The sequence below is a fragment of the Manis javanica genome, chromosome 12 (assembly GCF_040802235.1).
Source record: "Manis javanica isolate MJ-LG chromosome 12, MJ_LKY, whole genome shotgun sequence".
NCBI lineage: Eukaryota > Metazoa > Chordata > Mammalia > Pholidota > Manidae > Manis > Manis javanica.
The window spans coordinates 35,061,197-35,349,554 of NC_133167.1; the positions used below are offsets into that span (position 1 = coordinate 35,061,197).

The 288,358-nt window shown below is 35.8% G+C and overlaps 1 protein-coding gene across 1 annotated transcript; it reads right to left on the minus strand.

Annotated features, from left to right (window-relative positions):
- Positions 1–4,789: 4,789 nt before the first annotated feature.
- TMEFF2 (transmembrane protein with EGF like and two follistatin like domains 2) lies at positions 4,790–232,147 on the minus strand. The gene is made up of 10 exons (XM_073218407.1): positions 231,586–232,147; positions 229,165–229,274; positions 221,707–221,836; positions 217,842–217,868; positions 103,046–103,142; positions 52,795–52,943; positions 51,997–52,056; positions 12,929–13,052; positions 10,951–11,109; positions 4,790–7,512 (listed from the first exon to the last, which is right to left on the minus strand). Exons 1-10 carry the CDS (start codon positions 231,755–231,757, stop codon positions 7,416–7,418), a joined length of 1,125 nt encoding a protein of 374 aa, XP_073074508.1. The 5' UTR covers positions 231,758–232,147; the 3' UTR covers positions 4,790–7,415.
- Positions 232,148–288,358: the final 56,211 nt, after the last annotated feature.

The window sequence follows — 288,358 nt, forward strand, 5'->3', positions numbered from 1 at the left end:
AGCCTTGGGAAAGGCTGAGCAGTGAACACGGGAGCTTGCATTCCGCTTTCTTTCTTAACCTCCGCTTGTAGAGCAGTCATTTTTCTCTTTCTGCTCATCGTTTCAAACCCAACCAATACTTCCCAGTGGTTTGCTCTGCCCAGCAGTTCTGACCCATATTTCCCCAGGCAGACCGCACATGGCTTTGTCTTCCATAAGCAGGGCTAGTCTGCTTCCTTTTTTAGTGTGTCTTTCTTCGTGCTGCTCAGGGCTGCTTAAACACACCAGGGTTTTGTTTTCCAAATGTAGCCAGATCAGATGTTATCTAGCGGTCTGCGTTTTGTGACAGCCACAGTGCCTCACCCCCGGGAGGGAGGGCTAGCCTCTGAGAGGAGTGGGTGAGCTGTTCCTTTCCTCTCTGTCAAGAGAGCAGATCTAGTGCTATGGGATAAGGTTGTTCTGCAGAATATAAAGAATCTAATCTGCATATCTTGAGGTCAAGAAAATATGCACATGACCAACTTTTATTTTAAACACATTCTCCTTCCCACCCAGAGGCCTGAAAGTTCATTTTTGGAGTTGTGCCTTGGCCTCATTCTGCCCAGCTTGCCAAGCCAGCTGCCCGCCTACCAACCATGTACACACAGCTTGCTGGCCTCCTGAGACTTCAGGGCAAGAGGCCTTCCCGGGATATCACCTTTCTGCTCCTGTTTTCTTGCTGCCTTCCATAGTCCTGAAAGCCTGCTTAAATGCTTTAGGCATGCTTTTTCTTGAAGGACTATTTGAATGAGCCATCTCTTAAATTCCTCTTGCCATAATCACTCCCCTCCTCTCAGTCCAACTGTTTGCTGTCTCCATATGCCTTCCACCTTTCAGAGACTTCGGTTACTCTTTCAGCTGTTTCTCGCTCACTTCTCTCCCCAACCTAGTATTTTCCTTGCTCACTTGGAGGGTGTCTTACTTGAAATGCCACTGGGCTAGAGGTTAGGGATGTGAACAAGTAAAGTCACTTCTAGCTAAGACTTTTAAGAAAAAGACTGCTTTTTCCCCTGTGTTACCTAGGGGCCATACATTTTTCTCTTGATCTTTGTATCATGTAAAGAGCCTCCTTGAAGTAACATGCGGTAAGTTCTATTAAAAGAATAGACTGCCTTTACTGGACTGGTTCATCCAATAAAATTCAGGACCCTTTTATAGCAGCTAACTTCAGTGCACCTAATGGGAGACAGTGTTTTGTGCATTCCTTTAAGTAATTCCTATTCTTATTTAATTTTTAATTATTCAATTTTATATTGTGTTCAAGTTTGAACATTGGTTCAAGTACTTCTGAATATAATCAAGTGGTACATTTTTGAATAAATACAAGCAAAAAGGAGAAACTTTTTTTGTCATTGTTATTTAATGTACACTAACTCCTGGTTCTCACCCAAATTAAATGCCTCATTTAATGCCAATGAATGGTGTTTTACTCACACTAATCAAGGCAGGGAAGGAGAGTCCCAGGTTAGGAAACAGCTCAGAGGTTAGCACCATCATTAGCCAACTTTAACTCAAATGCAAACTGTTGGAGAACCGCAGTAGTGACCTGGGTACGTTCAGGCATGGGATGGTTAAACAGCCAAAACCTTCTCTAGCCTAGAGGTCAGAGAGAGGCCTCTATAGAGTGAAAAGAAAATTTCTCAAGGTGAGTGGAGGGTAAAGCTTCAGCTGGGTCTGGGTCTAGGTAGATACAAGTTGGGCACAGGGACAATCAAGGAGAGAACTGTTGATGAGGTCAGCATGCTTTATGGGTAAATGTGGACTGCTGCAGACTTGTAAGACTGAGATACCTTGCAAGTGGGCAGGAGTGCTGAGACTGGGAGGGCCCTGTGTAAGTAGTCCGGCAGATGGTGGAAAATCAGTGATATGGAGGCAAGAAAGGTGAAGATGCCAAGGAAGCTGAGAGAGCCTCAGCTAAGCTCTCTGAAGGCCTTTCTGATTCCTGTCTGAGGATTGAAACTTACACAAGAACCACCCTGTGTGTTTGTGTACTTTAATAACTTATGCTTAAGTGAAACTTTGTAGCTTGTTCTTTAGTGAAGACTCAGTTTATTAAAAATTATTTTCTTATCTAACAAAAACTTCAATATACATTCACAGAAAATACTTGAGAGGAAATACACAAACACTATGGTGTTTATCTCTTGTGGTTGGGATTATTTTATGTCTCTGGCTTGTCTGTATTTTCTAATTTTACTGAACAAGTGTTATTTATGTAATATACTTACTAATAATTTCACATACTGTGGTGACAATTTGGGGCAGTACTCTGTTCTCTGTTTTCATAGCTGGGCTCATAAAAAGCCCTGTTTTCAAGGTCTTAAATTCATGGAGGAGGATTAAGTTGAAGTGTGGCAGAGAAGAGCTGTAAAGGAGGTTGGAGACATCATGAGGTGAAGGGAAAAGGTGGCTAGGAGCTTGAGAAAGGGAGAAAGCCCAGGAGACACCCAAGGAGAGGAAGGGCACAGAACCCTCTTCTTGGAATGTGTTGTGCAGAATGGGTTGATTGTGTGGGTCCTGAGAGTGGCTGCTTCAGGAGAGCACCGTGGCCAAGCTTCACGTGGATCAGAAGACTTGAAAGCCTAGCAAAGGCAATGGGGCTGCTGGGAAGAGAGGACCGGGACTTGCTCCTGTCCCTCCCTCCTCCTCCCTGATAACACCTGGTTTTGGACTTCTCATTAACTCTGAGTTAGGTTCTTGTGCTGAATTTAATTTGGGAAAATAAAGGAAAGCATTATTTCCTTTGCTTCTTACCTGATGGAAGAGAAATAAACACTAATAAAAAAGTTAAATGAAAAATGTAAATTGAAATAACTTACATTTAAAAATAACTGGAGATAGATATCAGTCAAGGTAACATACCCAGATTAGGTGGATCAGTAAAGCAGATTTTCATCCAGAGTAAGGCTGGAAGGGTGGGCTGCATGTCACCCAAACCTTCCTGATGCTAAGTTCAAAGGGTCATATTCATTTGTGAATTTATGCATTGGTTACAAAACCAATACCATTACTTTACACAATCTTTCATCCTTCATATAATGTGTATGCTCATATAAAGATAGCAATTAATTCAATGAAAAGGTTTTCCTTATTGATATCCAGATAACTAATTATATAACTGAAATGTCTACTGTAATTGAGAAACAGTAAGAGTTGGTGCAGGTGCTATATGACATTGCAAAAGAGAAATGGCTTTGGAAGATAAACATTAGTAGAGTCTAATATGAGTTTAAGATAATATCTGCTATATTTTGAAAGTTTGCATTGACTTCTCAAGGACTCATGAAAGTAAAGAATTCAGCCCTGTAAAGTCACTGCAATGTTGACTCACTCAACCTGTGCCTGGAAACACACAGAGGTTCAATGTTATGTGCTGCATCAGGATAAACCTCTTTGAAAATGAAAGAATAGTCTTCCCTCTTGTTCAGATATGATGCCAGAGGACCTATTTGAGAAAAATTAGAGAAGCTGTATTGTTTCTTAACTCTATATTGCCTTATTTTTCCATAACCAGCTCTCTTGTCTCCAAAAGATACAAGAGAGACTCCTTTGAGTGTGATGCTTGGGTCCTTTAACTCTAACCATACGATCACCATTATGCTTTATTTAACTGATTAAATATGGTTTCTTTTTCTTAATTTCTTCTACAAAAATATTTACTATATCCCTTAAGGATAATTCCATATATTGAATGCTTACTCAGGGCACGTCATTGTTCTAAGAACAGCATGGATTATCTTACGTCTTGTAACACTGGATGTGAGAGGACACTTTTCTCTGCATTTTAAATACGAGGCAGAAAGAAATCAGACGATTTGCCAAAGGTTAAGTAGTTAGTAAAGTGGAGCTTAGACTGGGGCTCGTTTCTGTCTTGCATCAGAGGCCAAGTTTTAAATACTACACTGTCCTTGGAGGGACTCAATCTGCACTAACCACCCAGACACCCTGAAGCACCTCATTCTATTTTTAGTTTTGTAAATAGAACTTATAATTTTTCAGTTTTGTTGTTATCGTTTATTGTTTGGTTAATCCTCACCCCTACCTCTTACGCTAGATTGTGAGCCTGATAGCAGACACCTGATATCCACTTCATCACTACACACCAGCACCTAGAACAGTGTCTGGTGTGGTGTAGGCACCCAATAAATGTTTGTTGAATAAATGAAAAGAAGTAGCAAGGCACGAATTTTCTGCCTTCTTATTGCTCCTAGGGTAAAGGAAAGACAGACTTGTGTGGGCAGTTAAGAAATAACATGGAAATACCAGGACTAGGAAGACTGCCAAGGGAGTCACGGAGGCCACACTGACAAGCTGCTATTTGCTCTGGCTATTGTGGAGAGAAGAAAAGCACGAAGAGAAGATGAGGAGTGTATAAAAACTCAGGAGAAGGAAATCAGAGTTTGTGTGGGGAATGATAAAGTCATTCAGGCACATCTACGCAGTTTGGAGATCCCTTCTGTAGGTCCCCAAGCTCTCTGAACTGACCACTCCACTCACCTTTGTCACATTCTTTACAATTTTTTATTTGATTTTCCCACAGGGCTGGGAGAGCTTTGCTGCCAGGAACCAGGATGATCTGCTAGTGAGATCTTTGCAGGCAGGGACTCTGTCTTACGTTTGTCTTCTCCTACCTTAGTATGGTCCTGATAACTGGTACCCCTCAGTACATGTATAATGTATAACATATGTTTAATGAATGAATGAGTGAATGACATGCTTTAATAGATGTTTATTTAAAAATAATTTTGAATTTAAGTTGAGGACAAACAGCAAAAATAGTTAATGTGGTCTTGGATATCTGTAAGAAAGGTATAGTGCCTGGCTTCTGAGTATCTAGAATCTTTGAGTTACAGACATAAAACTGATGAGGAAACCGAGATCTGAGATGTGAAATGACTTGCTCATGGTTCCACAGAAAATTTGTGGTCCAAGTAGGACTTGAACTTAGAAATCATGGCTTTCAGTTAAATTTGCTTTTAACAAGATTTACTATATTCTCTGCTGGTCAGAACACAACTCCAGTAGACTGTGCAATTCTGAGCTCTACATATAAAGAAATGTATTGACAAAGTAGAGTTTGTCTGAGGAAGTATGATGCAGATGCTAGCGGGAGATGAAAACCATATCATGTGATTAGACTAAAGACATTTCACTTGATGAAGAAAGACTTGCACAGGGGCCATGGGGTGAATGCGAAAACAAGATATCTATCCTAATATTTTTAAATGCATGAGTACACTAGTCATTTGTTTCAGAAAGGAGAGATAAGCCATTTTTGGAAACTACAGAGAGGTAAATTTCAACTTAATATGAGAAAAAAATGGTCTTAAAGTTAGAATTGTCTAAGAATTAAATTCCAAATTATAAGAAATATGCAAGTAGAGGCTGGATGGTTATCTGTCAGGGCTAGATTGTGAGTTCCTTTAGAGTAAAGATAATGTTTAATTAGTATTTCCTTATGACCTTGAATAGTGCCTGGCACATAGAATGTGCTCACTTAAAATTCATTATGCATCTTTTAAAAACGATTCTTTTATGGGGTCGGTGAGCATGCAAGTGAATAGGAATGTACTGTATTTTTAAACTCCAAAGATTGTTCCAACACTAAGGTGTACAATCCTTTGATAAAAATTCACACAAAGTAAACATATCAATATTTAACAAAACAAGTCATTTCATACTCTTACAAGTAAAAGTCAGTAGGACTGTTTATTTTGCACTCTACTAAGCCCTGTGATATTGCATTTTTGCACTTCCTTCAGAAGAGGGAAGGGTTTGTCATTAACTACTGTCTTCAAAGGAGATCAGGACTACTTATATCTGTGCACCTGTTGACCAAAGTAAACTTACATGCAGAAGTTTAAATGGACTTTGTTTTGTACAAATAACATAGGGCCAATTTATTGAAACATTGAGTAATGGTTATGCCAATAGCTTCACACTTTTCAAAGTGTCGACTAACCTAGAAAGCCATGTTTTTTTACAGAATCCTAAATTCTATTTAAATTGTCACCTTTTTTATGTTTCAACAAATATCTTTAATGTCACTTCAGGAAACTTTTCACTGAATATTTTATTTTCAGAATGTGTTGATTTGATATTTGTCCTTTTTTTTTGACACGGAATTGTCATTACTTTTAGTCTGTTTAGAGGTCATAAGAAAGAAACCCTTATTTAGATTTACTGTATTATCCACAGAAAAGTATGAAGAACAAACTGATAGTAAGGCAATTATTTGATTTATTTTCATCTTATTCTTTGAGAATTTTTCAGTTAATTTTCTTTTAAGCAAACTGATCATACCTATGTGTATGTTCAAAAATCCTTACCAACTTTCCATTGAGACATCTTTTAGATGCTATGGGATTAATTTTCATCATATAAATACACTTCAAACATGTCTCTTTGTTTTCATGAAATATTATCATCATCTTCATTCCATCTCAAATAATGGTGCTGCATTAGCCATAAAGCGATTCATGGTGTTTGGTTATGACTCTAAATTCTTTTCAAAGAGCTACATACTATAAATACAGCAAGGTGCTTCTGAGAATCCATGAATTTGGTGTTTCACATTTAAATATGTTACTAAATTTTTCCCCTATTTGTTAATCCCACTCACCTAAATGGGAGAGATTTTGTGCTCCATGTACTTCTAATACATAACTTGTTCAGGACCCTTCAGATATAATGCACTTAACCAGGAGGTTCTAAGATGCTTCCAAAATAAAAAACACTTCTTTCCCTCTTTTTTATGAGTTATAAACGCTTTCCCTTTCCTTCTTCTTTGATTTAATTTATATGCCGGAGATTTTTCTGCTCTGGGGATGAAAATGGAAGACCAGGGAAGGAAGTTGATGAAATAGAGGTGATTCAAAGATCTGAAATATTTTATCCTCACTTGATATAGATTATTTTTTCTCTTTTCCAATAACCATCATTTCCCTTGCTCTTGGAATCACTCAAACCCTAGCCACTGAGTCCTGTATAAACTAATGTTCTGTCTCAAGATGTGAAGCCAGATGAAATACTGGTACCTGTACAGATTGTGCTAGCTTGATCATACTTATACTTATGAGATACAGCAAATTTAAGAATGCCAATTTTTTCTCATCACTGAGTATTTATTATATATAACAAATACATGGGAAAGAAAAAACTATATTGTGTGATATAAATAGTTTATTTACATTACAGAAAAAACATCAAGACAATGTATACTATTTCAAATATATCCATACATAATCAAATATAGCTGTAGTACATGTTTTCATTGGTGTAGATTACCACAAATGCAAGGCAACATGTGTAGATCTCTTGTCTTATTCTTTTGTCTATAATACTGTATTGGGTAGTCCAAGCTCCCGGAAGTCCGGCCACTGCGCAACATGCTCCCTTTAGATTAACCTCGTGGATGCTCTTGTTGTGTTGTCTGAACTGTAGTGCCCTGTATTTTGCTTCTGTCTGTGAATTCTGTTGCTTCTGGGGCATTTCCTAGAAGGTTGGGAAAGTTTACAAATCTTAGTCCAGTGCTCTTACCTAAAGTTTGGTCCTATAATCACAGAGGGAGGTTGTGGATTCAGCAAATTAGGAAAATATTTCATACACAAGAATTTATTATTAGTAGAAGCTGGAATTATTTTGGAAGAAGTTATTATTTTTTTTCTTCTCCTTGCAGTCATCGTTAAGCTTCTGCTACGGGGAATCAAAGAACAGAGGCAGAAGTTGAAGGGGAACACATTTACCTAGTCCTCAACCGCTCACCAATTAGGGCACAAACAATGACTCAGCACAATGGAATCAATCAAGTCGTGAGCTCATCTACTGTCACTTTAAAAATTTTATATTTTAAAATGTCCTAAGGTTGACTGTTGTATTGAGATTTCAATGCTGCAAGTTTAAATCCTATCAAACCAGAGAATGAGCCAACTGTTAATACCTGATACATAATTGAAAGGGATATTATTTTGGTTTAGCCTAATATCATTTTTGCACATTAATATCATAAGCTACAGACATAAATTGGTACCAATTATTTAGTTTCTATTAAAAGGTAATATTTGGTCAAATTATCTGAAGAGCTCTAATCTAGTATCTTTTTCCTTGCAATAAAAGAATGTTTTGATTATGCAAATAAAACAATATTAAATTCATATAAATCCTATTATAATAAGCTGTGAGATATCACAGACTATATATTCACATACGTATTTTTATATATGAATAAATATATATATATAGTATGTATATACACAGGGTTTTTTTGTGGGGGAGAGGAGGGCAGATTTGTCAAAATGAACATTTAGCTGGAAACCACTTTCCCAGCAAATGGGAGATGAGGATAAAAAGATTGAAAAATCCATTTTCTCAACAGGGCAACTCTTCTCATTCTAGAACAGGTCTCTAGATATCCATATGTTTTATGACACATGTTGTATTTAAAAGAAGGGCAGATATTTCACTAAAATACTAAAAACAAAGGGAAGGAATTAGAAAAAAAGAAAGTGGGAAGAGGACAAGAGTGAGGTAGAAACAAGGACTGGGTGATAGAGAGTTTAAAGGGAATTGAAGAAGATGACCAGCCCTCTGCTAGTTATAATTTTGTAAATCTTTTAGCAACTGGATATTTTGGAAGAGATCTTAACAGACAAATATGGCCAGGTCACCAGAAGAGGGAAGATTTAGAAAGAGTGGTGGAGATGGCCTAGTTGGAAAGTCTGGGTTTTGAGAAGAATGTTTTCATGTGAATGAAATGAATCCACATTGGGTAGAGTGTGGTTCCTTGACTAGTATGACTCCTGGGAAGACTTTGGAAGTCTTGGATATCCTAAGACAGATTTATAAAATACATTACAATCATGCAAATTTAGCTCACATACTATTTTTCCTCTTCAAAAGTAAATAGAGGATAGGTTTTGTTTTAACACGGACAATGAAAACAGACATATGTCTTGAAAAATGGCTTGTAGTGATTTGGAGCTCAGTTTAGGTTGTCTTGAACATCAGAATACACAACATCATCACCAGCCAAGGGGCAGCTGAGCAGAGCTCACGAGCACAGGCTCTGACACTACGCAGCCTGGACTCCACTTCTGCCCTTATTGCTCAGCTGGGATATCCAGAAATTTGCTGACTTCTCATTCCTCAGCGTCCCTATCTTGAAAATGGGGATAATTGTTCATTCTTCATAAATTCTTCATATATATTATTAAATGTATTGTAATATATGTATACATACATTATTATAATATATGTATACACACACCTCTATAGTACATATACACACAATTCTGGTGAAATAAAGACCCTAAATATTCCAGTTGTTTTTATTATGTATGGGAATGCCATTATGATTAATAACAGACTTGAAAACATATGCTAAAATATTTAAAGTTTTGCAATTTTGTCATTACCTGAAGCAGTAAATCAAAAGTGTTATGGAATTATATTAAATACAAATTTTGTTTTTCATGTGCCGATATTGCTTAGCTATTAGAAGGCTCAAGACTCTTAGAGTGAGATGGCACAGTTTCCCGTGTTTTAAATTCTTTTCTCTTTTATTTTATACCAAGTATTTTTAGTTTCTTGAGTTATCTTTATGTTCCCCAGAATCTATTTTAATATAATCCATGGACTCTCTTGGCATCTAAACGTGAGAGAGGAGTTGATGAACTCAACTTGGCTTAGAGCAGCACAGAGCTCCAGTCGATGATCTTCCCTTAAGCCTTTAGGCCAGGCAAGGATTTATGAACCGTATTTTGTCTTTTTCAAGAGCAAATGCCACACTTGTCCTCAAAGAAGTTAGTGCAATACAGATACTGAGATGTATTATGGCCTTTATTTTCTGAAGATATGATACTTTCTTTTATTTTCTTGTGTCCTGAAAATAATTTTTTGGGAAACATTCTGATTTACTGTAGATCTACACAAACCTATGAAAGTCTAAATGCCTTGTGAAGTTGGCAAAAACCTTGAAAAACTTCCTGGAACTTTTTTGTCAAGGAGAGTGAAATCAGGTTGGGAAGAAGTATATCTTCAGTAATGTTTCTTGTTGGACAGCACATAAATAATATGTATTTGGTTTAGAATCTAATTCTTGATCACATGAATTTACACATTAATGAAGTTAAATAATTCCTGGCCTTACCCCTTTACTCCAAGCCCAGTGTCAGACATTACTAATGAATCATAGTTTTCTTCCCTGTTGAAACTGGATGAAATCTGTGTATCCCTCTCAACCTAGCTCTCCAAGAAACAATTACCATTTGATTGTTCTGAGGGTCTGATATAAAAACTCGATGTTATATTTGCTGCCTGTTTCCATATATCAAAGATTTTCATATACTATAACTTGATCTTTCTCATTGTAACTATTTTCATTTAATTCTGGGATTAAAAGTTATTTTGTTAAGATAAAATGTATCTGTTGCTTATAACAAATATTTTAAAATGATTATATCTGAGAGTTATATTTGGAAATATAAATGCCATAAATGAGAGCTATAATTTAATACTTTTCTAGTCTTGTATAAAACCTATTCTGACCTCATTTGGCATACTGATCTGGGTAAGTAAGGAAATGCTGGCCATTGAAATACTCTGTTAGTAGTTTGAATGAAAACTTTTTTATAGTTGAAAAAGAAAAGCATATTTAAACAAAAATTGGCATTACACATTAGAAAGTAAAATAAAGCCTTTGGAAAACAGATAATCCTTCTCATAATGCAGAAATAAGGAAAATGATTTGTGCCACTCCTGCATGAATGTCAATATCTTTTCGTTTGCCTCTTTAAATGCTGTTATGATGAGGAAATAGGACTCCAAAGAACGGATGCTTGCAGAGTCCATGAAGGGACTTGTAATTAGAGTGAACTGATTAAGACAAGGAGGAACCACACATGCCTTTATTTGGGTGGCCACTGAGTTACTGACCTGGTGATGCAGAGGACCACCACACAGATGACAGCAATCTGAATTGTTCCAATCACAGCTGCAATTAAGACGTACTGAAACCGAACAGGGCCGGGAACAACGTACAGTACACTGTAGTCCTTTTTTTCACAGTGTTGTCCAGTATAACCAGCATCACACCTGGAAGAAATGATAGTGTCCCATTACTTGCAGCTGCTGGACTCATTTTTAGTTGACTGACATTTACCTTCACCATGAAATTAAGGCTTTTTATTTCCCTCTCCTAAAAAAATGCTACTTTGCAGATATGGTTCCCAGCTTCTTATTTTCATCACAGTCTCCTTGCACTTTTGGTTTCAAAGATACATGGTTTCTTTTTATACTTACACAATAATAGATTTTGAAGACAGGAGGGTTGGTAAATAATTCGTGATGATAATATAGAGAGACAATAGATGACCAGGGATAATTGTTCTTTGTATATTTTTTTCAGGTGAGTTTTATATTTTATTTATTTGCTCTTTAATCAACCTAAGTCAACATGATTACTTGACAAAAGGTTTGTTTATGATGACATGGGTATAAAAAATAGGGCTATTTATTGATTTCTTTATTTGTTTTTGGATAAAGCATTCTCTGTGCTAATCTTAGAATAAGTGTCTAGAAATATTAGGGCCAGAGTTACAATAAGAGTAATTTCTTTAATATGCTGGTCATAGTATTGTTTGCTTGTGTTAGTTAAATTTCAGCAGAAAAACTGTAATTATGACATAGACAATATAGTTCTGCAAAATGAGCCCATGTACTGTTCATGTGAGAATGAACACTGCCTCTCACTCACTCAACCCTTCTCAGAAAGCTCAGGGAGACAATCTGGGTGTTCAAATCAGCACTTGGAAATGAAATGGAGAAAGCTCACATAAAAACAATACTAACAGGGATCAACTTGTCACTGACTTTGTGCAACTGTTCTAAGTACTTCACACTGAACTTCTCACACCTACATCCTGGGATAATTCCTTCCTGTCTTCAAAGGCTTTAATAATGGCGTCTCTGCTGAGGATGAGAGGGAGCAGAAGCAACCTCTGAGTCACGTTCATTCCACCCGGCTTCACTGGAAGGCAGGTGCTAGTGTGTTCACTGAAGGAAAATATGAATGGGAGACAGTTCTTGAAAGAGAGAAAGAGAGTAAAAAGGGAAGAGAAGAAAAGGAAGAGGAGAAGACAGAAGGATAGGAAAGGAGAAAAAGAGAAAGTCCTTTCACTGTATAGCAATACACAAACTATTTCATCATATGTCATTTGTATATTCTTTTAATAAAAACACATTTTTTTTCACTTTGGTTTTACCATCTCTGAAATAATTATGTTCTATTCATGAATATTCAGCTAATATTTATATTTATTAACTAACTCCAGACAAGCAAATTCTTTGTATCTCAACTGAATTTGAATGAGTGGAGGTGCAGTTAATAGTCCCCCTTTAGAAGGCTTGTGCACAGCAGATCCTTAGGGAAGAGTGTGTGCCTAGCAAACCAACACTGACGTAATTATTAGAAGACTTGAAGGACTTCGGAAAAGGTGACTCGCCCCACCAAAAAAAAAGTATCCATGTTATCCTATGTGCAATAAGACCTCACCCATTCATTTGTTGAAGAAATATTTACTGAGTACCCGATATGTGCCCAGTGCTGTTCTAAGTCCATGGAAAAAAGCAGTGAATAAAACAGAGCAGCACCTTTAAGAAGCTTGTTATACCCAAGTGCAATTTAAACTTATATTAGAAGAGTATATATATATAAAATGATGTGCTACACAGTATTTGGGTGTATAAGGCACACACATTTTGTGATTTTTCTAGTGGGCACCTGTAGAAGAGGCAGAGAAAAGTTTTGCTGCCAATCACCCATTCAGGCAGAAAGGCAGCCTGCAAACATCCAGAATTTAGTTCCTACATTTTTACTTTATAAGTTTTAAAAGTTAAAGAGTGAAAACATTACCTGCAGGATGGCTCTTGCATATTGATAGAATGCTCACACTTTCCATGCATGCAGAAGCCATTGTAATGTTCTGGGCAGGGGATGTGGTGTTCTCTGGCACTTTCTTCTAACTTGTTAGCATTCTCTGTGAATACAGATAAAAGCAAGCATCCCCTGTAAATACTTTCTCAGCCAGGTAAGATCAACCAGTACATTAAGCATAAAGGCCACAGTGGGCAAAGATATTTAAAAGGGCAAGAACTAAAAGGCTGTGCTTCAGAAGGAAGAGGAAAAAGGAACTGAAAGACAGACATCTTTGCAATTGTGTTTAGAGATGAAACTGCAAAACTACCCAGTGCTTTTCATGCTTTTAGGAAATTTCTTACATATTTAACAGCCAGTGATGTTCCTATGAGTTGTCAGACAGCTTTAATTTTCCTTGTGTAGAGACTGTACATTGGTCATAAAATAATTCAAGAAGAAATATCCTATTATTTTGAATTTCAAAGCTCAGCATAATGTCCCTAAAAGTAAATTGCTGCAATACCTTGATACTTTGTCAATATGGAAGCTTAGAAGTTAAAATATGACCATATTCAATCGTTAAACAGAAGTTTTCCAAAACAAAATGCAAATTTCAACAAATGTATTCTTTCAGGCTTTTTTCATCTTCTGTGAATGTGAATTTTACTAGCATCCATATGTTTTCTTTTTGCCAAAATAAAGCTATTGAAAGAGCAAACATTATTTCAGAATCACTTGTGTAGATACTAACAGTACATACTGAAGGCTTTAAATGTATTTTAATGCATAATATTTGGCCTATGTTAACAATGTTATGTGAAATTTAAACTTATGATAAAGGAAAAACTTGTTTTCTAACCTTAACCCCTTCCTCAGTCATTAGCAAGTTTTACTTGCTTTCCTGTGTTCTATAATGAATGATATGAAAACATTTTTTTCAGACCTTTGTTAGTCCAAATATGTTTGCTTCATATCTGTAATGCTGTCTATAAGTAGTCTTTTGATTCTTTATATTTATTTTATAATAAAATGTTTTGTCTTTTGTGAGTCTGCTATAATCTGAGAACTGACATACTTTAAAATTATTGCCTAAACACAGGAGAAATACTCTTTCACAGCACAGTAATGGGTCAGCAGTAATGGAAGACTGAGACTGAATTAGTATTTTTGTGAAATACATTATTTTTTTATTGTTAACATATAGGGGTATAGTTTTTTTTGTTGTTGTTATACTCTATCCTTATAATTTTACTGGCCATGATGGATTATGAGCATATTCATCAGGAGAATAAAATGTGCCTTTGGTATTAGTGAATGAGACACATGTATTATTTATGTTTAGTAGAGCTGTAAAATATCAATACACTTCAAGATCTAGGTGTCATCTGTAAAACATTAAAGTTTGAAGTAAATTGTTAAATATGTTAAGTGCTTTCTTGTGTAGGGATATTTATGTCCATTGGAATGATGGTTAGTATTTCAAATTACATACCCAAAGTAATAAAAGATTTATCATAAATGCTGTAGTGACTGAAGATGACATTTATATCATTCATTTGTTCCATGTCATATGTCTCTTTACCTCTTTAGATGATATTTTGTTTGCATTATAATATCTCTAGTTTGATAATTATCATTAAACTGAATGAAGCACTTCCATGGAAAAGACTAAGAATATACACAACTTCTTCTCTTGGTTTCTCCCATTCTTCCAAGCTGCTTCGGAATTTTGTCACGATGTTTTGGTAACAAATTGCACCAGAAACACCAAAACTGAAATGGAGAATGTTGGGGGAAATTTCCATTATGGGAACATGTGATAAAATAGAAGCAGGGCAACTATGGTATTCAGATACACCCTTGGGGTGGCTTGTGGTCATTCATGAATCCATGGAGAAGAATGGGCTCATTCTGTGCCACAGTTGGCGGGCCACAACCTAGTGCGGTCAAACCATGCACCTGCTGTTTAAAGGCTAGCCAGCCCCACTGCCGATATAATGAACCAGCACTGATTTTCACTCTTATTTCTGGATCTTCTCGCCATAGCAAACTATTCATCACTTCTATTTAACATTTGTTAGTAATCCTTCAGTGCTTCTGCACACCTGCACACACAAGGGAATTTTCTGTAGCATCCCTACATTTCAGTTACACGCTGTCATTTCAGTCACAGTATTTCTTCAAACACATTTTATGAAGGCGATCTTTCTTTCTTTCAGTTGCAAAGGAAAATCAAAAATTTTCTTAACTAAAAATCCAGTGTTTAGACTATTTTTAACTCTATTCCTCAACTCCTTATGGTTTTTTTTTTTTGGATTTTTACCATATCCACAATTATGACCTCAAGTCCAAGGGCGAAATAAGGGCTCATTTGAGTGAGGCTGTTGACTTAGTATAGTAAGAGCTGGGTATTTTCACAAAGTTCATTATCCAGACAGGATGATTACATGTGAGGGGAAGTCTCCATCCTAAAGTCTGTTAATTAGTTTACACCATTCCTATGAGGTTGGAGTGCTCTGTGGATAGTGTCTGCTGCTCATAGGATGCTGTCAAATAAGAACGTTAGAGAGATTAAAAATAAATGAGTGGAAGAAATTATCCCTGAGAAAGAAAATGAAGAATCATCAATATATGTCAACAAATTTATAGTCAATCCAACCAAGTAAATCAGTTGATTGAAAACATGAATCTGTAACACTTTCAGTAATGCAATAGGCAAATTTTAGAAATGAGTTTCAGTTACATTAAGTAGAGTAGAAACATAAAAATCCAACGTCCCAACCAAATATGTGTATGGACACTAGTATTTGTGATCCTGGTATTCAAGCAATACAAAGCATTTAAGATTTAAAATCATATAAAAACAATACTTTGGAAGTCTGTATGTTCCCTCTAGTGGTTTACAGTTTAGACATCAATTTTTCTGTCCTCCATTTAAGAGGTTTAATGTATCGGTTGTGTTCTTTCTTCTAAGAGAGAAAGTGACAATGGAAGGAACTCTTCATGTCTTTGTTTAAAACCCTTAACCAATTTCCTGTTTAAATGTTTACCAATGGTTTGTTCTGAAAGAGATCCTGACCCTTTTAAGAAACAATTTCTGGTATGATCTGAGCTACTTGCAGCAGAGCTAAGAGGGCTGCATGCCCATTGCTAGTCACACTCCAGTTAAGAGCCGTAGAAGTGGGCTGCTCTGAAACACAGCTACATGCTTTTGTTTCTACCCTGGTCTTTTCAGGGAAAGAGACTGGCAGCCAAAGAGACAGAGGGAACCGCAAACGGCAAGGCTTTACCTTACCACAAATCAAGTAAGGTAAGTAGGTAGAAAAGAGGCTGAGGCAGGCATAGTAATTCAGAAACTTAACATAGCCCAGAGGGCAGTGTGTGTGTGGTGTGTGCGCCTGCCATTACCCCTGCCTTCTCTCCCCCTAAAAGCTGGAAGTAAATGTCACTCAGGTTATTAATCTATCAAAGCAACACATTATGGAGCCAAACAGAAATACGACAGTGTACAATTTGACTATAACCGTCCATATGTCTGAGAATGACTGTTTCCCTTTGGATAAGGGTTAGAGCTTGGCAAACGAAGCTGATGAAAGTCAGGTCGTTTTCTGTTCAAATGCTCCCCAGGGTGGTATGCCCCTAGAAGCCAACTTCAACGCGCAGACTCAGAGTCCCAGGGGCAGGGATGGATGAGCGGGACTGTTAGGGTCTGATGCTGTTATCAGCTGCTCAGTCAGCACATTTCTCTCATTCTGAGGCTCTGCTCTCTAACCAGTCTGTGTAGCCTACAAATTGGGAATGGCTTTGACAGTGCCATCTAAATATCTTATCTATTTGACGGTTATATATTTCATTTGTGGGGACTGATTGGTTCTGGATTTCTGTGTATGTTTTGGGCACAGGTCAGCTTTCCTCAGCCAGCTCAGTTCTGGGATTTTCTAAGATAAAATTTCTGCACCAGTTGGCTGGAGGACCGGACCCTCCCCATGGTGCATTACAGTCTGGGAGACCTTTTGGAGGCTGGTCAGATGATCTGTGTCAGGAGAAACCCCTATTTTGCTTAAGGCCTTTCTTTTGAATATATAAAAATCCATTATTCCACTGAATCCCCAGGAGGGGTCTGATTCTATGCAAGGATTTCATACTATGCTGGAAAGAGCCTAATCTAGAGGTAATGTCAAGGATTTAGTGAATGTTTTAGGGAGACAGATTTCTACTGCGTATTTTTAAGCAACTAGAGTTGTATTGTGAAGTAGTGAGTTTTTGGTGGTGTTAAAAAGGAGCTGTGTTACTATATCTCAGACTGTGTGGAGTGTTACTGTGTGGTAGATGGGATTCGTTCATACCTCTAAATTCTTTAAATACTGAGTGATATTTATTTCCATTGCCAATATTTACTTATAATTAACTGCTAATTAATATTTACTAATACTTATTATAAAATATTATTTTTGATATTCTGGAAAAAATGTAAAGAAATAGGGGCATTATTTAGATATAGTAAACCAAGGAAAACACTTTGCTTCAATTATGGGACATTTTACTTTTTCAAAGGGTGTAAAATATCTTAAATAATTTCTATGTTTAAAATCTGGACAATCTAGCAAAAGTGATCTTCACTATGTATTGTCTTCCTCTTGGGGAACAATATGTTTGTGGATCTAAAGTCAATGTTTAACAGCATGCTTTGACATCAGAAATTATCTTGACAAGTGCATGCATATGAATAGTACAGTTTGGTTATTATCTTTTTAATTCTCTTTTCCTGTGGGCACACAAAATGTGCTACACTTTCCAGCAGACTAAAATTCTCCATTTTGAATCTATTTATATAATGCTTCCATTTTTCATGTTCATGACAGCATAAGGAAAGTCTGAAATACTCATATGCTTGCACACCAATTGTGATTACCTGGTTTCACTTTTCCTTTCCTTTACTGCCCTATCTCCAAAGCAATTTGAAAATAATTTTACTTAACCAACTAGAAAAACTCTCTTTCTTTCCATTATATTTATAGTGAGTCAGGGACAGAAACAAATTATGAATCTAGAAGTAAAGTCATGATTGTCTCTGTGATTAGAGTTGGTTTCAAAGAAGATATATAATTTATATGATTTCCTCTCCTTATCTTATCAGGTATAAACATACGAGGAGGCTGTAAAATCTCATATCTAGCTTGAGTTGCAATTGAAGTTTTTTAAAGACAGGGAAAGCATTCCTATTGAATGGGTTCTAAATGGAAGGCAATATGAATTCTTGCAACTTAACAAATTCTATAATAGCCTCACCTGCTGTCATAGTTTCTTCAAGGCACAGATGAGTAGATGAGAAAAGTCTCTCCTTTCTTAATCCTTGAGGACAGACTCAAATGAGCATGCTAGCTAAAAGAACAGCCTAGCACAAGGGACATGAAGTTGTTTAAGGACACAATCGATTTTCAAGTTTTGTAAAGAGCAAAGACCCAGTCACAACATTCCTAGCTATTTAATCTCTGTTAAAGATTTAGAAAAATAACTTCAAAACAGACCAAGTCCTTCAAATGCTACAAATTCAACATTTCTTCTGCAAGTTGAACACTGTCTTATTTCAAAAGAGTAATTGAAACCTCAGATCCAAAATTTTGCCAGTTAGACAGTGGTATGGGTTGGGAGCAAGATGGATGGGGATGGAGAGAAATTCTTTCTTATCCCATCATTGATTAGACACTAATATAAGATGTGAAATGTGATTATCCATATCACTACTTGCATATATAAATATTCTTATTGGACATAAAATTAAAGTAAAGTGGAAGAAAACTAATTTTCATGTTACTACATTCTCAGGCAAGGCCTTAATGACATTATTCAAGAATTGCTTGAATTTAAATTGGAAGAAGCACCAGCCTCTGAAACAGACACAGTAATTTGGGGATTGGAGTGATTGAAATGAAACAACACTGGATGATTATTTTCATGGGCTTTTATTATCTAGTTTCTATTGGTAATATATTCACATAGATAAAAGCTAAAAACCCTGTGAAATCTTGGGAGAGAAACTTGTATGTAAGATTTTTAACTTATGACATCCAAATACAATTATTATAATTTAATGATTCAGCATCCTAAGGCTCATAGAGATTTAGTTAGAAATTCTGCCCTTCTAAGAAAAAAGTATTTTGTTTATTATTTGGAGAAAAATAAGCAGATCTTAAAGCATTTTCTCTATCCTCTGCCTCGGAAATGTCCTGCCTGGCTTCAGATGGCCGAGCACTCAAAGGCGTGAGGCGGGCGGCCTACTGGGGGAAGCTGCACTCTGCGTCTAATGGTCCTTACAAACTTCGCTACTCAGTCAAGAGTCTATTAACTCCCAGCAAGTGGGTAACTCCTATAGGTTTAGAGGATTTAGCTTGAAGACCTTTGAAAAATAGAGTAGTGTATGGAACTCGGGATGTCTTTGGCAACAATTGGTCAATACTGGGTCTTGGGAAGGGTTAGGGATCGTTACCCACTCAGGAGTACAGTGCAGTACTTGCCGTAAGCTGATCTCAGGCAATTTGCCACAGCCCTCTCCACTGAGCCACGGCAGCAGTCACCCTTCCCACTTCCAAGCTGCTCTTCGAAAACAAAGTTGACTATAAACTTTAAGGAAAGACAAAAAATATTGGAAGCCATTTTATGCCAAGAATACTCTCCTCCCCTTCTTTCTTTTGTCTTGAACTGAATTTATGTATTCCTGACCAAGTTTGTCTGCTTAGTGGCTAATTTGGGCATCTTTTCTTAGCTTTTCTTAGCTGCTTTGGCGACAACACTAGACATAGTGACAGAGGGCTCGGGTCCTGGTCACATCTGCCTTCTGTGCTATGTGAGTCAAACTATTCTCCCTTTCGCTGGCTGCACGTGCAGAAATGGACAGTTAAGATAAACCTTCTCAGGTGACACATTTATTTTCATCTGTGACATCTGTGAAGTTATTAGCCAATAGAATGAGAAGGATTTAGGCTAGACCATTCACTAAAATGCAGCAGAAATAAAGGATTTAATAATGTAGACAGGACAAAGAAATGGGCTTTCAGCAATTTGTTATACGAATTTTTCTTGAGTACCTACAATGTTTCTGGAACTGTGCTATGTACTACATGTAATACACTATGCCTATTGGTTGTCTCCCCATGATTTTTTTTTTGTAAACATAACCAAGAGAACAGATTCTCAAGACAAGGTGATAGTAAATATATCTACAAGTATTAAGAAATCTACACCATGCCAACACTGTATTAATACTCAACACAATAATAATGTTTTCCTTATTTCAACCTTCCAAGGTAGATTTATAAAAATCTCATTTTGTATAAATGAGTAAACTAAAGCTCAAATAGTTTTAATTACTTGTCTTAGAAATTTACACAACTGATAAGCAGAACTGGGGTCTAAGCCAGGGCTCTTGCCAGTGTAACATGTGGGTCACAGAGTTAAGAATATATTAAAACATAAGACGACCTCTTGCCTCCATAGTTTATTTATTATTTGCTCTTTTTGACTCTTGTCTCTGTATCCTACCTGGATCCCATTGCTGCTCTGAAAGCCAGTTCTTTTCTTTTTTCTTTCTTCGATCCCAGGAGGGACAGCTTGTCTAAGGCCGAGCCGTCTTGGAATTCCACACTCCTGCATCCTCCTCAAGGGCTCCCTCCAACAATCACTTCCTTTCTTTCTCAAAGCTTCAATTCTCCTTTACTCTTTACTGCTTTGCCATCAGCTTTTAAACATTCTCAAGTGTCTTCTTCTTAAAATGAAAATTTACAGACTTCTCAATCCAGGTTCCTTGTAGACCTCTTGTGTCCTTTCTCCTCTTTACAGCTGAACTTAAAAGTGTTGTCTCTACTTCTATTCTTTTTCTGCTCAAGCTCCATGTACTCTTGAACCCACCACTCTGTAGTCACTCCTTCAGAGAAACTGCTGTCACCAAAGTGAAGTGACAACATCTTTGTTGCTAAAACTACTCGTCTCTTCTTAGACCTCAACTGTCCCCATCTCTCAGTAGCTTGACACAACTAACTACTTCATTCTTTGTCTTCTCTGGGCTTCCATACTACGAACCTCTTGCTTTATTTGTTGTTCTTTCACAGTCTGTTTTATAGGCTCCAGTTTTCTGACTGATTGTTTAAGTGTTGACGCTTTCCTAAAGTTATTCTCTTTCTACACTTTAAACATCCCCCTGAGGCAACTGCTACTCACATAAGGCTTCTGTTGTCACCTAAAAGCCTCTGGCTTCCAGATTCTAATTAGCCATTTCAGATCACCTTTCCTGAGTTCTTAAAAGGCTAACTTGCATTGTGAGAATCCCAGAAAGGACACACGCTATAGAGTGTCTCCAAATTCATTTGCTTAGGGAAACCTCTTCTTCTTTATAGGAATGTTTTGTGGGGCTATCCCACCAGACTCCATTCTGGAAGCACTACATTAGAACATGGCATCTCCAATTTTTTTACATCACCATCACATAGAAAATAATAATATTTGGGTTTAGGTAAAGGAGGAAATAATCAGCCTGGGGCCTCCAGTTATCCGAGCCACCTGAAGACTAAGATGGATGGATGAGTTAGCACACAGGAAAGCTTTTTACTAGACTATAACTTTATCTTAGGTCAGAGACTGCATATTGTTTACTATTAAATCTGCAGAGTCTAGAACAAGGATTAGCACAAGTGGGTGTTCAATAAGTAGCATGAATAAATGAATGAACATTGTAGATATATGGCAATATATCTGGAAGCCACATGTACCTTGGATTAATACCTTCAAAAGATTATTTGTATCAGAGCAACTGCACTTCCATAATGTGTCTTTAAAGGCCCAAATAATCCTTATCGTAAGTGACAAGGTAAGGTACAAAATGGTGGAAAATGCTAGTCTACTTGATAAAATGTATATATTCAGTGTGACAGGACTAGATGCACAGGTAAAAGCCATATTTTCTGTGTACTTCAATGTTTTTCAGTGAAAGACAAAAGGCTGTAAGACGAAAATGTGTTGCTAAGCGTAAAAGATAAGAAGGATATCTATAAACGACTTGAAAGTGCAAGTATAGTCAATTGATGGGTTGATGAGTTTGCACATTTCTCCTGTGTGATGTCATGGCCCAAGAAGGACAGTTAGAGAATTTATAGTCTAGATTTGTATTCATTCACGAATTTGGAGGACTGCCATATGTTAGTACCTGACCAAATGAATGTTAAGTAATTGTCATTGAAAAGGTTAGAAGGTATACCTTCTCTTCTAATATTCAATGATAAGACAGAATAATTTTAAGAAACAAGTACAGCTGATTGTGCTATGAATATTCTGGAAGTTGATTTGACATTTCAAACTAGCATTCTAGATAAAATTGATAAAATCATAGAGTCAACTTTAAGAATTTTGTAGAAGTGATTGCTGAACATAGCTTAGCCCCTGGACAGTTTAACAGTGTTGAAATGTTACTCTGTTTTGATATTTCTCAATTATATCTTGGTACATGTCTGTGAACCAAGTAGATTTGTGTTTAAACAGAATAAGACCATTATTAAAGGTGGTATTGTTTCCTAAAATGAAACTTATAATAATGTGATAATCCATCGTAGATTTCCATGTGGTCTCTCCATTTAAACTGTTACAGGGACATGATAATACCAGTGAATGAGTTCTTTTCATGCCCAGTATTATACTGTCAGCAAAACCTTATGTCCAGTGATTATTTGGTAAAATAATAACCAAACATTTTATTGGTTATCATATTGGGTCAAATAATAACCCCCCAAACTCATCATGTCTACCTGGAACCTCAGAATGTGATTTAATTTGGAATTAAGTTATGAGTATAGGTGAGTTCATATAGGATAGAGTGGGTCCTAAATCCAATTGACGTAGGAGCCACCAGAAGCTGGAAGAGGCAAGAAGTATTATCTCTTTGAGCTTTTTGGGCAATGTGGCCCTTCCAGCACCTTAATTTCAGACTTTTATTATCCAGAACTGTAAGTTACATTTCTGTTGGTTTAAGTCACTCAGTTTGTGGTAATTTGTTATAGTAGCTCTGTGGGTAAAATTGCAATATTTTCAGATTGTCTCCCCTGGCTTAAGTGCATCTCCATATCAATAGGTGTTTCCAACGGGTAGAGAGAAGTAGTCCGTGTCCATATCTATAGTGATTACAGGGGGGAGTGAGGGCATATCTGGACTGGAGAGTTTGGGTGGGGTCCCTTTTCGCAGCTGGGTCGCGAGAGACATAGGCGAACAATAAACGGGTTTCTCCCACTTTATTTCTCCCTTTGACTGATTTTGGCTTCAAAGGTAATTTTCACTAGGCTGAGAAAATATTTTCCCCCTGGAGGTACAAGCTCTAGCAAACAAATAAAGTTGCCCTTTAGCAAACAATTTCTTACATTGATGAAATGTACTTTTTGATAGTCTATATGAAATATGTAAAAATAAGCTGAAAGACTGGTTTCAGCTAGTATGTGACCTGGATAGTCTTGGTTTATGTATATTTTCCCTCTGTATTGCTCAATAGTGCCTCCTTGCACTCTCAAAAATTCCCTCATTTTGGTGATAAACTATATAATCACCTTAGCTTAAACTTATTTTTGAATATCATTGCATTTGCAAAACAAAAATTATACTTTAAGTATGCTGATGTGTGAAAGGATGCTAGCAGCCACAGTAAGGAAGAGTGTGTGAGGATAGGAAAGCTTTAAGGAAGGGTTTGCCTTTGTTTTTGGCTTATGAATTCATCTTATAAGAAGGTTATCTCACATTGTTCATACAATAAATGATGCTGCATTCTACCTTTATTAGAAAGAAGCAAATGGCCATGAAACAAACTGACACCAATGACCTTTTCAACAAAAAGATTCCAGGTACTACATCTGGGTACAATCTCATATATTACCTGTATCTGCATTTCCAGAATGCCTGAATAACTAATGTTTTTGTGGAATTATGACTTATTAAGAAAATGTTAGCATTTGTTTAACATCTTTTGTTTACAATGATAGAAGTTTAGGGTACTTCACTAAGAAAATTGGAGCATTAAATGTTCCTGTATTGGAGGTGTGCTTCAGTTAAGTGAAAATCTTTTAAGTCTAGGGCAACTCATTCTTCCTTAAGTATTGTAAATAGCTATGGATTCACTGTCTCTCTCTTTTTTTTCTTTCCAGTTTTGAACAATTGATTTGCTTTTGGCACATCCTTAATTTCTAGTCAGTGATAACTCTGAGTGCAAAATACTGTTCTAGAAATAGTGAAGGATGAGGTGTGAGTCTTAACAGTTTCTTTCCACTTGGACAGCATTTAGGGCTTGAAATGAGTTATTAACTAAATGGTACTTTGTGGTCTCATAGTGTTAGTTTACCTTTTAACAGGTCTAACACACTCTCAGTGTATAATTTACACATTCCAAGTACACAGTTAACCACTCAAGAAATCAATAGGGGTTATAAAACATGTACAGATTTGAATTTGGAGAGAGTCAAACACCTATTTTATCCATTAGAAATAAAACAGCTGACATTTAGAACTGGAGCTTACAGGAAACCATTTATTTTGAAATAGAAAAAAGCAAAAAATGGCTATGTTCAGAGATGGGAGTGGGTATGACATGAATAATTCAAACAAAACCCCTTACTTTTGCTCTGATGAATGCTCTCAATATTAACTCACAACTTTTGGCACCTGGGGTGTGACTGCATAGCCCTTTGGATCCAGAGAAGGTAAGAAACATTTTCTCTTATGAAGTTTTAAAATTTACTAGATCTTGGTCCTACCTGTACATAATTGATTCATCAGTTTGTTCATTCAAATAAAAAATACTGACGGATCTCCTATGGGCCAAGTACTATAGGTACAGGGTGTACTGAGGTGCGTCACACAAAGTCTCTTTCCTGAAGGGTATATGTATCAGACAGCAAGATGGGCCATATACAAGAATCAAAACCAAACAGAAACCTAATACTTACATTAGAAATGTTACCAGGGAAAACAGGGTGCTCAGAAATAGCAGAGTAGGGCAGAAGACCTATTTTAGAGAGGTCAGAGAAGGCAGATAGAGGAAGAAAGGATGAGAAAGAGAGGGCTGGATGAAGGCCCTGACTGAGGAGTGACAGAAATGACAGAAGACTCTAGTGTAGGAAAGAGATGTTCCAGGAACCAGCACTGTGGCCAGAGCAGAGTGTGCGAGGTGGAGTAGAGAGAAGGACAGATGATTAGGAGAATCAGCAGCCTCGTTTCCATGAAGAGTTTTGTATGCCATGCTAAGGAGTACTGATTTAATCTAAAGTGCATTGGGAAAGCATTGGGATAGTTTGAGCAGATCTTACTGTATGGAAAATGGATTATTGAGAGGAAACAGAGGATGCAGGGAGAAAAAATAACAGACCTTGATCATTGTATGGGTAAAAGACAATGTCAGAGTCTTGGACTTGGGTAGCGATGGGTGGAGGGGAAAAACAAAAAAACAAAACTTCTATTCTACATATATCTTAGACGTGGACTGAACATGACTTGTTTTTGTATTGCAAAATGGGACGAATGCATCGAAGATGACAAAGTTTTTTGGCTTGAACATCTGGTTAGTGCCATTTTGTATAATGGGATAGACTGGAGGAGAAATAATTAAGCTCTGATGTATAAACATGAACGATCTCTGAGTATAAATTTTGAGGTTGCATCGGAAATTCTTTTTATGCTTGGGTGTATCTGCAATAGAACTGATTTTAAGTGGAAGGAATTCATAGTTCAGTAGGAAAATTTTTAGGTGGTGAAATGCCTATTCATAATATTAAGCAAATTTATGATTATAAAATGGAAATCTTCAGCTACATGACAACTACAGTAGAAGGAAGGACATTTATAATGGGTCTACAAAGGATAATAAGATGTAAATTTAAAGGCAAAATAAAAATATGAAGTGAAAGGAGAAAATCAGGCTATGAGTAGCATCAATGAAGAATACTTTGAAGCAGAGCATTTTTCTCTCCTTTCGAAAAAATTATCACAAGAAAATAAGAGTTATTTAAAGATAAGAAGTTTGTAGATTTTCTCTGTTCACTTTCCATTTTATAACACAGGTTGTCCTTTGGTTAAAAATGATTAAATTATATTATTATTTTACTTTGGTGATTTAGATTTTTCAAGGTTTTTTTTTTGCTAATATTATTTATTTTCAGGCTATAACACCTAAACATTAGGTAAATTTATAAATATGAATGCATGTGTGCCTGTGTGTGTGTATATGTGGGTGGGTGTGGGCATTTTTTCCTTAATTTATTAGGAGGTAGAGGCCAGAAAGTTTCAATTATTTCCTAATGTCACAGAGTGGGTTAAAGACAGTAAGCTAGTTCCAAGAGCCATGTATTCCCATTTTTTAAAGTAAACTCTTTATTTTAGAATAGTTTAGACTTATGGAAAAGTTATAAAAGATAGTACAGAGAATTCTCACAACCCAATTTTCCTGTGGGTTCTCCTTCTTAATGTGATGTTTTCTCCACAATTTTTCAATGGTAAAGAATTGTCTTGGGGTTGTACATGCAGAGTTAGGGGAAAAGTGAAAGAGGCAGTCATCTGGATAATTCCAGGGCAGAAAACAATTCTGTCTGAAAGATACAGATAATCGAGACAGAAATGTTTCTTGCCCGGAGAGATTCCTGTGATTGCCTTCCTCCTCCACTTGAATTTGTAGGTACAGTTATGACCACAGGTGTTTCACTTACTAATGGGAAACTGTGCATCATTCAATGTGAAGAATGTGAGTTTTTTTGAAATGGCTGAGTTGCTTAGTTTAATATTTTCTTTCTTAAAAATATATTGGGTATTTTTCATTATGAACACAATTCACATTAAGAAGACTTGGAAACACAGAGAGTAGAAAATGGATAGAAGTTCCTCATTGTTTAAAACCTGAAGAAAACCACTATCAATGTTTAATTTATTTACTCTCAGTTTTCTTAGTATGTGTATTGTCCGAGGCTGTTTACTGAGATTGGACCATGCATAGGGTATTCATATTTTTAGGCCTCATATGAGGCCGTGTCTAAAAGCTGATCTCAAACAGGAAGTCACTTAGTGGAGCATGGTGCCCTATAAGCACACCATTTAGCCTTCTCTGGGGGAGCTGTAGTCACTGTTAGCTGGGCCAGTGCTAGATGGTGCAGAGGCAAGAATTTCAGTTATTGTCAGTAGGAGAGAAAATGGTGAACACTTTAAAAAACTAATATCATATTATATATCAAGAGCCCCAGCAACAGAGGAAAACTCATGTTGTAAATCAGTCAATTGCAAAAGTAAAAACTGGAAAACTCCTAAAATTTTTAGCAATAGTATAATATAGTTAACTGTAAAGGATAAATGACCAGTAAGATATTATTATCCAATATAAATGCAAATACTAATATAAAAACAATACAAAGTGATGAAATATTATTTGATTAGCAGAAGATTATCAAGAATTTTAATGACATAAAAAATGAGTAAGATACTAAATATATAGTATGTGGAAAATATAAAAAACTGGAAGGAAATTCAACAAACCTTGGACAGCTATTTTGACAGTGATTATCTCTAGGTAGTAGAGATAAGTTTCTATGTTTTTTTTTATGGGAAAAAATACACTAATTCGAAAGTAAAAGTATCAAGTGATTCTTCCTATTTGTTGGTGGAGATACTAAAAAGAAATGGTCTGGTCTTTGAATTTAAGATTTTACTCTTACTTGGTCATTTAAGATAATTCAAAGCTTTTTATCACTTACTAACAACCACGCACAGTAACAGTGTGAACTCATTCTTCCCTCAGCTTATTAAATTCTAATGGTCACTATCATCTTTACGTCTTCATACTGGTTTTAGAAAAAGATTCTCTAGTTTCCAAACTTGACTGAGTATATTTCCATGCCCTAGGAGCCCCAGAATCTTTTCTATCATAGTTGGCAGTGCCAGGGATAAATTAATTATTTTGGGGGGTCAGAACTTCTTTCACATTTCTATTTTTTTATTGGTCTTGGGTCACTGGAGCAGTGCTACCATCTCCCGACTATGGTTAGAGGTGACAAGACTGTCCTTTCAGAGTCCTGCCAGGCTTAAACACATACTATGTAGGGATCTTTGCCTGAGACTTGGAACAATGAATCTTCCATACCAATTAAAGAAGATTAGTTTATATAGAGAGGATGAAGTATGCCCAGCAAAGGAGCAGCTTTGCAGAGTCTCAAGATCCCATCTGTCTTTGTGCTAAACAAAGTTGGACCCACGCAAGCCCTTTATCATCTTTTCAAGGTAGGTCATTTTAGAGAAATTAGGAGCAATATATTAGCATGAAGTGCTTTAGGCACAATCATTTCTCTTATTCTCTAAGCATTTCCCAGTATTCTCTGAGAGGTACTGAGCATAAGGCATGTTTGCTGTTAGTCTCATAATACAAAATTGATACGTTATATAAGTCAAATAGTTTTAGTAACTGACAGTGAATTTTTGGTCACAGTGAAAACAATGTCATTTCTCCTATAAATGAGGATATGTGGCAAACTGAATTCAAAATGTAGCTCTTCCACCTGCCAGTTGTGGGATTTATAGCAAATTATATTGCTTCCTGTGTATGTGTTTGTTCATCTATGAAATGGGGATAATAGCACTTGCATCCCAGGGTAGTTGTGAGGAATAAATGAGACTCTCTACATACAAAACTCTGAAACACAGCTAGCAAATATAAGCACTTAATAAAATATTTCATTATTATCAATTACAGTCATTGTGTGTCCTCATAGTCATGTTTTAAAACAAATGTAAAACAACCAAACAAGAACAAAGCAATAGATCTAGAAATAAATATTCTCTGTCTCTTTTCAGGTCACTTTGCCTTTGTTGACATAGGAATGCACATCTGTGGGGAAATGCACTGGTCACATTTAGAAGAGGTTATTCAGCAGAGGGAAAAATGCAGACTTTGGAACAGAAAGAGCTGAGCTCAATCTCTGAGAGGCCGTTTAATATTGTTAATAGTCTTTTGGCAAGTTCCTTCCCTCCTCAAGGCTTCTGTTTCCTCACCGAGAAAGAAGGAAACAGAAAAGTACATTGGCAACCACGTGATGACGGGGTCAGGACAGGGGCCGAGGAGCACACAGAGGAATTCACAGCCAGATTCCAGGGGAAAGGCGGGAAGGGAATGGCCCCTCTTTCCTTGTTTTTAAAATGATTGAAATAACATTGAAATAACTGTTGACAGGTATTACCTGTCAACAGTTGTGAAGCAACAAGATCACAGGCTTGGGAGCTTGACTGTCTGGGCTCAATTCTGCCCCCTTTCCTAGTTTCTTTCCAACTCTGCGACCACAGCCAAGTTATTCAACCTTCATGCATGTCTGTTAAGCATTTATAATGACGTCTGGCACACAGTAAATACTCAATAAATAATAGCTATTTTAAACTAATACTCATAATGAGAAAATGAGCTTCTATGTGTAAAGAAGCATTTATGAAGCACAGTGCCTGACACATAGGAAATGCTCAACAAATGTAAGTGGCTGTTATATTCATCATTACTCCCAAAGGAAGGGTATCTAAGCTGAAACATGAAGAACGAGCCAGACTTACACTAATGAAAGAAGTGTTGGGATATATAGCATGACCTGTAAGTGAACTGGCAGTTTCAGGAGCACTGAGAGTAAAGAAAACAAACACAAAGGGCATGGACTGAAGAGTGTGGTCCATGCCATAACAGCTGTCCTAACACCTGCCCTAAGGTAGGCACCACTAACAAGCACATGCGGATACATGTGGCACCTCCACTCATCGGAAGGCGGCCTTTCCAGCAGGACCAGCAACTGCCACTGCACGTTTGCCTTTGCCCCGTGAGTATGTGTCATTGACGGCGTTTTATGGGAGAGATTCAGTTCTGTACGGTAGTGGATTCCTGAAAGAGCCCTGGGTCCCTGTAGGAGCCCTCAATAAAAGCCAGAGGGTAGGATCATCGGGTCCGTAAAGATACACTTCATTTTGACAATTTACAAAGGAGACAAAAGCCACGGTGTCCTTATCTCTAACAAAATAAACTCTCTTCCAAGAAGTCTTATAAAAGAAATGGAATTTTCTCTTGGTAAAACAAATATATATTAGGTTGAGCATTTCTCAAATTAAAGGCAACATTAAAAGAATACTTTAAATAGCTTATTATTAACAACAAATCTCACGACTTGAAATGTATTCTTATCTCTTAGATACAAGAGTTGCTGACTCAATATGGTCTATTCTGATGGAAAGAAGTTTGTTACAATAAGATAACATCCATAGTCCTCCTTTTAAAAATAACTTTGTTTTTAGTTTGATAGGATGATGAGATTCTGTAATACACTGGAAAAAAATATGCATGATATTTATTCATTGTGGCAGTATGTCATAATTACTCAGCTTCCTTTTATCATTAATAATAGAAGATTGTGAATATAAACCTACTAATATTTGCCAGATGTTCAGAAAAACTTAAATATATCCACACATCAGCACATTTTTGCAGAAAGTCAACAAATTTTTCTTTTTCCTTTCTTAGTTTTCTGAGCATGTTCTTTGATATGATATTTTTAATCATCATTAGGATTTGCTTTTAGTTCCTTTAATATCTGCCACAAGTGACTGACTATATACTTTCAGATGCAGCCAAAACACATCTTGCAACTTTTCCCCCTATTACTCTCTATATATTAAGAGGTAGGTTGGTGTAATGGAAAGAGATCAGCCAGCTCTGTGGTAAAAGAGTTATCAGTTTACACATATTCTCAGCTTCTTAATAGCTAGGTGACCTTGGGAGAACTGCTTAAACTTTCTGAGCCTAAATTTCTTTAACTTTACAATGGTGATAATAATTCTTCCAGTGAAGGGTCATTTCAAAGAGAGGCACTAATAAAATGCCAAGCATTCAGCCATATTCAACAAAAGGTAGCAATTATATTATTCATCTGAAGACCATTCTGATTTCTTGGTTTCCTTTGACTATTGGATTTTCCATTTCTTCTACATTGATACCTTATGCTGATTAAAATTTCTTTTTTTTTCCTAAAATTCAAGTGTTTCCCTTCGGCAATTTCTCTAGAAGCTTCTTCCCTTAGTCCCAGCTCCCTCATAAATATGCTGTGCAAGGATGAGGGCAGGCTTTGTTATGCTTTTTAATAACCCAAGATGAAATTGTGCAGGCACTACCTGATACACGGCAGGCAGTGCCTCATGTTAGGGAAACAACTCTCACACTGACTCCACAAAAAGGCCAGTAAAAATTGAAAACGATAATTTATTAAAGTTTTTTTTTTTCATTGTGGTGAATTCCATATTTTCATCTTGGAAAGGAGCAAATTATAAAATCATACTTATTGTAAAAATAATCATGGCACCTGGTCCCTAGGAATGGATTGCCTGTTCTAGCGAGGTTAATGAACTCTCCCTGAAGCAGGAGCACCACAACAGTGCAGGAAAAATATCATTTACAGAATGGTACCTGTGGGTAAAACTGCAATATTTCCAGAATCTCTTGCATGGCCTGAGTACATCTCCATGTCAGCAGGTGTTTCCAAGGGGTGGAGAGAAGTAGTCCCTGTCCACATCAGTAGGTGATCACAAGGATGGGGGAAGCGAGGGCAGAGCTGGACTGGAGAGGTTGGGTGGGGTTGCTTTTTTCAGCCAGGTCCAAGAGACAGTGGACGACTGCTTGCAAGTGATAAACAGGTTTCTCCCACTTTACTTCTCCCTTTGACTGATTTTGGCTTCAAACGTTATTTGCCCCAGGCTGGGAACATATTTTCCTTCTGGAGTTATAGTACCTTGGTGATCTGGAAGGATAATTCATTTAAAATAGAGGCACTCTTTATCCCCATCTGGTAGTTTAAATACCTTGGTTTAGCTGGGGAATTTTTCCAATGTTACCATCTTGTACCAAGGCAATGGAACAAATATGATATAGGAAAGGGGTAAAAATTAGAAGTCTTTGCTTTTTTAGTCCAATCTATAGAACCTCACATTCAGAAATATTCCTGGCATGGGAGTAATTGTAGAAAACATCAAGAGGCCCTTGATTTCCATGTCAATATTTAGAAGGAAGCAAATACTTAATAGGAAGTTATCATTTTTTTTTTTTACCTGTGAGCTTTCTGTCTTCTGGATGGTTCATTTCCATCACCATTCAAGTACTGAGGGCTTATATTCCATTTGGTTTGGCTTTGGCCAGGCAGTCTTTGACCTAGAATGCCACAACTGTATTAAGAGATAGTGAAGATGTGTTCTTCCATGTCTTGACTCACTGCTACTCTATCATTTTATTTATTTTTTGACATAGAAATTGGCTAATACTATACAAAGTCTCCTTTGCCTGGAATTCAGAGAGCAGCTTATTTATATGTAGATGTAGCTATATGACATTTTCAAATGCCATACATTTGCATATGAAGGTTTCTTTCTTCCCCATTCAGTAAACAGTCTCTACTATTACTTCCAAAGTGATGTTTGGAATTGTATTTTCTATACAGGTCCTTCCTTAGAATGTTTTCAAATGCTTGGTAGAGATAAAATTAAACCCTCAAACTGAAACCATATATATCTATATATCTATATATCTATATATCTATATTATATTGTGAATGTAATATTATATAAAATTTATATATATTACATAAGCATTTCTGAACTATACTTTTCATATATATGTCTTTTAGTACCCTCTGTTTCTGTGGCTTTGCACTAGAAGTTTTCTAAAATGATAAAAATATTAATATAGTCAAATTTTTTAAAGAAGAAAGAGAAAGTAACATTGGTTTGATACGGAGCCTCCTTTAAGAATTGACATAGTTTTGTTTCTAGAAAGATGACTGTTAGTCTTAGTAATTTATTCAACAAATAAATACCTAGTGTCTATGAAATACCAGACTTTTTTTCTGGGCACTGCATTTTCAGTGGGGAACAAGACAAATTCCCTGCCGCCTGAAGTTGACATTATAACCATCAGCAAATAAAAAGGTAAAAACAGAAATACGTAAATACAATTCTGTACTTATTTAACACTGTGAAAAAACCACAGTATCAGCAGAGAGAATGCATAGGGTGCAGGTGGACATTAAGTAGGGTGGCCATTCTCCTGAATGGTGTGAAGGATCTTGCTAAAGGAACCTAGGGGTGAAGAAAGCACATCTTTAAGAGCACAGAAAAGGCTAGAGCAAATAGTAAGCTTTGGACAGAAATGAACAGAAAAATATGTCTTGCAACAGGAAGGGCATTTTTAAAAACAGCTCTGGAAGTGAGATGACCATTTATTTGACATTAGAGTTTTCAGTAACAGGATGTAAGAAGGAAGAAAGGAAACAAAGGAAAAAATGACTGAGCATTTCTACAATTGCCGTTTACTTCCATAGCTCTGTGTCCCAGGCTTCAGTGTTCCCCAGGGGTTTATTCTTGGCCATCTTGGCTTTGATCTCCCTGGCACCCCAAGGCTCAGCCTCTACTTGAGGGTTACAAGAGCCCACTTCTCTCCAGATCTCTAGGCCCCGTATGTTTATTTCTGTGTTGATCTCATCAAACAAAATGGCCAAAACACTGAGTCGAAAACCTCCTCCTCATGCTATTTACCTATTTTGGAGAATGATGCCTCACATTTTCCTTGATGCTCCCCTTCTCCTGGCATTCATATCTGGTGGGCTGGAAAATCTGGTAAACTTTTATCTCTTAAATCCACTCAAAATCTGTTTCTTCCTCCCTGCTGCCACTACCATCAGCAGCATTTGGATGTCATGGATCTGTTTGGTTAACACCATGCTCTCCAAATTCATCCTGCCTGGTCTCTGGCGTTCCTTCCTCTCTCGCCTACTCCTCACTTTGCTTCCAGCGTATATTTTTAAGTAAAAAAAAAAATGACATCATTGAAGATACCTCTATAACCCTCTACTGAGCAGAGTCAATTTGAACTTCTTTGCAAATGAGAAAAGAGCCTTAACTGAAGCTCCAGCTATTCCTGTTTTAGTCCATTTGCTCTTCTTCCTCATTCCATGCTTCAGTCATTCTGAACCATTTGCATTCCTTAAAAATGCCTGCTTATCAAAGCCTCTTTGCCTATACAAATGCTGGTCAGTATGTTTATAATGCTCTTGGCCCTTCTCTGCCCGTAAACCCAATGCAAGCACCACCTTCTCTGTAACACCTCTGACTTCTTGTACTGCCACTCAGAGTTACTCCATCAGCTTGAATCTCTGATCTATTACATAAGCATTTCTAGAAAGGACCAACCTTTCTCCAAAGGACTCACTATACCTCCTTCCCAGGCAGGTTGTGAAGAGATAAAACAGTGTGCTGTATATATAGTGCATGATACAAAGTAAATGAAGAATAAGTGTGATTGTGTATTATTTCATTTCTACTTTAGCACTTATAATGATTTGTTTTCTATTTCCTGTAAAAAAATTATTTGAATAATCATCATTTAGTAGAAGAGTGTTTGTTAGAGTAACATGGCTTGCTGGCTTTAAAGTTAGAATGAGAGGCTTGGGTTTAGTTTGCCGTTGAATTTTCTTATTTCCACAAAGTCAAAAAATATTACCAGTATCAGTGAGGAATTGACCAGCCCTTATATGAAATTCCCTAATTAAAATTCTGAACCCAAATAACTCATAGCAAGCTCCCTAAGGCCCTGCCTCAGAGTGAAACATGAGCAGATTTCATGGGTCTCAGGATGTTTTGTAATAGCTGCCGCTTTGAAGTACTGGATATCACCGGCCTGAGAGCCAGGGCACTTGACTGCAAAGGTGTTGCAGTTAGAATTATGTCCCTTGATAGTGTCTGAAAATAACTGGTATTTTCAAGGCATAGAACTTCTTATTTTGATGAGCTTGGGCCACAACGTGGACTGCAGCAAGAATAATTCCGAAGAGATACTCTACTAATTTGCTAATCATTTTCAGGATTTTCACGTATTTACGCAAGTGTTGGAGCAAGTCATTGTTTAGCAAGGACTGAACACTTCAGTCTGTGGCTTTGTATGCCATCACTGTACACAGTAATAAATGACACGATCGTCTGGAGCCGATGTTGAGATCATCTATCTAAGCCCTATGATTTACAGATAAGAAAATGAAGGCCTTGGAGGTTATGACCAAATGCAGGGCCTAACACAGGTCTCCCTGAAGATTAGTTAGCATAGCAACAACTGTAGAATCAAGATGAATTAAACTCCAATTCTGAGATTTTCCCACTTGGGTGGAAATGCCTCTGTTATTCAAACACAATGTAACCCACTTCATGGGTGTTATAGCAGGAGACAAACAGGTGAAAGGGGAAAAAAAAGGCAGGGAGAGTGGAGAAAAGTTACAGTAGTTTTCAAGTTATACTATGTAAAATAAAAGAGTTCTAATGACTTGAGATCAGTGAAAAATTTGACTGACTAAGCTAGTTTTAGGGATTGTAATGACTTTTATATTAAGAATAGATGAGGTGTACCATGTTATTGTTTAAATTTCTGCTGATGAATTGTATTTTCCTATCAAAATTTTTATTTAATTTTTAATTTTGCATAGAACACACTATTTGTAGGCATCTGAGTGTTGATAGTTTTATCAGAACAGCTTTTCTTTAGCCCCTTAATTTTAAAAAGTTTGTTTCATTTTTATCTGTTGGAATCAGAACAGCTTTTCTTTAGCCCCTTAATTTTAAAAAGTTTGTTTCATTTTTAACTGTTGGAACCATTTCCCAAAACAGAAATATTGTGGATTTTATAATGAAAGTCATTAGAAACCAGAATTCATTTACCAGAAATTGGATGAAGTACAACTTGAAGTAGACACAGGCACCCCAAATGTCTGCATTTTTTATTACACACTGGAGGACATAATAATTTATTGGTGAGGACTCTGGCCTATAGTAGGGCTCATCTGCCTCTTACATATTTGACAGTTTCAAAAGTATCCTACACTCTAATGCTCTAAAAACACAATGCAAAAGGGGAATGACCAGTAATAGACATTGGTAGATCAGGATAATATGACAAATTGGATGAACTGACAGGCAGGTGATGAATAATCTTAACATGACCCTAAAAATAGTGAAAGGATGTTTGCACATTGACACTTCTCTAAAGGCAGATGGATATGCATGACCTGAGTTTTTAGACAGGTGTCAGGAATATTGATGGTTGGCATGGGAATGATCATTTTCTTGGCACTGTTGTAGTAGACAGTTTGCATGATTAATGATGCATCCTGGTCCTTTTTTTTTCTATTGGGGCAGAAAGAGATATGAACCTTTGTCACCCCAAGGAATGTAAGAATTCTGCCTGAAGGGTAAGGCAGGAGGGTTTAGTCACCCAAAAGCACTGATTTCTTTTTAGGGTTGAAGAAATAGTAGTAAAATATACAAGTGATCCTGAAATATGAGATGACAGTGCCTGGTAGGTTGACTATTACGTGCTTCTTACAAACAGGGCTCTACTCCAGGGTACAGAAGCCCTGCACAGATCTGCAAAGTGGAGTGCAATAAGCCTGGGCTCTGACTAAAGGGAATGTGAACTGGGGCTTTGGGATGGATCTGATCACATACAGTGTTTGAGGGATATTAAGAACCACTCTGAAGAAACAGTACAAGAAGACCAAGGCAGGAAATAAGAGGTGAGATCTTCCTAATGTTTATATTCATTTCAGGTTTCCAGAGGCAATATTCTGATTCAAATCAATTCAATATTGTTTCTAAATGCTGAATCTAGTGAGAAAGAGCTTTTTTTCCCCAAGAATAATACTATTTGCTCAGGTTTTTAAAATGTCACATAGAGCACTGACTGAACTATGCTATTTCAAGGCTCAAAATTAAATACAAAGTCTAATAATAGTTTGTAGATGTATTCTGTTAAACCCTGAGTAGCCCATTGACTACAAATAATTATGGTAAGTAAGGGTAAATATAAGCTATGGAGGTAAATGGTGTCTTTTCTTTTTAAAGAAATAAAATGCAGCCATGGAAAACAAGTCCCAAAGTGGGGTTGGGGGGAACTTTGTTTATTAACAGAAAACGTGTCCTTTTTCATATTGAGATTATTAACTAATAGAATAGGTGATCACGAAAATAGGCAATCCATTTCTGTAAAGAAATTTACATAATAGAGGCTCACTTATATTGGGAGAAGGGATGAGAGTTTAATCTTCATGAACACAAGTGACTAGGTTGTTTATTTTCTTATTTTCTGGGTGCCTAGAGACAGGACAAGAGTTATAATTTAAAATCCTTCCCTTGCTATACTAGAAATGTTTATGTTTCTATTTATTGATAAAATTCTCAATGGTTAAAAATTATAAAATTCTCAATGGTTAAAAATTATAAACCATTTGGAATAATGCAGTGTGTCTTATCTGGAATAGACTACTAACTTTTTTGATTCATAATTTTAATTGGTATACTGCTACATTTAAGCTCTGTAATGGATTTCTCTTAACAGGGCTCCATAATCTTACCTTAGACTAATACAATTTCGACTCAAATTCTGAAACATTCTGTACATGTTGAGCACCATGAACTCTTCCACACTGAGGGAAAAAAAATCACTGTAACAACATGAATGGTTCCCCTAAATAGCCCTTGTGCTTTTGGAAAGTGGAGCTTGAACAACACTTACACGCCAATCATCAGGGAACAGAACTACCTGGGGCATAAATTTGAGGGTTTATACATCGTCAAGGGAATAGTGAGTCCAACAGCATTGTCATCTATTTTTTTTATCACCCAATTTATACACCCACACACAGAAATGGGAAAATGAGGTCTAGAATTTAAAAATCTTCAGTTTGAATTTTGTTGAAATTACATCAAATTATGTTATTTAAGTTAAATAATTATTTCAATCTAGAAGATAATTAAAACTTTGATGACAATATGGAAAACATGTTAGAATGAGGAGTATTTATATCCTAATTTGTGCCCATAATAATTCCGTATATCTACTTAGTGAGTCACATCTCACAATGGGTTTTCATTTTCAAAATGTGAAAAAGCAGGAAAGATAGGATCTTCATTTTAATGATTCTTAGAGAGATTAGGAGATTTCCCAGATTGTATTACATTTGTAAATTGAGCAGCTAAGTTTAGACTTCAGGCCTTTTGATAACCTGTGTAGTGTATTTTCCACAAAATCAAAACATTTCAGCAGGGAATTAAGAAACCATACATAGAATAACATTTGACTAATGGATTATGGATACTTGTCGGTCATTTGTCTATGCCAGAAAGATTTATTTCATTATTTTATTTTATTTTATTGACTTTCGGTATAAAACTAGTTTAGATGAAAAAAATGATCTCTCCTTTCAAAGAGTCTTTTTCCCAAAAGGACATCATAAAATTTTCAAAACATGAACACAAATCTCTCAACTGATTTACCAACTTCTACTCTTAAATTTTTTTGGTGGTGATTGTTCCAGTATGAAGGCCAATGATACACATACTGTGTGAATAGGGAGTGGTATCATCTAAGACAGAAAACAGCATTGCTGTGGAAGTTATTCATTTATTTCAATACTAAAGTAATTACTGTAGCAAAGACTTGCTCATTTATCATTTCTCCTTGCCTTTGCTATTTTTTCAAGTTGTCGTTTTAAACAAATATCCTCATCATCCTTGTTACAAAACCAATAACTTTATTTCACTATGTACGACAGCACATGGATGCAGCAAGGTGTATTCCCTTTCCAAGGAGGCTCTGAGCCTGGGAGCTACCGAACAGTCCCTCACATGGGTGTCCTGAACTTGAGGTCATGGGGTCATGAACTTGAGGAAAAATTGTTGACCATTACCTTATGGCAGTAGTTGTCACCTGGGGTGACAGAGGGCAATTCCTGGAGACATTTTTTTATTGCCTGGGAAGAGAGAAGTACCACTTACATGTAGTGGGTGGAGCCCAAGAACACTGCTGGACACCCTGCACATATAGTTGAGCACTAAGTTGCCATTTAAGAGACATCTTCAGGTTCTCTTTTTGTTTCCACTATAAAGGTTTTCACAAATACCTGTGTTCTAATTTCCTATCAAGCATTTTGTTCTGTTAACAACACAACAATTCCAGTCCTAAGAATTGCTGTTGATAGATCAGAACTTTAATAGAATTTAGTCAGTCAGTTTTAAATATAGTCCTATGAACCAAGGCTTACAAAGATTTACACTGTGAAAGTGCCTGATAATAAAAAGAAGCTTTAATGGTTGCTACTGGCTCCTCAGAGAACATCATTAAAGGTCTTTCAAACAGGCAGTGTTTGCTTCAGCCATTCAGTCCAAATTTTAAGGAGTAGCTAATATGAACAAAAAGATGACACATCTTTGAATGGAGGCAAAGCAGGAACCCAGGTTATTAGAATACTAGTTAGGAATATTGAATAAGTTATCCCATTATAACCGGGAATTTGCTCAATGACTTGTGATAACTAAGAGTATAACTTCCTTTTGAGATAGATTTTTATCATTACCATAAGCCTTTTTAGAAACAGATGTTTCTTTTTATTTGTGAAACTTGGCATTTCTGTTTATGGGACAGTGATCTTTTTGAAAAAAGTATACATGTGTGAAGTAGTGACATGAAAAGAAACTTGACTAAGCCAATGATCCTCCGTCTGGGACTGTATCTCCTTTAGGGCATAGGACTGAAAAATGATTGGGGAACCCAGCCCTGAACTTCATAGCACCACCTAATTTCTAGAACCCAAGTACTATGTGCTTCTCCATAATTTCTAACACCCTAAAACAGGATTTCCAAGACTCGGCACTACTGGCATCTTGGCTGGGTAATTCTTTATGGTTGGGACCTGTCCTGCACTGTGCAGGGTGTCCAGCAGTGTTCTTGGGCTCCACCCACTACATGTAAGTGGTACTTCTCTCTTCCCAGGCAATAAAAAAATGTCTCCAGGAATTGCCCTCTGTCACCCCAGGTGACAACTACTGCCATAAGGTAATGGTCAACAATTTTTCCTCAAGTTCATGATTCCTGAACTAAAGCTATATACTTGTCTACAGAAAAACATCATTATAATCTGATCTTATTTCCAAATTTTACTGATGGTAAAACATAGATTCTGAGAGGCAACACACCCATTTAAGTTTCAATGAGTTAGCTTGGAATAGGGATGAGACTAAGCCAAAAGTTTCTGCATTCCTATTTCAGACTCTTTCTTCTACCAAAAGCCATTTGTAAGTCATTTGCTTTGAAAGTCAAGTGAAACTAAGACAGAAATATGACTTAAATAAATGAAGAAATAAATATCTTTGGCAAATAGCCTTGCAGAGAATTCAAAACAACAGATAACACACATCTAATTTCTAGTTGATTTTGGGCTGAACTAAGTGATCCTATTCCAGTGGCATCATTTCCCTGATGATTATAATGGCAATGATGATAATCATGATTATAATGAAGATGACAATGATTTTCTTAGGATAACTTTACAATTAGCTGTGTTTCCTAAGCATATACCAATTCCTGGGTAAAGGGAACAACTAAGAAGCATGCTAAGTTGCAGAAAGCAGCCAGCTTGAATATTAGAATATAGTTATATATTCTATTAGAATATTAGAATATAGTCTAATACTAAAGTAATTACAATATGGAATATACAGAGTCCTGATAATCTCTAAAGTGGGAGTCAGTGGTTGCTTATCACTATTGATGGGGTATCATGCTTACTGTTAGTTATTCTGTAAGTAGGAGAAAACATGGGTACTTTATTAAAACTATCTTATAAATTAAGTTTCCCTGGACTGCCTGGTGGTTCTTGCTTATGATTCCATAGCTACATTTCATTAAAAAAAAGACCAGTAACTAAGAGCAAAGGCATATGTGCCAAGAGCGGGGGAGGGTGAGTGGCTAGGGATGTGGGGACCAGAGTGGGATTTTCTCAGGGATTATTTCAAACAAGTAGAAACTTCCAGCTTCCCTGGGGCTCTTTAAATAACAGAGAAATAAATAGGAAAAAAAAACAACTCAGTGGTGCAAGATTTGTAGAATAATTGTGACAGCACATGAACAGTCAATCTGCAGAAGTGAATTTGGATGTGTACTGCCTGACAAAACACTAATTGCTTGTTGGTTTAAACTCTGTAGACTAATAACATGATCTTTCTAGAATGCTTAATATCTGGAGGACAAATGGAGCTTGTTTTTAAGCCTCATTTTCTGAGTGATGTTTAAAAAGTCATTAAAAAAATTTTTTTTAATTAAACACATTTATTTCCATTGTTAGATAAAAACTTTAATGACATACTCTTGGGAGGGGGTTTTCTGATGGATGACACACACTGCTTTGACCCTTAGACAATGTGAAAGAAAGGTTAAAAGCAGTGTTTTCTTTACTGGCCTGGAATATATTTTACAGGAATATTACATAACGTGATCAAACACTGATAAGGCATTCACAACTCTCTGTAGAACCTTCCACATCATTCTATGTGAGATAATTAATAAATTAATTCTGAAATAAACAAGAACAATGTCACCCACCATAAAGGACGTCTGTCAGCATTAATGCTAAGAATTGTCTTAGTAAATACCAAAAATATTAAACTTACTAAGATTTATTCATTTTTCTTTGTTATTGGTCAAACCTCTTTGGATTATATGTTAAAGAATGGCTTTTAAAGTTACCTTTTGTGTTATAACTTCTGTAGGTTTCACAATGCATTAAGGATCTACCAGTCTATGACGGCTAATATTGATATTCTGAACTAATACTGTCGTTTCTAGGGGCAACTGAATGAGATCCTAGAGGCATTTAGAAGTAAGGAGAACAAGATTGTCCTGTACTTTTCCAGACAGCTAGAATGCCTGAAAAGCACCAAAGGCTTCTGGGAGAACAGGTTTCAACTCTACCCTGATTAAATATACTATATTTAGGAAAATAGATGGAGTGGACAAGAATTACATAGAAATGAAAACTGAGAAAAGGGAGAGTAATGGGAAAATAGTGTTAGTCTAAGCTCTGTGGGAGAGGAAGTCCTGGCCAAAGGCACTTAACATGTCTCCTGGTTTGAGGACAGGGGTATCCCTATTGTGGGGACATTTGCGTCAGGCTGTCTTAGCTTGATACTTTAACTATCTGAAGGGTATCCACTCTACTCAGGCCCACTAAATGACCTCACTGTGACTGGGCTTCTCAGAGAATTCAACTTTGAGAGTGCAGTGGTCAGAGGATCCAAATCATATCTTCTAGGTAACTTTCTCATTGCCAATCAGTGCACAGACACTGAACTTGGTTGGTCTGAGTTCACTGCTGAGCAACAGCTTACTCTTGGTGTCCTGAAAATATAGATTTCTGAGTCTATGAATCCAAGAACTTTTATCATAAATTTAGCCAATATCCAATATCCAATCCTCACCCTGTCCTGTCCCAGTTGCCCATTTTGGCCGGATCATTGTATCCAAGACATGCTGTCCTTGTTAGTTCTCTGCCCCGGAATGAGCCTATCTTTTAGCTTCCAATTTCCAACCACTTCCCATAGCTCACCAGGAACTGTGCTCCATCATCAGCAAATTCCTCTCTGTCTTCAGACGTTTCACTGAAATTCTCATTTCTTCTTGCATACGGAAGCACTAGCTTCCCCTGAAAATACCAGAGCCCTTCAGCCTTCTTACAAGGTGACCCTGTTACCATCTGAAGAGGTGGGGTTGGGGTACTGTCCTTCTCTGTCCTCATGACTGTTTCCAGGTCACCGGACCACCACTTCCCTCAGGCTTTAGTACTGATTTCCATACATTGTTATGCTTGGCGTTTTGCTCTTAAGTTAGACTTCTTGTGATTACGGTTGAGTTCGAACTAAGAGTCTGAGTGTGAACGACTACAGGAAGAAGAAGCCAGCACCCATGGAACAAGTGACAGAGTTTAGAAAGGCAATTCTCTGAGAGATTTTAGTTTCATAGATACTTTAAAGTATTTTTAGTTGGTGATGTTTATACACAGTCTCAAATCGTCAAAATGTGAGAACTGAATTTTTAATGTGCTTGATAATGTGCATTCATGTATCTGGGTGCGCCAGACTCATTAACAGAAGCAGCGAATCAAAGTGCTCTGGATATGTTGGGCTTTTTTTTTTTTTGAAAGTGCTTGAATTCTATTTATTAATTTTATAGAAACTGTGTGTCTTGAAATGATACAGTGCATTTGGAAATACCCCACTCTTCTTCTAGTGTTACACATTCTACCCATACTTACTTATAGTACTTTTCCTAGAAATGGAAATAACATACTTGAGAGAAAAAAGCAAATTAAGTGGAGAACTGTCTCAGACTCATCAGCACTATCTAAATGTTTTAACTTGTGATGTAATGAGTCATAAGAAATACATATTTGGTTACTCATATGACCAAATATATATTTCCTGGGTATATTTGATCTTCATCCACAGTTACTGAAGACAGTACAGTCTTAAAGGTGAAATGAGTGTCTTGTCATGTTAACGAGAGACTTTTGGACCCGAGGGGCAAGAGGTTGAATCAGCCAATGGCCAATAATGTCGTCCATCATGACTATGCAGTGAAGCCCTCACAAAACCACCTGAGAAAAGCTTATCGCTCTCAGTTCTCTGCTATCCTCCTTCTCTGTCAGAGAGAAAATTTCTATGCTTGGGGAACCCGACCGCCTCCCTTGCAAGCGAGTCAGGCCCCAGACTTCATGAGGATAGAAGCTCTTCTGTTGGGGCCTTAGCCTAGGTACCTCTTCATCTGGCTGTTAACTTGTATCCTTTATGATATCCTTTGCAAACTGGTAAACGTAAGTGTTTTCTCGAATTCTGTGACCACTCTATCAAATAAATCAAACATAAGGGGGAGTTGTGGGAACCCCCAATCTGTAGCCAGTAGCTTAGAAGTGTAGGTTAACTGCCTGGGGCTTGTGACCAGCATTTAGAGTGAGGGGTGGAGGGCAGTTTTGTAGGATGGAGCCCTTAACCTGGGGAACCTGGTACTGTGCAGCCAGATAGCATCAGAATTGAGTTGCGTTCTCAGACCTCCTGCTGGTGTTCAAGAACTCCTTGGTGGTGTGTGTGTGTGGGAAGGTATCCCCTTCCCTGGCCTCCCCAACACACACAAATGAATTATACTACCGTTATACTGCTGTAATATACTATTGTTGTTGTATATATATGAAAAAACACATCGCAGAACTCAAGCAGGTTTTCCTTCTAGCCCTGTGCTAAGTTGTCTTCCCTTGATGATCAGTTTTTGTTGATTTATTCTGACTTTGATGCTCTGCCTCTTTAAAGTGTGAGCATTAGTGTGCATTGATTGATGATGTGAGAACATTAACTTTTCTGAGTGAAAATAATGTTTTCTACAACAGAAACAATTTCTTACATATCACATCCTGTTGTTTTTGTTTGACACCTCCCCATAGCTACGGTCACCCATAATGTAGATTTCTTTTAAATTACAAATGTGTAGGTCCTTCACACATACGTCCTGGGGTATAAATAGCTAATTTTAAAGGTTAAATAGATAAAAATATAAGTGACATGATCTTTCAATTCTGTTAGATGTTATGTACCCTTAATTTCTATTTAAATCTCATGTTGTAATAGCTGGTGATCATATTATTTAAAATTGATCAAAAATATATTATTCATCAAATTATGGTGACTAAAGGAAAACTGAAAAATTGGCCATGTGAAAATTCAGACATGTCCATGTGTTGACGACTTATAAATCGCTCTTTACAGAAGAATTAAAAAGTCAGCCTAAGTCTTTGGCAGCAAGTTGTTTTATGACTTCAATAGGATAAAAAAATCCTTTTGTAATTGTATGGGCTCATAAATGACAATATATGTATAAAAACTCTGGACACATACGAACTGACCATACCCCACATAATGTATTATATTTCCCATAAAAAAGGAAAATAATAACAATAGCTAGCTTTTTGCCAACTGATGCCTTAAATAATGTCCTTTAACTCCAACTTCAATCCTCTGGAAGTAAGTTTATTATCTCCATTGAACAGATAAAAGAAACTGAGGCTCAAAAAGGTTGACAAATTGGCTCAAAGTTAAATAATCAATAAAAGCATGGCCAGTTTTTAAACTCATCTTTCTCTGATTTTTAGTGGCTTGAACCACTAAAGTGGCTGCTATACCTTTATGGAAGAAAAAGGTAGATAAGTAACACCTCACGGTGAACAATTTGTTTCAGAAAAGAGCATTTCAAATAGGAAAAAGTTCACATAAATGATGCAGGATGCATTTATGAACTGGGGCATAAACACAAAGTTTTCCAGAGTGTCTACCAGGGCCCGAGGCAACTCTTCAGTAGAAAACCTTCATCTGTATTGCAAATACTGTTTCTGTGTTTATCTATAACCGTGAACATAGCATAATATTACAGATGACTAGCTACGTGATTTTATGGGGAAAACAATGAAAGCACAGAAGTTCAAGAGAGCAGGAAAAATTGTGAGTTAGAGTTCACAGAAAGCTTTATGAATTTTGCAGCACGCTAATGTAAATCCCACAGGGGAAAGAACTTGAACTGAGACACTTTCCATAGAAATCTTGAGAAAATCTTGACATCTTAATTCATTTCCTGAGTTTAAATATTCTAGGCTAGTCTGGTGGCACTGTAATAGCCTGGGCAAACATTTTTATTTATTTCACTGTTGATACCAATATTTGTGCTACAAGCTGCTGCCTGCATTTGCTGCTATTTATTTATTTCCTACAGATCAAATTATTGGCCTAGACATAGCATGCTTTCTGGTGAAGTACTCCTCATGTTCATGAGCAAGTGGAAAAAGCTTCCATTTTAAATGCAGATTTTTTGCCACATGACTGAATTAATTCATGTTATAAATATGATATGTAACCACTTGGTATTCATGTCTATATATGTGTGGTGGAAAAGCAATCAAGACAAATAGCAGATATATCAAGCAAGTGCCGTATTTGCATGGGTGGGTGGTCAAAATGTCAAAATACTGTGCCCAGTTCCTGATCAACCTTATTTGATTGAGTTTATTTGAGCCTCCATTTTATGTCTCCTAGAATTTGTTCTGGTAACAGATTGTTTTATTAGATTGACGTTAGAGCAAATAAGGTAATATGAATGGATCTTTGTAAAACTACAAAGTGTCACACACACATGTTCTTAATGTAGGTAGCAAACATTGTTCTCTTGGTTTCTCTTGTCTATGTGGGGAAATAGGAAACAGAAGAGGAACATTTTAAAACCAAATAATATAGCTTTATAGAATGCTTGTAAGATACAAATTCAAAAAGAGGAGTAACTCTTTGGAGCATCTCACACTAATGTAGACATAGTGAAACATACTTGAGTCTGGAACTCCTGAAGGGTTAACTTCAAGGTTCAGAGTGAGTCCCAGAGCCTCTAAGCATGTTAGGTAGTGTTACTTCTCCCCACTAGTCCCACGTTGTTCGCACTTTGCTAGATTCTGGAATTAGTGATGATGGTTTGAACCTTAGTTCTATCACATACACTTTTTACTTAATCTCCTGAACCTCCATTTCTCACCTGTCAAATGCATATAATATCTTCCTCACATTTCCACTGTCAAGACTGAAGGAGACAATATATGTGAAAAGCCTTTGTAAATTGCAATGGCTTCTACAGAGAACTAGTTATTATGAAAATTCGCTTAGACTATCTAGATACCCTTCAAGATGTCAGTTTCCTCTTAGTGTGGAAAAATGGGTTGATGGAATAATAATGGAATGGATAGAATTTGGCTTAAGTGTTTATTTCTGATTTCTTTCTTTCATGTTTCAGACTTGAGCTTAATATCTGAAATATTGCTTAAATATAAGGAAGAGGTTTCTAAAGAGACAATTTCCTAAAAACTAATCCTCCATAATGTTACAAAAACTGGTGAACACCTGCGTAACGTGCAGCAAGAAGACACTTGGGCTCGTGCATGCCTGCACTGAGACTCCTGGAGGGGATCCTGGCTCCCTCCCAAGGCTGGAGACCAGGGAGATCACCCAGGGCTTAGGTTTCTTATTAACAGCTAATAAAACCAGGGGAAATTTCTTTTCCCTGCATGCAAACTATATTCTAACATATTCTTTATCTTTACTCAGGCTTTCTGACTGTTCTCTTAATCCAGTTCCTGTTGAACCTAGGCATATGAAAAAGATAAACTCAACAGGCTCTCCCTCACAGCTATTTCCTGCAGTATTCTGTGTTATTTACTTATCTTTTCCAATTTGGAAGTATACAAAAATAACAAAATGTAACTCATTACTTTAGTCTGCCATAGAAAGACTACCGTTGAGTTATACATATATAATGTTATGCTCTAGAATCTTATCAAAAATTGATTTAAAAAATTCCCAGCCTTATAAAGAGTGCCTTGGCATATTTTATAAAAATCATGGTTGAAAATATTATGCAGTCTATGTATTTTAGCGATGCCTTATAAAAAGATTTATGCTATATATTTCCTTTATAACTTAGCATTAGAAACACTTTATGTTTGTCTCTGAACTGATTATTTATTTTTATCAGACAATGAAAACTAAGTTCCATTTTAGCAGAAACTTGGGTTGATGTATTTACCTTTGTAAAGCCCAGAACAGTGGAGTGCGTGTGTCAGGGACTCTAAATACTTGTTGAATGAATTGTTTCATTCAGAGTTTCTCTTTTTACATTCATTGCAAGGAAGCTTAGGGCTTATTGCCGTAACTGTAATAGTTTATGTTGTTGATATATTTATTTTCCTGAACTGATATGCTTTGTGTTTTGTGTTTTCAGTTTCTCTTTAAGCAATCTCAGTGAGTTTATTTTAATTATAAGCCACTACAGTTTCTTTTGGAAACTGCTACAGCATGTCACAAACAAAAACCCAATTTATTTACTAGATGATAAAAGACAAAATATAATTTCATGATTGTTTTGCTTTTTGTGTTTTTGTGTATATTTTTACATCTAACTTATAAAAGTACATTTTTACTGAAAAACTATATAGCTACCTTTTCTGAAGCATGACCAGACTTTTAGACAGAAAAGCAATACAATCAGAAAATACACACACCAGAAAGAAGAAAAACAAAATAGTTGGACTTCATTTTTTCTTTATAAGACATGAGGGGAATTTTTTTCTTTTAAAGAAAATGTGGCAAATTTCAAGAGGTGTAACACATTTGCTATTTAGAGCTTCCAGAAGGAAAGTTTAATATTAGCATTTTGAAATTATGGAAATCCCTAAAATCCCTAGCTTTGTGGTTTTATGAAATTGTGTTCTCTGAACCTTTCTACAAGTGAGGAGAATGACCTAAATCTAAGCCCACGTCAGATTGATGAAGGATGAGTCACATGAAGTGGCCTGTTTAGCTAATCACACTGGGACTCTTGTCAACCTGCCTTGAACCAGAGAGGCAAAGCTCTTGATTCAGGACTAATGCTTTGGGTCTCATTAAAGGAGAGAGGGCAGAATAGAGACCCAAGTGATGCTGGCAGGGATGATCTTGCAAATTCTCTGGTTCGCTCGTGTCCGCCTCAGGTATATGTGTGGGAGGATCACAGCTCTCCACAAGTTCAGTCACACTCTAGGTCACTGCATATTAAGCTTGTTCGAGGAGTGGCTCTCTTGGTTTGCATTACTGTTTTGTAAACCAGATCCTATTGGTCCTTACTGGAGTCTCTCTCTGTTAAATGGTATTAAAAACAAGACACAGCACCTGTATTTTTAGATTTAAGCTTTCTTTAAAGTGTATTTCCATTTTCTTTTCTTTTTATTTGTATTTGCATTTTTTTAATTTTGGTATCATTAATCTACAATTACATGAAGAACATTATGTTTAATAGGCTCACCCCTTCACCAAGTCCCCCCCCCACCACACACACACCCCTTCACAGTCACTGTCCATCAGCATAGTAAGATGCTGTAGAATCACCACTTGTCTTCTCTGGTTGCACAGCCCTCCCCGTGCCCCCTACACTATACATGCTGATCATAATGCTCCCTTTCTTTTCCCCCATTTTTTATAATCAGAAATACATGTTCTTGTATTAATAGCTTTATACAAAGGAAAAAAGAAAGTTAGGCTCAAAGGAAAAAGGAGGGTGTTGCTAAAGGTTTTTAACCTCAAGTATTAATGACATATAAGAAAGATGTGAGTGTGTTAAGATCAGTACTTCCCTCTGGTGGGAGAGTCCAAGAATGTTTGTTTAACAAGGGAAATGACTGTGACATTAAATTAGCTGTGAGCACACAGCAAACTTTTAGGAATGTGAGTCACACAGTTCCTGTTTTCCCTCCTTGGGGAATTTTGAGCATGTGAAACAGAAATTAAAAGGACAATGACATATTGAGTCTCACTTAGTTTCTTTCACTTTTTCAAAGTTTGTGTCTCAAAATTCAGGAAAAGGTAAATGCTACTAGAAGGTTGACAATGTTGAGGGAAATGACTATTATTTTAATACTGTCTAAACAGGGGTATACAATGTATTTTAATAAGATCATAAGTGAAGATGAAGACATTTAAATTAAATTCCAGGGGAATTTTAAAGTATGCAATCAATGTTTAATTAAGAATTGCAACCTTCCATTGTCATTATCTTAATTCCTGCCTAAAATTTGGATTTTAACAAATGTATTTTTAAACTTCACTTTTACCTCAAAAGTTTTTCTTTGGGATTTACTAGATAAGTTTGATGTCACAGTAGAAGACCTTGGGCAACACTGCTGGTGTTAGATGGTTTTTGTTTGCATGTATTCAAAAATAGATTATGTTTCTTTCCCATGTTCAATAAAATGGTAAGAAATAATATCTGTTAAAAGCATTGACACTGAAGATCAGAGATTACCCTTTTTGAGATCAAATATGAATTATTTTTGGAATAAAAATTCAACACCCCAAACCCTTTGAAAATGGCCAAACTGTAAATATGCAATATGAACAACATTGAAAGAGGGGTAAACTCCATTATGATATTTTATTGATACAATTTTATAATCTCACATATATTTGCATGTTGGCACAAATCAGCTTGAAGAGTTCTTTGTTTGATGGGTAAAATTTTCAGGGAGAGATCTGATTGTCCTATGAGTCCAATGATCGATGGTTCAATGGAGAAGATATTCACAGAATGTTGTATTTCTGAAGATTCTTTCTAAATGCATTAGTTTGCAAAACAGGTATAAAGATATTTTAAGCTCTTAAGTGTGGAAGTGAGATCCTTACAAGATCTCCACAGGTATTTTAGGCTACAGAAAAACTGAATAGTTCAGGTAATAGCTTATATTACTGTGAAGATACAGTTACTATTTATAACAAAATATAGAATTAAAAGTTGGTTTCATTGAAAATTTAAATGTATATTATTAGCAACAGATCTTGATTTTTCATTATTATCTTTTATGACTTCTTATATTTTCCTGTCTCTCAGCATATTTCAAAGTGCATTCTGGGGAACACTAGTACTACAAAACTTACAACAAAATGTATGTTATTCATCAAATAAATTTGATAAATGCTACATACTATAAGGAATTATTCATTAGTATTTCAGGTATGATAATGACATTGCAATTTTATTAAAAAGGTTGACCTTTTAGAGATGCAGGCTAAAATATTTATGAATAAAACAATGCAATTCCTGGGATTTATTTCCACATATTTTCAAAGTGAGAAAGATGGTGGGGGTGGGGATGGGGCTAGGTTAGCCATGGGTTGATGTTACTGCGTGTGAGTGATGAGTGCATGTGGGTGCATTAATCTATCAAGCCTAGATCTGTGTATTTTGTATATATTAGAAATTCTTCACAACAAAAAGTAAAAAAAGTGAAAATAAAACATGTTAATCTCTTAAAAATTTTATAATTCACGTAAGAGCTTTGAGGAGTTTTGGCTAAAAAATGCCATTCGTTTATCTGGACTATTTCCAAACTTATTGACCATGGACTGCTCTTTTCAAGGAAAATCTATTAATATCTCTCCTGGACAGTTTGGGAACAGCTATACAATAGTAGAAGTAATGTTTTTCCATGTATCATTATTGTTCATGATAATTCAAGGCTTCTAGAAAATGAAATATTCTATTTACATGTTGAAAACAATTAAGATAAAAATGGAAAATTAAAAAAAGAAACCTTTTGTTATTTCCAAATTCTGAGAGATTTGAGGTATCTATAGTAAAACATCTGATTAACTTTTTTCAATTTCATTGATATTTATTTTGCATTTAATCTAACATCAGAAATACTGTTAAGGGAAATGAAATTTCAGAAGGAATGAAAATGGTAGTGCATATTTTGAAATGTAAGAGGTAGTATATTTGGTTGATTTTTAGCCATAAATCTACTTACAAATGTTTATTAGCTAAATGAAAAAAAAAGCCTACATATCACTATCAACCTCAGTTTTTAAGTATCTTTTATCCTAAATTTTATAAAATTTAAGAATCTGTTAAAATCTTATTTGCATACCCAGAAATTATTTCTTGCCCTAGGGAAATTATATAAGGTAGAAATATTCCCCAAAATAATATATTATAATTGCTAAATAAGATTTACATTTTTACATAAAATGCTTTATAATTTTGCATATGTTGGAAGCTACATTTTAGTGTCTAAAACTAAAGGAACTTACTATTTAAAAAAATTTATACATGCTTTTGAATTTTGCATCTAAATAAAGACAGCCTGTATTACTATTTACAGCTTTCTTTTTTACCTTTTTAGAGACTAGCAAACTTTCTTATTGTTAACTTTTATGAAAATTCAAACAAGAACATTTGCATTTATTACAATATGCTGCCAAAAATTGCATTAATTTCCACTGATGCCCATTAATTTGATAAATGTTTTGTCATTTCCACCATTTGCACTGTCAAAACAGGTTAATTATATCTTACTGACATTTTTGACAAGTGTTTTAACTCTGGCAAAAAAAAAATAAAGTGTCTTATTTGCTTCAACAAAAATTCACTATGCCTATTGAAAGTTGGAACTAAACAAGAGAAGACTAGTAGAAGAGAGATGTCTTACAAGATTTAACTTACGGTCTGTGGTAAACAATGATTTCCCAGGACTCTTTTATACAAATGCTCATGTTTTGTAGTAGAAAATACCATGTACCTGCATAATCTGTTCTTGCATAATGCCCATCTTCGGATTTAATAGTTGTAGTTGCGTTATCTGTGTTTAAAGAAAATTAACAATAAACATTGATAAGCTTTCCTAAATATTGAATGTCAAACTTATATTATCCCTCCAACAGTATTATCCTCATTGAAATTAAGGAATTTTGACAACTATAGTTCTAAGGAATCTACACAGTGACAGATTTACAATGTCAATTTCTGCTTGAGAGGGAATAATAGACTGATACTAGCTTTCTAAAGTTTGGAGCAAAGGGAAGCTTCACAATTATAAGCGACGTAAGTTGGATAAAAGAATAACAAGTCAAAAACCATGAAAATGTTTGTTTCTGAAGAAGAAACAAAACAGAACATTCTAGTACATCCTGTTTTTAAAAATGTACTTGAAATATTTCTATTTATTCAGTACTTAAAAAGGGTGTAATTTGCTTTTAATTCCAAGGATGTCTGAAAAATCCTCATATTCTTCACTAAAAATGATTTTGACTTTCTTTTTTCCCTCTGCAAGGAGAATGTCTCCTATCTTCTGAATATTGGCTTCCATGTTTATCACATTGTGAAGGTACATACAGTCCCACTGAATAGAAAAACAGAGGGACTATTGCTGGTAGGTCCTCAAACTGCTATAATAGCCGTAAATGCTGCAGTAGACTTCTCTATTCATTATAAATCATTATAAATGTCTTTTGGAAATGAAATAGCTGCCTGATAAGGAGCTATCTTCACTTTTCATTTCTGCACAAAGACTAAAAACATTCATTGAAATGAACATTACCTTGACATCGACCCAATGACATGACTTCAATTTTCTCCTGTTTCTGACATGATGCTTCTTTGATTTGACATGCATTATCATAAGATTTCCCATCAGAAGCACAGAGGGGATTGAAGTTGGTTTGCGAACAGTCAATGTTGCACACACACCTAGAGGAAGAGGGAAATAAAAATGGAGGAAGGAGCTCAATTGTATGATGATGGCTGGTAACTAAACTTACGGTGGTGATTACTTTTTAGTGAATATAAATTTTGAATTATAATGTACACCTGAAATCTATATAACGTTACATATCAACTTTACCTCAATTTAAAAACAAGTAACATCTATAGGGTTGTTACCCACATTATAAATAAAACACTAAGTGAAAGAATTGCTAGGTTGGCAAAATGTAAGTAAGCAAAATTGAATTGCATCCTTCCAGCGAAGTTCCTTCGCTTTTCTACCTGAGATGAAAAGAAACACAGAGCTAATCAAAAATAATTCTAAAGACTGAGCAGTAGATAAAACCATAAAAAGGGAAAACTCTGAAAATAATCACCAGTTAATCTCTGCCACTAGAACTTTTAAAACATGTATATAAACTTCCGTGCTGATGCCTGCAGAATTTGAATAGGCTGAGGTAGCCACGGAACTCTGCTTTACAATTTCCTCAAATGAAATTTTACTGTGTTACTTCTTTCCTCAGGATGTATGAATGGTGAAAGCTTGAGGAAATGATTCAGAGGACATTTTTGAGAAAGTAAACAAGGGAATTATTTGGAATGCAATCGGGATAAATTTCTTCAGCATAAATGAGGATGTCCATAAAATGTCCTAAACAGGAGTCTTCATTGGTCTTTAACATTTTTCAGGGGCCAAGAACCCTTTGAGAACAAAATGAAAGGTATGGACTCACCCCAGAAATACTCAGACTCATATAAACAACCGTTTGCATGTAAGTTCAGGATTTTTGTGGGCCCTTTGAAGCGTATCCCATGGAACTGGTTCCTAGAGACATACTACTCTTTTTCTACTTCTAATTTTAAATTGCAAATAAAAGTTGACTGTCACTTTTAATTTTAATATTTTTCTATGGCACAAATAAAAATTTGGTGAATTTATGAGAATTATGTCACCTGATTTAGAAGAATTAGACACTTCAAAGCAAACTTTAAATGATCTTTCCTATGTTCTTTTATTGTAATTCTCTGTATTTCACAATCTACTTTGTTACTCAGACTGTTGTGGGGTTTTATTCTGTGTGTACAAAAAGTATGTTAGAATAAAAACATTTTACATTTTTAATTAGTATTTATATCATTTTTCTAAACAGATCACACGTTTTTTGAGGTGGTGAACCACACATTCTGCTTCTGAGGGTAGCTGTGAAACTCTTCCTTAGTTCTGGGCATGTACCCATTTACCTTCAGGCCAGTTCAGGTTTTGACGGTTGTGTTAAGACTCTAGGCCCTGTCTCCTTGAAAGATGAAAATAGTTATATGTTAGCACAGAGAGAAAAGTATGTTCTTTCATCTGTGTATTTAAGTAGTCAATTATGTAAGACAGCAAGAGCTTTGCAAATATCTACAAATGAAGTCCGGAGACGTTCAGGGATGACCATATATATGACTGGCAGTCCAGAAATCATTTGTTATCATAGCAAAATGATGAAATGAGAAGAGAGATGGAAAGAGAAAATGTGGTTGAATTTAATTGGTTAGATTCAGTGTCTCAGTAAAAAAGATCAATTAAGTCACAGCACCAAATTAAACATTTGTCTAGGATACTTTACAAGATCCTTCTTTTCCAACTGGCTATTTTTTTTCCAAATCAACTGATCTGACCTTAGTACCGCAGTTTTGTGATGCCATCATCTTTTTCCCTTTCCTTTCCCAGCACTGCTTGCTCAGGGCCTCCTTTCAAGGCCTGTTTTCCCCTCTAGAAATCCCTGACTCTGGCTGCCTCAAATAAAGCTTTCAGGGAATGACTAAGAAAAAAGTTAAGACATTTGGCATTTCTATTCTCATCTCAAAAGGACGACTTGGGTTCCTTGAGGTGAAATTAAGGTATAGTGTTTCTGAGAGATAGCTTCATGAACGCCTGAATTATATTTATCTTTTTCTCTATTGTATACTGTCATTATTATCTCTGCCTTTCCTCTCTCATCTATGGCCTTGCATATGCTATTAAAAAGATGCAAAAGTATAAAACGTATTTTTTGCTTATGAATTCCAGTGACCAGTGGAAACTAGAAGTCTGTGGAGAATATTTTCCTTTCTTTGATAAATGGAGGGAGCTTCAAAGAGTAGCTGAAATGGCTTAAAAACTATGTGGCTCAGAGAAAAGAAAATGTTGTGACTGGCTTACTGATGACCTACCATTTCTATGTCTGATTATATGATCATTGTTCACTGTATTTTTTTGTGTCTAAGTTTGTTAAACTTGATTAGTTAGAAAAACTTGAAGGATGCGAGGACCGTGGTGGGAGACTGTAAGTCTGTATCGACCTCTACTGGTAGTGGCTGAATTAGCTTTTTGTTCCCTGCCCCACCCAATGCCTTGCATACCCTAAACTTTCAATGGCTACACATTCCAATAGGTAAATAAATGAAGTAAATGAATAAAGTGACATGATTTTCTGTTCTTAAAGGACAGGTTAGTATAAATTATCACTATACTGCCATGTAAAAACAGACATGGCTGGCTAAATAATTTTCCTGGTAAATATTAAATGTCCTCACTGAGCTTCAGTGAATATTCAATTGAATTTGAGGATAATGCTAATCATACTACTAGCTGACTTCGCAACATGCCCATCCCAGTGCTACATGCTTTATATCTATACTTAGTACAACCTTCTACCTCTAGGAGGCAGCTACTATTACTAACTCCATCTCACAGATCAGAAAATTGAGGCTTGGGGAAGTCTCACAGTTGGGACAGGGAAGAGCCTAATTGGGAATATAATAGTCTGAGGCCAGAACTTGCACAGATCTGCATAAAGTTCAGTACAATGAAAAGCAAGACAGGCCTAAATTCCTACTTTTAACTAATTAAAGGAATTCTTTGGATGAATAGGGCTTTAATAAACAAGACTGTATCTACTCTTAGAATATTTATCATGATTTTATGAATTTAAATCACACTGACTCTTAGTCTCTGTCTCCCCAAACAAGTGATCCAGGCTTTTTTGTATCACAGGGATGTATCAGTGAATATTTGTTTTAAGACATTCTGAACTAAAAACTGGTATTACAGTGAGTAACTAATTTGATGTGTATTAAATTAATCTGACTACTTAAGGTATCAACTGTTCAGAATATTTAATCCTCAATAAAATTCCATAGAAAGTTGGCTTCACATAAAAACACATATTCCGAAAGATACACATATACACACAAGCATGCACTCCAACTGATTCTACTGGAATTACAAAATTGTAAAGCTTAACAATCTTATCCAACTCTCTGTCTCAAAACTTAAAAGAATCTGGAATTTTTGAAAATTCATATTTATGAAGCACAGGGGTTCTGTGTGTTTATATGAGTGAATGAACTTGTGTATGTGTGTGGAGGGTAGGCTCCAGGACAGCATGTATTGCATCATTAATGTATCTGTCTACTAGGTTATATCTTTATGTAAGAAATAAAGATACAACCTTTCTACTACCTTTTCAAGAGCAACATGTCTTTTTTACCTTTGAATTGCTGGTACCTAGTGGAGTGCCTTTTAGCAAACCTTCATTAAATGCTTGTTGAATGAATTACTGGGAAGATGGTGGGATGGAGTTGGAAGGGGTTAGGAGCACAGTCAATGTTTAGATATAAACATGCAGGACAGAGAACCAGTGTTATGTTCATTTCAACTCTTAACTGTGCTAACTTGGCACATGGAATCTCTAAGGAAGGAAAAGGCCCTTGAAGAACTAAGGTTCACCTTCCTTTTATTTGTGTCTACAGACAAAGGAAACAGAGAACTAGCCCTTAGTGGCCTCAATGGCATGGAAGTCTAATTGTGAAAAGAACATTATTTTCACCATCCAGGTTACTACTTTAATTTTGTGGTATTTGGGTGCAGTTTTTAGGGGCCAATATAATTTGGACAAGGTCATGACTTGTCACTTTATTGCTGTTTCAAACCACTGAAAAATATAAGGCTCAGATAAAAAGGTGACAGAATTATCATATACTATAATGGTGAAATTGCAGGTCACTTTGTGCTTTAGCAGTTTATGTAAATTAATCCACAATTTTTCTTTCTACAGAAATGAAAGGTGGATATTTTTAAAACAGAAACTATCCCTTCTTTACTGCTTTTGGCAAATAATTGCATTATTATTCATTCTGAGAGGAGTAACTAGTTAATTACAGCATGTCACACATATTTTCTGTGAGCCAAGGATTTATAAGGCTGAAGACTACATGGATGCCTTTAAGATTTTTTGTGTTTTCTTTTCTTTTCTTCTCCTTTTTTATCAACCTATCTCAGTCTTTTGACATTTTGACACTGCGATTACATAGATCTCTTTTCTTTGGGGCTGCAAAGAAAAAGAATCAGCCTTACTTGAAAATAATAATTTCAGGGGTCTCTATGTGGAAATACTACCCTCTGAAAATCCTTCAAAGAAAATTAACATTGACTGAAAACCTTAGCTCTCTGAATTAGAAGAGAAACATCCAGTAATTTAAAAAGACCACGTGATGGAATGAAGAACCTAAATTATAAGAAGTAAAAGATGGTTTCTACAACAACTCACATACATTCATGATTATCTCCTGAATATTTTGGAGGTTTTGACATTTATTTAGTTCCCTGCTTCTCTTGAAATGGCTCTTCCCAAGGGTGTTCTGCAATGAGTTACATGAGCTTTTCCCTTCTGTTTAGGAAGGCCTTGTTGTCCAACAGTGTGAGGATGCAAATGCTGCCAGGTAGCAAGTACTTATTCATATGCCTGGCTTGCAGTTGCCTCCTAATTTCACTAAATTTTATTTCATGTACTAAACATGCCTGTCACCTATTCTACCAAGGTCTCTGACTCAGGGTCCATTCTGAATGTTGACCACACGACATTCCTGAGCAGTTGTAAAGTGCCCAGTTGCACTGTAGTGAGGGTGGCTTTCTGGGCCGTTTAGGACCTCTGCTGGCTTCGCTGCCTTGCGCCTGGCTGTCTCTGGGGCTATGAGGCAGACCCTCTCGGGCCTGGCCAGTGAGTGAGGTCAGAGCCGCTGTCCGTGCTCTCCCTCAAACTGTAATGGCTGAGCTGCATCACAGTAATAAGAGTAAAAACTGCATGAACCTTTCATTCAATACTCTAGTGATACTTTAAGTCCATTTTCTCATTAACTCTCATGTCACTCCTTTTGATGGATCTTGATTATAAGGATTTTGTCTGTAAAGAAATTACAATTTAGGAATGACTGTGAGTTGTGAGAGAAAAAAATTAGAGAAAAGATGTGAAAATTCATTGAAATCTTAAACATTCTATACAACAGCATTAACTGTGAGTTAAGACTAGTAAGTCTACCATACTATTACTGAGGTAACATACATGTTTTTGAGCCAAAACTTTTTGTTCTTTTAATCTGAGAAGGGCAATCTTCTAATTTGGAGACCTAGGAAGAAGGAATATTGTCCTTCCCCAGACACATTATCCAGGACTGTTTCTGAGGTTTTCCAAGGGGGACCAGACTTATCTTGTACATGGAAAAAGCTTAGTTGCCATTAAGATCTATCTCTTTATAAGGAGGCAAAGCACAGAAATTAGCCTATGAGGTGGAAAGGTCTTAGGAATATTGGGGAAAAGCCTAGGACAACAAGTAGCCTATTTATAGGTATCTGAGAAAAGGAGAAATGAGCTAAGAAACCTTCCCTGGGGTGGGAAGGTTTCAAAAACAGAAAATATATATTAAATGTGCAACAATAAATTTCTAGGAAAGGGGCTGATGGCCATATGCTGAAATAATGTCTATAGTTATAAAGGTGGATGGGGAATGTGACTGGAGCTTGGAATTTGGCGTCAGATAGATCTGTGTTTAATTGAGGCTTGATCATTTACTAACTGAATGGCACTGGACTAGTTACTAACTTCCCCAAGCCTATGAAAATGGGGAAGCTAAGTCAGGATTGTAGGGATTAAATGGAATAATGCACATAAACTGCTCAACAAAGTTTCTGACAAGTTGGAATTACTCAAGAAATATTAGTCTTCATTAACTTTTGGCTTAGTGATATCCAATCTTGGATGCAGAGAAATATCTTCTGTGGAATATTTCAACCTTGAGCCCCAATGCAGAGATTCTCACTTTGGTGGTCTGGAGTCAGGCTGAGATAGCTGCTGTTGTCAAAAATACTACAGGTGATTCTGATGTGCAGCAGTGGGGAGGTTCAGTTACAGTAAATACTCTCTAACCCTCTAAGACTATGAGATTTTCTAATTTAAGATTCACCATGAGAAATTCTGATGCAATAGAATCAGAAGGGACTGGGGTGGGATCCAGAAATCAGCATTTTAAGCAAGTTCCTTAGCTCTTTTGAAGGCAGATTGCTTGCATGGTCTATTGAGAAATCTCAACTACCCCTCTGGCTCCAGTCACACCTTTTTCTGACTCCTCTTTGTTCAGTTACAAGGAATTTAATATTCTTGTTTAATGTGCATGATTTAGTGGCATGAATTAAAGGGCTTCCCTTCACAGGTGGCATGGGTGTAGTGTCAGGTGATTGGGACAGGTGATTAAATGCACTGATGCCATCAACGGAGCAGTCAGAAGAAGTGATTGACCAGGTAAGACCATGACAGAGTATGGGGCAAGGACATGGAACATTGGAAGGTCTCCCTGGCACAGACACTTAGCTCCAACTTCCACGTAACTCCCAAGTTTACGTTCCTGAGATAGGGAGGAAAAGGTGGAAAGTGAACCATCTCAAAAGGCGGGTAGGACTGAACAGAATCGTGGTGGAGCAAAGGACACAGGACAATACGAAGGCAGACGGCGCATAGGGCTTGGGGAGGGGGCAGCGAATAGATTGGTCGGATTGGAATGACCTCTTCCCAACAAAAGTGGTGGAATACAACACTTTAGACAGATTGTAAAGAGCCTCAGTTTTATCCTACAAATAGCCTTTATCTTCTAGGCAATGGGAAGACCTGAAAGCTTTCTGAGCACTGGGTGATGAGAAGGTCACCATGATAAAAGGGGTGTTTAAGGAAGATTACACTTGCAGGGAAGTGCAGGCAGAGGGACCAGTCACCAGGCTGTTGCTGTAAACTAGCAGAACTAGACAAGAAAGCCTGGAGTGGGGCTTTCACTCTAAGGAAGAAAGGGAAGAATCGATAGGGCTTACCGGCTCTCTATTTAAGGCATATTGTAAGTAGTAAAGCACAAATGTTACCATCACGCCCTCCCAGTTCTACCCTTTCCTGCTTTTTTTCTGACCTGCATTGGGTTCCAAATGGACACTTAGGAGAGGAACAGCCAGGCTGTGTGTGAGACTCAGGAAGCCGTGCTTTCCTGGTGGGGAGAGTTTTCTTTCATTGCTCTTGGGAAAGGGGCACACAGAGTTTGATCATGATGGCAGTATCACATACACATCTTCAACTGCCGTTTAAGGAGAATAACTCCTTGTGTTAACACGTACCCTGCCTGCAATCCCAGGATTGATTTACAAGGACTTCAACAAAACCACAGTGGTGGCAGATAGTCACCCTCCAGAGGTGGCCGAGGCTCCCTCCGCGGCAGTGGGTGCTCCCAACGCCTCTCTGCACGTGATAGAGCTGAAGCAGGGCTTGACTAGTGATCCGTTTTCATGTTTCACAGTTGCATTTTCCTTAGAATCATTTTTCCCCTTTTTGAAGCAGCTGCATTACATCTTAAAATAATCAAAGTAAACAATTCTTCTCTCATATACATTTTTAAAACTATCTTGAAGCAAAAGTCCCTCATTAGCATCATGTGTACGGCCCTTGCTCATTAAGCTGGAAAAACATTCGATAACCAAGGGTGACTCTGTGATTACTAAGAAGTGTGGTCGCTCTGACTAGCTTAATACACAACAAAGTCAGAAAGCATGAAAAATCGAGAATAAAAGTTGAAAGGAAAAAACAATGCGATGAAATTAAAAAAGAAGTCACATTTGACAAAGGAGAGAGACTAAATTCCTGCTCGTTCCTTTCCATCACATTCATGGTGAGTGTTTCCAGCACTTTCCTACAGACCCAGCTCTGAGGTTCCTACTTTCACTTCAGCTGGAGGGGTGGCTTAATGTTAATGTTTTACAAATGGGCCCTCTGCTATGCTTTCATTTGACAAAGGACTTTCAGGAGTAAATATGTATGAACATCACTGCAGTCTAGATTTTCCACAGAACTGCAATTTAACATCAGGCCCTTGGATTTCAGCCACGACATATAAGAGACAGCAGATGAATGAATAATAGCTCTGCCTTGTGATCAAACTGCTAGTTTGAAAATACTATCCATTACATTGTTCAGGTGCTTTTCATTTGTTTAATTTTTACTTATTTCCTATAAAGACACCCATAATCATTCTTTGAGAGAGAAAAGGGAGTCTCACTTGATGATCTGGCATATCTCTTTTTATTAGATAATGTCAGCTTAAGCCCTAATATGTTTACCTTTATTCCTTGGCTCTTAGGGAGCACAGATATAAGCAGTAAGTGTGTTCCTGTGTATGCGTGTATAAAAGGAATGATGGGTGGTACATGGAGACAACAAAATATCTATCCAACAAGTTTAAGTCAATTTTATTGATCTTAAGATATAAAGGTAAAAAAATAAGGTGACATTTATATAGTTGTAACATTTTCTCATGGAATAAATTCTCAGTGTTTTTGTAAAATGTGTTTTCCAGACTGATACCCACCAAAGTTTATATATACTGTTATAACTGAGTATAAAAATAAAGCGTTGATTAAATTATAATGGCATGAACTAACTCCATTCACAATTATAAATTGTATCAAATGATCTCCCTTTGTGGTTATATCATCCTTAATTTTCCCATATTATATTTAGGGTCAGTTTAATTTAAATTTGTTTTAAAAATAATATTTAATATACATATTATAATGCTGTCATAAATTTCATAAATGCAGCTGCTTCAAAAAGGGAAAAATAATTCTGAAATATAATTAAAATATTCACAGGATGATATACCCTAACCCTGCAAAGAGAGGTAGGAAATTTGATTAAGGAGGATGCCTAACTTAATCTGTAAAGTTATGTTTCTTAAGAAAAGATCAAAAGCAAATATGGCAAAATGCTTGTATTTGTTGAAACTAGGTGGTGGATGCATACATGTTATATTATTTTCTATAGTTTCAAAACAATTAAAGATATTAGATTTAATATTTTGTTTAAGATGATTAAGTTACCAAGCTTAGTAAATATTTCTTGCATTGATTTGATCTGAATAATTTCTTTCTAAATTGTTTAAATAAAATTTGAGAAAAAAATACTCACCCAGAGAAGTTTCAGTGTTTAAGAAAGTACTGTTTCTTTGTAAATAACTGTTTAAGATTGATCTTAGGGCTGTGTGAAAATGACTTTCAAGCAGTGTTTACTATATGGGGGGACTCATCTCTGTCTTTCTCCATCTCCTTGTTTCACTAGTTTGCGCACTGAAATGTGAAACTCATGAACACGGTGGCATTTTTGTTTACAGGCCCCAGCCAGCATTCTTCATTGACTTCCTGCAGTATTGCTGGTGAGTTCTGATTGCTCTGAAACAGGGCTGTATTGCATGGCTGTGTTGTCAACCAGAAATAGTTGTGAGCTATTCCAAAACCGTTGCGATGAAGAGCTTTAAGTAGAAATGTTTGAACATTTTTGCCTTGAAATAAGAACGCTTCAGAGTTTCTCAAAAATATTAATCCCTAAAAGGTAAGAAGAGACAGAATGCATGACTAACTCTCTGCTGTGAACCCCTCCTGTTGGTAAAGGTGTTGGGAAGGCTGCAGCTATTATGGCCGCCTTTTATTCATTTCTTCCTTTTTTCCTCATAAGCACATACATTTTCATTTATCATCGATCTCACTTAATAGGTCTCATTTACTTCAGTCTAATCTCATAAGCGTAGTTGAGTGGCTACTTGGTGCCAGGTTCTAAGCTGAACATCAGAGATATCAAGGTGGCCTGTGTGATCCCAGATGGCAACAGAGATCACATCAAAATGAGAACAAATACATATAAAACAGTGTCATCAGAGCTGAGTTTTGTTAGCATGAACAATGTGTTCTGAGAGCACTGAGAGGGAATAATGACTTCTACCGGGAGGGCCTAGAAAGGTTTCACAGATGCTGTGATGTTTAAACTAGAACTTTATGGAGCGGCAGAATTTCAGCAGGTGGTTTGCAGGTGACTTGTAGAAAGAACACTTCTAAATCCTTTCCTCCCCTGAAGGTACCTCCTAGCAATCTCGTTTCTCATTCTCCTCCCTATGTTGACCCCTCTCCCATGTGTTCATTTGTACAGTATGTGATAAATCAAAACACTTTTCCCCTTCCCCAAAACTCTTATCTCATGTTTCATGTTAGAAATGACAGCCTATGTATACTGTCCAGGGCCAAAGCCATAGAGGCTTCGGGAAGTCAGGCCAGGCCACTGAAAGAACCCTGGGCAGGGAGTCAGGACCCTGGAGGCTGGTTGGGGCATTCTTGCTCTCTAGCTGCTGGATCTCTGGCTGCAGGACACTGAGGAACAAGCTGGCCCAATAAGGCGATGTATGTCCATGGGGATCAGCTCCAAGATTCTGACACTGTTTCTTTACACTCATAGTACCAATGATTTCTACCTATCCAGCACATCCCTGTTTTCCTACCATCCGCACAGTCTTGGTACTGCTTCTCTGCTGCAGCCTCTACTAAATGAGTTTGGCATTTTCCCTGCCCTACCTGGCCCCTAGCATAGTGCTTGGGGCACATAGTAGACGTTCTACATGTAATGAATCCTGCTTAATTTTTCAACATTTCCTTACTATCCTTCCAATCAGTGAATTGTATCAGTGATTTCTGAAAGTCCAGGGCTCCAACCTTGCTCTTTGTCATTTGAGATGCTTCCTTCCTAGGCCAGTGCTCCTTCTACTAGGTTGTTTTCTGTTTCATAAACTGTAGCCTACTTGTTCTCCAATCTGTCTTGTGTGACATGTCCCCACAGTTTAGTGGGAAGAACATGGATCCATGGGTCTTGTAATCAGGGCTTCAGCCCATTATCTCTGCCTGATTAGTGCTTGTTGAATGAATGATGGACCTGAATTAAAATCCAAATTCTGCAAATTACTTGACACATCTGTAAAGTGTGGCAAATAGCTCCCAGCTCATAATAACACCCCTCAAAGAGTTGTTCTGAGGGTCTAAGTGCAGAACAAATGGCAGCAACTTTGTGTGCTCCTTAGTGCACGTAACAGGTTCTGTGGCTTCTCTTTCTCAGGGAGAATTAATTCATTCATTATCTTGTATTAAATTGGTCTAGTCTACTCTAGGCTGGCCATCCAAATACAATACCTTTCCACCAACACTTAATTTATCAACTGCAAATAAGCTTTAACTCAGTGTGGATCAAATAACTATTTGGCATGCATATTTATCTAAAAGCTATAAATTGAGTTTTTCCTACCATATTGGGAAGTACAAAAAGACTAGTGTTTCTTTCATTTCTTTGGCTTAAAAAGAAACTGTTAATAAATAGCATCTACAGTGTATTTTATTTTAAAGATGAGATATTTGGCATTGTCCTTTCAATTTTAATATTTCTGAATTCGATCTAACTTTCAAAATACAGAAACCATTATCTGATTTTCCAGAAATATAACAAATTCTTATGACATTTTAGAATATCATACTAATGTTAAAAATGTTTTACTAAAAATTTTTAAAAATTTATTGTCTATAAAGGTTATATACATGTATTTATTTGTAGAGACAATATGAATGAGATGAGAGATGAATCTCTAACTTTCAAACATAGTAAAAGCAAACTCAATTTATAGATTTTAGATAAATATACATACTAATATGCATAAGGTCACATTGAATTCTTTTGCTGTCATATAATTTTCAAGCTAGAGTTATTTGCTAATAATGCTATTCTTTTTATTCTAATCAAAATGTTCACATTTCTAATCTTAAGCATGGCTATGCAAGATGGTGCTGCTCTTGGTTTCATCTTAGAAGGCTTTTTAAGATGCTTACTCAAATGTGGTCTTTCAGTAATTCTAAGTGGCTGCTACAGAGCACAGTAAGTTTTTTTAAGACAGTGTTTTGAATTACTTCTAAGAGGAGAACTTTTAATAAAACCAAGAAGCTATTGACTGTAACAAACACTAGAGTTATCATGTTATACCTGAAACTTGGAAATATATTTATTATTTTACCTTTTTTTGACTATGTATTATATCCAGTGCATATTAAAGATTTGATTTATCCTTTTCCATGCTCTTTACTCTTTCATAAGTTGTCAGTCTTTCAGTTTAAGCAAGCTTAATTATAATCTCTTTGAATTTAAAATAGTATTTCTTATTGTCACATATTATCTTCCACTTTTTTTGCGAAGTGCTGTAAGTGCCACCCTCTAAATGGTCATATCATAAAACATAAATCAATTCTATTTAAATAAATCAGCCTTTAGTGGATTATAATTTAAAATCAATGGGTGATAACTCGTTTGTGCCACTGAGTAACGTGCATTCTATGCCTTTCTCACTCACCGATGATCTACGGAGATTGACAGTCATTAGGCCGGCCAGCTTGGAACTTGCTGAGATCATTAGCAGACCCTTATCAAGGCGCCAGTGGGACCAATGCCAAAAATCCATACAGAAGGCTTTTATTACTCATCCAGATGTTTTCTCAGTCAGGGGCCCCTTCAGCAAGAGTTGGAGCTTAAGCTTATATTTTCCTTGATAAAATGCTAGCCCTAAATAAATGAACTGTTCTGTTTTCTAATGTGGGCTTTTTCGAATATGAAAAAGTGCTTTTTAAATGTGAAGTTCTAATTAGGGTACCATAATATAATTAAAAACATATAAAGCATCTAGAAAGAATTGGGATGGCTTTAGCTTTGTATTCATACTCATGCAGGTCAGAGAGTAACTTGGATCCTAAGAGATTCAAAATATTGTACTGAGAAAAAGTATCAGTATATAAATTAGAATACCAAGGCATAGAAAAATTAGTAAAAGTGTATACAAACTAAAAATTCTCTTCTGTGAACATAGAAAAAAATTAGAGGTTCTAATCCAAAATTAAGATGCTAAGATGCATGGAACCAAAAAGAAAAAAAACAGCTAAAGATGAGTATGCACATGCTCTATATGTATAAATCGCCAGGGAAGTTCACGAGCTGTTAAATTGCTCTCCTTGTGTCTACTCTGCCTCCCTAGAGTCAGTTCACAGCATAGCCAGGGTGATGCTTTGAAATTTAAATAAGATCAAAACATTCCCTTGCTCCAAACCCAGCAAAGGCTTCCCATCGACCTTAGAATAAAATCTATGGTTCTTACTGTGGTTTATGAGGCCCTGCAAATCTGGCCCTGGCTGTGTCTCCAACTTCATTTCTCATCAATCTTCTCCACCCTTTCCACAACTGGGCTTGTACTGCTCCCCAGACACACCATGTTAGATTCTGCCACAAGGATTTTTCACTAGCTGTTCCCTCTGCCTGGCATATTTTTACATCAAATATATTTGCACAGCTCAAATATGACCTTTTTCAGAGATGCCTTCCCTGACTACCCTATCAAAGTCAGCATGCTTCCATCTTTGAATCTTGACATTATAGTATATACTTGATTTTTAAAGTTGTCTGTTTTCTCCACTTCAGTATATGCTACATGCAGAAAGTGACTTCATCTGTTTTGTTCCCTGTTGTGTTCTTCAGGCCTCGAACAATATTTGGCATATGATAGGCACTTAATAAATATCTGATGAATAAGTATAAGTAAAGGAAAACATTTCTAACTTTAAAATATGCTTATATTTTAGTGATAGGAAAAACAAAGTTCTGTTTTGAATTATATAGGGAACTAGATCAGTGTATATGATATTGCTTCAAATATCAAGAAAAGTAGTTCTTCATTCTTACACATAATAAGTATTTTTTCTTAAATGCTTAGCTCATGTAGATGTGCAGTAAATACTTGCTGAATTAATAGAATGCATACTATGTACAAATTAATAGACAGTTTATTTAGTTATCAAAAAAAGGGCCAAAAATCCCTCTTAGGTGGACTATGTTATTTTAAACATGTTGATGAATTTCATATCTTAAGGATCACTCTTCAGTAACCAGTATGAATGGTAAAGTTCCTCACGCTTGACAGTAGGCTGCACACAATGCATACAATTAGGCTTTTCATCATCCACGTACATTTTTGGCATTGAAATCTATATTTCATAGTTCAATCTTTTTTTTCATTGCAACACTAAAAAATGGTTTAGACTTCCCATCTGTCAGAATCTTCTGGCTCTAAATAAAATCTCAATCAGCCTTGTTTCTTTTAATGATTGTTTAATTTGTACCAATCTTGGTTATTACTATCCTTAATATCACCTATCCTTCAAAGCATGAGTCAGTGTTTACTGCAGAGAAGAGAAAGATTGAAGGTCACTGTCTGCTGTAAGCCTTTGCCAATCAAGCAATGTCTTCATCTTTAGGCAATTCAGTATTTGTCTAATTTAAGTAATTTGGTCATTTGATCACTCTAATAATACTTATATCAACAGATCTATTTCATTTCAAAGATGCAGCAGCAGCTACTGAAAACGAATAAACCTGGGTCTACACTGGTAGGAAGTGCTTTCTGTAAGTTCAAAAATTTAGGTAGAACAAGGAGAAAAATGTATATCAATTTATTTCTTATGTTATATTCAGTTATTACTAAATCACAACTTGGAATGAGAAAACACGTTAAATTTTGCATAAATATCTTAGACGGAAAGATTTTGCCTTTTCAGAGGCATTATTTTGCTTAGTCAGAGGGTATGCTCTGTGGTAAACATAAGTAATAGGGCAAGTAAGTGCAAAGCAGACAATACCTCCCTTTGCTTAGCAAGATTTCTTAGACAACAGAGATGTTCTTCTACTTTCCTGATACATATGCTGTGCCTGGGCAGGCAGCATATTAAGGTATTGGTCAGTTAATGTTAGGGATTAGATTATATGTTGCTATATAAGGTTTTATCTACAAAAATCATATATAAAAATTAAATCTAAACATTACACCTGTGACTTGTCATTGGAACGTTTCTGTTGGCAGAAGCACAATAAGATAGATGGTTGAATGGTGTTCCAGAGGCTGTCACAGAATTTACCTGGCTGTTCAGGACTAAAATGGTTACATTTTAGATACTAATATGAACCGGGCCCATTTGGCTACATAATCTACAATATGTGTGTCTCTTTGAAAAATTTATGATGAAAGACTGAAACTGTGGCTAAATTGCACAATTTATAGCCTATATTTTTAAGGGCTATAGAATGATCACCCTTTTGATAATGATTTTAAATAGTCAAAAGCCCAGGTCTGTTAAATAAAATGCGCTTTAAAGGAATCTTATCTAAGCAATTTACACTGAATAGAAAGGCTCCTGTATTTTTAAAAGATTAATGTATGTGCAGGAAACAATGGTAATCATTTAATAAGTAGCTCAAAGCATGTGAACAATAACAGTGACATTTCGAAGACAGCTCCTTTCTACAAGAAGCACACTCCATTTTAGTTGGTATCATATTCAGGCAAGTGGAACTGGATCTGTCAGGTTGCCTGAGAGACTGGGGTCCATCCTCCTTTCCTCAAAGCATAATGCTAGTGTCACAAACTGTTAGTGCTGTCTCACTGTATCATAGCATGGTGTCATAGTTCAAGCCATCACTGTGTCAGCCTACCCTCACTGCAGTGTATGCTCGCGGTTGTAGATAATGAAAAGTTTCACAGGATAAGATGCTTAAAATGAATGTTGGCTAAATATAAGGCCCGTACAGAGATGAACCAGTGTATCTACACCATGCTTTGCATCACACAGGAGGACACTGCTTTTTAACCCATGGATTCTAATGACTGCTTTAAGTGGAGAATGATGATGGTAGCAATTTTTGGAGTGGTGGCTATATCATAAGAAAGAATGTGCACATTAAAAAAGATGATAGAATCTCATGAATTGCAATATATGATTAACTCTGCTTAAAAAATTATGAGAACTGTCCAAAGAGCCCTCAGACTACAAGTTACTGAATGGGATCATTCTCGTTTTCATTTGTCGTAGTCCAGTTAGCAAGTGATAGCATATCTACCTTTGGTTATTAAAACTCATAATTAGATTAGCTTGGTCAAAGGTTGTTTACTCTTTGAATCTTTTTGAACACTACAGTTTGACCATGGTAACCCAAACTTCTTCAGTAACTGTCTGCATAAGGCACTCAGTCAAATAGCTGATGTAATTTTAATTCCATGCCTCATCAAATGAAACCTGAACTGTGAAATACTAATACTCCTGGCCTGAGACCCTGCTCTCAATCAGTGAAATCTACCTAGACCCTGTGAGTCCATCTTATTGCCTATCATTCTTTCCACACATGCTTTTCTATTAGCTAGTTATTACATATTCAGTGAAATTGGACATTTCTCTAGTTCAGCTGATGAATGAAATTCAGAATTCAAAAGGTTTGGATGAACTGGAGGGAGAAAAAGGAACTAAGTTCCATTTTGTTTAATATTACCAAATATTACATCTCCCAACTGGGTAATAATAAAGTAGCATGGTAGAAAGCTGTAAAACAAAAATTACAATAGGCAGAATTTTGGTGTACTCATTTGTTCAATCATTGACTCAACACATCTATGCTGAACATCTAACACGTGGCAGCACTGCTTTTTGGATACAAAGATGAACATGACACAACCTATAGTTAAGAGCAAGGGACAAAAATTAATTACTGAATACTGTTTTAGAGGCAAAGGGCTCAGATGAACTGAGCTTGGGTGTGGTCGGGTATCAAGGCTTCTGGGAGAGAACATAAGTTGAGTAGGACTTGGGGCAAGGAGGTGGGAGGCACATCTGCAAAGTTAGAGAGAAGAGCTTGTGTCCATGCACCGAGGCATAAAGCCTTTGTCCGAGGAGATGAAGGTGGCTTGTAGACCTGGAGGGTCCCGTGTGTCAGGAAATGAGTAGAGAGGCTGAGGACATAGGTGGGCCGGGTCATGAAGCAGATCTGCTAAGGACTTTGAACTTTACTGTGAAAGCTTCAGTTCAGCATTGTCCCTTTGTAGCTTATCCTTACTATATTTAGTTTTTTTACCCTTATACATTGAGATTCCATAAATAACCATTTCTTGATTCTCCTTCCTTCTCAGTTTTGCAAACATTTTTCATTTATTCAAACTCATCTTTGAGCATTTAACTTAATGTACTTTTCTTTCTTCCTCTCATTTTATTTTATTCAGTCATTATTTAAAAGGGGATTTGACTGACTTTGTCCTGTGGAATTGGCATCCTGCACTGGCTGGCACTGGTGCGAGCGCTTCCCTCTCCTTTCTCCTTGTCTTGCACCCCCCCACTCAAGTCCCCTGAAGATTTCTGTGAAACTTTGATCTAACATATTTTCATGTAGCAAAAGTATAATTGAGTATTTAAACATTCAAAATCATGAATTTGAAGAACTCATTACTGAATGAATCATAGTTTTTCCATGAATTTAGACAAATTATGTTTTAGATTTATTTTGTGCTATTTTTTTCCAGGCAGCAAAATTAACTCTGCTACATTTATGAAGTAGTCAGTATATGCTAAAATCTTATCTTTAATTTACTGTACCTACATGTAATCAAACCAATTCCTTCTAACCATAATAATAGCAATATTATTTACATGATATTATTAATTCCTATACCCATTCATGCAACATCTACTGTATTGCTTGATATTTATTTTAAGGCAAAACATTTTTGGAAATCATTCTGATGGAAGAAAAAAAATGGTGAAATTGTTATGCTAACATTTATTTACTTTTGTTTTATTCAAAATAATAAATTGTGTTATAAATAAAATGAAAGTCAATAAATATCTAGAAAATTGACTACTTGGATGGTTACTAGTACTACCCCAAAATATTATGTTGATGTGAATTCTTTTTAATATTGATAATCATCTGTCAAGTATTTGATTTCAGTAAGAGGAGAGTCAGCTGAAGTGGATGATATTATTATTGTTAATTTACTTTTATCATTAGAACTCTTAAAGCATAAAAGGTGTTACTGCATTACTGAATACAGGATCACTGTTGAGAAGTATTAAGAATAGCTTCACCCAGACACATTACGCAGAATTTGGCTTTTCAGCCTATATTAGTACCCTTACATGTATAAATAAATGGCCAATCTGATCTCACTTTGGCAAAACAATTTAAAATTACAAAAAATAAAAACACATTCCCTACCAGAAAATTAACTTTGACAATTCTGAGCTTAAGGAAGGAAAAGATAACTCTACCATAATGGGTGTACACTTAGAAAAAAATAATGTTAGTATAAAAATAGCTTTGAAAATTTGTTTTCAGAATTGCTTCCTTCCTGTGAAATAAATGATGATTACAACATGCACAAGATATTGCATTTATAAATATTGTCATTGTTTTTCATTTCTCTTCAGGGTCCTTATATTTTGTATTGGCTTTTCATAATGTTATATCTTTATTAAAGTTTGTACATTATTCTTTACTAAGAATAAAAGGCATTTAGAAGTTTCTGGATGGCAATTCAACAGGACAGCAGACAAGGTTAGTCAAATAATTAGAATAATACATAAACTATGTTAAAAAAGATGAGAACATTACATGGAGAATTGGTTTTGCCTGATGAGAATTATTTTAAAGGCTTTCAGGTCCCATAATATGAAGAAACTTAGTATAATTACACTATTTTTGTTTGTTCAAATAGAGAAAGCATTCTCTTTTGAAAATATGTCTGAGCATATACACACTAAAATAGGAGGTTTCATACTATGCTTTGAGGAAATGATTCTATTGGGAGCTCAACCAAGATGTTCTGCCACTAAATAATAACAGCTTTTCTCCCAACTCTGTAAGAAAAACAGAGAAGAAAATTTTCTGATTTATAAGTTTTTCTCCCCCACCTTTTACACTTTTTTTTCATTGGTTCTTCCTTTTGTCTACTGGCATGTGTTGCTGTTAGATGACAAAATGAATGAACCAAAAACACATAAGAAAAGAGACCAGTCTTGCATATATTAATTCTCAAATACATGTTAAATACATTCTCAAATCATTATTTTTTACATGTAAAGACTTGCATACATTTAAAACAATCATGTTTCTGCAGGTGAATTTCCTCCTAGTTCTTTCAATTTTATTAAAATATCTTTACTTCATGGAAACCTGCAAAGAATGTCATAATTTTCAGGTGCTCAAGCACTTCACACATGACTGAGACCCCCTGCATTATAATGTTAACTTTATTTATTAGTTTTTATTTTTTGAGTGTAAATTGTAATCCAGAGATTTTCAGGTACATTTCAGAATCAGGATTAAGTATGATGATCATACTTCATATTGTTTGGGTTCAATACTTTCTCTGGAACAGCAAACAGAATACAAGATTAGAAAATACATTAGCTCATGTCTGTGTTGGGAAAGTTATTTTCAAAAGCTTTATGTTAAGTGATACTATTAATGGCTACACATCTAATCTAAGTCAAGACCTTGAAGACGTCTCTAGTTTGCATTCCATTAAAAGTTTTTAATAAGATTTCAACAAAAAATAATAACAAAAAGCATTCCATTTCACCTTTGCTTCTCCTTAACAATTCAGAGTATCAATTATAGTATAACCTTCATTTGACTTGCAACCCTCCCTGTGCTCTCAACAGCAGATTGAATTGTATGCTAATACTTTAAGGGCAAAATTAATGTCTTGTTTTACTTTTTAACTTTTGCTCCATTTTTAAAGTGACCTCTCAAATGTTTAATACTCAACTGAATGTTATCTACCAAGTCATCTTTTTAAGCATTTATCTTTTTATTTTTCTGATAGTTTCAAACAGTTGAAAAAGCATTTTAAAAAGTTTAAGAATAGATATTCCTCCTTCACATCTTGAAGAGCTCCAGTCAAACAACAGTATAAGGTCTGGGGACTCCAGTCTGATTATCTAGGATAGTTTGCCTGGAGGTTATAAATGTTTCAGGAACATTTTTGTTAATACAACTGTGTAGAAAATGAAACTGAATTTGTCTCTTCCCAATATACTGAATTTGTATTTTTCTAAAATATAGGCATTGTCTTTTTCTTTTTAATTGTCATGTTAATACTACTCTGGAATTGACACAGTTGCTTACACAATTTCCTTTTATTTTACCAGTCGGTTTCCTAGGAGGAATGATCACAGGACTCTTAGAAGACAGATTGAAGCAGGATGTCAAATGAAGAAAAAGGAATTTTGATTACTGAAGTTTCCAGAGTTTTCCACCTCTGTAAAAGAGTTGTAGACATTAAAAAAGGTAACAGTAAAATCTGAAGAGAAAGAAACATGACAGTGTACAGGAAAAGCGTAAGGGTAAGATAGAAAAAAGTCTTTTTGGTGTCCAGAGAACTATCACTTTTAATCTCAGACTCAGCAGTTCTTATCCATTGTTGATCAGACAGTAAATATGCCATAAATCCTCTTTCATAATCGTATTTCTCAACGTCTGGTCTTCAAAAAGGATTAAATGAGGGTCTCCTAGAAGTCCTTTCCACATTCACAGGATCATGGAGAGTGAATCCCTTTCCTGGTGCCAGCGGTAGCCACAGCAGGAGCAAGAGTGTAAGTACTGGGGACTCCAGGCTGATTATGTCGGACAGTTTGCCTGGAGAATCTAGGTGTTCCAGGAAAGTTAATTTAACTTACTATGTAGAAAATGAAACTGAATCTGCCACTTATTATTAGTGGACAGTCTAAACTATTTGAATCTTGATGAGAAGAGCTTCAAAACAGCTCCCAAGTGATATCCAAAGAAAGAACTAACCTCTTGTATTATACAAATAAAAGTTCATGTTACAAAGATCATAAAAAACTGATTTATGTTCTTTTTTCCTTTTTTGTGTTTTTATTTTAGAAAAGAGGGGGTTATTTAGTAGTATTTTGCCTATATATGCCATTAATTTTAATTAATAGGGGATGAAACTGCTGGAGGTTTTTTTGCCCCTAAAATTCAGTATTTAGCTTTTATGTTAATCAATTTAAGGACGATAAACTTAAAAAAAAAAGAACATATATGCCAGAGTACCTATAATCTGGGAGATGAATTTGGTGACTGAAACTGGGAAACAAAGTTTAGGAATCACATGAAGAAAAGCATGGCAGGAATTGGGATCAAATAGGCAAAGTTACTCAACAGGGCCTAGAATTTTGTTAACAAATAAGGCTTAGACGACCTAAAGACTTTTTAGGTACTGATTTTATGGTAAACCTGTGCTTCTGATTGGAAGAGCCATAGTATACCAGAGGAAAATTTAAAGGATGACTATGGCTGGATCCAAAATGAAGAGGTGAGATAGAAAGATTAAGTAATTAGTCTAAGATTGAGGACTCCAGTGTCATAACTTAAGAGCCACAAGATGCAAGGCGGAAGTGTGAAATTTGGAGAATTTCCCCAGAAGTCTCATAATATATGGTAACGTTGAGTTATGGAGAAGCATTTCAAACAGAGAAAGAACGATGCCAATGGGGGTATAGGAAACCTAAGGATATTTTGAAAATCTTAGTCAGCTGAAGAGGACAGATATCTTAATACTTGAAAAATTAACTGATACAGGAAATAAATCCTTAGTGCATAGCTTAGTTCTCTCATAATTCAATTATTGTTCCATTATCTTCTGGTATCAAAATTTGCAGAGGAGAAGTCTGAGGTCATTTTCATTTTGTTCCTTTGTAAGTTTGTAAACTCTTAACTATATTTCCCAGGAATCCCTTTAACACATTGTTTGCGGCCACAACAGAATTAGTTGGAAGTACTGCAGCAGCCATTAAGCTCTGAAGGTCCATAAGGGGCACACTGATTGTTACTGGTCTGTTGCTACCTCACTTTTCTGTTGTGGTGCAACAGCTCAGCCTGTAACATCCCAAGCTCCCACTAGATTTCCTCCATCAGCTTTTCTGGGTTCTGAGCTAGGGAGTGCAGAGCTCCCTATGTTCCTTGTCTCACATCCAGCTTTTCTTCCTGATGGATGACCCTGCTGACCTGAAGTGACTTCTGCCCAATGCCAGATACAGAGGCAGCAATCTTTCTTCTTACTTCTTCAGCACTTCTTACAAAAAATATGTATGGTCTTACCCCCTAAGTATATTCTAGGAACTGTCATTTCTGCCTCCATTTTAAGAGAGAGAGGTAATAATGGAAAAGGGGAGGGAGGAACAGCATTCTAGCTTTCTTCAAAAGCAGCTTTGACCTATATAGGAAAGGTTGCCTAGGCTTCTGATTGGTTTGCCCTTATGTTTTTCAAAATAGGCTGGAGGAAAGGGTGGGCAGTCTTTGTCTCTGCAGGCAAGACTGGTAGGTGTTGATTGCATTTTTAAATCCAGTTTTATTGGCTTTGTAGTTAGTAAAATATCTGCAGGTTTGGTCATTTTTTTTATTATCTATCTACCTATCAATCATTTATCTTTCTATCTTTTTAGTTGTTTTATTAGTAAGGAAAATTTCATTAAGTTGGCTACCCAGACACAATATTAAACTGGGAGATCTTTGCCCTCACCACATCTGTTATCTGCTTTTTAGTAATGTTTCTATTATCCTTAAATTACCTGAATATGGGACAGACTATACTTGTTGGAGGAAGGTTTAGTAACTATAATTGATTAAAGATAATCACAAGTTTCAAAATGATTAAAAGGCATGGTAAAGAAAGATTAACACTAAATAGAGTCTTTTCTCTGAAATTCTCTGAAAGAACATTGCAGAGGGGAGGACTTTGGGACCTGGCAAGATCAGCTCTCAGATATATCTTGTGACAGCCAAATATCCCTTGTGCATGTATTTCTTATTGTTAAAGTACAATATCCCTGTATTTCTTCATACAGGGGATAATTTTGAATGTATTCCCCATACATGTGGGTCTTCCATAGTTGTTTTCTACTGAACTGGAATTTTATTTTGCTCAAGTTGCATTAAGTCAATACAAATTATATTAAGCCAACACATTATTTCAATTTAAATATAGCATAAGATTATATACAGGTGACTGTAGTGTGTAAAAAATTCATGAGTGCCCTTTAGTATTTTGTTATTTTTTTAATTAATGGGTTCTTATCTTCTCATGGGTGAAATCAAAGAGAAGCTGTGAAATTTATCAAACTAAGTTGAATGTTTCCCTTGGTTAATATTGTACATCACAGGGCTATCTATGTCAGGCATATGGAGAACATTGGTAGCTCTTGAATAGAATGTTAAAACAGTTATTCTAAAATAATATTTCAAAATTTGAGTTAGAATTTACTTATTGTAAATTGTGCAGAGCAGACATTTTCTAATATTGAAGACACAAGTTTTACAATACATAGTGTCAGAGTGTATGGACTGTGTTTCATGTGAATTCTTCTACCTGAAGAATAGGGAAGATGGATACCAGAATTTTACTTTTTTAACCATATAATCTGAAATTTATCCTCTGCTTGATTTACCAGATGTCCAATGACTTCTGCAAAAACATTTAAGTTCAGTGTTTATTTCTATGTCAGTGATCATTGAGAGGCTGTAGCATGAAAGTAAACATGGATTGGACTCTGAGAAGAATAATGCTGCCACTTCTTCATGCAGCAGAGATTTCTAAATTAAGCTCATTGCATGGATAATTTCCTATAACCACAGGGGGCCAGAGCTGACTGGGTGACTAGAGAAAATTAATGAGGAGCAAAGAGGCCAGAACAAAGAGGGAAGGAATGAGTTATACTGTTACCTAATGTAAAGGAAATAGACTATGTCTAGATGAAGGGAGGTGATTAGAAGTTTACCCAGTCAGGACTAAACTGATCTGGAGAGAATGCACTGGCAGTCCTGAGAAATCCAGACTTCAAGCTTCTTCAGCCATGGCATTGGTGACTGAGAGAGTGCCTGTGTTTGTCTGAATGATGCCTACTTTTCCAGGCCCATTAATGGTGGTTCAATTTCAACTGAAAGCATTTCTAGTGAGCTTTTAAATTACTGAGCAAGAGATGATCACGGATGGGCTTATGATCAAGTGTGTAGTTACTGGTTAAGTTGGTACTGGGTAAAGTCTTAGCTGAGGAAGGAATTCAACACAAAAAAAGTCCTTTCATTTAGGATATAGGGTTTTTGTTGGGAAAAAAAAGTCCTTCTGGATGGAGAATACTTGGAAAACAGCACAATTCAAATCTAAGAAGTTGGTGAAACTTTCACTTGGGTATTAGTTATAAAGGGTAGAAATGTTTTTCTTTGTAATGAAAAACAAAATTTCTGCTGGAGCATATTGTTATGGGGTATGGAACTCAATTCTTGAATTTTCTATAGGAAGAGATCTGAAGATGTGCCACAGTAATTGAAGAATCTGTCTGGAAGCAATACCTTGATTTTTGGCATGTGTCTTTTTAAATTGGGAGATTTAGAAATGCATAAACAGATTCCCAGTGCTTCCTTCCTAGTTAGGTGTGGTACTACTCTAAAATGAAGCAGGATGTGGGAAGGGTGCTGGCTCCGGGACGGGATACACAGGCGGAGGTGGAATGTCTGAAGGCAGAGCACTGAAGCAGCACAAAATGCTTTTGTAGCTTTGGACAAAGAGAAAAATACATGCTTGCCTGAACTACTTAAGCAACACACTTATTTCTAAACTGCGGAGTTGAATTGTAGCTTGGTAATTCATACATTCATACATTCTTACATGAAACAGGATTTAAAAAACCCCACAATGTACTTATTGTTAAAATGTGAGTAAGAAATTGGTAAAGAAATAAACACCCCTTGCCTGTGAACTTCTGCCTCCCCCTTCCCAAGCCCCTGCGTGGTTCTCACACATGCTCAGATCAGGATATCATGAATTTGAAACAATAAATATCATTCCTTTCTTGATCCACATTAGGCAAGAGATGTTCCATGTTAGAAAATAGGCCACCGTGAGGACATCAGTCACTTTGCTGCCAGAACTTCCCTGGAGGTGCAGGTTAGGAGTAGAGTGTGCTCCACTTTGTCTGGGCATGGGAAGAGGTGTGAACATGCAGGTGAAGGAAGGCATAACCCTACAGCAGCTCAGTGTGGGCACTTTGCTGCTGTAATGGATGACTATGTGTCAATGCACATTAATATTTGATGTGCATCATGACATTATCCTTTATGTGCACTTTTACAATATTGTGAAGAAGCAAGGCTGCTATAGACAAAGACGTATATGGCCAAGTGCAGTGGCTTTTACTTGGTGAAATTAGCACACATCCTGTCCTTACAGCATCAAAAAGGATGCTTCTGTTTATACTGAATAAACAGGCAGAGGCTGGGTCCAGCCTTTTTTTAAAACACTGTATTATCTTGAGTGCATAAACAAGATGGACAAAATAGTTTTTCTTAAATGGCACAGTGATGCATTTTTGTATTCTGCTCCTTGGAAACAAAGATTTAGCTTCTGTCATTATAAAAGACCCTTGAAACAGATCTGGAAGTGAAAGCTTGTGCATTGTGGGATGGACCAATGAGGAAAACTGAAGAAAATGCTTAGATCTACAAAGGCTTCTGCTCGTTCTTATTTTCTTTTTCTGAAAATTGAATACAAGCTATGGGAAGCATTATTTGCTTACACAATGCCTGACCACATGTGCAAACCATTAAAAGGGCGTAGCTCCCCTGCCACTTTGATGTGGTCCAAAATAAAAATGTAAATGCCAGTGGAACAGTTTCTTCAGATATGCTCCAGCTGTCCTTTGTATCATTAATTCTCAAGTACAATAATTCACTCATGACAAAAACCTACATAAGGTTTTTTAGACGTCAGAAATAACCCATGTGTGAAGGGAGGACAGTCCAAGACAAGGGGGTAAGAGATAAATCAGTATATATGATTTGTGGAAAGATAAGAATCTGAAATCATAAAGGCAGTCAGTCTTAAGATCTTGCAACATTTGAGGAAAACATTAAAGTTAATTTCATATATTGTTTGTTGCTCACAAAGACCACTCACTGCAATATCAATCAAACTTGCAGGGCATCACTTATTCATCCACCCATTCACTCATTCCACTGACATATTTTCAGTGCTGCTATGTGTTACATATTATGTGTAACAAAAGAGGGCCAGAACCTGTCCTTGAGGTGTACCTAACACCATATACACCTAAGTAACTATGAAGTACAAGGGAGAAAGGAACAAATCAAAAGAGAAAAATGATATTGGATGTGTCAGGCAGCATTATGCTAATATAAGAGCATTTAATTTGTATTTAGAGTTGGTTTTGTGCAGCGGTTTCTACTGTTCTGATAACAATGAAACGTATATGCATATATGAGATACAAATAACATATCCTTAATGGCCCTGCCTCCTGGTATTCATGCCTTTGTGTAATACCCTTCCCTTGATGTGGGCTGGGCCCAGTAACTCTCCTCTAATATAGCAAAAGGAATGGGCAGGGGTGGCTTCATGTGACCAGGGCCTGTCCCCACAAGGCCCTGAAGTTGGTTTAATGTTCCATTGTCATTGACTTGTAATTTTATCTTTGAATTTTATCAGTGAAATTGAGTGACACAGTGGAGCACGTGCATGAGCAGAAGGAGAAATTCAGCATGTGTGTCTGCCTCCTTTCTTGGCCACCTTGTTCCCCATAAGCATTCTTGATGCCCCATGAGCACACCCAGTGAAACCAAGATTCATGGAGCTCAGTGAGACTCAAAGCAAGTACAAAGGAAGTGGGTTACCTGCACAGTTAAGTAAATGGGGCACTGACAACCTGAGAAGGTGTACTTTCCATTCAAACCAGAACTTGCTTAGAACACAGGAAGAAGACAGTGGCATGATATGACAAAAAACGACTATGGAACTCTATTGTATTTTTTTTTTCATGCTACTTCCCTGGGCTAGTCAACCCTTTATGCTAAAAATTATGACCTACAGGAAAAGAGAAACGACAACCCAGAGTTCCTTTTACTTTTCGTCCTTCCTTACTAACCAGTAAACCTAAGGTGGGAATGGTTGTTGGAATATGTGAGTATCAAGAAATGGAATAAAAAATTGAGTTGGTTTTGTGCAGCAGTTTCTACTGTTCTGATAACAATGAAATGTATATGCATATATGAGATAAAAAGTACGATTGTGTAATTTTAGTGACTCTAGATACAAATTAAATGCTCTTATATTTGCATTTAAACCTGGCTTTGAACAACATAAAAATTAACAGTAAAATAACATGCTAATAATTTCAAATTTTAATCTTTCTCTACTCAGAATGACATAGCATAAACAGTTCACTATGACAACTCAAGAGAGAGACTAATTGAAGAAAGGAAGGAAGACTATAAAAGAATTTTTCCTTGCTTTTTGAACTAGGGACTTCACATTTTCCTTTTGCACAGGCCATGATGATGGGGTGTCACTTCCAAGATTAGGTTACAAAAATACTCTGGCTTCTCTCTCCACTCCCTCCCTCTATCTGAACTCTTTCTCTGGGGTGGAGGTAGACAGCAAGGTACCATTTTGCTAGAAGACTTTGACCAAGAGCTAAGAAAGACTTGTGTGTTGTCAGCAGCCATGTGAGTGAGCTTGGAGGTGGTCTTCCTCAGCTGGGCTCTGAGGTGACTGCAGCCCTGACTGACATCCTGACTGCAGATTTGAGAGGGACCCTGTGTCAGAAGCACAGGGCTAAGCCACGCCCAGATTCTTGACCCCCACAAGGTATGAGGTAACAAATATGGCTGTTTTAAATTGATATATTTTGGGATAATTTGTTTTGCAGCAATAGATGACTAACACACTGGGATTCAGTGGAGTAAGAGCTTACTTTTAAAGATGAGGAGGATCATTTGACATATCTTTAATGATAAGCATTTAATGATAGAGGACTTGGTATTGCAGAGAGAGACTATATAATCTAGGCAACATTTCTTAAACCTTTTGATCTCAAGACCTCTTTATAATCTTAAATACTGAAACTTTGTTGTTGCAAATTTCCTATAGTAGAAACTAAATTGAGGCATTTAACATTTTGTATTTATTAATTCAATTTAAAAACAATAATATATGCATTATATGTTGATATAAGTAAATTATTTTAATAAAAATGAATGTATTTTGAGAAAAAATTTAGTGAGAAGAATGACTATGTGTGCTTTTAGGAAAATCCCTTAATGTTTGCCTTAAGAGAAGAAAGCTTAGATTGTTATATCTGCTTCTTCCTTGAATCTGTTGAATAACACATATCAAAAAGCCTTTAGAAAACTCCATTGTGCATTGGAATGAGAATGAAAAAGGCGAATAATATCTTAGTCCCTGGACCACACATTGAGAACAACTAATCTAAAGCATATAGATGAGAGAGTTCAGAGCACATGTTAGTTGAAGCATGGTATAGAAGGAAAAAAAAATCTCAGGTGGATCTTAAGAGGCTTGGATATCATTCTCATTAGTTTATCCAGTAGAGGGTGTACAAGAAATTTTTTTGTTGTCAATCCAAAGGCCCTTTCTGCAATTCTTCCTTGCTAAAGAATCCTTGATTCCATTCAGAGATCAAAAGTTCATGTGTTGAGTGAAATGCATGTTTATTGGTCTTTTCCCTTTTCTGTGATTGTTGCAAGTACGTGACATAAACATGGCAATGAAAAGATATCTGTTGTTGCAAGTGGTGAGGTGATGGCACCATGTAAATCCTCACTGAGAGAGGCTTGCTCCTTTCTGCTGTTGGGAGCTGTGCTATAAGAATATGATGCTTGAGCTTGCTGTAGCCATCCTGTTTCAATGATGAGGAGGCCACGGGAATTTGAGCCTGGATATTATTGAGCCAGTGAACTGCTGAAGATTTTGGAACTATGACCTGACAAGTCCACTGATGTCTATGACAACTGAACTGACCACTATGGATTGGATTTGGAGGCACCCTTGCAGTGGCTATTAAAATAGTCAAGGTGGCTAGTAAAGGTAATATGGGTCTGAAATACACTGGTATCAACAGGAATGAAAACAATAGAATAGACATGGAAAAACTGTGGAGGCAAAATCTGTAGGATTTGGCAGCTGAATAGGTGGATATTGGTGTGTATGGACAGGGAAATGGAGAGGGAGCATTAGTGATGACACAGTTAATCACCCACTGTGTGATCAGAAACACAGTGATGCCAGAAACACTGCTGATAGAATAGGTTTGGGAGGGAAGATGATGGATTAAATTTGGACATGTGGAGTGAAGGACATACCTCAAATAAATACAAATAAAGCACAGGCTTGGTGCTCAATAAATGTTTGCTGTGATACAGGACAGAACTGATCTGATATATCTAATGGGTTTGCTTCCTCATATCTTTCACACTTTCACTAAAATTTTGCCTTCTTAGGAAAGTCTTCTTGATCACCCTATCTAAAATGATAATATTCATGCCCCACTTCCATAATGCTTATGCAATACAATACATCCTAATAAGTCTCATGTTACCCCTATGTTCTTTGTTTTACCTGAGCATTTTTCTCTAATAACCTACATATATGTTTATACTTATTTATTCTATTTTCCTAATAGAAAATAAGCTCAATAATGGAATTTTAAAATTTGTTCTGTTTGTTCTGTAAATCCAGTGCTCACACCAGGGCCTAATGCACAGTAGATACTCAAAAAATACGTGTTAAATGAATGAATTTGCAGAACATGAGAGTAAGGGCTGCAAAATATTTGTCCATCATATGCCTAAAGGTAGCAATTCAAACCTCAGTACTAGATGAATGTATTATAATTGGATACTGAACTCACAAAGATAATATCTGATATTTGTTGAGTACAAAGCCTTTTCCTAAACTTATATGCATCTTAGTATTTAACCCTTATAAAAATCCTTATATCTATCCTGTGGATAGATAGTAAACTCTCCCATTTTATAGGTAGGGAAGCTGATGTTCAGAGGCTAGGTAACTCAACTAAGGTTACAAAATTAGTGAAGGAGAAAGACCAGAATAAGCTCTTGTACAAAGCCTTTAGCAAAAATTTTATCTAATGGATATGTTAGCCTGGTTACGTAGTTTTCAAAGAAATGGTACAGCCTTGTTCTTGATTTCTGGCTTTGTAAGAGGTAGAGGCGACTCCTTAACATTTCAAGAAAAATCATTCCTGACTTTGCAATCAGAGGATCATTCAGATAATGATACATACTGTAAACATCTCTTCTAACATCTGAATAAAGCAAGAGTAGAAATCGAGCAAACAAAAAATAACAGCTAAAAATAAATTTAATTGGTCTACTAAAGAGACAATACACTTTCAGCCCCACCAGTTTTCTACCTAGCACAGTAGTGAAGTGACCTGGAGGACCTCATAAAATGCATCACACTAGCATTGTAGGAAAAATTATCCTTTTCTTAAAGTCATGTGCTGGCTGTGAGTTAAAGCTGCATGACTTAGGAGGTCACTCATGACATCTTTTCCTTCAATGCCTCAGAGACGTGTCTCACAAAGAAAATGACCACACATTTATTTCATTTAAAACAGACTCAGCCTAAGGATGGTTTTTCTACTTCTATGAAAAAACAGCCTATTAGTGAAGATAAGGACTATTCTGGTTTTGTAACACATTTGTACATTTTGTTCATAACATGAGATGGGCAAACCAGATGAAAATGATTTATTCGTTGGGCATTCAACTAAAAAATGTCATGACTATGCCATTAGTTTGTATAAATCCTAGAAATGATTTTCAGACGAGAGTATGTTATTATGTTGAGGAAAAGATGGAAGTGAATAACCTCGGGCAGATCATCTAATTTCTCTCTTCTTTACACTTCTAAGCAGTAACACAATGAGACAGGATCATAGGATCTCCAAGGTCTTATCCAGCAGGATTTAACACACTAGGATTATCTGAGAGGCAATTTTGTTTGGTAAGAAAGATCCTGAGCTCTGAAATCACTTATATCCTGCTTCCCTCTACTTCTTGGCCATATTCCATGACATAAGGTTCGCCTAAACCTCACTTTCCTCATTGGCAAATGAGGATAACAACCCTCATAGGATACTTTTGAGTACTAAAAACAGTGATCTTTAATCTTTATAAACTATTTAGCATTGGGTTTTTTAGGGAATAAACAATAGTGTAAACAATTGATATTTATATTGCAAATTAAACTTTTTTTTCCTCTAACAACAAAAAATAATTTTCCTAAGAATTCTAGATGGTATGATTTTTCTTGGTTTAAACTATTTATCACCTAACATATTGTTTGAAGTATGAAAAATAAGTCAAAGCATTTATTTATTCAATTCCAAATAACTGGTTTGATTGTTTTCACTCTAACCCCTGTCCCCTACTTCAGAGAACAAGTGCTAAGATTCAAGACCTCCTGAAAAGGTTGCTCTGGAGATTTACAAACTTTTAAGATAAACTAGTACACTGGCAAACAGGTGACCAAAAATGAGAGAGTGAAGGACATTCTTCCAAGTCACAGTCTGAACAATAAATTATTATGATATCTAGGCAAAAAGAACACTTCTCAGATAGAAGTTTTTAAATAAGATATTCAAAGAAAACTGAAGTTAATGATACTAGTTCTTATGTATCTTCCTAACACCCCCCTTAAATAACAGATGTTCAACTTCTCCTTACATGGATGAGAACTTTGACACCCAGGAAGGTTAAGAGACTTGCCTAAGGCCACACAGGAGTAAGCAGCAGCACCAAAATTTAAGTTCAGGAGTCTGACTTTAGCATCTAAGATCTTAACTAGATAGAGTTTAGCATGAGAGCCCTCTGTCCATGTTTTACACAAAGTCCATATTCTCTCAAGACACCAAACTGCCTCATTAGGTACATCTATCCATACTTTCATCTATCCATCTATCCATCCATCACTCTATCAAAGCATGTCTTTGTCTATTAAAATTTGAACTCTTGGTTCACGACCATTGTGTAAAGTGAGACAGACTTAGACTTTGATACAGAGCGATCATCACACACCTGTGATGTAGGTACAGCTCAGTGGCAGACTGAGCCCCTCACCTGGTGGGGCCTTTTCGTTAGGCACTCAGAATCCTCTTCTTGCGAAAGAAATTTCCCAACGAAATTAATTTTACTAGTTTGTTCCTCTTTCTTTTTTTAAAAAAGGAAAAAAAAGAGGTTTCCTCTTTTAAAATATAATTTTGAGTTTTAAAAGTAAATAGAAATTTATGAATGTTCCTATTGAAAGTTCACAATGAATCTTAGAGTTCCATTTAAAACATTAAAAACACTGTATCAAATATAGTTTTAAGTATACTACGTCAAATTTAAAATTAGATCATTTACAAGTAGTCAAAGACTGAACTAAAAAAGATACTCATTTCCTTTCCCTTTCACCCTCCTCCTCACCCCTCCATGGGAAAAAAAAATATCGCTAATATACTACACATTGTAGGAACAAAAATAAATTCATTCTTTTGTTATCTTTTTACTAGCCTTTATACTTGTAGGCCTCACATGGAAAATTAATTTCTGCTTTATTCTTGTAAGCTTGGTTTTATCTGCCAAGATACAACCTTCTTGTCAGAAGTTGATCAACCATTTTGATTTCTTCTGTTGTTAAACTGATATCCTACTTTTTGCTTTTGATTCTGATAATCTCTGGTTCTTTTCCTCTTCTGCCACAGGCATTGTGGTGCAGAGATCTGGAAGCACCGCTAACTGTCCTCCCATCCTCCTAATCCTCAGGCGAGTCAGTCTAGTTCCTGCTAGCTGTGAGGAGAGGCAGGGGGAGCGACACAGACGAGCAGTGGGAGGGGCCCCCGTCTCCTGCTTTGCACTGGGTGGAGCATCATGGGTAAGAAGATACATCTGCAGTTCAGTTTTCAGGGCCATGCAAGGCCTTTGGGGATAAGCATGTTGGAGGTTTGGACAATGTCTTAATCCATTTGGGCTGCTATAACAAAAATCCCACAAACTGGGTGGTTTGTAAGCCACAGAAATTTATCAGTTTTGAAGCCTGACAAGTCCAAGATCATGGTTAACAGATTTGGTATCTGGAGAGGGTCTCCTTCCTCATGGCTGGCTGGCTGCCTTTTGTTATGATGTCACAGGTGGAAGGGGTGAGCTACCGTGCTGGGTCCTTTTTTATAAGGACAGGAATCCCATTCATAAAGACTCCACCCTCATGACCTGATCACCTCCCAAAGTCCTCACCTCCTGATATTTCATCACCTAATATGATTGGGGGTTAGGTTTCAATATATAAATGGAGGGCGGCACAAACATTTAGATCACAGGGTCATCTTAAGTGTCAATCTCACTTCACATGTGTCTTTTGAACAGATGTCAAGTTCATTGATGAGGATAAAATGTTATGCTGCAGTAATAAACAACCTCAACATCTCAGTTGCTTAAAAAAACAAAGATCTTTTTCTGGTTCATGTTATATATCCTCCAAGGGTATGAGAAAGCAGTCAGCTACTTGAACAGTGTTGGTTACTAGGCCAGGAAGAGGAAAGAACTCTGCAGAGTATTATATTGGCAATCAAATACTCAGCCACAGGCCCAGGTCTTGAGCTTGATACATGAGTTTCACCAACCTCAAGGGAGCCAGAATGCACAGTCCTATAACACTGTCTTATTTCCCCTACTCTGGTGGTGGGAAATCAGAAATCTTCAGTGAGTAGCAAGGTTGTAATTTGATCTTTTAATTAAACAAATGGAAGACAGCAACCCCTTAGTTTTTTCTTCTTTAGTCTGCTTCTAATTTCTTGTCTCTTAATTAATATATCTTGGTATCTTTCTGTTTCCTATTACTTATGCTGTCTTTTCTTCCCAATATCACATTATTTTTCAGTAAATATTTTGGGCCCTTTTACCCAGCAGTCTAACTTTCTGCTACTCTAGTGTCTTTTTTCATTCCTCAGCCCCAAATCCATCTTCTTTCTTAGATTTCTCTGAACTCCTGCCCCTCTTTCTGTCTGCATCACACAATGTAACCTTTAATTATTTGCCTCCTGGGCATTACACTTGGTTCTGCCTTTTATCAGCTAACTCAGAGCATAGCTTCTTCTCACCGCCTCCCTCTCCTACTCCAAACTGACTCTATTACCAGACTCTATTTCCAAAGTAGTTCCATTATACTTCCCAGCACTCAGCCTCAAATCTTGATTTCTCTTTGACTCTTTTTCTCGTCTCTTGCCTCTCATAATTGTGCTGTTAGCAACCTCTTCCCCATGCGTCCATTGTGCTAGTGTGGATCCGATGACACAGGGAAAATGGAAAGCATGTTGCAGACTCTAAATACAAGGAAATATTGCTGTCTATTCCTTCAGTTATTTTTCATTTCTGATTTTTTCATTGGTCATTTAGTCACGGGCTTACTCTGGGCCTGAGTGCTCTCTTGGAACTGTGCTTGTTCCTGAAGGAGTCACAAGTATAAGTCTCTGTTCTCTAGGAGGTTGCATTTCAGTTAAGGAAATCACATGCCCACACTTTCAGGTACCTAGGTACTAATATGACTCAAACAAGGCCAATGCTATGGGTATGGGAGAAGAGGACAATGGTGATGTTCTGGAGTGGTCTAGCAAGGCTCAGGAGGAATGAGAATGGAGATGACTGGATCATGTAACTTCCAAATAAAAACATCTGAAGGCTTCTCAGCACATTTAGAATAAAATCAACACTCTTCATCAAGGTCTACTAGCATCTGCATGATCAGGTCCCTCTTCAATTCATCTCAGATCTTCTCAGTTACTTTCTGGCTTTAGCTATACCAATCACTTCCTTTAATACACTGTGCTCATTTACATAACTTGTGCATGTGGACCAGCGGTTCTCTTTGCTCAGAATTCTGTTTCTACAGATCTTTGCAAGACTGGCTGTTTCTTGCTATTTGACTCAGAGAGGCAAATCCTCTGAGAGCCATTCCCTATATACCCAATCTTAAGTAACATCCCCCTCTCCCAGGACCCTAATTTTCACAACTCTGTTTCTCTTTTTAAACACTTACTACCTGAAAGCAACTTGCTTGCTTATTTGTTTATTTCTTTACCACTTATCCCCTCATCTCTCCTGATCTTAGGATGTCTATGTTGTCATCTTGGATGAGAACCTCCCCAGGATGTAATAAGCTCTCTATAGGGAGGATCCTTGTCTGTGTTTTGTTACTGTATTGCTATGACTCAGAGCATGACTCATCAAATCATAGGTAATAAATAATTATCTACTGCTACTGTACAGCATCCCTATCTCCGATCTCTCTTTCAGGGACCATTACCAAACTCATTATCGAGTTCCTTCTCCTTAATGCTACTTTTACTGTATCACAAATGTCCTGGTCAGAGGGATATATGTGGAAGTGAGGAAAGCCACTTCCAAGATGGGCTGATAAAAACCCCATGTATGATCTTTTCTTCTCTTTTACTTTATACTAAATGAATGCATAGGAACTCAGTGATTTAGGGAAGGGCAGGCCCATGATAAGAAGAGAGACAGTTCTGAAGGGACCATGTATAAGATAGCCTGATTAAAGACACCTGCCCTGAACTGTGATGAGAGCAAGAATTATCTGTGTGTGCATGTATATCTGTATTATTCCTCTCACAGTAGGCACTTCATCTGTTATAGAATGTAGTGTTACTCACCCTAACTAATACACTTCACAAGTAAGTCTTCTATCATTTGGCTACAGGTGTTTTTGTGATGCTTCAGACATTGCACATGTTCTCAGTCATAAACTGAGAACATGCTATACCCACACTCATAAAACTCTGCCCCAAGTTTTCTGGGGGCACATGTTTACCAAATAAGTTGGAGAGTGGTTTCTGGGCTCAAGTCTTGACTTTGACCCTTAACTGAAGTAAATTTAGTCAGTTATTTAACATCTTTGTGCCTCAATGTATCATATTTAATACTGGAATAGTAATAGTACCTAACTTGCAGTGTTCTTGTGAGGGTCACATGTTTTATTAAATGTGAAATCCTTAGAAGAGTGCAGGGCACAAAGTAAGGCTCATTAATGATTAACTGTTGTTTTAAAATTACTCCTCAGACCTTCCAAACCTAATCATCCAGCCCATGCTGACACTGCCCTTCCCTGCAGTTAAGATACTTGTTGGGTGCACTGTACTGCCTTATTTCCTGTTAAAAAATAAGTCTTCGTGACCAGTAGGTTTTCTACAGTTTTGAATATCCACAATGCTCTATGCCAACCTTTCTAGCCAATGTTACAGGCAGCACAAATAGAATTAAACTAAACTGCCTTTTGAAAAATGCAGGCCTACTGCCCTCATGCACCCTACTAACATTTATTACTATGTGTCATTTGGACCCTAATGCAAAGATTTTTTTCCGCCTCTAATTTAACACAGAGGTATGAGATTTTATTTGAAATTGTCCTTTGGTTTGGGACAAACAAAAATTGGGGAAACAGGATTCAACAGATGAATAAGTGGATGGAAATACCCAGCAGCTTGATTATACTAACGGACTACAAATCCCATTATGAAGGATTAAACAAATATTCAAATATACCAACAAATTACTAACTGATTACTAACTGATTATCTGAGTAAAAATAGAGCAGAATCAATAGTAAGAATTCTTATAAGTACATATATCTCAAAGTCACATTTTGCATTTTAAAGCCATAATCATAACTGTTAGGCCCCATATTATGATATATTGTAATTGCTTTGCATATTTTTATCTTTGTTTCTTATTTCTATTTTTAATCACATAGCTAATTATGAGCAAAGCAAGGATATTTGTCATAAAAATCTGATCAGTGTTTTCCCATTTTGCACAAATTTTCATAACAACCACATCTTTTATCCCTAATAGTAAAATAAAATATTTACAGAAAAAAACATATAAGGAAATGATACTTTATGTCACAAACCAAGTTATCTAGTATCCCAGTTGTTCATAAATGGATTGTATTACATCAGAGAACAGTTCAAGAAACACTGTTTTAGTACCGTCTAGGAGCTCCGGGCACTCTTCCTTACTCAGCTATGCTCTGTCTCAACAGCTGGTTAGTTTTGCTAAGTGTACATGGAAATTATAATCCTAAAGACTCAGTGAAATATTTTAGGGGTCTGTCTAATCTCTGGCTGAGATAACCATAATTAAGAGAAAAAGACTAAGGGATACATTGGCCATCTGTTTCTTTTGTTTTAACCTGGTAGGAAGTCAGATGCTGTAACAATGACATGTTTGGATATCATTATGCAGGTCATACAGAGAATCATCACCTCCACAGAGTTTTGATTTTACAACTTTACAATTTTATAATTAACACATTACATTAAGATCCAACATAAATAATTTTATATAATTCATAAGCTAGTTATCAAAAATTGTCTTGTATTTCATTCTAGAAGTTATTAAAGGTGTACAGTATAAATTCTTGTGGAGGTCAGAACTTGCTAATGTATCTCCAGATGAACTAGTCATCTTTTCTAATTAAACCATAAGAATTATTCCTTTTCTTCCTTCCCCTGAATTCTAGGATTCTCAGAGAGAAGATTTTCTGTTAATTGCAGATTTTATTAGTTTGATTTTTCTTTAGAATTAGTTTTTGTATCTTACTTTTCTCTCCTTCTTTTCCTCAACATCATTTCATTATTCACCTCTTGAATTTCTCTTTTTATATAGCTTCATTGTATGTTTATCTTCTGCCAGAACTGCTTCAAATCCTCCAATTTTCTGTGTTTTCTAAAGAGATGACTAGTCAATAAGAAAAAAATTATTTCTGCCAATTTCTGTGTGAGAGTTAAAAGACAGAGTGGTAACCTTCTGGACACAATAGACTATTTTTTTCTAACTTGAAAATGACTTAGAGGAAATTTTAGGAGAAAAAGGAAAGGGGAACAATGCCATGGGGACCACTGGGATGCTTTTGGTATAAGTATTACAGCTCACAGTATTTCTACTCCTTCTTTAGGTAATATTTGAACTCAAAGGAACCATGAAAATCATTTAGTCCAACACCTTTACTTCCCATCTTTTACCTGTGAGACAATGGGATCCAGATCTGGCATAAGATAGATGTATACATAAATGGGATAAAATGAGAGTTCAGAAATAAAGCTTCATGTACAGAGTCAATTGATTTTCTGCAAGGGTGTCAAAAAATTTGATGGAGAAAGAATAGTCTTTTCAACAAATTGTGTTGGAACAATTGGATATCTATGTGCAAATAAATGATTTTGGACCCCTTATTCCCTCTATACACAAAAAACTGTAAATGCTTTAGGTATGGGCGTAAATCTTGGTGGACTTGGGTTAAGCAAAACCTTCCTATGTAGACACCAAAACCACAAGTGATAAAAGTAAAGATAGATAAATTGAAATACATCAAAATTGAAAAACTTCAGTGTTGAAGAAATACACTTAGAAGTAAAAAGCAATTCCACGGAATGGAGAAACTATTTGCATATCATATATTTAGTAAAAGGTTTGTACCTATATTAAAAAAAAACTCTTTCAGCTCAATAATAAATAAGTAACTTTTAAAAAAGAAGCAAAAGATCTGGATAGATAGTTCCTTAAAGAGGATATATAAATGATCAGTAAGCAAATGAAAAGAGATTCACCATCATTAGCCATTTGGAAAATGTAAATCAAAGCTACAATCAGTAGGATTCACACCCACTAGGATTATAATATTCAAGAAGATGGTATTAACAAGTGCTGGCAAGGATGTAGAGAAATTTGAACCCTCATACATTGCTGGTGGAAATATAAAATGGTGCAGTCACTTCAGAAAACAATCTGGGAGTTCCTCAAAAAGTTAGACATGATAACTATTTGACCAGCAATTCTACTCCTAGGTACAGATCCAAGAGAAATGAAAACATATGTCCACATAAAAACCTACGCATATACACACACACACACACATGCGCATGTGCACACAAACTTGCACATAAATATTCATGACAGCATTATTCATCACGGCCAAAAACTGAAACAGCCCAAATGTTCATCAACTAATGAATGGATAAACAAAATGTGGTGTACCCATACACTGGAATATTTTCCATCAATCAAAAGAATGAAGTATTGAAAAATGCTACAATATGGGTGAATCATAAAAACATAATGCTAAGTGAGAGAAGCCAATCACAAAGGACCATATATTGAATGATGCAATTTATATGAACTGCCAAAGAGGCAAATCTGTTTGCCAAACCAGCATATCTATAGAGACATAAAATAGATTATTTATTTCCTAGGGATGGAGGAGGGAAAATTGTAGAGAAAAGGGGAAGGGATGCAAATGTGTCCAGTTATTCATTTTTTTTGGAGTATGAAAATATTATAAAATTGATTGTGCTGATGGCTGCACAACTTGGTAAATATACTAAATACAATTGAATGGTGTATTCTAAGTGAGTGAGTTTTATATGAAATATATTGCAGTATAGCTGTAGATCTATCATCTATCTATCTATCTATCTATCTATCTATCTATCTATCTATCTATCTATCTATCTATCTATCCATCTATCATCTATCTATCATCTACCTAACTACCTATCATCTATCTGTCTATCATATATCTAAGTAATCTAATTTGTCTACGGACAAAACAAACGCCAAGGGAGATGATGTGCTTTTTTTTCCAAGGTAAGATCTCAGTTCTCTGAACCTGCAGTCTAGTGGTCTGTCCACTGTGTCACACCAGCTCTATCTTTGGTTGCTTTAATGGCAAAAATTTAACAGCAATCACTTTCTTCCTCTTTACTACATGTTGATCATCCTTAGCCTTTCAGGGGCTTCATATATCTATCTGTCATATGAGGATAACATCACCTGCCTTACCTACCTCACAGAGATATCAGAGACACAAGAGAGGAGAATGTAGTATGAAAAGTATAAGGTTTTTGATATGCTAGGGTTTCCTCTTCCCTTGGCTGCCACTTCATCTTGTGCATACCTCAAAAGGGAAAGGGAAATACTTCCTCCAGCATAATGGCAAGAAGACAATTGTTAAAAGACTTATGAATTTCAGGTAAAAAAACATAACATATTATGTCTTCTAAGCATGTAATAACTTTACGCAAACATGTCAGATGCTGAAACATTGACTAATGCACAGCTTCTTTTCACTAAGTCTGACCATCCGGTGTCGCTATAATGCAAAAAGCTCTGTTGTATTTTCTTTTTCGCAAATCAACAAATTTTCTAGAGATGGAAGAGCATATTCAATTAAAATTAAACTGAATCCCTCAATGAAATATATTATTTTTATTTCTTCATCATAATTGATAATTTGATGTTATATTTGACTATCCTGAAGTATCACATTTATATGGATACCTATTTATTATAGAAATACATCAGTGATTTTTGCTAATGAAGTTAGTATTTTGTTTCATTTCTTATTTTTGCTTTTCTCACTGTGCACTTCTCCCTGATATACATCCCTTAATATCTCCTGATTATAGGCACTTACGGCTAGTTGGAACCTACAGTTACTTTTATTACCCTGGATAATACAATTTTGATTGTAGGAACCTCATTTTAGGATGAGCTCAGAGAACAGAGTAAACTACTGTGTCAAAGACTTTGAAAAGACTGCAATGAATAAAAAAGAACTGCGCTAAACAATCTTCAGATCATCTATGCCAGTTGCATCATCCTGATTTTTTATGTTTCTTTCATAGCTTAGAGATGAAGGTATGAATGGACCCACTCCTGATTGATTTTATTTTACACTGGGGGTATCAGAAAAATTATATATTCATTTCTCTTATTTCTTTTCTTTTTTTCTTTTGTTAGTATGATAAACATTTAGATCTTTAGCAATATTGACTTTTTGATTGGGTGTTGCATATAATTTTACAATTTGTTAAATCACTTATTAGATATTACATATCCTGTTTGTAGGGGAATGTATCTGGAACAGACTGATGTGGGCAGTCGAGGACTGGCTTGCTGATTTGTTGTTTAGATAAACCAGCACATACAATGTATTACTATTTGGAAGTAAACTGCTGAAGAATAGCAACAATTTCTACCCAATCTAAAACACCTTTGGGAGGACAGTTTCTTTGTAAATAATGTTTATACCTCAGAAAGCTATTTATTATGAATGCTATGAATACAGACAATGGAAATGTTTTCAGCACACATATTCTCTACACTAGAGTTTATTCTCTTGGAGTTAACCAAGAAAAATGTCTAATGTAGACTTACAGGGGATTTAGGTTTTGGTAAATTTTTAGATCACAAATGTTAGGACAGTACCCTCAAGTCCATGTCTTGAGAAGTGCAAAATTTTGAAAGAATAATTAGAGTTTGGGCTACAGATGTTGTTCAAATTTAAATATATCATTTGTAAATTTGTTTATGATTCCTAACAATCTCAAAACTCAGCTTCAAAGGTAAGTAAAATTTCTGAGAGACTTTGTTGATGTGTGAAAGCTGATTAGATTCTCATTAAAAATACATACACACATACAGACATGTTCACACACACATAAACACAGACATTGGAGAAAAATATACATCAAAATTTTACAGTAGTTATCTTGGAACAGTGGGATGACATTTTAATAGAGTTTTTGTATTTCCAGTTTTTTCATGTTCTCTATGTTAAATATGTAAAACTTTTATAACCAGAAAAAAATTCCATTTTGATGTAACCATCTAAAAGATACACCAGATTGGGAACTTAGAGGCTTGGCATTATATTTTTTAAGTGCTAAATAAAAAGCTGTATAGGGCAATGGCACTAGGGTAGGCAATAGGCATTAGGACAAAACCAACTGGCATATGGGCTGAATTTATTTGCCATTTAGTTGATTCTTCCCTTTATCTATTATAATTTCTATTCTTGCAGCAAAAATGCACATAAACCCTCCTCTACCACTTGGAAAGGGGCATGTGGCCCATCAGTTATTCCCAAAGAGCTGAAGGAAAGAAGTTAAGTACAAATCTGCTCAGCAAATGTCTCACTGAGCAGTGTCCTTGCTCTTCTGACCTCCTCGCGCCCTCCGTGTGGCCTGATGATATCCTGATGATAGAGGCACGCGGGCATTAAAGGAAGGGGGCGTGTCACAATGGCTAGGCTCTTAAAGCTGGGCTACATGCCTCCTTTCTGGATAAAAAGATCTGAAACCTATCAGTAGTTAGAATGTGTCCATGATTTTCACTCTAGTCTATAATCAGGGTTGCTTTTGCCACTTCAAAATAAACTGAAGTTGAAGTAGCTCGAAATAACCGGGTTTTGGTGAAGATGTGCAATCTCATGGTTTATAATCTTTTAATTGAACACATATATAGTCACAATAGGATATTCACCATAGAAAGCAATTCAATACCTAGTCAAAAACGCAAAAGAAAAGAAAAAAAACTGAAAACCACACAGTCTGCAAAAAAATAAGGTATATATACCTAGTGGGAAGGAAATACTTGAAGGGCATCATAGACAATGTGGATCTGTTAGTGGTGGATTTCATCACAAAGTAGAATTTAAGTCTTTGTTTTTATTTTCTATTTCAAGAAAAAAAATGTGAAATTCTATACTAACTATATATCTAACGTATACTAGATATAGTCAGCATATATATGTGTGTGTGTATACATTATGTGCACCACACACACACAACTTTTGCCATTAAATATATGAGAAGAAAATGAGCGGTGGTTAAGAGCATGGTCTCCGGAGTCAGTCTGGTGGGGGTCACTTCTAGCTGTTCTGCTTACTGTCTGGCTTCAGGCAATTTACTTAATTCCTCTGTGCCTCAGTTTTCTTTCTTTTCAATTGCAGGTTCAGTAAAATGGGAATTTTAGTTCTTTCAGTTTCAGCACAATAGGGATTATCAGTGTATCAACTTCAAGAGATTGTCAGGATTAAATGACTCCATGAATGTAAACATGGCAATGGTGCCTGACACATAGGAGACACAAGCTTTTGAACTTCTATTGTATTTTGATAATTATGAAGATTCATATTTTTATCTCTGAAACTGGGATATTATACTGGGATGTTGGAGCATGGAACAGGTAGTCTCTGATTGTAAGGGACAGGAATCACTGACTCAAAATAAACTAGAAACTGAGACTCAAAAAATCTCAAGAGGCAACTGGGAGTGAGTTTGGCAAGTGGAGGAGCATCAGAAATAAAGCAATACCCCATTAGCAGGGTGTAGTTTACAACAAGATTTAAAAAAGCAAGTAAAAAAAGAAACAGATAATGAAACAGTTAAGCTCCTCATAGAAACACAATCTGCATTCCTTTGTGGTGCCTTCATGTAGTATTTCATTACTTTCATGTAAAATGGAAGTTATGCTGCATGTATTAAATCAAAATTATAAAAGAATGTGAAACGTGTTAAAGTTTAAAATATTTTATCCCTGTATTTCTTGGAACTCTATACCAAATCTACATTTGTATCCATCACATTCTAATTAAGTTTCATTAATCACTGTGTGATAGCACCATGTGGCAGCTACTGAGAAAAATACAAAAGACTCTCCAGAATTTATGTGAAAATTCAATTCCTTTTGAAGTAGCCCAGTATCACAGAAGACCTAAGGTAAGTTTTTATTTTAAAGACTATGGCTTACTTTCAAATTATAATTTTATTTTTCAAGTTTTAATTTTCACAAAGCATAACCCTGTGTTCCTGGAGGGTGGGCTAGTTTATTTTTCATTTGTGTTTTTTAATTGCCTGTTGTGCATTTGAAGTGGCATTGTTATTCGTTTATCTTTCTGAGTGACACTGAAAGTGTCTGGATCCCATTTGCACATTTGTCTATTTTCTAGCAGCTACTGCAAAGGCAAGTTTGGCCCACAGAGTCATCAACACAGATCACTGTACAGAGCGTGCTACAATACTAGTCTATTTAACTATAATGGTACTTCTAGATTTTGTTTGCTTGTGTGAAATTAAAAAATACAAGTTTATTTTTCAATTAAGATAGGTGGAGGAATACCTAAAAGAAGGGAATAAGAAAATCAAATTCAAAACATTTACATTTGGTCACACATTTACTAGACATGTCAGCATTTTCCTCTTGATATTATGGAAATGGAAAGGTGTGTTTCCCAGATGGAGAGCTGTGTATTTCCTCTCTCTCTGGGAAACTTTCTGGGCAAATGGAAGCATTGAAGGAAAGAGAGGTGTTTTTACTTTTCAATCCCCACCCATTTATACAAAGAGGAAATATTATGGCAGTTTTCTGACAGCACTGTCTTATGGGTAGGGGAGACAAGGCAATTTGAGGGCGGCAGTATCCCAGCCACAAGAGTCTCAGAACTGAAAAGGGTTTCTTATAAAGTCATATACACATCCAACATAAATCTTAGATTTTCTAGACCAGAGCTATATTCTGTTTTTTTGTGTGTATATATGGAGTGTGTGTGTTTTTTCATTCTTTCATGTTTGAAGCAAGTCCTAATTATGGTAACCACATTTCCAGTTCTGGGGCAAGGAAGCAAAGGAAATCAATAAAAGGGAGAATCAATACCCTGGGAGAAGATTGAATGAACTCTTGGATCACTGAGACTGTGTGGCCAATCAGCATCCTCTTGCTTGGCTATCCCATATACAACCCTAACTGATCTTTTTACTTAGAAAACAACTGTAAACTTTCCAATTGCAACATATCTTCCTGTTCAATTGTTGACCAGGGTAGTTTTCAAAGAAATCGGTTTCTGTATTTTCCTCAGAGGTGCCTTAATTTTCCCTATTATACTCATAGCCCAAACATGCTAAAGTCAGCAGGACCTAATGCCTAATTTGCTTATATGTATGGTAAAATCTAGTGCCAAGGATCATCCAGGGCCATCGGCCTGCTTCAAATATTCATGGTTCTCCACAGTCCAAAATGCATTAAAGGTGGGAATGATGCCAGCAACACACAGTATTCCTAGTAGCAAGAAGCCTTCTCAGATCAAAGAGGCAAGACGCTAAGGACTTCAAACAAAATTGTTTTTGTAAGAGACACTCACAAAAGGAATGCCGTATCCCACACCCTGTTTCAGTTTTGGAATGTCGATGAAATAAAAAAAAAAATAGATGCTCATTCATTTTCTGTTCTGAACTCTTTTTGCTGCAACCACTTTACTTTTCTCCTTTCTTAATATTGCCATCAAACACAAGGATATTATGCAGGAAAACTGGAAAACATTATTAATGCGTTCAAAGACAAAATGAATGACTAGTGAGGAATTAATAGCATTTAAGCCAAAATGATTTTGCTAATGGGCCTGAGTGACATGTAGAGAATAATACAAAAGCAAGGTTAAAATGGGCAGAGGAGCTAAAGCATACGTGTGAAGCAAATAGACATAATTTAAGTTGTCCCTTTATGTCATTTGTCACAAGCCACATCTGCTCTTACACCTGTGCTCCCTTCCTTGATCTATCCTGACACCCTGGAAATGTTAGGCATGCAGCCAATTTCTTACCCAGCCATTCCTATGATCAGACCCACTATCAACTGGCTTTTTTCTTATATTAAATCAAGAATCAACCCCAGGGCTCTGAACTACTTCTGACTGACAGGACTGACAGTAAGTTCTAGGCTAATTACATCTTAGGAGTAGTTCCCAGAGCAAAGAGTTACCACTGACCTACTTTGGACTTACTGAAATAATTTATCAGGTAGGATAATTAAGGGAATATGAATCTGTTTCTAAAACCAACCAAGTAACAGAAATATTTGTTGAAATCATGAGCTGGTATTCCTGGTGCTATCAGATGGGGCTTTATTACTTTGCAATGAGTCAATTTCATTATGTTTGACTTATTTATAAGTCATTCTTTTTCTTTATAAATTATGTTTGGCAGAATGTATTTGAGAGTCTCTTTGATGTATAAATGTATTAGTTCTGACTTTCTGTGCCTGGCTATCAAGAGGAATAATTTTTTAATCCCTTCTCTCCTTCTCCTTTGAGCCCCTTCCTGCAACAGGCTTGCACATCCCTTTGCCCACATGGTCCTGTCATATTCTGAGTCAGTCCCAAATACAGGGATGCCTCGATAAAAGAGTGGGTATATTTGGTGTAGAGCCCTTATGTGGGCATCCACCTCTCTTTTGAAAGCTTAATCCTTTCCTACACTTGGGTAAATATCTGTAACCGAAGCATCTTTCATAGTAATGGTTTTTCTCTCCTATTGAGAAAACCTGACGATTTTCTGATTTCTACAGCCTTGATATTCTCCATAAGGAGAAGAAAAAAGCAAGAGAAAAGGCTTGAAGTGGAATCATAGGACAGAAGGGACTTATATGAGCTTATAAGCCATCTGTTTTCTCAAACTATAGTCATTCAAATGTAATGTCATTAGTATCATGGTTTATCAATGACATCCTCTAATTATCACTTTTTCTTCTTTTCCTCTACTCTCATTATCCCTCTTCCTTTCATTTACTTATTTTTTCTTCCCCATGTCCAGTGTGACTTGTCTTAACTCAAAAACTCACTTAACCATGAAAACAAGATCGGCTGATTGTGCACTGGCTCTTTAATGCTAACAAAGATTCATCTTCATCTAGAACGCACCTGAACATCTTTGAATAAGTAGACGACTTGTGGTGAGTGTAAAATATTAATTTCTTAGGCCAGGGTTAAAGAAAGATTAGGAATTAATTTTTTCACATTTGTTTCAATATTCTAGATACAATAAAGACATTATTTATCAGTAGTGTTTATTCACATCTTTTTACTTCATAATGCAGGGTTAAGGATTTTTGTATGCATTAAATTGTAGTTTAGTCAGCATCAAAGGAAAAAATAAAACTAAACACTGAGTTGCACCCTTTGTTGCCACACACCATATGCAGTATTTTATGTTTTCAAGAGGACCTGGCTGTGGTTTCATCCAAAATCAATAGCACATCAAAGCTTCCCTGATTCAGTTGACTAGTACTAGAATCAGATCACTCCCCCACCGCTTCCTACCTTACTTTATAGCCTCTTTCATTCCAGGCCTATTTCATTTCATTTATTGCTTTATTCTTGTGTCCTTCAGCTGTTTCCAATCTGCCCTTCATGGCCATAACTAAATACAATACGTTAACATACAAAGGTATTTATGTAAATGAAAATCAATACACTTATCATTTCAGCATCATTCCTTATTGCTTCCATTGGACATTTTAAGTACATTTTATTTAAATGCTAACAACTTTTCATTCTTGCCTGGGAAGTATAATGATCTTCTTGGCTCCCTGCCCTCTGCATCCCTCTAATCTTCACAGCTATAGCCACTTAGCCCCATCTGGAGGTTCAGCCTTACTCCACATTTTGGAACTAATCTTGTCTCTAGGCTGGGGGCGTACAAGGTGTCCTAGCCAAAAGCTAACTGATTCAGCAGCCAGTCAGCCTCGCTGCTGGTTTCATTCTGACCTTGTAATTTATTTCTGAGATCTCGGCGCTCGTCCCAGCCCCTTGTAACCAAGGCGTTGTCTTTCTACAGCAGTTCCAAGAAGTGGATGTCTAGCCACTCTTTCCTGTCTCTGTCCTGGATTAGCTTTCCTGACCGATACTCAATTCCTTGATAACTGGGGTTCTGTTTGAACTTCTTTTGTTCGCTTTGCAACTGAACTCCCGTTGCTGTGGCTGGGCCCTACGATATACTGTTGAATTTCTCTGGTGCCACAAGCCTTGCCCATATCTCCTTGTATGGCCTGTCGTCATACCATAGATGAGAACTCTGGCTGGAACACCAGAGCGACACTGTTAGCCTGTAGCCTGGATGTTTTCCCACTGCCTGCTGCAGGCATCTCCCTTGTCACCAGCTCTACCCCTGCAGGTCTTGAGTCACTGGATCTAAGCTGCCTGCAATCTGGCCATCTCATTACTCCAGACATGACAGGAAAGAAATATTATTTTAATTGCACCTTTGGTTGAATTGTTATGCTAACACCCTGTAGTCACTTTCACCTCATATCTTCACCTTGGCTCTGCCGTGTAAACACTTCAAAATTTAGTTTCCTCTTTGTAAACTGAGTAATAACGGAATCTACCCCTAAGATTATTTGGAAGGTAACTGAGGAGAAAAAGTATACAAATGGACCAAGCCCATAGTAAACCGCTAGTAGTTTTTAGCTGCTATTGACCTCATTTCTCAAATCTTTGCACTTGTCAAGTGAACTATGTCACCTGAAGGCCATGAAAGAGAAGAAAAACTAGGGGAATGGCAATTCCTAAGAAAAAATTAGGGACCCATGTGAACTCTTTACAAGTAAACTAATTGACAGCAAGATAATTAACAGCCTTAATAATGGCATGAAACTACAGATGCAGTCAGCAGTGAACATTAAAAAGAGGGTATTTTAAAGATACATTTGCTATTAGTGTGTCTTAATATATAATGACTATGATTATATAGAGCCCTAAAGCATTTAGGGAGCAAAATGATTCTTTGAGTCAGTCATTTATTTTAGAGCAGTGTTTCCATAATAATTTGGAGATTTTTAGATAGGTAAAAATTTAAGCCCCACTTCTCTGAAATTCTGATTCATTAATTTTGTGGTATACCTAAAGAACTGGTATGTTTAAAACATCCCCCAAAGTAATTTTTGTAATCAGCCAGGTTTGGGAACCATAAATTCATCAGCCATTAAGATACCTAAGGTGTTCTTAAGAAAACATGTAATTAAACATCAGTAGACTCATAGACACTGAGAAGTGACTGGTGGCTACCATGTGGGAGGGGTAGGGGTGGGTGGGTAGGGTGGGTGAGGGAGATAAAAAGGCACAGAAATCTCAATCATAATACGAGTTGGTCATGAGGATGGAAGTGCAGCATGGAGAATACAGTCGAGGATTCTGTACCACCTTTCTGCGCTGACAGAGAGTAACTGCACTAGTTGGGGTGAGGATTTACTAATGTGTGTAACTGTTAAATTACTGTGTTGTATACTTGAAACCAATATATGGAAACTCTACTGATGTCTGCATTTATTAATGGGTGGCTATTTCACCTCACTAATTGAGCATTATTTACCTGTAAGTACCTGGTGAGGTTACCCTAAGAACCCCAGTTTGCTCAGTTGGTATTCTCAGTTTGCACTCAAAAATATCTTCAAGACTTTTAAGTACAGACTGTTTCACTTTCGCCTTAATTTTTTCCCTCCTTTACATTAGATGAATTGTTCCCTCTACCCACAAACATTTGGTTAGAATTATTGCTTCCTTTCCCCCAATATTATTGGTATATAATTGACATACAACATTGTATAGGTTTAAGGTGTACAACGTAATGATTTGATATACTTACATAAAGCAATACAATGACCACCATAGTGCTAGCTAACACCTCCATTGTGCCACATTTATGATTTCTTTTTTATGGTGAGAACATTTAAGATTTACTCTCTTAGACACTTTGATCAAAATGATTGTTTACTACTCTGGGCAAAGACAGTCCACATATTGAAGAAAACAAAGGGCCCCTGGATGTTTTCCTGAAAAATATGTGTAAAAGTGAGGGGGGAATCTGCCTCTTTCCAAGATCATGTCACAAAGACCTTGCTCTGAGCTCTGCGGCTCTCACTTTGGGTATGATTAGGGTAGGCCCAATACTTGTGGATGCCCTAGAAAACTAACATTTCGGGCCCCATTCAGAATAATGAAGACAGTTCATTACTTGTTCAGTATATTTTAACATAAGAAGCTGAGTATTGCTTGGGTGAAGGGGGAAGCAGCTGATCCTTGAGAACAACCCAGAGATCATTCTTTGCTTTACCGCCTTCCCAATTCAGCTACGGGCAAGCATACGCAAACCCTTAAATCAAATCTCCACAGTTACCCAAATCCAGCACCTGAGAAAGCGGATTAGCAACAACCCACTGCTTCCTGACCAGGGGTCTTGAAAGATATTCTGATAAAAACGTTTTTCCTCTTCAACTCAACATTACCAGTATTTGAGGGTCTCAATAATATCTTAATGCATCTTACCAAGTAATGCCCTGAGTAGCTGCCTGGCTCACCCAGCTCTCCGTTCAGCTTCAGAAGTCTCATGTTTTTAGTATAGCCCTCATTTTTTGCCCCCCTGAGGAACTGGGTAAGGAAAAAAATGTTGAAAATGTCTTCCTTTAGGAAAATGGTTGTTGGAGTAAAAAGAAATTTTGCTGTTAGTTTGTTTAAACGACTAAAAATAGCATGTTACCAGACATCCTCGGCATCTTCATCACATTCTGCCCCAAACTGGCAAATATCACAGGTGGAAGTCTCCTTTTGACTCGTTTCTCCTGAGCCTTCATGGACTGTAGGACAAATACAGAAGTAAACAAAAAGCATTCAGATGAGTGTGTTTAACAACTCAAAGACTATTCCATACGAATGCTGATACTTTTCCAATGGACCTGTTTGCTTTTGGGGCTTCATATGAATGTCATACTCAACTCCTTTCTTCCCTAAATTTAAGGAAAAACTCTAGCAATAATATGTCAGTCATTGGTAGTGAACACTTCAGCTTTTCACAAGCAAAAAAAAAAAAAAAAACAACGAATGAGTTCACTGAATTTATCAAAACTGCTTGGCTAATACAGAGACCATATGAAAGAGTTAATTAAAAGGGGTTTAGATCGTTACTTGCCCAGAGGAAAACTCCGGTGTTTGTAAAAGATACTTAACATTTTCTCCCTCCTAAATTATAGATTTTATTTTTATTCAAAGGCTTTTAATATAATTTCAAAAATTGGAATGGAAGCCTTGACTTATTATGTCTTTTTTTCCCCCAAAGTGTTAAGTACTTGTAAGGAAAAAAAATACGTCGATTATTAGTTTTTAGAAAACAGCTTTCAGTTGGTTTATACAGTAATTTATTCAATTTTGTATAAATATTGCACAGAGATCCTCATAATAATTTCCTCTGTGAGGGTGATGAACATGTATTTTATATTAAAAATATATATTTTCACTGATGATTATTTTTGATATTGGGCCTTTATATGCATTATAAGTATAAAATATGTAATATATGACTTAGTTATAAAATTGACCTGTCAAAATCAGGGTATAATAGTCTAAATCAAGAAAAAATTTCTAGTATTTTTTTGTTCAAGAAATGAAAATCTGAGCAACACTTCTGAGTTGATGGATTACTGTTTACCCTATTAAGAATATGTAGCTGAAAGCAAAAATATCGGCTATTGAAAAATTGCAATGACCTACTGCTCAATAGATAAATCTTATTCAGTGGGCAGATCATATACTTAAAAACAGGTGTTTAAATCAAGAGGATCTTTAAAAAGTGCACTTCTGCAAAAGGTATTTTCAATAGAAAAAGAGCATAAGCAATTAAGTATGGCATTGGCTCTTATGTTTATGAACTCTAATAAGAATTTTTAAAAAGACACAACTGATCAACCTGCTGCCTGAAATTAACAAATCTAACCTTTCTTGTTTTGTTTTACTATGGTATTTTCTCATCATTTCTATTTTGTCTATTAACAAGAGAGTTTTTAGTATTACAAAAGGAAAGGTGTTTATTCCTTGATTTTCTTTAATTTCATACTGTGCAGATGAATGATTTGATTTTCTAAAAGAATTTTTTAAACAGCCAGGAAGACATCTCTAATAAAGTGTCTGTTTTACAGTTTTTCCAGGAAAGGTGAAAGATTTACTTTTTCTAAAGCAACGTTTTTTTTCCCTTGTACTTGATGATTTGTGCTTATATTTAAATAATGTTATGAGTTAAACAAGTCAGCTTCAATTGGCAGAAGTACTGATGGTATAATTTTAAATTTGGAAATCTTTAAAAAAAAAGGTATTCCACTCTAGAAAGAAGAAAGAATTTTAGACTGATAATATAGACAAAACTTATTACCCACTCTAGTGCTTTAGTACAGGCATTATAGTGGACCATGGGGATAAGAAGCAAGCTGGGACCTCTCCTCAAGAGAGACCAAACAGCTGTGGTCTCTTTATTACTTTCTTATTATTAATGCAACACAGAAGCTGCTAATGGGAGAGAGCCTTTTAGTGTTAGCAGGATTAGCAGCTTCCAGACTGAAATTTCCCACCACTCAGGAAACATGCTAAGGCAATGGGAAGGTCCTTAAATGAACAGTTATAGCCACTTAGGGGCAGCCCCCTTTCCTACCGCGATAGAGATGCTCCGTTAAGGATCTACTGGAGGTGTTTGAGGGGATGAGTTATGCTAACTCAGCAGGACTATTAGCAACGTAGTCCTACTGGAAGTCACATTACATTTCCATGAAAGGACAGTTATCCGTAGAATCAAGATGTTTGGAAATTCTCCCGTTTGGATGAAGAAGTGAACCCGGAAGTAGTGGTAGCAATACCTCCACCAATAAATAATCTGGGAATAAAATGACCTTATATGGAGCCATCCGTAGTGAAAAATGAAGTAAAATCTTTCCGTATTACCATTTTCACATGTTAAACCAACCTTCCGTTCTTGGGATAAGTCAAACTTGATTATGGGATATAACCCACTTTCTATATTGCTGGATTTCATTTGTTATATTTTGCTAAGAATTTTTGTATCTATGCTCATGAGATATACTGGCAATAATTTTCTTTCCTTATATTGTCCTTGTTTTGTCATAGTATAAGGGTTAAAAAGGCCTCCTGATATGAGTTGAGAACACTTAAAAAAAAAGGTGTTCCACCCCAGAAAGAAGAAGGAATTTTAGACTCTGATAATATAGACAAAACTTATTACCCACTCTAGTGCTTTAATGCAGGCATTAGAGTGGGCCACGGGGATAAGAAGCAAGCTGGGGCCTCTCCTCAGGAGAAACCAAACAGCTGCGGTCTGTTTATTTATTTTTTAAGTGTTCCCACTTCCTCTCTTTATGAAAGAGTTTGTGTAGGATTGTGTTATTATTTGATTTCTTTATATAAGTCTAATTTTTCTATTTTATTGATTATGTTCTTATTTCTATTTCCTTTGTGCTATATACTTAGGGTTTAATTTTTTATTTTTCTAGTTTTTTAAAAATGGAAACAAAAGTGCTTGATTTTATACCTTTATTTTCTAAAATAGGTATTTGAATCTATAAATTTCTTTCTAGACTGCTTTGGCCATATCCTACAAATATGGATATGTTATGTTTTCATATATTCTGCTCAAAATACATATTGTAAAATCCTTTGAGAGTTCTTCTCTGACCAGTGGATTATTTATTAAGTATGTTTTTTAACTTCCAGATATTTGAGGGCCTTCAAAAGGATATTATTTTATTAAACCTCAACTCCGTAATGATTAGAAAACATATTCTGCTTTATTTAAATCTTTTAAAATTTATTGAAACTTGTTTGATGGTCCAGAATATGGTATATCTTCAGTTTCCCATGTGTACCTTTGAAGGTGTAACCTCTTTTGGGGAGTAATTTCCTATAAATGTTAATAGGCTAAAGTTGATGGCTAGTGCTGTTCAAATTCATAATTGTACTATTTATTTATTGTTCAATTACTGAGAAAGGAGTGTTAAAATCTCTTCTAGTGGCGGAAAAATTGTTTCTAGTTCTCTTTTGTTTTGTCTTGCATTTGGGAGCTTTGATATTGGATGTTATAAATATTGAGTGGTGCTATGTTTTCTTAAGTGGCCCTTTATCATTATGACATGCTCCTTATTAATCTCTGGTAACACTGCTCTTCTTGATGTCTGCTTGGTTCTGATATTCATACAGTCAAATAATTTTCTTTTGTTTATTGGTTCTACCATTTCACACCCAACCTGCTTTAAGATGTTTAAAGTGTGTTTCTTGGAAACAGCATATAGATGCACCTTGCTTTTTTATCCAGTCTGAATGTGAGTTTAGTTCACTTATTTTAATGTAATTATGGATATGTTTGGTTTTAAGTCTATCAATTTGGTGTTTGGCTCATATTTGATGAATCTTTCTGTGTCCCTCTTTTCCTTTTTCTATTATTTAAATAGAATATTCTATGGTATTTATTTTATCTTATTTCTTTTAAGGATTTCTTTTGTGATTATACATTTTGTGCTGTTATTTTGCTGGTTGCTTTAAGGATTACAATATACACCTTTAAATTATCCTAATCTATTATTTCTTTAACAACTCATGAACTTTACGACAATATATTTCAATTCCTGTAGTCCACTCTTTGCACTTATTGTCATATATTATACTTCTACCGATGCTGTAAAACTCATGTTTTTAAAATTAGTTTAACATTTAAATAGCCATCCTATTCTTTTATGTTAATTCAAAGGCAAAAGCCAGAGGTTTCAACACTACAGAAGACTGTTGCTTGTCATTTTTAAATGATTAGACTTCTGACACATATTTGCTCTAACTTTTCAACTTATCTTCAGCCTCACATTCTCCTTGGGAGACACTGTTGGCCCATGACACTTGAAGTGATTGTTTTATTATTTCCCATTATTTTTCCCCTTTTCCAATAAAAGAATTATATGTTCATCTCTACAACCACATGACTTGAGTTCCCTGATATCACTTATCAGCCTTGTGACTTGCTTTTGCCATTGAATGTGAGTGGAAGTGAGAACTATATAAAGGCCATCATGTGGATTTCTACTTTCTTGCCCTCCCCTTTTGCATAAAAAGGACACATTCTAGAATAGGAGCAGTTCCTTCAATCAGTCTCAGAATGAGGTGATATAAGGAGCAGAGCCACAGTAGACTGCAGCATGGGAGCAAGAACTATGCCCCTGACGCTGTGAGCTTCTAAGATTTTAAGGTCCTTTATTACCATAGTTTTACCCAGTGAAAGATGATGATTAAGACATGAATTAATGTTCATTAATTCTAAGGAAACATATTTTAACATCATTTTTCACCCTTCAGATTTTAGTTGCTTTACTTATCTCCACAGCCCTAGATGTGTTTTTAATTTTCTCCAAATCTGCCTTCACCCTCTGTCTTTTCTATAACAGCATATATTCTACAAAGATAAAGATATATTTCTTCCATTTATTTTCATTTTCCCCAACATAGCACTACCTTTCCCAGCCTATATACATACTTCCCATTTTCTTCTGCATGTAACTCTAGTACATCTCTTTGACAAATATATAAAGTCTCCCTTTTAAATGAAGCATAGTTTACATAACATTATGATAGAAACCTCTACATACATCAAATCTGAAATAAAGTAGGCAGTCTCTGGAACTATCAAATTGAGACAAAAAATTTACACCAATTCTATGTAGACATTAGTCTGGATTTTTTCAAAACTTAGAATGCATTTTTTCTCTATTTTAGAGTCAAAATAAATCAAGTAGTCAGTGGTGTTTTTTTTTAATAGGTACATTGACAAAGTAATTCTTGGTACACTTTTAATTCTCTCCACTTTATGTAAATAGATAAAGGAGTTATGAGTGATAACATGCCATATATCTGTTGTAACTGGAATTACTTTGCTTATAAACAGCAATTTTTCTTTTTGAATAACTTTCATAAGGTACTATTTCATTATCATCAAAAAGCTAGTATGGTAACTAGGCTTATTTTGATCATTTCGCAATATATGTAGATGTCAAATTACTGTGTTGTACACCTGAAATGAGTATAATATTATATATCGATTACACTAGATAAAAATAGCAAACGTACAATTTCCCTTATAGGAAACAGTTGGCTATCATTCCAAAAATTTAAATGGCTTAAATTAAGAAATATGAAAGGGTAATTAACTTTTAAAACTTATCACATTAAAAAAAGTCTATCTTCTAATGAAGGAACATTCCATTTAAAGAATAGAAAGAAAATTTTAAGTCAAAACCGTCCATATCATTCTTTAATTTTTACTTGTTTCTTTTGCCTTTTTATGCCAATTTTACTTCTCATATGCCTCTCTACATGTGGGTATGTTGAATTTAAATGATGGAAATTGCTGACAGTTCCTAGAAGTTCAGACAATTCTAAGCTGTTGCTTTTGAGCCATAGTTACGTTCTCTTTTACATTCTCCAACATTTTCCTAGAAATCTCAATGTTTTCTTTAAATACAAATAGAAAAGAAATTTTTTTCTTTTTATTCATATTACTTAATGTGAAGATATTTGTTATATGAAGAATAATTATACTGTTACATCATATTATTCAAATGCTAAAACAAAAAGTAGCATTTTGGTCTGCTATTTACAAAACTAACAGATTAATTCTGAATATGTATCTGTGCCACAGTGCAGTAAGATACATTCAGTTTTTAGGGAGGAAATCCATTATCTTTGCTACTTCTTAATTAAAAGAAGTACAACTACACTGATAATTTTTAATTTTTAAGTGATTTAAATGCCAAAAAACTAAAAGAAGTCTAAAATCACACTTATACATAATGGTTTGAAATTCTAAAAACCACTCTAACAGTCTAAGAAACAAGTTCATGACTGAGCAAATGTAATTTTATATTAAACACTCAAAAGAAGAATTCATTACAAAAAATTAATTTTTCATAATTAAGCTAGTTTGTTAGACCTTGACAAAGCTTCCTTAGAAATCACATGTAATTTATCTTCTGCAAAGCTAAAAATAATTTAAGAGATTAATACAATGTTACTATGTTGAGGCACAATTCTATTGTCATCTTTTCAGTCTGATTTCACTCAGTCCTATCTGAGTTAGAACTGAAGATACTCAGTTGATTAGAAAAAAGGAAGAGAAATGAAGCAAGGAAAGAAGAAAATAGAGAAGGAAGGAAGGATGGAGGGAAAGAAAGAAAGAAGAAAAAAGCTTATTCAGCTGTTATCATGCATGGCAGACACATCAGAGCAAGTTATTATGTCAGACTTCATGAAACTATCATCAATCATAGGGTAATTGTAAGCAAAAATATTTTTATTATTCTCAGTATAATTAATTTGAATCCTTTTATGCAAATTCACATACATAATTTAAAAATATTTCCTTATTAAATTCCTAAAAGATGAGAAATTTATTTTTTATTGGTAAATTATGAACAGTGGCTTGGGCTAAATAGATGAGAGCCACTGTAGGGCCTGGTAGGTACCAAATCCCAATAAGAGGAGATTGAAAAAAGATTAGATGTTAGTAAGTGGAAACAGTAAGTGTAAGTGACACTTTCGTACAGATTTATTGATGAGGCAAACAGAGAATGAAACATTATTTGGATAAGGAAGTAAAGTCAAGAAAGGGATTTTCATGGAAGGATGGAGTTGAGACCTCATTGTGTGGTGAGAGGAATGATGGAACAGAGAGGAGCATTTATGCAGGAGAGAAGGGGGTAATCACAGAATTAGTGTCCTTGAGAAGGAATGAACACACAAATGTGGTGGTTGGGCTTAGAAGTAGGAATATGTCTTATTCTCTGGGAGGCATGGAAGAGCATTTGGGTACAGAATGTAGGAAGGAGATGACACTGGAAAAGGGAAAATAAATAGATGTCTTGTGGTGTTTCTTCTATTACATCTGTACTTCCGAGGAAGGTCATCAGGTGAGATGGTGTGGGAAGAGGGCAAATGTGAAATAGAAGTAGCAGATGTAGGAGAGTAAATGTGAATGAAGAAAGACTGAAGTCTTTCTAAGTCTTTTACACTAATTTGTTGCTTTCCAACTTTGTGCTACATGCTTCTAATTAGCAAATCTCTGATGAATAAAGACACAACTTTAACTTAGACTTCTTTATGTCTTTTGTACATGGCATTTGGTATTGATAATTTAAAGACATTTTGTGATATAGAAAGTTTCAGTTGAATCATCAAAGACTAAACTGCTAACAAAGTTAATTCTAACCTACTTAATATTTGTTTTAGCAGAGGTGCTTCACCTGCTAACAACTCCTAACAACTTCCAGGTCATGTTTATTTCCTAAATATTTTTGTATTCTATCAAAATTGTGCTAATTTGGATTTTCATCATACCTTGCCTAAACTTCTAACTATCTGATCTATATACCTGCCAACTTGCCTCTCAAATATATCTCCCGTGTTTCTTATTGAAATGCAAATGTGATAATGCCACTTAAAATTGAAAATGACATGAAATAATCTAAAGGCAGTTGCATGATACATAAAATTCCAGCCTAGGGCTAGGAAAGCCAGATTTGGGTCATCTCCTAGTGCTAGCAAAGCCAGATTCTTTGCTGATGCCTAGGTTTCTTATTTGTAAAATGAAATGCCTGCCTGCTTAGTTCGCAGGCCTGGTGAAAATTAAGCAGGAGAATGTGTGAAAGTGTTTTGCACCCTCTAAATTGCTCTGCCACCCTAAGATGTTAACTTTAGGAAAGTGTTAAAGGTGAAGTAAAGTGATTATCTTATTCCAGGTAAGAAGGTGCTTTGAAAGAAGTCTAAGGTTGAACATCACAAATGTGAATTTTCAGTCCCTGTGAATGGCTTTATACTGATAATGAAGTAGGGGTCTTTATGGGAAGAGGGAAATAAGAATGTAAAGAGGGAAAAAACAATGTAACAGCTTAGAGAAATAAAAATACTGAGGAACTTATAGAGGAAATCCTACACCAAAACCTCTTCATTAAGTTTCTCATATTAAGGAGTAGAGGGACTGTGGGCTGTGCAGGTAAGAACCAGATGAGGGGGCCCTGACAGATATCCTCAGAAGCTGGCCACAGCTCTAGGCTATTCATTCTAGTACACTGGATCTTGGAACAAATAATGCACTAGAGTGATATGTTCCTACTTTTCTTATTGATGAATAATGAAATAAAGGCTTTATTTTTATTTTTCTACTTTTTTCTATGCTACAGGCATTGTTTCTCATAGAAAGCCTGAAAAAAATATTCCATCTAAGTCTGACTTCCAAGTGCAAATGAGACTTAACAATGAATTTATAAAGACCAAGGCTTATATAAATATACAACATATTCATATAAACAGGCCAGTGGAATAAAAGAGCAGCAGTAAGAATGAAGCCAATTTTAAGAGGTGATAGCATTTTATAAATTTGGTAGGTAAAGCAATAATTTTTCTCATTTGCCTGTTAACATTTTCCAGCCTAATTCTGCTAAGGTCCAGTCCCTAATTTTTGAAATTTCAACCAACAAAACAGTAAGAAAAATGTCAGGGCTGGAATTCTGTGATTAGGTTAAGTCTTGAGTTAGATCCAGCAACACACTTTCTCCACCCCTCTTTGTTCTATACTGAGACCCTCTTCATCTCTTCAATTTCCCTTCTGCGTATTGGTTATAATCGGGATATTTTGGTTACTCTTGTAATTCCCTTTTCCAGCTTACAACTGCCTCTCAAGGTCTGGTTTAAAATCTGCACCTCATTTCCTACTCCCTGGCACTCCCCAAGACCTTTACTGTGTTGCTCCATCAATCAGCCCCAATTAGCAGCAAAGGATGGCATGTTCCAGTAGACTCAGTTTCACTCCCTCTCAGAAAAAGTGCTTTCATATACATTATTGCAAATCAACATAAATAATCAAACAAAACGAAAAGGAGAAAAGAATGTATTTTCAAAAGTGTAAGGATAGAAACATTGGAATTATCCAATTTGAGCTGTGAAAGAAGACATGAACATCTTTCACAAAATGAAAAAAAAGAGAAAACACAAAACAAAACCCCCAAAATGGCCTAAGACAGCTGAAATGCTGAAATAGGTTAGAAATTGACTTCATGTTAATCAATATGTCTACTTACAGAACCATTAGCTCAGTCTAAATCTGTGAAGCAGAAAGAATGAATAATTGTGGAAAAGACACTAGTTTTTTTAAAAAGTTATATGGATTTTAGAGAATATTTTATCACCATTAGATTGCAAAGATATCCAGAGATAAAGGGAAGAGATACATTTTAAAAAATTAACAGTTTTCCCATTTGGAATTTCAGAATGAAAACTATTTTCTAAACTTTAGGTTTTAAACTCAAGCCACTTTCATTTATAGTTCATCAAGATTATGAACCTCTTATTTTTAAATACACTTGAATTGTAAGATAATTAGAACCTAAGTAATTTCCTTGTTTTTGTAGATTTTGGGAAAAAAGTCTTCAAGTTTTGGGGAAAGTTGCTGTTAGCCTAAACTATGAAGATTTAAGTTTAGCTACAGGGATTGTAGCTTATTACTTCTGCTTAATGTTTGTTTAAAAACTGATAATATTGCAGTATATATATGCTAAAATTCTCAGGCATAAAGTATTATTTAACTTTGTGAATAAATAAAAACATGTTGGTAAATATAATTAACCCAAGAATGAAACATTTTAAAAGGTCAAAACATTTGTATTATTATAGCATTGCAGGTTACATTGATGGAATTAACAAAATAAGAAAAATCGGATTTTTTCAGAGTTTTAGTGTTTTTCATTTAAGATTGTAGCCTCAGCTTAGAAGTCAATGACATATTTCTAATGACTAGGAACTATCGGTCAATAAGCAAACTTGAATGATACTTCAAAATACTTGATTGTGATAAAACTCTGTTTAGAGGTTCTCTATGACACTTGGGACAAAAATCCACAGTACTTATTGTCTTCAAAGTTTTGTATGATCTACTCCCAGCCTATCCCTCTCCCTTCATCCGTGGCCACGCTGGCATGCTCCTGATGCCACAGCTGTACTTGTCACTTTGCTGGGGATTTACACATGCTGCTCCCATCGTCTATAGTGGCATATCTCCTCCCTGCTTCCATGACTGATTCTAGTCTGACTTGAAGATTTAGCTATAGCACCACACTGTTCAGGAAAGATGTCCTGACCTTCCTCCTTTTCCTTTATCCCTGTGCTGTACTGGGTTCTTGGTTTGTGCCTCCACACATGCTTCATACTCATCATTGTAGAATCTGGGTTACTTTCCTGATTCTACCAATGTCTTGGGAGTTCTTCAAGGCTAAGTCATATGTCTCATTTGCTTTTATATCTATTCTTAGCACAGAGCTTGGGAGATGATAGGAAGTAGTAGTCAGAGAGGTGAATTCCAGAATTAGACATCTTTGTTTCATCACGATTCCAGGTAATAATGAGGTATGACCACATTTCCAGACAGCTAACCTGAAGTTGAGTCTGAGGAACTATGGGGCCGGTACTGAGAAGAAATCAGAGAAATGCTGTGGTAGTTATTAATATTGTGCATTAAAGTATCTGGGTATGTGGCAAAATTGCACTTCCTGGATGTCCCATGTTTGAACAGGCTTCATAACTAGTTCTAGAAAACAGGCTGCTGAGTGGGAGTGATTTCTGGGTGGAGAACTTCTGTACTAGTGACGGCTGCCTGAGAGGTGCAGGAAAGGAGACCAAGGTAACAGGCTCTGGCAGGGGGACCGTAAAAACTGGCCAGATGTGACACATAATTTGGAAAGAGAACTGACAAGATTTACTGATGGATTGTGTGCAGGTATAAACTTAGTGTTCCCAGTAGCTGCTCCATCTGTCAAGTCCCTGGGTGACTGCAATGAGCAGAGCCATTGCCCCCACCCAGAACCTTGCCCAGCCAACCTGCAGTGAGCATGTAGTAAGAATGAGAAATGAACATTGGTTCTTTTAAGCCACTAAGTTTTGGGTGATGTTTATTTCAGCCGACTAACCTTACATAATCTACAATAACCGGAATATGTCAGAAGATGAGAGTGAGAGGTGTGGATGCAATCTATTCCACTGTGTTGATTTTACTAGCAATTCTCAAGCACCCAGCTACAGATGGTTTATGATGGGAATGAATATATGAATGTGAGCCAAGCACCGATTTATTGAGAAAAATAGCAGTGATATGGAGTTTAGCAGCTTATACTTTACATATGTGAAATGTGGTTTCACCAAATAGCATGAGTTTTGAATGAGAAGCATTGTATTGAGTGACAATACCAGATTTCCCTGATGGTGATCTGAAAACAATGGAATGAAGCGAGTAATACACAACTTTATTTTAGCTTTATATGGGGAAGTAGAGAGGTAACTAAGGTTTGGAGGTGTATTATGCTGTCACTGGGGGCATTATAAAAGGAAATTGTTGAAATATTTAGGGCAATTTAACCTTTCCCTTACTAGAACTAATATTGATAATAACTATCAAAAAAGGGCAAGGATATACAAAGTTCTTGTATCCACACAAGAAACATTTCCTAATAATTATTGTTCCTTGAAAAGCTATGTTCACATGCCTGCTTGCAGTGCCTTAAATCCCTTTGACATAAAGGTCAAATTGTAGATGATTTGTGGTGTCCCAAATGGAAAAACGTCTTTTTTCCTATCTCAAAACACATTCTGCTTCCTGTCCAAATTCTTACCCACACAACATTCTGTACTGTTGCTTTCATTTTTCCCCAATGCTGCTTAGATTTCTTCAGGAATATTTGTATTTTTACATCAAATAAGATGAATAGATGTCCTTTACCTAAAAAATATGTAGTGTGATTTGAAGAAAATACTAATGAAATGATGTACTTAAAGTCTTGTGAAATATTGATCTGTAGCAACTGATTTTGTCTCCCTACTCGATTGCTTTCTCTTTGTGTATCTGAAGCACTGTTCTCATGAAATTATGTGGCTGTATAAGCAATGGTATTGACAGAATTTTTAAATGACAGGGAAGTGGGGTGGTAGATAATGTGAAGATTCCTATGGCCAAGATTCTTATCTGGCCCTGGTCAGCTAGCTCACTACACATGTGTGGGCAATACATAATTATTGACTCTATATAAAGAGCTCTGCCCAGTGCTCTGGATGACATGGTGGCACGGCTGCAAGGTTGCAGGAGAGCAAAGATTAGACGAGACTGGAGTGGCGGCAGTGCTGAGGACAGAGACTAAAATGGCTGTGGGGGCAGAGAGGCCCAGAGACAGAGACTGGCTTGCTGCATGGAGACTCGGTCTGAGTGGACAGGATTCTACTGATTGACCTGCCACCGTGGAAATAAAGTTGGGAATAACGCTTTCATCCCAAGAATGTTCTACTGTCATTTCTTTGGTCATACTGAATCTATAGTGAACTTGTCCGAGGCTGCAACCCATTGGCAAGACAGGTGGGGCAACGGGTTTAAATGTACTCAACACCATCTCTTCAAATATGCATAAATATGATGTAGTACACAGGGACTAGTTATATCTTTACTGTATGACATTCATTTTTAAGAAAACCCATTTCCATATAGAAATGCTTTCTGCCAACACAAATGCCAGTATCAAAAGGAAGAGGACTCTTCCTGGGTTGATAAATTCCACGTCAGAAACATGGGCTATCTTTAGTGACAACAGTTTCCTTCCTCCTGTGCTCCCACACTGACCGCCAAGTAGGTCGCAGGGAGAAGTTGTTAAGCATATTCCTTTGCCTAAAAAGGGATTAAAAAAGAAAAACCCATGTACCTGAGCTTTACTTTTATGAAGGTCAGATGGCTGAGGCAGTGATTTGTTTGTGTACAGATATGCTAGTGCAAAGGAGGGGAAAAAATATTCAGCTGAAGGATTTCTAAATGGGTAAGATGTGTTTTAAAGACAGCTTCTATTATGTATCAGCTACACCTGGCAGAGTTGCAGGGCAAGGTGAAAATACTATAAACAATGAAGTTTCCTTAGTAAAAACTGCTGCATGTTGAGAGAGATGTGTGGGTGAGATGTAACAGCCAAGAGTATCATTTTTATAGTGCAGGTTTTGAAAGCAGGTTTCACATCAGTTTTAATGCAACTGGGAAGGATTTCAACTTTTTATTTTTAAGAAAAATTACTTGGATTTAACTCCTGTGAAAAAGCCCAAAACTACATATGATCAGCAGACACATTAGATTATAAATACAATTTAGTCCAAGAACTTCAGTAAAATTAAGAAGCCAGTTGTATTCTTGGTGCAAAAAAAGGTACATTAAAAAACTGACTAGTTTATTTAGTCCATCTGTTAAATGATACATTATATCCTTATCTATGATTACTCCAGAGATCAAATTAAGAACATTTCTCATTTGTTGGTTTGTGCCTAAAGAAAATACAGGAAAACAAATGCTAATCAAAAGATGAATGTACTTCTTCATGAATTATACATTAACCACCCCTTCAATCTTTGGGGAAAAAAATAAAGGGTTGTCTAACAAATTCTTGGTAAATATTGCACTGTTTAAAGGTCTTTGACAGTATGAATTTGATTTAAATCTGTGAATCTTTTCTGAATATTCCTATGGCTGTCTAGATAGAAACATCATACATAAAAATGTTCTTTATTCCAGACCAGATTTAGGTATCTCTGAAGGTTTCTTATCACCCCGCAACATAACTCTCTTGATGGTTCAGTGCGTGAAAGGGTTGTCCAAGATCACTCATCAAATAAATCAAATAGTTGGCCGGCTAAGAGTGGGAGCCTATAGTAATCTCATGTCTTCACTTTTGGACATCAAATCTTTTATCAAATATACCAGCAGAGAAGTCAGTATGTCACTTGGTGTGGCATATCCAAACCTGGGTATGAATTTGCCTTAAGTTGCTGCTACTAATTCTGAGAAGGTTTGATTTACCTGGACAGTATGACTGTATTTGGTTTTTACATTTTAAGCCAAATCCTAAAACCCTGATAATGTTGAGGAAAAGATGGTGGTAATAAGACTGGAAATGTACTGAGTTTTGTCTCTAAATATCTGAAAGGAATCTTACCGAAACCTGTGAAACTGAAACTAACCATATTGGAACTAAAATCCACTTTAGTGATCTTAAAATATTCTGCAAACATTTATTGAAAATGATGATGAAATTATATTTGTTTTATATATATTTCTGGCTAACATTCGACCAAAAGCAGTATTTTAAATTATCACTGTAAAACATGAGTCATTTGAAAACTTGAAGTCAAATGCTCTAGGGTCGTGTTGTCTAACATGGTACCAGTAGCCACTTGTAGCTATTTAAATATACATAAATTAAAACTAAATAAAGTGAAAAATCCAGTTTCTCAGTTGCACTAGCAACATTTCAAGAAATTAAAAGCAACATGTGGCTATTACTGTTTTGAACAGGGCAGAAATAGAACATTTCCATCACTACAGAAAGTTCCAGGGGATTGTGCTGCTCTAGAAAGGTGTAAACCCAATACAGCATGTATCAGTGTTCATGAATCAGTCTTCCCGAGTCACTACTTTTGTTTTAGAGTCTTTCAATCTATATAAGAGAGGAGATGGTGTGCCATTTCCATCTTTTCATGAGGCAGAGAGACTGTCTTACTGAGGCGCATACATGTGGATGTGACTATGTATGTCACTCTTGTACAAAATATCCCTTGGTTAATAAATAAACAAAGTAGAAATTCTTAATAAAATCTTGCATTCTTACTCTACCTCAAGTGCTCAAAACACAATATCTTCTAATTTTGTCTCCAGGTATTCTGATAATGAGCATCAATATTACTGCGGCTTCAAACTCAACAGATTAGTTGAACAGATGCAATAGATAGAATAGAGTGAGTGTGGTTTTGATGAATATTTCTTTGCTGTGCAAGGCTCTGGCTACCACATTTGCAAGTATATTTCTAGTTTGGATTAGCATGCCTACCTCATATACTGAGATTAATTATGCCTAGAGTACAGCACCAATGTACACATGCTACTTAGCACAAATATGGTCCCTTTTCCTGGGGTCCTAAACTCTTCCATGTATAAACTAAACTGTGCAAGTTTAAACCAAGAAAACATGGGAGACTTGAGTAGTGTATTTGTGATAAGATGGACTTGATTTTTGGTGACTAAAAATGTCCTATAGAAGAATTATTTTCCCAACTGACATCAACAGGCCTTTCATTACTAGCAGTTTGAAGAGGAGGGAGATTAAAACAAAGTGAAGGCGTTTACAGATTTAATTCTGTGTTCAGATCGAGAGGCAGTGATAAGCTGGGGATCTGCCATTACCTTGATATTTTAGAGGTAAGTGGGTATCAGAATAAATAGAAACTTTCAGTCCCTGCAGCTGTCACTAACATATTTCACCCTAATTGCAAAATACTTATTTTAAACAGAATACACACTGAGGAAGCTAACCTCAGTGGGTGAAAAGGAGATTTTTAATTGCTAACTTCTCCATTAATTCAAATAGTGTGGGAGATGCTAAGGGTATCATTTTATTCTTTGTACTTTTGACTTTGTATTCTATACATGAGGAAGGAAGGAAGGAACAAAGGATGGAAGGAACTATTTCTATGGGTTCTCTGTGGGTAAGAACTGTTTGGTTTTGCTCTGTGCCTTAGTACCCACATATTACTTGGCACACGGTAAGGCACTTAGGAAATATTTACTGAATGAAAGAAGGAATAGATTTTGTCTGAGACAAGAAAATGGGTAATTTAAAAAATATGTAATATGTATAGGTGTGTATTTTATTGTTATAGTGTTTCTTTACTCAAATTATCACTCTGTTATATTTGAGGAAAGAATATGTGTCACTGTCCCTCCCACCCTCCCTTCCTTCCATCTCTCCCCAGTTCCCTTTCTTCCTTTCCTATAATCAACAGACGTTTTAGATTAATTAATATTTGTGAGCTTGCACCACAAAAATACCTTCTGTAAATGTTTGTTTATTTAAACATATAATGACATTAAGGAATCTAGATCAAACTAGATATTGAATTTTTAATTTTTAATTCAATGACATGGACCAATTTCCCTAGCATAGTCAGTCATTCTACCAACATTTACTGAACACCTTCTATCTGGTAGTAATGGGTATAAAGTAGCGAGCTAAATAAAGTCTCTGTCATCATGGAGATTAGAGTATTGTAAGAAAGTACTTTTAAATGTGTTTAAATAATTTAAGGTGGCATGCTCTCGCTTTTAAAAATCAGCAAGTTCGTTTACTCATTTAGTCCAATTCACATCCCCCACGTTACTGCCACTACATTATAAGGAAGAGATGGGGACAGTGAGCTTGAAGGAACTAGTTTTGCATAACTGGATGTTGACAGTAGAGCCTGAGTTCTGAGGGAGCCCAGCATAGATGGTGCAGTGGCAAGTGGGTGAGCAAGGAGCTGCCAGTGAGCCAAAAAGTCTGCACAGATATTACCTAGGTGTGTGATCAGGGTGCGAGTGAGGGTCAGGCTCAAGGTTCAGTTTTCTGACCACATGCCGCTTTGGACAATTCTCCAAATAGGGCAATCCAAACTTCAGTTTGACCCTTTTCCTACCTTTTTTTCTTTCTCAGAGAAATCCGGTTTCAGAAAATGGTATCTAGATGATAATGTGTCACTGTGCTGATGAGTAGGGTTATAATGCTTGAGACAGATATAAGCAAGAAAGGCAGCTAGACAGCAGATCAAAGGCATTTCCCGACCAGAAGGTGGAAAATAGCAGTTGGGAGTTTTAGCAAATGCACTTAAGAATCTAGAGGAGCTTCTCAGGCATTTATTATAAGCTAATTCAAATCCTTAGGGTTATGGGAGATTTTGTGAAAAGCGCCTCTTAACTGACCAACTGTCAATTAGCAAAGGAAAAAATGCCTCAAGTACTCCATTATGGTGATGATCAAATAAACGGCTTTGATTATTATAATAATGGTAGTATAATTTATAAAAAAATATCTCTGGCTTTAGATATGAAAAGAATCCATAACTGGTGATCATCTGTAAAATTTATTGTGGAAAACTACAAATATAATTGCTCAATGATGTCAATTTATTTTTTCTTCCTCAAAGTTTTCAGGTGACCTAATATATAATGAGAAATAATCATCATTAAGATTTGATCATGCTAATCTAATTTTCTGGATGACTTATCAACCTTCCAAGGATGTCTTTCTTCCACTTCTTGATCATTAGATCAGGCAATAATTAGGGCAAGAGTGAAGAATGTCAATTACATAATGATGTGTGAGCTTATACAGAAAGGTATGGATATTTAGGCTTATGTTTTCAAGTTTGGCTACATTCATGTACATATGCACGCACAAATGTAAGCAAAACTTTCTGATTCCTCATAAGAGAGAGATTTAACAAAACATATATTCAAAATATGATTTAAATATTTTTCCTAAACTGAATCTGGTCCTATGTGTCTGAGCTCTAGAAATTAAATGGTAGCAAAAAATAGGGAGTGTGCATGAATCAGCTACAAACAGTTCTCTCCTCTCAATTTGTACTGGACTAAAGTCTTTTAGGAAAAAGCAGTGATTTCTAAATATGACTAAATGTAAACACTCCTAAGAGAGAAGAATGTTTATTCTAAAGGATTGTTCATTTTATAAAGACAATGACATTCCTGAAAAATGATGGGTACTGAGATCATGGGGATCTGAGTTTAGTACCAGGTGAAGTCTATACTAGTCTTATGTCCTTGTACAATCCCTGAAACTCTCTACGTCTTTGTCCCATCATCTACAAAATGGGGATAACAATGACTCTTGCAGGATGTTCCAGGATTAGATGCAACGTAGGTAAAGATCTTGGCATATAGTAGGGCCTTCAGGAAATGCTAGAAATTATTTTTCTTTACCTTTTTGGATTGGGAGCTATTTCTTCACTGAATTCATGTATTGAATCTGGACAAAAATATCTGTATTCAAACCTAGGCTTTTGTGTTTCTTTTCATCTGATTAATTCTAGGTGTTGGATTTGATAGCAATGTAGAGTACGAATTTTTATCATGGGTGTTAGAGATACATTGCAGAAATGCTTTTTATGCAAATCAGGAAAATTCACAGTTTAGCCATGCTGATTCTCTGTATCTATATTACAGATTATTTATGGTGACTTCAGACATAGGCCCTCATTAGAACTTTCTTGATATTTAGCTGAATCTCCCTTCATGCAAACTGAAACTATATTCTATGTAGTGTCAGATTATAAATAAAAAATAAATCACAAATTTGACAATAAAGTAGATCAAATGATCAAATATATAAATTCTGGTTTGAAAAAAAGAAAAAATATAAATTTTGCTCAAATACAGATTAAGTATGACACTATCTTCTAGGCCATTGCCTACTTCTTGATATGCTTAATAGGATTCATCCAGTGATTGAATCTATATTTCTTTGTTTTCTATTTCTGCTAGTGGAATACATATATACACATTTATGTGTGTGAGTGTATATATATATATATATATAGTGCCAACTACTAGTGTTTCCTAAATCCGTTCTCCCTTTACTGTATAATATGGCAGTTATGGGAACACCCATCTCAGGTCTCATTTTAAGAAAGAATTTGCCATTTAGCTACAAGATATACAACTAGCTGGGACTCTCCAGCTATTATTGACTTTAAGACTCATCTAAGTTTTCAAGCCCAGACCACTTTCTTCTCATGCAGCCAAAGACTGAGTAAGGTGGGCGCTCCAGGGTTGGCAGTTTCTGCTCAACATAAGACACCCCTACTGGGCAAATATTTACTCCGGAGATGTACACAGAGTTGGCCTGATTTTTGCCAGATTTGCATGTTGGTCTGAGGTTTACTCTGTCCAATCCTGCTTCCTTTCCTCTTTCTTTTCACAAGTACTAGCATTACAGTTTGAGGGCTTTCCCAGACCAATTATGCTTCTTCTACATTTTATTTTTACTCTCCCAAAGACCTTTTGCACTCCTAAATTTGTCTCAGTGTCTACACTCTGGAGGACCAGACTGACACATAGAGTGATAGTGTCTTAGCAGGGCTGGTGGAAATCTACTTAGAGACTTTACTTGCCAGCTCGTCTAGTGCTTAGATGTGGCCATATGGCTAAGTTCTTGGCAATGGAATATGACTGCAAGTATTGTCTATAACTACTGCTTCATTTTTCCTTGAGAGGAAATTGCTTGCCTACTGATTCCATTGTTTCCACTCTTTTGAAAGTTGGCACATTGATAGGACACTGGTCAAGCTTCTAATATGCAGGAAATTCCCTCAAAGAAGGGGTCACCAAACTGCAGCCCACAGGCAAAAGTTGATATGTGGCCTATTTTGTATAGTCTGTAAGCAGAGAACTTTTTTAACGTTGTTAAAGCATTGTTAAAAGAATAAAGAGAGGCAGAATATGTGACAGAAACCATACATGGCCCATCAAGCCTAAAATATTTACTATCTGATGTTTTATGGAAAAAGTTTGCTGACCCCTGCTTTAGAGGATTTCAGATTAACAAATTAGAAAAACCTGAGTCTCTGAGTGAGTATGTGGAGCAAGCTTTTCATCTGTCCTACCAGCCTGGACTGTAATGTAAGAGTGACATGAACACATTTGTCTTTTGAGCCACTGTTTTATTATGTCTTGTGTTATGGCAGTAGACCCTAGCTCACATTCATACAGATAAATGAAACATTAAAGATTAAAATGAGTTTCTCTTCCTCACCAAATTTAACATAACTCAGTCATTTGTTTATCATAGCTTTGAGCAGTTTTCTAAAAATAAATTCTTCATTTATTTGTTAGCTTTTAAAGACATAAAGTATTTGTATCATTTAGTACTTGTGTATCATGTTGCACAAATGTTGCCTAGGAAGATAGAAAAATATGTAAACTTGAGATACCATAATATGTATAATGCCTACTTTACTAACTTCCCTTAATCCAAAACATCTTAACATTATTTTGAGAACTGATTTCTACCTTACATAAAAGCATAGTGATGGTAGTGATGGAATTGAGTTTGGTGGGGGGACAAAAATAGTTTCATAAATAGCTAAATAATTATTGTATATATTAGAGAGCAATTTATTATAAACATAGAGTATATTAACTCACATCAATTAAACCATTATGGCAAAATAATTTACAGTCCTATAGCTTTCTATAGTCACTCATTCAGGAACTTATGCAGCACACCTTTCTTGGACACTTGCGAGACTTGTACTGAGGTAGAGAAAGTAAGTTAGTTTGGTATTTCCAGATACACAGCAACTGCACAGATTTTATACATATCAATTTAAATGAGCAGTTTTTCTGCTTTTCTTTTTTTCATAGCAATAAAGACTTGAACTGTATGTAAATAATCTGTTTGCTGAACCCAAACCACATGCTCAGTGAGGCTACTCTTTTATATACCCAAAAGCTTGCATGCCAAATTCTCGTCTGCTTCTCATTACACATAATGCTTTACAAAATATTGGATCAAATAGGTGTGATATTTACAAGCAGATTTTTTAAAAAACCTTTTGTAATTTTTTTGTGCTGTCTGAATAAAGTATTTTTTTAATTAACATTCATTGTGATGATATTTAGAAAGAGGGTACAGGAATGGGAAAGAACAGTTTTTTTTGTTATGACAGACAATGAAGAATTAAAAAAAGAACTTGTAGGTATTTTGAGATGCAATACCAGGGCTTATCCAAAACATATTTAAACAACTGGAAAAGTAAAGTGATACTGTTTGTTTTTCTAGCAGCATTTTGGTGCATAGCTTATTGGTTTAGCACAAATATGCAGAAAATGCAGTGTGCTTTGTGATTTAGTCTTGAAGCTTTCCCTGAAAAATTTCTTTGCAAAGGCACTTGTCTACTTTAATACTAAGCCTGGGAATGCAGGGCATGAAAATGTGTTTCCTTCTTAAGTAGTTTGACATTTTGTTTAATTAGCAGGTTTCACTAAAAAGAGGAACAGGATGGAAGTCATTTTTTTCTGATCATATTAATTCTAATTTAAGAAAGATAAAACAGCTTGATAACATGCTAATTTATTAAACCATATACCTGAAATTTAATTTCTACCAAATTAACTGGGATAAAATATCAGGCTTTCCTTCCCTGATATTCAAGGAATCATAACTATTATTAAAAATCCCAAGGGGGAGGTGGATGATACAAAACTAATCTTAGTGGCAGAAAAGTCCCAGAGCTTTTAAATTAATTCAGTTACTATTTTGTTTGCCTACTATGGTTATGTTATATGGAGAAAATATAATGGAGGAAGTATTAAAATCTTCTGTGTGATCTTTAAAACTCTACATTTTAATGTATAAAAAATCAATGATGAGGTATCTTAATTTATTAACCTATTTTACTTGTTTTGAACTTGTAAATGTTTGCTAATCCTTTACTCTGGAATGTGTTTTTATTAAAATTGTTTTGCCTATTTACTGGGATTCCATAGACAAATGACCTTTCTCTATAGTTCTGTTTGGATCATCTTTACTCCATGTGGTATTTATTTTGCTGCATTTCCCCAAACTGTTATCATCTCTAAAATTTTTATCACTCTGAGTAACATGGCTTATTTTTAACCACAAAATGTTTTCAATTAAATAAATAGGAGACACCAAAAGATGTCAAAATGCTAAACAGAACATTGTATTGTATCAGTTAAGTTTCCTGCACTTTGAAACATGTCTACGCTAGCAAGACTTTTAGCAAGTTTTAAGACAAAAGCTGTTTTGAAGGCAAAAGTAGTACGAAGAAACCCTCCACATAACAGGTACCACATTCAGATAACTCATTAGCTGTCCAAATGCTTATCATAGCACTCCTTATACAATCAACACTTACCGCCCACCCCTGCAAAAAAAATCCAGTATATTTATTGTTTTATGAATGTCCTAACTGGATTTTTAACTTCCAAAGTTTGTTCACTTTCTACTCACATCTGAAATGTCCATCTCTACTTCTAAACTTCGAGGATCTATTTTGACTTTGGGTTCAACTCAAGGAATTAGAGAATTAGATGGTGGTGTAGGTAAAGGGAGCACTTCCAAAAGGGAACTAAATTTCACTCAGGGCTGTTTCTATGCCAGACTCTGATTCCAGGAGTTTGAAAAGTAATGTTAATACTACCACAACTTGAGCCATTGTATGACGGGCTCATGCTTACCTAGAGACAAACCTTGGAGTAGGTAGTCATGTACAGTTCCCAATTTAGTTCTCAAAATATAACTCTGTGGGGATGCTATCATTATGCCTGCCTTCACATATAGACTCAGAGAAGGTAGAAGTCCTGCTCAAAGTGCACAGCTAAGAGTGGTAGAGATGGAATTTGCAAGCAGGTCCACTGGAATCCTGAAGTCAGGCCCTTTTTACTGTCCCTCGTTGTCTCTTGTGCCTCTGCTCTAATCTGGAAGGCTCACTTTTTGCTTTACCATTACCATTTCTCATCTGAACACCTGCATTACTTACTGTGTTTGCCCCTTGTTTGGCATTCTCTTCCTCGAATCTTAGATGTATGTTTGTATTATTCAATGTATGCTCTGTTCTACAACAGACCATAATTTCCTTGAAAGAGGAGTTTATATCTTCAGCAGTTTATATAATACATAGAATGCTAATTCTGATTGTTTGCACAGAGTGGGTACTTGTAAGTAATTTTTGCTGGGGATATTTGTTAAACTAAACATCTATGTGAATGAAAAGTAAAAGTTCTTTATATTTAAAAAAGAATGGATATAGAGAGGAAGTACTCTTCATTTGTATTTTACAACTTCTTTTCCTGTATTTTCACATTTCTACCTCTTGACTATAATCTTAAACACAGATGTTGAGTTTTACTTCTTTTACTATTATTTTGTACTGGGAGCTATATATATGGTTACTCTTATTTTAATCCTGTAGTTGAACAAAAAGTGAGATCCCACTAAAAAAGGGAATTGATGTTATGTATTTTATGATGACAGTATTTAAAAATGTGTGAGTGGGTGTCTGGCACAGGTTGGCTTTTTTTGTTTGTTTAGTTTTACATTAACTTTTAATCCAAGGGAATTCATTAGGTTTCTGCCAGTGAATTATAGTTGGTTTCTTTGCTTTATCTATTGCTAAAAAATGCAATTGCAGCTATTCTTAACTGTAATACAGCTTGGTTTTCCTTTAAATATTTTAAACCAGAAACTGGAATAAAAGTCCTTTTAAGATGAGCCAGCCTCCAATGCAAGTAAGATTTAACTTCTTTTTGTCTCCTTCTCAGAAATGAAATCTGTATTCAGGATGTAACGCTCTTTCTGAAGTGCTTGAAGAATCATAGAAAATGGCCCATTTTCATTTTAATGAATCATGCTGGGGAATAAATTTACATGATGTTAATACTGAAACCTGGAAGATGGTATGGTATAATGCTCATAATAAAGGATTTAGGAACCATGACAGTTCTGGGGTATGAATTCTGGTAAGCCACTCATGTGTGACTTTGGTAAGTTACTTGAGCTCACAGTTACTCAGCAAATTGAGATGGAGTGCTAGGGAGAGGCAGCGCAGTGCTGAAAACCATCTCTGTGAGGACAAAACAAGATAAACCAGGTGTCAAGGCTACATTTTCCTTATGCACCCATGGTTTTATGCCTGTAAAACAGCACTATGTAGCTGGGCATCTCTCATTGTGGGTTCCTTAAACAAAGCTGACAGCAGCTGAAAAGTCTTTGCTCAGAGGTAGAGGGACAAAATCTCATCTCAGGCAGCCTATGAAGAGGTAAACTGGGAGAATGCAGTCCTCAAAACAGGATGCTTGGCTCCATCTCTCAACTGCAGAATCTTCAGCAGTTTATATAATAGCCATATTAAAAAGGAATATGAAGGCGATATCCATATCCATGGTGATAGAAAAGGTGAACTCATAGAAAGAAAAACATCAAGGAGGTAATCTTATGATTCAATAAACAGAGGTGGACCAGAACAGTCTAGTGTGCAAATGTACAAATCTGATCATAAAGCTCTCAAGAGAAAATGTTTACCATTATCTCCCAGCATTCAACTCATCATGCAATTAGCACTCCAGAGAGCAACTCTTTGGAAGTATTTATTCATATGGACAGGATCCCAAATGGCTGCTGGGATTGTTTCATCTGTTTATGTCAGTCCCTTCATAAGCAAAACAGACCCCATCAATTCCACAAACCGTTGTAAAAATCAGCAGCTTTAACACAGGACAAAATCTGTTCTTTTCATTAAATCTGCATCTATGGCCAATCAGAAATAAAAGGAAATATTTAAGGAGTCCTTGGTTATAGAATTCTTTGACATCTCTCCACGACTAAGAGCATCAGGCTTTTGGAACATTCGGTTATTTGTTAGTTTGCTTTACCCTTACAATTGTTTAGCAGTATCAGTGACCCACCATGATAGCTGCATTGAATAAAAGTGCATTAAAATTTTTTTCTTACAAAATTGTACATGAATAAAGGTAATTCCAATTATCCTGTAATTCATCCTGGTTTTTATTGGGAAAAAACATGTCTTCAGGCAAGGGTTTATCTTGAGTCAAAGTTTACATAGATTTATTTCAAATCACTGACTATGGAAATTGCTTACAGTCTGGCTGCCCAGGAAATATTCCTATTGTAGTTCTCATCTTCTTGGTAGTACATGTTCTATAGTATGTATGACCTTGTTAACACTCCAAAAAAGGAAAAGAGTTGTTAGCTGAGAGATGAGGTGGTGCTCATGGGTTATAAGTTTGGGTTATAAAAAAGTGTTCATAATAATGATCAAACTTTATGATCCTTCCACACTGTGGTAGATGCCAAACTAATAGAGAATTAGACGAGTCTCCTACCAAGGGCTAAGCAACCTTAAGTTCACAAATCTTTTATCTGTGGAATATACTTCTCATTGTGTTTAGTTTATATGCAACCTCTAAAGACACTTCCCTGGAAATATTTTTAGTTTGTTAGCATATAGTGCTGCAATTTATTGCCTAGCTGTTATACACAGCAACAAATATATTAGGAACCAATTTTCTTTTTTAATATGATATATTTATAATAAATATTAGGCATCATTTTGCTAGATAGGACTTGGAAGAAAAGAATTGATATTAGAAAAATTCCATATCATACACAAAACTAAATTCTCAGTCTGGGAGCTTAGAGATGCACATTTATACACTACCTTAGGACACAACTCCAGGGGAAAAAAATCCAGCTAATTAATCAATGAGGAGGACTTCGTTTATTGGGAAAAACTATGTAGTGATTCATTCGTTTCCTGACTTTGCAAGATATTTACTCCCAAGTCATGACAGCCCTAAGGATATGAAATACCCTGAGAGAAAACCACCTTTAATTCTATTCAACAAAGTGTCAGGGTTATGGAAGTGGTTAAGTAGAGAGATGGCAATATCTAGTTTAAAAAGAAAAGGGAAATCTAAGGAATAAATATTGGCCCCAAACTGTGTGGATTCTATTTCACAGTGTCTTGAGTCCAATGCCAGTAGAGTGAAAAGCTGCCTTACAGGCAATATTACAGCTGCAGAAATTACCTGAGGGGCTAGAATTTAGAGACAGCCCATGAAGTCTTTGTTTGTTTAATAAACCTAAGGCGTATTGCCAAATTCGTTAAATGTACCATGTCTGTGTTCACTCAAGCATGTTACCACAACAAAATTAAAAAATAAATGGAAAGGCAACTGATCCATCATAAGTAGGTGCAATGAGAGACTCAAGATTATATTAGAAACTTTTCCCTGTTTAACGTATGGTACGTGTGATGCTGACAAATAATACCTCTGAGGATGTTCTTTGTATCATCTCTGTTAGACTCTCCTGCATTATTCTGTAGATTTCCCCTATTAATGTTTCTCAATAAAACCATGTATTTAATCATTCATTACCTTTCAACAGTTGTATCTTTCAGCTGTATGTATGAATACAAAAGAAGAAATATCTGCTTATTAACACCAAAATAAAATTATTTATGAAGAAGTAAATGCTGGGAAGTCACACTTAGTACAATGAAGTCCTTTCCAGCTTCTGTGCCAAACATCCATTTTGGAAACACCTTCAGCATGGTTCAAATCTCTGTAGCTACCTGACTACCTAAGGAACTGTGGTGTTTCAAATTGGGCTTTTCTGTCTGTAGCTCAACAGTGAGAAAAGAGTTTCCTTGTACAGGTATACCTTGGATATATTGCAGGTTCGGTTCCAGGCCAGCACAATACAGTAAATCTGTCAATAATGTGAGTCAAATGAATTTTTGGCTTCCTAGTGCATGTAAAAGTTGTGCTTACACTACACTGTAGTCTATTCAGTGTGCAAAAGCATCTAAAAAAGCAGTGGATAAACCTTAATTAGAAAAATACTTTATTGCTAAAAAAAATCTTACCATCCCCCTGAGCTTTCAGGGGGTCAAAATCACTGATCACAGATCACTGTAGCAAATACAATAACAGTTTGAAATATTGCAAGAATTACCAAAATGTGACCCAAAGACATGAAATGAGTGAATACTGTTGGGAAAGTGGCCCAGATAGACTTGCTGATGCAGGGCTGCCCCAAACCTTCAATTTGTAAAAACCAGCATCTGCGAAACACAATAATGCAAGCACAATAAAACACAGTCTGCCAGGAGGTTTGCCGGTAGAGGCTCTGTAAAGGCAGTACAGGCTCTGGGACTTCAATTCCTTCATCACTTCCAGAAACTTTCTGTTAGCAAAGCAAATGAGATTTTTCTTTTTCCCTAACACATCCAAGGAGGCTACATTCTGCATATAGGTAAGAAAGGACTGAGTCCATGAAGGGATATAGGAGACTGAAGGCAGTGGGAAAAGGGGCTCACACTTTAACTAACATTATTTACAGGGCTGGTATGTCCACCAGCCATAGATATAACGTGGTTAGTGGGTTTTAGCAGGTGGAACCCCTGCACTTTCCAGACCCCCATTGGCTGCAGAATTCACAAAGGGAAAAGGGTTGCATCCTGCTTGATTGGCAAAAGCAGAGAGTGACAACTGGGTCAAGGCAAGTTGACCCTGGTAACATTACTGGTGGTGTCAGCATTCGCTGCTTTGAATGAAACAAAATATATGCAGAACATAGCACAAAACTGAATCAAGTATCCTGATATGTTTTGATATTTTTTGACGTTTCATGCTTTCCCACCTTCAATCTTTTAACTCATGCTATTCTTTTTGCCAAAAACGAGTTTTCTTTCTTTTGCTCTCTGAATGGTCATTCAGCCTATCACATGCATTTCAAATACCACCTCTAAAATATCTTGTGATCTCAGCCCTCATCTCCTCTTTCTTCTTCCTGCAGTAAGTCCTTCTCTTCTGAACTCTGCGGCACTTGGCCCCTAACTTGGGCTTTCGATCATGTTCACCTTGGCTGTCTGGTCACCGGTGGGTATGTGGTCTCCTAATTCTCAATGAATTCCTAGAGGGTAGCATCTGTGTTGCCACTTACCACAGCAGGCACTCAGTAGGTATTTGTTTAACACACATACTGAAAATAGAGATAAAAGTGACATTTGGGGATTGAATCAGCTAATTGCTCCAATTCTTCACTGCATTTAGGGTATCTAGATAAAACCCCTGCTCCCTGGACTCCAGCAGAGTCTTTCCTAACCTCCTTTCCTTCTCTTTTTAAATCCCTCTAGGCTCAGGTAAGGCCTTCTCCCCACCCCCACTTCTCTGTTCTTCCTGGTGCTTGACCTAGTTACTTCAATAGAAGAACTAGGTCAGCAGTCTAGGGACAACAGTCACAGCCTTTTCTTCCCCACAGGTGAGGAAGACTGAATACTGGTTTCTACATGGCAAGCAATCCTGCTCTTGAAGTTCCTTGGTAATTCCTAAAGAGTGCAGGAGCTAAGAGAAATGATTCTCTTTTCTTTTTCTGAGTCTTAAAGTCAGCACTGAACATCCTGGTTAGAGCTCTTGGTCTTCTCTGGCAATCTCTTTGCCTTCCTCCTTATCCATGTAGCCCTGAACATTTTCCCCAAGAATGCCATTTGCCAGCTGGGTTCACTTCTGAGTTCCCATAGCCACCACCCTAGCCTGAGCCTGTGTGCACCCTCTGTGTACCCTGTGCCCACTCATGCCACATGCCAGATGGCACTGTATGGTTTGGGTTTGAATTCAACTTATTCTGCTTCTAAGCTGTGTGTATTTATAGAATCTCCCTGACTTTTTGTTTCCTTATTTGTAAAATGGGGATATCTACTGAGAGGATTAAACTATAAAAGGCATGTAAATCAAGTAACAATGCCTAGAACATGGTAACCTTTAAGCTTAAGAAATAGCCTTGCCAGTTCCCTGCATAACCACGTTTTTCTCCCATGCATTGATCTCCCTAAATTGCCTTCCTTTCTCCTTTTCTTTAACAAAATTCTATTCATCCACCAGCTGACTATCAAATTGTCCCATATAATTCTGCCTCTAGTGATCTGCTTCTTTTTTCTGCAAACATGACTTATTTTTTGTAACATACAAATTAAAAATATCATGTACTATCCTGTGTTCTTTCTTGTTGCCTTTTATAAACTTGACTATCAGATTTTTAAGAACAAGGTCAAGAGTTCTACATGGGCCTCAATTAGTGCTTGCTAGCACATAAAGAGTAAACAATCAGCATTTATTGGCTCAATAATTAAAAGAAATGCCGTAAGATAAAAATTATCCATTCTTTAGTGGAGTGACATTGAGGTTTCCCAGAATTGTTTTATTACTGTCTGGCTTGCTAATTTTAAACGTGACAAAAATTCACTAGCCCATTCATAAAGTTCTCTGGCATCATGACATGTCTTTAATCTTCTGTAGTTAAATATCATGATAGCTAAATGCAGTGATATAATAAAAAGCAATCTATTATCATAATAAGTTGCCAGAAGGACAATCAGTCAAAATGGCAGTTCTCTGACACCTTGCCATCCCCAGGCTTTCCCTCCACAATGTGTGACATAAGATTACATGTTTTCTAGATAAAGAAGAATCGAGGAAGTCTGGTAATTGACGTAGAAATACCAGGAATAGCGTAAAAATGGTAACATCAAATTTGCGCATTATATCCAGAATGCAACTCAGACGTGGGCCTTTCTATATTAATCTTTTATAGTGTTAATCAATTCTAAAAATCCTTATCTCCACAGTCCAAGTGCCACAGGTAGTTGAACCGCTGGACTAGTGTAAGAAATTGAACAAAGCAGGTATGATGGCCAGGAGTTTCATTAGTTATACACAGATTTCTTATAGGATAAGAAAGACTTCATTGCTCTGACAAGAAGTTATTCATCTACAGTTTAAAACTAGCAAGACATTACCAATTTCATGGTTCCATTCCTGTCACTAAGCATGCCATGGACTTTAATGCTCCACTAATGTATTGGAAATATTGCACATGAGAGATGGTGGGAGCAGCAAGAACACAGCACCTGTCTTACACACTCAAGGCACACTCTCTCTTGCCTCCAGTCCTCTGAACACTGTTGTCAACTCCCAGCTCCCAAGTCTTCTACTCTAAGTAGCACCGCACCTGCCGTGAGGCTTGGGGATTCTCTACAGCAAGTTCATGGCAGTAGTCATGGGGGGCTTCCACGTGTGCAGCTGTGTAATGCTTTGATGATTGTCTAACAGCTCCTTTCAAACACCTATTCCTGAATGACAGAGTTATAAATCTCAGCCCAAGCAAAAGTCACACAGTAGCAGAAATGTCAGAGACACTGTGGAGATTATTAGGACAGTGGAGTAGTTCCCAAGCAGCTTTGCTCCACAGATCCCTCCCCTGCCCTATCCTACCACCTCACCCATGTCAATTATATTTGTAATTGCATGAAAGAAAGAAAAGGCTAGGGTATAAGCTCTCTAAAAGAGGGGGAAAAATTTACTTACTTTGCTTGTTCGAAATTAAGTAAGAAGCTTATTCATGCATTTTAAATTAAGCTCTTATTTTAATAGCTAAACACAAAGAGCAAACACTCAGAAAGTGGACTGTCTCTGTAACATTTGCTGGGAGAGTTTTCCACACTATGGTTGGCATTCTGCTTTTATTATGTCACTTTATGGGCACTGAGATTAGATTTTTTTCAAATGCAATTTATCTGAAAGAAAATACTAATTTGGAGGTTATTATCACAGTACTGAATTTCAATGTAATTCTCCAACTTATTAAAAACCATGAACTGCTATGTGCACTTCATGCCAAAGTATCCAAAAAACTGGGGAAGAAAAGGGGATAAAATTCCTTAAGTTCAGTCACATCCGTGTCCTGAAATCCTGCTGTCTTTCTATCAGGTGTGTATTACTACCTCTTCAGAATAATTTATTCTTTATGATAGCGATAGTGTGACCACTTCCTCCTAAACCTTAGTTTTAAAAACAGTTTCTTCATCAGAAACTTAAAAATTTGAAGTCCAGATACTTGCACAGGATTTATTTCCCTTTTACTAAAGCTCATTACAAGAAATAATATTCCTGGATAGTTCGGCTAGATATTTTTTGGTAATGACAATTCCTGTTATATTCTATGTGATGCTGTCTTCTTTTTCTGATTGAATCAGCATAATTGAATCCAAGTGGGATTGAGATAAAGTTTGGCTTTGCTACTCAGGAATTCTCTTCAACATCCTCCCTCATTTATTTTCAAATATATAAGATTATTTTATATCACCATGTGATGATTTACATTTACTAAATGTTTGGTATTTAAAGATAATTGATAGATCATCCGGAATTTGAGAGAGAATTTGGGGACCAACATTTTTGTCATTGATCAGGGATTAGCTGGGAAAGAGTTTGTTTTGAAGCTTATGGTAGACAGTAGGGACCCCCTAAGATGTCCATATCCCTGTCTAGAACTTATTAATTTGTTATCTTACATAGCAAAAGGGTCTTTGCAGATGTGATTCAAGGACTTTGAGATGGGAAGATCCTGTTGGATCACCCACACAGGCACAAGGTAATCACAAGGATCCTTAAAAGAGGGAGGCTGCAGATTAAAGTAGTATAACACAATGTGACAATGACAACAGAGAGTGGACAGTCAATGGGGTGCAGGGCCATCAACCTGAATGGCCTTAGAAACTGGAAATGGTAAGAAAACAGATTCTCCCCTATAGTGTCAGTAAGAAACACAGCCCCTTCCACACCTAGCTCTATGAGATTTATTTTGGGCTTCTGACCTCTAGATCTGTAAGATAATACATTTGTGTTGTTTTAAGCCAGTAAGCTTGTGGTAGGCTGTTATGGCAGTAGCAGGAACTGATACAAACCCCAAAATGAAAGGTTTACTTAGGGGAGCTTCTGTTGATATTTTCTCCAGTTGCCCTTTTCTTGGGCAGACGCATGCCACTGCTGTTTGCTGAGCTGCTCATTCTTGTCCAGCTTTGCTCATAGACTAGGGATCATTTAAAGGCAGGTGTTCTCTCTGCATTGTGTGCCCCAGTTTTCATGGAACTCACATTTTACTGGGGACAAACTGATGTTACAAAAATGGATTAATAGGTATAGTATACAGTCAAGGGTAAGAAAAATAAATCAAGACAAGGAGATGGAGAGTGATATTTCAGTGCTATTTCTTTATTGATTTATTTATTAGAGAGAGTATTTGATCTGGTTTAATTTCCTAGATTACATCTCAAATTCTGGTCCTAGGTTATCAATTCCCCATCCATAGAGAAGTCATTTGTGACTCCCTTGCCTGCTTCTATCTATATAACATCTTGCTTGTCTTCAGATGTTAGAAGGCTATGTGCTCCTTATCTCTAAGAACTAGCCATACTAGACAAATAGTACAAGAAATCATTTGGATACAAGTTCCAAATCTGAATTCTAAGACCTCAGTCACAACAGCACAAAAACCTTTCTATTCTTTTCCTTAGCATTGGCTACTTGGAACCAGACAAGAGCCTGTGCTATAAATCCCCAGGTAACTTATACTTAGTGACATGCAGACCCAGGACCAATCAGACCTATGGGTTATGTCTACATCAACTGTAGTGATTTTAGAATTGAAACCTAGGGTGAAGGCATTTGAGATGATATTTAAACCCTGATAACTCTAAAGTTGGAAGTAATAGACAGAAGAAAAAAGAGAAAAAGAAAGAAAATGAGAAAAGGTTAATGAAAGGAAGTCCTGGGTTTTCAGAAATGTTGGGGTTGGTCTTACAGACACAACTATTAAGCCCAAGTCTAGGTTTTTGTTTTATTTTATTTTTCTAAGCCTGTGGATTGTGTCTATACTCATGGTATTAGCACTAGATAATGGTAATTCTCTTCATGGCACATTTGAATGTCTTTAACTTTGATATTCCAAGCAGTTACTTTTGAATATACTTATTAGTTTGGCTTGAATAAAGCTTATCTACTTTGTTTAAATAATCTTTCAAGAAGGGAGAATGTTGATAGACTGTTTTCTGGTTGACGTTTATGGGGTCTGCTTAGACTTAGAGGGTCAGGTGGAATGGAGGCTCAGGACACAGATAGAAGTTTCATATTATATGACTTATATTATTCTACTTTTCACATTATTTTGCTTTTGTTCTTGCTCTAATGTGTAATGCAGCCTCTCAGCCTACCTACCTGGGTTCCATTGAAGGTAATACAAGGCTAAGTTCCAAAAACAGTGACCCAAACTTATTTGAAGTAGCATCTGAACACCCACCATTTGAAATAAAATCCTACCACATAGAGGGGGGGCAAATATTCTTAGTAATTCTGTGTGTCTGTGTATGTGTGTGTGTGTGTGTGTGGTTATGGTCATCTCAATTTTTAGGTTGCCTATAAGTTATCTGTGGCTGAAGAGGCTGTCACTTTGATTAAAAGATGAAACAATTTTCAAACTTGCAAGAAGTCTCCTCTTAAATCAGTGTTTGATCTCTTAAATCTAATATTTGATTAGAGATCATGTTCTAAAATATAGTCAGATTTTATTTATACTTTGTTGAAGCCCTTTAAGTGTATCCTGTGATTTTAATACGTGATTAAGAAAGAATGTGGAAACATCCTTCCACTACTTTAGTAACTGTGAAATTCATCCTTAATAATCATTATACTTTCTATTTCTGTCTTGATTTGCAAAGGGCATGGTAATCAATAGTTAACTGTAAAATAATATGGAGCAATTAGTTTTTCTTGCACGCTCATAATTTGTGTTGACATCAGTTGGCATTAGTGCATATATTGGAGAAAAGGCAATTAAGCTGCCAATAACGAAGTTTCATATTCACTGCTATTAGTAGCACATTTTATTAAAGCACACAATAAAAATCTGAAATTCTGTATTTTAGCAGCCCACTAGCAACAGAAATGGATGAATTTTCTCTTAGAATTCAATGACTTTTCAAGCATAATGACTCTAAAAATAAGATGAGCTAACACATTTCTTTGAGTTTTACCAGATTAACTGCTTCTGCCTATTTCAAAACTGAGTCTGTGCTGATCTTCATACCCTAGAAGCTCAAGATAAATTCACTTGAGTAAGGCAGAGCTTTCACATTTATGCAAGCACAACATTTGATCAACAAAGCTTGATTTAAACATCAGGGTTGAACTTCTCAAATGTATGTTACCCTACAACCACTGATAGTCTGCCATGTTAAATTATCTTCCTAATCATTCCCTTATTGCTTTTATTTATGTCTTGTGTAGGCTTGCTATTGTTTTCTTACTCTCCCTTTACATTATATATATAATTACATGTATGTATATGTGTGTGTGTATACACACACACACACACACACACACACACACACACACCAAAAAATATATATATATATATTTTTGCCGTGTGGTTCTAAGTCATCCACAGCCAGCTTTCCTCTCCCTGTAGATGGGAGTCCTCTTAAGCTTCTCAGATTCATATTCTACAAAGGTGGGACCATGCTTTGAAGCTCAGTGTCTGACCTGGCAATATTTTACAACTCAAATCCTAGAAAGCAGTGAAATTGATTATATACAATTTAGTACTTAGGCTCAGAACTTGCTGCTTATTTTGCCAATGAGCCACAACTATATCAATGATCAACTATAACTTTTAACTAACAGCTTAAAGAGGAACATAATTCAATTTCTTTCAGCATCATATTTATTGGAGACAGTAAAAAATTGTGTAAATATAAATGGAGAAAATAAAAATTGATCCTAGTGGAGGACAGAAATGGATGGAAATGAACCTTTGCAGGTAAATAGATGCTTTCTTTCCACTGGATGGTCCCATGTATCATCTTATGTATATGGCATGATAGTAAACCCTTTAGGAAGTTTTGAAATAGCAACATCATGGAATTCAGTGAGGGAAAATGCAATTTTCCTTTTTGCCTTGACAATAAATTCTAAATGTGTGCTTTTTAATGACAAATAAGGTCACATACTATTTTAATTGTATTTTCAAGAGTGTTTATGGCTATATTAAAATTGTAAAGTTATGAGAAAACTCAATAAACCTAATGCTTTTCCTGCAGCAAAAAGAATATAGAAAGCAATTATTAAAAATGAGACAAAGAACAACAGTAACAATACAAGTTCTTAGGATACAGAGAATTTTGTCACTAATTCACATTAGAGGCAAAGACCAAGACTTCTGTAATGATACTAGAGGAAAGTTAATGGCAAAGCTGGTGTTATCAGAGTATTCGGTTCAGGGCTTCTAATGCAAGTCTAGTACTTCCTTCACTCAGGGAATACAAGTCTTCGGTAACATACTTTTAACATGAAATAAATAATCAACTGTCTAAATATTTAGAAACTATGACCAACAAATGAAATGTATGTAAGATAAATATGCTTCATACTTTGTGACATAATCCATAATTTGAGGTTAAGCATATTCATAGATATGACTAACTTAAAAGCTGCTTTGAACACATGTCATGGCTTAGTCTTCTGTTCTCAGTTGAGAAGAGGTTTTCATAATGAGGAGAAGTGGGAATGTGGGACTTGGAGATACTGCTCCACAGAAAATGGAATTTGGGTGGATTGTGCTACTGCTCTGAAAGAGGAAGCAGTTGGTATTAACTTTCTCTTCTGCTCAGGCTGTGACTTGGTCATCCATTAACAATGAAATCAATGGAATATTAATTGGGCCTTATTCATTCCAAAGGACAGTTGGAACTTTTTCATGAAGAGATCTTCAGCTGAAGTTAAAAATTTTATATGCATAAATGCAGATGAAGCATTAATATAAAACAAAAGAAATGTGACTGTATTTATTAGACAGTTAATTTTTTAATGTTTTTTTCAATTTTTAATTTAAGGTATTGATATACACTCTTATGAAGGTTTCACATGAAAAAACAATGTGGTTACTACATTTACCCATATTATCAAGTCCCCACCCATATCCCAATGCAGGCACTTCCATCAGTGTAGTAAGATGCCACAGATTCACTGTTTGCCTTCTCTGTGCTACACTGTTTTCCCCATGACCCCCGACACCATGTGTACTAAACACAATACTCCTCAATCCCCATCTCCCTCCCTCCCCACTCGCCCTCCCACACCCTTCCTCTTTGGTAACCACTAGTTCATTCTTGGAGTCTCTGAGTCTGCTGCTGTTTTGTTCCTTCAGTTTTGCTTTGTTGTTATACTACACAAATGAGGGAAATCATTTGGCACTTGTCTTTCTCCACCTGGCTTATTTCACTGAGCATAATATCCTCCAGCTCCACCCATGTTATTGCAAATGGTAGGATTTGTTTCTTTCTTAAATAGTATTCCATTGTGCTCTATGCATTCACCTACTGATGGACATTTAAGTTGCATCCATATCTTGGCTATTGTAAATAGTGCTGCGATAAACATAGGGGTGCAGATGTCTTTTTGAGCCTGATAAGTTGTATTCTTTGGGTAAATTCCAAGGAGTGGGATCCCCAGGTCAAATGGTATTTCTATTTTTAGTTTTTTGAGGAACCTCCATATTGCTTTCCACAATGGTTGAACTAGCTTACATCCCCACCAGCAGTGTAGGAGGGTTCCCCTTTCTCTGCATCCTCGCCAGCACTTGTTGTTCTTAGTCTTTTCAATGCTGGCCATCTTTACTGGTGTGAGGTGATATCTCATTGTAGTTTTACTTTGCATTTCCCTGATGATCAGTGATGTGGAGCATCTTTTCATGTGTCTGTTGGCCATCTGAATTTCTTCTTTGGAGAATTGTCTCTTTATATCCTCTGCCTTTATTTAAATCAGGTTATTTGCTTTTTGGGTGTTGAGGTGAGTGAGTTCTTTATATATTTTGGATGTTAACCCCTTGTCGGATATGTCATTTACAAATATATTCTCCCATACTGTAGGATGCCTTTTTGTTCTGTTGATGGTGTCCATTGCAGTACAGAAACTTTTTAGTTTGATGTAGTCCCATGAGTTCATTTTTGCTTTTGTTTCCGTTTCTCGAGGAGATGTGTTAAGGAAGAAGTTGCACATGCTTATATTCAGGAGATGTTTGTTTATGTTGTCTTCTAAGAGTTTTATGGTTTCATGACTTACATTCAAGTCTTTAATCCATTTTGAGTTTACTTTTGTGTATGGGGTTAAACAATAATCCATTTTCATTCTCTTGCATGTAGCTGTCCAGTTTTGCCAATACCAGCTATTGAAGAGGCTGTCATTTCCCCATTGTATATCCATGGCTCCTTTATCATATATTAATTGACCATATATGGTTGGGTTTATATCAGGGCTCTCTAATCTGTTCCATTGGTCAATGGGTCTGTTCTTGTGCCAGTACCACATTGTCTTGATTACTGTGGCTTTGTAGTAGAGCTTGAAGTTGGGGAGCATAATCCTCCCAGCTTTATATTTCCTTCTCTGGATTGCTTTGGCTATTCAGGGTCTTTTGTGGTTCCATATGAATTTTAGAATGATTTGTTCTAGTTCACTTAAGAATGCTGTTGGTATTCTGACAGGGATTGCATTGAATCTGTGGATTGCTTTAGGGAGGATGGCCATTTTGACAATATTAATTCTTCCTATCCATGAGCACAAGCTGTGTTCCCATTTATTGGTATCTTCTTTAATTTCTCTCATGAGTGTCTTGTAGTTTTCAGAGTATAAGTCTTTCACTTCCTTGGTTAGGTTTATTCCTAGGTATTTTATTCTTTTTGATACAATTGTGAATGGAATTGTTTTCCTGATTTCTCTTTCTGCTAGTTCATCATTAGTGTATAGGAAATAAACAGATTTCTATGTATGAATTTTATATCCCACAACTTTGCTGAATTCAGATATTCAGCAGTAGTTTTGGAATGAATTCTTTAGATTTTTTTATGTACAATATCATAATATCTGCAAACAGGGACAGTTTAACCTCTTCTTGCCAATCTGGATGCCTTTTATCTCTTTGCGTTGTCTGATTGCAGTGGCTAGGACCTCCAGTACTATGTTGAATAGAAGTGGGGAGAGTGGACATTCTTGTCTTGTTCCTGATCTTAAAGGAAAAGCTTTATCTTCTTGCTGTTAAGTATAATGTTGGCTGTGGGTTTGTCATATATGGCCTTTATTATGTTGAGGTACTTGCCCTCTATACCCATTTTGTTGAGAATTTTTATCATGAATGGATGTTGAATTTTGTTGAATGCTTTTTCAGCATCTATGGAGATGATCATGTGGTTTTTGTCTTTCTTTTGTTGATGTGGTGGATGATGTTGATGGATTTTCGAATGTTGTACCATCCTTGCATCCCTGGAATAAATCCCACTTGGTCATGATGGATGATCTTTTTGATATATTTTTGAATTTGGTTTGCTAGTATTTTGTTGAGTATTTTTGCATCTATGTTCATCAGCGATATTGGTATGTAATTTTCTTTTTTGTGGTGTCTTTGCCTGGTTTTGGTATTAGAGTGATGCTGACCTCATAGAATGAGTTTGGAAGTATTCCCTCTTCTTTTACTCTTTGGAATACTTTAAGGAGGATGGGTATTAGGTTTTCATTAACTTTTGATAAAATTCAGCAGTGAAGCCATCTGGTCCAAGGGTTTTGTTCTTTGGTAGTTTTTTAATTGTCAATTCAACTTCGTTGCTGGTAATTGGTATGTTCAGATTTTCTGTTTCTTTCTGGGTAAGCTTTGGAAGGTTGTATTTTTCTAGAAAGTTGTCCATTTCTTCTAGGTTATTCAGTTCATTGGCATATAATTTTTCATGGTATTCTCTAATAATTCTTTGTATTTCTGTGATGTCTGTGGTGATTTTTCCTTTCTCATTTCTGATTCTGTTTATGTGATAGACTCTCTTTTTTTCTTGATAAGTCTGGCTAGGTGTTTATCTATTTTGTTTATTTTCTCAAAGAACCAGCTCTGGCTTTCGTTGATTCTTTCTATTGTTCTTTTCTTCTGGATTTTATTTATTTCTGCTCTAATCTTTATTATGTCCCTCCTTCTGATGACTTTTGGCCTCTTTTGTTCTTCTTTTTCTGATTTTGTTAATTGAGAGTTTAGAGTGTTCATGGGATAGTTCTTCTTTGCTGAGGTACGCCTGTATTGCAATATACGTTCCTCTTAGCATGGCCTTCACTGCATCCCACAGATTTTTGTGTTGTTGAATTAGTGCTATCATTTGTCTCCATATATTGTTTTATCTCTGTTTTTGTTTGGTCATTGATCCATTGGTTATTTAGAAGTATGTTGTGAAGCTTCCATGTGTTTGTGGGATTTTTAATTTTCTTTGTATAATTTATTTCTAGTTTCATATACCTTTGTGGTCTGAGAAACTGGTTGGTACAATTTCAATCTTTTTGAATTTTTTTTTTGTGTGTGTGTGGCCAAGTATATGATTTATTCTTGAAAAAGTTCCATGTGCACTTGAGAAAAATGTGTATTCTGCTGCTTTTGGTCATAGAGTTCTGTAGATATCTGTTAGGTCCATCTGTTTTAATGTGTTGTTCAGTGCCTCTGTCTCTTTACTTATTTTCTGTCTGGTTGATCTGTCCTTCAGAGTGAGTGGAGTGTTGAAGTCTCCTAGAGTGAATGCATTGCATTCTATTTTCCCTTTTAATTCTGTTAGTATTTGTTTCACACATGTAGGTGCTCCTGTTTTGGGCACATAGATATTTATAATGGTTATAGCTTCTTGTTGGATTGACCCCTTAATCACTGTGTAATGTCCTTCTTTGTCTTTTGTGACTTCCTTTGTTTTAAAGTCTATTTTGTCTGCTACAAGTACTGCAACTCCTGCTTTTTTCTCCCTGTTAGTTGCATGAAATATCTTTTTCCATCCCTTCACTTTTAGTCTTTGTGTGTCTTTGGGTTTAAAATGAGTCTCTTGTAGGCAGCATATAGATGGGCCTTGTTTTTTTCTCCATTCAGTGCTTCTATGTCTTTTTATTGGTATACTCAGTCCATTTACATTTAGGGTGATTATAGATAGGTATGTATTTATTGCCATTGCAGGCTTTAGTTTCTTGGTTACCAAAGGTTCAAGCTTAACTTCCTTACTATCTAAGAGTCCAACTTATCTCACTTAATATGCTATTACAAACATAATCTAAAGGTTCTTTTTTTCTCCTCCTTTTTCTTCCTCTTCCATTCTTTATATATTAGGTATCATATTCTGTACTCTTTGTCTATCCCTTGATTGACTTTGGGAATAGTTGATTTAATTTTGCACTTTCTTAGTAATTAACCATTCTACTTTCTTTACTGTGGTTTTATTATCTCTGGTAACAGGTATTAAACCTTAGGAACATTTCCATCTATAGCAGTCCCTCCAAAATACACTGTAGAGATGGTTTGTGGGAGGTAAATTCTCTCAGCTTTTGCTTATCTGAAAAATGTTTAATCCCTGCTTCAAATTTAAATGATAATCTTGCTGGATAAAGTATTCTTGGTTCAATGCCCTTCTGCTTCATTGCATTAAATACATCATGCCACTCCCTTCTGGTCTGTAAGGTTTCTACTGAGAAGTCTGATGATAGCCTGATGGGCTTTCCTTTGTATGTGATCTTATTTCTCTCTCTGGCTTTTAATAGTCTGTTCTTATCCTTGATCTTTGCCATTTTAATTACTATATGTCTTGGTCTTGTTTTCCTTGGGTCCCTTGTGCTGGGAAATCTGTGCACCTCCATGGCCTGAGAGACTATCTCCTTACCCGGATTGGGGAATTTTTCAGCAATTACCTCTTCAAAGACACTTTCTATCCCTTTTTCTTTCTCTTCTTCTTCTGGTACCCCTATCATGCAAATATTGTTCCGTTTGGATTGGTCACACAGTTCTCTCAATATTCTTTCATTCTTAGAGATCCTTTTTTCTCTCAATGCCTCAGCTCCTTTGTATTCCTCTTCTCTAATTTCTATTTCATTTATTGTCTCCTCTGCCATATCTAATCTGCTTTTAATGCCCTCCATTGTGCTCTTCAACACTTGGATCCCCGACCGGAATTCATTCCTGAGTTCTTGAATATTTTTCAGTACCTCCATGAGCATGTTAATTATTTTTATTTTGAAATCACTTTCAGGAAGATTCATGAGGTTGATGTCATTTGAATCTTTCTCAGGTGTTGTATTCATAATATTACTTTGTACCAGGTTTATTTGGCGTTTCATATTTGTATATGGTGCCCTCTAGAGTCTAGAAGCTTTACTCTTTGGAGCTGCTCAGCCCCTGAAGCAATGTTGGGGGGATCACAGGGAGTGGTATTGGTGCCTGGGGGGAGGGTTGTTTCCTGCTTACTGGCTGCTATGCCTGCCTCCATTGCCAGAACCAGTAGGGTGAGCCTCTATGCTTTGCGTTTGTAGTTGTTGTAGATGGGGCTTCACTCTGGCTGGTCTAATGCTAGGTTATGGTTTGCCAGTTTGCAAGCCAGGTGGGGCTGGCCAGGAGGAAGGCGCAGTAGGCTGCCTATCATGGAGGGGGTCCTTGGAGCTGTGTAGCCAGCCAGGGAGCTGGAGCGCCTGAAGATCGAGAAAGTTCCCAACCCTGCTTTGTGAGGTTTATTCTTTTCTCCAGCTATATGCAGTCTGGAGCAGTTCTCTTTCCTGTTGCTCTTTCAGGATTAGTCATATTAATTATATTTTCATATTATATGCGGTTTTAGGAAGAAGCCTCTGTCTCACCTCTCATGCTGCCATCTTTCAGTTTTTTAATGGTTTAAGTAGGACTATTCTAAGACCTTATTTTTTAAGTGCCATTTAGATTCTTATTCTGCATACAAGGAAATAGCCCTTGTATGACTAATTCTTTCAAATTAATTCTCAATATCTTAAAACTTAATTCATTTACACATGTACTCATTATTTTGAGAATTACAAAAAAGAAAACATTTTAAAATGTGGATCTCTTGACATTTGAATTTTTAAGAAGTGTTCTAAAACAAATAATTTTTATACATTTTTTAGTATTATTTCTTAGTATTTGCATAGCAAATACAATATAAAGAATTGAATTATAGATTTGTAAGTACACTAAATTTTGCATACAGAATAGTTATAGGCACACACCTTTTTAAACAATTTAAGAAAATCATGTTGGCTTCACCTTAGGTGTTTATTGAGATGCTTTTTAAAAAAATTGCCTGTACATTTCTCTGTGTAAGAAGCTCCCTTAATAGTTTATTATAAGCACACTTAATCATACTGTTCACAGCATGCTTTGCAAAGGCAAGAATAGACATCTCACAATAGAATTAAGTGGATTTAGTTGTAATTCCAATTCATTTGTTTCCTAATTCATGCATCATTATTATCTTATCTAGTTAGCCTAAGCTTATGAAGAGTATATATTCTTTAACATAGTCCCTTCTGAGCTCTGCTAATAGAAATACATTGTAAGCAGGGATAGGAATCACCTGTCAAGTTAGACAATAATTCACTCAAATATTTCAAATAAGTTTTAAGATACAACATATACCTTCAGTTGACCTACATGCACACTTTTCTTGGAAATATAAGTGTTTGATCATTTTTAATTTAATCAAAGTGGAATAAATTTTCTTTGTAATTTTAAGTAGTATCTTTTGTCCTTGTGGTAGAGCAGAAAGAGTAAGACAGTTACCAGTCAACATATCTCACAGTACTTCACTGTATGCCCTTTGACCTCCATTATTAGTATCTCTTAATGACCTCATATCTTTACTTTTAATTGAATTATGTAAATCTATCATCCAAGAAAATACATTCACATTCAGGGCTCATGTTAGCCTAAAAATCTTTTAAATGGAGTGAAGAAGGTGTAAGGCTAAGATTATAAGGCTAAGAATGTAGGTGTAACATTACACATGGTATCACATCAGACATCACCAAAGTGATAATAATTGTCTCTGTTTAAACAATAGTTTGGAGAAAGGGGAAGATGAAGAAAAGAAAGATCACAAGCACTTGAACAATAACAAATACACTTGCCTGAGTTTACCAAAAACAGGGGTGAAATGTATATAATTCTGTGCTTGCTATTTAATTGTATATTTCATCATTTGGTAATGCTTTATGGAAGGAAGTAGTCCCCAAAATAATAATTCTAATTTGAATTTAACTATTAAAGCAGACTAAAATAAGATGCTAACATATATTCTTTAATAAAAAAAAAGACTTTATCCAGCAAGTAGTATAAAATGCAAGGTCATATTCTACAAAGCAAAAACACTCTCAATCCCCATCTTATTTGAATGGAACTGTGACCTTCCTTTGTGAAAAAGATTTTTTTTTTCTATTTTACTTATGTGTAAGTTTTAAACTTTTGGTCAATATAAAAACCAATGTTTTCAAATTAATTAATTTGCCTGCCATTCAGAATTAAAATAATTTACTCCAAAAAATTATCCTCATCTGAAAAGGCAGGTGCTAAAGTGACACCAGGCAAAGTGCTAAGAAATCATGTTTTTATGGAAACAATTTGAGCTTCCCTGTAGAAGATTCCTAATAAGATAGAAGAGGTATGCAGAGGCAGGGTTCTACCATATTTTTCTGTTTTGTGTATAGCAGAGCAGCTGAGCTGAGGCAGAAGCAGTCTTCTTTTCCCTCAACTGGATAATAAAGGTAGTTTGAAAAACAAAGATAAATTAGCTAAATTGGCAGTTCAGCAAAACTTCAATTCCTGAAGATTTTTTCTTCTGTGTAAATGGCAATCCTATGGAGGGTAGCAGAATAGAATCTCTCAAAGCATGTCTTCTGCCAGCTGATCATCATAATTCATTCTATGTATCTGAGTGAATATTATAATAAATATTTTTGTTAAGTATTGAGAAAGACTGGTAAAACATTAATTCAGTTTAGTTATTCGAAAGGAATTGATTTGAATTTTTCAGAGTATTTCAGTTTAGAGTATATCTCTTAGTTACAGAGTATATCTCTTAGTTACAGAAACCAGGCATGAAATTGTGCTTAATAAAGAGGTGATTTTTAGAAACAGAGGTATTATATTTTTGAAATTCCCCAATCTATATTATAAAATACAGGCAGTTTAATATTCTCAAAATACAGCCAGGAGCAACCACAGGGCATATGCATTGAGAACTCAGGAAGAATCAATATAGACCTCCTTCCTTATTTTTCCTTCCTTTCTTCCAACTTTTCCAGTTGTTTCTATTTCAATCTTTATAGCAAAAAAAAAAAAAAAAAAAAAAGTGTCTTTTCATTCTCATTAGAAATGGGACCGGAAGGCCCTGAGTAATGTCCACAGTTAAATTGCTTCCTTTCGTAGTCAACAAGCTTGTTTTATTTGTTTGTTTGTTTGTATACTTTTTAAAATTTACAATCTGAGTAGTATGTAGTTAGTTTCCCTCTTTAAAGATAAACCCATGAACTACTTCCAGGAACTCTTGACAGCTTTCCGGTACATGTTTTTATTCAAACCAAATTTTTTTGCTTGTATATCTCTTGGTACAATTGTGTATCAAAGTTTCTTGGAGTGGTAATGCTCCATTTTCCTAAATCCTGAACTCAGACAAAATGAGTTTCCTTATTCACAATTATGTAAACATAACTTAAATTGTCCCGATTATCCGATAGTCCCAGATGGTTTTTGTACAGGACAACTATATCACATTAATTACTGGCAGCTTCAAAGACTATTTAAAAAAGGAAAGCAATGGAAAATGAAAAAGGACTTTCCACTCAATTTTCTCAACTTGGCAGGTAGAATTATATCATATACCTCAGACAATGCTACTACCCAACAGGTTCAGGCACTAAAAACACAGAGACAGGTATGTTTATTTCAAAACATATTTTTCCAACTTCTTTACATAGGTCTAATCCCATTGGATCCTTCAGTATCTAAGGAATCTATGCCATAAAAACATTTAATGAAATGCTCAAGATCACATTAGCAAGTATGAGTCTTGCTTGGATAAGAAGCGAAGGTTTTACGGCTGAGCCGTGCATCCCCACACCACAGGGTAACAACTGAATCACTTTTTTTTACTTTAGCAGTAATGGTATATTTTGATTCAATAGTGCATCTGAATAAACATAGCTGGATTAATGGAAAAATGTAGAGAGCTTTAGTTTTTCAAACTGTTTTTTATAAGTATTACTCATGAGTATTACAGATGTACACACCACTCTATGTCATGGCCAGAAGTTATTGAAAATGCTCACAGAAAGAAGAAATGGTAGCCTAATAATGGATTATGGTCTTGTTCACACTTTTATTGTCAAAGTTAGCAGCTGCCTTAAGATAGCCAAAAAAGTTTTAAATTTAATAAGCCTCTTATTTTATACCAAGGACCCAGACTTACCCTATTTAATTCCAAAAAACAATCATATATAGAATGCCTTCAGCAGACTAGTTTTAAAGTGTATGCTGCGCGCACTGCAAGGCAATTTCTTGATTGTATTGGAAGCTGAAAAACTGATCTTGGGCTGATGTTACGTCAGAATAGTGGCTGACTAGAAACTTTTCTCCAGAGAGACTGGCCTCCTGCATGGGCTCCCAGGAAGGTCAGACTTCAACTATTTTCCAACAGTCCTCAGCTATATCACTTTGGCCATTATGCATAAACAAGAATATTGCTGCATTTTTTCTGGACCTCATAATGCTTGTGGTATTTGTCAGCTATTTTAGATTTGTATTTTGCTATGTTTTCTTTTCTCCACCTAAATAAATATTCACATTTGTACCTAACTTTGTATGCTTTCTCTTAAAATGTGACCTAGAAATCTTATAGGCTTGGATCCTACTTTAGGTACTATAATTTTACAGAAAAATCTAAATGAAACACTGGGAAGTCCTGCAGAGCTGTAAATGGACAAGCAACAAAGGAGCCCCTGTGTTCTGGTTCAAGTGCACATGTGCTGAGTTGCCAGACTGTACCACATTCCAGGCTGTACCTCAGGCTGCAACAGGTGTCTGAGGATGAGGACTTAGTCTTTTCTCTTAGAAATCTGGCCCAACATGGAAAATGCACTCTCTTTTAACTAAATATTATTCAACTTAAAGATAAAGAAAATATCTGAAGAGAGTACTAAGTCCCTGAAACGAGTATTAGGCAAGGCAGAATTTCAAAGTTCTCTGCATTACAGTTTCTATCAATAAAATGAAGATGATGATTATTCTAAGTTGGAGGAATAAATAAAACGCTGCATATAAAGCACATAGTTTAGTACCTGGCACAAAAGCTCAATAAATGTAATTTAATTTAGCTTTAGGTAACTGATTTAAAAATAATAGAAAGAATTCGAATATTAAATACTAATAGCATGTCAGAGAGATGCATGTAGAATACAACACACACAAATTATTGAAGCACATGTAGTAAACAACTATTATCATGTTAAAAAATAAAAACAAAATTAAAGCCTCATTTTTTCTCATTTAGCTTTCAGTTAGCCATTTTGCAATGGTTAGTACAGTAATGAAGGTCTTGCTCACAAGCTTATCATCAGTATACAGGTCATGTATTCTCTGGTTAAAAACTATTTAGTGGCATTCCATTTCACTCACGGTAAATGGCAAGGTCTTCACCATGGTGGTGTATAAGGCCATACGGAATGTGCCCTGACCCCAACCTAACTTTCCATGTGTCTCTCCCTCTACCCTGCTCTGGCTACTTTAGCCTTCCCGTAATTCTTCAAGTAGGGCCTAGAATGCTCCACCCCCTGATACCTCCATGGCTTATTCTCCTTCACCTCTTTAAGTTTTTAATTTAATGTCACTTTTTCAATAAAGCCTTTCTTATCCACTCTACTATAAATTGCAACCTCTAGCATTATTCCTAAAGTGAAGCTCATTTTTCTCCGTGAGCATGCTGTGGGGTAGAATGTTGTAGCTGGTTCTACTTGCATCTTCCCCTAAACTCTAGTCTCACGCCTGGATTTATGCGATGGCAAGAGCAATCTCAGTAATCCGAAACTGGAGCTGCCTGCCCAGGAACTCAGAAATGGAATTGTATTCTTCTATGAACCATGTTCACTGCCCTACAACTCAAGTGTTCATTGAGTTTGGTCTTTCTGGATCTTAGCTTTTCCTAAAATTTTGTTTTTTGATGGTTATTCCTGATCCGAAGGAAGATTCTTTTTTGGAACATCAGCCTTGTGAGTTGGGGGTAGCTGCTCTGTGTATTTCCTTTTCCTGTGTGGATTTGGGAGCACCAGCTGACCAGTGACAAACACCCTCACTAACGACATGACTATTAGGTTTTCTTCCATATCCCATCGCACCTATGCTTGGATCTTAGTCAGCATATGGACCTTTTGGTTTTGGATTCACCTTCAGACAATGAGTCTCATGTGTTTGTCCTTAGAATAACTGGTCTGTGTCTTGCTTCCATTTCAAAACTGCAGCAATCTTTTAGTTCCATGAGGAGTCAGATCTAACCTTCGTAGCTTGTCTAGTTCTTTTGTTGATAAATATTAACAAAACCCTAGTTCTAATTCAGTACCTAATTCTTCATGGTATGGAAGGTTCACCACGGTATAGAAGGCTTTTAAGGAGGTAGTCTTGCTTTCAATTCTGCAGGTAAACCACTTAGTAGAGTGATATATAAATCATAAATTACAGTGCATACTGAGTCAGGCAGTTGGTCTGTTAGCCTTTAGAGTTGGATCCCAGGATCCTTGTGATGAGAATCAAATCAATGGTGAGGTCATTAGCAGATAATGATGAAAAATGAGAAGTATGCCTTTGCTTTATATGCTACAGTAGCTCTGAGGTAAGAGTATGCTTGGTGTGTTTGAGGAGAAAAGAAAAAGTGGTAGGAGATAAAATCAGACATGTAGCAGGGGTTAGAGCATTATAATACTGTGAAATTCATATGAGTATAAGACTTTTGGCCTTTTCTCTGAATGAGATGGAAAGCCATTGGGAGTTTTGAGTAGAGGAAAAATGCATTCGGATTTTATTTAGAAAGGATCATTCTGGCTGCTCTATTTTGGAAAGTGTAGGAAAGCAACCACTGAAGCAGGGAGAAACACTGCATCTACTTTAATAATGATAGAGAAAGAGAGAAAGGGAGGGAGAGAAGGTGGAGGGAATGATGGTGGGTTGGGCTGGGTAAGGGTAGTAGCAGTAGGTGTTTGTGGGAAGCATACTGTATATGTTTTGTAGGTAACTTCTGACAGGATTTACTACAATAAGATGTGGAGTTTGAGAGAAAAGAAGAAATTAAGGGTTTTATGCAAGACTCCAAAAATTTTGGCACTGACCATTGGAGAATGCTGTTAGACACAGAAATTGGGAGAATAGTGTAGGTCAAATTTTGGAAGATTATCGAAAAATTTCCAATTAGGTTAGTTTTCTTTGAATGGACACATAACCTATCTTTAGAAGAAACTTTATTTTAACATCTGAAGATGTAGGTCAAATATTTATAACCCTGCAAAATATAACCCTGATTATATTGTGTACTTTAGCTTAGTCTTCTAACTCATACTGCGATATATAAAACTATTAAAATAATACTAAAAAAACAGAAAGTGGTTATTGGCAAACATTTTAATACAAAAACCTGACAATTTTAAACCTCTTATATTCATACTGTATTCATCTTGGATAATTTAACTGGATGAATTAAAGATAATATAAATTATTCAACTGTAAATGATTTAAAAGCAAATAACACATTCAATTCATCATTTTTTTCTTACAGCCTTTCATTAAAATTCAACAATTCTGCACTTAATTGTCACAATTTTCTGGCCAATACATTCATTTCCTATCATATTCAGAGAAAACTATTTGAATTAAAAAAATCTTACTCTAGATGTAGTTTATTGAACATTTCAAGTCTTGACAGTTTAATTTTATATTTGTGTTATGAAAGGCAGTTCTTTTCTTTTTACTTCTCTTATTTCTTCAAGTTGGCTATAGGTGAAATTGTAACCCTGACTGTAATCTCATGTTAACTTAAGACAAGAAAATATGTGTGAATATCATGAAGAGATTTGACCTGGAAACTTTTCATTTATTGAGAAAGCTGCTTTTGGATTTTATCCCATGAATTATTATCAGAATCCTTTAAATATTCATGAGAAGTCTAATCGATGCTGTAATGCTGAGCAACATACTCTTTTCATTTGACCTATTTCAAAATGACACAATTTTTTTTACCAAATTATTTCAATGTTCATGAGAGAGAGGTTGATTATGTATGTATTTTATGAAGTATTACTGAAGTGAACATACAGTTTAATATTGTTTTTGCATGCCCACTTTAAGTAGTATAACTCATTCTACAATAAATAAAGCCATTTACTGAACATATCAAGTAATGAGCCTGTATTTTAGGCAGCTATTTTCCAAATATTGTAGGTAAAAGTAACAACAGGTACTATTTTGTCAAGATCTTCTATGGGGCAGGCACTGGGCAATCCACTTTCAATGCCTTATCTCACTCAGCTCTGACAACCATCCTTCAGAGAAGGTACCCTCATTATTTCTATTTGTGAATACAGATAAAGTAGCTAAGTTTGGTGTGTAGTCCATCACACAACAGAAGGTGGCCTGCAACAGTAATACCCAATCAGTGTAACCCCAAAACTAGAATACTAAAAGGCAACGGCATGCTTAATTCAGTTGGCATTCCTGAATTTGCAATATTGAGTCACCACCTGTCATTAGTGTGTCACAATACAACTCACTACAAAACATGTATTTTCAGATATGGAGAAAATATATGTTAAAAGAGAACCTAAATTATTACATCATTCATCCAATTGCTTTTTATTTAGCAAGGTCTTCATCTAATGTCTTTCAAGCAAATAAGAATTTTGACATATCCCACTTTTGAGGAACACTTTAGAGAATGCAGCTTGAGTCAGGACAAAAATGGTTAAGGAAATCACTATCAGGCACACTGAAATACTACTGCTGCCAATGGAAATTGGCAAAAGAAAGAAACATATTATCTTTCTACTATCAGTAGACAGATAGATACCCTGGGTAGGACAATTCTACTTCTAGGAATTCCTATGAAACTAAGGTAACCATAAAGATTAAATAACCATACAGATAAAAGTTAGAGTAATTTAGATATAGTGAAAAACTAGAATTCAAAGTGTTCAAGAAGAGGAGTTAAATAGACAAGGAAAGGATGCTGGGCATTCATTAAAACTGATGTTTAAGAAGCATATTTATTGATTTAGAAAAAAAGGTGTTGACAAACTAGGGGACCACAAACTATAGAAAAATGTATAAACTATGATTCTCTTTGAGGGTTAAAAATGTATCTTGGTGTATGTGGGGGTTAACTTTGGTAACACAGGTAAAAGTAATTTTACTCTTATGGATTTTTTCTCATTATTTTATACAATAAATAGGTATCTTTACAATAAAACCAAAAAGTTATATTAAGAAAGTCGCCATTTCTTGCGTCTTCCTTTCCTGAAGCACTGCTGCTACTTAGCGTGTATCATTTTCAAGAGGCCCATGATTTACTACCTTATTTGTTGTTGAACGTAAGAATAAATCATACTTTTCTTAAAATGATCTTTTCCTATCTACACTTGAGAATGTGAACTCCATGCAATTCAAAATAATAAACTTTATTTGAAGTACTCCCTGTCTGCATAACACTTTTTTTTAGTGCTTTGGGAAATTCCAAGATAAAGAATAAACGGTTCCAGCCTCTGTGGAGTTCACAAATAGAGGAAACAAGGTACATAAGCCTACTGTAATTCCAGACAAAATGTAGGAAGTACATCAATAGTGATAAAAAAAAGTTACAGTACAAGGAGATGGAAAATATTTCCCATTCAGCAAACCAAGATAAGTTTAATGAGATAATGACACTTGACATTGAAGTTGGACTTGGACAATGGGTTGCACTTTTATTGATGAAGTTAAGAAGTTAGATGTCTCTAGCAGGTGGGACTTACATAAGAGGAGGAGCTCAAGCAGAGGGAATAGTATAGTTTGCTTCATATACTGAGTATTTGGTAAGTAATAGTAAAATATGAGAATAGAAAATTAATTGAAAAATGTCCAAACATTCAAGAAAAAAAAGCCTAAGGTGTTTGGACTGCATTATCTACTGGTTGGGCAGTTATTAAAAACTTTTGGGCAAAAAAAAATGGCATTATTTATGTAGAGGATGAATAATATTAAGGCTAAAAACAGGATCAAAGGATTATTCATTCATATATGAATCGATGAGCCCTAGATTCTGAGCATGTCAGCATCACATGAGAACAAGGATTTTGATATCCTGTTGGTAAGTACAAAAGTAAGAGAAAAATCTTCAGAACTTCTTTTTTTTTATTTCAACTAGAGTACCTAAGAAATTCTCTGTTCTCTTAATAGAGACTTTTTTAAGATTCTTAAATTTAGTTAAAGCAATGTTCTAAATCTTACCATGAATATCAGTGCAAATACTTATGCCAGATATAATCATTTTGGGGAAATTAGAACTATAATTTGGAAAAAAAATGTTTTTATGAAGTATAACTGCCCAGCTTATAATATATTATATACTTATAAAATAGTCTATCAAAATAAAATCAAGGACTTTTGTGGACTTGGAAAACGTGATGCATTCACAAGATTTTAATTCTGTTTTTAAGACACTGAGGTCTCTGGTAGTTTCCTAATAATTTAAGTTACTTCTCTACATGTTAGTATGAATGAATGCATATGCTGCAGTAAGACTTAACAGTTTTGTGTCCCAAATAAAATTGCTTCACCGTATGCATAGTGTTGTCATAGGGTGTGATGCCTTGACAGAATATCACAAGGTGACAAGGGAAATTAAGAATCTTCTTCATCTTCTGTTTTCCTTATAAATCTCTGTCTCTTATTCTCTACAAAAGATAGAAACCATGACTTCTTTCTTAGAAAATTACAACAGATAACTTCTCTGTCTAATAATGTCATGATCACTGTAAACTAAGTCGACTTTTTTTTTTATTCTGGAATTTAATGGAAAAAAAGAAGCAAATAGTTAGCCAGTCATCCATTGTATGTGATTCATTATCTTAGTTAGTTCAAACAGGTCAACCTTTTAAATGGATTTTCCTAGCAGGAGATTAACTGCTCATTTCCACAGACAGGGTAGTCATCTATCCAGTGAGCTCTAAATGGGTAATTTTGCTCATATGGAGTTTAGATACAGCAAACAAAAAAAAAGTGGCTTAAAAAGAACAATATTTTGATTACCCAAACAATTTGAATTGCATACCATACTTATATGGGTTGTTAGTATAATCCACTTCTATGAAGGACAGGACTTTACTTAAATGTAAATATTTCTGCAATAAAAATGAATGTTAGATAATTACAAAGCCTCCTCTAGACTAAAAGACTCTTCCAGTTCATTGTGCTATGCCTTATAACTTTGATTTATAATTTTTAATAATCTTGGTTAATCCATTGCAAAAAATTCTCTACAGTAAGCCTAAATTTTAAGCATTAAACTGAATACTATCCTTGCAAAAGTATCAATGAGAAGAATATTATACATTGTAGATAGAGATATAAACTGGTGCAGCTGCTGTGGAAAATAGTTTGGCAATTCCTCAGAAAGTTACACAAAATTATCATATGACCCAGTATATCAACTCTTTGGTATATACCCAAAATAACTGAAAGCAGAGACTCAAGCAGACATTTATATGCTCATGTTCACTGCAGCATTATTCTCAAAAGTCAAGATGTAGAAACAATCCAAGTGTCATTCCACTGATGAATGGATAAATTAAATATGATATATACATACAGGTGGAATATTATGCAGCTACACAAAAGCAATGAAATTCTGATCCATGCTGCAGCATGGACAGACCTTTGAAAACATTATGTCAAGTGAAATAACCCAGACATAAAATGATAAACATTATATTATTCCACTTACATGAAATATTCAGAATAGGCAAATTAATAGAGACAGAAAGTAGATTAGAGTTTACCAATGGGGAGTTGCTCATGGGTAGAGTTTCTGTTTAATGTGACGAAAAAGTTTTGGAAGTAAAAAGTGGTGATGGTTGCACAATATCATGAATCGTACTAAACTGCACACTTACAATGGTTAAAATGGCATATCTTGTGTTGCATATAGTTAACATTGATATATAAATGTATCAATGAGGGCTATGTGCAATAAATCATAACTATGAAAGTCCATGTACTACATTCTTATTGTGGATCCTAAGTTATGCTTTTAAAAAATCAATAGAGCCATACAGTTGATTCACATGCAATCTACTGCAAACTAATCTGCAAATCCCTTTCTGCTCTATTGATGCATTGCTGGTTGCCACTTCTTATCAATTTTCCACCCCCTACCCTCAAGGTATTTTTTTATTTTGTACATGGATCCATCCTCCTTGTACCCATATTCTAACCACTTCTACTTGAATAGGAAATGTTGAATTGTTCACCAACAATAAATGGTTAATTATTGAAAATGTCTCCTGACTTAATGAATATTTTTCTTACCATATCCCTTCTATTATAGAAAGGAAGAAGTAGAAAGTTCCAAGACAGGCTTTGAGTGCCAGGTCCAAGCCATCTGATGCTAGACTGCATATGGTGAGGAGGTGTGAAGGAGGAGCATATATCATAATGACTTCTAGGTTTCTGGCTTACAGAATTAAATTGAAATAAGATACTCTGGAAAAACAGATTTTGATATGCACAGTATCTGTGCAGGCCTGTGTGTTCAAAGATCATTTTGTTTTGGACTTATTAAGTTGTAGGTGCTTTTAAAGCCCTTTTGAGATATACTTAATGGCCAATGTGTAGGCATTTCCATTTCCAAGTTCGAACTTCAGAGGATTCTGTACTAGAGACGTAAATTAAGAGGCCATTAACATATAGATCACAATTAAAGTCATAGGTATAGGTGATAAGGCTTAGGGAGAAACTTTAGAATGAGAAATGGAGATGAAAAGAAGATAGGGAAGAAGAGAAGAGAATCTGTGATTGCCCATTGAGGACCCCTAATATTTAGTGCTTGGATGATGAGGATGAGCCAGGAAAGCAAAGCTACTATCAAAGTTTTAAGAGAAAATGAGGCCAGACAAGCCATGGAAACTGAAGAAACAAGAGAGTTTTCAAAGGCTAAGAGGTCCATGGAGCCACCTCTTTCTAAGCAGTAAAACTGAGGACTAAAAACGTCCATTGGCTTTCATGACCCAGTGGTCAGTGGTAACTTTATAGAGATGATTCTGTGGCAAGATGAGGTTGAGAACCAAACTGAGGTGCAGTGAGTGGTGTGTGGGCAGTGAGGTGGTAGAGTGGGAGAGCCCGACAATCCTAAACGAGAAGAAAAGAGAGCTGGTATCCAGAGGGGGAGTGAGACTGTGATTTTTATCTTTAGAATAAAAACCCAACTGTACTTTTATTCTTCTTTCCTGTCTAAACAATATTACTTTCCATCTAAAGACTTAACCCTTGTCTACCTCTTCCTACCTCCTGTGGGATATATAGCATTTATTAAGGGTTTAACATGTGCTAATTTGTTATAAACATAGAATTTAAAGATTCATTCCAATTTTTGCACATCCCTTTGTAGTAATTTCTCAGTAATTGCTACTTGTTTCTAACAGAGCTGAAGCAGTTCTTTTTAAGATGCTTTGTCTATTACGTTGCATATATTAGCTATTTTTGATAACTGAAAATATATATTCCATATTTTTCATGTTTTTACTTGCTTTCAATAGTGCTGAAGGCTGCATAAAAGCACTTAAACTTAATATTACCATTTATTAAAGGAATTTGTTGATTTCAAAATGTTTAGGCTGATGGATTATTGAAAAATTATTGGCATTGTAGCAACTGTTAGAAAGATTATCTTAATTCTTTATTTCTATCAGTGATTGCTAATAATGAAAATATGAATATGTGTAGTTTGAATGGACAAAGACTTCTCCTCATATTATTTTTCAGGTAAATTACAATGTTCTATAAAACCAGATGATCTTTTTCATGTATTTTGAATGCTTAGTTATCATAAATAATATGTTAACATGAAACAAACTAGCTTAGATGACTTAATACCAGCCTTATGATTACAAAAAGTAAATAGAGGCACAAGATATAGAACATGTTTTTGTTTGGGATATTTCTTCATTAATAAGTTTTTCTTAATAGAAACAATATGAAATAAGTACAGCATTTAATCACATTAAATCAACTCTAATGAGCTATTTAGATTGTTTTGAATATATATGATTGTAAATATAGTTAGCATTCCTAAAAATAGTAGAAGATGAAAGATATTTTTCAATAAATAGTGAACATATAAAATGAGCATAATTCAAGTTCTGAAACAGTGATTTTAATATGGGTGGTTACTCAAAAGTAGGTGACATTAATAGCAGCTAATAGTTGCTGAGTATTAGTGTTCACCAGACACTTCATCTACAATTTCTTAATGAGATAGGTGTTGTTATCCCCAGTGCAACTGAAGTTTGGAGAAGGGCACTTCACTGATGTACAGTAGAGCAAGGATTCAAACTTAGATCTGTCCAGCTGTAGAGGTTGGCTCTTAACTCCTCTGGTTCAATAATATCTACAACCAAGACTGATATGGGGTTTCTACTTAGTCTTTCCGTGAGAACAATATTGAATGAAGCCTGGAAGCCTGGAGAGAGAGAGAGAGAGAGAGAGAGAGAGAGAGAGAGAGAGAGAGCGTGTGTGTGCGTGTGTGTTATAGCCCTTAACCACTGGGATATTTTTTATTAAAAAGCCACAAAAAACAAATATCAAGCAAACAGTTCAGATTGTGGAGAACATGATTATAGCCCTTAATCCAAAAACACTGTATTAAGTTATATGAAGATAAAATTCAATAATATTACCTATTTTTACAGAAATAATTTTACTTTATCAGTGTAATATTTAATCTTGAATTCTGAAATATATATTTGGAAAAAACAATTAAAATAAAAAATATGATACATATAAGCTTAATAAATATGTTAAGGTAAAAATCACAATACTTGTCTGACAGAATTCTAAGTTTTATTCTATAGCAAATGAAGTTAAATGGATGAATCAATTCTACAAGTATAGTTATGTTACTAATTTTATGAAAAGAATATTGTTTCTTGAGATTAGTCATTGGGCATAACCATAAAGGAAACAATTTTGTAGTTTTCCTTGGTGATGCTAACAATCTGAACAGACTGACAAAACAGTTACATGATTTTTTTCCAGAATGTAATTACTTATATATAAGAAAGTATCCCCTGAGAGCTGATCTGTATCTTTTAGAAATCTTTTGATGTAAATTAAGGTTACTGCCAGTACTATGATGTAGGAAATGAAGGACTCGATAGCATATATAATTTTTAAAAATTTTAACAATATAACTTGTAGATCAGAATTTCTAAAAATGCTAAATCTCAGTGAAGCATGTTACTTACAATTGCTGATAAGAATCTGTAAAACTTTTAAGCAAGAGATCAAATGTCTGTGGCTCAATTATTCAGGACAATGACATTTTATTTCTATAGTTATTTTTACTGAAATAATAAGTATTTTCTTACTATCATCATTTTCTAACTTCATTTTAATAAGTACTACCATACATATTCCCAACATGTTTTTGTGATTTAAAAAGTCCCACTTTGTTTTAGCTCTGATATTTGTGATTTTTTTTAATCCAACAATTATATTTTTAACAACTGAGACTTTAAAATATGATTTCATGGGGGCTCTCAGAAATGGCTGTAATCTGAGATAGTAAAAAGATTGTTTCAGAAATCTTACAAAAGCACACTGGTCTCTGTTACGAAAAGCTACATTGAAAGATAATTTTCATAAACTATACATAATATAGCATTGATTTCTAAGACCTACAATCAACTCAATGACAAGTAGACTGAAAAGTTGTTTATCACTAAACTGGTACTCACATAAACTTGTCATGAGAAAATTAAAAATACTGCTAATAGGTTAACTACTAAGTAGATAGAAATGAGAGATTCTTGAAGTATAGGAAATGGCAATTTATTTAAAGGAAACCAGGGATCTGAATAGAATACTAGGAAGGAAAAATAACAAATTAAAAGTGTTCAAGTAAATACAAGCTTCTTCATTTGGTAAAATATAGAATTGGAATAAAATTAATTTATTAGAAAATAATTTGCTTTTATTCCTTTATGATTTATACCTTAAAGATTATGAACCTTTTCAGTCTCAACTTGGTAAGCTCAATGTTGTGCTCATCAAAATGGAGGGTTTTGTACCAAGAATTTTAGACTAGAGACTATTTCCTAACAGATGTATGTGCCAGCAGCTGCCTTTGGTCCTCGTCAGTTGACTACCTAGAGTGATTGCTAGTTTTTGAACAAGTTCTCTGAAGATTCTGTTTCTAGCAGGTAACCACTTTGTGGTGAAAATTTTAGGAATGACCTAACCACTCCACTATAACAGCTCTAAGAGAATAAAAACTTCAACACAGAAAACTTCTTCGTGTTTATGGGATGTATGCAAATCATAGTGAACCAAAACGCCTTTCCCCTTTCTTCAGCTCTGAAGAGTCCTCAGCATGTGTTCGGAAATGCCTCTATATGATGAGACGCACAGTAAACAGTGGAAAGATGCTTGCTGAGTTTAATTATGTAAGTTGTTTCAGGCACTGAGAGCTTTTTCAGTGCACCTAAATGTAAAGGCTGTTTTTAGCTTTTAAAAAATTATAACAATTTACTACCTGAAAGAGATAAATCCCCTGAAGACTAGGTCTCTTTATATACTAGATTTAAAATGTTTATAATGTAAAACTGATGTAGACTTGAATCATTCAAATATGAAAATTCTTTATTCCCATTTTTGCTTCCTATGTGGTTTTCATAACCCTTTGTGCTGATGAGTCTTCCCAGAAATAATTCAAATGCAGCTTTAAAAACATACTAATTTTCATTGTTACACGTTTTAACAAGATTATTTAGGGAATATGTGATAACATAACTTTTAAGTTGATGAACATGTATATACTTTATTCCCAGACTTATTAAGCATGTAACCCACTTTTAAATGTTTAATCTCTCTGCATTTGATTCTACAGCAGAGATCAGCAAATTTTTTTCTGTTAGGAGCTAGATAGTAAATATTTTAGGACCATGGGCCAAGAGGTAAAATCAAGGATATTATGTGGATGCTTACATGACAAGAGAGAAACCAAATTTCCACACATTTAAAATATAATAATAAAAATTTAACACAGTTTCATGTAATACAGATCTACTAGTGAGAAAATAAAATTCTTTGGTGGGAGGACGGATAACATTGTGCTTAACGGCAGTTCAAAGTTAGTTTATTATCAAAATTAATTGCAAATGGTCTTCTGCAATGTGATTTTATATATTACTTATTTGAATATGTCTTTTTATCAGGGTAGGTAGTACCAAATACTGGTATAAATGCATGAACTCATGGTTTTAACTGAGCATGTTTATCACTTGGGAGGAATTTATAGAATTCTATTAGAACATTTCAATATTTGCCTTTTAGTTTGCATTTAAATTGTAGAGTAACGACTTACAAGTTTCCTTTGCACCTGCATCAAGGCCTAAAAAGTGCTGGGAGCCTGTAGTGTAGTATGTGCTCAGGATATATATCTGTTGCAGATTTGTGCTCAATGGAGACCCCACTTAGTGCTTTAACTTTGAATGTACCAGGAGCCTCTAAAGCAGCTTGACATTACTTGTGATCTAAATAAACATCAGTTATTCTCAAAATTTCTTTACACCCATGTAAGTTTCACATGCAGATGCTGTTTACCTTGTAATTTTAGGTTGAATTTATTATGAAACCTTATCAAGTCTTCAGCAAAAGCTAATTTCTAAAGCCAGGTTGGCTTAAATCACGGTGGCTGGGGGCTAGACTTGGCCCTGGATTATAGGTTTTGGACACCTGTTTTAAAGGATACCAAAAGCAATTGTTTCAATTGTCCCACAGTGAATATCTGTTGTTTTAATATGCCTTCAGAAAGATGTAGGGAACCATTATAATCTCAATTCTTTCATGAATTTCTTGAACAACCATTCATCAAGGGCCTATCATGTTACTTGAACTCTATGAGGTATCAGGGCACTAAAAACATAGTCTAGTAAAGGTAAGAGATGTGTCAGCAGGTAATTCCAGCATAATATAATAAGTGCTAAAAAGAAACATGTAAATGTATTCTAGGGGCAAAAACCAACTAATTGTGATTTATCAGATGCTGGTTTGAGTCAGATGCCAGATATTTTGAGAAAATATTTTGTCTTGGTCACAAAGCATTTGAAGGAGTTTCTTAGGCAGAGAAGTTAAGAAAGGAGACTACTTACCATGAGACCCTTTGAATCTAGAGAGCTGGAGGCATGAAAAAGATCATTCTGTGTCCAGAGAAATGAGAGCCGAGCCGGGAAAGCAAAGAGGAAGGAGGAAAAGGGGTGATGGGAGGATGTGGTTGGAGAGGCAAGATGGAGCTAGACTGAGGTGGCCTTTGGAAATAGGGCTTCACAAGTTTTAATGTGCAAACAGATCACCTGGACAATCTGGTTGCAATGCACTTTCTAATTCAGATGCAGTTCGTGGGGCCCCCAGTCTGCATTTCAAACATGATTCCAGGTGGTGGTGATGCTTTTTATGAGAGAACCAACACCACACTTGAATAGGCAAGATTCTACATAACACTAAGTGTTGTAGCCCCCTTCCCTCTTCTGGTAGTGAATCTGATATTGTTAACACTTTAAGTAGAGAAGTAATGTAATCAAAATTTGGAATTTCTAAGATAAAGCTGTAGCTAGAAAGACTATGCACTGCATGTAGGAAAGAATGAGGACGGACGGGGTAGTTGCTGAGGGAGACTTGTTCAGGAGAGAAATGCTGAGAGCATACATTAAATGGTGATAACTATGGTAAGAAATGTAAAAACATTCCAACAGGTAAATATGCAAATTATTCGGAGTGGTTGAATAAGGAGAGTGAAGTAGCCATTGCTATGTTCCTTAAAAAATATTCACCAGTGAGTCAAAATAAAATGTATCCCCACTCTATACCAACCTCTCTATTCTCCAGTGAAAAAGCAAAAACAGAATTTGAGTTATTTTGCTAAAAAAGTACTTGAACAGGACTCATTCCAACAGGATGTATACAAGAGAAATATTTTGGCATATAATAGCTAACCTCCACTCTGCTAAAACTGATGTCAGGGGAATTTAGACTCTGCCAATGTAAGAGCTTTATTTTAAGGTTCCAGAAAAAAAATTCAGATGGTGTGTTATATGGATTTTCTTAAGAATGAAATAGGCATTTCTCCTTTTGGAGTGGCTTAGTTCTGCCAAAGAACTGTGTGGTTTTTAGTCCTTTTCAATCCAGTGTGTGGTACTGCATTATATTGCTTCTGTAGTGATCAATAGACAATGAAATCAAGTTTGTTTATGAAATTCACTGTATACATCTGCTTGGTCCAAAGATTTAGTGCAGAATAATGAGATCAGAAGGTTACATTTACACAGTGAATATGCATATAAACACTACATAGAAATAAAAATATCCTTTATTTTATATGCCTTTTAAAAGAATCCTATTAGGTATTAATAGACTGATGGAACTGTATGCTTACTCTATTTAGTGTGGTTTAATCCTTTATAAATACAGAAAATACATAACAGAATGGCAAAAATGTAAATGAGGGCATAAGAATCAGATTGGAATTCAGAAATGAAATTAAGGAATGTGTATTATTTTAAGATGTATATGTAATAACAAAGCATACAAATTTGGCTCTGCCACATATAGCAGCCATGCACTAGATAAAGCTATTTATCTATTTTTCCCTGTGAATGTTAAAACAACTTTTTTATAACAAATGTGAGAAAAATGAATAAGCCACCCCACAGCTACACTGTAACATTATATTAAGGAGAAAATTACTTTTCAACCTTTGGCAATTTACTTGTAGCTGTTAGTAGTTTCTTTGAAGTGTGTTCTTTAGTGAATTTACTGGGATGATATTTGTAATTATTTGGCAGCTTGTTTTGTTGACACTTAGTTATCCTGTGCTAAATGTCCAACAACATGAATTAATTTGTTCTTTTCTTATTTGTTTTGATAAATAAACTTACATTTTTTTCTGGAGTCAAAAACTAAGGTAATTTCTCTGGGTTACAAAACCACTTAAGATTGGGTGTATCTCGGGAAGTCAACAATTCTTAGCAAATCTTTGAAGCTTAAAAACATGTCTTATAATGGGTATACAGAAATGATTTTTCTAATATCGTCCATAGTGACAGGCAAAGATTATAAGTAAATCCACATGACGATTATTAGGAGGACAACTAGGAGATGTATTATATCTGCTATTAGAAAATAATAGTTTAAAATTGACCTTGCTACTTTGGCACTGATTTGTTACTACCCCACTACAGGGGAATTTTTAATGCAAGATTTCTATGTCTGTAGCAATTGTTATTCTCAACTAAAACTTATTTTCTTAAAAATCAATATTCTTGTTTATATACTAGCTCTCTGAGTTATTACAAATCATGATGCTGTTTTGAACAAGCTAATGGTCACAACGATGCTAATCGATTTTCCTACATGGAAAAATGTTGTGCACATAGGCAGCTTCCTTTTATTCAATATCAAGATGGCTCATCTGTAGACTGATTTAATTTTGATTCAGTAGGATTGTAAGAAGTAAGAAAATGTTTGAATTTTCCACTCATTCCTTTCTGTTGTGACATTGTGCTCTTTCACTCCATCATCTCCATTAGTTTGCCAACTGCCAATGACAGGAGTGTAAAACTACTGCAAATTGTTACTCCACCAGTACCCTGCCTGCTAAGAACGGCTCAGCTACTCCTCTAAAGGCGCCTTTCGCTCTTGGCTAACTGAAGCAGTCTGAGCCTGCAGTGCTGCTGCGTAATAAATCTCATCCAGCAGCATTTGAATTTCACCACCTGACTTCTACCACTTTAAGACAAACATGCAAGAATGCAATCATTATGAAAATGAATGTCTAGTCTGAAAACTGGAAGGGGGTGTGGGGTGCAGGAACACAGGGGTGAGCACGCAAACTCCTTTCTATTCATGGCTTCATTTAAACTGATTTATCCATCTTGTTCTCTTCTCCCTTGCCTCAGCAGTCATAAACTGCGTCACCTTCCCTTAACCTGAGACTTCAGTCAAGCTTTACCCTACTGAAGACGTTCTAATGGGCTCTGTGGGTCACCTGACAAAGGGCTCGCAGAAGCGACGGATGCTGCAGTTTTTCTTCGGTGGATCTGGATGCTTTGTACCTTCTCTGAGTCAAATTAGGTCTCCTGAGAATAATATCTGGATCCCCTACACAGGTGTGAAACTGCCAGGGTCTTCTGACTGCATAAGATCAGCAAGTATTTCAAATTTATGTAGTCAAGCTCAGGGAAGCAGAATGAACACATAAAACTTTTCAGGTGACAGAGAACATGAATAAGCAGGCAGAAAATGGGATTTCTGGCTGACACCTAGCAAATGGAGTTTAAACATGTAAGGACAGAAGAGTATTTCATATTGATTGTAGAACTAAGAGGAAACAGATATATTTCAGTGTTTCAAACTTTGTCACAAGTCATGGGTGTCTCCTTATTTCCCATAATGCATTCTCACTGCCCAAAAAGACGTTCCTTTTGAAGACTAAATACTAGTTACTCTAGAACTGTTGTGCTTTCTGCATAGTAGCACCTTTTTATTTCTTATCCATAATATACCCAGAATTAACACTTCATTATTACTAGTAGGGTCTTATGTCCTCACAAAAGCTGGTATGATCAAATTTCTCATAAAAGATGCTTTAACTAATTGGGAAAACATACCATGAAAGAGCCATTATCATTCCTTATCCCAAAAAATATTGCTTGTATGAAATTATACACTATAGAAATATTATATAAGGAAAGTCCTCCTATGAGTTTAAAAAAAGACTCCCCACATCTCTACTAAAAATGTATACCTCATAATTTTTCAAACAAATACTATAGAAATATAATATCCTTATATTCAAACAATGATACATTGTATTGAGTGTTTCCACTTAAAAATATTGTAAAAGTAATATTTTTTAAAGTCACCAAGAATATCCTTAAATTTAAAGTATGCTACTAATCTTATTTAAGCTCAGACAGAAGTAAAATACTATAGAGAATATTATGGAAAATAAGCTTAATTTGTTTTAAAAAACACTGATAAACATGGACATAGCTACCAAAAAGTCCAAATGTAAATGGTAAAATCTAGTCTATTATTCAGATATTTGAAAAAGAAACAATATTTCCCTCCAAACAAACAAGCAAAAAAGATGAGGTATTTGTAAACCATTTTCTGAAACATTTTAAATCTTTGTTCATTACATCTAGTCGAATATTACTTTATATGTAAAGTAAGTCTTTAATATTCTCTGCTAATTAATTAGGTGGTAGGGAAAAAAATTCAATCTGAATAATTTACCATTTTTTTCTATGGAAATGTTCCAATTGTGAATATATTTGCCAAGTCTATATGACAGGTTGGGTAACAAAGAAAATCCTATAAATTATTCAGGTATCTTAAATACATTCAGTTATTGGTATGAAGATACTGTAGGATATATTTCAGAAAGAAAGCCTCAGGATTTGTAGTAGAACAATAAAAGATGACAACTAAAGCTTCCAGTTCCAAAATGAAGACATTACCTGCATTTTGTCAGTTCCATGTCACAGACTGATGTCATCTAGATGCTGCCATGCTGATTATATTTGAAATAAGGGAAAAGACATACTTACAACTAAAAGGGAAAATAATTAACCCCAAATTATTTGGTGTTTTACACTCTGAATTGTGGTGCCTCCTTCTTATCGTCATGTTAAGGAGGCTGAGGCTCAGAGAGGCCGAGTAACTTCCCCAGAGTAGTAAAACCCAGCTTGATTGGTCCCCAAATCTGTCCTCTTTCACTATGTGGAGCTTCCTTCTAACAGAGGAACACTTGCTATAGCTGCTTTAAAAGAATGGCTCCTTTCCCCTTTGGACAAGTTATTCATTCATTTGTCCCTTGTTTTTGTTGATTTATTTATATATATAAATAAATGGTGTATATATTATTTATGTATATAACAGCAATTCTTGCTTGGGGTTTTTAATTTTGTTGTTTTGCTAAATAATTTAGAATTACCATATTAGTTAAAATTTGTATCAGCGAAGCATCCTCACTCTAACAGTTATAATGCTAAGTACGTGAATGGGATTATTAGGTAAGCAGCCCTTCCCTCCACCAGGCTTTCTGACAGATAAGAGTCTGCAGCTCCTCCTTTAGTCTTGGGAGAAGCTAGTGCACTAATGGCATCTTGATTGCCTCAGACCATTTCCAAATGATTCTCTATCAGCAAGGAGAAAGAAAAATTTACCAGACCCTATTGTTCATCAAGGTGTAATTTTGTAAATGCTTACAGAAAGCCACATATTGAGTAACAATAGAGCGAATTATACAGGGTTCATTAAATATCACAAGCCACCTAATTCACAGCTGGTATCTGTGTGAATTCTTAACGGTGTTAGAATATTGTCCCTTCTGTCTTTAAGTGCTGCCCTTTCTATCTTTTCTCTTATATCTTCCCTTCTTAATCCAAAATGTAAAAATTATTCATTTGGGGAAACATTCAAGAAATCAACATGCAGCTTTTTGTTTGTTTGTTTGTTTAAAACAGGTTAGAAGTCCCTCCATTTACTTTGGAGAAACCAGCGACTTGGTGGCATGGAACAATTACATGGGGGCAAAGACTGTGCTTTATAAGGCATGACAAGAAAAGTGATGATTATGTCTGAAGCTAAGTGAAGAAAGGCAAATACCATGTGATTTCATTTATATGTGAAATATAAGAACAAAGCAAAACAAAATGAACAAAACAGTAGTGGACTCATAGACACTAAGAAGTGACTGGTGGTCACCATGGCAGAGCGGTTGGGTGGTGGGTGGGAAAGGAGGATTAAGAGGTACAAAATCTCAATCATAATACAAGGTGGTCATGGGGTAGAAATGCAGCATAGAGAATATAGTCAATGGTTCTGTGCCTACAGTGTTGACAGATATTGACTGCACTAGGTGGGGTATAAATGTTGAATCACTGTGTGGTAGGTATACTTGAAAGCAATATAACATTCTTATTAATATCAACTACATAAAGCAATATAATATCAACTATACTTCAATTAAAAAAATGAGATAACAGTACAATTTTATAATTAAACTTTGTTTTACTTTAAGGTAAAAGCCCAATCTTTTTAAGTACTAAATACACTTGTTCAAGAAACTTTGGACATTTTAAGTAATGATCTCTTTAAATTTATAGTTATTATTCTTCCTAATAGTGAGTCTGAGCATAGCAAAAAACCTTAAAGCTACAAGAAAAGTTTTCTACCCTCCACAACCTGCACTTTTGCATACTTCTAATATTAATTTTAACAACGATGTCATATGTTACATACTCCTTGGCAACCCATTAACTTAAAATTTTGAAATACATAGATCTGGGGTATTTTGTAACAATTCTTAGTACAAATTTGCACAATTCTACTGGGGAGGATAGTGATATGATTCATATTTCCAATCTTGATTTAGCATTTCAACCTTTGATTTCAGATCATTGCAATTTTCAGTCTTTTATATAAATTTAGTTTTTGACTCATTAAACTTAAGTCCAAATAAACTGCCTCTGTCATAATTTTTTAAATTTGTCATTTCAGGTAGTCTTTTTAAAAAGCCGAAAATGCTGTTTTCACATGTTTATGCACATATTTTTCATTTTTTCTAAATCTCTCAACTTTAAAAAAATTTAAGAACTGACAGAAGAAGTGCAACATAACAGTATTATAAATGCTTTCTTAGTATTTACTTAGCTTACTGAGAAATATCATAATGAATCATTTTAACCTTCAAATTTTACTTTTAACGTCACTTACTACAAACATACTAAATTGGTTCCACTTTATAAATTCTTGCACAGATACAATATTCTGACAAAAAAAGGATATGCTAGAAATGAACACTTGAATATACAGATAGAAAATTAAGTTCAGAATAAGTTAACTGTTGCTGCCTTATCTTAAGAGAAAAATAGACCATAGCATACATTTTAATTCTTGTTCAACTCACTTTTAATAAGAGAGAAGGTGTTGGGGTAGTCAGCATTAGTAAGGCTGCAAGATTTTGAATATGCCAGAAGCTTATCAGGTACAATATGTTGATTTTTTTCTAATAGTATAATCAAGTCTGAAGCTTTAAGAGAGATGCAACTCTGATAATGAACCTGCTTAAAACAACATTAAGGAAACCTTGATTACGGGTTTCTCAGCAGCTTCCAAATGCTAGAGGAGAAATCAATTTCTTCATAGGAGATTGCCTCTCACAGTCAGTTCTCCCCAGGGGCAGCAGAGCTCTCCAGACGTGGCACAGATGGTACATTCTGGGTAACTGGTGGATCTGATGTATGTTGGCATGGTATAGCTTTCAATAGCCAAATTTCCTCTGGGATGTTCTTGGGGGCTCCATCTGTGTGTGCTGAGCACAGAGTAATCTTCACCTATTCTGGCTAGGGCTCCAAAGTTAGGTATTTTAGCTCTGATGCCTAGAAGGGCCAAGGCAGAATGAAACAGTAGAAATCATGGGATCCTCTTTCATGCCTTAGAATCCTGGAAAGTCCCCCAGTTTTATGCTCTGGATGAACTTTTTTCTTTTCTACCAATCTTCTTTTCTACCAGTTCTCTCACTTGGTATCACTAGTCATCTTGAAAATATAACCAAGTGGTGAATTTATAAGATGAGGAAATGAAATATAAATAAATATATAATATATGTAAAGTATTATCCTCAGAGCAATGCCTTCTGGCTATAAAGTAGACAGTTCTTGAGCTATCTAAAGAAAGAAGACACTTAGAGGGAAACATTTCAATGTCTAGCTCATGTCAACTTAGCTCATGTCACCCTGAAAAATCCCCCATATAGTGGGACAAGGGACCGAAGACCTCATATTTCTTCTTAAATTTTAATATTAAGATGCATCCTGATTTCAAATATGTTAAAATATGAAAAGATTGTAGCATAGAATTAGGAAATATGATTTATGAAAAGAGATTTGCCCTTATTACAGCAGAATTTCCCAGGCTGAGGACTTGACCTTAATGTGTACATCTATAGGAATGTAGTCATTTTTAATATGTTTGTAGGACTAGCTGGAAAGATTGAGTACACCCCACTGTGTAATCTATATTATGCACATAAAAAACAGTCCTTTAATTTTAGCTGTGTAATTATTTGGCATACCAAAAGTCATTAATTTTTAAAAAGATCTCCTTTACTCGTATTTGTTTATATAACTCTTGTTAAAAAAACATTAAAATATTACATCTGATGCTAGCATAGGTCACTTGGTCTAATTTCACTGCAACTGCTGATTTTCCCTAAATATGCAACAGATACAAAATGTCAATTAAGTGTCTATTAAATATTAAATGTGACTCAGATTGTAATGCATTGTGATTAATAATCTTAAAAAAGTAAAACTGGAATTTAATACTATCATTATTATTATTATTACTATTTTTATTATTGTTTCAGTGTAGTAACAATAATCTTAATTTGTCCAAAGAAAGAGGAAATTAAAAATCACTATTACTTTTATTTTCAAGATTTAGCATGTAGAATAATAATTTAAATTCAATAACATTAAAATTGGGATTTCCCCAAATTTCATTCTATACCATTCTTTCTCGGGTTTCTCCTATTTTGTTTTTAAATAAAGCAACCTCCAAAATTTCCAGTCTAGACAAAAATTTTTAAGTTTTCATATACTATTTCAAAAAATAATTTTCATTTTTTAAAAATAAATAGGAATCTACTAATTAAACTCAGTATTTCACAACCTATTAATTCAGCAGTTATTATAATCCATCTTTAATTGGATTAGCTATAATTACAATTAAATGGCTCTCTGAATCATAAAAGGTTAAATACAAGTCATTTTCCATTTAAAGACTTAAATATGAGTTCATCTTGTTAAGATAGGAAAGGTACTTCATTCTAAGGTTAATTGCTAAGCCTTTTCCCCTATTTTTATGTAGTCAGCTTCCTTATCTCATGCTTTTTTTTATGATTCATAAAACCCCTCAACTCTACAACATACTGGGCAAATACATTATCATTTTCCATTTTTTTGTAATTCATAATTCATAATTTTATAATAACCATTACTTACCCATATGTAAGTATGGGATAAAAGAATTCATTCTCTATTTTCAGTAGGTTACATTTCCACTTAAACAGAGTGTGTGTCATGGTATTACTGACAGGAAAGGGAAGAAAAATTGAAAACCTTCATGGCCAAGTTATTCTTTGTGAATTCTTTCTTTTTTGTTCTCTCTCCCTCTGTCTCTCCCATTTTCTTTCCTCACCTCTATCTTCCTCCCTCTCTCTCTTTCTTTCACTTTTTTTCCAGCACTGAATTTTTTAAGTTAATATTTTCCACCTGTTTCCACTTGGAAACAAGTTACTTAAAGTTGAACAACTATTTTTAGACTTACCAAAACAACATTATACTCAAGGGTTTTTCCATCAAAAAAATAATATGAAGCCCTTGATTTCTTGTTCAGGCACTTTGAAATTAATTGTATCATTTGAAAAAATTGTAGGAGGAGAATGAAAGAAAAAAAAAAGAATGCCTAGAGGAAATGATGAAATGAATTTCTACAGCATAGTTACTTCAATTCCTCAAAATATTGTTAAGGATAAGTTATGTGTCTGAAGTTCCTTCTTAGTAGAGATTTATGGTAAGTCCTCAATCATATATTGTACAAAGTAATATGTAACCAGGAACATAAAGCACAGCATTCTATTAACCAAGTTACACAGAAAGGGATTCATGAGGGTAGGTACCCTAGGGATGGGAAGTAAGGATTACAACAAGAAAATGAAGGTAAGTGGCCTGCCAAGAGGAAGGAAGAGCATGCACAGAAGCCTGCAGGCAGAAAGGGCCCAGTAGCGATACTCAGTCCCGCTGGAGTGTGGGCTACAAAGAAGGGGTTCATGAACTGAAATTTTGGAGAGAATGGTTGAAATGATGTTATAGAGAGCCTCAAATGCCAGTTTAATGAGTTCAAAATAAACAAAGAATGTATGAAAACAGAAATGACAAACTTTGGGCTCTGTTCTAAGTATGTTAGAGTAGGAAGTTAGGCAGAAGCAGGAGAAAGGGGCCAGCCCATCACCAGGGAAGACTCAGTCTTGGACAACTGCAAGCCCTCCTTAGCTCCCAGGTCCACAGCAAAGACACCTAGCTTATCAGGAGGCTCAGACTGTCAAGGACACCTAGATAGTGGAGGGGCCCAGGACTCCAGGGGCTTCCTTGTTTACAAAGCATGCACAAGGTCCAAAGACCTTGTCTGAAAGTAACCCCACCTCATTAAAATAACATCTAAATCTAATTAGCATTGCAATTTTGGCCTCCCTGTAGGCTTCGCTTAGATACATATGGGCAAGGTACCTGTGCACTGAGAGAAAGGTTATATGATCTAGTGCCGTCAATAAAAGGACTTAAGACACAGGGTAGGACTTCCTGCCATCTTAAGGAAAAATAAAAGCCAACCTAACCTTAATAGTGAAGCTGCTTCTGGTTTCCAGACAGCCTGCTCTCCTGTTCTGCAAGTGTACTTTTTGCTTTAACCCAATAATTTCCTTGGTACTTTTTTTCTTGCTATTTGGTCTCTTGACTGAATTATTTCCTTTGAGAAGACAAGAACCTGGGAAACACTAGACATTCCACCATTAACAGATCAATTCATAAAGGAATAGATCAGGTATAAGGTGGCTGTCATCGTCTGAGCAAGAGTAATAATGGAGAGGGTGTCAAGAAGTCCTCAGGAGGAAATAATCCTGAAGGAGTCAGGCTAACTGCAAGTATTTCTATACTTAGATCCTGGGTGTGATGGGTAACATTATTTTTGAAACATTGGTAACTAACTGAACACTACAAGTTATCTTACAGTTATCAGAATATTTGTTGCGATGTAATCATGTGATATAGAAGACTCCTGTTCAAAAGAAGTCAACAGACAAAGCAGGAATTCTATACATGGCAAAAAGATGCCATCTGCTTAGAAACCTGTGACATTAATAAACAACATCTGAGCCAAGGTGAGTCGCTAAGGGATAATACTCAGGGTTGCTTCCCAGTCAGAAGGTAAGGTTGATGCTTTACAACTGTGGTCCTCAAACTTTAGTAGGCAAGAAAATTACTTCAAGGACTTGTTGAAACACAGATTGCTGAGACCCACTTCCAGAGTGCCTGACACTGTAGATTTGGGCTGGGGACCAGAATTCATATTTCTAATAAGTAAACATATTATGTTGATGTTGTATTATACAAACCACACAAGTGTTAAAAGAGGTGACTTATGGGAAATTCAACTACATGGATGTTTATTAGAAATGTCCTTTCTCCTAATAAAGAACATCATAATATTGTGCTGTTTTGCTGAAATATATAGCATTCCTCAGGTTGAAGACAGAACAGAGAAGGGAGTTTCTATCCCTTGTTTAATTTGTACCAGCAAAGAAGAGTTTATTCCTGAATTTGAAATAATGGAAAATTTTAGAGAAAGCATCCATGACATTTTAGCAGTTCAGAAAAGGCTACTAAAGCATAGCTTAGTTTTTAGTAAAGTATATTGAAAAACAATTTAAGATGCAACAGCTATCATAGCTCCCATGAGAATTCCATGGTTAGAAAATTTAAAGGAGGTGGGGAGTAAAAATGGAAAATCTGATAATACAATCACAGATGATACTGATGAGGAAAATAAAGACCCAGTATCCAAGGAAACCAGTGTGGTTGCTTAGGGCTCCCTTTCTGATGAGCTTGATTTAAATGAAACATGTGCAAAATATGAAGGGAAGAACATACAACCAAAGATGAATACAAAAGAGAAGCAACAATCTTTTAGAATAAGACCAAGAAGCTGAAATATCTGATACCTATACTAAAAACAGTAGAGTTTTCTTTTATATGTGCATGAAGTATGTGTATATATGATATAAATATTACATCAGAATAAAAAATATTTTTTAAATGAGGGGTACAGTAACCATTTGTAAACAACAATAAATGATACACTGTTAAATGTGATGAAACAGTGGTTTGCCTCTATTTCTCTCACTGGGAGAATTATCCTCACATTAGGAAAGATAACATCGTAAAGAGGTAATTGAAGCACAAAATAAAAGCAAAGATTATGAGAGCATTTAGCTTTCTTAAATGAATGTTCAAGTCCAGACACAGATGAATTACATTTGAAAAGTAGTGAAACAAATCATTCTGGGTAATCACTGGGAAATGATGGTTAACTGAGGAAATCCCATAAAATTAAAGATAAGGAAATGACCCAATTTTCAAAAATGGATATAAATCAAAGTATGGAATCCACAGAGTTGTCAGACAATTATTAATTCTGCAAAATTTCATAAAGTTTTGTCAAACTATTAGTTCAGAACCTCTTGTAAGTGGTGAACATGAAAACCAAACTAACGAATGAATGAATAAGTCAAATAAACAAATAACATCAAGAATGTACTTGGAATAAGGTATACTAAACCGATTTCATATTTTAAGGGATTTCTATCATATTCTAACTAAGACATTAAAGTTTCATGATGCCTGTATAGCTATGACAGAGAATGTGCAACAAATGCTAGAACATTTAGGTGGATTTGGAGCTATAGAAGAGCCCTACCTTAGGGATTCTATTTATAAATCAGAAGAATGAACTCTAGAGAGGTAGCTTCCCTCCTTGGCTATGCTCCCATCAGTTCAGTATTGTTGTTCTATTACTGTCTTAGCTAAAAACTAAATGGCACCCTTATCAAATATGTAGTTGATTCAAAGCTGGGAAAACTGACTACTGTCAGTGACAGCGGAAACAGGATAAACTGTTCTTGACAGGCTAACAGGATAAGGCAAAACCAACATAATGAAATTTAACTGGGATAAATGAAAACTCCTAGGTTTGTTTGGGGATAGCAATTGTGTATGTTGAAGAGAGAAGATCTTGAAAAGTAGTGAAACAAATCATTCTGGGTAATCACTGGGAAATGATGGTTAACCGAGGAAATCCCATAAAATTAGAGGTAAGCAAATGACCCAATTTTCAAAAATGGATACAAGTCTTGTCAGCAACTCATGTGACAAAGCCTTTGCAGCTTTAATCAACTACAGATTTACCAAGACAGCATATGTGGAATGGCATTATGGTGTCTGCCTGATAGCAGGCCCACTACTGTTTTGTGAAGCTCACTATTGGCCAACCACTTGACTTGGCTGCTGAAGTTGTAGGCTGAATTGCAGGAGTATGGTGTCTACACTGAGGGAGGTAACATTTCCATTGCATTTGGCACTGGGAAGGTCATTCACAGAGTACTTTGCCCTGTTCTAGGTTCCTCATTAAGAGAAATAAAGGTATAAAATAAGTAATATTTAAAAAGAGGGTGACTGGAGACATCATTTTAGGAAACCAGAACATAGGGGTGGCATAGGTGAAGTTCAACAGGAAAAGAGAATTACTACAATAAGTTCTATATTAATATTTAAGAGGTTGCCATGTGGAAGAGGGAAACTTTAAATATTTAAATTCCACAGGAATTACTAAGGACAAGATGAAAAGAAAAGGAAAATATTTCAGCTCAAAACATGAAAGAACTTTCTAATAACTGCAATTTTCCAAAAAGGACAAATGTTGTCATGGGCTGATGTGATTCTGTATGTTTCAACCAGAGGCCGGTTAGTGGGGAAGTTGTAGAGGGGATTTCTGAATTGGGCAGGGACCTGGTCTTAATGGCCCTGTGGTTCCTACCATGTCACTTCAGCAAGTACTTATTAAGCATTTACTGTGTGGAAGGCAACCTTTCATTTTGGGGAGTATATAAAAATGAATGGAATAAAGACTTTATTCTAAATAGGCCTTTGCTCTTGTAATAGAGCTGAGGTACGTATTTCATTCATTTTAAGGTTATAATATTTATAGATAAGTGACTTAAGAGTTACGACAGTGCTCTGGAAGTAGGGAAGGGGAACTGGTATAGAAATAGTTCTCTGAACTGGGCCCCAAAGATGTGCAAAATTTTTATAGGATATAATTGGTGAAGGAAAGAGGTTGTAAAATAATTCCAAATAGACAAGAAATTATAGCAAAGATATCAACCTGAAAGAGAAGCTAAACAGGAAGTTTACTTTGGATAAAGCATGATAGTAAAGGGGAAGCAATGAAAATAGGCTCAGAGAGAGCTTTGAAGGCTGTGCTCTGTCTTCTATAGGAAGGAAGAATCCATAGCACATGCTGGAGTATGGGATTACCATGAGTGGAATTCCATTTTAGGAACTGGCATAAGTTGGTAAGTTGGATTCAATAAGTGGATTTGGAGAAAAGGTGGCCAAAATAGAGGCAACTAAGGATATTTGTATTTACTGAGTATTCCAGAATACCAATTGAGGTCCTTTACATAAAATATCTCTCTTAACTCTCATAGACCTATATGAGGAAATGTGACTAGAAAGAAATTGTACAGAATCAAGTAAATGAGGGAAAGAGGTAGCAAAATTATAATACTGTGATAATATAAACTAAAAACACAGTTATCACTTTCAGACAATGGAGTCTTCCCAGGAAACATAAGAAAGGTACCTATTAAGATACTTTTGAAAGACCCTCTCTGGGAAGTCAAAGGAGGAAAAGAAGAGTTTCATGCATGTTTTCTTTGCATTTATGATCAAAATATTGTATTTAGAATCTTATATTATAATTCAGTTTGTAAATTTTAAACATTATGTTAGGTATTATGTTTGTTACATGTAGATTGAAAATTTGGACTTCCTTAGAAATGATGAACTCAATCTGGCTGGCATATAGAGAAAACTCTGGCAAATAAATCACTTTTCAGAGGGCCAAATCTAGTACTTTTTGGTTTGAAGATCATATATATTTCACAATACTGAAGATACCACCTTCATTTTTTCTTATTCTAAAGCCATGAATGAATGAGTATACATTAATTTGTATCACAGACATACTGGTTCCTCACTGTTATTAGGATGAAAATTACATCTGAAGACAGACAAATGATGAAAGTAGCATTAGTAAATTCTCTGATGGATCCTATTTAGATTTCTGTTGTGAACCACAAACAATTGTTAATTAAAAAACCCATGGTCTGGAATGTAAGAACTAATAGAATTTATTAGCTGTGCAACTGGGGTCTAATGGTTTTATGAAAGGCAGACTGATAGCTATAGGCTAAAGGAATTATCATTTATTAAAACACACCACTAATAAAACACAGTGGACAAATTCATAAACTCATGACTGAAAAAATGCAAAAAGATTCCAAACAGATTCCAATCAAGAAATTCCCTAACTGATCAGACTGTAGCCTACATTTTAAGGATAACTCTCCATGAAGACCCCAGAGAAGATCACAGACTAGTTACCAACAGCAGTTCTTTTGCAGTTTACTAGATGATTTTTATGTTTTATATTAATTGCCCACATCTAAAAATTAGGAGGTTTTGCATAAAAATCTTGATTTCCAGCTTTCCATGAAAAAAACACATGGTGTGTGTGGATACAGATTAATGCAAGACAACTATTAGAGAAATTAACTTGCTCATTTAGACAGGCATGAATTCTTTAGTTTATGCCTTGGACCTTACCAATCCCAATTACTACATTTTTTTAAAACACCTATATTATTCACTAACTTGCCTGATCTGTTTTTTTAATCTAATCCAGATATATTTCTCTTACTTGAGACTTAGCAACACAGCTGGGCCTTTCAAAGCTGCTCACATTCCATCCTGAAGGTGTGGTCTACTGCTCAGCATTATAGCAATTTCTTATTACATCAGATGACATCTGGTGTATGTGGGCTATTGCATTCCCCTGGATTATTTTTTTTCCTATTAAAAAGTGTAAAAAGTAACAAAATTCAGCCTTTTATTTTTATAAATGTATTTATTTATGCAAAAGCAAAAGCATATGAGAAAATAAAAGTTACCAGGGAGAAACTACAATTTATTTTATTTGCTGTGCACTTCAGTGACAAAATTTGCCTAATTTACATATATTGCAAATTTGGTATTTATTCATTTTTTTAATATCATGGGTGGCTAGACATTCACATAATAAATATGCTTTTATTTTGCATCAGTTGAACTTCAAGAAAAATTGATTACATTCATCGCTTCCTGATTTATTTCTTTCTATAATTCAAGTATCCCCATGACAACCACAAATTTTCACTAATTCCTCAGTGGTGGAAGCACCTTCCTGTAGCACTGTTTGCATTTATCAAGTGGTTTCTTTGAAGGATCTAAGACCTATGATCTCCTACTGATATTCTCTAATAGTCTCCTTGAATTTAGAATGAAAGTTCAGACATACATTACAAGCTTTTTATTTTGCTTGAGATTTTACTTCATAATGTCCTGTTCTGTTAGGCCAGACTGTATTCCATTTAAACATTTATTAGCTATGTGTTTACATGAGCCATTACATTTTAAAAAATAGCACTACATATATTATTGGATTATTTTACAACCTCAGGTAATATCAAAACACTTACAAAATTATAAAACTTAAGCTATCTGGCAGGAAAAACATATAATTCCTGTTTTTGCTTTATCCACTAAGGAGAACAAAGAAAACTCATACTGTATGCATGTATTTGAAGATTGACCTGATAAGACTTTGAAACTTATTCCAGAGTGAGTGAAAGTGAATGACAAGAGGTTAAATAGCTTATTTAAATGTAATAAGGACAAATGCAGAATTGTTTTGCTTAAATTCAGTTTTTTATGTTACTTTATTTAAAAAAATGTTCCTCTACATGCTGACAATAGGTGGTTTAACATGTATAGCTTTCCTATTAAATATCATGTTCATTTGTGGGATTATTTCCAACATGACTTTGTAGATATCAACTCTTCTGATGGCAAAATTAAGTAATTAAAGGCCAAATAATGACTCATTTAAGATTTGGGAATTCTCTGGAATTAAAAAAAAACCCCACAAATCTGATGGGTGTTTAATGAATGAAAATAGTAATATACTTGAATAATCATTATGAGTTGATATACTTGAAACAAACTGATATTATTTTCTGAAATATTTTCCTTTTCTCTGGGGAATATTGGAAAAACATTTTTAATGGAACAAACTAAGAATGTAAAAGTTCATGTTATATAGTTATAGTACATAAGACACTGAATTACTTAATATTTAACATGAAATATTTAATAGTAACATTATTTAATACAAGGAATTTGATTTTGACTTTTTAAAATAGTTAACTATGTATTTTAATTTTGAATATATTTTTAATTAGCATATACATACTTATGTATTTATGCTTCTGATTATGTATTGTATAAGATACCTAATGAATGGCATCTATCATAGTATATAAGAACCTTTATATACATATATACATATATTTGAAAACAATAGAGAAGAATATGATAACACATAGTACCAATTTTAAGACAATTTTTTATTTCAAATAAGATAGTTCTTATATGAACTTGATAGTCACATTTTTAAAAGTCTGTATTATGCTAGCAATCAGAATGATTCCAACTAACAATAATTTAACATTTTTAAAGTAGTATACCCACTACCTGATAACAAAGACTAAGAACTCTTTTTACATAGCTTTTGAGGAGTCTCTTCTGTATAACTAAAAAAAACATAAGTAGATTTCTGTATGAGGGAGGATAGAGTATTGGTCAAGGTTAGAGATTCTAGACATAATTTTCTCAAACTCAAATCCTGACTTGGCCACTTACCAGATGTACAACCTAGGACCCTGCGCCTCAGTTATCTTCTATATGTTTTATGGTTTTCACAATGATTAAATGGTTTTTCTTAATTATAGCACTTAGAATAGAGAGCATGATATATCAAGTATCATATAAATTTGTTCTTATTATGTCGATGTGGCACTTCTAGAAGCTGAAATCCTTTTCAAGAGAGAAAATGAAGAAAGTGAAAAGTAACTTATCAGTTGCTTAAGTAAACTAATTAACTGAAAAGCCTCCACATCAAAGTGGTAGCAGGTGAGCATGTGTTTACTTCTGCATTTATCATCATGAGATATCCAGAAGAATGAGCTTGTAAAAGCAGTGTATAATATTTAAGCCATATAGAATCTTCACAAAAATGTAAACATAAAATAACTGAAATCCTGCCACCTTGCAAGGTGCTTTCCCTGTAGCAACTATAAGAAAGTTTTAAATCTTCATAGTCAGGAAAACAGATTATTCTCAGAAAGAGAGAGGCTACTGGCCAATACAAATATTGTGAAAAAAATAACTAACAGAAACTCCAGGTTTGGTTTTTAAGAGTTTCACTGACATTTGATATATTGTTTTATTTTGGGCTAGATTCCATTATAGAGTTTGGATGTGGAAGGGGGAAGGGATATGAAAACTAAAAAATTTGATGGCCTAAGAAATATTTTAATTAATTTTTCACATTTACTTTCTTTAAGTGATAATTATGTTAGATTTTTAGAGTCTGATGACAGCATTCTCCCTACAATCTGATTTTCAGTCTCTTGTCCTGAGTGTTTGCTTAGTCATATAGACTTCTACATTTCTGGTTCATTGAGGGAATGTGAATATCCTCTTTTCTGAATTTGTAAGCTTTACAGAGCCCGATAGAGACAGTGTCTGTATTGTGTGTGTATATATATATATATATATATATATATATATATATATATATATATATTTTACAAATTGCTGGAAAATACTGGCTAAAGAAACTTGCATAAGAATACCTAAAGCCATATTCATGGTTTGCTGATTACCCTTCAACTATTTTCCCCATTTATGGGTTAGTGAAAGCTAAGCAATGTGGTTCCCTATAAGGTTGTATGGGAATTTTTATTTGGAAAATTCAAAGGAAGAGCTGTAATTACAATAAAGAAAATATAAGCATTTCTCTTTTAATTTTCAAGACCTCATAAGCAGTTTTTATTTTTAACTGGATTAAATATTAAGAGACATCACTGGAGATTCTCAAGATGGAGGTGTGAGTAGCATGGCGGAAATCTCCTCCCTAAACCATATATATTTTGAAAATACAGCAAATACAACTATTCCTAAAAGAGTGACCAGAAGACATAGTACACCACCCAGCCTATATCTACATCTGCAAGAACTCAATATCTCATGGAAAAAGGTAAGATACAAAGCTGTGACCTGGTGGGACCCTAGCATTTACCCCACTCCAGATCACCAGTGGGAGGAAAAGAATCCAAGTGGGGAAGGAGTGGAAGCACAGGACTGCTAAATAACCAGCCCTAGTAATCTACACTGGGAGCACAGACACACATTGCACAGTCTATTGGATATTGGAGGAATGGAAAAGCAAAATCCGAGATTAAGACTGCAAACAGGTTCCCACAGCCAGTGGCCCTGGGACAAAAGAAAAGCAGCTGCTTTAAAAGTCTTAAAGGGACAAAGGTTTAACAGGTGGACAAAATCGTTCTGGCACCCTCAGCCCAGACGGGAACTTTAAGGATCTTCAGGCACCCAATCCCCTGGGTGGCAAGGCAACTCTTAAGCCCCTTATGATGATAAGCAGCCTGACGATCATTCCCCCCAGCTGGCACTGCAAGCAAACCAGCTGACCTGCCATTGCTGTGGAACAGCTGGGAGCAGCCCCACCCACAGCAACCACACAGAGGCTTCTCCTTGAGCGCAGCTAATTGGCCCAGATCCATAGGCTGCCCCCTGTGCATGGTTGACTGGCACAGACAATGGAGACTGGCGCAGAGTCCAGGAAGCACAAAGGGGCTTTGTTCTCATGGTGAACATGCCCTGCTTGCCTGCGATCCCTGCCAGTGCCCCAGGCCATCCTGAGGGCCTCCCAGCCCATGACAGCAAAAGGGAATAACCCAGAGGCTGCTCCCTGTGTGCAGTTGATTGGCATAGGGAGCAGAGATAGGCAAAGTGACCAGCAAGCAGGATGGGCCTTTGTTCTCCCAGCTGACACATGTGCCACTCACTGGCAACCACTCCCATTGCCATGAAAAGGTAGAGAAACTTGTTAGGTCTAAAATCCCTCAAAAAAAAGAGAGGGCCTGGTGAGACTGAAATCACCAATCTTCCTGAAAAAGAATCAAGATAAAAGTCATAAGCATGCTGATGGACCTACAGAGAAATATTCAAGAGCTAAGGGATGAATTTCAGGAGGGAGATAATAGAAATGAAACAAATTGTGGAAGGATTTAAGAGCAGACTGGATGAGGTCTAAGAGACTGTTAATGGAATAGAATTCAGAGAACAGGAATATAAGGAAGGTGAGGCAGAGAGAGATAAAAGGATCTCTAGGAATGAAAGAATATTAAGAGAACGGTATGACCAAGCCAAACAGAACAATATTTGTATTATAGGGGTATCACAAGAAGAAGAGAGAAAAAGGGATAGAAAGTGTCTTTGAAGAAATAATTGCTGAAAACTTCCCCAAGCTGGGGAAGGAAATAGTCTCTGAGACCATGGAAGCCCACAGATCTCCCAATACCCAAGGAGGACAACACCAAGACATATAATAATTAAAATGGCAAAGATCAAAGACAAGGACAGAGTATTAAAAGCACCCAGAGAGAGGAAAAAAGATCACCTACAAAGGAAAACCCATCAAGCTATCATCAGACTTCTCAGCAGAAACCTTACACGCCAGAAGGGAATGGCATGATATGTTCAGTGCAATGAAACAGAAGGGCCACGAACCAAGCATACTGTATCCAGCAAGATTATCATTTATATTTGAAGGAGGGATTGAACAATTCCAGATAAGCAAAAGTTGTGGGAATTTACCTCCCACAAACCATCTCTATAGTGTATTTTAAAGGAACCCTCTAGAGGGGTGAATAGCTGTCACCAGAGAAAACAAAACCACAGAAAAGAAAGTAGACCAACCAAATAATAACTAAATGCAAAATAAAATCAGCTATCCACAAAATTGGTCAAGAGAAACACAAAGAGTACAGAATAAAACACCGAATATATAAAGAGTCGAGGGGGAAAAAAAAGAAGGAAAAAAAAAGAACCTTTAGATTGTGTTTGTAATAGCATACTAAGTGAGTTAAGTTAGACTCTTAGATAGTAAAGAAGTTAACCTTGAACCTTTGGTAACCATGAATCTAAAGCCTGAAATGGCAATAAGTACATGCCTATCGATAATCACCCTAAATGTAAATGGACTGAATGCACCAATCAAAAGACACAGAGTAATAGATTGGATAAAAAAGCAAGACCCATATATATGCTGCCTATAAGAGGCTCACTTCAAACCCAAAGACATACACAGAATAAAAATGAAGGGATAGAAAAAGATATTTCATGCAATAGGCAGAAAAAAGCAGGTGTTGTAGTACTTGTATCAGACAAAATAGACTTCAAAACAAGGAAAGTAAGAAGAGACAAAGAAGGACATTACATAATGATAAAGGGGTGAGTCCAACATGAGGATATAACCATTATGAATTTCTATGAACCCAACACAGGATCACTGACATATGTGAAACAAATACTAACAGAATTAAAGGAGGAAATAGAATGCAATGCATTCATTTTAGGAGACTTCAACACACCACTCACTCCAAAGGACAGATCAACTGGACAGAAAATAAGTAAGGACACAGAGGCACTGAACAACACATTAAAATAGATGGACCTAACAGATATCTACATAACTCTATACCCAAAAGCAGCAGGATACACATTCTTCTCAAGTGCACATGGAACATTTTCCAGAATAGACCACATACTAGGGCACAAAAAGAGCCTCAGTAAATTCCAAAAGATTGAAATTGTGCAAACCAACTTCTCAGATCACAAAAGTATAAAACTAGAAATAAATTGTACAAAGAAAACAAAAAGGCTCACAAACACGTGGAGGCTTAACAACATGCTCCTAAATAATCAATGGATCAATGACCAAATTAAAATAGATATCAAGCAATATATGGAGACAAATGACAACAGCATAAAGCCCCAACTTCTGTGGGACACACAAAGGCAGTTCTAAGAGTAAAGTATATAGCAATCCAGGCCTATTTAAAGAAGGAAGAACAACTCCAAATGAATAGTCTAAACTCACAATTATTGAAACTGCAAAAAGAAGAACAACGATGCATAAAGTCAACAGAAGAAGGAATATAATAAAGATCAGAGAAGAAATAAATAAAATTGAGTAGAATAAAACAGTAGAAAAAATTAATGAAGAGCTGGTTCTTTGAGAAAATAAACAAAATAGATAAACTCCTAGCCAGACTTATTAAGAGAAAAAGAGAATCTACACACATAAACAGATTCAGAAATGAGAAAAGAAAATCACTATGGACAACACAGAAATACAAAGAATTATTAGAGAATACTATGAAAATCCATACGCTAAAAAACTGGATAACCTAAAAGAAATGGACATCTTCCTAGAAAAATGCAACCTTCCAAGACTGAACAAAGAAGAAACAGAAAATCTAAACAGACCAATTACTGGCAATGAAATTGAATCAGTAATCAAAAAACTACCCAAGAACAAAAGCCTCGGACCAGACAGATTCACTGGTGAATTTTATCAGACATTTAGAGAAGACATAATATCCATTCTCCTTAAAGTTTTCCAAAAAAATGGAAGAGGAGGAAATACTTCCAAACTCATTCTATGAAGCCAGCATCACTCTAATACCAAAACCAGGCAAAGACACCATACAAAAAAAGAAAATTACAGACCAATATCCCTGATGAACATAGATGCAAAAATATTCAATAAAATATTAGCAAAACAAATTCAAAAATACATCAAGAAGATCATACACCATGATCAAGTGTGATTCATTTCGGGGATGCAAGGATGGTATAACATTTGAAAATCCATCATCCACCACATCAACAAAAAGGGGGACAAAAACCACATGATTATCTCCATAGATGCGGAAAAAGCATTCGATAGAATTCAACATCCATTCGTGATAAAAACTCTCAACAAAATGGGGATAGAGGGCAAGTACCTCAACATAATAAAGGACACATATGTCAAACGCACAGCCAACATCATACTTAAAAGAGAGAAGCTGAAAGCTTTTCCTCTAAGATCAGGAACAAGACAAGAATGCCCACTCTCTCCACTTTTATTCAACATAGTATCGGAGGTCCTAGCCACAGCAATCAGACAACACAAAGATATAAAAGGCATCTAGATTGGTAAGGAAGAAGCCAAAGTATCACTGTTTGCAGATGACATGATATTGTACATAAAAAACCCTAAGGAACCCACTCCAAAACTACTAGAACTAATACCTGAATTCAGCTAAGTTGCAGGATACAAAATTAATACACAGGAATCTGTTGCATTCCTATACACTATGATGAACAGGCAAAAAGAGAAATCAGTAAAATAATTCCATTCACAATTGCATCAAAAAATTAAGATACCTAGGAATAAATCTAATGAAGGAAGTGAAAGACCTATACCCTGAAAACTACAAGATACTCATAGGAGAAATTAAAGAGGACACCAATAAATGGAAATAGATCCTGTGCTCATGGATAGGAAGAATTAATATTGTCAAAATGGCCTTCCTGTCTAAAAGCAATCTACAGATTCAATGCAATTCCTATCAAAATACCAACAGCATTCTTCAACAAACTAGAGCAAATAGTTCTAAAATTCATATGGAACTGCAAAAGACCCCAAATAGCCAAAGCAATCTTGAGAAGGAGAATGAAGGATAAAGCAGGGGGGGAATCTCATTTCCCAACTTCAAGCTCTACTACAAAGCCAAATTAATCAAGACAATTTGGTACTGGCACAAGAACAGACCTAGTGACCAACAGAACACAATGAAGTGCCCGGTTATAAACCTAAGGATATATGGTTAATTAATATATTATAAAGGATATACAATGGGGAAATGACAGTTTCTTCAACAGTTAGTGTTGGAAAAACCGGACAGCTACATGTAAGAGAATAAAAGTGGATTATTGTCTAACCTCATACACAAAAGTAAACTCAAAATAGATCAAAGACCGGAATGTAAGTCATGAAACCATAAAACTCTTAGAAGAAAACATAGGCAAAACTCTCTTGGACATAAACACGAGCAATTTCTTCATGAACATATCTCCCCGGAAAAGGGAAACAAATGAAAAAACGAACAAGTGGGACTATATCAAACTAAAAATCTTCTGTACAGCAAAGGACACCATCAGTAGAACAAAACAGCATCCTACAGTATGGGAGAATATATTCATAAATGAATATCCAATAAAAGGTTAACATCCAAAATATATAAAGAGCTCATGCACCTCAATAAAAAAAAGCAAATAAGCCAATTAAAAAATGGGCAGAGGATCTGAACAGATACTTCCTCAAAGAAGAAATTCAGATGACCAAAAGGCACATGAAAAGATGCTCCACATCACTAATCATCAGAGAAATGCAAATCAAAACCACAATGAGATATCACCTCATACCAGTTAGGAAGGCTAACATCCAAAAGACAAACAATGACAAATGTTGGCAAGGATGTAGAGAAAGGGGAACCGTCCTACACTGCTGGTGGGAATGTAAATTAGTTCAACCATTGTGGAAAGCAGTAAAACTAAAAATAGAAATACCATTTGACTCAGGAATTCCACTCCTAGGAATTTACCCTAAGAATGCAGGAGCCAGTTTGAAAAAGACATATGCACCCCTATGTTTATTGCAACACTATTTACAATACCCAAGAAATGGAAGCAACCTAAGCATCCATCAGTAAATGAATGGATAAAAAAGGTGTGGTACATATACACAACAGAATATTATTCAGCCATAAGAAGAAAACAAATCCTACCATTTGCAACAACATGGATGGAGCTAGAGGGTATTATGGTCAGTGAAATTAGCTAGGCGGAGAAAGACAAGTATCAAATGATTTCCCTCATCTGTGGAGTATAAGAACAAAGAAAAAAACTGAAGGAACAAATCTGAAGCAGACTCACGGAACCCAAGAATGAACTAACAGTTACCAAAGGGAAAGGGACTGGGAAGGTGTGTGGAAAGGGAGGGATGAGGGGGAAAAAACGGGCATTGTGATTAGCACAGATAATGTAGGGGGGGCATGGAGAAGACAGTATAACACAGAGAAGACAAGTAGTGATTCTATACATCTTACTATGCTGATGGACATTGACTATAATGGGGTATGTGGGGGGGACTTGATAATAGGGTAAATATAGTTACCATAATGTTGCTCATGTAATTGTATATTAATGATACCAAAAAAAAAACTAAAGAAAAAAAAGACATCATTAAGGTACCATGAGCACATAAAGATTGCAATTGGACTCCTTTTTAGGCTGTTGCTTCTGGGAGGGCACCCTTTATCTTTAAAATAGCTTTAAAAGTTCTCTTTCCAGTATGTTTGGTGTCAATATCCATAGAAACAAGGAGAAACTCTTGTATAGGTATTAAAAATATGGACTACATCTAATAGCATGGTAAAGATTAAATCACAGTAGGTATGCATGTACAGATTAACACTGCACACTAGAAGTAGCATACAATAAACTAAAAGGTTTGTAGTAACAAATAATGCACTTCAGTTTTCCTCCTCCATGTTTTATTTTCAGCTAACATTAAAGAGAATTAATATTCAATCATGCAACATCCAGATTCAATTTCAACTAATCTTTCCATGTCAATCATTGTAATATATCATTCTATCCATTCCCAAACATTTGTTTGGGGTCCAGTGGAAACATTTTCCTACTTTCAATGCTACAGCCAGCAGTTACTGGATGGCTATGATTTTTCAAGCAGTAAGCAGTTTGCTTTTTTTGTCTTACATCCCCAAGGTACAAATAAATAGATACAGTACCGTATTCGTGCCTGTTGACAAAACTGCTTCAGTTGATATACATTTTTAATATAATAAACTGCATTATTAAGAAAAATTTCAGAATGAATAAACTTACAAAAATTCATTGGTAGTTCCTATTTCTCAATTAAGGAAAGTCTGTCTGTCGAGCTTAGGAGAATTCCTTGTAATGAGTGGAAAGCTCCATCACGTTTCCCACAACCACTGCAGCTAATGCTTACATTTAGGTTGCACTGAGGTAGCAATTCTGGCTCTTTCAAAGACAAGCTACATAGACCTTTCTGCTCTTCTCAGCAGCAGCGATACATTGGTTCACTCAAAAAGAAAAAAGCCTGATTTTTAAGATCCTGTTACTCTTCCATTTGGAAAAGCAGCCATCTTATTTGTCCAATTATAACATGCATTCTGAAGAGAAGGTGCTAGATCTGAATAGTTTTGTGATTTCCACTCTATTATGAGTGTCACAGAAGGGAAAGAAGAGGTTATCAGAAATTATAATCTTGCATTAGATTGACAGTCCATGGAGAAACTTGAGATTTCTGTTCCTCTAGGTTTGCATTTATTTGCCTTTTCTTTCTTTTCACACTTGACATATTACAGAATTTTGACAATTGAAGACCAACTCTGGAGTCCTGCCTGTGATCTCCTTGACTATGTGGAGCTGTGTGCCAAGTCATTTACTATCAGAAGCGGCTTTAAAAGACAGTTTACTCTTCTTTGTTACTGAAGAACGCTACAGTGAATGATCTGAGGAAGTCCAAGTGGCCCAAGGGCATATTTTAAATGTGTTTTGTTCCAAGGCATCACAGAGTAAAAGCATGGTGCAAAATTAATCTGGTCGGCAAGAGGGTATGGAGTACACAAAGCATCTGCTGGCTGCCTCTGGAATAAAAGCACTGCATTTGTCTAGACTTCATGATTCGCTTTTGGCATGACTGGTCATTACTGCTGAAAGCCAAATTATAGCAGTCTTGCATAACACATTACCAAAGAAGACAAATTCTAGATTGGATGTTTTTTTACATTTTTGAACAAATGTATTTTTAGACCATCTTCTGCGTCTGGGAGGTCCGTAACTACCACAGCATTTTCAGCTTTTTTAGAATGACAAGAAAAATATACAAAGAGAGCAAGGACAAGAGAATGGCTTACTTTCCCCCCATTTCCTGAGATCACAACTTACCAATCACTTGTGGACTACAATTTTCAGGCTTTTAATTTTGCCTTCAAATCCTGTTCATTGTCTAACAGGTTCTGGGCACTAGGGAGGCCTGGCGGTTCATGGGTAGGGCCCGAGAGGAAAGGAACTGCGTTCTGCATATGACATTCAGTGAAAGCTTTTCCAGAAGCACTTGTTAGTCTAATGAGTGTATTTCAGCTTCACATCAACATATTTTTTTCTTTTTTCAATTTAATTGGCACAAAAAGCAAGCGGTGCTCTTCTGCCTTCAAAAATATGTGCGTGTGGGTGGGTCTACAAGAGCGAGAGAGACACACAGTGAGTGGGGAGGAAGGAGGAACTGAAGAAAAAGCTCGAATTGTACTTGTTTCATCTTTCAAGCTTCACTGGGACTTTTTCTTTATTAGAGAGCAGTGCTTATTAAAGACTCTTCTGAGAGTGTTTAATATTTGAAGAAATGGAGCTTTGAACTAAGAAGATGGTCAGGAAATATTAGAGAGGCTGAATTTCTAAAAACTGCCTAGATATGAAGATAAGAGTAAGAGCTTAGTTGCTGAGGTTCCTTCTCTGCTTCCACTGTGCAAATGGTCTCAGAATTAGTGCTTATGGTGATGATAATAATGGTTACATTACCCTCCCCTGAACAACATTTCATAACCTATACTGAGATGTGTTGCAATCATCATACATACCAACGAGAGGAGGGTGTCTTCAGTATACCTTATACTTGTCATTATACACTTTTATGTCATTTCTCAGTGAAGAACATGACTAAATACATGATCCAATGAAAGCAAAATATTATGTAACTTCATGGCTAACTTTCAACTACAATAAATTAATATTTTGATGCCTTTATTAACTATAACTTCTGCCTGGTATTGATGAGTCCAGAAGGCCCATCATAGAACAATCCCATTAAAAGCTGTGGAAACCAATGTTTTGTTGCCATACATGATTTCTGGCTGATAGTAAGTTCAACTTGTGACTTTTGAGATATAGCTTATTCCTCTATATATGGTTGAAAATTAATTAAAACATTAATTAGTGAGTAAATGGACTATATTGTCTTTTTTGATTTTTTTAAATCTGTGTTTTTTTCCTAATGAATACTCAGCTAAAATGAAGGCTCAAATTGCTCCTTTAAAAAATATATAAACATAGCCATTATTATTACTGACAATAACACTTAAGCCTACATTGATGAAAGGATAAAAGGAGTAGCCAGGCATCAGCCATGTCCCTGAAAATAAGGGCCAGCATGGGGAGTTTCATGTGTCTTAAAATTTGATTCAGCATCTGGGAAAAACCCTCACTTGCTCAATCCAACCCATCCAGATGAAGGCTTTTTACAATGTTTAAAAAACAAATCTAAGTAACATACCAAAATCATCATTTGCAGGGTGATTGTGGTGTATTCCATAGGGCTTAATTACTCCACAGTGACACACAGCACATGTACATCCCCTCTTACACTGCATTCTGAGTTCTTGGCTTAAGTTAGGTGGCTCATACTAAATTCCACTCTCAGTTCTCTTCTGATCTCCATCAATTTCCCTAAAGATTCTCACACTCAAGCCATTGAAAATGGTCCTTGGTCAAAGCAACAGGTAACTTTTTTTATTATTATGGTATCATTAATATGCGATCTTATGAAGGTTTCACATGAGCAATATTGTTAAAACATTCATCCATATTATCAAGTCCCCCCCACACCCCAACACAGTCACTGTCCATCAGTGTAGTAATATGCTACAGAGTCACTAATTGTCTTCTCCATGCTATACCGCCTTCCCCATGACCCCCCTACATTATGCATGCTAGTCATAATGCCCTTAAATCCCTTTCTCCCTTCCTCCGCACCCACCCTCTCCGACCCCTCCCATTAGGTAACCGCTAGTCCCGTCTCAGAGTCTGTGAGTCTGCTGCTGTGTTTGTTCCTTCAGTTTTGCTTTGCAGTTATAGTCCACAAATCAGTGAAATCATTTGGTACTTGTCTTTCTCTGCCTGGCTTATTTCATTGAGAATAATACCCTCCAGCTCCATCCATGCTGTTGCAAATGGTAGGATTTGTTTTCTTCTTATGGCTGAGTAATACTCCATTGTGTATATGTACCACATCTTCTCTATCTATTCATTCACTGATGGACACTTAGGTTGCTTCCATTTCTTGGCTATTGTAAATAGTGCTGCAATAAACATAGGAGTGTATATGTCTTTTTGAATCAGGGATCTTGTTTTCTTCAGGTAAATTCCTAGGAGTGGAATTCCTGGGTCAAATGGTATTTCTATTTTTAGTTTTTTGTGGAACCTTCATATTGCTTTCCACAATGGTTGAACTAATTTACATTCCCTCCAACAGTGTAGGAGGGTTCCCTTTCTCTGCATCCTTGCCAGGCATTTGTTATTCCTTGTCTTTTAGATGTTGGCCATTCTTACTGGTGTGAAGTGATATCTCATTGTGGTTTCAAATTGCATTTCCCTGATAATTAGCAACAAGCAACAGATATCTTGAAATGTCATTTTACATTCAGTCATATTAAAACTTCCGAGGGAACAAGTGGGGGTGAGGGGAAGGGCCTCCCACTGATCAAGTTTCTTTTCATCTCCTCTGTCTTCAGATACAAGGAATTGTCACTATTCCATAGCCTTGGATAAAAGGCTGGATTTAGTACATCAATATTCTCATTTTCTTCAGAAAGTTTGCATGAGGTGGGTCATACAACATTACTTCCTTTGAGTTTCTCTCTTAGAGATGTTTTATTACCTAGGTTTGGAACACAGGTAGTAGGTATTTTTGAAAAACTCTCTAAGTGATTCCAATGTCCAGCAACATTTGAGGGTCATTTACCCAGGTAACATTTTAAGATAATCACCATGATCAGTTTTTGAAGAACTGTTTAGAGAAACCAAGCATTCTATTTTCATATGTTAATTGTAAGGTATCTGAAACCTGAGTCTAGGAACAATTACACTGGAGGAACTGTTGGGAAAAATTGGGAAAAGTGAGTTGTTGGGGTTTTTTTTAGTGAAAAGTAAGGAAGAGATGCTTAGTGTTTGTAAACTAATTTCAAAGATTAGTCCTCCAGACTAGAGGTATAAAAAGGAACTTAAAAGTAAGTTGTTCTCACATAAACTTTTCCCTGACACTTGGAAATGCCACCCTTTAGGGACGGTAAGTCACAGCTGCCTTGTTCTCTTCACTCCTGCAGAGGGGTTTAGTGATGAATATTTATATTTTTTTTTACCTAGGTTTGGAACACAGGTAGTGGGTATTTTTTAAAAGTCTGATCTGGAGGTAGCACGAACAGTTGGCAGCACCAATGGATTGAAGCTGCATCACTAGCAGGCCCCCACCTGGCTTCCTGAGCATATGACCAAAAAGAGTTGGGCCCAAGAGGCGGAAAATGGTAGATTAGATGCTTCATGTTGGCTGAGAGTAACTGTTCAGGAATCTGGTGATTCATGTCCTTAGGGGTTTATAGAGTGGTTGGGAAAGATTTGTTCAGGGAAGAAGAAGGCTGGAAGTCCCATAAGAGCAATTAGGGGGTTGTAATCCAGAGAATCATGTGTACCCACAAAGGAATAATGCATCCATGCATAATCAAGAACTGAGTGTATTACTAGGATGGCTGCCAATTCTTATCTCATGCTCCACTCAGTGATCCATATCATCCAGCTCAGGACAACACTAGGGTTACTGTGAGTGGCTGTGAAGAGCTGGCTTTTGTATTAATACTAAATGCAAGGCTTACATCAAGATAGAATCATGAGCCATAGGGTTTCTATTCCTACTTCCATACCTACAACACTTTCAAAGGACTAAAGGCACTAGAATCAGAGATTTCCCTCCATCATGCTGTATAGGCACTAAGCTATTTGGTACCTCGCTATTGTGATTATTTCTAACCTCATGGAATGTTAAGCAAGAGAGAGACCAAGACATACAATACAATCGGATCATGTCAAAAGGATATGATGGTGCTGTAAAAGTAATGAGGGGCCTCAGGAAGCAGGGTCACTTATCAATTGCAAAACTTCTTATTTGGAGGGAGGTGTGTTATTGTAAAGATTGCAAAGGATGACAACTATGAAGGCAGCTAGTAATGTGCTGCACATAGTAGATTGTCACTAAATATTTAGCTTAATCAAAATGAACATAGATTGTAGATTAGTAAAAAGAAAATTATTTAATAAATTCAGTATCATTTGATCCATTAATGATACCTGATTTATTTAACTAACAACTGAGTTTGTCTAATATATACAAAGGACTACACTGCAATAACCTATAGGCTGCTAATATTATAAAGCTGAGAAATGCTATAAACTTTTCTGACTATTATTACAGGTAGAGATAACTATACTTAGAATACAGTTAATCAAAACCTTATTTTAGTGAATTAGTTAGCATGTACATTAAGAAAAAACTGGTCACATGTCAGCATCCATGAGAACCCTACAATTTAGTATCTTACGCATAGAGATGTTCATTTGATGTCTTAGTTAAACTGTATAGCAATGTCAATTTTACTAAAATTCTTCAATAGTTAGTAGAAGCCTACATTTAAATACTTGGATTATTACTCCTGTTAATATTGTAAGTCTAGGAATTTGTATATTTATTCAAGAGATATATTAAACCTTTATAAGAGAAATATATTTCAAATAGAGAAAAAGAGACTAATTCAAATTCTATGTTTATATAATTTCCAAGGCTAATATTTGTAAATAATGTGAATGCATTTTATACAGCATGATATACCTGAATAATGGTGTTATTTTTGAAAAATTATGTATTTTCACACATAATTTTGCATCCAACTATCCACTGCACTTTTTCTCAGTGTATATTTGTTTCACATATGCCAATGTATTGATGCACAGCCAGCTCTCCAATGCGTATTTATTGGTGCATCACCAATTATATGCAGACTTATTGATATGGGCTAATGACCAGGTACTAATGTCAACCTTACCTTGTCCATGGCAGCAATTGAGCAGGCTGCCCATCACATATTTTGCCAAGCAGGTGACATTCTAATTAGACTATTTAAAACCGACATTCAGAAGACAGATCATAACTGATGATAGCTAATATCTGTTGATTTTACCATTCTTATATTTCCCAAGGGAGAAATCAACACCTGTGGTATGAAAACTGCATCCTGTAGATTGTCTACAGTGTTTGTTTTCTGTTCAAAAGATGCTGATCTGCCACAGATGCTGATGTACATTCTAATGTTCAAAATACTGGGGATATATTCGAATAGGGTAAAAGTGCTGATGCTACTCAAATACGCATGAGATGGCCGATGCCTACTTGGGAACACAACAGAACTGCTGGCACAGGTTCAATTGGTAAATAAACATAAAATAGCTTTTTCATCTTGAGATATAATTTTATCAAAACAGGCTTATATTCTTTCATGGTGGTAGGGGGAAAGAGTTGTAAATACAAAATAGTGCTTGTATTTTCAATTTGAAAGCAATGCAATGCTAATTCCAGTCACCAATTTCTTTTTATTAAAACTACAGTTGCTTTTGAAAGTGGGAGAAGTGTTCTGTGCATTCCTGGTGGTCCCCTTGGGTTCCTATGATGAGAGAGAAGTCAAAGCCTATGAGGAAATGGTTCCTGACTCAGCAGTGTTACTCTTCAGGATTCAGAATCGGGCGTTTTGACTTGTCTCACCCAGAAATGTTAGTGGAGGGGTTGGGGGGCTGGCACATGAAATAATATCCAGCACTATGTCAACTGTCTCAGATGGATAGGGCAGAGTTGGTTAAAACTTTGTGGAAGAGAGAAATAGATGGTTGTGATTGAGAGTATGGCTTGAGTCTATAAGGACGTAATGATAACATGAAAGGTTTATTTTCCACGTTAGTACTACAAGCAAGCTAATTTAAATTTCGGACTTAAACATGACTGATATTCACTCCTCAAATTCCACAAATCAAGCAAAATGGAGACTTTCTCTTTAGAAACTCCTTCAATGCCTGTGGTTCCTGTGAGGACCACAGACAGAATTTCATATCAACTTTAATAAATTTTATCATTTTATCATGTGTTTCACTTGTTTGGGAGCAATGAGTAAAGGGACATCTCTTTAATAATCTCTCTTAATTATTTGTGTCTCCATAGTGCTGATAGAAGTTATGTTCTTTTCTCTATTTTATCTGGAGATGGTACAGACTCCAGAGGGCCAGTTTTGTTTGGACCCTACCTTCACAGCGCAGTGAAACACAGACACACCCTCATGAGGCGGGGGACAGCGCCGCCACCATCTGCGCGCTGCTGGTTCTGAAGGCTTCCCTGATCTCCCCACCCCTGTCTTTTGGAAAGCATCTTCCTCCACTCTGGCAGGTTACTTGTAAAATTACATCTTGGAGAGAAAGGCTTTAAAGGGTTCTTTGGTATTTTTTTTCCTAGAAAGCCCATGAGTTCTTTATGCAAAATAGAATACTCATCCCAGCAACTCTAAATTGGATATCAATAATTCTTCCCATAACAAAAGTGAAGTTTCCCTCATTGGCCAGTGAACTTCACTAGATGGGAACCACCAGATTTTGGTATTGTATGTATCTCTTGGTTTTCAAAGCTTCTGCTCTCCCTATCTTGAATCATTTAGATAACAATGAAATACTTAAAATAGTATAAAGCTGGAAGGCACCATAAATATCAGCATGTTTGTGACTTAGAGCTTACTGGGGGGAGTAATTCAGTTTCATTAACCAAAGTGGTGTCCTTCCCACTCTGGCAAATCAACAGTAACTTGGGAACAGTGACTGTTTAGAAAAGAATAAAGAGGAGAAAGCATGAGTTTTCAATAAAATAAGATAAAGATGGTGAAAATCCTATAAAACTTAGTTTACATCAACATAACTGAAGCATTATTATTCAAAGTAAGACTGGATGTAAGAGTTTTTTAATCAAACTCAGACTAAGATAGATACGAATTTGTATCCAGACAGATAGGGTTCCTACATTTGGAATCTATGGTTCTAGGTCATAGCTTCCACTTGGACAACGGAGAAGAAAGGCTTATCAGTATTTTTGGAATTTTCAGATTGTTTTTCTCTCTGAAATCAGTTTAAATCCACCCGAGGTAGTTGGCAAGGCTGCCCAGAAGCTGCCTAAGCAGGAACTGCAACAGCTGGATCAATACAGCTCCTGCTACACCAGACAGGGGTGCCAGAATCCATGAAATGTCTAAATAAGTAGAGGTCTGATTTTTTTTTTTACTTGTTCAAAAAAAAAAAAAAAAGAGAGAGAAAGACAGAAAGAAAGATCAAGCCCAACAATTGTTTCTATGGTATCTGAGCTTTTCAGATATTTTTGCTTATACTATCACAAAGAAACTGGAATAGGAGTCAGTCTAGAGACCAAAGCTGTTAGTTATCACTCATTATATAATATGATTTACAGCATATGGCATAACTCTATTGAAAGTAAGAAACATTAAAATACCATAAAAGTTTAGAATAAGCAGGAAAATAGAATCTTCAACACTGTTTACTCACGACTTATACCTTCATTGAATAAGTAACTACTAAACACCTAATCTGAGCCTGAGCCCTCAGGTTGGAGCTGAGGATACAGCTGTAAGACTAAGAGAAAAAGCTCTGCCCTCCTGGTATTTTACATTCAGTATTTTTATTTGATCCATTAACTCTATAGTTGATTTAATTCAAATAAATTACATCTTATCCAAAATGCTAGTAACAGGTAACATTTCAGGAATGTTTACAAGGGCCAGCTATTGTTCTAGGTACTATACATACATTGGCCCATTTACTCCTCACAGCAGCACTGAGGCAGAAACTATTTTACAGATGAGAAAATGAACTTGGCAGAACATGGAATTCACTTGCATTAAGTTCCACAGTTAGAAAGCGGCAGCACCAGGATTTAAACTTGCAGAATCTGGCCACAGAGGATCCTTAAACCCTCCACCCTACTGCCACTAAACCCACACCCCAAACCCCTCCACCCTCCTGCCTTTTCCCCACTGTAACCAACACTTTGCAGTGTTATTAATAGGCATTCCCAATTATTTTGTTTCTACTGTTTTAAAAATTAAATGCCCTGGCATTTTGTTTTTAAAGAACAATTTTCTGTTTATACACCAACTCTATCACCATAACAGATCCTACACATGCCAGAAATATGCGGGCCATGGGAACCCTTAAAAATAAACATGAAAATCACAGTTCTCCAATCTGATTCTGAATTTTTCAGTTATAAATAATCACACTTAAAGTGTGCTCTCACCTCTTAGCCAGCTTATACCATATCTGCAGGATTAAATGGCATTTAGTTTGGAGCATGTGCAGAACCCCGAGGCCATGGGACAGGACCACTGGGATTGTTAGTCCAAACCCCTCCATCTTGAGATGAGGAACTGAGATCAAGAAAGGTTTTGGTAAGGTCACACTTGAGAGCCTTGCGTCTCACTGAGACTTTAAAATAGTCCCATTTGTTCTTTAACCTAATTGGAGGATTAATGGACCAAGATGCAGTCTTCATGGAAAGCTGAAGATGAGATAGCTATGAAATTCTCTCCTTGGCAACCTCCAGGAGGTTTAATGTGAATATTGTGGTTTGAGGAAATCAATGTCAACATTTTCTACCTGACACCAGGGAGAGTTTAATGAAGGATTTAAACTTTCTTCAGGATAGAGGATATTCACACCCAAACTTGAAACAGATGAAACCTGACTTAGGCAAAGTGGCAGCACAGTAAAAATCATGAAACTTCGTGTCAAACAGATCTGTGTTTGAACCTTGATTTTTGTCTCTTAGTAAACTGGAGATCTTGGGTAATATTTTTGGCTGAGCCTCAGTTCTCCCATCTGTAAAATGGGGAAATGGATGTCTATTCCTAAGATTTTTGTACAAATTAAATAGAATAATGCATTTTAAGTATAAAAACAATAAAAACACACACAAAAAGTGAATTTCAGTACCCTCTAGTTTTCTTAATCATTTTGACCTAGGAGGGAAATAATTAGCTCACAAGGAGACATCCCTTTGACACCACATATTGTATTTCTAGGCCTATTTATACCATTGTTCCTCCTGTCCTGAATCTCTCAAATTTTAGAAGAAATATCCCTGAACTTTCTTCCAGATCAGGCAAGAGGACAGATAAAGCCTTTGATAATACAAAGTCTCTTTAAACTTAAGAAAAGTCTTCATTGTCTGGCTTAAAATAACATTTTTAGATTCATGTGCACTCTTCCTCTCCTTGCATTTCATATCCTCGTCATGCCAAACCATCTGTTGTTCCCCGAAAATGCCTTGCGGTTCCACACTTCCACGTATTTACATGCCATTCCCTCTGTCTCAAATAACTCCTTCTTGTTCATTTGCCAACCTCTTGCCTGTCCTCTTGTACAGTGGCAAGCTACTTAAAGGCAGTAACCATGCCTCCCTGGCGCACTGCCTGGAGCACTGAGGCTGCGAGTACCATGCAAATGTCTGTCACATGAATGGAGGAAGCAGATGAGCATGAAGGGCAACACCAGTTTTGTTTAAAGAGATTCCACGATAATGTAAAGAAATTTATTTGTGCAATTGTATACTGGTTCCCTAAGCAAGACAGAAACATGACTTAGTTTATTGATTGAGGGCATTATTGTTTAAGTGTGATTATTGTTTCATACCAGTGCAATTTGAAGGATGATCCTTATTTAAAGAGATGTTTTGGAGATTACATTTCTAATACATTGCAAGTCAAGAAGTTTGTAAGTCTAAATTTATTATTTCTAGTGTGAAAACTAGACAAATCTGATCCTAGCCAAGCATTTTAGCCATCTGTAAGGTGTATTATGTGGCAATATTTGGTGCTTATTAATACATTTTCAAAGTAATAGTACATGGCACTCAGTGGAAGATAGTACACTCAAAATCTGCCTAAAACATTTATATCAGAATACCACAATTACCTATGGTTACAAGGATGAGATGAAAATTGCTAACTTTCCCTATCTTTCTTTGTCTTCATTATAGTTCCCTGACACTAGAATTTATTACTCCACACTTTAGTACCTTTAGAACCAGTGAGAGATTCAAAACAAAGCATTTAAATTATGAATTCTCTTCTAAAGCAAGAAAAATAACTAAAACCACTCACGAAATGATCAACTGAAACCAGGATAAAAACAATTGTGCATATCCATTTGTCAATAGGAAAGTTTTGGTTTGTGAATTGAAAAAAGAAGCAAATTGGAAAAATATAAAAATGCCAAATTACTTAAAACTTAAACTATTCTTTGAAATTTAAACTCATATTCTATCTCCTTTCTAAGGTGCTCCCTCTGGACCACCTACCATTTGACCAATCATTCCTTTTGAATGACTATACACATGCCTTTTGGTCTGATTATTTCATTTTATTTTTCACTATGAGTTAACACACACACACATACACATATATATATATGTTTTCACTATGAGCTGTTCCTCAAGGAGAAGAGATTATCTTACATTCTTTCCTAACCCCACTGTGCTGTAAACACAGTAGATGCATAATAAATATTTGGTGGTTCTTATTTGTTAACAAATGCCAAATGGGGAATGGCTACCATAATAACTGCGCTACTGTTATTTGTACTTAAGGCAAACCTCCAAGGCAAGAGTGTATTCAAGAAGACACAGAGTGGATAGTGTGGGGAGGGGAGTCAAGACAGAAGGATAGCTTCGGGAACTAATTCTTCATTTTGAAAATAGATTGTCTCTTGCTCCCTAGGCATTCTGCTGCTGAACATAGACGAGTTGCCGTAACCAGACTGGTTCATTAAATTTGGCCTCTTTATTCACCATGACTCATCTCTATGATGAAGCTGTGATTCTGAGAACTGAACGTGCTAGTTTTGCCACTCTCATGACATACAAAAGAGTAACATAATACTTAATTCTTAATGGCTTCATATTCAGTGTACTGCCATTGTAGTGCTCAACGTCTGTGTGGGCCCAACATCTAATAAAATTTGGTAATGCACAGAACTGTCATAGCAGACTCTATGAACAATGGCCTGTTCAGCTGCTTGGGACTGAAAGTTAGTAAATCTGTCTCCAAGAAATGCTTTAGATAATTTAAAAGTTTTTCCCTATCCTTCAGCATCTTCCTCCTCACTGCCATGTTAACATGATTATTATCTGTTTTATACCCTTCTGTATTCCCAGAACAAGTACCTGATATATAAAAAGCTGAATGAATGAGTGAAAGCCATCCGCCATATCAATCCTATGGAGACCTGGAAGTCTAAACCAAGGACTTGAACTTCAGTTTTGTGCAAGACCAAGGCTCATGACAAAAAAGTAATAGGGCCAGTGAGAATTACTGGGTCACCATTTCCTTTAGCAACAGCTTAGACAGATTTTATGGTTGCTAGAGGCTTAGTATTCTGAGGATAATTTCCACTGAGAGTTTACTTCCTGGGAAAAGGGCACCTTGTTGGAACTTTCCTCTAAAATTGTGACAGTTCTAGCTAGACCTCGGACATGGAACAAGTGTGTGCATATGGGGGAAGGTCAAGGTGGGTGGAACTGAGAGACTGCCCAGTAGGTTTCACAAGAAGCCTGGTTTCAAAGTCATTCCCTGAAATATGAGTCTCTGGGTGAATTATATTAGTGGTGTGCATCCCCCTTTGGCTTGGCTCAAATGCTGTGCACTTGTTGAATATATCCATGTTATATACATAACATCTGATGATACAGATTTAAGATACTACATTTTATAAGAATAGCTGAAAAATCCTTTAAACACTGTTAGAAAACCTGGCTTCCGACTTATCTCCAAACTAAGAAGCTGCTTGGGAGAAAGAAGACAAAAGTATCCATTAAGAAAAGAACCAGCACTTCAACAACCTACCTATGAAACCACAAACAACAACAAAAAACAACAAAGCAACTGAAAAGTGAGCCAAAGATCTGAATACTCAAACTCACGGGCAGAGACAGGTTCAAGTTTCTGCAGAGCCTGAGCTTATACAATTTCATGAAACTTCTTTAGAAGAGTTTAAATATAAAACAATACTACAAATGCACAATTATGTATGCAGGCTTGGAAAAGGCTGCACACAGTGAGAAGCCCTGAAGTTGAAGCTCTGCATGCGTTTCACCATATAGCAGCCTCTGCATATTGCCACGGCCAGTCTGCTCATGCAGGCCTGACAGTGTTTATAGAACAGCTTTTTCAGGTAAATGCAAATCTGGAAAAATAAGAGAGATGGAAAGAGAGATGTGGGAAGAATAGGGAAAGAGGCTGTTGTAGCAGCAAAGATGCCATGGTAATTAAGCACTGAAGTGGGAACAATGAGCAGTAGTAATGCTGACAGCAGGAGAAAGTCTATTTTGAGGGGAGAAGGGAGACAAGAGCTTGGCCTTGTGGGAACCAAAGAGCTATTTAAATCTGTGAATCCAGTTTGGGGTCATCACTCTGTCATGCTAAAGCCTTATCAACCATAGGACAGCTATTTTATTGCTAGAAAATTGCTAGACAATTGTGGAGCTCACCCTGAGGAAACAGGGTAAATGCCTGGGAACATTATACCATCTTGCCGTCTCCTTCTCATTTCACCTCACATCCCTCTGTGTTCCTCCTGCCTACCCTGCCCCTTCCACAGCAGTGTCTCCACACAGATTCAACCTATGACTTAGCACATTCATTTGCATGAAAAATGTATAACAGAAGTGTTTACATAAGTCAAGTCCATCCAAATGCAGGCACTGCACACTTTCAAATTCAAAGACTTAACAAATTTGTTACACATATTGTAAGCAATTAGTCAACTGGCTTGAGCTAGGATGATTTGAAAGTCAAACATTTGGACTGGTTTGGAGACAACTGTGTTTTCTTCTTTTAATGAAGAAAACACAGGCTTTGGAGCAAACCTTTCCCAACACTGTAAGTGGTGAATTGACTAGATCATGAGTTTGTTGTGGGTAGAGACTAGTCTTGCTCATCTTTTATTTTTTAATCTCTAGTTTCTTGCTTAGTGCCTGGCATTAATTGGGTGTTTGATAAAGTGTAGGAAATGAGCATTTCCTGTGTATACATTAAATGCTGGGGGAGAAAAAAAGTACACCCAGCATGATGGGATGCTTGTTTTCCACCATATTAGAGATTCTAAAATTACAGAAGTATTTTAAAGGGTGCTGACAACTCAGAGGACATAGCATCTTTGAAGAAAAAGGAGTGGGAGAGGATGCTTCAGGTCCTGATTCTTAAATGATTCTGGTGAAAGTTAGCCAATTGCGATCCTGGCACCTGTCAGACAACACCTGATGCCAATGTAGTAAGAAAGGAAAATGGCTCCAATATAACTTACTTAAGAGATATTTATGAGAAAAACAAGTTTAGGAGTGTAAGCACTATCCATTCAACCCTATGTACACTGCTGCTCACACCCATACCTGCCATGTTTATATTGACCTAATTATAAACTGTCTATTATCATGGAGGAAAATAATTTGGTAATAGACACCAGGAAGGCGATCATGTTTTAAAGCCATTACATTTAGTTATCTGAAATATTCAACCACAGCATGTTGATTCATTAACCAAAGCCACCTACATATTAACTGTAGTGGAGATTTACAACTTTAGCAAATTTTAACTTTTCAATGGGAGGAAATAACTTTTATTCCAATTCATAATCTTTACTGGCTTTAGAGTTGAAAGAGCTCCACCCTAACTATATAAACCTTCAAAAGTAACTTTTCTAAAACCCACAAAATAGGCATGGTATGAGCTCCCCCTACTGGTACAACACTATTCCCACTTCATGAATCTAGTAAGGGACCATATCTATGAGTGGTAGGGTAAAACAGATTAGCAATTTAGGGTTAAAGAGGAGGAAAAGCCAAACAAGTTTTAAAAAAACAAGTAACAGCCACTAACAAAACAAAACAGAAAAACAACTCTACTCCTTCTAAAATAATCTCTGAAAGAAATACACAAAAGATATGTTTACAAATATTTCACACCACCTTTAAGTGCCTGTCCAAGATTGGACAGGGACAGTGAATTGAAATGGCTGTCACTATCAGGATTCTCTGATGTTCTCATTTGCATTCAGACATATGAGCAAGCCGAGTTTAATCATTACTTATGTATCCTTCTGACAGCATATGTGGAATTTTCCCCTCTAACAGCACATGTGAAAGGCTACAGGCTTCAGAGACATACAGTAGAGTGGCACCATGGAGGCTGAACAGTGTACTTGAGGGCCCTGGGTTTTTGCATTCGAAAATGACTTCTCCTACATGCTGTGTGAACTAGGAGACTAAAGGTGGAAGCCATAAATTTTGCATTTCAAGCCACTCAAGTTAGTTTTCCTTCGAGAAGAAAATCCAATGTGAGAATTGTGGCAAATACAGGTAAAGTGCTACTGTAGGGACAGTCACACTGACAAAGCAGGAGAAATGCTACAAAGGTGTTGCTAGTGATAAGCTGTTACAGAAAAAATATAATGAAAGCAATGGAACTCCCACACTTTGAGTCAGCAGAAGGGAGTTGTTTCATGGTATTTGCTATATTTGTAAGGCTGCAATTTGATTATATCTGATTCTGTTATCACAATCTGTTACATATCCTACTTAGAATATAAATACATAAAGCCTTTTAAAGGCCAAATTATAAAGCTGCCTATTTTTATATTTTACCTTTTACTGCCATACCACTGGTGATGCTTCAGTGGTATGAATTAAAAATGGTAAATGGAAAACAAAAATAACAATATGTGCAGGTTTTACTGGTTGAAAATCCCAACAGTACATCAGTGTTTCCTCTTGAATTCTGATAAAATTGCCTCGATGAATATACAGTCTCAAAGCATGGGCTTTGGGTTTTTTAAATGATGCATTTTATGAAACATTTTCATGTCTTAACAGTAAACCAATACATTCATTCATGTTGAATGTGCATGCAAAATTTGAGGAGAGCAAAATGAGATGACAGGATTATCTTTTTTTCCTTCCCTTTCCCAAATCCCTGTTTACTTTGGCATAAAACATTTCATTCACACCGATGTCAAGACAGAAAAGAATGGGAAAGCAATTTGCATGAATGTGGGACACCAGGACATCTGTCACCTCACCATCTTTGTTGCCACCCCCCTGTTTGGATCAGGGTCATCTCTTCCTGTCCTACTGTTAACACTCCTTTTCCCGGGCTCTTGGCTACCTCTCTTATTTCATCTACAATTCATTCTCCACGGAAGAGCCAGAGTAAACATACAAATATCACTACTCACTGTCTAAGTCTTCCTGTGACACTATGAATAAAACCCAATTTCCTAACCACCACTTCCCCACTCGCCTCTTCTGCCCTTTTCCTATTCAGCCACTGTGCTCAAGCTACACTCAACCTTCTCTTTGTTTCTGAATTTTGCTAAGGTCTCCCTTAGAGCATTGGCATTTGCTTCTTTCCTTGCTCTGAATTCCCTGCCTCTGTATCTTGGCTCACTTTTCTTTCATAAAATTCAGGCATTCCGTGCAAATTTCACTCTGCTCACAAAACCCAGTCACTTTGTATTCATTACCCTGTTTTATTTTATTAAAAGAAATTATCAGTCTTGGAAATGCTCTTGTGTATTTATTTGTTTGATGTGTGTTTCTTCCCTTTAGACTTAAGCTCCATGTGAAGAGGGACTTCTTCTGTATCTCAAGCATCTCAAACATGACTGGCGCAAAGTATAGTAATATTATGTCACATTATCAATATCAAATGAGTAAATAGCGTAACATAAGAATAAGCACTACATTATCAAAAATACGAGTGGAATAAATTTTTGAATTAAAAAATAATGGTGTGTGGGGGGGTGCACATGCATGTACAGATCACCTCACATGTAGAAAATAGTATAGATGTTTCTCTTATTAATACAAAATTCCTATTTAACAATAATACCTTCCTCTTAATCAAATTAATAAGCATTCAATATAGTTTGATATGAAAGACTGTGATTTTCTAATTTGAATCCCTAACTTTAAAATATATGGCAGACTACACATGAAACTATGGAGAAACTGTGGGAAACTATAGAGATCTAGTGGCTTGGTTTTAAATCCTGGCTGTGTCACTAACCACATGGCTGTGGAGAAGTTACTTAATCTCTGTGTCTTTTCTTCACTGGAATATGGAGATGATACATCTGTCTTTCTTGAAGATTTATAGCAAGTATTTAATATATGGATATAAAATACCTGAAACATAGTAGGCATTCATTATAAGTGTCTTAAAAGACAGTATGATCTTTAAAATGTTACATTGGACTTAATACTTATTGGAGAACTATATTGAATATAAGTTGCATAACTTTAGTAATTTTATATATGTATATATATACATGTATAAAATATGTAAATGAGCAGTGATGTATCTTTATCAGAGTTGCCATAAAAGCAACATACTTAGAAGCAATACACTATCTGAAGCATTTTTCCATCAATTCCTTTTCATTCCCAGGAACCTCAGGGAGTAGTATGCTACTGTATTTTTTTCCTTTGCTTGGCCTTTTCCCAGAGGTACAAAAATTAGGAAGGAGTGCTTCCTCAGCATTATCAGTAAATACCATGTGCTAGAAATGTCAGAAATAGTACTTTTAATTCTCAGGTATGTAGAGCTGAAAAGCACTTAGAAAAAGTTAGAAAAATATTTCTGAATATAGAAAAAATTAAGTCATTGTTGAACCAAATACATTATAACAGTGAGTATAATAGAATTCTTTTCATAAATTTATTCAGCCAATCCTTTGGAGTTCAAAGTATGCACCATAGATTACTAATTCCTTTGATTTTTAATATCTTTGCTTAAGAAAAATGTTTCATGGTCAAGTGTTCTTGAAAAATACTCTTTAAACAAAATCAGCATCCTTCTTTACCAGAAGATTTCTCTTCCAGTAAGGGACTAATGTGACCAATCATCCCAGTGTTTGAAGGACTGAGGAGTTCCCTGGGATGCAGGAATTTTGTGCTGAAACTGGAAACCCTGGACAAACTAAAATTAATTGGTGACTCTTCAAAAGGGGTCAAAATGTGTGGCATCTCTCAATCTCACTTCACTGGATGGACACTCTCTGGTATAACAGCATCGTGAGGTGTTCAAGTTCCATTGGACACCTTTTCAAAAGTGCTGGGGTAGGGAGGGTTGTCAGATCTCCTACTCAGCAATCTGAAACACTGATTTCAACCTCTGTATTGGCTGCCAAGAAAGAAACCTATTTTTCCCTAATGAAATATCCTCTGCTATTAAATGTTATTTTAGATGGGTGAGAAAAATGGGTGCAGGGTAGAGTTAGGAAGAAAATCTATGTCTGGAACACATTTTTCTTAATTTTTTTTCTCAAAATGAATGTGTTGGGGGTATAGAAACAATTGAAGGGAGAAATGCATTCACTGGGTAAATATTGTATGTGTTAATACAAAAAGATATGCTAAGAGTTGGAACATATTAAAAAACAATACAGCTAACATAAAAAACCCTAAAGTCTCCATTCCAAAACTACTAGAACTGATATCAGAATACAGCAAAGATGCAGGATACAAAATTAACACACAGAAATCTGTGGCTTTCCTATACACTAACAATGAACCAATAGAAAGAGAAATCAGGAAAATAATTCCATTCACAATTGCATCAAAAAGAATAAAATACCTAGGAATAAACCTAACCAAAGAAGTGAAAGACCTATACCCTGAAAACTATAAGACACTCTTAAGAGAAATTAAAGAGGACACTAACAAATGGAAACTCATTCCATGCTCTTGGCTAGGAAGAATTAATATCGTCAAAATGGCCATCCTGCCCAAAACAATACACAGATTTGATGCAATCCCTATCAAATTACCAACAAAATTATTCAACAAACTGGAACAAATAGTTCAAAAATTTATATGGAACCACCAAAGACCCTGAATAGCCAAAGCAATCCTGAGAAGGAAGAAAAAAGTAGGGGAGATCTCACTCCCCAACTTCAAGCTCTACTACAAAGCCACAGTAATCAAGACAATTTGTTACTGGTGCAAGAACAGAGCCACAGACCAGTGGAACAGATTGGAGTCTCCAGACATTAACCCAAACATATATGGTCAATTAATATACGATAAAGGAGCCATGGAAATACGATGGGGAAATGAGAGTCTCTTCAACAGATGGTGCTGGCAAAACTGGACAACAACATGTAAGAGAATGAAACTGGATCACTGTCTAACCCCATACACAAAAGTAAATTCGAAATGGATCAAAGACCTGAATGTAAGTCATGAAACCATAAAACTCTTAGAAAAAACATAGGCAAAAATCTCTTAGACATAAACATGAGTGACCTCTTCTTGAACATATCTCCCCAGGCAAGGAAAAGAAAAGCAAAAATAAACAAGTGGGACTATATCAAGCTGAAAAGCTTCTATACAGCAAAGGACACCATCAATAGAACAAAAAGGCATCCTACAGTATGGGAGAATATATTCATAAATAACAGATCTGATAGAGGGTTGACATTCAAAATATATAAAGATCTCACACACCTCAATAAAAAAAGCAAATAATCCAATTAAAAAATGGGCAGAGAAGCTGAACAGACAGTTCTCCAAAGAAGAAATTCAGATGGCCACCAGACACATGAAAAGATGCTCCACATTGCTAGTTATCAGAGAAATGCAAATTAAAACCACAATGAGATATCACCTCACACCAGTAAGGATGGCTACTATCCAAAAGACAAACAACAACAAATGTTGGCAAGGTTGTGGAGAAAGCGGAACCCTCCCTCTTACACTGCTGGTGGGAATGTAAATTAGTTCAACCATTGTGGAAAGCAGTATGGAGGTTCCTCAAAATGCTCAAAATAGAAATACTATTTGACCCAGGAGTTCCACTCCTAGGAATTTACCCTAAGAATGCAGCAGCCTAGTTTGAAAAAGACAGATGCACCCCTATGTTTCTTGCAGCACTATTTACAATAGCCAAGAAATGGAAGCAACCTAAGTGTCCATCAGTAGATGAATGGATAAAGAAGATGTGGTACATATACACAATGGAATATTATTCAGCCATAAGAAGAAAACAAAGCCTACCATTTGCAACAACATGGATGGAGCTAGAGGGTATTATTCTCAGTGAAATAAGCCAAGCGGAGAAAGACAAATACCAAGTGATTTCACTTATATGTGGAGTATATGAACAAAGAAAAAAACTGAAGGAACAAAACAGCAGCAGAATCACAGAACCCAAGAATAAACCAACAGTTACCAAAGGGAAAGGGACTGGGGAGGATGGGTGGGAAGGGAGGGATAAGGGCAGGGAAGAAGAAAGGGGGTATTACGATTAGCATGTATAATGTTGGTGGGGGGAATGGGGAGGGCTCTACAACACAGAGAAGACAAGTAGTGATTCTACAGCATCTTACTATGCTGATAGACAGTGACTGTAATGGGATTTGTGGGGGGGACTTGGTGAAGGGGGAACCCTAGTAAACATAATGTTCTTCATGTAATTGTAGATTAATGACAACAGAATAAAAAAAACACAATACAGCTTACTCCAGGCTGCAGCTATTTAAAATTCCACACTTTTTGTTCCTTACTTGGACACTAAAAGTCTTTTTCTACAAAATGTTAAACATTACTGCTTTCTTCTTTCTTCTGGCATTTTGTATTGAAACCTTTTCTCTCTTACCAGATAGCTCTATCTTGCTTTTCCGAACTCTTTTTTATCCCCCACAAATATCTTCTTTTACATTTGAGCACCACATGTATGGGCACACACACATTTTGTATCTGAGCATTACCACAGTACTCTACCTTCATTTATGGAGGATATTAATGGGATAGAAGAGCATGGAGATGGGGGTAACAGCTATGACTCAAGAGTTGGTGGGAGAAACAGAATCACTCTGAAGATTTCTCATGGAATGGTGTCTCTTACAGCATTTCCAATGCCTACTGTAGGAAAGTTGAGGGCCATAGTTAGTGATTATTGGGAAGGTAAAGACGGATACCTCCATGTCCACACATGTATCAACTAATTGCTATTAAAAGAGTTAGCATCATTGTTCTGCCAGTTCATGCATCCATCTATTAATTTAACCAATATTTATCAAGCACTTATCACCAATATCAGGCGCAGTTTTACAAAATTCTGTCGATTACATCTTTACTTTCAGCCTGCTGACGTGCTCTAACACCCTTGCTCTAGAATCTCCATGGCAGCACATGAAGGCTTCCTTTTCCTCCTCCCTATATTGTTGCATATTTTAAAACTTAGAAGCTGAAGCTCAGAGTTCTACTCTCTTATTTAATAAAATTAAGAAACTTTATAGATGTAAGGAACTACTATCCAGTGGTTTATTTTGTAAGTAATATTCTTTGATGTTAAAGTACATTTTATGTGGGGTAATCACTGCAATTCCTTGAAAGTTCAGAAAAGACAGACTTTTCTTTTCACTGGTTCAATGTCAAATTAAATGGAAGCATCAAATGGATTTCCAAATGATTCTATTCTCTGGCCAAAGTCATTCGGTATTTTAATAAGTAATTTGGATGTGGAATAAAGTATTCACATAGGGTAAAATTACCTCAATTACCTGCAAACTAACTAACTAGAATCCTAAAATAACTTCTTTTTTATTCTCTGCACACCACTGTTAGGAGGATAAGGTAAATCACAAGTGAACAAGTTGATATCCTACTTATCAGATCATGCACTTTAAAAATAAAGGCAAAGCCTTTTGGGTTAAGACTGTAGTCTATTTTTGCAAGGCTCCTTTTGGGTTCCCTGGATTTTCTTTAGGTCCTGGATATATAAGGGAATGCTTATTTTTGAAGCTGGTTTAGGTCACTGAATATCATCTTCTTGCCTTACTCTTGCTGGATGGATCATGCTCTGACTTTTTACTTGTTGTTTTTCAGTCCTCTTCTATGAAATTAAAGTAATTCTACAGTTATGTTAGTACATGAAAGCCTTCATATTCAAATTTTATTTTAGAATTTCAAATATTTTAAGCTGTAGTTTGCAAATGTGAATGGGAACATTTCAGAACTTAAGAACATCTGTTTTTGTTGTTGCTCCAAGTGTTAGAGCTTTAGTTCAGCTAAGCAAATATGTAATGAGACCCTACTAAGCTCCAGGCCTTGTGCTCAGCATATCAGAGTGTCAGTAGAAATGAACTCCAGACACATGTACAAACAGATTATTCAATGAATCAGATTGGCATTACAAAGGAGAATTGATGAGAGATATTTAGTCAATCGGGATTGAAGGAAGTCCTCCTGTAGAATATGACCCCTTATTTATTCTTGGGAAGTGAATAATATTTAGGCAAAAACATGGTAAAGATTTCAGGAAAAGGGAAGAGCATTAGCAAAGCAGAGAGGCACAAATCAATTGGTGGTGTATCCTAGTGAACTACTCCCAGTGAGAAGGTATAACTGGAGCGTCGAGTCTGAGGTGTAGAAGATTAATGATAGGATGGAGAGGCGGGTACTGGGCCAGTTCTGTAGGTAAACTTTGTACCTCCTATTGGAAGACTGACTTTTATTCTAAGGATGATGGACAGTCATTGCTGGGTTGTAAACAGGAGAATGATATGCTCAGATAAGCATTTTATATAAATCATTCTGACTGTGCAAGCAAGACAACTTCAGGATGATAACATGGGAAGCAAGGAGGCTTGTTAGGAGGCTTTCTTTCAATGTTATAGACAAGAGATGACTAGGGACTGAAAGACGGGATTGGTGGAGCATCTGGAGATATAGATTTGAGCAGTATTCACAATAGGAAATCCACAGAGTGTGCAAATACATAGGATTGGACGTGCTTAATAACTCTGCCACATTCTATTTCACAGCAGAGCTCAGCATGAGGGAGCTCACTCTTTGTAAAAGGCAAAAGGGAGCTTCCTGAATCAATGCCTAAATGTGGTTGGGCAGCATGGACTTCAAAAGCATAAGAGCATGAGCTTCCAGAACATAACCATTTAATATCATCCCACTATTTAAGATTCAGTATAATAACTCTACTACTAATTCTCTTTTTTCTCTAAACTGCCAGCTGTGTTTCGCTTTAATTATATTTAAAAATAACACCTACTTTCAAAGATAACCACATTCAAGCTGCTATTATGGTTGTCTTTTGGGTAACTGAATAAAATCCTCTACATTGTAAATTCTCCAGCCCTTAAGAATTAGACCTCAAACTACATCACAAAGCTCTAGGGGTTCAGGAAAAAATGACACTCCATAGCTCAACATGTCTTTTCACCAAGTTTCCACCACTACCACTTAAATCAATGTGTCAGAAATTCTACTTGTCAAAGGTCACGGTTTGCTGTTAATGCTACAGTCTCTGGAGAGGGTGGGTAGTGTGTCTGGAATGCCTCTCACCCTAATTCAATGCTGACAAGATCACGCAGAATTTCTCAATTTAGCAAGGAACACATATGTGCAGAGTACATCAGTTTTGTGGAAAAGCCATCATGCAAATGGGTCCCCTCTTTAACTGATTCCACAGTAATGATCTTTCTGTCTGTGGCCTTCACCAGAAGAAGGTAATAACAAAACTGCCACCTCGTTAGCCAAACGATAGGGTTAAGGAGTAAGAAGAGCAACTGGAAAATGAGAGAAAATGGTTAAGCTTTTTAGATTAATCTTCTAAAGATTAGGTTTATAAAAAAATTTTAAATTAGGAACGGATCCATTTAAATGATCCATCTGCTGAACAGGTTCTTGGAAGCATCAGTCCAACCTTATTTAAGATCCAGTTATTTTATTCTTCTCAGAGATCAGCAAGGAACACAAAATTAAAGAATTTTCAGAACCAGTTTACTAACTGACAGGCACTGGAATAATTCTTTCGGTTTGACTCATTTGAGCCAGGATGTTAACATTATTTAAACACATTGTTTTCTATTTATTCCTGGATTTTTTTAAATCCCAAAGCTATAACAAGTGTGTAATTTACCAGAGAAAATGAAATTGCTCTTTGTAAAGTACACACAGAAAATCATATGCTACAATATGTATTATACATTTAGTACAGTAAACAAAAGGCTATATTTTCAAAACCAAATTTGAAGCAATGTCAGTGTAATTTGGTATGCACTGCAGCATGCAAAGATTCCTATGTATTGGTAACAAGTGAGATTTTCTGCTTGCTTAAAAATATCAAAACAGGAGGATGTTTTAAATAAAAACCCCAAAACAAAAATACCTTAAGAGGAAAAAAAATGGATTCAACTACAGCAAAACCTAGGCTATCCATCCAGTAAAGAACCGTAGAGAATGTCCCTCAGAAGGGTAGCAGAACGGGGTTCTAAGATAATACTCTAGTGAATATACCACCAACTTCTGAAAATCATCCATAACCAGACAAAAGAAATTTTACCTTTGGTTTTCCTCACTTCTTGCCTTGCTTCAATGTAGTTGTTCTCAGCACAGATCTTGTAAAGTCATCAGTCAGATCACAATATTCTCCTCTGCAGACCCCTGATGGCTCCCAGCTCATTCACAGGAAGCCCAACGCCCCCAGCAGTCTGCAGGATCAGCCTCACCTCCCTTCCTCATCTCCAATAACCTCTCACTCACTTTAATCCAACTAACACCCTCGACTTTCTCGGAACCCCAGCTACGCACCTTTTTCAGAGCTCAATGATCTGCACGACTTGCTCCTTCACATCCTCCTTATCTTTGTCCAGGTCGTTCTGATTAGCCCAAACTATTTAGCAACACCCCCTCACCTTGCCTTATTCCATGTGTTTCCTCCTACATAACAGTATTACTACCTGACAATCTATATTTTTCCTTGTTTGTTTGTTTACTGTTTGGGTCTCCTCACAAGACAGAAGCTCTGCAAGTGCAAGGATTTTATCTGTTTCATTCCTTGTTTTGCATTTTATAGACTGTAGACGATGCCACAGGCAATATCTACATTTTACCCTTCTCAGCTGCTAGGAGCATCGTACACAGGCAGCTCACGGCTAATCCCTCTGCAGTTCTAGTCTGCAGGGGAAGAGAGCTACATGGCCCAAGGTAACACTCCCTTTTTGGGATCACCCACATCAATGGAAATCAATGGTGGGATGTGAAAGCCAGCCCCGTCATCCTGATTCTGCACAATGAATAGGGGCCTTCCCATCTGGAGAACTCTTTATGAGCCTTGCTGTGGCTTTTTTTTAACTACACCAGTTCAACTTCTCCCTCTGCTGACTTCTACTTCCCTTCCACAGAAGCTAATACTGAAGGAAATACTCAGTAAACACAGAATACTCAAATGTCAGCCTCAGAGTCTATTTCTTGGGAAACCCTGCCAGGATCACAGAGGAGGACATTAAACCCTGAGAATTTAAGTAACCTGTCTGATCATATTGCTGGTAAGTGGTGCAGCCAGGATCAAACACACAGATTCTAGTTCCTGAGTCTGTGTTTTTAACCACTATGCCCTGCTGCAACATGCAACCATACATTTTTCCCCCAAAGAACTAAAATATATTAACTGCCTTACAGTGAGTATTTATAAAATACAAGGAATGGGTTTAGGGATGGGGGATGAAGGGGAAAATTAGTAGAAGAGAATAGACGGCAGTGACCATGTACCATGAACTGGGGGTATGATTTACTTACATAACAGACAGTAACAAACCCATAGGGTTTTGAGCACTGTGTTGAATAGAATCGATGATTTTAGAGATACATTTACAGTGGGAAGGGGATAAGGAGATGGCATAATGAAATTCCATATGATTGTTGATAGGTTTATGATTTACATAAGGCACAGAATATGGGGTCTGGTATAGTTATTACAAAGAACTACTACAGGACGGTAATCTTGTAGACTACAGTTTCCTTCCTTCTTGAAGCTCAAGGCCCGGCTTAGTTACAATAGGCACTGTTCGGATTGTGAGTAAGATGCTCATCGTTGATGATCATCATCCACACATCCAAAGACTGTTGCTGTGAATAAATAAAATGTTACACTAGTGCTTTTTATAAACTATAGTGTGTTTTACAAATAATTATATGTCAGTATAGGCATCCTTATAGATAAATCTAATCATGTTCTGACATCAATCTTCCCATCTTTTAAAAAAAATCTTTCTAAAAAGCTCAAATCTGCTTACAAAAATGTTGCAATGCTTAGAGCCCTGATGAAAATTCTTCCTTGTAAGTGTGCTGGGTCCTCATATTGTGACTCCCTCTCATTTGGCTTTTCCTGGAAGCAATATGCCTACAATTGTAGTTTTAAGAATAATTATTTACTGTTTTGAAATTTTTAACATGAGAAATTTCATCATTTCTTATCTATCTTGAATAACTGCAGTTACTCTAAAATCAACATTGATTTCAATTCCCTTCAAGGTGTAGTATTAGCTGCTTCCTCTAAATGCTGAAAACTATGATTAGAGTTCTTATTATCTCAGCATCAGTACTTTAAACCATGGAATTAAAAATCATTAATGAAAAGATTCAAATTCCTAATTAAACTCTTCACAGAAATTGTATTGTTAGAGTAAATGGGAATATAGAGCAAAAGTAATATAAATTATTTTAATTTCACTTTTAACTTTCTGAAGTTCAAAGTTCTTTGCATTACTGATAAAATAAATGACTCTCCAAGGAAATCAAGTAAAATCAAATGGGTGTCCTTTAAGCCAATTAAAAATCTAGAATGCATTTTTTTCTGATTCATAATCCAAAGCAATTTCTATCACACTGCACACAATGATTACATGTACTTTCTGAGACATGGTTTTTAAAAACCCATATGATGATTCAGACAAAAGTTTGTAGCATCCATTCCACACTCCCAAGCAATCTCTAGAAATTCAGACAAATGTTACTGGAAGAAAAAAAGTTATTGTCACTTTTAAGATGGCAGTCATGTGTGGAAACAATGTACAGCAATGTGATAACAGAGATTCCTTTCTTCTCCCTTTTCATTTTCCATCATTTTTACTTTGCTTTCCTCATTCAGTTTGCTTTTTGTATTTTTCCATTTTCATTATCAATTACATGTTCCTCATTCATTCCACCACTATTTCATTACTCCCTTGCAATATTGTTTTCTTTGAGGTAAGAGAAAGCAAAATGGATTCCAGCCTATGAAAAGCTGAGATTGAGATTTCGATTGCCTTTCATACAGCTGTAAACCCATCTCCAGGCAGAACAGCAGCTCTTAGGTGCTGGACAGCAAAAAGTGAGGACAGTTTCAGCTTCCCGCCCATATAAATTGCCCTGGAAGAACCTCAGACTTGCATACATGGTAGAATTTCTTTACTGAATAAGTATTTCAGCTGAAGCGGCTTACATCTGATGTCTGTCAGACTCTGGCTGTAATCTGAACCCAGTGGAGAAAATGAGTGGTGAGGCACAATGTGCTTGCCAGAACTTGACCGTGACAGTAAGGTGAGAAAGGTACAAAGCCAAGTCAGGAAAGGGAATGTGTTCAGCAACATGGAAGAAAAAAATTACTTAGCCTTACATAAGAATATTTTATGGAATGAATATTCAGTTCCTTGTTATTTACGGTATATTTAACACTTTATTTCTGCAGGGGATTATTTTTCTTTTGATAATTAGAATCATAATTTTCCCATGTGTGCTGAGAACAGAATTTACATGCAGTCTCCTTCAGTGTAAAAAACTGTGTCCTATTCATTGTTACAGCTGCAGAAACCTTGCCATGGCACCCAGGTTATACTAGGCTGTTCAGTTCAATCAAATTCCTGAATATCAACTCCACATTAGAAACATAAGGGTTCTTTTTAAATGATTTTTTAAGTTCTCAAACTTCTTACAATACAGTTTCCCAATTTTCAGCAATTCACATAATTAGAAATAGAAGCCTAGGGTCTGCATTTGTTCCAATGTAAACAATTCTTATTCTATGCAAAATGTATGTAAATGTGTTAATTATGGATATCTGAGTAATATTTTCACAAAATAGGACAGAATTGCACAAAACAATTTTGAGTACTAGTAAAAACATAACTAGTTTTATACACCAAAGTTACTATAATGGCAATTACCTGGATAACTAAAAATCAAGCTTTCTTTGTACAAATAATGGATATAAATTTGATTTGTTGCTCTGTATTATCTGACATTAACCTATTAGGGAATCCTCTTAAAACGATACAGTTATCTAAGTTGAATACAGGCCCAGTGCTTCATTTTACCTCATGAAATTAAAATAAACCCTTTTTTTTAAAAACATCATTTTATCTATGATGGACATCTAAGAGGCATTTTATTTCTACAGATACTATCATACAACTTCCCTTAAGATATTATTAAAACTGTGGATTTTTCCAGACCTACAGCAGGATAATATATTTACAATTATTTTAATAGTTAAAATATAGTTTCCACATTCAAAAAAATTAATTTTGTTTAAGAAATCCATCAAAAATATAATCAGCCAGAAAATATTTTTAAAGAGAATAATGGAAAATATTCATAGCTTTGTCTTTATAATATGACTGAAAGATTTTGAGAGAAAAGCAGGGGTTAATAATTATCCTTTAACCACCCACGTACCCCTGGATTTTAAGAGGAGTCTCCTTTAATACTTTTTTCTTACTGCGCTATTTGTTGCTTCCGGAAATTTGTGGGTGGATAAGATGTTATTATCCCTCCCACACACACCCGTTTTCTTATTTACAACATTAAATTTCCATATATATAAGTACTTGAAATACCAATCTTTTCCTTTCAACCGCTTTCTGAGATTCTTTGGAATTTGGTCCATACATTACCTGCCTATTAAATACATACAGAGTTTATCCTGAAATTTTTTTCAACTGTGATTCTATCCAAAAAAGTTATTTGATGTAGAGGCCTTTCCAACGAACATTTGTTTGAAAACAGAATTCCATAAACAGCAGATCTTATGTTCTGATTATATTAATGAGTTTTCTTAAACACTAAAATAAGAGGATACAATAATTGAGATGGGAAAACACAACCTTAAAGATTTGTATATGGTATTTGTTTCTTATTACTCTACAAATTATCTTTATGAATGAACACACACTTGCAGACCATGTTGGACACAAAGTAAACAGGTTTTACCTAAACAAAGTTAGCCTTTGGAATAGTTAGCATAGATTTTATAAAGGAATATATAAAAGGAATATATAAAAGGAATATAAACACAAGATCTTCTTGTGTTTATCTTTTATAAAATTCTTCATTTAAATACTAAAATATATTTGGAACCATACATTTAATCATGTTTTACAACTTAAGCAAGGCCTTGAGGTCTGTGTTTTTATTCATCCAACATAAGCAAGGCCTATGCTTTTATTCATTCTTTTTTTATTATTCTTGTTGAAATTATACCTAGGATTTTTTTTTTCTTCTTGTTTTATATAAAGGTGGAATTTTGTTTGGATTTCATTTGAAAAAGCATTTGGGGAAATTTACAATGAAGGTTCAATCTATAAATAAAATCTTATTTGGCAGTCAGTACATCAGATCAAAATTTTATAGTGTCTGCCTTTCTCTTATATACTTTTTCTTAAACACACAATAAAATAGTGAAAACATCTTACTTTATGAAAAATAAATATAGATTAATTTAATCAGAGACAGAGGAATTATTTTATTTTCATTGGCTTAAATTTTATTTTTTCTTTTACTTTTCTTTTATGAACTAAAGCTCCTTTACTTTCAAATTATTAATTTCATAACTTAGACCTTGTTTATATGTTATGTACATGTTAATAATACCTGATATTTGAGAGCAATATTATATATTTTAAAAACTTAATATTTAAACAATTTTCTTCTGAGTTCTTCTTTTCCTGCCAATTATGCAAGGAAGCTTCTGTTAGGAAGTTTTGACATGCTTTTCTAGCTGAAAGGTAATACTCACAAACAAATAAATGAATAAGGAAGATAAGTATGATTCACAAAATATATCAAATAATTTGTATGGTATATATATTTGCTTAATTAGGAAAATGATTTTGTTTCCTTCCCTAACATGTATAATGTAAATTTGTCTCAGATATCTGTAATGGTAAATACATGAGTAAATATCCATATATTATATCCACATGTAAGTCATGAAATATATAAAAAGGCAACTCCTACCTCCATCTCCAGATCCTGATCCTGCATCTGGGGGGAGAAAAGAAATACTTTGTTTTTGCTGAAAAACATATTCAAAAAATATTTTTGACTTTTTTAGTTCATGTTTACTTTCTTAACTAAGACAGTAATGTAATTGAGAAAATTACTAATATTTAGTATGAAAATGTATATTCACATCAATTTGATGTCTATACTATAACATTAAAAAGTCTCTATGATTTTTATTCTTAAAATCTATGAGAAACGTGTTAATCTAGCTTTGGAATAATTCCTAAACTTGATTATATAAAATCTCTCATATTTTTATTTAAGTAAGGATGAATTTGGTGCCGTTAACAGCAACAAAAACTGAAAATGAGATGCCTGTAACAATCAGTGACATTTAGAAATTAAACAGTCTAAAATGTGTGGAAAACAAACTCATAATTAAGGTTTAAATTCTTGTAAATCACATACGCACAAAGAGAAAAACAGTTTTAAAATGAGTATCTTTTTATATAATTGTTAATATGTTTTCCAAACACCACAATTGTAGATGAGTCTATCTGCCACCGAAAACATCCTTTGTTCCGGAAATAAGTAGAAAAGTGAGATTAACGTTTGCCTTTGTGCTTAAAATTGGATATACCCTAGGTGATGCTGGCTGAACAATCTCCCTTTTGCATTTCTCGTTCTTCATTTCTTCTCTCCTCCTCCCTCCTATATAATTACAACTGGTTGAAGTTGACTATTTCTGAGAACTTAGTTCCCAGAAACACCAAGTTTTCTAGTTGGAATCAAGACCATTGAGTTGCCATAAGTTTCCAACTGTTCAATGTAGACATTATGTTCCTTCTGCCTTCCTACTTCTACTAAATACATTTGGTTATATATTTTTAATGTTAATACTGGGAAATAAGACTCATACTGGTATTCTCTGTCTGATATGCTCTCATCTCACACTGAAATTTCAGCCAGGTTTAGGAACTATATTAAATGCCACTTCTATGGATTTGTGTTTGGTGTTTTAGTCTAATTAAAATAAAACATTTCTTCTATTTGTCTGCCTCCATGACACTTGATTGAGAGGCACCACATGTATGAAAATCCACAGGATGCTGATACATATGAAGTGTGGATGTCTTCCCACTAGTCCTCCATTATCATGTTAGGCATTAACACTGCCACGAAGAAGCAGTTGTTTAAAGGAGCAGGGATCAGCGGTATGATGGAGACTCACATTAACTAAATTGCTTGTATTTCACATGTGTGTTTCTAAAAATACAAGGGAATATGGTCCTTAAAAAATTTTTGTTTTGACCCAAATTAAGTAGCATGGGAAGAAAGGAAGAATCGATTGAAAAAAATAATCACTTAAGTCCACGGCATCATTATAACATAGTGATTGGAAGCTTTAATGGTTTCTTTACTATAAATGAGTCATCTTGGCAAACCAGATATAAGCAGCCTAGTAAGCTTTATAAGCGAAACAGAAAAACTTAAGAAAAGAGATTATGCTATTGGGCCTGAATATGGGCTCCTAGTCAATGCATTTCTTGTTAAATTGATAGTTAGGCTATTGAGCAGATGGCCCAATAGGAAACCATTTTCTGGACAAAAAAAAATTGTTCAGTTCAGCGAAATATATTAAATATAAAGTTATATCTTCTTCTGCCTTTTATTCCTGGAGATCACATCTTGTTACCTCCACTCAATGTTAAATACCATTTTTAAAAAATGGGAAATTTATGAAGAAAAGAATGAGAATATCTTTTAGATCAAAAGTTAGAACTTCAATTTATTTACAGTCAGACCTAGTTAATCAAAATCATTTGGGTCCCTCCATCATTATTTAGCCCAAAAACCTTTTAGATTCACAAGTCAATGGAAGATGCATTCAGCAAGACAAGCTTACTAATTAAATTCTGCAGAAATCTAAGTGTGTAAATAAGCTAGGTATAACTTACTCAATTGTGATTAAATTTACTTGGCAAAGTATTTATTTTCATAGTATAACGAATACATTAGGGACTAGAATGGAAAGATTTAAATGAATCAGGAGACCGTTGATTGCATGTACTTATAAGACTTTGGAGTCTGGCAAGTAAGAGAGATTATGCTACCAAAAGTTGTTCGCCACAATCATAACTTCAGGGCTGTTTAGTACTATTATTGCTGGCCCATTCTCATTTGGCTATTGTCAGAGACAGATATGTACCCTACGTGATCTCAAGTGAATTCTTTCCTCAGTACTATCTGGCATTTGCCAGTATCATTCCTGGCTTCTGGGAGTCAAAGATTCCGTTTTTTTCCCATTCCATTTGTCTTATAGTATCACTTTTAATTTTGTTCCTTAGGTATGGCAGAGTGATTTTTCATAATTAATTGCTCCTTGTCTTTCTTTATGTTTCCCACATCTTTACTATAAGGGTAGCATGCTAATCCTCCTTCTTCCTTACTGCGGACACAAGTCCAATGACTCTCATGTGTAACTGTCTTTTTCATTCATTATGTCTCACTCGCAGTTGGAGCAGCAATGATCTGCTTGGCAAATCAGAAGCAAGTAGGGCAGCAGTCCAGCTTGCCTCCTGATCACCCTTCCATGTGAAGGACATTCACATTGTGAGGCAAACACCATGTAGGAGGAAAGACTACTTAAAAGCCAAAACCAAAATAAAAAAGCCCATATCATTGTCTATGAGAAATAATACCCATCTGATGCTCATTCTTAGACACCTCAGTAGTCACTGGTATAACTTGGAACATTATAAATGACTAAACATCAATAGGCTTAAGATAATCTTTTGTATGAGATGTTCTCCTTGCTCATCTACAGTCCTGCCCCAACCATCAGACGCACGACTTTTAACATAGTTCCCTAGAATGTAAACATGTTATCTAGGGGGGACTTTTCAATATAATAGACTTTTCCTAGCACTATTGTGCATTGCCATTTTTGAAGGAAGTTCATATTTTATATCACTATTATTTTTTCCTACATATGCTTATATTACCAAATTCCTCAGAGTGATGACTTTCCAGAAAGATACTTATTTGCCATGATGGAAAACTATAATGAGACACTAAAGTTTCTTTACTGTATGTATAGTTTTCATGTCTCAACCTAACCTGAAAATACAGCTCCATTTTAAAGCATTGCTCTATCGAGTTCAGCTTTGTTTGCTTCCCTTTTTTTTTTCCTTTTTCTGCCTGTAATGTTGGTTAGCCTTAATAGCCACTGTACATAAAAGGAAAACCTAAAATGCTAAAGAGCAAATGAAGTCACTCTTCTTCCTCACTTTCTTCAGAGAATTCTTGGTACAATAGGACTAAAAAGTTTTGCAGAATCCCAAACTGACTGTGTCAGAATGTACAGAAGTCACTAAAAGTAATGTCTATCCCAATAACTTTTTCAATATAATCTGCAAAATGGTAAAAAGAACATTTTGTAGCACTAAGGTTAGCCACTTAATAACTCTCAAATCCAAATCTTCAAAGCTGCCCTCCAGCAGATTATGCAATTGTTCAAAACAAACAAATAAGTAAACAAACAAACTTTATCCATGCATGGGTAGGTTTCTACATGCTTGGCACATGGATGGTTAATCTAGATTTCTAATTATATTATTCAACTGTCTGCACTTCATTAAATAACATACGTATTAAAGTCTGCTGGCATTATTATGGCAGAGTTTCTCTTTCTTCCAAAAGTGATTTGAAATGTTAAAAGACATAGAATAAGAATAATGCATGCTTTGTACAAAAGAGTAAGAGGCTTCTCTAGCTAATACACAATCTGAATTACTAATTTGGAGATTACATAACAGGAAAAACAAGACATGGTTTTGGAACGTTTTGGGGAGTCTTCATGAGCATACATACATACCCGTGGCACACGATCCTTCAGACATCACAAGTATCTCACTCTGCTGTTTGCATGCAGCCTGCCGCAGGTAACACTCATTCTGGTAGCTCTCCCCGTTGGAGCCACACACAGGCACATAGTCATTGTTGCACTGGGGAATACACAGATGTAAGCCTACAGTTAGTGTTGGAGTCTGCATGCCTCTGACATCTTGAACAGAAATAATCACTTACAAAAGAAAGCACTTGTCTTCCTTTTCAGTGATCCCCATTGTATCCATTAGATCTTTGACCTTGAAAGGGCATCATTCAGAGATAAACAAAAGCAATGTCAAGTCAGCCAGCCAGTCATCTGATTCAGTTAGAAAAAAGAAAAGGCTTCTAAACTGATCAGGCAATTCCAACAAATTGATTGGACAAGCAATATTAAAAAGATACAGCACCAAATGTATCGATATTATTTAATACTGTTTTTCTGATATGGCCTATGGTGGAAAAATTAAAACATGCTACAATATTAAGCTATCCAACAATAAGTAATGTCTATTGTGTTTAGAGCAGCAGTATACAGCTGAAGTGCCAAATAATTCAGTTACTCCTTAGCACGTTTTTTCTCTGTGGAATTTTAATCTTAACAAATGTCTAAATATTTGGGTAAGACATTTGGGTTACTAATTATTTTCCATATCACTTTAGATTATTGGATATTGATGTAGATAACAGTGTGGAGAGAATCAACAGGCAATGGAATACAGGAAAAAATAACTACTGAACCATAGTAAACTTTATTGACTCTTCAAAAGTACAACTATTAATACAAGTCTCATAAAGAGAAAAATTCATTTTGAAAACAAGCTTTCACAAAAATGTACAGATTTTACAATGGAAATTAGGCAATCTACAGGGTATACTCATCATAATATAATCACACTCTAAGGCATTACAGACACTTGGCTGTGTCCTATACCTGCTAATTACACAAGAGATGTAATTATCTCATGATTACTACTACTGATGCCACTTCATTGTTTAATTATAACAAGTGTAATGATCAAGATGATTATTTATAAATACTCATCTATGCCAGACAGTAAGTAAAGCAAATCAAATCATACATACACATGCATGTGAATATACTTTGTTTTCTACTTCTTAGTAAAGTATTTGGATTTTTGATGTTCTGTAAATTAATAACACATACAAAATAAACAAATGACCTAGTGAGATGGCTAGGAAAGTTTTAATATGTATGATAATAAATCTGAAATTCCACCATAAGTTAAATTCAACTCAAGGATTTGTACAAAAAAGGAGCAACTTTTCAGTAAGGCTATAAAAACCTGAGATTTATTTATTTTTTCTCTCCTTACAATAGCTACACTTCTCCTTCCCAATCAACTATTTAACTTGGGCTTTACATAATAATGGCTTAATCATCTTAATTTATTAATGGTAAAAGCTCAATGTTCTCTGAAATGAATATCTTAGTTTACGAGTTTTACTTTGTATCTATTATTGAAAAACTTGAATATAATTTTTTGCTAATAGTTATATACTTTTCTCCCAATAGTAAATTCAAATTGTATGGTACTCATATTATGATCACCATTATTACTAACATGGTAATTCATATGTTAAACCATATCTATTCAAAAGGTATTTAAATATGATTAAATGTTATAAATATTTTAAATGACATATTTTAAGATCCTTATTTCTACAATTTCTAATCTAGACATTTTAGAAGCACTCTATACAATAATTCCTTTCTATAGTTACACTATTGGCTCCCAGACTCAGACTATCTATGTGATTATATTTTACAAATTATTCTGATTGGAACTTTTCACTAATGAGGATCTTTAACTCAACAGACAATTCACTTTTGATCAGGTTATACTAAGGGCTGCCTTGTACAAGCTTTCTAAACACACATGTATTTTTTAACTTAACATTTGAATACTGACCTACAATGAGACTGAAAATCTTCCTCACTACTGAAGAAGAAAGGCAATAGCGAAACGTCAGTGAAGGGTTGAATTTTCCTGTGAGAAATACTGAAGAGACACCAAATAAATGGGTCTCAAGTTCATGGCAGAATCATGGCCAGGGAGGTGGGTGGATGCACAGGTGCCTGATAAATGTGCAGTGCTCAGGATGAGAGATGGGAAAATGTAAAGAGGATTTATGAGGATCCACTAACACTACAATGATACATGAACAATGGAGGAGAGACCAGAAAGAAGTGAATAGCTGTAACTATTATGGTCAACAGACTTGTTGACCCTCTCAGTAGGCAGAGAGAATTACCACCAGTGTGGACAGATGGACAAGTTAGCTTCTCATGCTCAGGTTCTAGTGTTCTTGTCCTTGGTTATCTTTTAATTTCCACCTCCAACCCTGGTTACCATACTCTGAGGGTAGGTTATTGAGTCCACATTTTCTTCTCCCCACTCCTTGGAATTTCTCTATTTATCCTCCTATCTACTTCTGCAGATTACTCACATACAGTCAGTGGACAGGGAGTGAAAGGTGGGAAGTATTTATTATCTCTGTCAAGTGCTAGTACACAACGCTGATATGCATCTTAAAATGCCGAATAAACTGATAAAGTTCTCATATGCCACTTCTGAGGGATGCAGTAAGCCAAATGTGAACACTGCTAAAAACAGAGCTGCCAAGTTCCAAGCACAAGCCAAAAGGGAGATTTGTATAGAGCTGAAAAGAGCTTAACTGTAGATTATCAGCATGATGCTGTTTGGCCGTTAGTACTGTACCGTGACTTGTGCTCATTAATATGAATAGTACAAAGAAGAAGCATACTCTAAACCATTAAGGCTCAGGAGTGGAAGTCTGGTCCCAGGTTCTCCCATTTCTCTTACTGCCTTGCTGTAGGATCTTGTGTATATCACTCATCAATTAAACATTTAACAAGTTTATAGCTCAGTTTCCCCATTTGAAATAGTTAACTGAGGCATTTAGGAGTAAAAGAGTAAGGTTTTTAAAACTCTTAGGAATATTCATTTATAAAAAGAAATGTCTAAAATTAGAAAAATAAAGAAAACAGGATAATCCTAAGCATAAAAATAGGCTAACTACTACATTAAAATATGTCAAACTATTGGAAATAATTTTTAATGGTGATCATGATGACATTGCCGAGTTTCAGATGAAGGGACAGATTCAGTTGTTAAGTGACTTGCTAAAGGTCACATATTTGGCTGGTAAGAGAAAGAACAAGATTCAGACCCAGATGGTCAGACCCGTAAATGCACGTGTTGTACAAACTTCCTCTCAGGGGAAAAGCGATTCTGTTTTTCTTAAGATGTTTTAGAAATTTTAAGTTTATTTTCCAAATATGTGTTTTTTGGTAGGTTGATTTTGCTTCAAAAAGTCCAATTGCTGAAGAAAGCAGCTACATACCACACTAATGAATTCAATGACTTAACACTCTACAATATATGGAATTAATTTTCTACAAATGAACAAAAAGTTTATGTGAAAAGTTTTTTATATGATTTATTGCTTGTTTGGTTAATAAGTGTTTCTTTTAGCTAAGATTTCAGCATCTAGAAGCTATGTCTAACCTATATTTTATATACTGCCAGCACCTTCCATAAAGTCTGGCATGTAGAAGGTGCTCCACAGATGTTAGGTGAATTCTGTTACATTCCCAGTTGTCAAAAGCTTAAGAATAATGTCTTAGGATATGGTATATTTCTTTTCCAAAAAAAAAAAAGATAAAAACCTGCATATGTCCCAATCCCTTGATCATTCTATAAGTAACTTTCACTTCACTTTAATTGAAACTTTTTAATGATTCTAAGTGTTAACAGGCCTGTGACTATGGTGAATGTTACTCAGTGTGACTTCCAAGGCTAGGTCATTAAAGGGTACAGCTTCTACCTGGCTCTTTCCCTCTGGATGCTTGCGCCTGAAACCAGCCACTGTAGGAGGAAGCGGAAACCAGCCCATACAGAGATCTAAATGGAGAAGGACCAAGGCCCCCAGCTGACAGTCACACATATGCCCGAGAGCCCTGAGAGCAGTAAGAACACCCTGAGTTCCCTCCCCACCTCAGCTAATGTAAGAGGGAGCAGAGAGCTATTCCCATTAAGCCCTGGCAAACTGCAGATTGGTGAGAAAAAGAAATGTTCATTGTCTTGGGCCACCAAGTTCTGGGCAATTGTTACGAGGTCTTAGGAAATAGAACAGTTGAGTATCTAAAGCCTAGCTTATTAAGGGAAAAGATTTAATATTTGAATTAAGTAATATCTAAAAACCAGCATAATTTTAAATTATAAAGTGATAACTGGTCAATGTATGACCAGTGCTATCTGTGCATAACTGCATATGTGTCTGCTTCCTTCCCCTGTCCTTTCCTCCCTCCGTCCCTTCCTCCCTCCCTCCCTCCCTCCCTCCCTCTCTCTCTCCCTTCCTCCCTCCCTCCCTCCCTCCCTCCCTCCCTCTCTCTCTCCCTTCCTTCCTTCCTTCCTTCCTTCCTTCCTTCCTTCCTTCCTTCCTTCCTTCCTTCCTTCCTTCCTTCCTTCCTTCCTTCCTTCCTTCCTTCCTTCCTTCCTTCCTTCCTTCCTCTATCAATCCATTTACTGCCTATAAATTTTCATCTCCACAGATGACTTAAAGATGGATCAATATGCCATTTGGTATACTGATAGAAGGGTAGAATGCATGAGGTTGCAGGCCATTTCTGGAACTCAAATCACCTGAGTATTAGTTGTACTACTTTCAACATTAAGAGTTGTCTAATAAATTGGTACTTTTGCTGTTGTTACTGATATGTTCATTTGCATGTACAATGTCCTAGAAAAAAAAATAGGCTCATTGTCAAAGACCTAGGTTCTTACTTTAGGACCACCACTTAATATAACTTTTTTACATTTATGGGCCTTAATAGCCTCATCTGTAAAAGAAGGAGAAAATAATTATCTCACTTAGTTGTGAGAAATAAATGAGAGAATATATTTGAAGGGAAGAATACATTTATTTTAAGTCAAAGAGAGGTAAAGACAAATATGTTTACTTTAAAGCTACAATAATAATCCAAATTGGAAAACATTATAGATCATACACACATACATCCACGTCTCTTTGATATTTATCTCTCAGCCAGAAAGACCATAGTCTGCCTCCTATTTTTAAGGAAGAATTTGTGCTTGTATCTGAAAACATAGGAGAAACAGAGTAGATGACCTCAGCTAGTTTAGAATAGTACATAGGAAAATAGAATTTCAAGACATCTCCCTTTTCTCAAAAAACAAAACAAAAAACAAAAAAACAAATTCATTGCAAAGTATTGGAATGGACTGACTCAAGATACTCTTGGCCTAAAATATCCTATTTCTCTTTGTACAACTTGTACATTTTCTTTGATCTCCAATTTAATTCAGCTTCTCTATAATCTTCATATGAATTTTCCACTAGAAAAATGTTTCTTTTCTCTTGACACTGAAAACCATTGCAAAGCACCAACTAATAGCAGTAGTAACCTAGTAATAAACTTAAGATGCTACAGGCATTAGGAAAAGAAAACTTACATTTTAGTTTCTTATTCAAACTTAACTTGCTTTCACCCCCCCACTCCCAATCTATTCCACTCAATTATTTAAACTAATGACAAATATGACTAGCTGATCAATCCATGAAAAACACAAATATCTTTGTTAATAAAAATTTTACCAAAATCCTTTGTGAAACCTGCAAACTGAATGCAATTCCTTTAATAAGAAAATTACACATTTCCTTTTAGTAGCATGTATCCGTGTAGAATTTTGTGAACTCCATTATTTTTCTCTTAGCAAAATCTTGTTAGAATCATGGCTTTCCATTTGAGGAATGTTCTTCTTGGTTCATTTCATTACTGCTTATGAGTTTACTTCTTATGTCTACTCCTGGTTATAAAAATAAGAAAATTTATGGAATTCATAAACTGAAAGAGGGAAACAATTCACAAAATCCAGTGGCCTTTAATTAATGATATTTTCTAACTGTATTTTTTGTTAGTTAACATCTGGGTTAAGTATGAACTGGAGAGTTCTCATGCCCCATCTCTTTCAAGTAGTTCACTGAAAGGACATAATTACATTGTTCAGTGTGGCTGGAGACCTTAGAGGTTGGTGTCACATGCATATTAAATATGCATGAATATGTTTCTAACACTATAATATGGTCTAAAGACTGTACTGTGGTCACAGCAATACTGACCCACCAGGAGGTGGTGCACTTTACAAATGTCAGTTGTTTATTGTTTTTCTTAGAAAGAAGAAAACGGTATCCAAGAAGCCTTAAGCTTATCTATTAGTTATTCAAACTGTATTTAAATGTGAATTCCCTTAACTATCTCCCTGGGAAGTCCAACTCAGTCTAAAATACTTAAATTTCATCAACTATTCTAAATATTACATATTACAACAAATATTTAGGCCTAAATTTGACTTTAATGGTTTCATTTGTTTTATATGTTATTTATTTTTTTGTTTGCTTATAATCTTGGAAAAATTTCCCCTGATGCCATGTATATATTTTTGTTCCTGTGCTTATTTCTTAGTTGAATTTTATGTTAGATTTCATACATATTTAAAGAAAGTAATTCAGTAATACTGAACGGTACATATAAGACACTAACACAAAATCTATATTTGAAGATATATATGATTGTATAAACATTCTGAAAGAATAGGTTTATAATTTACATGGTCAAAAGCATTTGTTAGATGATGACTATAATAATGACATTAAGAGTTCTATCTTTGATAGATACTAATGACCTAGATTTGATGATACCAGAGCTGAAATCTCTCTGTCTTTTTATTTTTACTTATTTTTTTTAACTTGAGGCAAAGTACATCTTCCTCATGTTTATGAAATGACTTGTGGCTATTTGTACTTTTTCAGACTCCTGGAAGATTCAGTTGTACCTGAACATGGTACCCATGAAAAGCTGACATATATTAATAAGTTTCAAGATTTCCAAAACTAGCACAGTAGTTTTGAACCTACATGATACAGGGCTCATTTAAAAAACTAAGTCAGATTGTAAAGATAATAAAACCCAAGACCATTAAAACAGGGAGCAATAAGATGAAAAGATTAGGGCTCCAATCAAAAAGAAAAAAAGTACAAATCCTCACTTCTTATCCACTGGCTATTCTGACTAACATCCTGGGTAGCTGGCTTATAAAATACATGCTAGACAGGGCACAGGAACATAATTTTCCTTTGACACATCAAAAGAACAACCTGAAACTTTCCACCTCCAGTGGCATTTTTAACTATGGCATATACATTTCTGCAAAATGCTATGTCTTCTTGACATCAGTTGGCTCTCTTGCCAGTACTTTTGCTTGGTGCCAGCTTTCCTCTTAGCTTGCAGAGTTATAAATTGCCAAGTGATGGGTTGTAAAGGGAGATCCCTTTGTAGTCTCATTAATGAATTAGAAGATGCAAATAGCAGACTTCTTACCTTAAACTGACAGACGCAAGTCACAGTGTCTCCAATTCTTAGACATTCCCCATCAAATTTACAGGTGTTGGTGTCACAGAGGAAAAGATCATTTTCTCTGTCATCGTAACCTAAAATTCAAAGAAAACGTTCCAGTCATTAAAAAATGTTATAAACTTTAACAAAGAGAGCACAATCTTGGAACTTTAAAAGAATTGCCTAAATTTTAATTTCAACATTTGTAGCAGTGCTTCAAGGTCATTCTCTACTGATAAACTCCAAAATCTAGTTAAGGGATCAATAGTCCTTTCTTCTTTTTTCACAATTCTTTTCTACCCAGTTCTTTTTTTAATATCCTTTTTTGATAGTGCTATTTTAGATTGGGTTAATACTGGCAGTAGTGAATGAAGATTTAATACTTGCTTCCTAGCTTCCTTATTTTTTTCTCATTAAGTGGACTCTAGTTTATGACTCCCAAACTCCACATTATAGGAAAGAGCTGGTGATGGTCTCTGGATGCCATTTTACCATTTCTCTATCTTTAATCATTCTTTTGCTTTAAGGTCTGAAACAACCTCTTATTTGGAATTCCTCCAGACAAAGAGGAAAGAAAGCCCCAATAATAAAGATAGACAGGCACAGTGTTTTCTGTGATGGTCTGTCTGGCTCAAATGAAGATTGATCACTTCTAAGTTAACAGGCGTGGGGGGCTTGGGGGGTGCTAGATTCTTTGCCAATCTGTGTGGAAAACCAGTTCATTCTTAGTTTCTGCAGATCCCTTTAAGATACCTGTCTAATAATGAATTTCTTCATTGCCAACCTCAATTTTACATTTAAGTTAATAATTTTCTAAAACAATATTATAGTTAGGGATGAAGCAAACCAGTCCTGTTGGGCTACAAAGCTATCAACATTTCAAACAATTGATTTTGCAGGTGAATATTCCTGTGATTAAAGCATCTAAAAAGTGATTAGGTGCTTGCAAAGTGGAACTTAGTTTTCCAAAATAATATACATTCTTGCATGAGCCGTGAATAAGTAAAAAAATGTTAAGTTTTATAAAAACGCCAAATTTAGAAATTGCCCAAAACAGAACAAAGGCAATCTATTGACTCAAATCTAATAGGTTGCAAATCTCAAGCTGTCTTTAAAAATCACAAACTACCGTGATGCACAGTGATCTTCCTCATGGAATTTACATCAGTAACCAGCCAAGGGCTTCATGTTCTTTCATCCTGTAAGTTACAGTTGGTCATTCCCTTCTCTCCCAAGTTACATACACTTCAGTTCACATACATTCCTGAAAGCCACTTTATTTAGAGTCATATTTAATTACAGCAGAATTGTATTTACAGAAGATGAAAAATTACACACACACTTGCCAAAACTAGAACAGATCAGACCGAGGGGACAATACCCAGGCATTTTAATGGAGTTTAAATACCAGGGAAATCACTCCAAAATCCCACCCGGCATTCTAGCGGCTGTCAAACTGTAATGCGAAGCCAGCTCAGAGTGCAGCAACTCCCATTCTCGGGCCCCATTTAATTAGGAGGCTTCAGCAAACCAAAGCTTGCCAAGCTCTGGCGTTCAGACTCTAAAGGGACCCGAGTGAGCAAGAGCGCCTGACCCACTCCCAGGAAGCCTGCCCAGAAATGGAGGAGTTAGCGCCCACCGGGGTTGGTTCCGCCCTCTATCCGCCTGTGCTGGAGCCTGCCTGGCCTGGGTCATGCCCATCCCTGCCTGGGAAGCCAACCGGGGGTTCTTTTCTCAACTTCCCTCCACCGTGTAGGAGCCTGGAGAAGGAAGAGAGAGACATCTCGGGGTGCAAAAACAACGTCTTTTGCAGCCAAGTAGAGAGGGAGGATGAGAGACAAGGAGGGAGAGAAAGAGAGTGAGGAATTGAATCTCTTGCAACCCAAGCTTCTTTAGAATCCGTGTGACCTGGTCTTGAAAGCGAGACCAGCGACCCTCATGGCACTTTGGCCAGTAATCAGCATTTTCCTTGCACTCACTATTAAATCAAATGCTTTCTTGCTCGTTCTTTCTCATAAAGTTATTTCTCATTCATTTCAGCTAGACTTTCTTTCTTTAATGATGGGAACGGTTCTTTTTTTAGTGTTTCCCCCAAGGAGAGGTGCTTTTTTCAGTGAAGCCACAAAACCATCCCGTTTAATATTTCTTAAAAATCTTCGCAAATACAATTTAAGTGCCAGGATGCAAAGATCCTACACCTGCACTTTCTGCCTCCCCTGCCTCCCACCCCCTTCCTCAGGGGCCTGGAAATCGTCCGTGCTCCTCCGGGCGGAGGTCGGTCGTCTCAGGGGTCTGGGGCAGAAAGAGGTGAGAGGCTGGGAAGACGCACTAAGGTGGGCTGTGTGTGCCAGAGATGCGCGTGTCCTCTGCGGGCGAAGGGGTCGGGGGCTGGGGTTCTGTCCTTACCAGAGCAGTTCCAGCCGGTGGGCGTTTGGCAGTCACTTAACGAGGTAGGGAAAGCCGCGAGCCTCGCCGGGCGGGCCACGAGAAGTAGCGTCACCGGGAGCAGCAGCAGCCAGCAGAAGCCCTCGCAAAGTGTCCAGCTGCCGCACTGCCGCGGGGACTCCCACAGCACCATGACTAGTTCGCGCAACTCCGCAGGAGCGAGCGGCTTCCGAGGAACACACGAACGCGGGCGCCGGGCAGCGGGCTACTGAGCATCCCGCGGACGGCGGCAGCACAGGCGGCGGCGGTGGCAGCGGCACCCGACGGGGAAGCAGCGGCCAAACCCGCGCATGATCCCGAGAGTTTCAGCAACATCCAGTGACCCGGCTCAGCCCCGGGCGCGAGTGGGTCGTGGGTTCAGAAGCTGCGCCGCAGACGCGGGAAGCCGCTGCCATAAGGATGGGGCTCGGGAAGCCGGGAGAGCAGCAGGAGACCGAGTCCAGAGAGCCCAGCGGGGCTGCGTGGAGGGAGATTCAAAGCGCCCCACAGCCGCGCAGCCTCCTCTCGCGCTCTGCCGCCCGCATCCCTCTGGCGTTTGGGAAGCAGCAGGTCCTTAGCCCGCCGAGATCACGTGGGAAGAGGCCTTCGACCGCTGATTGGCGGAGAGGGATGCAGGTCCCGCAAGGGAGGGGTCGGCGAGGAGGTGCAGGGGGAGGCGCCGGCGGATGCCACAGATGGGCTGGCTCGCCGGGCGCTGGCCCGAGCGGGGCTGGGAGGAGACGGCGCAAGTGAGAAGCGCGGGCTCCGGGGTGGGCGACTGCCGCACCTTCGCGCTCCGCCGGCCCGTTCGCGCTCAGCCCCAGGACGCCCCCTACCGAGCACGGGTGCTACCTAGCGCCGGTCCGCTGTGCGTAACCCGGCAGCTAGTGCCCGCCGTGGGTGGCGTCTCCGAGCCGGGGCTGGAGAGGGCGGAGGCGGCGGGGCTGGGGGAGAGCGGCACGGCGGAGGGGTGTCCTGCTGGCGCCCCAGGCCCCAGAGTGCGGACACGGGCCGGGAATATCGCCGCGGGAGCCGGGCACGTTTCTCTAGAGGAGAGGGTGAGAGGCGGTGGTGAGAGCACTGACCGGCCTGGCAGCAGCAGCAGGTCCCGCAGGAACCTGCGACCCTGAGGCCGCTCGCCTAGCGGCTCGGCCAGCCTCCCAGGCTCTCTCCGCTTCCTTCGCCTTCTCCCCTCCTCTCCCGGTCCCCCTGCAGCCTCCACTCAGCCACAGGAGCCGACGGATTTAAGCCCCGTGCCGTTCACACTCTCATCTCCAGCCGCGAGCGTATTTGTAGGCCGCCCGGGAGGTGAGGGAATATGTGTTCGGGAGGTCAGGTTCGGTCCGGATAAGTGGTGAGAGGAAGGGAAGGCTCCTCTGCATCAGCAGCGGGCGGTGGCCGGGCTCATCCGCCAGGAAGCGGCGGCGGCGAGGAGCGAATCACTTCAGCGGCGCGGGCAGTGGCCCTGGGCGCCTTAGCGGGTCTCGGCGGGACCGCCAGTGACCCGGGCGCGGCGGGGTCTGACTCGGCAGGAGTGTGTGGTTCTGCGCCTTTCCTGTCCCTCCAGGCAGCTCTGGACAACCGCGTAGCGGGGCCCGCCTTCCCTCTGCCGCATTCTTCACCCAGTTAGATACGCTTTTCAGCCTAATGGTATTTTAGACGCTGGTAGCGGGACCCAGAGCTTCCCGGGACACGGCTGGAGGGGAGCAATCTTCCTCTCGTGACCCGGGTCATTATTGCAGTGACAGTGTTTTGGATGCCCTGCAAGGAAGAGTTTTCTTTTCTGTGTGATTGTTCAGTGATTCAGGATTTTTTTTCTTTCCCCGCACCCTCCCTCTCCTTCTCCCTCTTTTTCCTCTCTCCCTCCTTCCTTCTCTCTGCAGCTCTCTTTCTTTAAAGAGCCTTCATCTCCTTTTTCCTCTTTTTAAATACCGTCTTTCCCCCCTCTCCTTTTGTGTCCCCCTGATTTTAGAAGAGCCCTGTTTTTTTTAACATCCCACAGGCAATTAGCTTCCATCCCCAATCACTTAAAAGAGGCACCAAAACACTTTGAAAACAGTGACTAGTTATTCTTTGCAGTCACGGCCAGAAAAACAAATTGTGTCCGAGCTAGCCTTTCAAGTACTTTAACCTCCAACCTCCTCCCACTTCTAGCTTTTTAACTTCTCCTTTGAGAGATGTGATTGTGCAGAACCTCAGTGCCTCAAAGAAATCTCATCTTTTTTTCCTGTGTGAAACCTATCTCTTTATCCTACATCTCTGCCTCCGCACCGAGATTACTCGCCACCCCACGCCCACCTCCAAAGATTTCTGAATCTCAGTGTCTCTCACTCCTGGCAATTAAGTAGCAGATCCCAGCATTCTAGTCGTTGGCATCTCGCTCCGCACCGACAAGGACTCCATTAAAACAGATCAATTAGACCAGACGTTGGAGGAATCAGAAAATCGGCTGCTCTACAGCGCAGCTAAATTCTTTAAGGAAACGAATGCCCATTAGAACTGCCAGCCGATATTGCAAAAAGGAGGGCTCAGGGATGTCTTTCGCTGCGCCATATCAGCAGAGACAACATAAATATAAGCTTAATGTAGATCAAGATTTAGCAACAACCCAGTTCAGAGTGAGAACAAGTCATTTTTCATAGCAAGGCTGGTGTGGTGACTAATCACGCTTATGAAAATAAGCCATGCTTGAAACTAAAGGCAAAGTCCTTAAAAGTGTTTACGCAGTAATTACGATAATGAAACGCGACCTGCTAGGATTTCAGTGTTGGGCTACATAAGTAGAATTTTACAGAACCTCTTAGCAGAGTAGAACTGTTATTGAATTCTCTGCTAAGTAAATTTTTGGCATGCTTTCTAATAATATGTACTCTTCCTAAGACATTTTGCCCAAAGTAACTTAAAACTCCAAAGGAGTTAATTACTGGTTGTGACTGGTTAACAAATGCAGTTGCTTCCACAGAGGTTCTTTAAATTATTAAACAGTTTGAAGCAAAGCCTTTCCAATAAGAATGCTGTGATTTTGTTCAGTTTACTTTGTGCTTAGTGTTACAGTGCCACCAAGAAACAAATTCTGAAACTGGCAAGCACCACCAAGTGGCAGAAGAACATCATTCACTGAACAGCATAGTGTTACTGGACACGTAAATACAAATATATACATTATTTAGCCTCATCATTAGAGCCATGGATATAGTCAGACATTAAATTTTATGGCAATGAAGATTGGACTAGTGAGTGGATTTGTGCTTCAACTGTTTTCCCAACGGGGTCAAATCACTTTACTTATTAGTACTGAATTTAAAACTAGCTATGCATTGTATTTTCTGTTGTGTATTACAAAAATACTGGTAGTACAATCCAATCATATGCATTTGCAAACTTTCTAATTTTAAAGGAGTATACAATATTTGTTTTCAGTATTCCTGAGCTAAAACAGTTTGTTTGTGGCATATTCACTCTGCAATTGACTCAGTGAGTAAAGATGTCATATATTTAAGCAGAAATAGCACGGAAAATTTTTTCCAGAAACCTTTTATTAAAAGGCTTTTTTTCCCCACAAGATAGAAAACATAGTGAATAAGTGTGAGATTACTCAAGAGATTTAATGTGGGTTTGAAGGAAGGGAGAAGAAATTCTAAAATAAAAAGAAAGGTAATAAATGAACACACAGCCAAAAAGAACTGTCCTTCCTGATCTCTAAGAGTGTCTTATGCTTCAATAATGGTAAAATGTACAGTATGCTTCTTAGGCTCCAGACACTATGCTGTACAGGAAGGAATATATTATTTTTATTTAATCTCCACAACACCCTCTGATAGACAAGGAATTTATTATCCCCATTTGAAAGATAAGGCATATAGCTTTTAAAGCATCAAGGAACTTGCCCCATGTAACAAATCTCAGTGACTCAGCTGGGACTCAGTTTTTGTCTGATCATCAGAGCTGAAGACTTAAGTCACCATTTTCGGCTGTATGGCTGCCTCTTAGCCTCTGAGAAGGGAAGAAACTAAGTGAGAACATATCGATTCTGTCCATGCAGCCTCTTTGCCTTTTTTATGGAGTGGTGGTAAGACCCAAAGTCAAATTTCAACTATGGACAATGAGATCTAGTGATTTCCATAATTGCACTTTATGTGAAGTAATTCATGCGAATTACTTGAGAAGTTTTTTGGAGGATGAACAAATTGAAGGCCCTACTAGTAGAGGTTCTAATTCAGAATGTCTGAGGTTAGACCATGGAATCTATATTTTAATATTCAACCTTATTTGAGCACAAAGGTACTACCTACACTTAGATGACAAGCAAAAGGCTATGTGGATTCTCCAGTTTTCACAGGACTTTTGGCAGAGAGGTTTCTAAACCAGGATGAAGGCTTATACTCTGTGTGCAGATGAGCTGTAGTTCACTTCTGTCTATCTACTAGTAAGTACAGAATTTCCTTATGCATATATTCATCAGATATATACTAAGCTTCTAATATGCATGACACAGTAACTTTATGAGTATACACAGTTTCCTCATTTATAAAATGTAGATAATAATAATACCTACCTCCTAGGAGTCTTCTGAAGATTAAAGGAGATATAATGTATAATTTAATGGTAATAGCCTTAGAGAGAATCCCAATCTAAGTGTCTAAATGAATGAATGAATACACAATTATGTGTGTGTGGTTTTATCTTTTTATATATGTAATCAAAAGTAATGAAAGTGCATAATCTGTTATTAATAATGAAGCATAGTATCATTCTCATATCTAACCCAATACCATAACATTGTGTCACTTAATTCTAGCCTAATTCAGATATATAGTCATAAATCATTATTCCCTCTGTTTAAACTTATAATTTATTAATATATAAAGTGCATATTATATGATCAGTAAATAATAAATATATTAAACATTAAATGCTTAAATTTGTAGACCAAAGCTATCAACATTGTTTCAGAGAAGTCATCTTCATTTCAGGTTGATTATTTTACTGAGAATAATTAAATTTTCTATTTTCCCACCCTTTGTTACAATTAGTTAATGATGCATAGATAAAAAAAATAATTTTATAATGTAAAAGGCATTTTCTTATGCCTTATTGATTACTGTGCTCTTAATTATTTTTGATAGTTTATGTTTAGATTTGCAATTTCAGCATTAGAGAAATTATCTCCTGTTTGGGCCATGGGCCCCAGTCACAACTGTATATTTTAATCACCTGGAGAATTAAAGAATACTGATGCAGGGTCCCCACTCTAAGATTGAATCTCAGGAGGTGGAGAAGAGGCACTGATATATATATATATATATATTTAAAAATGTTTCCTACTGCTTATAACATACAGCCTTGGTTGATAGCTTGGTTGATAGCCACTGCCATGGGGAAAGTGAATAAATGGGTGTTTCCTCATTATCCAAATTTCCAGTTTTCAGAAGGTAAAAGAGTGATATTTTTCCACTTAAAATTTTTAAATAAACATCACACAGAAGGTTCTGTCTGATTAAGATATTTAACCAAAGCAATATGCAGTAGGTAATGTTTGCCCCAGATTGCTAACAGTTTGAAAAAAATTATTTAAAAGAACTAGATATAGAATGCAGTAGGCTCTTCAATAAAACTTGGTGTCTTTTTACTTATAAATTCAGTTGTCAATTGCTGTTTGATTTAAAAAAATATCTTAAGGCTTAGTTTAACACTTTTCTTCAGATCATTATGAAACCTTTTTTTTTTTGCAGGCAGAACCAGAAGCTTGAATAAGTTTGGAATGAAACTGTTTTTCATATTTGTGTTTGACTGTTGTGGCTTCTATTGAACTAAATTAGAAACAAACTACTCCCTGGCTCTGTGAAAAGAATTAGTAACAGAGTTCTTCCAAATTGTGTTATTAGCACCATCCAGGTTTTTATGTTGGAAGCATTTTGTTTATTTCTTACAAAGAAACTTCAGTCATTTCTTCCTCCATTATCTGTCACATTGAATTGTTCTTTTGTTTCTTGGGGTATTTTTTGGCCCAAGTTACTTGTCAGTGGCTAAGCAGATCACTTGAGAACTAGTGTTTTCAACCATTTTGCTGCTCTATCTACCTATGTGTTTCTCCCTTTTCCCCCAATGTCCTTCAAGAAAAGGTAAAAAGAAAAATTGGAGAGGAGAGCCTTCTGTGATAATATACCTTTGGGAAATGCTTCATATAAATACTTCTCAGGTTCTGCGCAGCTTCACAACGCACATTTGCATAATAAAGGCTCTAAGTATCCCTTCAGTAAAATCAAGCCCAAACACATCAAATAAAACTAAACACCTATTTAACTTTATTGAACTCAGATTTTTCAATATTATTTGGTCATGGAATCCCTTTCAGCAAGAAAACGCTGCAATAAACTATGACATTAGTAACAATACACCATTACTAACAATAATTTAAAGAAATGAGGCTTTTTGAAAGCTGTGTCAACATGTGGGAAGAGAAGGCTGGTCAGTACCTCTGACTTCTTTTTTCACAGAAACAGCAGTACAGCCACCTCACAATAGGGTATATTCTACAACTCTACCTTCTGATGCGACTTTCCTTGTCTTCGACATTTGGGGAGTACAATGAAAATGTCCCACCACTTTACAAACTTAAACATTTTTCCTTAATTTAATCTTACAGAAACTGTAAATTAAATACTGCCATTTTGTAAGCAGGGATTGTAATAGGATCAGATACAGATTGTGTCTGATAACACTACTTTCCAGAAAAGCTGTATCTTACATTGTTTTACATGCTAAAAATGTTTAAATAGAAAATTTCACAAGATTTTAGAGAGTTTAATTGACTTCTTTACACCTCTATACTTACCTCTTTGCTTTTCAGCATAAATCTGGACATTGAGCCACTCACTGGCTATAATTGGAGCCTTTGATATAACAGCAAGTCAAGGCCACATATGAGGGGCCAGGTATCTGAGCATACATAAACTGGAATCTTTGCCTTGACACCTGCAAGCTGGGTGTCCATGGGCAATTAGTTTCTCTGAGTCTTAGCATTCTACCTTGGCCATAATTCTTTTTATTATTTGACTAACAGAGAAATTCAGCCTGGTAAAGAAGAGGGAGAATATGGTATTGAGCTCTAGGAGAAAGGAGGCAAGTTACAGCAAGCACTGAAATTTTTAAATTGAAAGTCACCTGGGGAGTTGAGGGAGGCATTCATTTCCCTTTCTGGGACAGCAGCATCATTTTTTTTAAATTTTACTTCAGTTATTTCCACTCTTCTTTCTTCCAGAAGACCAGTTTTCTCTGCAATCCTAACATCTCCATATCAGATGTGAGTGTTTATAAATTGCATTCAGCTACATAAGATGTCTATTGGACATTATATACATATTATTGTGAAATTGTGTATATTTAAAATTTTAGTACATCTAGTAATGGAGAAGAGATGTCTCCAAGGCAAATTATTTAAATTATAAAACTAGTTTATTTCTTAGTTTATGTAAATTCTCCAATTTACTTTTTATAAATTCTAACTTTCATATATAAAATTGCTTTCCATATACAAAAATGAGTCAAATAATATTAAATTTCAAAGATTTTGATTTCAGCTCAGGGACATCTTTCTCGTCTATGTACTCCAATGATGTCGCAAAATGCTTTATACATAGTTGGCGTTTAACAGATGATACTAAATTAAAATGCTAAAACTAAGCATTAATCAACACATTTCAGGAAGAATACACCTACTTACATTTTTATCAGGAAAGGTAGTTGTGGGTAGAATTGCAACATTTCCAGAATCTCTCGCCTGGCTTTAGTGCATCTCCACACCATAGGTGTTTCCAAGGGGTGGAGAGAAGTAGTCTCTTCTATCAGTAGGTATCTCCATATCAATGGAGATACACAGGCAACCGAGGGCTTATCTGGAGCAGAGAGGTTGGGTAGTAGCATCTTCTTCTGAGGGTTGCAAGAGACAAAGGAGAGCAGAAATGGACGACTGCTTGTAAGCAATAAACGGGTTTCTCCCACTTTATTTTTCCCTTTGATTTCGGTTTCAAATGTATTTTGCACCGGGATTCTCCCTCCCCTCACCGGAGTTACGGTAGTGAAATTACTTTCAGAGTAACCTGGACTAGAATTCTGACTAGAGCTTCCTTTTAGGCAAGACGTATTTTGGGGAGGTGATGGTTAGAGCACATCACAGAGCACCTCAGCAATGGGCAGTGCTGTTGAACTCCTCACTTTCACCTGGGTATTCCCCGAGTGGTTTTAGTCTCAGCATTTCCTGTGAGCAGTTTTGTATTCATGGTCTCAACTTGTAATTGTGCCTTTATTTTTCACTACCTTTGTATTCCCCATTTCTTCAGGTTAGGAGATAAACTATCCACTTTCTCAGACCATAAAACAATAAAAACTGTCTTCATGTGAAATTTGGGATTTTTAAGTTAAATGATAGGAACAAACAGAAAAGGAAGTAGACAGCAAGTGATATCTGGAGGCCTCACACACACATACTATATATAGATATGGATATATTTATATACACACACACATATATACACCTGCATATATACATGTATATGCTATAAACATACATTCGTATATATATATGTGTGCATGTATACCTTTACACATGATAAACATTTCAAACCATAAAGAGATTATACAGTCATCCTGTCATTCTAGTTTCCAGGTCTTCTCATTCCATAGAAGTAACTGCTGCCACTAGACTTTTAGAATCCTTCTCGATCTGTCTAGGCATATAGTCTCTCTCTCATAGATGAAATATACAGACATATTTAAAAACATGCTGAGTACATCAGTCTTACATATTTATATATGTGAGAGAAATCAAAGTGATGCACACATAAATATATAATAAATATTTGTATATTTATATGTACTTATATGTGTGAGCATGTGGGCATGTTTTGGATTTACAAATGGGTTCTTACCATGTACACTCTTCTATTTCATGCTTCATTCACTTAATAAACACAGGAGAGCTACTTCATTTGGCTGGGCAGAATTCCATGTTGGATCTCTCATAATTTATTTGGTCTCTTATTTACGGCCACTTATCTTTAAATTTTATTTGTAAATTAAAATTAACACAGCAGTGACATGGGATATACTGTTCTTTCAACAAGAATATCTAACCCACTTCCCCAATAAAGAGGCAAAAGATCACAACGACAGCATAACTATGCTTTTAGAGGGAAATACCGAGGTAGCTAGTAAAGCAAAGTCTTATATTTTGGTTCTTACTTGCTATCAATGAGGAACATATTTTGCCTGAGTGCAGTATTGGAAATATTAGAAATATCTTTCAAGTTTAATTCTGATATTCTTGCACACAAATGTGGCAGTTGGAACATAATTTTTTACAAATTCATTTTCATTCATTTGCTGCCATAGTACATAATGATACTGCTAAAATCTAATGTAATATTAGTTGCCATATTATAAAATTCAATGTAATATGGGTTGGTTTTGAACTCTTTCCAAGGGAGTTTAATTGTATCATATAGAGACAGTTGTCTCTGTTAGACATACAGAATACATACAGTGTTTTATATGACATACCAGTGTTGACATAGTGAATTACTCTCATTTCCTCTCATAAAGCGAAATCTTTTTTTTCTGAGTCATAGAAACTATAAAAATGGCATTATTTTTCTCTACATAGACAATTGGCTAGGAATTAACAATCACATGAGCAGCTTAAGGGTAATGGTCAGGACTCTGAACTTGACTAAAATCTGATACCAAATTTTGGCTCTGCCTCTTGAAGCCATTCACTGATGTGCCTCATTCCACTGATCCTCTTTATACATGTAACTTGACAGTTAGAATATAAGGTTTAAATGATGCCTGTAATGTGGGTAATGTGCAAGGCTCTCTGTAATAAGACAGGTATTATTTTCTACTTACTGAAGAGTGTTCAAAGCAAAGGAAATTTATGTTATCTGGTCTTTGCCGCTGGAGTCTGAGTCAGAAACTATGACAATTATGGAGTCATCTCAGTCCCCAACACTTGGGATTGAGAAATCACTTCTAATTGAAAAGCAGGATAGGTATAATAAAATATAAATGGGTAAATGTAACTGTTTAATAGATAAATCTAAAATGTTTATGTTAACTCTAGTGCAAATTACCTTATATATGAGATATACTATTTTTTATGTATGGACTAGTGAATTTCAGAAAACTAGGACACTTTAAAAGATAGAATCTATATACTTACAACATAACTAAGTCACTTTGTCTAAAGTAGAAAATAATAGGTTTTCTTCATAACCCATCATTATTTGAAAACTTTGATCTGTGATTTCCCCTTAAGTAAATGAAATAATTTAGAAGTTTTAAACATTTTTTGGTAAAACTTTTGTAATAGACATATATATTTAATATATTTGTGATATGTTATGCTTTGAATAAGTAAAGAGAGAAACACAATGTCATTGGTGAATATGGAAAAAAAAACAGTGTTAATTTTATGACCAAATATAAGTTTAGTAGGTCAAGTGTTTAATTATGTATTAATACTGATGTTAATCATATTTACATAACATTTGCTCCTTATAAAACTGTTTAAATAATTCTTATCATCCTTAACAATATAAATATTTTTATTTCCATTTTAGGAGTCTGGAAATTAATATTAAAATATTTATACAATATTTTCCAACCTAAGATTCAATATTCTTTAAGAATGTATTTTCTGAGTTGTGAATATAATTATAAAGAGCCAAAAAAAGCTCTTTTAGCTGGCCTATAGGGATTGTAAATATCAGTTCTCTAAACTGTTATTAAAAGGTAAGTGATCACTTCCTTGTTGCGCACATTCTTTCACTTGCAAAGTTGTACTGGAAATGGATGCTAATAACTTGCATTTGGCTTGTGCTTTAATGCAGTAGAATAGCACATTTCTTAATTGCATATCATTTAGAATGCTCTACCATTTAGAAGAAAGCTCTGTTCAGAGGCATTGTACACATGACTGGGAGGATATTGTGGTGAAAAGATATCAACAATAGCTCCATTAATGTTTAGCTTATACCTGCGTCTAATGGGTACTAATGCATCCTACATGACATATGTGAAGATAAATTTACAACATTAATAGGCTTATATTTCATAATAATAACCTATTTCTCTAATAAGTTCTATTTCTCTAATAAAATATCCTCTTGTCAGTGTCATCTGACTGAAAGATACAGGGTTAGATGATGATGCTTTTATTGACATATCAACAAAATGCCCTCATCTTGGTGTACAGTATATATTTGTATTATATATAAGCATATTGAAAGCATTGTCAGTTTTTAGAAAGTTACATTTTATGAAGGTGTATATTTAAGAAACATTAAGTTATCTGTCTGGAGACACGGGTCATCTCCTGATCACTTAAAATTTCAGTTCAATTTTAAAATGTTATCTATTTTTACCGTAATTTCAAAGAAAATTTAAGGCAAGCCAGGTTATTTGTCATTTTGATATCTCTGAAATTGTGCAAAAACAGCTGAACCATTTTAAAACCTGACTTCTACTGACATACCTAAAGTTATTTTAGTCATAGATTGCTGATCTTAAAATCACTTATCAGGAGTTTTAAACACATGGAGGTCTAAATAATGTTAATTCAGACATAAATAATCTTAAATTTGTTTTTTTCCTGTTTGTGTGAAAAGTCTTCTGAAATCTCCTTAATATCATTACTCTTTTCACTGTGGATTTGTAGGCCCTATTCTACATATTATTATATTTTAGAGGATCATATAACTGAGAAGCAGTTAGAAGATAAGGGTCTTCCTCCAGAAAAATACCTATAAGCTTTTACTGCAATATTTTTGCATGTAGTTTCAGGACATTTAAAGACCTCTCCAAAACCCATTCGTGACACTTAAGATAAACACACATAAAAGATGATATGAGTCATCTTTTATTATTTGTGAGGAAAATAACATCACCAAAGTACATAAGCCATTTTCATCAAAAAGAAGGAATTTGGTATAGAAACACCATAGTTTTTTTCTAAATGAGATGGTTTACTTTCTATTTCTATTACATAGATCTACTCTTTAATTTTAAAAAAAAGTAGCCCTTTTCAGTATGTCAACTGAGGGAGTTGGTTGTATATGATCAATGAACTAGTTAACATTATAAATAGGTATATTATTAAATTGCATGAGATTTCAAGTTGGAGAATAGTGCAGTTGAATAACATATGAAGAAATATTATTGAATGAATATCCTTTTGCCAAAAGCGTATTTGTATGTCTGTGATCATGTCAGTATTTGCATTACATCAATCTAAATTTAAATAAGAGAAAAATATCTTTCCAGTATACATACACTGGTATAGCTTACAAAGCATACTTACTGACATCAAAGGCCCACTTCTTTCATTACTGTCTTTAGGAGTAAGACTTCAAAGTAAAAACAAAAAACTAATATTACCAAAATAATTTTTTATACTAACAAATTTATGGTGGCTTTAAAAATATTTCTGTGAAGAACTTTGAATAAATTATATCTCAAAATCTAGAATTAGATGGTTATTACTAACAAGTAAACAGGTATTACAAAAATCCACCCCAGCTGCTGCTTAGTGTATACCTCTGCACATATTTTCTTGATTCACATTATTGGTAACAAGACCATCCAGGAAATTTATGATAGTATAAAATAAGTAAAGCAAAAGAACACCTAATAACAAAAGGGAGGTTAGAATAACAATTTTTATCATAATCAGAGCCTTATATTTAATATTCTCAACTTCCAACTTCATTTCTCTTCTACATATTCTTATGGTGCAACTTTTTAATCACTATCTTGAGTGTTTTTATTTTCTAGGTTAAGTTAAAATTCAATTAGGAAGTATTATTTGGACAGTAAAATCACAGAAATACTTACGTCTCTTATCAGTGATTTTGATAAAAATAGGAAAGACTATGTTTCTGTAGGATTAACCATAATTTATGAATCATTTTCATTTTCAGTTGTTTGTTCACGACCTCTGGGGCTTTCTGGATGTAATCTGAAACAGGCCCTTTTATAACAGAGGACAAGGACAGAAAGAGGCAAATAGAAAGGGAACTTGCATGTGAGGCTTATCTTGGGTGGTCATTCATAAGATGAGCAATCCCCACATCTGCCTTTCAGAATCTTAAAAGTTTATATAGAGGCCTGAACTGGGTTCAGTCACATACACAGTTCGGATGTCTCAACAATACATTGCTCTCTCGAGGCTGTGTCCTTGAAACTGGTTCCCATTGTGGGAACAGGGGGCAGAACAGGAAAGTGAATGAGGAGTCTCTGATGGTCCTGGTTCAGCTCAGTGGGTCAAAGTACAGTCACATCCTTTCAATGACCCCCTTTAACACTCCATCCCTCGAGACTAGCTCTTACAATCTTACACCTACCCCTCTGTTGCAATGTGTCCAGAGCAGTCAGCAAGGAGTTTATTAGTATGGAGGTGGCTGGTTTGGTGGCTCTTGGGCTGCATTGGAGACAGATACTGCAAAAACAGTATGGGCACATGCAAAGGAAAACATAGATAATGATTCCCAAAATATGTAACATTTTTCCCCACCAAGAGCTTCATGTCCCAAACCACTAATTTATTCATTCCCCTAGGCTGAGGGTTGGATCACTCAAAGCAATCACTGTGTTCTCATGTAATTTAATAAAGATAATATGTTAACAGGCTCATCAGGTATGAACACACAATATTTTGTTTGGATAATGTCACAGGTCCCTCTTTACAAGACAATAATAATGTCCAGGGCCATTCTATTTTAGAATGGCAGTTTTCTCATTAGGCATCTTGCAGTGTTCAGTAAAGACAGGTTTTATTGGCTATCATTTAAGGTTCACTAGGTGAATTTAGTAAGGGCTTCTGTGTGTGCTATAAGGAAGTCTAAAGTCAGAAGACAGATATTTAGCAGAAAATTCTTCTCTTTCTATAAGAATTACACTTGTGCCCTGATCCTTAGATGGTAATATGGCTGCAGCTTTAGTATTTTGACCTGGTTGCACATTCTGGTTTGATTACTCTAACCCAGACACAGAATTCACTGACAGAGGTTTGCAGAGTTTGATCTTATAAGATATCAATGTCTAATATATTCTTTGGTATTAAAGAGAAAAAACTTTGTACGCTCATGGCGGAGAATGCCCAATTTCCAGTGCCAAAGGAACATTCTTGACCATAACCATCTGCCCTCCATAACCATCAGTGGTGCTGGAAAGGGCCAGAAAACCTGTGAGGGTTACCATGTACCAGAGTACAGTCAGCTCTAGAATCAACCGGAGCTGTCACCTTTTGTTTACATCTGGGAGACCAGTGAATACTGAAGGGTTTAACTCAGAGTCTAGCCAGATTGGATTTATGTTTTAAAATGATCACTGGGTATATCATTTTAAACTGGTTCCTGGGTATAAAATGGATTTTAAAAGAGAAGGTAGGCCAGTTATAAGGCTTCTTAAGTTTTCCTGATTGGAAAAAAAAAATTCTGGAGTAACTGAACAAACAATCTAGACCAAGAAACAGAGGATGGGTGGTCAGAAAGTGGGATGCTTGAATATTTTTTCAGTAATGACCAGGTCACAGACATTATCAGGTATTAAGTAAATGATGGAAAATGGCATTCCTACTCCTTAGATTACTGAGATTTACTGGTGGCATTCTTCCTGTTGCTTTTGACAAATATGACCACTCTACCACTCTGTGACTGAGGATTGGTGCTATCACAATATAACGGAACCTATGAGGATGATTTCAAACTATCCTAGGACCTGAAATCAATTATCACTTTCATAAATTGGCCATTCCGTACTAATTCACTTAGTTTCTATCATATTCCAGGCATTATGCCAAATATTGAAGATAGAATGGTAAAGAAGATAAACATGGTCACTGCCTTCACGGTTTAGAAGGAAAGACAAAAATGAAATTAAAATCAAGTATAAGAAGTAATATGAAAGAGGGAGAACAAGAAAATATTTGGGGACAGCATTAAATATGGAGATTAAACTTAGTCTTGGAGGTCAGGAAAGCCGAGCTGAAAAAAGAAAATGAAGCTGAGACCTTGTTATCCAGGGTGAAGTGAAAATGGGGAGGGGTAATGTTTTTGGTAAGGGAAAGATAAAATATTAGGTCCAAGATTTATACACAGTCTGGCTTAAAGGACTTCAATGGTTAGAAAAATATGATCCATGATGTTGTTTGGGAAACAGGGGCTGATTGGAGTGTAGTCTTGTAATTCATGTTGATGATTTTGGATGTTATTCTCAGGATAATGAAGAAATGAAGAGGCTTCAGTTAAGGCAGTAATACAACTCACAGTTTAGAATTGTAAACCAGGTGTTATATCAGGGTCTCTTGCTCTTGGAGATTTTGTTTGGCCCAGCCTGAGTTCCATCCAGTTCTTCCATTTGTGATGGAATTCAAATCCTTCCCCACAGTTTCTGCAAATTTCAAAAGCTTGCTGTCTTATACTTCTCTTTGATTCTGTGCTCCAGGCTATTTGAAGATTGTTTCTGCTTCCCACCTCCACTCCTCCCCATGGCACAGGGATTTGCATCTCAACTCCTTCGTCTATTCCTTAAGCCATCTACAAATTAATTATTTCATGATTCTAGTGGGCTTTACTATGGCTTTAGGACGTTACTGGGAAAAGACTCATCTCAAAATAAATTCACTTTTGCCATCTCCCTAGTACTATCTTATTTTCTCCTCTTCCCTCTTTCAATGAGCCATAGCAATATTTTCCTGTATCCTGTTTAGGGCCATTTCACCCTTCTATAACTCTTAGGGTCTTACCTTCTGTAATAAAATACCTATCAATATATTTTCCCAAACAGTACAGCTTTTTATCTAAGATGAATTTTGGTGACAGCTGTTTACATAGACTATATTTTTAACCTGTAATAGAATTAACACTCTAACTGCCATATAGTGCAATTGTAGTTTATTAGAAGTAAACAGAATTATTCACAAAGATAATCTCATCTAATTCTTGTATGTAAAAGATGAGGACATTTAAGCCCAAAGAGGTTAAATTACTTGCCATATTAATAATGGTAGAGTCTGGACAAAGATTTAGGCAGTTCTAATCCAGTATTCCTTCTGTTGGGATGGTGGCCCTTCTTAATATACTTTTTATGTCTCATAAGAGCTCATCTAAGCTCTTAAATCCTCTCAAATATATCTTTTCCCTAATTCCAAGTTGCCTATGTGTCTTGGCCAAAATGTTCCATCCATTCAGAGGAATGGTAAAGGATAGCTTTTACTTCACTTTGTTTCAGAACTATGCCCACTCCTTCATAAACCAATTTTCCACCATCACTTGTTTATTTCTCACAATACCATATGTATCAGTGTACCAATGTGTAGTTTTGAGGTTGCACCCCAGCACAGAAATAAAATTAAGGTTCAACACCATAGACTTCAGTATAAGAACATCTGAGCTGGAGGTACAAGGAAGTGAAATTGTGTATGAAGAGATGTTACAAAAAGTCATCCATAAGAAGGCTAATTTTAATAGGGTGAGGGAAAATTTGAGAGGAGCAGTTATTTGGGGAAGATACCATCTTCTGATATGGCCTGTCAAGATTTTATTTCCTGGCAAAATATTCTGTACAGCAGGTAAACTTTACAAATATAGAAGGAAAATGAACTACTATGCTTGGTAAATATAAAAATTGTAAGGCAAGTAGTTACAAATGGGCCACAGAATCGAAGGGATAATAGCAGTGTTACCTTCTTCCTTAAATAAGGAGAACAATGAAAAGGTGGTTTTTTTATTATATTGTAGATCATTGGCACATACCTCAAACAATGTTAGATGATGCTTAAACTCTAAGGTTTAGTCCTCAACCCTGTGTCCTCTACTTTTCTGTCTCCTTCTGATTCTGTGCTCCAGGCTATTATTTTCCTCCACTTTTAAGATTAAAGTATTCCCATTAAATGAATGACTCATATCTATATCTAGACTTGATTCTTATCTCTTTCAACTACAACTTGCATTTTTAACAACCTTTTGGGAATGCTGATGTGGATGCACAATTATCAATCTCAGTATATTTAAAACCCTCCGTCATTCCCTCCAATTTTTTCCTAAATGTTTTTCTAATTCTCCCCACTTCATCCTGCATGTCATCATCCTATTCACCTTCCTTGAAAACAAATTCTGTCATGACTCTTCTACCATCAGGAAGGGACCATGAATCAGCCCCCAGCTGTTGAAAAAGACCTTGTAATAAATAATTTCTCCAGGGTGTTTAATGAAAAATTCCATCTGAAACCTACTTACCTGATAATAAGAGAGCTTGGTCATTATTTCACCTTACTAAGTAATATCATGAATGGGAAAGCTGTCTCTGAATTCTAAGGAAGACCTGAAACATGATATATTTTTCAGTAAGCTTATTGAACCAGATAGCAACCAAGGTGAAGAAATAAAACTGCAAATATTCCAAGTTAAACCACTGCTTTAGGTAGTATCTATGGCAATAGGTAAATTTAGTTTCTTCTATTTGTTTTGTTTCCTGAATTATTTATTTTTGCTCTTTTACAAACAATCCTATGTTCTATTTTAAGGATTATAATGCATAACATAAGTACATAACTTTTCCCTGCTTACATTTATTACATATTAAATTGCCTTAGAGTAAAAGGTAAATATTTAATGAGTAATACATTTATTGAGTTTTCCCCCAAACAAAAGACTTCTTTCTATAGTAGCTCTGTTCAAGTGCTAGTTTTCAACTTTTCATTGATCCTTTATAGTTGAGGAAAAAGCGAAACTGTAGAAAAAGAGTTCTTTTTTCATTGGAGAATTATCAACATCATTGACTCCAATCTCTACACGATCTGAATATCAGTTAAAAAGTTGAGGAATAAATAACATATGATGTACTTAATTGTTAATTTTTTTTCTGGTAAGCTTTTTTTCAAAGACTTGAAAAAAATCTGTAATTACTCTATTAATCTTGAATAGACATCAGATTCTATCTGGCCTTGGCTTGAATCCCAATTCTACCACTTAGTAGCTGTATGACTCTTTGAGCCAGTGACTTAACCTCTCTGTTTTATAGTTCTCATGTGTAAAAAGAGGGGATAATAAAGTTGTAAATACAATTATAATTAAAAAATAGAATTATACTACATAACATATAATAGAATACTAAAGAACTTTGTCTAGTTTGTGTACATAGTAAAGTGCTCACTAAATGTTAGGTGCTATTATTATTCTAAAGAAAATGTTAAAAAGATAAGGATTTAGGAATATCTTAAAAGAGAAATTCTTTAATTTCATTCATATCACAGAATGTTATAATTGTTCTATGGAATAAGGAATGGAAGTTCAAAGTATTCAACACATTATTTAATGAGTCCGCATAGGTTGCCTTCATCTAATACAGCTGTTTTCTGATTTCTCCTTTACTTAATTCCTGGTATCAGTATGGAGCTTTTAGGCCCTCAGTCTTCTAAATTTTTATTTGTGGTAGAAAATACATCTAAGTCATGATAACAAGAACATTAAAATAATGTTCAGATATCAGCTTTATTCCAAAAGACTATCATAAAATTAATTATATTTAATAAAGTACAAAGTCATCAATATGTCATCTATTTTGAAGCCTTACTGGAACAACTAAAATTATCATAATCAATAATGATGCAAAAAATCTGAATTCTGAGAAAGTAAAGAATCTAAAGCTTTTTCCTAAAATTGGACAATGTTTCTTTGGCCATGTTTTAAATTATAGAACAGATTATTCACAAGCACCATAAATCTTAAAGAAATGTCAGACTTATTGCACCTAGGAAACCAATACAAATATGGACTGAAAAAATTTAATCAAGCTTAAAATGAAACTATTTAAGTCAATTAGTTATTCTCTAGTAATCATTTCATTAGCAGAAACACAATTTTATGCTTATGTCAAATTTCTTTCTTCTCAAAAAACAAAGGAAAAATTTTTGATAGACATTTATTTACCCTTTGAAACATTTAAAAATTATAAGGAAAAAGTTAATATGATGTTTCTACTTTGTGGTTTCAGGTAAATCACCTCTTCACCTTTAGTAAAATGGAAGAACTTAGCAGAATTCTTATCTATAACCCTTAAAATGTGTAGTTCACTGTTCACATTTTGCCAAAAAAAAAGAGGTGGCATCATTTTATATAGGTCTAGTTCACTGTTTTATTCACATGTTTCCTTAAAAGAGCAGTTTGCCCTAGATATTGGAAAACAATGGTGGCTTCACCATTTAAAGTTGCTCAAGTTGAAAACAAAACTGCATTGAATAAAACATTGCAGTTGAATTAAAAAGGATTCTTACCTAGTTTTTCTGTTGAATATCTTAATATTAGGATGAAGGAGGTTTGTTTTTGTGGTTGATTTCTCTTTTCTTCTTAAAGCATGAAATCTGAACAGATGGGATTGCAGATTCAGCTTAGTGAGAACTGAAGTTGTTTCATACACTTTTTTTGTCTTTAGAAACAAAAAACAACAGTATTAATTTAGCCTGAGTCTGTACAGTACCAGTATTGTCCATTATGACTCAGAGATGGAGTGTTAACTGCAGCTGTAGATTCAGTATCTAGGCCTTTGTTGTACTTTTAAGGAAGTGATTAATAGGGATTCTTTTTCAGTTTAGGGTTTTCCTCCCTTTTTATTTGCATATGATCTTTTTTATAAAATACTTAGTGAGCTAAAACCTAGCTTCAGTAATAAGAAGGATACATATCAAACTATTTTGGAATTAATCTTGAATTAACTCTCAGTTATCTTCTAGTTCCTTAAGAAGGAGGAAAGAAAAGATTACATGTTGTTAAATTTATGATTATATTTATTGGCAGCTGTTTGAAAATTTCTGTTTTGCGATCAACTAGTAGGTTGTAAAAGATTTCTATTATTTCTCTCCTTGCTGGGTAAATCATTCTAATTAAGTCTCAGAATGTCCCCTGTATTTGGTGTGATATAACTTAGAATCTCCTGGGTTCTCATTTGCCAAAATGTATTTTATATCCTTATACCTTGAAAGTCTTTCTCAGTACATCTCAAGATATTTGGGGCATTAATTAGAGATGAAAAACGTTCACTGTTATCTTGCCTAGTACTTCTTTGAGCAGTGATCATATATTGACTCTTCAGGCCATAAAAACTTGCATCATAGAATTTTAGAGCCCAAAGAAAGCATAGGGTTCACAAAGTCCTACCCCTTGGTTTTCAGAGGAGGCGGCACATTTCCAGGTCGGTTAAGTGACAGGCTGCAATGCAGGTTTCCTACTTGCCCGGTGGCAAAGCCCAGATGAGATACCTGGATGCCAAATCAATCTGTTTTTTGATATCTGAGAAGAGCTTTCAGTGAACTTGACCCCTTTGGCAATGCTTTTTCCCTCAATACACAGTTTCACTCATTCATTGTTTGGCACTCCTGTTATATTAATTATATAAACTACAATTCATCCATTGCATGAAAGTAGAATAAAGCCATTCACACATGCCAAGGTTTAAGCACACTTTGGACAATGAATTTTATTGTATTTTGTGAATAAAGACATTATAACTTGCACATCCTATGAGCTAAGAACTCACGTGTATGTTTCAAACCCAGAAAGAAAGCTTCTCAAAAAATGTGAAATTCTTAAAAATGCCTTATGTCAATTGGTTTTGCTATTCCTTTTACTCACTACTTTGATGTCTTTAGTTCTTTATAGTTTTTAATCACTTATCCAGGCTTTTTGATACAATTTTACATTTCCTTTATACAACTCAGTCAAAAACAACAAATGTGAATTAACTTTAGGGAGATTTATTTATTAAGGAAGTTGCTTCCAAAGTAGTCACTGATTCAAATGTTTTGTAAAAAGCTTTATATTTTTAGTTCTCCCTTTTGTGAAACAATACTCTTAATTGTGACTCTGAAAATGTTGCATGGACGGAAGCACCATACTAGGCACTAAATGGGTTTCAAAGTCTGGGATACTTAAGGCGAAGCACTGAATTCTAAATATATTTGTATCACCACTTTACCAAGAGGTGTCTAATAAGCATTACCATGTATCTGTATAGATATAGATGTCTGAGTTTGTATATATATATATATATATATATATATATATATATATATATATACATGCCTCAGTTCTATTCATTCTTCAAAATGCCACCTGCATGTTATCTCTAAGTTGAGTATTGTCCAACCCCTACTCCAAAGCCAACTTAATTCTCTTCACTATATCCTGACAGCAAAGGGGCAATTATACTTACCAATTTACTTCTCTGAATCTTAATCTGGACTGTTAACTCTTCAATGATAGATCTCTGTCATATTCCTTTTGTATATCACATTACCTGAAATACAATAAATGCTTAACTTTTTTGCTAATTTAATAAAATAATGAGTAAGACAAATTAATAAATAAATAAATATTGCAGTGATTATACAATTAAATAGAAACTTCAGGAACTTATCCTTCAAATAAGAGAAAAAATCATTATGTTAGCTGATAGGTGGTGGCGTAAAACCTGAAATCTGTAATGTGTAAGTTTGTAATACCAACATATTTCTAAAACTATATTTCAATTCCAAAATAGTTTTGCATTTTGTTTATAAAAGACTTAAGTAATGCCTGTCAATTTAGGAAATCCTATTTTACTATTTGTCCTTGACTATTTTTATATTCATTTATTTTATAAAGTTTATCCATAGATAAGATAAAGATATTATCCTTTCTACTCTGTTCTGTTCTTGGAATAACATGCCAGAAATTACTCTAGTACTTTTGAAATGTTTATTGCCAACATTAAGAAAATTCTTTCATGACATTATTATTTTTAAGTGAATGTACTAAATTCTATGTATTTAAAAATATTGACAATAAAATAAGCCAATGTATTTATAATTCAATTGTCTGATATTTCAATCTCTTTATTAATTAAAAGAAATGAAATTCTATGTTTGAATATGGTGTTACTTAAATTAGTTGAGGACACAGAGATTGGAGTTTGTGGAGGTCAAGACAATTAGAATTTGTAGTGTTAATACCTAAGAGGGAAAAAGAGAGAATTATAGAAATCTATAAAGAGGATCCCTGAGACTTTGGCTGAATAGTCATCTATACTTGCATAGATAAGAGCACATGAAGCCAGACAAGCGTGACTTCTGAGGAAACAAAAATTACTATGATTCTTTAAGGTAGAAAATTCCTTGAACTCATGTAGGGTTGGGAATTGTTTTACTTCCAACCTTGTTAAATACATGCATTCAGTAGCTATCCTAGAATGACCAGACCTTACACAAGGAGTTTAATTAACCTTAGAGTAAAGGCCACTCTAGATCTGCTCTAGAATAATGTAAAATAAAGGACTAACAGATCACAGTAATCTGCAAGTAATTTAACTGCCTGGTATGAAAAGCTGTTCACTTAAAAGAATACCAAAGAAAATCGAGCATTCAACAACATAAGTGCATGTCTGTCATCCAATAAATATTACTAGATGGCGAAGAAGTGGAAAAATGCCAACCAACTCCAAATATAAATTTTTTTGCTTCTTCAGTTTCAGTGAACCAAAAGTAGGAGTTTGATTATTAAATGAATAGCTATAATTCTATAGTCATTAAAATATATAAATACCACATGTTGTGGACACTTTCATATAAATGTAAGCAATATATTTATAGCATATTACCACTTATCAAGAACTTTTCAAATATTTTATCTCAATAAAAAGAGCTGTGCGGCCACCATTATTATTTGCTAAAATTTACACTCTGTACCAGTGAGGTTCAGAAAAGTCATAATGCTTGAAATGTCAGAACTGGAACTTAATTCTACTGATCTCAAATACACTTTATTTTTATGCCATCATATTTTCCTGAGTAAGTTTGCAATTATTATAAGTTGCGTGACATCTTATTAAATAAATATTCCTAACTGTTAATGATGTTATAGCTTGTCTCCTAAATATAACTCCATAGTGGTACTTTCCAAACTAAAACATCTTCCCTAAAAGAACTTAAAAGCTGGGAAGTCCACAGTACAATGGCTAATACTGTATTATAAAATTTTTAGATGTTTCTTATAGCAATATCAAAAAGGGATTTATACAATTATACAGAGAAATGATTGATGGCATTACTTTGAGATTCCTATATTGCATATCATTGAAAAATACTGTAAAGCAATTATTTACAGAGAAAAAGAAGCTAACATAGATTATTCACAAGGTGCCTAGTTTTTCCTCTACTCCACTGGCTGATTAATCTCAGCTTTCTTTGTTTCTAAATCCAACCTCATTTAATTGCAATAATGGTACTCTCACTAATCTGGCCCAATTAGTTGTTTCTGTTTTATTATTTATTTATGTACTGAATCCATAATGTGGGTCATTTCTACTGGGTTTGCTTATGGGTGAGGTCATTGTTTTAGGATTACAGTAAGAATGACAGGACTGAGTTTGATGCAATACAAAAAATTTTTATATATACATATATACACTATATATAATTTAACACTTTATCTCTATATTTACATTTACATATATTTATGTATGTATGTATGTTGTATATATTGCCCTGAAATCTTAAAATAATAACATATTTAATGAAATCTGATGTCTGCTTTCAAGAAGCTCTGGTAATGATCATGAAAGCAAGTCCAATCTATAGGTAAGTCAACATGGAGCTTCAGTGGTGGTTTCAACCTCAATTTCAAACAAATGAACAAGTGATCATTAAGTGTTCATAAATCTCACATAGGTCAGAATGGGATATGAGAAGGAAAAATGAAATTCATGTAAGGGAAGATATCCTGGAGAAAATGAAAAATTATTTCCCTGTGAAGAAATACAGCCAAGGGTAAAGGACCTTCTGATGGTGACATGCATAATCAAAAAGACACTTACCCACCTATTTTGAATGCTTTGTTGACTTTCCTACTTTTAATCTGATGACAAGAATTCTGAATTTCTAGTCTTTTCCAGCTTCTTACAAATTTTATAAAGAAAATAATTCAAATTATCAAAATCACTTCCAAACCCAAACATTTTATACCTGAACTAATGTGTGATATGCACATTACAATTGTCATGAACAAAACAAATGAAAAGCATTCTTTGTGATATGCAAATTAGAATATCAAACAGTCAATTTTGTGTGTACTTCATATATTCTGAAATGATGTAACGCAGCACATTTGAACTACAGAAGTCTGGGTGTGCAATCAGAGATCAGCTTTTATCCTAGTAAGAGTAATTAATTATAACTTAGTATTTTGATTTGATAGAAATGAAGTTGGCTATATGATTACACTCCAAAGAAATCACAATAGGAAAAAAGCTAAAAGAATGGATTTGGTTGTCTTTAATTTTTATTTTTCTGGGTCTATTACTATCATCAATGTCCCCTTAGCCTCATTTGACAACCCATTTTCTATTTTATTCTATGAGTGGGATGTATAGCTTTCTGTAAATTTGATTAATAAATAAAATAAAAAGATACTTTAAATGCACAAACACCAAAGATATTTTTTGTGTAGGAAATAAAAAATAATGGAAATCCACCTGCTTATTTTATCTGATTTATGGTATGGCAATATATTTGACCCACCCAAATATATGTCAGCAATGAAGATACTTACCTGAAAAATCAATTTCGATAGTAATAGCTCATTTAACTATGAAGAGACGTATAAAGATGTAATTCGGAGAAATCCCAGGTTGAGGGAACTGGATTTTTAATCCTTATTCTGATTATATCTGTATACATCTGAATAAGTTACTAAATTTCCTTAAATCTCAGTTTCCTTTTCTGGAAGATGGAAGAGTGACCTTCATATTCTCTCTATACAAAGTTTATGCTCTATCCAAACACCAAAAACGTTGCTTATAGTAAGGATGAGGTAAATTATGTTTTCTTCCTTAGCTTGTTAATACAAGCGCCAGAATTTGATTTGAGTGGCAAAATACAACTTAAAAAAACTGAAAGCAACCTTACAACTTTCTCTTCTCAGATCAACCAGCAAGGATTCTTTGAATTCCTTTTGCTGTGGTGGTGCCTCAAGGCATGCAAAAAATAAATAAGTAAAATATAGTTACTGTTTCCAAGGAATTCGAAATCCCCCAATATCTAGAAGACTAATAAAGGCATGGTGTCCTGTGCCTTTAAAGAGTTATATGGGCATACTAGTTTGCTATCTTTTCATATCTAGCACAGAAATATATTTTGAACTAATTTATAGCAAAAAAATATAATATTAGCTAACATAAAAAAAGAAACCTCAGTGGTACCAGGATACAGCCAGACTTCATACAAGATTAAAACTAAGATTGCAAACTTTTCACTCCAAAGCTCTCAACCTCTCTGTCTCTTTCTGTCTCTGTTGCTCCCCTCTGCATGTCAATTTTTTTTTTTTTGAGAGGGCATCTCTCATATTTATTGATCAAATGGTTGTTAACAACAATAAAATTCTGTATAGGGGACTCAATGCTCAATGTACAATCATTAATCCACCCCAAGCCTAATTCTTGTCAGTCTCCAATCTTCTGAAGCATAACGAACAAGTTCTTACATGGTGAACAAGTTCTTACATAGTGAATAAGTTCTTACACGGTGAACAATACAAGGGCAGTCATCACAGAAACTTTCAGTTTTGATCACACATTATGAACTATAAACAATCAGATCAAATATGAATATTTGTTTGATTTTTATACTTGATTTATATGTGAATCCCACATTTCTCCCTTATTATTATTATTTTTAATAAAATGCTGAAGTAGTAGGTAGATGCAAGATAAAGGTAGAAAACATAGTTTAGTGTTGTAAGAGAGCAAATTTAGATGATCAGGTGTGTGCCTGTAGACTAAGTGTTAATCCAAGCTAGACAAGGGCAATAAAACATCCACGGATGCAGAAGATTTCTCTCAAAACAGCGGGGCTGAGGTTCTAAGCCTCACCTCTGTTGATCCCCAATTTCTCACCTGATGGCCCCCCTGCGACAGTGCCTGTCTTAGGTTGTTCCTCCCTTGAGGAATCTTACCCGTCTCTGGCTAACCAGTCATCTTCCAGGGCCATACAGGGAAATGTAAAGTTGGTAAGTGAGAGAGAGGCAATATTGTTTGAAATGCATGTCAATTTTATTATCTGATATTAGCCACTTCATTATGGCTGCTAGGAGATGGGTCCCAAGTTCACGTTTCTTAGATTTGCTAAAAACGATGGACTATTAATGATCTTCTTTCTTGTCCCCAATTAAAAACAAAACCAAGTAAAACACCATTTAACAAAACACCAACGTGGGAGCAAACTGGCTAGGCAAGGGAGTGTAATAATATGTTTGGGCTGGTGTTGTTCAGGTGTTTATACCTGGTTACTCCATATTGGCCAAGTGACAGCGGGGTCTGTAAGAAGAGACCAGGTGCAGCTGGAACCACAAGGTTGAGCAGGAGAGAAGGAAGAAGCTTGCAATAGAAGTGCTGTCCTGGGCAACTGGAAAACAGCCAACAATAAAAATAGACAATAAGCTTATTCAGAGAACACAGTAATCAGCCCCAGCTCCGGAACAAGTAAGGCATTGTCCTGTAGCCGAGCACTGGATGTCCCCAGCTGGTTAACAACATGAAGTCGGGAGAACAACAGGAGTGCCAGCCTGGAGGAGGGCAGGTGTAAAATGTGCTTGGGGGCAGTGAGCAGGTTAGTTTGGTGGGAACATTGTACAAATCCAATCAAGCAAGCTCATTTCCTCTGTTAAACACTATTATTTTTATTCCTTTTTCACATTTCCACTGCAGAGCACACTTCCAACCTCACTGTCTTTGGCGGTTTCTGTGTGGTTGCTCTTTTCCTTTGTCATAAATAATGTGATACCTGCAAAAAATACATCCAGTTGTTTTCTGAAGAGACTAGGATTACTATTACCTGGGAAGACACAATTGATCAAATATGAAAGCCTTGGGGTGCTGAAAAAAATAGTATTCAACTTAGAGTACCCACACCGAAAGAGAAGAGGACTTAAAATTATTGCAGGCATCAGGCAGAGAGCAGTGGTCTGCTGATAATTCTAGTTAAATAGAAAGAATTTAGACTTGATAAAATAAACAGAATATTTCATTCTCCATTGGGGAAAATTATTTACATAGAAATAATCATTTCCTCGATACAAAGGGAACTTAAATGTCAAGTAAAAATTTACATGCTTGGGTTAGTTTAAAATATACATTTTAAACCATGTCATTGTTATGATTATTCCATTTTATTTTTGATCCCATTTAATATTTTCTAATAACTTTAACTTCTGTTTTATAAAATAAAGACATATTACACTGAGTAATAGAAATATAGCCCCAAGTTGATTATCTTCTATATGAACTGCCTCTTGGGATAAAAATTATGTTCTCAATCTAAAATAAATATGTCTCTCTAGTATTTTAGGACTTTGATTATATGTACTTCATTGTTCCTCAGAAATATTTAAGTATATGCTTCTCTCTTTTCCTTGATTAATCCTCTTCCAATTGAAACCCAATTGAAACACCTATTAAAACCAGGTAGTTTTCATTAGTAGGAATTGTGGATTCTTTTGTGACTTAGAGAACAAGAGGAAAGCAGTATCAAGAATAAATTTATCAGAACCTACAAGCAATCAGTTCTAAAGCTAAAAGGATCAGATTAGAGGGGATAGCGTGAAATCAGTGCATCTTTCCCTTAAACCTGATAGTGTACCAACAAGATAAACTTTTGAGTCTGGGTCTGTCCTTATAGTAAATCTGAGCCTCAGTAATATTCACTTACTTGCTGCATCAGCTTCACTGGGTCTTAATATGTCAAAATATCACACCAGGTCATATATTAAAGCAATTTTTATTTATAGTCTAAACTCTTCTCTCTCTTGCAGATGTGGAATTTATTCCTTCTTGCTTTCTGTTTGATTAATTGGTACTTTCTATTAAAACATAAAGTAGGAGTGAACAAATAAAAATTACTTCTAGATAAAAGTAGTTTAATACGTGATTACTACTTAGTGCGAAGGTTGTTAGAAAAAGTCTGGGTGATGGTATTTGAGATGAAGACTGAGAAATACCCTGGACTCCCAACCATCTGTATGTGGAATCATCAAATTTCCTCCTTGTTGAATAATACTGAAGCTAATGCAGACTATGAAAATAGCAGCTAATACGTTTTGGAACACTCAACTAAATGTTATAAATAATAAAGTTTTTATAAACTTTAATAAAAGTACACTTACATAAAATATCTAAAATATGTTCATTCACCAATAAACAGTATACACATAGTATATACAAATATATTATTTCATTACCTTTCCACAATAACCCTTTGAAGTAATATTATCCCCTTCTAGAAATAACAAAACTGGAAGTATGCTTAAATTCTCTGAAATTCAAATTCCTACATGTAAGCAAGTGGTAGAACCAAGATTTTGAGCCAAGAATGTTTGACTAAAAATCCATACTTTCATTCAATCTGTCATGTGACTTCATAACCCTGAGATTTAAGCAGCAAACGGGAAGAGGAATTTTGATTTTATGAACTAATTTACAACCATGGAATGCAGTCAAGTACATTTTACATTAAATCTGGGCAAATACAGAACTTAGATAACTCTTGAGAACCCCAAGAAAAATGATTACCAACATTTTAGAAGAGAATAGTAGGCCAACAGTAATGGATTATAGAAAAGGCATGAATAAACCAAGTTTTTACATCATCCAATAAACACTGAAAGCAACAGAAAATTAAACATTCATTTAAAAAAATGTGGTTCAGGGATCAAGAAGTAACTTCTTGATATCAACAATCACTTGTTTTAAACCTCGAAGAAGAGAGGCTTGCTGCTTGTGGTTTTCCTAGAAAATAAAGCATTTCTCTATCATTTATATACTTATCTCAATTAAAATACTTCATGTTAGTCAAATAATAATTGATGTCTGAACACCAGGAATTTAGAACCCGGTAGCTTAATTCAATCTATTTCCCACAGAATAGGAATGTTTGGATTAGCGGTCTAAGAAAAATTTCCATAGGAATACAAATAGGGGAGATACCAGTTTTAATATGAATATTAAAGAAAAGGCTTCATACAGAAAGTGAATTTGCAGGATGGAGGAAAAGCAGTAGTCAGGAGGGGAGGCCAAAAATCACAATAAGATAAGTGTGTTTTATATGTTAACCCACTTAAAAAAATGGGGCACATAAAAATAATAGACTCTCAAAGAGTTCTATAACCTCCAAAAGTAGAGTTAACATATAATTAAAGAAACTATGAAGTGTTTAGTTTGGCTGAAAGTTGAGGATAAGCGAGAAAACTATTAACTGACCATATTACATATAGCAATGACCAATATTAGGTCTTTAATATATGTTTCCTTACTAAATTATTACAATGACCATCTAAGTTAAACAGAATTCTCCTCACTTTTCTGGCAAGAAACACTAAAGATTTACCTGTCTAGGGTCGAATAATTGGTTCATACTGAGACTGGAATTTGATTCCAAGGGCTTCAGATTCCAAATCCCAGGCCCTTCCCACTATGTCAGTTTTTCCTAAACTATATCCTTCAGAACACTGTTATCAATAGGAACTCCATAAAAAAAGACATTTTGTGAAAAAATTCATTTGGGAAATATTTCACTCTATATCTACTCCCTGGCTATTATTAATTCACACTAGGATCCTTAAGGGTCTGAGAATTATAGAAAAGAAACCTGATTAATTTTGCCTATCATATCATTTCCCAAATGCATTTGACCTTGGAGACATTTTTTATTAAAATATAACACCTATTAGTCTCCTGAAATTAGTGTTTTCAGGGACTTCCTGTGGGAAAGACTATCTTATTGGAAACAAGTGTAGATAACATAAATGGCACTGTTAGAAGATTTCAGGAGATAAAATCAAGAGACTAAATCAGCACCAGATCACAGAATGCTCACAGTGAAAAGCTGGGGAAAATGGACTTAATTCTTCAAGAGAGCTGAAAAGAATTCTTGAAGGATTTTGGAAAAGAAAGTGATATGGTACTATAATACCCAGAATATCTCATGAATATTAATTATTTAATAATAACAGATATTTCAGTAATCATTTTTCAGACATCACAACCTCTGCTAACATTTAGTGCCTCCATCTTCATATAAGAAAATTTGAATCTCTTGAGTAGAGTGAATGCCAAACTTTACTAGAATAATGGTTCTACTGTTTTTGCTCTGCCACCATCCATCTTTTAAAATCATTATTTTAATGGATTTATGATATACTGCAATGAAAAATTGTTGATACTAATACCCAGGATAACTTTAGTAGAGGCAGCTCTATGCAATTAATAGCTAAAGGGTTTTCACCCTTGACACATCAATTGCAGTTTGCTTTTCTATAAATTGTGTGAATTGTTTTCATCAATACATTGTTTTAAGTGGAAATTTATAGCTGTTTATGTTATACCTGCCTATACCACAGAAATGTAAACCTTTCATGGGAAGAGATTGTTTATAACGAAGTTTTCTAAACTACTAGACTGTTAAAAGTTTATGTAGGTCATCGTTTGTTGTTGATATAATTTATTCAAAAGTGTGGTCATTGGAGGACTTCCAGTAATTATCTAGAGTACTGGTTACAAACATATATTATAGGTTTTCCTCCCAGACCAGCTAAAATACTTTCTTGGATGGGAGTGCAAAATGTAGTCATTTAGAAAACTTTCCATGAGATAGAGATGCCCACAAAGTTTTGAAAAACCCTGGTGTATTGGATCAGAGAAGGAGGGGTAAAAAAATCTCATTCAAATTTCCAAATTAGTTACACAAGTGCAACAAGGTGGTCAGTCAAGACTTATTAAGCAATCATTATATGTAAGAGCTCTTTTCAGACTCCATGAGATGCCCTTACATAAGATTACAAAATTCTAAAAGCAGTAGAAACTTAGCATAAATGAAAAGACATTATACACTGAATGTAATCATATAAATACATGTGATACAGGAAAGGGGGCAGGAAAATATATGTAAGAGCCTCTGATTTTTACAAATAGTGATACATTGCTCAACCATCACATTTTATAGACATGAAATCCGAGACTCAAGAATCTAGCTGTATCTCAACAATCCAAGCATGTCCTTGACTCAAGGATTTCAAAATTCCCTTTGCCTACAAAGCTCTTTGTGTAGTAACTTTTCCTGGGTTTTCTCAAAGCAAAGCATTATAGGTTATGATTTAATTTGGGGTGCAGTAGTGAGGGGGAGGCAAACTAAGGGGATGGGAGACTGAAGAAAAAGTAGAGACGAAAACAACAAAAAAGTTGTGCTATGGATTTTACTACTGCTTGGTAGGTAGTCAATCAAGGGTAGCTAATATCCCGGTTTCCTGGGACCATGTTCCAAGGTTGTAAAAGACTGTGTGTCAGCATTTACTTCTGGAATGATAAAGTGAGAAACTAGCGTTCAGCTAAATGACCCTCCATGGGTCAAGTACGCAACTTGACTCTACAGTTCCAGATTGTTTATGAAAGGAGACAAAGCAAGTTAGGAGGTGTCTCAGCCTCGGCATCAACCAAGAAGCTCAGTTTTTAAAGTGGGAGACAAGAGGTATGTGAATGGTTCTGGGGCATTGTGTGTCTGTGTCAAGTTGGTCAGAGTCTGTATGAAGTTGGTTTATATAGCGATCACTGGGCAGGAACAAGAGTCTTAAAGACCCGGACAGGTGAGCTTGAGAGGTTTTATGAGCCTGGCTTCATCTCCCAAATGCCATTTCCATAGAGAGGACTTCCTTATCCACTTAATCTTTATCCTGCCTAATATTTTTGTAGCAACTAATACTGTATCACATATGTATTGTTTTTGCATACTATTTTCTACTCTCACTAGGATGTAAATTCAGTGAATTAAGGGTCTTTGTTTAGGTCATTGCCTTCTCTCCAGTGCTCAGCACAGTACATTAAATATAGTAGATGCTCAGAAAATACTTGAAAAAACAAGTGAATTAATTAATTAAGTGACTTGCTCAGGCAATAACAGCGACCAGAGCAGAAGTTGGTTTATGTGGATTCAAATCATTTAGCATTGTTGGTGCTGAGGGTAATATTTTTATAACAAACAGTTATCTACAATTACAAAGAATTGGATTATAATATATTAATAAATGCAAACAAGTAATGTTTCCTATGTCATAAATACTTGCATAAAATGATGTTATGTCTTCAATTTTCTAAGTCAGCACTGTCTAATAGAAATTTCTGTGATGATGAAAATATTCTATACCTGTACGGTCCAATATGGTAGCCACGGCCCCATGTGGCTAGTGCAATTAAGGGGATTTGAAGTTTTTAAGTTTAATTAATTTAAGTTTAAATAGCCCTCTGAGGCTATTTAAACTTAAACATTTAGTGGCTATCATATTAGACAGCATATCCATATTTATTTTAAATTTGACAAACTAATCTTTTTAATACTGCGAACTTGACAAATGAGTCTGTTTTAATGTTTTAAATCATGGCTGCAGTGACAATTTAACCCATATTTTTTATTTTAAATTTCCCCTCTACAATCTTGCATGGGATTAAGTAAATGAAGGGAGGGTTTGATTTAAAACATTAGAACTAGAAGTGTTAGGAGGGGGCAGAGTTCACTGTAATTGTTTGAGTAGTCTAAGGCTTTCTAATTTCTGCCTGAATTATCCAATGGGATTCACTACTAACAAGACCAGCACAAAGTTCCCTGCAAATGAGTTTAAAAATTTTTGAACTTAAAAATTACCTTTTTAAATCCTTCCCACCCTGCAAAAAAATTTAAGTGTGAAGATACCTGCTTTAACTCTGCCCAGACAGCTGGTGTCCTGGCTTACTAAGAATAGTCTCCTAAGGGAAAGAAACCACAGGCACGCTGGTCATGGGGAGGACACAGTGCAGAGGCCCTTCCCCAAATTTGCTCTCAATACCACCTATCAGGGGCTAGAGAAATGTTTTTAAAGTCTACATAAAACAGCTTAATGACTACTTAGAATATTATTCTATTTTCTCCTGGATTTCAGTCTTCCTAGAAGCAGTCAAGCTGTCCTAATCTTTTCTAAAGGTGCGAACAATGTGGAAATAAGAATTTTCCCTAAAATCTCTACAGAAAAGAGCAATGAAAAAGGTGCTGGGTTGGCACAAACCATTTTGATTTTATTCCTTCTATGCTTTGCATATTAAAAGGAGAGAGTGAAAGTCATTCAGTCAAAAGAATAGATGCCATCATAATGAAAATATAATTTGTTATAATGCCAAAATAACAGGGTCAGTAATATAACAGCACTGACAGAAACGTGATAGAAAATTGGAGACAGCATTAGGCTTAACTCATTTTAGATGGCATACATTTAATGACCTCCGGCGAAAGTTAATTTTTTAAACCACTCTCTCTACCTGGAAACATCACTTTATGTCTAACTTAAATATCTCATGGTGCAATTTAAGTTCATTTCCTTTTTGTGATGCCCAATGGAGTAAAAAGTATAGACTATTTTCCTTTGAGGCATAAGCCATAATTTGTTTAAAGATCGATAAATATGCAGCTTCTCAGATTTCTCCAGGCTAATGACCCTATTTAATGGTTCCTTAGAGGTCTCCATTATTGCTGTCATTCTGCCATGAACTCTGGTCTAAATTCTCTGCATTCCTTTTAAGTAGATGAGCCTCACAGGCGTTTTCATAGAATGCAGCTCTTCATGCCAGGGGAATGGCACACGGCACTCAACCATGAGGTTTGGTTGACTCTCATGCCCCGCCATGGTACTGCTCTGCCCTGTGCCCATTGTTTTGCATTTGCTTAATGTACTACACTGAAGTGGAGTCAAGAGTGAGCAGAAATGACAAGCATCTGACTCCACTGCAGCAGTATTTGTGAATCTGTAGGTAGAAAAAATCTTATGCACTTTCTCCCTTGACATTTTTGTCTCTTTATTTTTGGCTTTCTTTAAGGTAAATTGCGGAGACCTGGCTGTATTTGGCTTGGTGGCTGTGTTTTGAAGTTTAGCCCTGTGTTCCTTTGAAAACCCTAGCAAATAGATCAGAATACCGTTTTGCTGCATTTCCCTTGCTTATTGTTCTTTTTCTTTCTTAAGCCTTGAGAAAATGACGTGACATGGTGTATAAACGTATGCCTTTCATTCCTGTATGCTACCAGTGACTTTTATGGCTCTCTTTATTTTTCTTCAGATTATTATTTCATCAGTTATCCTACTGCTTCTCTACTGTTTCATGGGCAAATCTCTCTTTTAGTTCCTTATAGTTATACAAAAAGGTAGTGAAATCATGAATAGCCTGGAGCTTTCCAATAGAGAATGGGTATTAACTGGACGCGTAACTACTTCATCTAGGCTGGGAGTTGGGAGAACTGTGCACAAGCCCAGTGAGGGAGCACAAGCAAATCTCTCCAAGTGCTACATTGGATTTTTGTTCTGTCTTCCCTCATAAATACTGTGTAATGAGTTACAAATTCTCACTTGTACTTTTGTATGGAATACCTGAGGTTATTGCTGGAGAGTTTTCTTTATGTTTGCAAATTAAGTACTTAACTGTGACATGTCTAACAGCTTACAATTGATGACCAGAAGTTCACACTAAAGAGTATTACTTTTAAAAATTAGTTTATTTGAATAGTATTCCATTCGTAAATGTACCACATATTCCTTATTCATTCATCTACTGATGGACACTTAGGTTGCTTCCATATCTTGGCTATTGTAATTAGTGCTGCAATAAACGTAGGGATGCATATGTGTTTTTGAATCTGAGAACTTATCTTCTTTGAATAAATTCCTAGTAGTGGAATTCCCAGGTCAAATGGTATACTATTTAGCCATAAGAAAGAAACAAATCCTACCATTTGCAACAACATGGATGGAGGTAGAGGGTATTATGCTCAGTGAAATAAGTCAGGCAGAGAAAGACAAACACCAAATGATATCCCTCATTTGTGGAGTATAACAATGAAGCAAAACGGAAGGAACAAAACAGTAGCAGAATCATAGACTCCAAGAAGGGACAAGCGGTTACCAAAGGGGAGGGGTTGGGGTAGGTGGGTGGGGAGAGAGAGAGAAGGGGATTAAGGGGTATTATGATTAGTACACATGGTGTGGGGGGTCACGGGGAAGACAGTGCAGCACAGAGAAGATAAATAGTGACTCTGTGGCATCTTACTACACTGAGGGACAGTGACTGCAATGGGGTGTGGGGAGGAATAAAAAATATGGGTGAATGTAGTAACCACATTGTTTTTCATATGAAACCTTCATAAGAGTGTATATCAATGATACCTTAATAAAAAAAAGAGAGAAAAAGTTAGTTTATCTGTGCAATTGGCTGTCAAGGCATGTTTTCATCAATAACAGTTCCAGGTCTTTTAATTTCACAGTTTCTCAAGTAATTTTCACTTCAAGCTCTGGAATGCAGATCATTTTCACCTATATTGGTACAATTGTTATAATTTATTATTCTTCTTAGGAGATTCATCATATTCACAGTTAAATATAAGCTTACTAGTTTTCTTAAAGTCAACATGTCTTCCAAAAAAAACCCCAAAGTTTCGCATTTTTGAGAATATCATTTCCTCCCAAAAGAACTTTGGATTGCAATTGAATTGCTAAATACATAAATTTCTTCAGAAACAAATAAATACCTTACCACAAAAGCTGACATGGGAAATCACTCTCATTTTGTTCGGTGTCCTCATCAAGAACTATTCCCTTCTGTAATGGCAATCATTAATAGCCAATATTAGATTACTAAGGATAACAACACACGCTATCTGTGAAAAGAATTAACCTAATAAAAATAAAGTTTTTCTTGGAGTTCAGACAGCTAAAACTTACATTGTTAATTTTTCTACTGGACGAAATGTATTATTCAAACAGACACTAAAATTGATTTTTAAAAAAGATGCCTGACTGCAATTCTAAAAGTGGTGAGGGTCTGTGTTTAGTACAATTGACATTATCCACAAGGGAAATATGAGATGATTTCCAAAAAATGCTGGGCTGAAAATTGGGAAATATGTTTACTTTATGAATATATTTATTATATAATTATCAAGCTAACATTACCTTGGTCAACATGTATGATGAAAGATGGATGAGTTTTAGAGCAAAATTATAAGCTATGCCACTTAATGATTGTGTAATCATGAACAAATTACTCTGTAGAATTTCTTTTTTGTAATAAAAATGGTAATAGTAATGCTTCATATAATTCAGTGAAATAAATGTAAAGATTCTGATATTATCCAACAGAGATATTTTTTTTAAGAATCAAGCCATAGTTTTTACCTTTTGCTTTTTGTCTTGTCAGCAAAAAGACATTAATCGTATAATTATAATTCATTGCAAATTATATTGCAATCATTATGGTATTATTCAACAAAGATAAATAGGACCAGGAAGGTACCTATTTCTGGGACCTAGCCTAATCTCAGGTCTGAAAGAAGCCACACCCAGTAAAGTAGCATTAAAATTGGGACCTAAAGCATTCACCTGGTAGAGTCAGAAGAGTCTATCAGAAAAAAGAGCCGAAGCTTCTAAGATTTGAAGCTTCTTGTTATGATCTAGGAATGATACGAAGGTCAGTGATGCTATGAGAGGCTCTCAAAATTCTCTTTTCCATTATTCACCTGATTGCGAACTCCCTGATATTGTTTAGGATCTATTTCCCCCCACTTAATGTGTAATATGTAGTTTTGTGTATGACAGAGACAAAATGATAGCTGAATTGAAGTCTGGATATTTTAGGAAGTTGTCCCCAACCTAAGAATGCCTTCCTAAGCATCAAACTTGATCATAACTGTATTTTCATTTGACAAAAAATGAATTCACATGTGTATATTAATAAGAATTCATTGCCTGACAGACTAGAGCTACCAGGAATTGTAGGAATCTCATGCACCTATTCCACATTTTTAAAATTTGTTGCTGCATGTAGTTAACAGCAGTCAAAAAAAGTAGTCAAACATATAGTGCTCCATTCTTTACCAAATTAATTGGGATATTTCCAGTTTAAAATATTTTTTTAATATAAAAATATTTTTAAACATAATTTTTAAGTTTTTTTTATTAAAAGCAATATATTTTGTTTCTTTTCAATCCTCTAAAGAATTCCTAACTTAAATTTATCAAATTCTTTATACAGAGGATTACTTAACATTTTGTTTCAGGAAAAAAAAAGATTGCAGAGCTATCTTCCAGAGGCCCTATTACCAAGCAATGTGATCACTATTTTTATTTTAAGCATGGACAGATGTAGATTTTTCCTTATTTACTATGAATAAGAACTATCACTATTATAAGCAATTTAACAGCCATCCTGCTTCAGGCCAAAGGACTTAATAAATGTTTATTGCAATTGTCCTAAGCAGTCACTTCTAGAGTCATCTTTTTCTACTACTACGACTGACCTTTTACATAGTGCCTTAAATGTGGAATTTAGAAAGAAAATTAGCACATGCATAGTTATCAAAAACCAAGCTGTTTTGGTTTTTATACTTCTTTGGTATTTTGCAAATCCTAATTACATATTCCATATGTTTTGTGAGGGCATAAAACATTAAAAGAACTTTCTTGATTGTTTAGTTTAAAAGCTTTATTGCTAAACAGCAAATATATTGAGACTAAAATCTATCAAGTCAACTCATTTGAATGAACAGGGAAAAGTGTGACAAATAGAGGTACTGAAATTGCTTCTTTAAATCAGTAACATCAGTACCAGTTGAAGTAGACTCTAATTGAAATGCATTTTCATGTATCCAATTCATTCCAAACACAAGCTTTATACAATTACCTCGTTAGCCAAGAATGTGCAAACATGAAAACACATTATTTCCATTGACATTTAAAAGTTTGGATATTATTGACATAGATTGATTGATTGATGGCTTAGGCTATGCAGATATGTTCAATGTTTTAGGAGTACAACTGCAAATCTGCCTGTGAAGTTTTGTTTTATTTTTTTCGGTAGAATGTCATGCTTTCTCTTCCTTATAACACTTTTTTATCTCATTATATCCTGTTATTTCATTTTTCTTGGCTCTCTTTTTTTACCAATCTGGCTCTCAATTTTTTGTAATTTAAATCTTCCCAAACTAACAAAGAACTTTCCTTGTCTCTTATTTTATTCTTCATTGTTCCATTGTTCATACCAGCTCCCAGTTTTACTAGAATCTCAGTCCTGAAAAGCAACCTATTTATTTCCATTATCTGAAATGTTTATTCTAATATACTGAATAAATCAGACAATTATGAATGTAATATATGATTTTTCCTCAGTTGTAACTACTGACATGATCTTTATCCCTTTACTGATACCCCAATCTTAAACTTATCACTTGATATTTTAAATGTGCTCTAATTCCCTGAATAGTTAATCATTTTATTCTTATATTTTCACATTGTTATTATTGACAATTCCTTAATAATTCAAAATTTTCCTTCTACTAATTTTCCTTTCCAGATATGAATGAATGCTGCTTGACATTTCAGGGTTCCTACTTCCTGACATGTTTAATGGATTAAAGTTTAATAAGGATTCATACCACAGGTATATATGAGAAACATTATAAGGCTGCTTCCTTTTCCACCGGCTGATTCAGTGGCTATAATATTGACTGTTGATGAATTATGAAACCATGTCAATGTGAAATGGTTATCAAATTTTCTATCAGGCTTTCAAGAAGAAATTCAGGCTAAAACAAGTGTCCTAAGGGGTTAGAATGGTAATCATTTGTATTCTGTTGGTGCAGTTTACACTATTATTACACTATTATTACATTGGGTTGAGGTCAGAAGATGTTATAACAAAGCACAGTTATTTGCTCTCTAGGGTAGTGGAGGCTTGGCAGTAGTAGCTGGCAACAAATGTCATGGGATGAGGTTGTTGGTCCTTTGGGTCTCAGGTGAACACCGAAGAGACATTGCTTATTTTCTAATTTTACTTAAGCATGATAATGAGGGAGGCATTTCGTTGTTCATCCCTCTGTACCGCTCACCTCCCACTTTCAATGTCTCAGGTCTCCTTCAGTCCTGGATACCCTGTTTCCTTCAGGTCTTTGTTTTTCTCCTTTTCCTGGAATCCTTATTTGGAATTTTCTCTCTAACTAGTAATATTATTGTTTAGAAAACTATCTCCACACAAATGATTATAAAGTTACCCCATGTTGAACAGAGAGCACTCTTTCTACACATGACCACTTAAAATTCAGTTGATGGAGTAGCTAGCAAATTCCCAACCAGTTCTTAGAACTATTCATTTTTACCCCTCTGGGAAATAATAAAGTTATATGGAGATTGGTTTTCTTCCCTATTTTTGATAATATTTCTTTATGTGTACAACAATGTACACTTAAGATGGAGTGTTTACTTGATGTTGAGTTTCCTGATATCAAATTTTCAAAAATAAGATTTACGCGTTTTTCATATTGATGCATCAAAAACATGTTTATTGAAATTGAGTTAATCTACTTTTGTTCTCCCTCTCTCTTGTATTTGAAATCCTAATACTCATTTTATATCTTGCCACTGGATCCAACAATGCTTTGTGAAAACTTAATTTGACTAAGTTAATTGTGATCACTTTCCATTGGAAAAATCTAGTTTTTTCATCATATTAACAATAAAAGTAAAATATTTTAAAAACGTTAAATGCATTATTAATAATTGAAATGAGAAAGCATAAAAATATCATACCATATCTAATTATAACTGCATGGAAAAATTTTGGAAGAATAAAAAATAAACTATTAAGAGTGTTACTCTCTTGATCAGGGGGCTTGGAGCCTAGACTAGGAAGAGCTTTATTATTGCATACTTTTCATTGTTTCATTTAAATGGCTTGGCTGTTATAAGAAAGCAAGCAATTGGTTTTTACTTTTGAATAATGAGTGAAGATCACTGAATAGCACATGACATGTGAAATACAAATTTGTGTTTTGAGCAATAACAAAACTACCAAGATAGCCATAAACCATATTTGTTTGCTGAATAAACCACTTTTTCTAGAATGTATTTACATTGCATGTGCACTCACACACACACACACACACACACACACACACACACACACACACATAGAATTACTTATAATTCAAATTATTTGCTCACAAATTGATGAACTTTGTAATATTATTTCATATATATACTTAAATCACATTTACTCAAAAGTCTGAATCATGGTCCTCAATTAACATTGTTTAGAAAAATATACTAATCTTTTTGAATTGTGGCTGTTTAGATTTGTCACTAATATTGATTATACTCCTGACTTAGCTATTATTTTCACTCAGCAGGGACTAGCCTCAAAACCAGCTCTCCAGTCCCATGTAGAGATATTACATGCCAGGAATATTGTAGGACGTCACGAAGACTCATGGAGGTGGGAAGCCTCGCTTCTCCTTTTGAAAGGGTAATCTTGCTTCTGCTTTCTTAAAGATGGAAGGGCTGTGGTCCCTTTGGAGAAAATGGGGCCAGAGACAACGTTATATATCCTCATCATGACAACTTTTCCATTTTGCTAGGCGAACCCTACCCGGACTTGTTGAGAGAAATAGTCCTTTTTCAAAACAATTATGACTTGAGTGCTCTTTGGAGATGAAGTTCTTGGCTGAGAATCTAAATAATATTATCATATTTTAAACTACAAAGGTTTCAAAAATAGCTTTATGGTGGGAAGAAAATGGGAATCGATGGTGGTATTCTCATAATGTTAATTTGATTGCATGTTGGTCTGCGTATAGCCAGATGTCCTCCTTTGCTGTTGAGCACATCGAGAAATTAAGATGCCATGCATTTCTCTAATTGCTCCCTTGAAATGAAAATTCTGTGCCTTTCTCACAGCCATAATCAAAGATAAAAACTACACATTTATGTTAGTACAGTCACTTTTATCAACAAAGATTGAGAGATAACTATATTATTAGTTAAATGATGACTGTGTATGAAGATAGCAATTATATTTTCTCCCTGAAAGTGTCAGCTGACCCTATTAAGTGAAACTCGGAAAGTTACAGTTACATTTCTCACTTGCCTAGGGAGTGTAGATGCATAGAGGAAACAGTGCTCATGGCTAATTATTGAGCCAGTAGTCACTCTGATATTCCCTACTTAGAAATCAACTTTTAAAAATCAGAAAGAGATATAATAAGTATAGCTTCAGTCATTGGCCAGAAAAGGTATGCCAAAATGAGTAGTGTTGGCTGTAGGGAAGATGTTAAAATGCAGAAATTTTGAATGTGCCAGAAGAAAATTTAGTTAAAATTAATTTTTAAAAATTTAACCAATGGGCTGTATAGTAAGTTGGATACAAAAATACTAATCTATGATAGTTTAACTTTGTCACTTTAAGTTAAAATGAAACACTTACTGTATTAACTTCCTTTTTAACTTTTGAAAGTTTTACCTGGAAGTATTTTACTGTTAAGTTCCAAACTATTTTCTGTCTCTGTTTAGCAGAAAAAGTTAAGGAGCTTAATTACCAAATCCACATCATTTATTTAGAATTAGAGAAGTATTATGTATTCTGATTATCTTTATATTCTCTAGAAGGTACTAATCTAATTAATTGTAGCCCTTGTACTTTATCAGTATTATAATGTATGTCAACTTTCATTGAGATGGGCTATTCTCTTTGCTCCAACTACTAATTGCTTTTGTGATGTTAATTATCTGATTTATGCTAGACAATCTGAGGAAGATAAAGAGAAAAAATAGACAAGTTGGTATTGTGTATACATTTGAAGCAGGCAAATGATGCATTATTTTCCCATAGTAGGAAATTAAAATATACACTCTAAAATGATAACTATAAATAGGGAAATATGAATCAATAAACCTTACACATTTGATTATAAGAGTTTAAAAGCTTTGAGAAAATGGAGCATGTCTGGAAAACCATTAAGATGATAAAGTGAAAATCATGTCGTATGATAAATAATTAAAGAGAATGAATGTATCTGGTCTAGAAAATTACAGATTTAAAAGAAAGATTATTTATTTATTTATTTATTTGACTTCATATATGTAGGGAACCCCAGAACAGAAGTCACAACCAGCACAGAATAACTGAATTTATAGGGATATAGTTTTTGGCTCTTCATTAAGTACAGTGTTCTATAGCCACTTCTACTTTTTTGATTTGTTCATCTTTGTTTCTCTTGGCTTCATATATGTAGGGAATCCCAGAACAGAAGTCACAACCAGCACAGAATAACTGAATTTAAAGGGATATAGTTTTTGGCTCTTCATTAAGTACAGTGTTCTATAGCCACTTCTACTTTTTTGATTTGTTCATCTTTGTTTCTCTTGGCTTCATATATGTAGGGAATCCCAGAACAGAAGTCACAACCAGCACAGAATAACTGAATTTAAAGGGATATAGTTTTTGGCTCTTCATTAAGTACAGTGTTCTATAGCCACTTCTACTTTTTTGATTTGTTCATCTTTGTTTCTCTTGGCTCCAATCCCCACCAGTTTAAAGCAGACTCAATTTATCTCTCACTTGGACTATCATAATAGCCTGATTATGGCATCCACACCTGTGGCCCAACACTGATGTTTATCCTTCATTTTGTTGTTAAAAGACCTTTCTGACATATAAATATGAGCAGTCTTTCTCTTTGAATATCTTCAGTGATTTCCTTTCACCTGTAGGGTAACAGCCAAACCCTGAAACACATTCAAATCCTTTGCAACCCAGCAAGAAATACATTTCAGTTGTCTTCTTTTGTCCTTCCAATCACTCCCTATATTTATACGTAAATTCTAGAGACTTGATTTATTTGGATTATCAGGCACACTCACTTCTAAACATTTATTTCTTTTCCTATTCTTACTTGGACTGCACTTTTTCCTGTATTTTTCAACTACTTGGCAAAAGTTCTTTGGAAAATAGCTCAAATATTATTTCTTTTATGAGGTATTTTCTGACTTTTTAAGGAAGAGAAAGTCTCTCCTTACCTTCCATCAATTTGATTCCATTTTGACAGATACCCTACTCTTATCTAGTTATTACTTATTGGTTCATTTCTCCAAGGAGAAAGGGATCTCTGGGAGCCAACAGAAACAGTATTCCTAACTGCAGTCAAATGACAGTGTCTGGAAACATAGTTGACACTAAATCTATCTTTTTTTTTTTTAAGTGTGGAAAGTGAAAATTTTAATGGAGGAAGTCAATGTTGGATTTTCAGGAATGTTACAGGAATTGACTATATTAGCTATATATGAGACTGGATTGGAATCTCCCAGGAATGCCAGCAAAACACTAAGGTTATACATTTATGGGGTAATTTTGGAAAATCAATCACTCACACACAGATGTACACACAGACACACATGCACAATGACAACAGTACCAGAAAGGTGTCTCAACAGAAAGTCATCAGAATCCATGATTTTCATTATGTAATCTGTACTAGAGACAACATGTTGGAAACTTTGGTGCACTGTTGCTTTCTGCTTACTCTGTGATGAAAGAATCATTGAAAAAGCAGAATAACATAATATGATAGGAAATGCAGGTGTTCATTAGACACTCTTGACTCACTGGTGTGGTGAAACAGAGTTTTAGCAATTGAAACAACTTCTTTCTCAATAAATGGCATTAATTTTTGACTCTATTAATATCCATTATTGAATAGAAAAAATCTTTGTTTACTACTTAAGAAAAAGAGGGCCTTTGTAAAAGTCCAGTTAGGCAGCAAAATACATATCACACCTCCTGAAGGATAATTAGATGAAAAAAAACTGTCAGAAAATACATAAAATAACTTTGAAACATAAAGGATAAAGAGGCTACTTTAATTTTTTATTTCAAATGAGATTAGATGAAAGTAACATGTATTAAGATAAACACTAACAAATAAACATAAAGAGAACTGCATAGAAGAAATAGAGCATATATTTTTAAGAATTAGATGAAGTTTAAAGTTTGATTTCATTAGGGAGCAGTACATTAATATGACCAAATATCTCCTATATTTTAGTTGTCTGCTGGTCATCTCCCTATATGTAAAAGGGTGTGTAATATAAATTACACATTTATAACTAAAAATAGGAGCAATAACAAATCAGTGTATTTCAACTTTGCCTCTGATAAGGAAGTATATGAATCCAGTGATACCTGGTTGAGAAAGTTGTATTAACATTCTAAGGCTATTATTTCCACTGTGACACAATTTATTTTTTTCTCTTTGTTTAAAGAAGAACCAATAAAGACATTTTGAAGGAGAAGAGATGTACAGATGAGGCATTTTAACTCTTAAATTAGTTCTTTACAACTTAATTCCCAGATGTTTGTTCCTCATGCCCCCTGCTATCTTTAGGAGAATTTGCTATTATCTGTCGATGAGTCATATACTCTCTTCTCAAACTTGGAAAAGAATGCAAAGCTACAGTTGGGTATGGCATGAGTCACTGACAGACAATGGAAAGTTCCAAGATCATGTACAGAGAGCTACTTTGCATTTTGAAGAAAACTGAACACTCTTCTTTATTTTACTGACAACATCTTCCAAATATTCAAGGTTTAACTTCTTAGTCAAACAATGCAACCATCTAGAACAGGTATCCCATTCAAAATGGTCAATGTGCTTTCAATACAAACTGTCTTTTCCCTTTCTGGCATCTTGCGCATCTCTCACTGCTAACCATTTGCTGTATATACTGAATATCTTTTTTATCCTCAAGGTGCCATACATTACATTTGACAAGCTATACACTATAGCCCTTGTACTATAGTGTGATTCAGTACATTCATGGCACAGGGAATGAGGCCCTCTTATTACACTGGGTCATCTGTGCCAGATTTCCAAAAAGCGCCTCATCACAAGCAGCACCATAAGAATTGTGCTTTAACTGGTACCTACAAAAGCAAGGCCAAAACAGGATATCTATCAAATGGGATAATTTGAAAATTTCCTTTTCTGATAATGAAACATTTAAAACAGATGCTGTATATACAGCTCACACCATATTAATGTGTACAGGGGAACAACTTAGTAATGAGATGTTACTGCATATCAGAGTTTATCATCAAGCAAAAATGTACAAACATAACAGTCCAATTAGCGTAAAGTCATTGCTAGTCTTTAACTTCACAGATTTGGATTTTCAAAAATACTGTAAAGTTACCGAAGTTTTAGCCTGGTTAAAAAAAATGGGGATGCAGATCCCACTAGGAATTATAAGAGCTACTCTTCAGATATTGGAAGGTAGCTACTAAGTAGAGGGTGCAGACACATAGTTGTCATTTAGAGGAAAACACTAAAACTAATGAATGTCATTTATAGGAGGACAGACTTCCACACAATGTAAAAAATGGCTTGTCTTATGAAGAAACATGACATCATATGAGGTAATAATCTTCCTGACATTGGCTAAATAATTTGTTGCCCATCTGTCCTAAGTAGTTTGTAGAATTTACCAGAGTGTAAACTTCCTGAGGGCAGAGATTCTTTTGTCTTGTTTTGTTTACTGCTCTCTTATTCTTTTTGCCTACAACAGAATCCACCATATGGTAGACGCTTAATTTGTTTCATAATGAATCAAAAGAACTAATGATTCTGGGATTTGGGGAGAAAATCCTTTAGATTTTCCTGAGAAATTCCTTTTATATTCAAGGCCTTTGCTTAGACTATGTTTAAGCATAGACTTTAATAGAAAACTAAAATTTTAAGGGTACTTTAAAAATGAAAGATTTTTTTAAGGAAGTCAATATAAATGAATGAGGGTTTTGTTGTTTAAATAATGTTCAAAGTTGCTTTCATTCTCCTTTCATTTAATTTTTGTTAATATTACCATTAGCTAAACATGAACTATAAATGAAATTCAAGATGGAGGCACTGATGATTGTGGATGATGAGTAAACAGCCATTTCTGTACTGGTGTACCAAGTGCAAACAAAATGTATATCTAGGAAATTTTTATTTAACAACAAAAGTTTTCAGTCAGTTTAGCACCGTGGAAATGATATTAGCTATTACTGTTATAAATTACTGTGAGATTTAGCTACGCAGAACAACAAATATATATTATCTCCATGATTTCTGAGAGTCCGGAATCTAGAAACGGCATAGCTGGGTGGTTCTGGCTTGCAAGGTTGCAACCACATTGTCAACTGGAACTATAGTCCACTCAAGGCTCAACAAACTCTTGTGGCAACTGGATGTCCTCAGTTTCTCAGTTCTGTGTTGCCTTGTTCAGAGGATGTTGTTCCACACCAAATGGACTTTTCACAACATGTGAGATGAGAAAGAGAGAGAATGGGAGAGAGGAAAAGAGGGAAAAGAAAGAGAGAGAGAGAGAGAGAGAGAGAGAGAGAGAGAATATCCAAGATGGAAGCTGCAGTCTTTTATTACCTAGTCCCAGAAGTGGAATAGTTACAATATTATAAATTACATAACATGTTACTGGTCACACAGGTGTCCCTAGCACAATGTGGAAGTGGACCGTCCCAAGCGTGTGAACACTGGGAGATAGGAGTCATTGAGGACCTTCTTGGATGTTCCCTACCATAGAAATCATTCAGCCAATAATTTGTTAGTTGTTTACAGACACTATAATTGGTCACACTATTAAAGGTGGGCATTTTGAACCATGATGGCAGGAGGGGGAGGCTACAGTGAATTTTCTAGTTTAGTTGTATAAATGGATCAAATTCTGAAGCTCCCTTCTGTGTTTCTTTTTTTTTCTGTTTTGTTTTAGTTAAAAATTGTTTATATTTCTAAAAATGCAGAGAGGGACAAAAGAGATGGTCATTTTCATTGTGTATTATGATACTGCATTTTTTTGAAAGAAATGAAAACTGAAATAATGATCATTAACAGTCCAGAATGTCAAAACAGCTTCTTTCAAAACAATAGAGAACAGAGCAAAAATAGGCCTATATTGGCTCTTTATCCAAGGGTCCAAGTAGTTGAAATAACTAAAGGACTGATCCTAGAGCTTTCTCTTTTGTAATACATACATGTGTATTAAAATATCACCCTCATGATTAATATCATCTAGGGAGCAAAAGAATGTTCTTTTAGCTACGGGTCAGAAGCAAGGTTTTCTTTGCTTTGTATTCACATATAACAATTCATTGGCAATTTTTCTAGAAATACATATTCTCCTCAAGTATAATCTCCTTGGGAATAATAGCCACAGAACAAAATGCTGGGTTTGTAAAACATTTTGAGCTCTGTGGGGAACAAAAGTTGCAAGGGAAGTACAATGTATTATTAGCATGAGATTCACAATTTATTCCAATTCTCTCTCAAAATGTTTTCCTCTGACTTACAGGAAGAAAGTTCCAATAAAGAAGAGACAGGCAGATGCCCAAGCTGTTAAGTGTAGCTATGTCCCTGGGAAGAAAACTTCTCTGGGCTTCAAGGAGCACAGAGATCCTCTATCTGTCAGGATTCTTAATTTTCAGCAATAAAAACTGTCTCTGAAAATTTTAAGAAGACAAAAGCATTTGCTAAAAGAATATCGAGCAGCTCAGAGAATCCCTAGGACATCTAGAGAACTGGCTTGGAAGATAACAGCCAATGATAATTCCAAACTTAATAAAGAGGGGGATAAGGAAACATGGCTCCCCCAATTAGCAACAATACATTTTTTCAGTCTTTGGCATTTTGTCATAAAGACCATAGATTAATGCATGTAGGCAGGAAATATTATCTACTCCTTCATTATTCAACATAAATTTAACAATAGATATATTGATTTAGAAACTTGGAATAGAGTTAAAAAAATCTAAGTTCTTGCCCATGTGAAGTTTATATTCTATTGCATTTGATCAATTAAATCCTGTTTATGTGCTTTTAACAACTTTATTGAATATAATAATTTTATCAATTAATAAATGTATTATTGAATGAATTTTAATAATTAAAATTTCAACTAAATACACCTCATTAGGTTTATTGCACTCCTTTTATAATCCCACTACTGTTGGGTTGCTGGAAATTGTGAAAGTCAGATTTCTATTAAGACTTCTTCAATATGATCTCATAATATCATATACAATAAAAGAATAACAAGATATGACATAAGTATTTGAAAATCTTCATAATAAAATGATAAGCAAAACTTTAATTGTGAGATTTCCTAAAATTTGCTTTATGGCATAGAAAGTAGTTAATCTAAATATTAGTTTTAGCCATTACATGGAAGAAAGGCATGTAAGTTCTGTAATTGCAAGTATCACTATTCCATGGACTGATATGCATAATCAGTAGTTTAATAAATACCATTTTTCTATGAACTAATAAAATGTTTTCCTACATGAGGAACAGCTCCATCTGGATATTTTTGGTAGAAACTTTGGAAATTATATTATCGGTCTAACACATGTTCAAGCAGGAGGCATGATTCTTTTATCCTTTATTTACTTTAATTTTAGTTGAAGACCATTGCAATCAGATGTTTAAGGCTTTTGTAGAAAGCTGGGGGCTGGAGGACAGAACATTTGTGAGCACTCTTAGCCTGGGGAAGACAACTCATCACATTGGACTCAAGATTTTCTCATAGTAAGCTCACACAGTGTGTTATCTCCCAGAACTATGGAGCATCTATTTTTGAAGGATAATTGCTTAGCAAATTGCTAAATTATGAGACATATGGATGGCTTAGAAACTGGAGAGAGAGAGAAGTTATTTTGTCACTGAAAAATCAAGATGTCACAATTTTAAAAGTGTATTCATCTAACCTAGAAGAATTTGAAAGCTATATTGTTAAGCAAGACTTCTCTTGACTTAAGAGTTACATCATGAGAGAAGGGAATTTTTCCAAAATTTAGTGGTATACTATTAGGAAGAGTTTCTGTGTAATCTAACCATCATCTCTTATCCCTGTCTTCCCACCTGTTTCCTGAAAAAACTGTTGATGGTCATAGCAAAGTGTGGAGCCTTCTCCTATGAATTAGATTTTATTTGCCCTGTCCTACTCAAGGACATATTTCCGTCTCCAGCAATTGTTTTAGCTGACTCTTGTATTATAAAAGAAAAAATGCTATAATCTCTCTAATTATTATAATAATACTATATACTTTTCTTATGCCCCATTTCCTCTTCGGCTATAAGCACATGTCTCTGCTCCCTTTTATTACACAACTCACCAAAAATTGTTTCCAATTCTTCTCCTTGGTTTTCCCTTGAGCTCACCCTACTATTTCTTTTTGCCCACACAATTCCATTAAAACTACTTCTATGAGGTCTCTCTCTCTCTCTATATATATAATATGATTTTATACTAATATAAATATGCATTCTGTATTATACATGCATGTGTATAATATATATAAAATTAAAACCAAGAGCCAATACTTAGTCCTTACATGATTCAGCAACACTGTGGGAGGAAGAAGATTACTTGGAAACACTTCTTTTCCGCAATTCTACTGGTTCCCTTCTTCCTCACTGGCCACTCATCTCCCTTAGGTTTCAGTGGTATTCAGATATTGTGCATCTTTTCTTCACTTCACACACTCCTTAGGTGCTCTCATACAGTCTCTTAGCTTTCAGATGGTCTGTTTGCTGGGGACTCCCAAATGTGTGTCTCTAGATTAGACTTCTCCTCTGAGCTGTTAAGTTCTAGATCATTTTGTCAACTTCCAATCCTTGGGTGTCCTTATTTTGTTGTATTTCTATTAAAGACATAAAAAAGTCAACAAGTTCAAAAGCAATTCCAAATCTTCCCTTCAAATCTTTCTCCTACATTCTTCCATTATGGAAGCTCTATCCTTCTTAGACCAAAACTTTGGGGTTATAGTTGAATTGTTTCTTTCTGTTACATACATCTGATACATTAGCAAATCCTATCAATTCTCTCTTTCAAATGTATTCAAGTAATGACCACTTCTTACCACCTCCACTGCTCCCACCCTGTCCATGCCACCATTCCTCCCACTTGAATTATTGCCAGAGTCCCCAAGTGGTCTCCCTATTTCTGCCCTTGTCACTCCTACCTACATTGTATTTTCCACGCCATCAACCAGAGTTACCTTTTTAAAATGTAAATAGAATCATGCCACATCTCTGGTAAAGATATTCTATCTTACCCAGAGTAGATTAAGCCATTACAGTAGCCAGCAGGCCCACATTTCAGTGGTTCTTGATGCTGGGGAGAGTTTAAAAGATGCTAGTATATGGATCTCATATTCAGAGATTCTAATTTAACAAGTCTTTTGTGTGATCTGGGTGTTGATATTCAAAAAAAATACTTTGTTAGATAACTATAAAGGGTAACCTGAATTGAGAAAAATTGTTTCTCGTGATCTGTCCCTATATCTTTAAACTAATTTCTTCTCCTGGTTCATTCTGACTCAATCCTGTTAGGATTCTTTGCTATTTGTAAAAACACATAAAACATTGTTTGTCTTTTTATTTGTTTAATTTTCCCCACCACTTTATTACATTATGATATTTTATGTTTGACTTGTTTATTTTCTGTCAGAAGAATATCAGCCCCAGGAGGGCTGGAATTGTTTTTCCTATTTTTGTCCCTGCTATATTCCCAGCACCTAGGACAGTTTCTTCTTTATAATTGGCTCTTTACACTTGTTGAATAAATGGTCTATTTTACAATCTTTACTCCAATGCAAATATGTGAAATACATAAAAACTTTTTTTGAAGAGAGATGGGCTTGGGGGAATGAAGACGGAAACATTCTCTTTTTGATGTACTGATTTGAGTCACCAGTTGAATACCCATGTGAAGATATTCACCAGGAAGATGAAAATATAATTTTGTATTCATGAGAGAAGCCAGGGGTTTAGGCTCAGTTTTGTTAGTTGTCCAATTAAAGTTGATGGCTGAAGCAATGAATCCCAATGGATTAGAGTCCCAGGGGAGAGTATTCAGAGGGAAAAGAGTGATTGATTTAGAGAAAAACATCAGCATTCCCAAGAAGTTAAAATGAAAGAATCAGTAAAAAAGACTGAGGAGCTATAAACCCAGTTGAGCCCCCTGAGGAAAGAGCTTTCTGCATGAAATGTAGCTTCTCTACTTCCCTGAGCGCAGCCCTCAGTCTCTTTCATTGGTTCCTCTGCTTTCCCATGACCACTGAGTGCAGATGCCAGGAATGTTCTGCATAGCTGTTGCTCCTTGCTCCATGATGCAGTATGAGATAAAGGAAGCTACTAGAGGCCCATAAGGGCTTAATTCCTCTGTGTCAATAAGGGACTAATAAATAATATCCTTTGTGTTACTCAGGTGAAGTCTGGGACTGTACCATGAGAACTTTGCCTGCATTTTGAGTCCCTGTGAGGTATTAATACTACTCTTTATTCAAAATGGAGTTTAACTGATAGTGATAAGCATCTGCAGAAACTTCACAGCACCCTTAGCAGCAAGGAAATGTGGAGTGGAAGGTGCTAAAACTGTAATTAGAACAGGCATCTGTCTCCCAGCTCCTACAGAGCAGCTACTAATCAATGTGATCACTTCCTTTGAGTGGGGACGTGCTCACCCATGGTTCTGCTGGACTTTTTCCCAGCCACTAGCAGGCTGGATGCTGGTGGAGAACACTCCTGGCTTTGGAGGGAGAGAAGGAAGTATTGCTGCTTAGGAAATGTAGTTTACTTTTGTAAAGGCGTTTGGTAGGGGCATGCATTGATTCCCATTTCCCATAAGTAGAATATTTGCAGAACAATCTGGAGGCCAATTATTACTAAAGTGTGGTTCATTCCATAGCATTTTCTGGCTGATCATCCAGGACTTTTGATTTCTTCTCCCATGTGTTTACTGCCCTTAAGAATTTTGCACTTTTGGCAGATTTATCAAAGAAGATAAAGATTTAGTGTAATCATATACATTTTCTACTATTACTGATTCTGATTTGAGCAGCATTTTCCAATGTATGATCTATAAAATACATTTTTAAGAATCTTCTTGAAAAAAAGGGTGCTTTAATCCAATACATTGGAGAAATTCTACATATTGTATTCCCTGTTTAGCAATTCACCATACGTACTAGGGTACTGAGGCTTCTAGCTATCCTGCAATAGAGAAACTGGTTTCAACTCTGTTGAACCCAACATTTCCCAAACTTATTTCTCTAGATAGTGTTTCTTTTCTTTTTTTTAAGGACATAGAACAGAATTAATGTTACAAAGAAAAGACTTCAGTAAAAGTTCAGTTAAATATTTATCCTTGACATTTGAATTATGCCTAAAATGAAGTCCAGAGATTTCCTGAAAGTTTCTTCATCTCTATTCTCTGTTAGCACTGATAACTGCATGTTATGTAATCAGGATAAGTGGGCTATGATTCCAGCTCATTTTTCTTCTCTAAAGAACAAAAATATAAGCCAATCCTTTTATCATATGACTAGCCAACTTAAAGGTTGACTCCTATCCTCATCCAGTTTAGCCCCAGCAGACAGTCCTGGTGCATAGTCTACGTGGTCCACAGATGTTGATGCTCTGTGTCTCTCAGAACTTTACCTGCAGACTGAAATCGTCTTCTCCTCCTTGAAATCTTCAAATAGGAGGATATTCAGAAGCTGATGACACTTAGGACAATTTCCTAAGAGGCTGGAAGATTCATTTACCAGTGGATTAAGTTAATTTTTAAGAGGCAGAAATGAAAATGTAGCATATTATCCACTTCTATTAAAAAATAAAAGTATGACTAGTTGTAAAGGATAAAAAAATTAAACAGGCCAGCAAAATAGGAAGCAGAAAAAATATGATCAATGATTACTATAACATTAGTTAAGTGTCTAACTGCACTTGGAGTGCTACACAAGACAATTAGTAGACTTCTCTGAAGTGTAAAATCATGTGCCTCATGAAAGAGAAGTCAATATGAAAAGTAAGAAAGTTTGGGGATGTCAACAGAAATATATGGGCATTCTATTGAGAGAACCAGAGAAAAGAGTATGGAAAAGTCATGAAAGTATTAAGAAGTTTCTATTTCATACCTGAAAATTTAGTCATAAAGATATAAGCCTTGCTTCTTTGCCTTAGAAAGGTTATGGTTAACTAGAACATCCTTTTGTTTAGCCAAGTGAGGAGATATATGGATAGCAGAAGGAGGTGTCATTTTCTTACTCATTCTTTAGATGGCCTGGAGGAATAAAATGTCCTGGAGCTGGTTCGGAAATTGTGTGTGTGTGTGTGTGTGTGTGTGTGCGCGTGCACACACATGTGCATGTGTTCATGTGTCTAGCAGAGTGAGGTGGGGAATAGGAAAGGGGAGAGAGAAATTAGAAGATTAGAGATGACTAAAAGACATGTATTTGTGAGTATGACTGGCTTTGTAATATATTTCGTCATTCTACCTTCTCAATGTCCTCAGTGGTCTCAGAAAACAAATGCTAGTCCCAATGCGTGCTTTCTACAGTTGGATATGGGTGCTTCTATTTAATGAAATAATACACTGTGGAATAAAGAAGATTGAGCTATTTGTTTTCCACCTAAATATAAAGCAATAGTAATGAGAAAGTTTTAATATGTAACAGACTTAAGGAGCAGTGAAAATGGAGGATTCATGTTTTGGTGCAAGAGATGCCTTCATAAAGAAATATCACCTGCATTCTGCATCCAAAGATAAAGACTAATATTGCTTGAATGTGAAAAATAAATATTTTAATTCATCTTAGTTAATATTTATTGAAGAAGTTTACATAAAGACTATTCCAACTAAGTTTCTTACACTACTAATGGGTGCTTACAGGTGAAGACTCAAGGTTTTAGACATTCATTCACATTGTCCATAGAATCTAAGAGCTTTAAAAATAAACTTGGCTGTGCATGGCTGATCAACTTTGTTGAGCATTTTTCTACATTCATAATCAATCTCTTCTTTACAGAGTGGTCACATTTTTGGTCAATGTTCTCCAGAGAAATGGAGCCAACAGGATGTATGTGTGTAATATATATATGTATGTGTGTAAATACATATGTATATATACATATATTTATATGTTTATGTATATATGTACACATATATACAGTTGACCCTTGAACAGAAAGGGGATTAAGGGCCCTAACCTCCACACAGTTGAAAATCCATGCATAACTTTTGACTCTCCCAAAACTTGACTACTGTTAGCCTACTGTATACAAAATGGGCCAGTTAACTTCAGGTGCAATGGCGAGTAGAAAATAGAGAAGAAATGAGACAGTTGTGGGATCCAACAGAGAAAAGAGGCCGAGCAGAGTGTGGTTTAGCCACCCTACTGGTCCCTGCCAGGGTTGACACCTGCCTGCAGGTGGGTCAGCTCCTGGGCTGGGTGCACTTTGAAGGGTCAAAGTTTTCCCAGCTCTTTCCTCTGGGTTCCATCACTGGACCTGGACTCCCCTCCTCCTCTCAGATTCCTGCTGATTCAAATAACAGCCCTGACTCTGAACTCACCTGGGTCTAGTCTTCCCTTGTCATGAACTTGGGGGTTTTAGTTCTTTGGCATGGGGAGAGCTCAGAGGCTCTCAAGAGAGAACCCTGTCCCAGAGTGGCCCCTCGGCTCTTTTAATTTGAGAAGTGGTACAAATAGCACCAAAGTAGCTGGTTTGACCCCCATAGAGGCCACTACATACAAACATTTTTCCTTTACTATTTCTATCCACCACATCACCCCTGGAATCTGTAGCATTATTCCAGTTACAGGTACTGTATATTTATTGGAAAAATCTGCATATAAGCGGGACTATCCAGTTAAATCCATGTTGTTTAAGAGTCAATTGTATGTATACATATATATATGTAAATACACATATGCAGTTATGTATATATAAAGTGTATATATTTTACATGAAATAGATTTATTTTAAAGAATTGGCTCAATTGATTATAAAGGCTGGCAAGCCCCAAATCTTTAGGGTGGACCAGCACACCAGAGAAGAGCCAGTGCTACAGTTCCAGTCCAGAGGCCATCAGCATCAGATAGAGAAAGATAAAGGACGAAGGAAAGGCAAGAAGGTGTTGGTGATGAAATCAAGAGGAACATCTACAGCAAGGGAAACTGTCTATCATTAAGGCAAGAGAAAACAAACATCGATGGGCATTAAAACTATAGGACATGCTGCTGAGAGTTTTTCCTCCATATTTGGTGTTATATATAAACAGAAATGCTAACATTATTACATACACACACACACACACACACACACATACACATGCAGTGGTCTTACCAATAATGGCAAACAAAATGAAAAATGTTTATTTACAATTAAGAAGCATGCACATGCATTTGCAGGGTGCTGAATCACTTGTTTTATTGGACAACGTATCATGCATTCCTTTATTTTCCAATCATACGCCCAGAAAGAGAAATTTTACCAGGTTACCCCAGGCTCATAAAAATCCAAGATAAATTATAGATCTAAGAAAATAGGATTTAAGTGTCACCTTGCCAGGAGAAAGTGGGATTGTGTGAATTTTTCCACCACTTCAATAAATGCTGTCAAAAACATCCTACTTTGATGTTCTTGAGCCTAAAAGATTTAAATTCATTTAATGTGTTTGAAGAGACTGTATCTGTTGCCTCTTGGGAGCATTCTCTGTTCTTCCTTCCCAAACCCAAACCTAGTCTCCATAGGATATCTGTATAATTCTCAAATTGCATTATCTTTATTCTACTTACTTTAAACTCCATTAGTTAAGGTCCACAGCAGGACCTAGTAACTACTTGTTCTAAATCCATTCAAAATCCTTCCACCCAAACTGCTGGCACAGCCAGATCCGATGCCAGTCAGACAGTTCATTGTTCTTAGTAGCTCACACAGCTGCTCATCAAATCTATAGCTGTGGCACTGACCTTTAATAATACTACACAGAGAATCAGCCTCATTTTATGACATAGGCATGTCCTCATTTACAATTTCCAAGGATATTCCATTGACTTTGCACTTGGCTCTCTATTTTGTCAAATTGTCAAGAAGGTTACTTTATTTATCAACAATCAATATTATATTAGTAAAACTTACCTAGGACTTTGTACAATGCCAGCTAATATAACTAGGATAAAAATGGTCTTTCCGCATTATGAAATTCAGGGAAAGTAAAACAGAAATGGCTTAAGTGACGGAGGAAATGTTCATATGTTTGCTGGTATGTGCAGTGGTGAAGCAGCCCTGCTCCCATATAATCTGGCAGTGTTTTACAAAGTCAAAAACATCCTCATCAGATCACTATTCTTGAGCATTAAGACTAGAAAATGAAAACATATGTCCTCACAAAAACCTGTACACAAATTTTTAATAGCAACTCTTTTTATTAATAACTCCAGACTGGAAACAACCCAATGTCCTGTGATGGGTGAAAGAAAAAAAAATGTGGTAATGTTATACATGGACTGTTGTTCAAAAGTAAGAAGAGACAAGCTATTGCTAAACCCCAAAGGCATTAGGCAACGTGACAGAAGTATCAAAAGGTCCTTTTATTTATAATTTTATTTATGTGATATCTTCAAAAAGAACAAATGCAATGTCAGCATTCCTGAGAAAAAAAGAGAATTATTATCCGGAGGTTTGTTGAAGATATGGTTTGAAGCAAAATAAAATAGGGCTCTTATTTATTAAAACAAGACAATTTTAGGTAATTGTGCATAGGTAATGTTTTTAGATATTTTGAGGCCTATTTGATAACTTTATAAGAATTCTGTGAGGTGACATGACTATTGAATAAATACATATTCCCAAGTTACATGACTATTGTATGAATACATCTTCCCAAAGAGATGAGGCCTTCTTAAAATTTATTTTTAAATTATCATACATTAAAGTTGACTTTTTGGGTGTAGAGCTACA

Bases quoted from the DNA above. Each gene is read 5' to 3' on its own strand.
- TMEFF2 (XM_073218407.1), bottom strand. From the start codon at position 231,757: ATGGTGCTGTGGGAGTCCCCGCGGCAGTGCGGCAGCTGGACACTTTGC. The intron at 229,275-231,585 runs GTAAGGACAGAA...TTTGAATTTTAG, and splicing joins CACCGGCTGGAACTGCTCTG to GTTACGATGACAGAGAAAAT. The intron at 7,513-10,950 runs GTCAGTAACTCA...CCAACCTTCTAG, and splicing joins GTGGTCCTCTGCATCACCAG to GAAATGCCCCAGAAGCAACA.